Source organism: Phoca vitulina, unplaced genomic scaffold (genome assembly GCF_004348235.1).
Source record: "Phoca vitulina isolate PV1807 unplaced genomic scaffold, GSC_HSeal_1.0 scaffold28, whole genome shotgun sequence".
NCBI classification, from domain to species: domain Eukaryota; kingdom Metazoa; phylum Chordata; class Mammalia; order Carnivora; family Phocidae; genus Phoca; species Phoca vitulina.
The window spans coordinates 15,977,962-16,225,582 of NW_022589731.1; the positions used below are offsets into that span (position 1 = coordinate 15,977,962).

At 43.2% G+C, this 247,621-nt stretch overlaps 4 protein-coding genes and 2 pseudogenes across 7 annotated transcripts; 4 read left to right on the forward strand and 2 right to left on the reverse strand.

Annotated features, from left to right (window-relative positions):
- The first annotated feature begins 37,564 nt into the window (after window positions 1–37,564).
- Window positions 37,565–60,090, forward strand: BAG3 (BAG cochaperone 3). 2 transcript variants are annotated; one of them, XM_032423308.1, is made up of 4 exons: window positions 37,565–38,046; window positions 53,395–53,724; window positions 55,108–55,512; window positions 58,714–60,090. In XM_032423308.1, exons 1-4 carry the CDS (start codon window positions 37,867–37,869, stop codon window positions 59,533–59,535), a joined length of 1,737 nt encoding a protein of 578 aa, XP_032279199.1. In that variant the 5' UTR covers window positions 37,565–37,866; the 3' UTR covers window positions 59,536–60,090. The 2 variants fall into 2 exon arrangements, with proteins under 2 accessions (XP_032279199.1, XP_032279200.1); XM_032423309.1 differs by having other exon boundaries at window positions 58,717–60,090.
- Window positions 60,091–102,642: 42,552 nt separating this feature from the next.
- INPP5F (inositol polyphosphate-5-phosphatase F) lies at window positions 102,643–185,596 on the forward strand. 2 transcript variants are annotated; one of them, XM_032423060.1, is made up of 20 exons: window positions 102,643–102,772; window positions 123,166–123,246; window positions 141,996–142,132; window positions 151,621–151,749; window positions 151,974–152,141; window positions 152,248–152,304; window positions 154,630–154,828; window positions 155,377–155,556; window positions 156,463–156,530; window positions 162,640–162,764; window positions 163,527–163,604; window positions 164,521–164,641; window positions 165,877–166,005; window positions 169,161–169,278; window positions 171,223–171,421; window positions 179,129–179,200; window positions 180,179–180,252; window positions 180,684–180,812; window positions 181,363–181,450; window positions 183,335–185,596. In XM_032423060.1, the coding sequence occupies exons 1-20, from the start codon at window positions 102,676–102,678 to the stop codon at window positions 184,485–184,487; spliced, it is 3,402 nt and encodes a 1,133-aa protein (XP_032278951.1). In that variant the 5' UTR covers window positions 102,643–102,675; the 3' UTR covers window positions 184,488–185,596. The 2 variants fall into 2 exon arrangements, with proteins under 2 accessions (XP_032278951.1, XP_032278952.1); XM_032423061.1 differs by lacking the exons at window positions 102,643–102,772; window positions 123,166–123,246; window positions 141,996–142,132; ... (10 more) ...; window positions 169,161–169,278; window positions 171,223–171,421 and adding an exon at window positions 177,740–177,940.
- Window positions 172,189–175,897, reverse strand: LOC116643952 (annotated as a pseudogene).
- LOC116643953 (vacuolar ATPase assembly integral membrane protein vma21-like) lies at window positions 177,109–177,633 on the forward strand. The gene has a single exon (XM_032423063.1). It carries the CDS (start codon window positions 177,225–177,227, stop codon window positions 177,564–177,566), a length of 342 nt encoding a protein of 113 aa, XP_032278954.1. The 5' UTR covers window positions 177,109–177,224; the 3' UTR covers window positions 177,567–177,633.
- A 1,704-nt stretch (window positions 185,597–187,300) lies between the features above and the next one.
- MCMBP (minichromosome maintenance complex binding protein) lies at window positions 187,301–234,748 on the reverse strand. Of its 2 annotated transcripts, none has more exons than XM_032423259.1 (16): window positions 234,401–234,748; window positions 214,409–214,494; window positions 213,618–213,758; window positions 213,451–213,492; window positions 211,396–211,497; window positions 207,560–207,704; window positions 204,810–204,961; window positions 202,926–203,026; window positions 198,724–198,896; window positions 198,218–198,341; window positions 196,973–197,090; window positions 193,850–194,015; window positions 192,770–192,903; window positions 191,690–191,854; window positions 188,568–188,656; window positions 187,301–188,203 (listed from the first exon to the last, which is right to left on the reverse strand). In XM_032423259.1, exons 1-16 carry the CDS (start codon window positions 234,456–234,458, stop codon window positions 188,077–188,079), a joined length of 1,923 nt encoding a protein of 640 aa, XP_032279150.1. In that variant the 5' UTR covers window positions 234,459–234,748; the 3' UTR covers window positions 187,301–188,076. The 2 variants fall into 2 exon arrangements, with proteins under 2 accessions (XP_032279150.1, XP_032279149.1); XM_032423258.1 differs by having other exon boundaries at window positions 198,718–198,896.
- LOC116644038 lies at window positions 216,418–217,408 on the forward strand (annotated as a pseudogene).
- Window positions 234,749–247,621: the final 12,873 nt, after the last annotated feature.

Below are 247,621 nucleotides of genomic sequence, written 5' to 3' on the forward strand. Positions count from 1 at the left end.
CGTTCTAATCCTGGTGGGGTTAGTCACTTCTTTAGAACTGTCCTTGTTGTTCTTGGTCCTTTACTCCTTCATACGTATTCAGAGCTTTTAAGCAGAGGAGTCAGATCTGTGCCGTAGCAGAACTCAAGCAGATGTGTGGGTTATTATAGGGATGAGAGATTTCAGGCTAAGAGAGCTCCTGGGACATAATTTCCATAGTCCAGGCAAGAGATAAGATGGTATAGATGAGTGGATTTAGACAGCAACAATGAGAAAAGACAGAAGGTTATGGATACAAGATAACAGGGAGGCAGAAGGGGGGAAGACAGGGAAAACTGAGCTAATCCCCATGTTAATGCCTTGGCTGTCTGCCCAGATTGTGGAGCCCTTCACTGAGTCAGGAAATACAGGAAGAAGAACAGGTTTCAGGGAAAGTTAGTTTGGTTTTGCATCTGCTGATGGGGCACGTATTTAAAGCTGCTCAATGTGCACATGGATATAGACATCTGGAGCTCATGCAGAGGCCCAGACTGGCTTTGGGAGGAATCAGTCTGCAAGTGTCATTGTCATCTCATCGTCTCAGTGTGGGAGAAAGCATCACCTGGGGAGGGTGGAGAAGATAAGAGGGCTGAGAGCATGGGAAGACACTAACTTATCAAGAGAAGTCAGAGGAGGAGGAACTATCAAAAAAAAAAAATTGATAAAGAATAATCAAAAGGAAAAGCTATCTGAAACTCCTTAGGATGGCTACTATCAGAAAACAAAAATAGAAAATAACAAGAATTGACAGCAATGTAGAGAACCCCTGTGCACTGTTGATGGGAATGTTGAGCAGTGCAAGTGCTGTTGTGTAAAAAGTATGGCGGTTCTTCAAAATTAAAAATAGAACTGCCATATGATCCAGCAAATCCACTTTTGAATACATATCCGAAGGAATTGAAATCAGGGTCTTGGAGAGATATTTGCACACCCATGTTCATAGCATTAATCACGATAGCCAAAAGGTGAAAGCAAATGTCCATTGATGGATGGATGGATGGATGGATAAACTAAATGTGGTATCTGCATACAGTGGAACGTTATTTGGCCTTAAAAAGGAATTTCTTTTTCTTTGTCCTTTTTTTTTAAGATTTACTTATTTTTTTGAAAGAGAGAGAGAGAGCAAGCTGAGGGGGAGGAGCAGAGGGAGAGGGAGGAGCAGACTCCCCATCGAGCAGGGAGCCCGATGTAGGGCTTGGTCCTGGGACTCTGGGATCATGACCTGAGCTGAAGGCAGACGCCCAGCCAACTGAGCCACCCAGGCACCCCAAAAAGGAAGGAATTTCTCACACATGCTACAATGTGGAGGAACCTTGAAGACATCATCCTAAGTAGAATAAGCCAGTCACAAACAACAAATATTGTATGATTCCATTTACATTCAGAGAGACAGAAAGTAAAATGGTGGTTGCCAGGGTGGAGAGGAGGGGAATGGGAGTTGCCGTTTAATGGGATGATGAAAAAGCTCTGGGGACAGAGGGCAATGATGGTTGCACCATGACGTGAATGCATTTCATGCCACTAAACGGTATACTTAAAAATGGTTCAAATGGTGAATTTTATGTTGTGTATTTTACCACAATCTTTTAAAAGGCTCTGAGAGAGATTTCTTCGAGAGGATGAAATGTAATGAACACCTAATTTGTTTGATCTTATTGAAAGGAGAGCAAACAACTGAGGGAGTATTTTGGGATATGTTAATAATAAGTACACAGAAAACCCAATGAACAGAAGATAAGACATTTACCAACTTCTTAAAAAGAAAGTTGTATAGGGGCGCCTGGGTGGCTCAGTCAGTTGAACGTCTGCCTTCGGTTCAGGTCATGATCCTGGGGTCCTGGGATCAAGCCCTACATCGGGCTCCCTGATCAGTGGGGAGCCTGCTTCTCCCTCTCCCTCTGCCTGCTGCTCCCCCTGCTTGTGCTCTCTCTCTATCAAATAAATAAATAAATAAAATCTTTAAAAAAAAAATAAAAGTAGAGCCCATAGCAATCTCAGCCACCACTGTTATCAGAGGCTGCAGTGTGTAAAATCATCTAGAATCAATTTAGAGAAATGACAAGCCTCTGATCTACATGAAAAGGAAGACGTCCTCAAATCTGTGGTCTGACTTTGACGACCAGGAATCTGTTAAGTCCTCCAGAGGTCTTGATGTGCTCCCCTGCGTCGTCCTTGGACTCCCTGGTCTCAGAGTCAGTGAGACCAGGGTCCTACTCAACACAGTCATCAGTCAGGACACTGCCTTAATTCCTCACCCCTTTGTCCTTCACCCCAAATTCCTAACCTTAGATTCTTCTACTTGCTCCTTTTCACTGGCTGTCAAGGATTGCCAAAGAAAAAGTGGATAACCTTGCGAATGGACACCATTACAAATTTAATGTTTCTGATCTCCCCTGGGCCCTTAAATCCGCTCAGTGTTCCTTTGGTACCTCCATTTCTCCTCTGTCAAATATGTGTAAAATAGCACCACAGGATTGCTGTAAAATGTCAATGGAATAATGCATGTAAAACATTTGGCCCAGGGTCTGAGACAGGGCGCTGAATAAAAAATAATTTTTATATACAAATTATTCCCAAGTCTTTCTCTCTCCATTTCCTGAGCTCTCTACTTGAATTCTGAATAATCTCTTCACCCCCCTCAAAATTCCACTCTTGCATCTGCTATCTTGATGAATGACATCATTCCTGCAAGCCAGAAACATCAACCATGTACTTTACCATCTCTCTTACTCCCTATATTCCTTTGATCCCAGAGTCCCTGTCCATTCCATTTCCCCTCTAACTTATCATTTAAATCTACCCCCCCGACCTTTGGTCTATAATTTCCACTGATTATAGGAATACCTTGCCTTCCTGGTCCTTCATGCCATTACTCTCTCCCACTTCTAATACACTACCCATTTTGCCATTAGTCTTTCTTTTCCTTTTTTTTTTTTTTAATGAGACTTCAAGTGTACAGAATTGGATTTATCACAGTCCTTGGTTTTCTTTTTTTTTTAAATTTTTTTATTGTTATGTTAATCCCCATACATTACATCATTAGTTTTAGATGTAGTGTTCCACGATTCATTGTTTGTGCATAACACCCAGTGCTCCATGCAAAACATGCCCTCCTCAATACCCATCACCCCCCTGGGATGGGAGGTTAGCCCATCCTCCCACCCCCCTTCCCTCTAGAACCCTCAGTTTGTTTTTCAGAGTCCATCGTCTCTCATGGTTCGTCTACCCCTCCGATTTCCCCCCCTTCATTCTTCCCCTCCTGCTATCTTCTTCTTTTTTTTTTTTCCTTAACATATATTGCATTATTTGTTTCAGAGGTACAGATCTGAGATTCAACAGTCTTGCACAATTCACAGCGCTTACCAGAGCACATACCCTCCCCAGTGTGTATCACCCAGTCACCCCATCCCTCCCACCCCACCCCCCACTCCAGCAACCCTCAGTTTGTTTCCTGAGATTAAGAATTCCTCATATCAGTGAGGTCATATGATACATGTCTTTCTCTGTTTGACTTATTTCGCTCAGCATAATACCCTCCAGTTCCATCCACGTCGTTGCAAATGGCAAGATCTCATTCCTTTTGATGGCTGCATAATATTCCATTGTATATATATATACCACTTCTTCTTTATCCATTCATCTGTCGATGGACATCTTGGCTCTTTCCACAGTTTGGCTATTGTGGACATTGCTGCTATAAACATCGGGGTGCACGTACCCGTTCAGATCCCTACTTTTGTATCTTTGGGTAAATACCCAGTAGTGCAATTGCTGGATCATATGGTAGCTCTATTTTCAACTTTTTGAGGAACCTCCATACTGTTTTCCAGAGTGGCTGCACCAGCTTGCATTCCCACCAACAGTGTAGGAGGGCTCCCCTTTCTCCACATCCCTGCCAACATCTGTCATTTCCTGACTTGTTAATTTTAGCCATTCTGACTGGTGTGAGGTGGTATCTCATTGAGGTTTTGATTTGGATTTCCCTGATGCCGAGTGATATTGAGCACTTTTTCATGTGTCTGTTGGCCATTTGGATGTCTTCTTTGGAAAAATGTCTGTTCATGTCTTCTGCCCATTTCTTGATTGGATTCTTTGTTCTTTGGGTGTTGAGTTTGATAACTTCTTTATAGATTTTGGATACTAGCCCTTTATCTGACATGTCATTTGCAAATATCTTCTCCCATTCTGTCGGTTGTCTTTTGGTTTTGTTGACTGTTTCCTTTGCTTTACAGAAGCTTTTTATCTTGATGAAGTCCCAATAGTTCATTTTTGCCCTTGCTTCCCTTGCCTTTGGCGATGTTTCTAGGAAGAAGTTGCTGCGGCTGAGGTCGAAGAGGTTGCTGCCTGTATTCTCCTTTAGGATTTTGATGGACTCCTGTCTCACATTGAGGTCTTTCAACCATTTGGAGTCTATTTTTATGTGTGATGTAAGGAAATGGTCCAGTTTCATTCTTCTGCATGTGGCTATCCAATTTTCCCAACACCATTTGTTGAAGAGACTGTCTTTTTTCCATTGGACATTCTTTCCTGCTTTGTCAAAGATTAGTTGACCATAGAGTTGAGGGTCCATTTCTGGGCTCTCTATTCTGTTCCATTGATCTATGTGTCTGTTTTTGTGCCAGTACCATACTGTCTTGATGATTACAGCTTTGTAATAGAGCTGGAAGTCCGGAATTGTGATGCCGCCAGCTTTGCTTTTCTTTTTCAACATTCCTCTGGCTATTCGGGGTCTTTTCTGGTTCCATACAAATTTTAGGATTATTTGTTCCATTTCTTTGAAAAAAGTGGATGGTATTTTGATGGGGATTGCACTGAATGTGTAGATTGCTCTAGGTAGCATTGACATCTTCACAATATTTGTTCTTCCAATCCATGAGCATGGAACGTTTTTCCATTTCTTTGTGTCTTCCTCAATTTCTTTCATGAGTATTTTATAGTTTTCTGAGTACAGATCCTTTGCCTCTTTGGTTAGATTTATGCCTAGGTATCTTATGGTTTTGGGTGCAATTGTAAATGGGATCGACTCCTTAATTTCTCTTTCTTCTGTCTTGTTGTTGGTGTATAGGAATGCCACTGACTTATGTGCATTGATTTTGTATCCTGCCACTTTGCTGAATTCCTGTATGAGTTCTAGCAGTTTTGGGGTGGAGTCTTTGGGGTTTTCCACATAAAGTATCATATCATCTGCAAAGAGTGAGAGTTTGACTTCTTCTTTGCCGATTTGGATGCCTTTTATTTCTTTTTGTTGTCTGATTGCTGTGGCTAGGACTTCTAATACTATGTTGAATAGCAGTGGTGATAGTGGACATCCCTGCTGCGTTCCTGACCTTAGGGGGAAAGCTCTCAGTTTTTCCCCATTGAGAATGATACTCGCTGTAGGTTTTTATAGATGGCTTTTATGATATTGAGGTATGTACCCTCTATGCCTATACTCTGAAGAGTTTTGATCAAGAAAGGATGCTGTACTTTGTCAAATGCTTTTTCTGCATCTATTGAGAGGATCATATGATTCTTGTTCTTTCTTTTGTTAATGTATTGTATCACGTTGATTGATTTGCGGATGTTGAACCAACCTTGCAGCCCAGGGATAAATCCCACTTGGTCGTGGTGAATAATCCTTTTAATGTACTGTTGGATCCTATTGGCTAGTATTTTGGTGAGAATTTTTGCATCCATGTTCATCAGGGATATTGGTCTGTAGTTCTCCTTTTTAATGGGGTCTTTGTCGGGTTTTGGGATCAAGGTAATGGTGGCCTCATAAAATGAGTTTGGAAGTTTTCCTTCCATTTCTATTTTTTGGAACAGTTTCAGAAGAATAGGTATTAATTCTTCTTTAAATGTTTGGTAGAATTCCCCCGGGAAGCCATCTGGCCCTGGGCTTTTGTTTTTTGGGAGATTTTTGATGACTGCTTCAATTTCCTTAGTGGTTATAGGTCTGTTCAGGTTTTCTATTTCTTCCTGGTTCAGTTTTGGTAGTTGATACATCTCTAGAAATGCATCCATTTCTTCCAGGTTATCTAATTTGCTGGCATAGAGTTACTCATAATATGTTCTTATAATTGTTTGTATTTCTTTGGTGTTGGTTGTGATCTCTCCTCTTTCATTCATGATTTTGTTGATTTGGGTCATTTCTCTTTTCTTTTTGATAAGTCTGGCCAGGGGTTTATCAATCTTGTTAATACAATCCTTGGTTTTCAACACACTGTCATCATTGGTCCATGTGTGGCCCTTTTTAAATTTATTCATGTTTTAATGAAATAATGAACAACTGGGGCGCCTAAGTGGCTCAGTCAGCGAAGTGTCTGACTCTTGATTTCGACTCAGGTCATGATCTCAGGGTCATGAGATCCACGTGGCATGGATCCTGCTTCAGATTCTCTCTCTCCCTCTCCCTCTGCCCCTCCCTCCACCCCTGCTCGGGTGCAGGCATGCTCTCGCTCTCTCTCTCTCTGTCTCTGAATAAAGAAATAATGAACAACCATGATCTCATCAGCTAACCTGGGAACCATTACATTGATAGTAACATAAGCACTTATAGGGTTCTTTTATTTCTCATTCCTCTACCTTCTCCCCACAGACGTTAAGTCCTATCCTTAAGTTGGGGTTTATCATTATTTTACTTTCTAGATTAGAATTGTAATGCATGTATATGTGTGTTTATATATCATTTGGTTTTCCTTCTTATAACTATGGACAAGTATGTAAGGCTATATGCACTCTTGCTTTTTTCACTCCTTCATACTTTTTACCTTGGCTAAAATTTTAAAAAAGATCTGACAATTCCAAGTGGGCAGCTAGCTCATATGTTGCTGGTGGAAATGCAAAATGGTATAACCACTTTGGAAAACAGTTTGGCAGTTACTTATACAATTAAACATATGCTTACTCTATGATCTATCTATCCTACTCCAAGTTAGTTACCCAATTGAAAAGAAAACATATCCACACAAAACCCATACAGGAGTGTTTACAGCAGCTTTATTCATGTTCACCAAAAATGAGAAATATCTTGTAATAGTTAATTTTACGTGTCAACTTGACTAGACTATGGTAACCAGCTGTCTGGTCAAACATTAGCCCAGGTGTTGCTGTGGGGGTATTTGGCAGTGGTGATGAACATTTACAGTCAGTTGGCTTTAAGTAATGGTTACCCTCAGTAATGTGGGTGAGCCTCATCAAATTAGTTGAAGGTCTTAAGAGCAAAAACTGAGGTTTCCTAAAGAAGCACTTCTGCCTTGAAGCTGTAACCTAGAACTCCTGCCTGAGTCCCCAGCCTGCTGGCCAACTCTACAGATTTTGGACTTCCCAGCATTCCTCCCCCTCTAATCACATGAGCTAATTCCTTAAAATGAATTCTTTCTCTTGATAGATAGATAGATAAAGGTATTGATACAGGTGTTAGAGATATAGATGGATATAGATCTATGTATGCTTGTATATGTATATATGTATATATATATCCTACAGAATTTATTGCCCTGGAAAGCCCTGACAGATACGCATCCCAAATGTCCTTAAACTTCTGAATGGATACACAAAACTGGTACATCATCCATGCAAAGGAATAATGCTTAGCAAGGAAGAAGAATTAGCTAGGCAGATAACAACAGGAATGAACCTCATGCATCACGCTAAATGAAATACACCGAGTTCAAAAGGCTACGTCCTGTATGACTCCATTTGTATGAAATTCTGAAAAAGGCAAAGCTGTAGGAATGGAAAGCGGTTGCCAGAGGCCAAGAAGAGCTGGTGGAGGAGTTGACTACAAAAGGATATAGGGAGATTTTGGGTGTGATTCATTTGTTCTACAGCTGGAGTTTGTGCCAATTACATGACTAAATTACACCTTCATAAAAATGTGCTAAAAAATGAAACTTCTATGACCTTTCATGTAAAGAAAATTATTCTACTGAAAAGAAACTATATGGCAACACAAAATTGCCAACTTAAATATATTAAAGATACATAGAGATTGAGAATAATTCTGTAATAATCCTGCAATAATTCTGCTATCTTTTATTTACTAAGTTTTAAATTTTAATTCTAGTATAGTTAGCATACCGTGTTATATTAGCTGTGGGTGTACAAAAGTAGTCATCTTAAAAAATACTGTCATAAAAAAATGATATGTCCATTAAACTTAAGATATGTACCCTACATAAAGTAAATATGCTTTGATTTTTTTTAAAAGATTTTATTTATTTATTTGAGAGAGAGAGAATGAGAGAGAGCGAGTACATGAGAGGGGGGAGGGTCAGAGGGAGAAGCAGACTCCCTGCTGAGCAGGGAGCCCGATGCGGGACTCGATCCAGGGACTCCAGGATCATGACCTGAGCCGAAGGCAGTCGCTTAACCAACTGAGCCACCCAGGCGCCCTATGCTTTGATTTTTAATTTAAATATTGTTATTTAAGAAATTTATACAAAAAAACACCAATAAACTGAGACTGATAAAAACAATAAAAAACCCATGTCATGTGGCTGCAGTTGATTTTTCACTGCTGTATAATATTCCCATGTGCGCTCATTGCAATTTATTCATTCTTCTTGTAATGTGCATTTTATGCTCTCATGTATGGTGTTGCTATGGATATTAAATAAAGAATGATTTAATAGAATATTTGTCCTTTTCCTGAAAATCTTTAGTTACTTCCATTGCCTACAGGATAAAACCTACAGGGATCTTTGGGGCTATATCAGTAGGATGTCCTGGGCTCTGGCTTCTGTCTGGGTTTAGCCAAAGGGGAGTACCGGCTAGGCTTGCCAGATAAAATACAGGACACTCCATTAAATTTGAATTTCAGATAAGCAGCAATAATTTTTTTAGCAGAAGTATTTCTCATGTAATCTGGCAACCCTTGTACTGGCAGGAAAGGGAAAAGAAAAAAGATTGCATCTATTCCCCAAACTTCCCACCTGCTGGGCCACTGCAATGGGCTGGCTATGCCCCCAAATCGTAATTTGTCTGGCAGCCCTCAACACACAGCTCATCAGGTTCTAGGAATTGGTCCTTCCTCTTGTTCCATCAGGCCTAAAAGTGGTAGTTAATAGCTCCCAGCTATTATTAGTACCAGGATCCTGTACCAACTTCTTGTTGCTGTTACTAAGTCCTGCCCACACTTTTGTAAATAGATCCTGATTCAATTCTTTTCAACTCTCTACTTCGAGTGTGTGTCTGTGCCCTATTGGATATAGATAAGCCTGTGCCTTGCTCTTTGAGACAAAATACACAGATCTTTCTCCTCTTTTTTGGCACTCCCACAGCAATTTAAGTATACCTTTATAAGTCCTGGAAGGAACCAGAGTGTGGGACTCTCTCTCAGGCCCAACACGCCAGATCCAGTTAAGCCCCTCAGATTTTTTCTGCTAGTTGGTCGCTATTCTCTCCTTTGGGGTGGGATCTCCTACCTTGCTTTCCTCTCTGCACCTTTGGTATGAGTTCTGTACTCTGAGCTCTCTGGGCCCCAGGTCTCTGAGACCTCAAGAAACCTTTTCTCTCTGAATAATCTTGCTATGAAAAGGTGTGGCTTTCAAGGCCACTGTCTTAGTTAAATGTTTGAAAAATCTGCTCAGAGGCCCTGTGAACTTCTATGACCTTCTAGGCCTTCTGTGCCAGACCCTGACACATTCTCCCCATGAGATGAGAAATGTTACTGTCTTAATGGATGAGGGCCACAGGGCAGTAAGACAATGTCAGGATGGAATAAAGCCTCGGTTACCTCCAAATGTTTTGCCATGGCGAGGTACCTAGTAAGTGAGAGTTCGGTGCCATCGTGCTTAAGAAAGATTTAAAAAGAGTTAATAACAGGGCTGTCTGGTTGGCTCAGTCAGTGGAACGTGTGACTCTTGAACTCGGGGTTGTGGGTTTGAGCCCCATGTTGGGTGTAAAGATTACTTAAAATCTTAAAAAAAAAAAAAGAGTCAATCATACAAAGAGTTATCCTTTATCGAACGTTTCAGCTGGGCTGAGCACGGTGCATGCACAACCAGTCTTCAACACGCCTGCAAGACAGTGAAGTGTTCCATCTGAGTTTCAGCTCCCACCGTCCTACCCTGCGGTCTGGGATGCCAGGCTGGGAGTCTGCAAGCTACATTTCTCCTTTGTCAGAAGCAGTTTGGAAGGTGAAGGAAGAGAGACTTGCTCCTTCCTAAATCTATCTGCTGATTCCCCTGGAGCAGCGGATGGTTCCAGTTTCCAACTTCTTTCCGCATTCCTGGCACAGCCAGGGGGCATGAGGGGGGCAGCATGGGGTGGGGGGAGAGAGGGGGAGGCCTGCACTTCACAGGTCTGGGCCTAGCTCCATGAGACCCCTCCTCCAAGATCCCGAGGTAGCATGTGGCTGGGAGCCCCCTCCTCTAAGTTTGTAGGTTCTTGTGATGGATTGTTACACCGGTGACCCCTGATGGATCCTGCTTCCCGAAATCCAGGCCCTCAAGTGGTCCCCTCGGGTGGGACTCGGGCTAGATCGGGCGATCTGCTTTGGCCAATGTGCTCTGGGACGACTTCTCTCCTACTGTTGCTGCCACTCTTACGTGCAGGAGTCCAAGGTAGCCTCCTTGAGCATGAAAGAGAGAGAGAGAGAGAAGCCAACCCCTCAGATGTCCCAGCCTATGGGAAGACTGCAACATGAACGAGTCTAGGGAAGACCAGCGAAAGAACGGCCTAGCCAACCCCGAGAGCTTGTGAGAGCTTGTCTCTAAGCTTTGGGGAGGTTTGTTGAGCAGCAATAGGTGCCTGAAGCAGTTCTGGTAATCCCAGCCTCTTCCCTCCACCAAAGGGAAGGTGGTTGCTTCCTGTAGCTATTCTCTGTGACCTCAAAATACGAGTTTTGTTCTCTCAGCCCTCCAACTCAGTTTCACAATTTCCCCATGTTCTCTCTGTGAACTCAACTAGCGTAATTTCTGTTTTCCTGACTGGACCTCAACTGACACAAGTGCTATTATATCCATTTTACAGATGAGAAAACTGAGGTTCGGAGAAATTAAGAACTATGCCAAAGGTCACTGCTAATAAGGGCCCCAGGCTGATTCCTATACTTCACAGTAACATTTTTAATCTACAGCAATAGATAATTGTACTGTATAATAAACAGATTGTTCTAGATTATTAGGATGACAATTATTTGAAGTTGATGTCACCGCAGGAAGGGCTCTGTTCAAGATCCAGAAGGCTCCAGCTCCCGAGCCAGCAGAGGGAGCTCCGTCCCTAAGGACCCAGCCAGAGGCTGGCCGACCAGAGGGGGAAAAAGATGACAATTCCCGTCATGGTCACAAGATTTGGAGCAGTACCTCACAGTAGGAGACTGTAGGCTCCTTGAGGGAAAGGGAAAACAAGCAACGTGACGGTCGTTAGACCCCAAGAACTGTCTCCATTTAAACTATTAAAATATGAAACTGGGGCTGCCCCATGGGAAGAAGAGTGTCCTCCGGGAGACGGAGTTCAGAGTCCCTTCCTGTCCTCCTCCCACCTTGTGCCCGATTCCACTCCAAGGTTAAAAGGAGCTTCTCTGGGGTCTGCCATGTTTGCCAGTGACAGAGGAACTGAGTGAAAGGGACCTTGTCCCCATCCCTGTGTGGCTCTTGCCTGAGTCCTTTCCTGTACAATTGTAACAGGAGGAGAAAAGGACAGGACTGCTCCCGCCCGGGAGAGCTTCTGGCTCCCAGACCTGCCCCAGCTCCACACCTGCTCTAGGGGTCTTCTCACTCCTGCTCTGAGAACACTCTCGCTGATGATGATGCGTCTCTGTGAAGCCTGCTCTTCCTCCCATCACAGCGGCAAAACCTGAAACTCAAGTCTGAGCTGCAGGGTGGTAGATACTAGACCTCAGAGCCTGTAAGCAGATCTCACAGACCAACCGAGGTGGGGGGAAGGGGGGGCAGCAGGGGGCCGGCCCCGCTTACCTCCTTTCCCTGTACCTGGGCTTACAGCGAGCAGTCACGGATCCCTTGGCCTCCCAGCTGCCTGTCGTGGCCTCCGGTTTTGGAACTAGGTCTAGATAGAAGTAATAAGCCAAAGATTGAATTTGGGCATTCTTGACCTCTCCTAGCCAAAATGCCGTTTTAAAACATGATGTAATAGGTAACACATACTAAAGAAATTTATCTTCTCATAATTCTGGAGGCTACAAGTCCGAGACCAAGGTATTGGCAGGATTGGCTTCTTCTGAACCTCTCTCATTGGCTTGCAGATAGCTTCTCCCTGTGTTTCCACATAGTCTTTCCCTGTGTGTACCTGTGTGCTAATCTCCTCTCTCCTAAGGATTTCACGGCCCACCCTAATGACCTTATATAACTTAATCACTTCTTTAAAAATCCTCTCTTCAAAGCCAGTCACATTCTAAGGTACTGGGGCTGAGGACTTCAACCATGTTCTTTGTGGGAGGGATGCAATTTAGCCCCTAACAATCGGAACGACAATATACACCACGTATGACAAATAAAAGGCAATCCACATCCCAACACAATGTAGTGAAATTGCTAACTGTCAAAGACAAGGAGAAGGTCTTAAAAGCAACCAGAGAGAAAAGCCACACCTCACTAAACTGTAGGATGGCTCCCCATCAGGCATCCCCAGATCCAGCTTCCAATCGAGCTCAGCCCCTGGCCTGTCTCTCAAGAGGTCTTGCCCTGAGGTTTGCCTTCTCTGAATTTATGCAGCATTCCAAGCCTGTAATGTGGCCTTTCTGTTCACCTGCAGCCGAGGGGGGCTGGCAAGGTCCCCAGACCTTAAATCTGTCTCCCACACACCCCCAAAATTAAGAAGCCATTTGGGTTACAGCACCGCTTTAAAATCAGACATGTGTAGGGGTAGCTAAAGTGGGCAAATGGGGTCTGGATAGTTGTCAGGGTGGGAGATGGGGTCAGTCGGTATTCCTCGCAGGAAAAAAGAAAGGTGGCGTAGACAGGATATAGTTCGCGTTTTTGCCAAAGGTCCTGAAGGCAGGTGTCAGTGGTGTGGGCAAAATCTTCCCTGCCACCCCTGTCTCGAGTGCTCATGGTCACCAGTGCCTGAGGCCTGGCATCTTACAATTTAATTTGTCGTGGAGGGTTTTGGGGTCTACCTAGTGAGACAGCATTGGTCTTAACCCCGATTGTACCAAATATTTGTCTGGTGCTAGGCAAGATCTCGAGAGATGATTGGTGAGCCAACTGATGGGAACCCCTGGAGAATCTTTGTCTCCCAGAGCCTGCAGCGGACTCTGACCAGCTGGGGGCTGGGGATTTAGAACTGAGCTGTCCACCCACTGCTGTAGCCGCTGCCCCCACCACCGTCCCCTCCTGCGTAGCAAGTGGCCTCCCCTTCCTCCACTGACCTCCATTTCAGTGCATTCTCCACATCGCAGTCAAATGGTCTTTTTGAAAAGATAGGAATCAGCAATTTGCTGCTTTCACTTAATAATCTTGGGCATGCTTCAACATGTTTTGCTTAAAGTCTTCTGTGACATAGCATTGGGAATGAAATCTAAACTCTGGGCTATGGTCTGTGAGATCCTGCAAGATAATGGGCCACACTGGTAGAGTTTCTTCTCTTTCTCATCCTCACTCTGATCCAACCATCTGGACTTTTCTCAGTTCATCAAACATAGCCAGCTCTTTCCCACCCCAGGGCCTTTGCCCTTGTTCTTCCTCTTTCCCAGCTCTCCTGGGGCCAGGCCCTTGTCATCTATCAAATCCCAGCTCATATATCCCCTCCCTCACCTCTAATGGGAAGTGGATTCCCTTAGTTACTCTCTCTATTTCATCCCTGTTTATTTCCTTCTTGGTGCCAATCATAAGCTCTATTTGTTTTGTTTGCTTGCTTATTTATGTCGGTCTCTCTATCTAGCATCTACTAGGACAAGGACCCACCTCATCCTGGGGCCCGTTGCATCTCTAGCCCCCAGCACAGTGCTGGTGCATTCAGTAGACTTCACACGCTGGGTGCTGTCCAGCCGGGGTGCTGGACCCTGCAGCAGAATTCTTACACTGCAAGGGAACCCAAAGCCCAACAGAATCACAAGAGCTGCACCTCTGGCCCAGTCCAGCTCAGTTCCCAACCATCCAGGCTACTCTCAAAATGTAAATTGGCCCCGGGAGCCAAAAGTAGTTGAAATGCAGAGCTAGCCACAATTTACCTCCATAAATTCGACTCCCTGTTGCTCATGGTATTAACTCTGGTTTCAGGCACTTCCATTTCAATTAAGACTTGGCGCACTTCAAAATACCTCTGAACAGCAGGACACTGATTGAATTTGAGGTGCCAGGAAGCCAAATGGAAAAATAATAGTAAAACCACTGGTCCTTTTACATTGTAGTTAAAAGCTTGAACAAACAACTATTACACCTCCTTTAATGTTGTATTCTGTTCCAAATTAATCTGTTTTTAACCTGCTTCTTTAGGCATGTCCAGTCTGGTCCACGGTGCTCTAAATTTGAGGCTCTATTTTGTCACTCAGCAGCACTGTTGATACGCAAAGTGGGTCAAGTTTATAAAACCTGTAAATGTTGAAAAGAAGGTTTAATTATTCAAATGGTTTTCTGCGTGTATTTTCAAATAAAACTTCTAAACAAATACGTAATCCTATAACTGAAATGTTCCTCCTTCGGTCATATAAATAATGGTACACACATTCAGGGAAACACTGCCCGGTTGCTTAAAAAGGATGTGGGAAATCTATACGCATTCATACGGAAGCATGCCCAAGATTATTAAGTGAAAGCAGCAAATTGCAGAACAATAAGTATAACATCTCTCTGTGTGCATGAGTATGTAAATATATTTTCTTGCAAGCATAGAATACTTCCAGGAGATCCTAAGTCATCGCTGGAAGTAGAACGGTGATGGATGATAGTCGCTAACATATGTCAGGTGAAGCTCGGAGCCAGCCATTGCACCGAGCGTTTTCCAAATGCCTACATTTAATCTCCACAATGACCCTGAAAAAGGGACTTACTATTATCCCTCATTTACAGATGAGGAACTGGGCCAGTGAAAATTCTCAGTCCCAACAAGTTCTATTACACCAGCATAATACATAAAATACCGTAATAAATAAAAACCCAGATTGTGTCGCTTCTAGCTCGTGCCCTTTTTCTGGCACCCTTGTAGGGAGAAGTCTGCATATGACTTATGCTGGAGTCATAAGCAGAGTTCTGCAGAAGCAGGAGCCCAGGAATAAGGAAAGGCAGGAGGAGGCCCTTCTGATTCTGGATGAGCTGACCCCACTGCTCACCATGGTGACATTAAGGGAGGCCTCCAGACTGAAGGGTAGCACTGTCCCCAAAGTAGCCTAAACAATTCAAGATTAGCCACCAGCTGCAACCTTTTATCCAGCACCACCTGGATAAAACCCATTTTTTTTTTTTAAAGATTTTATTTATTTGTTTGAGGGAGAGAGACACAGCGAGAGAGGGAACACCAGCAGGGGGAGTGGGAGAGGGAGAAGCAGGCCCCCCGCGGAGCAGGGAGCCCGATGTGGGGCTCAATCCCAGGACCCTGGGATCATGACCTGAGCCGAAGGCAGACGCTTAACGACTGAGCCACCCAGGCGCCCCTAAAACCCATTATTATTAAACACCCACTACGGTGCCCCCCACTAACACTTCATTCGACACCCACAACAACCCAGAGCTCCGTTATCCCCACTTTAACAGCAAAGAATCTGGCACTTCGTGAAATTCAGTAATTTAAGTCCCACAGGAAACTGCAAGGTAGGTCTGTCTGACTCCCTGTCCCACACTGGGGTTCCCATGGGTGAACTGATGGCGGCCAGGTCTCATATGTTCAGCTCTCCTTCCTAAGCACCTTCACCCAAATTGTGTAGGATACAAAAAAATTGAAAAAGTGCAAGGCTCCTGCCTCATGAGCCAGTCTGTCTGCTCCTGAGTCCCCCACACTGGAGGAATGTGGCTAAAGTAGCTTCGGCTCTCAGATCTCCCTACTGTCACCTGCCTGACAACCTCCCAAATTGCCCTGTTCTGCCACCCACCAAACCCTAATTCCAATACTCCGCCCCACCGCATTCTGAAGATGATGCTCAGAAACTCCAGTGTCTGGCCTCTACAAGATTCTCAAAGGGCCCATCATGCTCTGAATCTCACACTCTAGAAATCTGGTATCTTGAAGACAAGATCCTGGGGCGGGTCCTAAAGGACTTTCTAAGTTAAAAATGATGGTGGTGGGCAAAGGTAGACCTGGCCAGCCTCCTGCCACTTGAATACGGGGCTGCCTGGAGTCGCACGCACACGCGCGCACACACACACCCCGTTTTATTGTTTTATTTTTTTAAAAGATTTTATTTATTTGTCAGAGAGAGAGAGAGAGCACAAGCAGGGGGAGCGGCAGGCAGAGGGAGAAGCAGGCTCTCCAGTGAGCAAGGAGCCCGATGCAGGACTCAATCCCAGGACCCTGGGATCACAACCTGAGCGGAAGGCAGACGCCTGACTGACTGAGCCACCCAGGCGTCCCCATACCCCCTGGTCGACCTGTGGGTCTTGGCTTGCTCTTCTACCTGCCTGAAAAGCCCTGGCCACCTGCCTTCACACGACTGACAGGACATTCAGCTTGGATAGCATGTCCTCCACCTCAAGCTGGGCTAATGCTTCCCCACTGCTAGGGTTTACTGCCCATCACAGGGCTCCTAGCCTATGACATTGAAATGTGGCTCCCACTTTGGACTGCAAGTCTCAAGCTGGGGCCCGGGTTGCTCAGAGTTTTGCCTGATGCCCGGCCTGCCGCGGGCGCTCAGAGCAGGTATGGTGCTCTGTCCAGTGGTGGTGCTCCCAGCCTCCAGGTGGCCTCTCTGCGGTATCAAGGTTCCCGCTGGGCAGACTCATTACGTAATGCCAGGGCTTGTAAGTTTGCCGCTTATCCGAGGTGCATCTGCAAGAAGCTGTAGTTGAAATAGCTTCCAGGATGGAAAAATCACTTCTAGAATTTAATTTCCAAGCTTGCGGCCTGGATCGTTCAAGCTGATTACAGGAAATGGTTGGAGTGCTAATGTTCCTTGTGCTGAATCCAGATGGGTGTGTTTACTAGGCTGAGAAATGTTAATCCTGTCTTTGGCCCCAGAAATGTCTGGCATTCACTTTGGAGGAGAAGAGAAAAATAAGGTAGTACAGCCAGCTAGCCTCCGTTATATTTCTCTTAAAGAATGTTTATTCAAGGGCACCTGGCTGGCTCAGTCGTTGGGCGTCTGCCTTGGGCTCAGGTCATGATCCCCGGGTCCTGGGATCGAGCCCCGCATCCGGCTCCCTGCTCAGCGGGGAGCCTGCTTCTCCCTCTCCCACTCCCTTCTGCTTGTGTTCCCTCTCTCCCTGTGTCTCTCTGTCAAATAAATAAAATCTTAAAAAAAAAAAAAGAATGTTTATTCAAAACAAAGCGAGGAGGGAGTGGTCTGCCAATTTGAACCTGTTGCTGTTGGGGGACCTTTGCTGTTTGGGACTTAGTGTGTGGCTGGTACTGATTTTCAAAGTGCAGAAAAAGAATTTTGAATAGTTGGTCTTTAGCACCATCGAAAGGCTGGCCAATGTTGAGAGGGCTGAATGTTGACAGAAGGAACGTGCCGGGAGAACGGAGCAGAGATCTGAATCTGCTTTCCACTGAGGGGTATCAGTAAAACCGTGCATGTGGTCAAAGGATGACATGACAAATACTAGCTCCACGTTGACTGAGCCCTGGGTTCTTTGCCAGGCATTACGCTAAAAACTTCACATTCCTTCTGTCATGTCACCCAACAACTCTTTGAGACAGATACCAATTTTATCCCCATTTACAGTTGAGGAAACCGAGTTTCAGAGGGTGATTTGTCCAAAGTGGTGCTTGGCAAACACTTTCACGACTTGAAACAATTTTTAAAACCCCCTCTGACCGCAGCGCAGCTAGCGCCGCCTCAGGCTGGCCACCCCTCCCCTGTGTAGTGAGAAGTCAGCTTCCTCCGGCTGGAGGATTAGCAGGTGCCCCCCAGGCAATGGGGCGGCAGGTGCCCTGTTGGCCCCCAGCAAACATTCTTCCACACAGCGCTCAAGACGACGTAGACGACAGATTCATTAACGAAATGAGTGACCAGCCACCTGCCTGCCCGGTCCAAGCCCTCTGAGATTCTGTCTTGGGTTATAAATGCAGCAAGCAACGAGGGAGAGGAGTAGAGCTTTTTGAAGCCCCGTGGGTCACCCTGGCCTGGAGGGATTTCTGGGCCTCCCAAGCACCTTCCCATGAAGGCTAAGGAGACAGCAAGGAGGGGAGGAGTCCCTCTTTGTCAGTCGGGAAGGCCTCCTGATGCGGGCGCCAGAGAGAGCGTTGAACCCCCCTGTGGCCCCTGAGCTCAGCCCTGTGACTCATCCCCACAGCCCCTGCCTTGCATAGGCTGCTTATTTATGTACACACTGTAATTAGTTAATGAACTATCTGAATGATATTTCTCTAGTCATTCAACCAGCCTCAGGGTGGTAATTGTATTTGAGGTTATTTAAAAACATTGTTGTATCCAAATAGAGTTTACATCAGCAGACAGCGTGATTAGTAATCCTGCTCTCCCTGGGGTATCTAAATGGTGCTATAAACTGACTGGTGAGTCGGGCAAATATGGCTGCACCAGGGAGTCCCTCTCCCCCAGCCCAGTGGGGCTCGGCTGCCAGAAACCACCGACCGGCTGTCTGAGAGGGAGGTAGCAAAAGCAACCTGTGGCCAGAATCCAATTACCCTTGTTTTAGAACAGACTGTTTTCAGAGACGTCTCCACTAATTTGATCCTCGTCTTTAGACATGAACCAACTCTTCCTTATCTTTACAAGAAAATATTCGGACACGGATCTTGGTCTGCCTTCCTTTACCACCTTCTTTGGAAATATGAGTGATACGGTTTAAAGCATGCGCGTGGCTTGCTAAGCATCTCCAAGCCTCCATTTCTTGGTCTGTAAAATGGCGATCATCGCAGTCATGAGAGTTGACATTTTAGTGCTTATTTTGTGCCAGGCATGGGTCCCAGTGTTCTGCACGAAATTATTTCATGTGGTCCTCAGGATAACTCTGTGAGATATTATTGGGTACTGTAACTAGGTACTATTCTTATCCTCACTTTTCATGGCAGGAAACCGAGTCACGGAGAACTTTAACTTCTCTAAGATCACTTCCCTGCAACTAACGGAGCCAGGATTCAAATGCAGGAGACTTATTCTAGAACCTATGCAGTAACTACTCTGCTACTCTGCCTTTTTTTTTTTTAAACAAGATTGTGAGGATTCAGTGAGATTCGCTAAAGATGTACTGTGTGCCAAGTACTATTCTAGGTATGAGACTTAAAGATAAACCCCTGCCCTCAGGGATCTCACATCCTAGTAGGGAAAGATTCTCCATGTAAAAGTTTAGTGCAACACCCAGGACAAAGCCAGTGCTCAGTTCCAGCTGTTAGGGCTTTAGAAGTTTCTGCGCATTTTAGTTATTTATGTACACATTGTAATGCTCCTATTAGATTATAAATTCCCTGAAGGCAAATTAATTTCTGCTTCTTTTCTATATATCTTCCAACTCCTACTCCTTACACATAGTAGGAAGTCAGCAAACATTTATTGAATAAGCAAATCTATTGATCCTATACATACACGAAAGAATTGCAAAAAGTGCTTTCTCCATGTATTACTGCGAAAGTTCTCAATGTAAAGTCAATCTGTAAACTGTAAGTACATCTGCGATGTAGTATTGCGTATCCATGTCAATTGCTAAGAGGTTCAAATGAGATGTGTATGAAAAGCTCTTTGAAAACTGTAACACACCAAAAATCGGTAATGTGTTATTGGTATATGTAATAGAGAGAGGGAGAGAAAGAGAAAGAGAGAGAGACAGACAGAGACAGAGACAGACAGAGACAGACTTCTAAGCTTCCAGTGGAGCAGATGCTAATCCCAGGGCATAAACTGCTCCTTATATGTGGATGGGAACCCACCAACCACACAAGGCAGCACTGAGTAAATAGTTAAGTATTTGCACACAAGCCAACAGAAGGACATTTTCATGTAAAGAAACAAAAAGGTATATTAATTGTCTATGGTTGCATATTACCCCAAAATTTAATGCCTCAAAACAACAGCAAACATTTATTATTTTACACAGTTTCTGTGCATTAGGAATTTGGGAACAATTTAGCCAGATGGTTTTGGCTCAGTGTTTCATGCTGTCAAGACATCAGCCAGGTCTGCAGTCATTGGAAGGCTTGGCTGGGGTGAGAGGAGCCACTTCCCACGTGACTGACTCACAAGTCGGTGCCGGTCCTGGGTGGGCGGCCTCGGCTGCTCCCCATGTGAGCCTCTCTACGAGGCTGTTCGAGTGCCTTTAAACACGGCAACTGGTTTCCCCCAGCGGGAGTGATTGAAGAGACCAAGGCAGAATCTACCATGTCTTTTATGTTCTGTCTTGGAAGTCACACACCCTCTCTTTTGTAGTATCCTACTGGTCACGCGAATCAGCCTCATGCAATGTGGGAGGGGACTATATATTGGGTGGACTAGGAAGCACTGACGAGGGGGCCATCTTGGAGGCCCGGGGCTCCGAAATCAAGAAGAGTGGCCACAGCTGGGCCCCTTAGAGGTAAGAGCTGGAGGGCATCCTGGAGTCAAGCCAGTTCTGGGCACTTGAGTGGCAGACATCCCTGTCTTCTTGTTTTCCCCACTTCATGTCACCCCGCTACACCCCTCTTGTCTTCTGCCAGTTCTTTCCATGTTTCTCACTCTCCATTCCTAAAAGGAGAGCCTGATGGCTCCGTTCCTCTTTTTTGCTCATCATTGCGGGTTACCTGACAGCCTGAGAGTTAGCTTCTGGATATCCATCCTAGCCCAGACGTTTGGGGGAGTCAAGGTTCACATGGTCCGAAACATGGACACCTTAGCACAGTGGTCAGGAGAGTCGCACTAAGATGACCTAGTGGGGGGTTGGGGGGGATGGGAGAGAGGTCAGCAAGTATAGTCTGCTCAGCATGGCTATTGCTCAGCAGGCCCAGTGTCAGACAGAGGGGCCACGGGGGGGGGGGGGGGGGAAGGAAGAAAAATGCGGACAAACAAGTTGATCCCTCACCTCTCTGTTTAAAGAGGAAAATGCCCATAACCAAATAATTATAGTATGTTTATAATAAGACTATACTAGAAGTTCCCTGGGGCAGGCAGGGGGAAGACTTCTTCTTCTTCTTCTTTTTTAAGATATTTATTTATTTTAGAGAGAAAGAAAAAAGCCCAAGTGGGGGTAGGGGCAGAGGAAGAGAATCCCAAGCAGACTCCCCTCGGAGCGCAGAGCCTGAGGTGGGGCTCGATCTCATGACCCTGAGATCATGACCCTGAGATCATGACCTGAGCTGAAGCCAAGAGTCCGATGCTTAACCGACTGAGCCACCCCGGTGCCCCTTGGGGAAGACTTCTTGAAAAGACTCCTGCTAGGGTCTTGAAGAATGAGATGGAGAGGATCCAGATGAAGAGAAGTGAGGATGGCATTTCCAACAGGAAGGAACCACAGAAATGATTTGGGCAAAGGTAGGACTCTGTAGTGGGACTAGAAGGCAGGGTGGAAGGGAGAAAAGCTGGCGAGGTCAGTGACACTGGGATGGAATGAGGACTGCGGGTGGCTTGGAGCTCCGCCGCACCCCCCCCACCCTGACAACAACCCTAGAGGGGAGGCCAGGTCCAAGGCCTCCTATGAAGATTTGTAGAAACATGTGAGCATCCTCCCCTTCAGGTTCTAGTTCACATAGGGCTGTGTAGGATTTGAGGCAAGTTGTAGTCTCCATTAAAAAAGACCCCCATGGGCGCACCCGGGTGGCTCAGTTGTTCAGCGTCTGCCTTTGGCTCGGGTATGGTCCCAGGGTCCTGGGATCAAGCCCTGCATCAGGCTCCCTGCTCCGCGGGAAGCCTGCTTCTCCCTCTCCCAATCCCCCTGCTGTGTTCCCTCTCTAGCTATCTCTCTGTCAAATAAATAAATAAAATCCTTAAAAATAAATAAATAAATAAATAAATAAGTCCCCCCCCCCCCATGCTTATGAAGAGCTAATGGCTTCTCCCCCTAATGATGAGTTCCTTTTAATAGCAATCCCTCCAAATAGAATTCCGCAGGCATCCAAATTAAGCAAGGCTTTATTCAGCATAAAGAAGGCCACATCTGCATAATGGAAAAAACTTCATCAGAAGCCCGAGACGTCTCCCGGTGGGCTCCTCATCAAATAACTCATCCTCCTACAAACAACCTCCCAACCAATTCAGAAACTAATGTCTGGAGAAGAAACCCCGTGGGGCAGTTCAGACCCTGCCAATGTGCGGCTTACAGCAGACTCAGGATTCCTACACAAGTGAGTAACCCGCAGGTATGTGAGTTTCAGGTTTTACTATTTAAATGTCCTCGGGCCGATTTTATGTCACACAGACCACGTTTACAGTGTGACTTCAGAGGTAAAAGCGAGCTCGTAGACTTTCACTCAGAGAAATGCGTGGCATTGGTGAAGCCGGACCTTGGGTCGGGGGAACCATTCTGTTACAGAAGTTCCTGGAAACTGCAGGGCTTGTGGTTAAGCCCCTGCCCTCTGCAGCCAGCCTGCCTGGGTTTATATCCTAGCTCTGACACTTTCTACTGTGTGACCTTGGCTAAGTCACTTGAGCTCTCTGCACCTCTGTTTCTCACTTGTGAAATATGGATTGTCTTAGTCTGTTCAAGCTGCTGTAACAAAATAGCACACTGGGTGGCTTATTATAAACAGAAATTTATTGCTCATAGTTCCGGGGGCCAGAAGTCCAAGATCAAGGTGCCAACGTGGTCTCATTCTGGTGGAAGCCCTCTTCCCGGTTCACAGCCAGTGTCTTCTAGCTGGAAGAGGGCTGGGGATCTCTCTGGAGCCTCTTTCATAAGGCACCCTCATGAATTAATCACATCCCAAAGGCCCCATCTACTATTACCATCACCTTTGGGGGTTAGGATCTCAACATAGGAATTTTGGGGGGACATAAGCATTCAGACAGCCCGTAGCAGGGATGATAACACTAACACCTCCTTTTCAGGGTTCTTGTGAGGATTAAGTGAATTATCCTCATAGAAGTTTGGGAGCACCCGGCACATAGAAAGCTCCATGTGTTTGCCATTATTATTATTTTAGTGCAAATTAATTCACCTGCAACTCTTCTTGCATTAAGCTGTAGCTATAACAAAGTCATTTGCAGTTAGCTGTTCTAGCCATAATAAATGGCACCAGTCATCTAGCTATGATCGTGGAAGAAAGCTTCCAATCACCAAGCTCTGCTGCTCATTACTCCTAAGTACACTTTGAGTCTATCCACTTTTCTCCAGTATAGATGGTAACTGTACAGCAAGCTCTGGACCCAGAGTGCCCAGGTTGAAATCCTGGCTCTCCGCTCACCAACTGGGTGAACTTGGGCAAGTTTCTTAGCCTCTCTGAGCCTTAGTGTTATCTATAAAATAATAATAATGATACCTACTTGACAGGGGTTTGCGAGGATTGAATGAGATCATGCAGGTGCCTGGCGCTTAATTATACATTCAACCAAACCTAATTTTCATTACCATTATCCCCATTCTATACCACCTCTCACTTAAAAGTCCATTAGCCTCTCCACTAGTCTCCCGGCCTCCAATCTTGCCTTCCTGCAAGGCATTCTCCACACAGCAGCCCAGTGATTTCCTCAAAACACCAATCTGATCATGTCACTGCTTTGCTTAAAATCCTGCAGATGATTCCCATTGCCCGTGGAATAAGGTCGTGCAGCCTGAGAGAGGCCTCCCTGGCCCTTGATGACCTGGCCCAGCCTCCTTCATCAGCCAGAGCCCCGCTCCATCCTGCTGCTACCACACTGGTCTTGTGTCACATCCTGAAGTTTCCCCAGCGCCGGCCTTCACACCCGGGGCTCCTCTACACCCTCTGGCAGCTCGGCTAACTCACTCCTGCTCATCCGAGCAGGGTCAGCTCCCGGGTGACTTCCTCAGAGACGCCTTCCCCAACTTCTGGACAAGGAGGGCTGTTCCTTCTTGGTGTTAACTCTTATGATGAAATTATTCATATAGTTTTCATGCCTGTGTAGGAACTTGGTCTGGAGTCTGTGTGGTTCACGAAACATCCCCAGAGCTTGATGTAATGCCCCGCCTACAGTAGCCACTCAGTAAATATTTAAAGAATTGTGAATGATTGGATAAATTAAACAGATGTGGCGGTCCCTCCTCAGGACCTAGTCCTCTTCTGCAGATGCCACTCTGCAGAGCCCTGCTGCACTTTGCCCTCCCTTGCTCTGTGGGGCAGGGGCAATGGGACATGCTGTGGAGAACCCAGCAGGCTGAGGACAGGCTGCAAATCAGAGCAGGAAGGCCCTTTTAGGGGCTGGTCCCCCCCTCCCCCCCCCCCCCCCCCCCCCCGCCCCGTTAATACTTCTGGTGACTGGGAGCTCACTCCTAATTGTTAGCAACTTCTTCCCCATTTCAACCTTAATTCTGTCTCCTGAAAAGTTCCCACCCATTCGTGAGATTTTTTTTTTTTTTTTTGAGAGAGAGAGAGAGAGTGCGTGAGTGTGAGGAGGGGTGGGAGGGGCGGAGGGAGAGGGAGAGAGAGAATCCCAAACAGATTACACGATGAGGGCAGAGCCCAATGTGGGATCCGATCCCATGACTCTGAGATCATGACCTGAGCTGAAATCAAGAGTTGGAAGCTTAACTGACTGAGCCTCCCAGGTGCCCCCATTTGTGAGATTTTTATTTTCTTCTATGACTTCTGTATTTTCTGACTTTTATAGAGTGTATATAAATTGCTTTTGTAATTAGAGAGAAAACAATACATTTTTAAAATGTTTGAACACAAAACCTAGTTCTTCCCTATATATAGAGAGATATCTATATATATCTCCTGCCCTTTGTATTAACAAGAAACCTACTCGCTGGCCTCCTCTCCCACATTAGATTGGTGACTGAACCCAGCACACGCATAGTCTGGTTTCCCTTGCCCTAGGACCTGCCTGCTATTTGCTCCGTGGCTGCCATTAATTAGCGAATGCTTTTCTCAGCTTTCAAAGGCACCTTTACCAGCCAAGAGCTATGGGCCTGCAATACTGTATGGACTCCCAGGGGCCACCAGGCCTGTCCCAGAGGGTCTTCCTCACCAGTTCACGAGTCTATCTTGGCTTCTAATGGCCAATCAACTGTATGGAATAGCTTCATGGGTAATCCATAGGATTTGAATAAAATTAATCCAGGACACAGAGGGATTCTGGCAAATCAAAACAGGTTTTTCCCAGGTGCAAGTGGGTTAACCTCTGGTCTATGCCCTATAAGAACAACCCTAAGAACGCAAAGAAAGGCCAGGTTAAGGCTTGTTGGGTGCAACGCTTCATTTACACAAGACTTTAAAATTTAAAACATGTTTCCAAACAAGGATATATAAATACATGTACTTAAAGATTACTCACATTAAAAAAAATTCAAACATTAAAGGGAAAAGGGCTAATTATTCCTCTCTGTTTCCCGAGAATAGGACTTCTTTTTGTTAGTGAAAAGTGATAAAACTAAACCCGTTTGGCCTGTCAGGGCAAACAGCTGCTGCCCAGTACAAGAATGGGATCTTTAAACACAAATAACAACAGCTTCCCCCTCTAAAAAATTCGTTAATCTAAGGAAGCCGAGCTTCCAGAGGGATCTAAGGAAAGAAATAAAAAGGGCCCTTCCAGTTTCATAACTCATTTTCTAGAAAATGGAGGTGGCTTCACAGAAATGCTCTCAGAGGTTTGCTCACCACAGCCTTGGAAAGGGAAAGAAAAACATGTGTTCAAGCACAGCATCGACAAAAGAGCTTGTGTCCAGCAGCCAAGAGGTGGCACAGAAACACCGAAGTCCGGAAAAGCTAGAAAACTTTCTCTGATCAGCCAGACACTCGGAGAAGGCAGGAAGACCTGTGTCTGATTACATTACCTTCATATTTCAGCCCCTAACACGTAATAGTAGGTGGTCAATTAATAGGACGGTCCTGGTTCAAGAGCAAGGAAAGATCTGATAAGGGGACAGTGATAATAATGTGCCACATTTTACAGTAAGCGGTGTTATTTAATGTTATTTCCTCCACATCTCGTCTCTGGGCAACAAGACTACGGATGTTCCATTTTCTGGTGTGCGGCATTGTCTGAATTGTTTATGAGTATGTGTTTTGAAATGGAAAGAAACAAAATGATTTCTACATTGGGAAAAAAGTGATTCTTACAACCGTCGTTGCCAATTTCTTGACCCCTTTTGGAACAAGGTAGGAAATTAATTCTGCCATCGATTGTAATTCAATAGGAGTATAAAGTGAATGCATTCATTCCACAGGTATTTCCTTGGCATTAGCTTGCGTTAACGGATTTAGGTGGGCATGGGGAAACACAAATTTATGGCCTAAGAGGGAGACAGCCATGAAACACACATCCCACTAACAGGAGCCCAGTTACCACTGTGACAGCCGCCATGGGGAAAGCCCCCGCTGCTGGGAGCACCGACGTCTCCAGGACTGGCCCCCTGCTTGGGCCTAGGTCCACACATTTGTTCTTGCTACTTCCCCTCCGACAGGCCCTTCCTCCTTTTCCCACCTATTCAAACTTGACCTCGCTTTAGAATCCTGCTCACATCTCCAGTTCCTGCTCAAGGCCTCCCTGACTGCAGGGGCTCTCACTTCCTCCCTCCCTCCAGCAACTCTCCCAACCCGTGCTAAATCACATACCCCCTTGAGGATAATGTAGCTCAGTACTTGCTGTATTAGTCACAGTTCTCCTGAGAAACAGACCAGCAATGTGTGTGTAGAAGTATGTGCGTATGAATATGCATATGTGTGTATACATGCCTGGACACACATGTATACCTGCGCATGTGTGTTGAGAGATTTACTCTAAAGAATTGGTTCACATGACTGTGGAGGTGCGAGTCCAAAATCTACAGGGTACCCCAGCACTCTGGGGATGCAGGGAAGAGTTGCAGGCCCAGTCCAAAGACAATCTGCTGGCAGAATTCCTTGCTTGGGGGCCAGCAGCCTTTGTTCTCTTAAGGCCTTCAACTGATTGGACGAGGCCCACCCACATTGTAGAGGGTAATCTGCTTTACTCAAGTTCACTGATTAAACCTCAATCTCATCCGGAAAACATCTTTACAGAAACACCTAGAATAATATTTGACCAAATACCTGGGCACAATGGCCAAGGTGACACATAAAATTAGCCATCACAGTAGTGTTATTTCCCTAACTAGAGTCTACCATCTTGGAAGGCACAAGTTAGCTCTTACCTGTCTGAATCCTCCCACAGGGCCTACTTCAGAGGTGATTGTCAGGGAGCGTTCCATAAATCCCCAAAGAGTGGAAGAACAGTGAGACTTGACAGACATTCTGGAAGCAACCTCATGCATCTTCTGAGAACAACAGAGGATGTGTAGCCAACATCTGCTTAATCCCCAGAGTGTAAACCACAGGGCCGTAGAGATCCCAAAGGCACAACCCTGATCCCTTCTCTGCTCTGAAAATGACTCTTCATACTCCATCACACTTTCCAAGACAATAATAGGTTTAGATAGAAATGTCCGTTCATTTGGGTTTGCACTCAGCACAGCCCTAGCTAGTGAAGGAAAGACAAAGGAAAAACACAAAAGCGTGTTGTGGCCTAGGGAGAAATTTCCGACCCTGGTCTCCGACCATCTTTTTATGATGTACGTACCTGTTTCAAGCTTCCTCTTTCTCCCAACCCTATTACTAAATCTATGTAACAAGCTCCACCTCTTACCTGTTCCCCCCCACCCCAAACCAAGCTTAGATCACCCCCCCCCTTGAGATTAAGCAGCTCAGAGGAGGGGCTACTGCTTTCCCAGTTCAGCTCAATTTTTTTTAAAGATTTATTTATTATTTGAGAGAGAGCGCATGCGTGCGTGCACGAGTGGGGAGAGAGGGAGAAGGAGACAAGCAGACTCCCTGCTGAGTGGGGAGCCCGACATGGGGCTCGATCTCACAACCCTGAGATCATGACCTGAGCCAAAACCAAGAGTAGGCCGTTCAACTGACTGAGCCACCCGAGCACCTCTCAAACTCAAATTTTTAATTCTAAACCCAGAATTTAATTTCCAGACTTCCCCTTGGTTCCCAAGCAGGCTGCTACTTAGACTGAAAGACGAGGGAGGCCTGGGCCAGACATTTCAAGCAACTAGGGAGGGGGTGGGTCCTCAAGCCATTTTTAAATGCCAGCCCCCATCTTCATGTACTTGCAATAATCTGGTGCCCATTTAAAATTCCTTCTGCATCTGTAAAAATCCTCCGCATTCCTCCTCAGTCCCACTAGAAAAATGGGCAAAAGATAGGTACAGACTGTTCAAAGAAAAGAAATTCCCAATGTCTCTTAGACACAGGAGAAGATGCTCAATTATACTCACAATAATAGAAATGCAAATTAAAAGTACAAGGAGAATATAACAGACTGGCGAAGATCAGAATGTTAGGTAATGCAGTCTGGTAAGATTGTGGGGCTGGCGCAAAGCTAACCTTCTCTGACCTCCTTGGAGAGCAATTTGGCAAAACATCTCAAATTTTAAAATGCCCTGGTCTGATGACCAAGCACTTCCACATCCAGGTATTAATAGATTTGTACCTTCATGCAAAATGACGTGTGCCCAAGAATATACATTGTGGCATTGTTTGTAATAGAATACTGGGGGGACTATCTAAATGTCTATTAATAGGGGACCAGTTAAATAAATTGACCACTATACAGCCACTTAAAGGAATAGGAAGGTCCGTATGGACTGATATGGAAAATTTTGCAGGGTTAATATTAAGTGAAAAGAGTAACAGGGATGCCAGTGCATGGGGTACGCTTGTGAGTGGGAACACATGTGCTCATATATGTTGGTAAATGCATGGAGGACCCCTGAAAGAATGTCCAGTAACATGGGAACACTGGTTGCTTCCAGAGCAGGGCGCTGGGAGGCATGGAAACATCAGAAGGAAGGAGGCTTGTTTTTCACTGAGTACCTGTGATGGATTGAATTGTGACCCATAAAATTCCTATGCCAAAGTCCTAACCCTCAGTATCTCAAAATTTCCTTATTTGGAAATAGGAGCATTGCTGATGAAATTAGTTAAATTGAGGTCATATAGGAGTAGTGTGGGTCTGTAATCCAATACGACATGTATCTTTATACAAAGGGGAAATTTGGACACATACAGGTGCACAGGGAGGACACTGCGAGGGCAGAGATTGAAGTGATTCTCAGCAAACCACTAGAAGCCAGGAGAGAAGCATGGAACAGGTGTTTTCCTTGCAGTCCTTAGAAGGTACAAACCCTGCAGATACCCTGATCTTGGATTTCTGATTTCCACAACTATGAGACAACAGATTTCCATTGTTCTAAACTACCCCATTTATGGTATTTTGTTTCGAAGACTTAGCAAATGAATACAGTGTCCTTTGGTGCCTTTTATGTTCTGTATCATGCACGTATATTACCAATTTTAAAAACTTTTTTTTTTCAACACAAATGTTTGTTCCTCCCTGAAACCTTCTCAGATTCATGGGGCTGGGTCAATTGCTCCATTGTTTGGGCTCCAAGGATATCTTATCTCTGCAACGTCATTTACCACGTTGTAATTAATTTAGCTGTTCACAGGGTTATCCCATCCACAAAAGGAGCCAAGCCTACCTTTTATTCATCATTATATTCTTAAATACTGGTCTTCAAATGTTTGCTGGAGTGGATGACTAAATAGATAACTAGACATTTTCCACTGCCTTCCTACAGTTCCATCACTATTTATTGATTTTTGGCTTGATAAGTTATCAATTCATTTATACATTGTCAGGGGGACATGGCTGAAGCCTGACCTTAAAATTTGGAGGGTTTTGATTGGTGGAAGGAAAACACATCATTTAAAGACACGTATAAGCTTCTGCACAGCAAAGGAAACAAGCAACAAAATTAAAAGACAACCTATGGAATGGGAGAAGATATTTGTAAATCACATATCCGATAAAAGGTTAGTATCGAAAATACATAAAGAACTTATCTCAACAGCAAAAAACAAAACAAAACAAAAAAACACAGAAAACCCCACCAATAACCAAGTGATCCATTTTAAAAATGGGCAGGATACAAAAACAGATATTTCTCCAAAGAAGACATATAGATGGCCAACAGACACATGAAAAGATGCTCGACATTACTCATCATCGGGGAAATGCAAATCAAAACCACAATGAGATAGCACCTCACACCTGTCAGAATGACTCAAATCAAAAACACAAGAAACAACAAATGTTGGCAAGGATGTAGAGAAAAAGGAACCCTCGTGCACTGTTGGAGGGAATGCAAACTGGTGCAGCCACTGTGGAAAACAGTATGGAGTTTCCTCAAAAAATTAAAAATAGGACTACAATATGATCCAGTAATTCTACTATGGGGTATTTATTCAAAGAATGTGAAAACACAAATTTGAAAAGACATATGCACCCCTATGTTTATTGCAGCATTATTTACAATAGCCAAATTGTGGAAGTGGACCAAGTGTCCATCGGTAGACAAATGGATGAAGAAAATGGGGTATATATACACGATGGAATATTAGTCAGCCATTCAGCCATAAAAAAGGATGAAATCTTGCCATTTATAATGACATGGATGGATCTAGAGGGTATAATGCTAAGTGAAATCAGTCAGTTAGAGAAAGACAAATACCATATGATTCATTCATATGTGGAATTTAAGAAACAAGCAAACAAAGCAAAAAAAGAGACAAACTAAAAATAGACTCAACTATAGAGAACAAACAGATGGTTATGGGGGGGATGGGGGAAATAGATAAAGGGGATGAAGAGTACACTTATCATGATGAGCACTGAGTGATGTATAGAGTTGTTGAATCACTATATTATACACCTGAAACTAATATAACGCTGCATGTTAACCATACTGGAATTAAAATTTAAAAATAAATACATAAGTAAATAAAAATAAAAACACATACAAGAGGTTCACTTCAAATGAGTTGGGAGTTCAATACTTTTCTGGGTAGATAGTTCCTCAAACAGGAAGAGGGTTGATTTTTGTCTGGTGGGGAGATGAACAGTTGAGAAAGGCCTCCTCCCTGCCCCGCTGTGCTTGATGAGGGACAAATAAAACAACTTATTGCTCATGCTCCAAAGGATGCTTCTCGTTATGCCCCACAGAAGCTACCTCTGAGTTGGGTGACAGAAATTGATGGTATGGCCGCTGAATGTGATTCCTGGCACTGCCTTAACAAAGTACCTACCACAGAGTGGGTGGCTTAAAACAACAGAAATTTATTGTGTCACAGTTCTAGAGAATAGAAATTGGAAATGGAGGTTTTGGCAGGGCTAGGCTCCCTTTGGAAGACTCGAAGGGAGGACCCTTCCTCTTCCATCTTCTGGTGTTTACTGGCAGCCCTTGGCTTATAGATACATCACTCCAATCTCTGCTCCATCCTCACAAAGCCTTCTCTCTGTGTGTGTCTCTGTGTCCAAATTTCCTCTTATAAGGATACTGGTCATTGGATTAGGGCCCGCCTAATCCAATATGACCTTGTCTTTTTATATATATATGTATATATAGATATAGCTTTATTTTTAATTTTTATTTTCTTGAAGATTTTATTTATTTATTTGAGAGAGAGAGAGTGAGTGAGAGAGAGCAAGAGCAGGGAGGAGGGGCAAAGGGAGAAGCGGAGGGAGAAGCAGAGTCCCCACTGAGCAGGGAGCCCGACGTGGGGCTCGATCCCAGGACCCCAGGATCATAACCTGAGCCAAAGGCAGATGCTTAACAGACTGAGCCACCCAGGCACCCCCAATATGACCTCATCTTAACTTGGTTCCACATACAAAGTAAGGTCACATTCTGAGGTTCCTGGTGGATATGGATTTTTTGGGGGGAACACTATCTAACCTAGTACAGCTATTCAGCTGGCTAGGAATCACTGAGAAGGGAGAAGCAGCAAAAGATGAAGGAGTGTTTAGCCTTACAATTAAGCACAGGCCTTGGAATCAGACAGACTTGGTTTCAAATCCTGATTCTACCTGCTGGTCAGCCACATGAATTTGGGCCAGTTACTCAACATCTCTGAGTCTGTTTCCTCATCTGCACAATGGACTCAATGCCTCCTAGGTTTGCTGGGCAAAACAAGTAAGATCAGGTCCTGACCTGCTTAACACAGTGCCTGATATTTTTTAAAAATTTAGTCTTTGGGGTGCCTGGCTGGCTCAGTCAGTGGAGCATGCAACTCTTGATCTTGGGGTTGTAAGCTCGAGCTCCACGTTGGATGTAGAGATTCCTTAAAAAATAAATTTTTTTTTAATTTAGCTTTTAATGCTAGAGTCCCCATTTCTACGGCTCCTGCAGCCCTTTCAGGGGGATATGTAGATAAATAGCAAAACAGGATAGTTTATGATTAAAGGCCCAAATGCCTGGTACAGAATGTCCCCACCACAGGAGGTCAGAGAGTAGGGGGCAGTTGGACTTGAGCAGGCAGACTTTAACTCTTAATAACAAACAGATGCAAAGTGAGTGCTGAAATCTGAAATTCTACAGCTAAGCCATACAGTTGACTCTCAAGCAACATGGGAGTCAGGGGCACCAACCTCCCACGCACAGTTGAAAATCCATGCATAACTTTTAACTCCCCCAAAACTTAACTACTAATAGCCTACTGTTGACCGGAAGCCTTACAGACAACATACACAGTCTGTTCACACATATTCTGTATTACATGTATTGGATACGGTATTCTTACAATAAATAAAGTAAGCCAGAGAAAAGAAAATGTGAAGAAAATCCTAAGAGAAAATATGTATACAGTACCGTACTGTGTCTACTGAAAAAAAAAACCATGTATAAATGGACCCACGCTGTTCAAACCCATGTTGTTCAAGCACCAACTGTCTTGGTGTTTTTCCCCTCCCCCTCCACCAGGGTATACTTCTAGAGCTTGTCATCGAGGTCTTCCTAGCACAACTAGACATCTCCTAGTCCCCTCCCTGCTCTAACACTTACCGCCGGGGGCTTCTCTCCCCCGATCCACTGGACACTGGGGTGACGCCATCGCTTCCAACCAGGTGGCCCCGGCTTTCCTTGTCGAGGCTGCCCAGAGTGGAAGGGTCATGTTGGGAGGGGTTGGCTCATAAAGCTGTACATGACTGCATGGGTCGATCTCTGATAACATCCCAACGGCAAACAAAAATGACTTGGGATGATCAACATTTTGCACCGATCAGGGAGAACTGGCTGTTCTCTTATGCCAGCTCATGTGTTCCATTAGAAGTGGATTAAATTATTCAGACACTGAAATCTTCTGGGTGACATTTGCATTTGGAACTCACCATTACAGCTGGGGCGTGAGTCCACAATCTGCGACCTGTGCTGTGAGTCAGCCAGGCGCATCCCCAACAGCAGGGGGCCCGACAGGACTGGCCACAGCAGCCTGGGGTTTGCTCTTGTTTCCCCAGCCTTGAGAACAATTACGGCACAAAACTTTGTTTCTAAATTGTAGCTTTTTACACTTTTTCCTTGGTGACTCGGGGGATGAAGCCATCGATTCATTTATTATATTTATTGAGTGCCTGGTGAATAGCATGTGTTCTAGAATCAATTGCCTACATTCAAATCCCATCTGTGCACATCCTGAGCTTTGGGACACTGAGCAAGTTACGTAGCATCTCTAAACCTTAATTGCTTCATCTGTAAAGGGAGAGTCATCAAAATATCCTCCTATAGGGCTGCTGAGAGGATCGTTCTAGGTTTGGTTCCTCAAAGCAGATTGTGAGACAGAAGTCAGCAAGCAGAGCTTCTTGAGGGAGTCCTTTTCAGAGCAACACCAGTGAAAGGGAGAGCAGGAAGCAGGAGTGGGCAGAGGGAGAAGCTGAGCTCTGAGGCAATCCCAAGGAAAGCAGCTTCCACCCCAGGGAGTGCTCTGCAGAGGGGAGAGCTCTTTAGCCCTACCCTAAGTTGGACCAAAAGGCAGGGCCCTTGTGGCCCTCAGGAGATCAGCCCCTGGATGAAGGGTGCTCCTGCACGGTGATGTTGGACGAGGCAGTTTTCCCCGGCTAAGCCAGTCCCCCAAGGACAAATGAGATTGATCTTCCTGTAGCGTTCCCAGCAACTGGGAGAATAAGTTCCTCATTCCTGAAAGGGGATCACAGCCTCCCCAACAAAGATGAGATAATCTGCACAAAGCCCATCACACAATAACTGGCCTTCAGTAAATACTTGGTTGATGGCAGCCAGTACAATTACTGTTGTTTTGTAGCTGTTATTTGCCAGGCACTCTGCCCGAGGCTGGGACACAGTAGCTATCAAGATTCTGCACCTGCCCTTAAGAAACTCAATCCATAAGCTAACCAGACCATCAAACAAGCAATTGCAGGGCAGTGCAATTGGGATGGGGTGGCACAGGATTTGTATCAGAGCATGTAGAAGGGACACGGGACCCCGACGGGGAGGGTGAAGGAGCGTGAGGCCAAAGGGGGTCCCTGGAGATGAAGTGGAGTCAGCCAGACAAAGGGAGTTGCAGGTGCTGGAGGTGGGGAAGAAGGTGGAAGAAGCAGTGTGTGCAGACGAGAGAAGTGTGTGCATGATACAGCTCAGCAGGGTCAGCATGGAGTGTGCACCAGGAGAGGGGAGACAGGGTTTTGGGTCTACCAAGCCAAGGAGTGTGGACTTGAATATAGAGAGGACAAGGGGAGCCATGAGATGGTCCAAGGTCCAAGGTATGGTCCATTCGTGTTTGAACAAGGTCACTCTGGCTACCATGTGGGCAAGGGATTGGACATGGACAAAATTAGAGGCCATTGCCTGGGTCTAGATGAGAGGTTAGAGTGACCCGGGCCACGCTGGTGATACTGAAGAAAAAATGCACACAGTCAAGGAATACTGAGGCAGCGGAATCCATAAGCTTGGTGATATGACTGGGTGGTAAGAGAGAAAGAGGAACCCAGGGTCATGCTTAAGCTTCTGATCTGGGCAAACTCCAGAAGGCCTGGTGTCTTAATCCATTCAGGCTGCTATCATAGAATACCAGGGACAGGGTGGCTTGTAAACAACAGAAATTTATTTTTCATTGTTCTGGTGGCTGGGAAGTCCAAGATCAAGGCACCAGCAGAGTTGGTGTCTGGTGAGAGCCTGCTTCCTGGTTCACAGACAGCCACCTTCTTGTTGGGTCCTCTTGTGCTGACAGAAGAGGCAGGGAGCTCTCTGGGGTATCTTTTATAAGGGTACGACCCCCCGTACGCGAGGGTTCCACCCTCATGACCTAATCACTTCCCAAACGCCCACCTCCAAATAGTATCACATGGGGGAATAGGTTTCAACATATGATTGTGGGAGGACACAAACATTCAGTCCATAGCACCTGGGAAATTAATGTCCTAAGACCCAAAGGAAAAAAAAAACCCACCACAGACAGACAAGCTCCCTGTTATTTGGAATGACTCAAAGGAGCTTCTTTCAGCCAGCTCTCCATGACTTATGGCTCCATTTTAGCCAAACCCCCTCGAAGCCCCTGATGGGGTACAAGTCTCAGAAACAGCTAAATTAATCCCAGAGAAAACTGTTTCCTCTCTCCTTCTGCCTAGGAAAAAAAAAAAAAAAAAGCCAGTAAAGAATGTTCTTAGTGTTTGAACTATAGCTGTAGTGGAAAACAAATCGAGCAAAGGAAAGAGATAAAAATTCACTTTGGATTCAACCTTCAATAAATATCAATATTTATTGAATATGAACTCTGAGCCCAGCCCTGTGCTAAGAGCTTCAGATAGAAGAGTAAAGTCGACACTGACCAGTGAACTTGAGGGTCCAGCTCCTTCAGTAGTAATATTTCTTATGGTAAATTGGGGCACTGGCATTTGGGTTTATACATTAGTCTCTTGTGTGTTTGGTGAGCTGAGTCAATCCCTGGGGCTTACCCACCTATGCGTTTTCATAAAACTGAGTTTTTGGATTTCAAAGCTGACAAGCAGACCCATGAAAATGGGAAACATTCCACTGGAAATGAATGATCAGGAGGCCATTCTTGCATTTGTTCGAAAAGGAGTAACTTGAGGCAGGAAGAGAGGTTCCAGGATATTCTCTGAATTTGAGTTGAAAAATTAGGTCCAGTATTAACCCAAAGTGTTAAAAAACAAAACTCAACCGAGTAAATCGAAGATCTAATTGGCTTTATTAAAAGATTCGTGAATCAGGCAACATCCCATCTAGCAAATAGATGCTCTGAGGAGTTGTACAAAATGGAAGGTTTTTATAAGGAGGGTGGGGCAAGAAAGGAGGAGAAGGAGGAGGAGGAAGAGGAAGAAGAAGAAGAAGAAGAGGAAGAGGAGGAGGAAGAGAAGAGGAAGAGGAGGAGGGGGAGGAGGAGAAGAGGAGGAGGAGAAGGAGGAAGAAAAAAAGGATTGTTTCAGGCAAGATCATCCTCCCTTAGGAGGAAGGGCAGGGGTTCTTATTTTGCAGATAACCTCATCTTCCTTTGGGGGATAGAGAAGGCCCAAGTGACAGATTACCTCTTCGTGCTTATCAGAAAATTCCTGATTGACAGGTTTAGACATATTTCTGGGGGAGGCTGAAACTGAAATTAGATTAGGTATTAAACCCTGGTTTGGTGACTTGGCCTGGCCCAAGTAACACCATTTTGGACCTGTTGTTTTCTTTTTAATGAAAGCAACTTCCCAAAATATTTCTGGGGAAGGGAATGAGTCTGCCTGCCTAAGAATCTGAAATGGAACCTCCTCCAAATTCTCCCTCTGGGGGCACATGCTCTTCCTGGGAACTGCTTGGTTTAGGTTACAAGTACAACCACCACTGAATCAACGAAACAATTTTTCATGATTGGACTTGGTCCCTAACTCCTAAATGAAGGTCAAGATTTAAGATAGCAAGAAACAATCTCTACCATAAAAAAGATCCAAACCCAAAAGAAGGTGATTTGTCTTTAAAGTTGTTCACTGCAATGGTAGTTTGTATATTTGAGACGCATAAAACCACGGCTGATGCAATCTTTTTTTAGGCTTCAGGAGAAGGCAGGTGAGTTTCTATTTGCACTTGGATTTTCTCCCTGGCTTTGTTATGGTGTCAGATCCACATTCCGGAGCTCCTCGGGCCCTTGAAAAAAGTGATTAAAACGTACTTGAGGGACGCCGGTGTCCCTGAGTATCAGTGTATATGGGAGCAAAGGAGGGAGGGGGGGCGAGACTCTAGTTTAAAAACCCACGACTTTAAAGGCTCACGATGACTTTGTTTTTATAGGAAGGAGCTGTAGCAGGCACCTCGCGCGCCGAGTCCCAGGCCAGGGAACACCCACTCGGCTCCAAGCAGACGGAGGGCGTCTGAAAACCGAAACCGGCCCAGCGCACACCGACGACGCCCCGGAGGCTGCCCGCCCCGCCGGCCAGTCTCCGCTCGGGAACACCCGCCGGGCCGGCGGGGCGACGGAGGAAGGAGGAAGGAGCGGTGGGGGAGGGGCGGCCGGCCGAGGCCCCGCCCCCGCCCCGCCCCGCCCCGATTATAGCCGATGACTCAGGGCGGAGCTCCGCATCCAAGCCGTTCGCCGCCAACTTCTCTGGATGGGACCAGAAGTTTCTAGCCGGCCAGTTGCTACCTCCCTTTATCTCCTTCCCCGTTGGCAGCAAGGAGGCTATTTCCAGACACTTCCACCCCTCTCCGGCCACGTCACCCCCTCCTTTAATTCATAAAGGTGCCCGGCGCCGGCTTCCCGGACACGTCGGCGGCGCGCACGGCTCTCGATCCGGCCGCGGCCAGCGAGCGACTCGGCGCCTGGAGGCCCGGCACCCAGCGACCCGGCACCCCGCGACCCGGCACCCCGGCGGCCGCCCCTCCGGGCCGACCCCGACCCAGCATGAGCGCTGCCACCCACTCGCCCATGGTGCAGATGGCGTCCGGCAACGGTGCCGGCGACCCCCTGCCCCCCGGCTGGGAAATCAAGATTGATCCGCAGACCGGCTGGCCCTTCTTCGTGGACCACAACAGCCGCACCACGACGTGGAACGACCCGCGCGTGCCCCCCGAGGGCCCCAAGGTGAGCCAGCCTGCGCCGCGCCCCGGCCGGCGGCCCCCCTCGACGGCGAGCGGCAGGGGCGGCTGCACCGGGCGGCGCTGCGGGGACCCCGGGCGCACCTGCCGGCGGGCGGCCGCGCCCGGGGTCCGCCCGCTGCGCCCCGACGAGCCCCCGCTCCGGTCCGTCCTTGGCCGGCGTCGGGGCGAGGGGGAGGCCCCGGAGCGGGGGGGCACTGTCCTCCCCGGGCCGCGTTTGGTTCCTGGGGGTTGGCCCGGGAAGTGCGACCCGCGCGGTGGCGCCAGGTGCCGTCCCACCGGCCCATCCCCCCGTCCCATGCCCCCCGAGGGCCGAGGGCCGGGTGGTTGGGGCTGGCCCGGGCTCCGGAGGGGCGGCCGGCCTGGTCAGCTCCGGAGGCCCGGGCTAGGCCCCGCCGCGGCCTTTGCGGCCGCCCGCCCGGGCTGAAGTCCCGGTTTCACTGCTGTCCGCGCTCCGGCGGACGCCGTAGGGGGCTACTCGTAAGCTTGGGGGTGGTCTAGAAGGAATTTTGCCTCCTGAAGTTCCTCAACTTGGTCGAGGGGCACCTTGACTTTACTGTCTCAGGCACAGTGACTCAGGGGACTGATGTAAGTACATTTCTCCCCCTTTTTGTATCTGCAATTAAAATTGTATTATTGTTTGAAACGGTTTTCAATAAGAATATATTCTAGTATGATTTGTTGAAAACAAGATGTTCTTCTCCCGGGCAATTTCTAAACTAAAGATGTGAGACTGTCTCATGGTTGACCATTGCCTTAAGACATTGCCTCACACTGGCTTGAAAGAGAATAGTTTGTTTTTGTTTTTTTTTTAATGGCATACATTCCCTTGTTATGGTATTAAAATACCTAGGATTTGTTTCTAATACACAAATAACTAATACAGAAGTACTTTTGGGAATGCAGCAGAAGTACGCCTCATTTATGTATACGCAAAGATATATGCTCTTTAACCCTTAAGAGCATGAAAGTTTGGAAATAGAAATTTGGAATCAGTCTGTTAACTTAAAAGATTACAACTATGTGTGCTACACTTCCAATTTTCTATAAATTTGAACTATTTCAAAATAACTTGGCAAAAGAGAAATACACTTAAAGAAAGGGGCATGTTATGCTGTCTGGGCAAAATTTAAAAAAAAAAAAAAGCCATAAAGAGCTGGTCAGTTGTTTTGAAGATTTAAAAATTCACAAAATTAAAAATGCTTCATAAATCATTATTTTAGAAGAAATATTTTTATCATCCACTTTCATTTCTATGCATTTTTTAAATTAAAAATATTAATGAAAACCTGGTGCCCAACAGTGAGACATTGAACATTCAGCAACTTACATTTATAAGAAATTAATTGTATATTTTTATCTGAAAATTAGTACAAGAGTATGTAATTAGCCGGGATGGGCATAATTATATATACTTTTTTGTGTGTCTGTTCAGCCCATAATTGGGTGAAACTGAAGCACATTTCAAACCAGTCCTGTTACTGCAGTCTGCATGGATGTAGATCTTTGGTGTGGTGTAAAACTATCATTTCGAGGCCTCCTTCCTATAGAGACAGGGACTGTCGGAATCTGCTGGCACCCTTTGTTGTGACTGAAGGTCAAGTTTGAACATAGCCACTGTAAGTGCAGCGTAAACCCAGATTGCCAACACTTTGTTTTTAGAATAAGACTCACCCAGCAAGTTGAGATGTTTGTGTACCCATCCAGTGGATTGGCTAGGCTGTGGTTTCATAAGCTTTTTTAAAGGGGAAAAAACCAGGTTGAGTTATTATTATTCTCAACAAATAGAGAAAACAGCCACTAAATCAGACGTCTGATGCCAGAAAAGTGGATTTGAAAATTAAGTCTGAATTTTGAAGTTGAAAGGCCCACGAAGCTCTTTTAGCTCAGCCTCTTCCTTTTACTGAGAAAGAAACCCAGACAGGTCAAGTGTGTTTCCAAGGGTCACTCGGCTGGTACTAATAGCAAAGAGAACGACACCAGAAGGTCCTGATAAGAGGCAGGGTATCTGCTCAGAAGGTGGTAGAAGTGTCTAGAATTTTTGTGAAGCTGTGATGCATGCAGGCTGGAATACTTGGTTGTCTTTGTGTCCCCCCGGCCACTAATTGGCCACCAAGTACCGTGTGGCTGACCTCTGTGCTGTGATTACTTGGATGGTGAGGACTGGATGTGGTAACTCAAGAAATGAGTTCTCTTTACCAGATTAACTACTGGAGATTAGTCAGCATGGCACCAGAATTTAAGGGGAGAATAAACATTCCGTTCATTGGCTCTTTGGGCTTCACGGCTTTCATACCTGTGTTTTGAGATACACAGAACATCTGGGTGACTCATTCAGTTTCACTTCCATGAATGACATCTTCCTCCAGACTAAACAGAACGGAAAATCCTTTAATATTGTTTTGTATTAGACATTGGCTCCTTAATGCGTAATGAGAAAGGGCCATGGCATGGAACAGAGGGCAGTTTTGGAGGAGCTGAGCTAAAAGGACCTTCTGAACATCCTTATCTTCAAGAGGAGATGCGATCCATCAATAAAGAGCCATTTGTGAAGCACGAAAAAACAGAGGAAGCCCTTTTTTGGGGGGAAGACCGCCTCTGGGTGTTTTCAGTCTAACCTTGTTGGTAAAGGAATGGCTTTCAAGGAAAGGAAGTGACTAGAACTTTGTGTTTCATTGAGTCTTGTGTTCTGTCGTTTCCGAGTTGGTCCTCCCACAATGCCCTGAGGTAGGTAGAGTGACTCTCTGTCCCCAGTTTTACAGAGGGGGCAAGTGAGAGCAAGTGTCTTGCCCTTCCGTTGAAGAGGCCGGGTGAGTACAGGCTAAGACTTTGGGCTTCATCCAGCTCCTCTCCAAGCAACTGGACCTCCCCACCTGCAGGCTTCCTGGATGTTGATTTTCTGCGCACGTGGGCTTGCCACTAATCTCCTGGCAAGTTCATTCCGGTCCAGGCCCCTTCCCTGGCAGAGGGGTTGGCGCTCACTTTGGAGTCTGAGGATGTGCGGCCGCTCCTCCCGGTCCTGCCCTGACTAAACAAAGGCCAGGTGCTGTGTTGCTGTCTCGCAAAGCTTCCTGGGACCAGAGGGAGACCCTTCTCCCTCCACGAGCAGGGCTGTTCTAGCTTTGCAGATCTTAGAGGTCACCAGCGCAGATCCCCAAGGCCAGCAGTCTCCTGGGTAGCCTTTTTAAGAACACAGATCGTCAGCTGCGTCATCCCCCCCTACCTGCCACCCCCCCCCCCCCCAGTGTTGAATCCAAATTTCTCAGGGTAGGGACCAGACATCTAGACGTCAGAGAAGTTTCCCTGATGATCCTGATTTTGCCAGATTGGCATTTGGGAGCCACTGGTGGCCGGTGATCCCATTTTGTAGGGGGAGGGGAGCTGCAATTCAGTGTCCGCCTTCCTGCAAGTAGGCCCTAGAACGGCTCAAGCTGTGCCTGCTTAGCATCTAAGCTGCAGAGCCTTTGCTGGAGGCCCCATCGTCCTTGGTGAAATTCCCCTGGTGCCTGGCTTGTGCCAGTGTGAATTTGGGGGTGGCAGTGCCCCGAGTCAGACTTAGGGCAGTGCCAAGACCCTCCCGTATCCCAGAAAGAAGTGAGCCAGAGCGTTTCCTTCCTGCTTTGCCCTCCCAGCAGAAGCTCACCATAATAATCTGACAGATTACACTCGGGCCCTGGGAGAGAGATGGAGAAACATCCTTTCGGAGGAAACTGGAAATGTTTTGAGTTACGACTGAAGTAGAGACCCATTTATTTTCTGCTCCAGCCTCCTGAATTTTCTTAAAGATGAGATCATTCTGCTCTTTGCAGATCGATTGCAAGCTCTTGGGCCTCTTAGCAGAATCAGAGCACAATCAGGAAATGAGTGGCCATTCTCTCCTTTGTATTTTCTAGCAAGTTGCATGATGGGGAAGCAAATTCCTTTGTGACTGATGAACAGGGATTTCTTGGGGGGGAGGATGAAGAGCATGGCCAGATGCCTTAGATGTCCAGCTCATCCAAGACCTTCATTTTACCCTCCAAAGAACAGGCTGTGTTTGGCTTATGCAAGAACTGAACATAATTCGTCCCCTGTTTTGTAGAGTAGACTTGTCCTTTACGAGGGTAAAGCTGGTACCCAGGAGCTGTGTCGGCATTTGACGTTAGCCAGGGCCAAGGAGGGCTTAGCTGTTTATGCTCTTGGGGCTGGTTGTGAGTCGAAAAGCTTCAGACCACCCGTGAGCATGAGACTTGATCAGCCGTGTCCTCCTGTCCCCATTTCTGGAATGACACACGGTTGCCTTATATAAGGTACTCTGCATGTTTATTAGTTCCTCTTGACCTTTTTAAATGGTCTGGTGTTTATCGTCAAAAATAGGAGACCATGCATAATCCAAACCTGCTCTTCCTCATTCCCATTTTTGCTGCTTTAATGTTGCTCTTAAATATTTAAGACATCTTACACAGGAAAACTGGGAGCAGAAGACAAAGGCCTTGCTTATTAGGAACCTCTGAGGACCCATTGGTGCTGATGAACATTGAAGAAACCTCTGTCCACCTGATTGTGGAATTCTCGAGCCCCTCCCAGCTCCCCATTGCTGGCTGATCGAGTTTTGACTTGGGCTCCTCTTCTGCCTCCAATCTCAGACTCACAGCTGGACTTTTGAAGCTAAACCCCAAATCCCGTCCTTTGCAAATGTGGACCTTGATCCTCACTGCTTGCTTGGCACTGTGGGACTGTGTGAGATGTCTGGTGTTATTAAGTCTTCACATATTTCTGTGAAGGTTTCTTCAGGGGCCTTAGAAGCCAGGCAGCTTGCAAAAGCTTCATGAGAGAGAATTTCTTTAGGATAGAATGAACCTTATATCTTTTTGTTTCTTTCTCTCTATATATATACACACACATACATGCATACGCATATGTATATGCCAAATGCTGGTTGGGTGCTTTACAAACCTTATTGCTTTAAGTCCTCAAAACAGCTCTCTAAGATGGAAACTATTAGATGCATCTGAGGCCTGTCAGCTGTGACACTACAGAAGGACTGTTGTGGCCAGAGGTTTTACCCTCACCTGCGGGGAGGGGGGGAGTGTCTGGAGGGGTGACAGATAGCCTCACCCCAGGAAGCCTGGCTGCTTCTCAGAACTCCTTTATGCTCGGAGCTCCCCAGGCACGGCCCCAGTTGATTAGAGACCACTTCTTTCCTGAGCCTGGGTCTGAACTTAGGAGATGGGCCCAAGTCTTCATTCATTCATTCATTCCATCCGAAATTTACTGAGTGCCTGCTCTCTGCAAGTCATGGTGTTCAGTGTCATATGGAGGACAGGTCTGTCTCCTTCCATGTCATTCTCCGTGCAGCATTTCTGACATGTACCCCTCTCCAGTTGGAAGCAGGCTATCCCTGCTCCAGACTCCAGATTACTTTGATTGGAATCTTTCTTCCAAAAGGCAGCACTTCGGGGCGCCTGGGTGGCTCCGTCATTAAGCGTCTGCCTTTGGCTCAGGTCATGATCCCAGGTTCTGGGATCCAGCCGCATCGGGCTCCCTGCTCAGCGGGAGGCCAGCTTCTCCCTCTCCCACTCCCCCTGCTTGTGTTCCCTCTCTCGCTGTCTCTCTCTCTCTGTCAAATAAAATCTTAAAAAAAAAGGTGGCACTTCTCTGCTTTGCTGTGTCCCCCTGGGCTGAGAGTTCCAGGGGGCAGTGGGCTGGCTGTCATCTTTCAGAGTCCTAAGTTCAGACTCCTGTCTCAGTAAATGATTCTGTGTGGAGAAGGGTAAAACCTGGCCTGGGCTCCGGAGTGGACAGGCTGGTAAAAGGAAAGCCGCCTTTATTGAAGTGCAGGCTCACGCTTAGAGTTAGTGGAAGTTGCTGGATGCCTTTTATTGGTTCCTAAGCACTGAAGTGTTGTCCTGGGCTCCCCAAGGTCCCCCGGGGACAGGTTCCTTTTTACTGCATTTCTAACTGGCCTTTTCTCCACAAAGAACTTCAGTATTGATTCCCTAAGTTCATCCGTATGAGCCTGGAGAAGTTCTTTTTTTGTCCCCATCGGCGACACAGCATCTTGGAGCAGATGAGCTGGAAAGGCTGGGAGCCCCCGGCAGCCAGGCGCCGCTAATGCCCAGCTGCACAGAGAGCAGCCTCCGCGCTGTCAAAGGACCTCTCTCTCTCTTTTTTCTCCATGTGGCTGGCAGTAAGACCGGACAGTGCACAGCGAGGCTTCTTATTCACTGTCAATTCAGAAAAGCCCAGAATTCAGATTGCTCACTGCCTATGTCAAGAGCCCATAAACAGAGTGGCTGCCCCAGAGCTCCGAGCACAGAGCAGTGTCCCCAGTGACTGAGGTGAGACTCGCCACTGAAAATTCCCCAGCATCCTGTTGGAAAACAGCCATTTCCTATTTTGAAATCACGTCCTCAGTGTTCATGAAGGTCCAGTTGTAGATTTTTCCCTCCCGTCATTTTAAAGATTCTTCTCGGACACTGGATGGATGAGTGAATAGTTAAGTCCAAACAGCAGGAGGCTAGGAAAGAATACATGTATGCAGAAGACAAGGCAGCCACATCACTTTCTGAATCTTCCAAATTCATCCAACAGACCCTGAGTGTCAGGCGGGGACTAGGTGCCCGGATAGAGCTGGGTTTTCTCCCTCCAGAGGCCCCATGCTGGGCGCATGGGGCTGTGGTGACTCAGAATTGAGCAGAGTGCCGGCACTCCGCACTCCTGCCTGCCCTGCCTCAGCCAGGCAATGACTCAGCACCAAGCACTGGCTCCCTGGCCCAGAGCACACTTGAACTGAATGTTCCAGGTCTTGAGCCTCAGCCCAGTTTGACCAGGCAAAACTAAATACTTTCTCCCCTGCTGCGTTTTATCCTGGGAAGATGAAGGGTTTGAAGACATTAGCCACAATTATTATTACAGATTGTATAGGTATGGCAGGAATAGTGAAAGGGTTGACACATCCCTGGCCTTGATGTCAGACAAACCTGGGTTCTGGTGATCTCAGATAAATCACTCATCGTCTCTGAACCTCAGTCTCCCCTTCTGTAAAATGGGAACACCACCTTACCTGTCCAGCAGGATTGCGAGGATCAGGGGGATAGTGCATGGAAAGTGATGAGTCAGGGCCCGACTAGACACATGTGTTCAATCCATGGAAACGTCACAGCCTCCACTAAGAAGTAGGAGGGGATTCACCACATGGCAGACACATCTGTCTGGACATGGCTCCCAGGTAGACCTCAAGTCTTTTTTCTCAGAAGCAAGGCCTCTTACCCCTTGTACTACCTTAGCTGGCTGTCTTTCGACTAGTGTCTGGATGCCCTCGGCACCCTTCCCCGGGGTTCCCATGCCCCACATAACTCGGGGACACAGCGGGGGGCGGGGGTCAGATGAAGGCTGTCGGGCCTTCTGGAGCCTCAACCAAACCTGCAGCCCATAGCCTCAACCAGCTTCATCCCTGATTCATCCCTGACCCCCCAGCCAAGATAGGCCAGGAGGCATTGTGTTTCCTGGCCTCTGCTGCATGGGGTGGTGTGTTAACCCTCAGCCTTGACTCCTTTAGGGGAGTGTCTCCCTCCACATCTCTGTACAGACCCCAGGACAGTTGCCAGGCAGGAGCGAGGTACCCAGTCCATGTTGTGGGGAAACTGAGTCATGTTAACTAGGGGCTGGCCATTTGCACAGCTGTTCTGGACCCAGCTCTAAGGGGTGGAAATGTCACTGCAGGTGGAAGGAGAGGGGGGTTTGCTAATTGCCACCACCCTCTTGGGGGAGTGTGGTTGTTGGAGGAATGCTTTGAGCAGCTGCTTAGGGTGGGGAGGAGAATCCCCAGGAATTCCCCTCAAAGCAGCTACCCTTGGTTAAAGGGGCTTTTGCCCTAGTGGCAGTTGGTAAATTGGAGATTTGGGGGGGGTGATTTTATACAAAATGCATATCTAGTGAGTCCCTGCACCCTGATACCAGCAAACACTTGCATAGTTGGGTGTCTAGCAGGTGGTAGAGTCAGGTGACTGGTCAGTGTTCCACCTTCGTATGAGACCAGTCCTTGAGAAACCCATGCAATGAACCATGAGGGAGTCTCTTTATCTAACTTCAGACAGTTTGCTTCCCGATATGGAAATTTCAGATATTTTTCCATCTGTGATTCGTGATTTCAGATCCTTAGAGCAGGTGTCCCTACTCCTTTTTTCTGAAGAGGAACTGGCTAGGGTTTTCATTTCCCTGAAGCCATGAGTTCAGGAGCTGGGCATTGGGTGACCAGGGTTCTCAGCCTGGTAACTGCCCATGTTGAGGAGGGTTCCAGGGGGTGGGGGAAATGGGGAGGCTGGAGGCTGATGCTGAAACGCCAGCCGTGGCCCGTCGTGCCTGGCATGAAAGGTACCTGCACAGCCTGCTGGGGGACACGCTGAGGTTGTTGGTGAGACGCCAGGGCAGGTTCTGCTCCCAGACACATCCTCCTGCCCCAGCCTGGCCTGGGTTTTCTCACTCGGTCTCGGGCAGGAGTGCAGGGAGCCACAGTCAGTGCAAGTCGAGTGTGGATTGGTCCACAGGGCAGGTCCTTTCAGAGTGTCTGGGCTGGGGCTTCTTGGAGGGGGACAGGGGTTTAGGGCTCGGCCCCTAGAATGTCGGGCCGTGTTTGCTTCCCGATTGTAAAGCATTAGGTACAGTTCCCAGCAGAGAAAATGGCATCCTTGCTAATTAGTGTCCTTAAGACTCTCGGATAAAGGGGCTTCTAACTCGAACAGGCTTGTTACCGACCGGTGAGACCACTGAGGTTTTAGGCATTGTACACTATGGGCTCAACCAAGTGGATTGCTCAGAAAAGCAGGGGTCTGTCAATAATCATTTGTGGAATGAAGGAACGTGATTGTGTAGGGCTTGGAGCAGGCTCAGCTTACATAGCCTTTCTTATGCCTTATTTCACTTAAATTTTGCAAAAATCCCTGGGGGTTGTGGGGATTTTTACAGCTGGAGAAACTGAGTCTTGGCAGCCGGGAGTCCTATCCGAGGGCAAAGAGCTGGTGAGCAGCAGGCTGGGACTGGAGCTCAGGGTGACAGCTTGAAGCCCGGGGCTCACACTGGTTCATTCCTGCTTGTTTGGACAAAGCTGCAAAGAGAAGAGGTGTTAAGTTTCATTCTATAGAAAGTTTTCTCCGGTAGGAACACATCAGGACACCTGTCTCGGTGATCCCAGGATAAAATATGTGTGCTTTGATAACAGGCAATCAGATCAAGCCTCCAGTCGCCCTGTCACTGGCCTGTGTCCAGAAATTATGGTCAGCACAGACTCTTGTCTTACCAGGAGCACCGCACACGGACTTCTGTGGAGGTGGATTTTGCTTGCTATTCAGAATTTACCTGATGTCCATTATATGCCCAAACTTGGGCGGAGGGAGAGACCCTTTATCACAATGCGGTAGAAACTGGAGGAATTTTGACTTTGGCTGAAGGGTATATCAAATCGGCAATAATACCTCATTCATTTCGATGGCCTGAGAGTACCAAACAGAAGGTCTTGGAAGGATGTTGAAGCTCAACTATTTGTGCTTTAGAAGGAAGTTTTTATTTTGTTTCCTGCCTGCTAGAAGTGAGCCAAGCTACTTAATTTTGATCCAGGCCCTAGATATATGGGGAGTTCAGGGTTCCTGTTTTCAAACTCCATCTTTTTTTCTTTGTTTTAGAAGCTTTGAAGTGTCATTAGTACAAGTCAACACCTGACCGTTGTGAAGGCTTCTGGCCTCAAAACCCAGTTACTGGATCTGTGTCCTATCAGGGAGCCCAGGGCTGCGGAGGCAGAAGTGCTCCGGGGCAGCCCTGAAAGTTAACCTTTGTTACTCGTACCTTCGTTCAGACCGCAGTGGGGGGAGCTAGGACGTGTAGGTGCTGAGAACACTTTGGAGAGTGATGTGCCGTGGAGTTGAGGTTGGGGGTTGACGGGGGCTGTTTTCAGGGTTCAGAGGCCACTCAGTGAACTGGGAACCGATCATGGATAGGTCAAGGCAAACCCTGCTCCCCGGCTGTCCTCAAAGCCGCAGAGGCTGTGAAAGTGCAATGTCCAGCACAGTGGTTGGCATATGCCTGGTAGGTACCCAAGAGCTGTGTTCTTACCCTGCTTTTAAGGCACAAAGAGTCCTGGGATGCCAGGGTGGTGCAGTCGGTTAAGCACCCGATTCTTGGTTTCGGCTCAGGTGTGATCTCAGGATCGTGAGATCAAGCCCCATGTCTGATTCTGCGCTCAGTGGGGAGTCTGCTTGAGATTCTCTCTCTCTCCCTCTTCCTCTGCCCCTCCCCCCTTTGCTCTCTCTGTCACTGAAATAAATAAGTGTTTAACCAAAAAAAAAAAAAAGGAGGCACAAGGAGTCCTTCCAGGGGGTCAGTGGCCACCTCTTAACATTGGGACACCTTAAATCCCAGTGACTGCCATTCTGATTTAACTGAACACAGTTAAGAGTGTTCATTTTTAGATTTCTGTGATGTCAACTTCTCCTTGTTTTTGAGCTTTATGTAGATGTTTAGAGCTAGAGGGGACCTTGGAATAAGCACCATGAAGAACGCCAGAGCCGGAAGGAACCTCACGTGGATCAGTGTTTTTCAGTGCAGTCCTGGTCTAGGCTTCACCACATACCTACCAAATCACACTGCCCTGGGGTTGGACTTAGGGTCTACATTTTTAAGCATTTTCTGGGTGCTCCCGATGCCGCCTAGAGTCTGAGAACACTGCTTCATAGAGTCTCTGGGCCTCGCCTTCACTTTACAGCTGAGGAGAGTAAGGTCCAGAGAGGGGATGTGAGCTGCTTATATAACAGACATATTTAGGGGCAAATCCAGGATTAGGACCGAGTGCTGTCTCTTTCCACATCTCCTAGCTGCCCCCTTAGTGCCCACATTGTTATTAAAAACCAGCAGCAAATCTCTGGTGCTCTTAAGAGTGCTCTTAAGCAAACAAGACTTGCGTAAGTCCACGGGCTCACCCAAGCTCAGAGTCTGACCCCAGGCTTCTCTAATAATACCTTGTCCTTAATAGGGCAGATCTTGGCTCATCTGGGGTAATTTTTCTCTGCTGTTTGGCCATCTCATGGAGTTGTGGAGTGCCCTGAGATGCGCCTCCACAGATTTTACTGCAGTGCAAAGCAAGGGAGAAGAATGAACCAGTTCCTTTTATAAATGCATGTAATAAGATAAGCAAAGCCTTATTTCCTCATCGGATCTCGTATATATGGATTCCTGATGTCTTTGCCCAAAGATAAAGATGATGAGCTGAGCTGCGCTGGAAAATAATTCCTGGAGTGCGGTCATTCCTCCTTAAGCAGCTGCGGGGCAGGCCCTGGTGAGGAGGGGAGGACCTGCCGCGGCCTGCCTGGTCACGTGATAGCAGCTCGCTCCTCCCTCCCCAGAAGCGCTACCCCAAGGGGGCAGTCCCTGGTCCCCACTGAGGTCAGAAGGGTGCAAGTCATGGGTCCTGTATCGAGGATGCTGGCCTAACCAATAGGCTCTTTCTAGATGTGCTGGAACTTCTTAGGGGACTGAGGAGGCATGTTCTCCTCATATTCCACAAGAATCATAAACTATAACATTTCTCTCTTTTACTTTTTTCATTTTATTTATTTATTTTTTTAAAGTAGGTTTCACGCCCAGCTTAGAGCCCAGCAAGGGGCTTGAACTCATGGCCCTGAGATCAAGGCCTGAGCTGAGATCAAGAGTTGGACGCTTCACTGACTGAGCCACCCACTTTTCTCATTTTAAAAAATGTCTTTTTTAAATTAGATTGTGATGTAAAGCACCATGGAAGACAGAAAGGGCAATTTAACTTTTGAGGTGGTGCTCTTTAGTTAGTAAACACTGAAGCGTCTGCTACTGACGGGACTCTAGCAGAGTAGACTTGGCAGAAGTGGGGAGGCGTCAGCATTCATTCCTGTTACGGGTCTTCGTCTAGGTGGGAGCTTCGCTGCTGGTTTAAATTATTCATTCCTGTACAAGTGCTTAGTCTTCTACTCTGTAAAGCTGGTGTGGTTTTTCTACTTACCCCCAGCAGTGTTTTTCTAAACAAAACCCTGATCAGACTGGAATGGGAGCATTCTTCTAGATGTGAGACTCATGAAGAGACATGGGGTTTTTTTCTTAAAAGGCATAAATGGGTCAACTCACACAGAACCCAGAGGGCAGAACGTCAGGGCCTCCAGGCCGCCCTTAATCCCCCAGCGGGCAGCACCATCTCTCTGTCAACCCCAGGCTCAGAACTCGGGTCTCGGTAGTGGCCCTTTACCCTCACTCCTGCTGTCCTGCCAGCCACGGAGGCCTTTCCGTTCTTCCTCCTCCTGCTTGCCTCCCTGGGTCACCCTTCCTTTCCGCGCCCTCAGCCCCTGCTTTGCCGTTCCTTCCTTACTCTCACCCCGGACTCCTCCCCACGTTTCCTGACGTGTCCTGGTTTCTCCTTTCGGTTCCTCCTGTCTTGCTGAGGCATCTCTTGACAGCAGCCCTCAGGATAGTGGATCTCAGGCCTCTGGGCCTCCGGCCTTACCTTCTTCAGCTCAGCACTTACCTTCGCATGCTGTCCCCCTTCCCTCTGCTGCTCAGACTCCCCACCCCACCTCCAGTGACCACAGCTTTTCTCCAGCAACCACACGACCAAGACCAGACCCAGACACCCAGACGTAGCACGTCTTCCCAGATCCAGGTGGCGTATTGGCTCCAGGAGGCAGTCCCTGCTGTCACCTCCTCTGGGCAGGAGGAAGTGTCTTCCTTCCTCCCTCCTTCCTGCCCTCCAGCCCTTGTCTTCCCTTTTCTCTTGTCGTTGTACAAAATCTATTCAGTGAGATGTATAAAATACGCAGCTCTTGGCAGGCAGCTGCCGTGCCTTCTGGATCCAGGGGCTTCCCCCAGGAGGAGCCAAGCCTCAGCCAGGTCCATCTAAGGTTTCCAGGCCCTGGAAGGGGCTGAGTCGGAGGCACAGCGAACAGCCGGCTTTGCGGGGGGTGGTGGGGTTGGCAGCCCTCACCTGTTAAAATCGGATAGTGTGGCTGGAATGCAGCAGGGGCTGGGCAGTGTGGAGGTTCCAGGGAAGTGTATGCTTTGATAGGTTTGTACGTAGGTATCTACCTGTTTACTGCCATGCAGAAAAAGAACATTTCCATCCTCACAGAAAGTTCAACTCTCAGAAGGTTCAACACCCTCCCAGTGACTCTCATTTCCTGCGGGGCAGCCCCCACTCTGAATCTTCTGTCAGTTAGCTTTGTCCTTCAGATTTGATTCCTTTGACACTTTGAGGTCTGCGCAGCATGATTGTGCGCCTTTTGGGGGAGGGAACTCACATGGCTTGCTGCCTTCTGGGCATCCTTCTTGCATGTGCTCTCATAAAACCTCCCAGGTGTCCTGCGAGATGGGTGTTGCTAGCTCCATTTTCTGGATAAGGGAATTAAAGCTCACAGTTTAAGAGAATTATCTCAGATCACAGAACTGTTACTAATAGAGGTCAGAATCAACTGACATCCTATCTAGGACAGCCCCATCCTAGCTAGAAGAGCCCATGCATTTCCCCCATTTGCAGAGCCTCCCATGCTTTCCAGGGGGGGCTTGCTTCCTGTGTGTTTTCTGCTGTCTCAAACTGTCTTGTAAGCCCCTAGTCGGCAGGGATCGTGCCTTGCTGGTCTGGTAAGCCCGCAGTGCCCAGCGTCAGAGTAGCTAGATGGTCACCAGGCGGTAGTCAGTGGATGAGGGCTTCCTAGCTGCCCTGCCCGAGGATTGTGCGGATAGCTGAGGCTTTGGTCCGTGGCTGGGAGGGAACAGTGAGCCCCCAGGCAGGCAGCAGAGAAGAGGCCCAGGACTTGTCCGGGCCCCTGCTTCAGGCTGGAAGGAGGGGTGCCCCGGCGAGGGGCTCACACGCCGAGATGGCGGATTAGGAGTCGGCACCACATAGCGCCGGGTGTCCTCAGTGCCTTCTGGTGCCCGTCTCGCGGCAGGAACCCACGGCCTGCTCTTGGGTGACCTGAGAGCTAAGCAGGCTAAAATAATGCCGCCACCCCGAGCACGTGGGGATTCTAATCTGAGAGTGCCTGTCTGCTGGTGTCCCCAAGGACACAGCGACACCCTTGCCTCTCCCCTGTGCGGGAGGCCCCGGGGCAGGGGCTCAGCAGGAGGGAAGCAGTTGACGGGGTCTGAAAGAGCTAAATTGCAGGGTCCACCACCACCGCCGGCTGTTGCACCCCAACACAGAAACAAGGCACAGTTATAATGGTCGATCACTCAAAATGCAAAGGAGCTTTGCTTACTTGTGACTGGTTTTGCGGCAGTGAGAATTACACCCCGCAAGCTCCTAGAGTCTCAGTCTTTGGCATTTGTTTGCAGTTCGGAGAGATGCCTCCTGAAGGAAGGATCGTTCTCCTTCATCGGTGACCTAGCCAGATGTGTGTAAGTGGCACAGTTCCATAGCATCCTCCTCTGTAAAGGACCCTCGAGGTGGCCTCAGGGGATAGTCAAGACTGGAAGCCTTGGGGGTCCCTGACTTTGGTTGCACAGCCCGTGGTGAGAAGTGACTTTGCCCCGTGAGTGACTGACTGGCCTTGTTGTCTGAAACAAGATCTTTCTCTGTGGTACATCTGGAACTTGGCCTCCTCAAGGGTCCCGAAATAGCCAGGCGGCTGCAGGGACAACTTCATGAGAGGACAGGAGAGGGGCCCCAGCCACTCCTCGCCAGAGCAGCCTTTGCCGCCGTCATCGGGCCAGCAGAAGTTTGTTCTCTTGCTGTGCTGCCCGTGTGCCTTCCGATCTCCCTCTCTTGCACCTTGTTCCGAAAGTGTCCCCGGGTGGGCAGCCTCGCCCCACCACCGCCTGTCCGCGAGGGCGTCCAGGCTGTGTCCTGTGTCTGGGTCCAGCACAACCCTGTGTCCTTAGGAAACGCTAGGACCTTTGAGGAAGCGGGGAAGTTGGCTGTAATTTAGTGAGTTGGACTTGACTCATCCTCGCACCTTCTGATCTGGGTCTCTGATTTGGGGGACAGTCCGTGGCTCTCCTACATACTGCTGCTGGTTGTCACCCATAAAAGAAACCTGTCTGACCAGTTTGGGGAATTGGGACCTCTGTGTGCTCAGCGGATACCGTGGCTCACCTGCTTTCTCTCGATGCCCCTAACTCGTAAACTTCTGGCCATAGAGCGGCCTTGTAGGGGAGGGGCTCTCCGGCCGACGCAGAGGGTGCTTGGGAGCCGCCTCGCCCTCTCTGCTCGGCCAGCTTGGCTGGTGCCGGAGGTGGGGGACGTGCCCAGAATCACTCCGGAAGGTGGCACTTAGCCCCATGTTTTTGCTTCTTTGGGGTGTTTTCTTCCCAGTTCCTAACCAGACTCTTTCTCCTTTTTGTGTTGTAGGAAGCACCGTCCTCTGCAAATGGCCCTTCCCAGGAGGGCCCCAGGCTGCTGCCTCCTCGGGAAGGCCATGCCGTGTACCCCCAGCTCCGACCAGGCTACATTGCCATTCCTGTCCTCCACGAAGGCGCCGAGGGCCGCCAGCCGCGCCCATCCTTTGTCTATCCCCAGCCAGGAACACAGCGATTCCGAACCGAGGCGGCCACAGAGGCTCCTCAGAGGTCCCAGTCACCCCTGCGGGGTGTGGCGGAAGCCACCCAGCCAGATAAACAGTGTGGACAGGCGGTGGCAGCAGCTGCGGGGGCCCAGCCCCCAGGCTCCCACAGACCTGAGGTAAGGAGAGCGAGCCGGTGCATCTGGGCCTGGCCTGCAATGGCAAAGGTCACCCAGCAAAGACAGCATGACAGCTCCACAGTGTCCCCCAGCATTTCACAGGTGTGTGACCCCACAGGCAGGGGTCATGGCTTATTTTTGTGGTTAAGGAATTGGGGTTCAGAAGGATAAACAGCTTGGTCCAAATGTATAAAGGTGGAAGCCTGGGACCGGAAGCCTGGCCTTCTGGCTCCTAATCTGGTGCTCCTTAACTCCTACCAGGCTTTCTGTGACCGAAACACAGGGCTAGCGATGTGTTATTTCATTTAGTTCAGTACTTATGGATAGGTATTAACCGCTTGGAGCTGTTTTGATACGGCGTCCCATGGCTTAAAAGGAAACCCAGAGGGGCGCCTGGGTGGCTCAGTCGGTTAATAAGCGTCTGCCTTCAGTTCAGGTCATGATCCCAGGATCCTGGGATCAAGCCCCACGTCAGGCTCCCTGCTCAGCGGGAGCCTGCTTCTCCTTCTCCTCTCCGCTTGTGCTCTCTCTCTCACTATCTCCATCACTATCTGTATGTCTCTCTCAAATAAATAAATAAAAAATAAATAAAATCTTAAAAAAAAAAAAGGAAACCCAAAATAAAGAGTCGGGAGGTCAGCTGCTCGATGACAGGGTTTTATTTAAGCCTGAAGTCCATGCTTCAGTGCACTAATATCTAAAGAGTTCTTAATCCAGTTCTTAGCTGGGATTTGAGGGCCAGCGGACCCCAGTAGGATTCCTGAGCAGCAAGCCCTTCTGGTTTTCCCGTCTGCAGATTGTCCAGAGTTGTGAGTGCTGATTCTCACTCCGCATCTGTGCCCAGAGTTAGCCTTTGCCTCTGTTCTTTTCCTTTCTTGGAGGAGGGCCTGAATTTGTAATATTTTGTTGTAAGAATGTCACTTTTGAGTGACACATTAATCAGAGAAATCTGAAGCACATTTGAGCTAACAGGGCCCTTTGAAGCCAGCTGGGGAAACACCCAGCTGATTTTCTAGGCAGTCCAGGGGCTGGCCTGCCTCGGGCACGCGGGATGTGCTGCTCTCCGTGCCCAGCTGCAGCCTCTGCAGATTGCAAGGAAAGGGTTAGAGAAAGAGGTGACACTGGTAATAACAGAAGCAGCGCATTGAGCACTTCTCTCTCGCTCTAATTAATTAATTAACTTTAAAAAGGCTGTTGAGCTGGGAAGAATTGGAATGCCAGCCTCTTGGCTCTAGAGCCCTGAGTCCTAGCAGTACATTTGGGAGATGGAAAGTTTACAGGTAGACGGTCCTAACGTGTTACCCTGAGCAGGCACATAAAGGAGGCACAGTTGGGGCAGCAGGGCAGAGGGTCACTCACGCCTCCACTCGTTGTGTTTTGCAGCGATCCCAGTCTCCAGCTGCTTCAGACTGCTCGTCCTCGTCCTCCTCGGCCAGCCTGCCCTCCTCCTCCGGCAGGGGCAGCCTGGGCACTCACCAGCTCCCTCGGGGCTATATCCCCATCCCTGTGATACACGAGCAGAATGTCACCCGGCCGGCCGCCCAGCCTTCCTTCCACCACGCCCAGAAGACCCACTACCCAGCTCAGCAGGCCGAATACCAGACCTACCAGCCGATGTACCACCGGGCCCCGGGGGACGACTGGGAGCCCCGGCCCATGCCGGCAGCATCCCCATTCCGGTCACCCGTCCGGGGTGCATCCAGCCGGGAGGGCTCTCCAGCCAGGAGCAGCACACCAGGGCACTCCCCATTGCCCCACCGAGTGCACACCGTGATCGACAGGCCTCAGGTACGGAGTTGGTGTCCACAGACTGGACCCCACAGCATCTCTCCAGGGACTGAGGAGCAATGTGCAGGTGCCCTGGTTCCTCCGTGGGTCCTAACTAGCTCACACACATGTTATTGGGGGAAAGCGAGATCCTGACTTTGGCCAGTCACCAGCAGAAATGCAGGAGAGGTGCTGGGAACGCTCAGTACTTTCTGCAGCTTTGCTCGTTTGTCATTGCAGCTGCCTTCGGGGTAGAACCCCCGCCACCCCTGGGGGGAAATAGCTGGGCGGTGTGTGTAGTGTCACTCACACACCTGGGACCCGGATGTCTTAGCACCCACCACAGTTTTTCAGGGCCCTTCAGACCCCTTGCACACCCCAGCCACAGCCTCGTCTCCAGTGTTCCAGGCAGCTTGTCACCTTCTCACAGATACCCCTTCTCCACTCTGCAAGCCCTTTCTGTTCTTCCCACCTCTGTGCCTTTGCTCTTGCTGACCCAGCTCCCTGAAATGCCATCACAATCCAGCTTCTCCCCATCCTCCAAGGGACCAGCCAGCCTAGCCTCTTCCGTGAAGCCGCCTCCTCTTCCTCACGGCATCCCATCACAGTCCCTTATGGCTTGGTATGGGTTACTCGGTGCATTCCAGAAGTGTTCTTCTTACCTGTTCAGCTCTGAGCTGGACGACAGGGACCTGTCTTACACTTCTCTACTTTGGGGGTAAAGGACCACATTGCCTGACTGATGATGAGCCGGCTGGCTGGCTGGCTGACTGGGAAACCTTCCAGCCTGGTGAAGTTGCAGGCACAGACCTGTTCATCCTTCCGGGGCAACTCGTAGGGCACATCCTGGAGGAGGAGGAGGTCATTAGTTTTCGTAGCTTGTAGCTTAGCAGAGCCTTGAGCAGCCCTGGGCCCCCCAACTTGAGCAGCCGAATTGGTTCTCTGCCACAATTTTTTAGAAGGAAAGCCCCTCATAGACAAATGCAGGGTGTCTTACCATAAATGGTGATAGCACCCTCTTATGGTTCTTCTTTTAGCTTCTTTATTTGGAAATATTTCAGCCTTACAGAGGAGTTACAAGAATCCTACAAAGAAACCCAGTATATCCTTCATCCAAATTCACTGTTAACATTTTGCTGTATTTGCTTTGCCATTTCTTATTTCCCTACGTATTGTCCATGTGCTTTCTTTGTTGGAGATCTAATTGTAGATATTGTGCCCCCTTACCCATAAATAATTCAGGAAAAATTTTCCTAAGAAAGACCTCATTCATAACCACAGTACAATGATCAGAATCAGGAAAATTAACATCCTTAAGACATTGTTATCTGATACAGAGTCCACTTTCAAATCTCCTTGATAGCGGTTTCCCCGTTCCAGGATCTAATCTAGGATCATGAGCACCACATTTAGATATCATTTCTCTTCAGTCTCCTTCAATCTGGAACAGTTCTTCGGACTTCCTTTGCTTTCATGACCTTGACATTTTCAAAGACTACAAGCTGTAGAGCAACTCCTCTTAAGAGTTTTTAAAGTAATTTTTCTTACCCAGGGATTGTTTTAAGACCCAAAGAGGGGTGTGTGGCTGGTTCCTGAGTGTTAAGAGCCAGAGTTGAGGCCGTCTGCATTGGCAAAAGAGGTCTGGTGGAAAAGGGGGTTGTTGGCACTCAGATGGCTAAGTAGCCACCAGATCCTAACTGCACCTCTCTGTGTATTGTAACATTATTCACAATAGGCAAGATACAGAAGCTGCCCAAGTGTCCATCGATAGATGAATGGATAGAGCAGATGTGGTATACATATACGCCGGAATATTACTCAGCCATGAAAAAGAATGAAATCTTGCCATTGGCAACAACACAGATAGACCCAGAGGGTATCAGGTGAAGTGAAATAACTTGGAGAAAGAGAAATACCATATCATTTCACTCATATGTGGAATCAAAAAACAAAAGAGCAAACAAAAAACCAAGCAGACTCCTATAAGCAGAGGACAAACTGATGGTTGCCAGCAGGGAGGTACATGGGGGGGGATGGGCAAAGTAGGTGAAGGGGATTAGGAGGTACAAACTTCCAGTTACAGAATCACGGGGATGGAAAGTACAGTGTAGGGAATATAGTCAATAATACGGTGAGAACAGACGGCGACTTTACTTCCTCGGGTGAGCCTGCGGAGCGTGCGCAGCCGTTGAGTCAAGGCGTTGTGCTCCTGAAACTAGAGCGTCGTCTGTCAGCTCTACTTCAGTCATAAAAAGGGGGGTGAGAGGTTCACTAAATTGCTAGGAGAGCCAAGATATTTGTTTTAAGCACAGCTCATTCTAAAAACTATCGCTCGGGGTTACGTTAAAAAGCACCTCAGGGGCGCCTGGGTGGCTCAGTTGGTTAAGTGACTGCCTTCGGCTCAGGTCATGATCTCAGGGTCCTGGGATCAAGCCCCACATTGGGCTCCCTGCTCGGCGGGGAGCCTGCTCCTCCCTCTCCCACTCCCCCTGCTTGTGTTCCCTCTCTCGCTGTCTCTCTCTCTGTCAAACAAATAAATTAAAACAAAAAAAAGCACCTCAGCCTGGGCAGCCAGGAGTCAGCGCGGAGACGCGCAGCCGAGGGTTGGCACAGACGTGCCCCGCAAAATTCTCCCAGAGTTAACTATTTTGGGCATCCTGCTTATTCTCAGGAAAATACATCAGTCTGGGCAGAAACCACGAGGCTGTCATAGATTTAAAAAAAAAAAACAAAGATGACAACTTTTCTGAAACAGGACGTGGGACTTGCCCTCCTGGAACAGAGACCGTCCCCAGGGCGTCAGGGAGGGTCGTGTGGCGGTTACTCCTCCACGGCTGCCTCACTGAAATTCTGAGTCACGCAGGACTTTGCTTGGAGCTAAACTAGCTCGGCAGTCAGCGAGGTTGTTGGTGAGCGAGTTTTCATTTTTGAAAACTATATTGGTTTTCTTTTTGTTGCCCTAAGAATACCATCTACAGAAAAATCCAGTGAGCGGTAACAGATGCACAGTCTGGGGTGATGAGTGGAAATGAGTGGTTCGGTCCCATACACGAACAGCATGTTTTTATTCTGTAACAGTATGTGGTTGGCTTCGAAAATCTCTTTTATACTGTTAAAGCCATTCCCCAGTTTTCTTTATAGTCAATAGTACTAGCTACAGACAACTGCCTGAGACTCTCAGCCAGTTATTAAAAATATCTTTGTGTCCTTGCCTGTTCTCAGCAGCCCATGACTCATCGAGAATCTTCACCTGTTCCCCAACCTGAAAACAAACCCGAAAGCAAGCCAGGCCCAGTTGGACCAGATCTCCTTCCTGGACACATCCCGATTCAGGTGATCCGCAAGGAGGCAGATTCAGCACCTGTCTCCCAGAAGCCCCCACCCACCTCTGAGAGGGTGGAAGTCAAGGTTCCGGCGGCTCCGGTTCCTTGTCCTCCCAGCCCCGCCCCTCCTGCTGTCCCCTCGTCCCCCAAGAATGTGGCTGCCGAAGAAGGGGCAGCCCCCGGCCCTGCCCCCACGGAAGCCACACCTCCCAAACCAGGGGAAGCTGAGGCGCCCCCAAAACACCCAGGCGTGCTGAAGGTAGAGGCCATCTTACAGAACGTGCAAGGGCTGGAGCAGGCCGTGGACAACTTCGAAGGCAAGAAGACGGACAAAAAGTACCTGATGATAGAAGAGTATTTGACCAAAGAGCTGCTGGCCCTGGATTCGGTAGACCCCGAAGGACGAGCCGACGTCCGTCAGGCCAGGAGAGATGGTGTCAGGAAGGTTCAGACCATCCTGGAAAAACTTGAACAGAAAGCAATAGATGTCCCGGGTCAAGTCCAGGTTTATGAACTCCAGCCTAGCTCCCTCGAAACCGATCGGCCACTGCAGGAGATCATGGAGATGGGTGCCGTGGCAGCAGACAAGAATAAGAAAAGTGCCGGAAATGGAGAAGATCCCCAAACTGAAAGCCCACAGCCAGAAGCCAAAGCAGCAGCAGCTGCAAACCCAGGCAGCCCCAGCACGACAGACCCAGCTGGGAACCCAGCCGCCCCGTAGTCTCCGCCACGCGCCGCAGACCCAGGCCCTGGGAACTTCCGGTGTGCGGTAGGGAATTTTAAGTTGCATGCATTTCAGGGACTTTAAATCAGTTTGTTTTTACTATTCGTAGGCGCTTCGTACACAGTAACTTGGGTGGAGGCCAAACACACTAATTAAAGGGCTAAAAGGAGAATGATGCTTTTCTTCTGTATTCTTATTCTGTACAAATAAAGAAGTTGCTTGTTTCAGAAATTTAACCCCATTGCTTGTTGTTGGGGCCCTTTCTGTGCTTGGAAACCACGTGTCAGCCATGGTTGTAAGCTGTCTTCATGGAGCTCTGGACCGAAGGAGGTTTTTGGCTGGTCGATGGGGTGTTGATTTCCCATCGCACCAATATGGAATCCATTTTTCAGAAATGTTGCCCTTTTAATGGGATGATTCTCTTCATCTCATAGCTAAAATAGCTAACTTTAGATAGAATAAAATGTGCAAGGAGCCCTAGGAATATCTGTATGTTGGATGACTTTAATGTTACCTTTAGAAAAAGGAAAATAAAGTAATACTATAACTCAAGATGGTTTTTTGTGATTTCTAACATTTTGAGGAGCGGCAGCATTAAGACTGGGTCTCCCTGGCTTCAGTTACCGTCCGTAGCAGACGCATTTTCAGGCCAGCTCCGGGATCCACGACCTCTGTCCGGCCCGGCTCATGAGAGAATGAGTGTCCGTCACATTTCATCCTCAGATTGCAGCTGGTAACTGGGAATACTCGAGGCTGTGCACCCAGGTGATGGGAATGTTCCCCTTCCGATTGGCCCAGCTCAGGGGCCACTCTGGGAGCATCTCTGCTCACCTGGCCTCAGGCCACCCTCAGGCCTCCGCAAGGGGCTGGGAGGATTCAAATGGACCCTCGTGTTGCCCGAGGCTGACCAAAGTGTTCTGTGCAGTCCAGGTCACTGGGGTTGGGAATGTGTTCTGTGAGAGTTTTAGGGTCATCTTTATCTGACATTTCTCTGAGTCATCAAACCAGACTGGGTTTATCTTCCCAGATTGGGTTCCTAGAAGCCATAGGGGTTAGGATCAGATGTACTCAGAAGCCAGTGGATGGAAGAAGATCCTTCTTTGTATGCCAGTGTTTTTTAAAAGCTTGGGAAGGACCACAGCCTCTGAATGTGCTAGACTTTGGTGTTTTAATTGCTTGTAAATCAAAAATGGAAGAGAAGGACAGTCCTGAGAACTTGGAACCCCCAGAGAGCATGCTGACATAGAGCCCCCATGCCGAATTCCTCAGGACTGTACTGAGTTTAATATTGGTGCGTGACTATGCCATACAAAAATACACGCTCCTGGAGTTGCCACTCTTAGCCCGATGAGAAAGGTTGAAGTCATTCCGATGGGAATCCGCCAGCATCGTTCCTGGGTGAACTCATGTGGGGAGTACAAGCTGACTGCTGATGACACACCATTGATTCTAGAAACCTGACTGTGTAAGTAGGGGTAAAGGCCTCTACTGGACTTTTTTAAAATGAACCAAAGATAAAGAATGTGACCACTTCTTTTTTTTTTTTTTAAAGATTTTATTTATTTATTTGACAGAGAGAGACAGCGAGAGCAGGAACACAAGCAGGGGGAGTGGGAGAGGGAGAAGCGGGCTTCCTGCCGAGCAGGGAGCCCGATGTGGGACTCGATCCCAGGACCCTGGGATCATGACCTGAGCCGAAGGCAGACGCTTAACGACTGAGCCACCCAGGCACCCAAGAATGTGACCACTTCTTTTTGTGACTTGGGCGTCTATGCTCAGCGGACCTTGACATGAAGATTCCTTGGGTGGTTATGAATTGGACTGATGTTATTTTTATCACTAAACATCAATAGATAGCCCTTTACTATAGTTAGAAGATTTTTAATCATTCAAATCAGATGGTACCTGGCTATCCGGGTAGGAGTTATCTGGCCTGTGTTGGTGGTCCCTGGGCCTTGCATGGGGGCAACAGGCTGGCTATGGGACTGGCTGCAAGGTTCTTACTAACATAACTGTCCTGGTCTCTGTAGGAGTCGGGGCACAGATATCCACTGAGGATCTGTGGGGGGTTTCTGCTTGTGTAATCATCCAGGTGCCCTTTAGAGAACATCATAGTGGAGAACACAGGCTTGAATCAGAACCCTTGGGTTCTGTTACAGCTTCTTGTAATAGCCTTTTCCTTCCTTGTTTCCTCAGTTGTAAAACGGGGGAAAGTGATTAAATGAATTGAGACATGTGGAGCAGTGGAAGTTGTACCTGGCACGTAACAAACATTAGTTATTCTCAACATCCTCATGAAGTGGGTGAGGCAACAGGAAGTGACTTGCCCACAGAACTGGGAGCAGAGACAGGATTTGAATCCAACCCCAAGAGCCATAAAGGTCATGTTAGTCTCACCACAGTGCGCCATCTTCCTCTTTTTTTTAAAGATTTATTTCTTTCAGGGGAACCTGGGTGGCTCAGTTGGTTAAGCGTCTGCCTTCGGCTCAGGTCATGGTCCCGAGGTCCTGGGATTGAGCCCCGCGTCGGGCTCCCTGCTTGGCAGAGAGCCTGCTTCTCTCTCTCCCTCTGCCTGCTGCTACCCCTGCTTGTGCTCTGTCAAATAAATCTTTAAAAAAATTTTTTAAATTTATTTCAGAGGTCCCTGGGCTTGGATTCCAGAACTTTCTAGAGCAGCTCCCACTTCCTTTCACTAAGGGTCTGCGCCGCTCCAGCACATTCCCACCTTTGAGTGTGCCCTCGCCACTCTCCCCTCTTGTCCAGATCTTGCTCACCCTTGAGCCGCTATTTTGTGAAACCTTCCCTCCTGGGACAGTACCTTCCTTCTCAGACTTTCTCTCCCCCAAACTCCGTGCCTTCTGTTTGCCAGGGCCCAACTGTCTTCCACCTGTTTGAACATCTCCAGTCATTTCCTGAGCAAGACTGTAAATTCCCCGAGGCAGTCCATTTTGAAACCTCCCAATGTTGGGGCGCCTGGGTGGCTCAGTCGTTAAGCGTCTGCCTTTGGCTCAGGTCATGATCCCAGGGTCCTGGGATCGAGCCCCGCATTGGGCTCCCTGCTCCACGGGAAGCCTGCTTCTCCCTCTCCCACTCCCCCTGCTTGTGTTCCCTCTCTCGCTGTGTCTCTCTTTCTGTCAAAATAAATAAATAAAATCTTTAAAAAAAAAAAAAAAAAAACCTCCTAATGTCACTGTTGTTGTGCAGACCTGGGCACAGAGGTACCCTGGATGACCAGGAGACCCTTAAAGTCCCTTTGACTTAAGATCTATGTGTCCAAGGCTCAACTGACATTTATTCCAAAATAAGCATCAGTAATAGTTGATGGGCGTTTAGGGTCCCCAGCTGTGTTGAGTGTGGGTAAGTTGTTTCCTTTCTCTGGGCCTTCCCCGCCCTCCATGGAAGGTGGGCACTGACCAGGGCCCTTCTTGGTGGTCTGGATGATTCTGGTGAGTCCACGCTTCTTACGGGGTTGAGTCTCTGTGCAGCATGGAGCTCCACTGTGGGCTTGCATTCCTGCAGCTCCTGTGTGAGTGGCCAGTTTGCACACTGTTCTGTAACATTATACAAACGTAATCATATGCCAGGGAACAGGAGCCAGAGTCACAGTTATTCTGGGATGTGCAGGAGCCTGTGGGAAAATGCTGGAACATATCTGAGTCATTCAGGCAAATACCTTTCTTTCCGTGTTCCAGAATGTTTTGAGCTTCCAGGCGGCACAGATCCGCTCCAGCAGGCGCACACGCTCTGCGTGTTGGGCCTGCCCTTCCTGAGCAGCACTCCCTGTTTCCCCGCGGTGCTGCGGCCTCCTCTAGGCTCTGAAAAGTGAGTGCGGAGGGCGGAGCGGCAGGGCTGGATTAAGCCCTTGGAGGCCTTCAGGGTGGGAAAAATTCGTGGTGACGCCCCCAGAAGGGATTCAAAATAAAAAGCAGTAATAAGCCCCAAGTAAGTGTAAGGATGATCTGAATGTGCCATGTTACACTCTGTTGCTTTTTAAAAACTGGAAATAAAACTCCTCCAGTTGTGTGTGTGTGCACGCACTTGGGTGTGTTCTTGCTTTCCTGGGACTCAGGCTGCCTGTTGTCCAGCGCCACCCACTAGGAACCAGTGGAGATCAGAAAGAGCCGCCTCGGTTCCCGGGGAGGGCGCCGAGCAGGGCGAGTGGGGACCAGGAGCAGAGCACAGAGTACTAACCATCCTGGTTTCAGGGAGAGGGTGGGGAGGCAGCCGCAGGACCTGCGGACGGGTCCTCTCCAGACACGGGAGTCCAGAACAGGGGGGCCAGAACTGCAGGTGCACCTGGAAGCCAGCCTGAAGGCGGCGCAAGGAGATGCAGAGGGGATTGGAAAAAGCATCCCAGGTAAGAAAGAAGGGGCCTTTGTCCAGAGCAGGGCTCTTCCTGACCCTGCCTGCTCCAGCCAGAGCTCTGCCCTGATGTCCTTGCTTGCCCATGTGGAGGCTGGGCTTTCTCCACATTCCCCTCGCCGAGCAAGAAGATCTTCTCTTGTCCCAACAGGAGTCCTACCTTCAGTCTCTCCCTGGTTTTCTTCTGCTTTCTCTGTCTTTCTCTCAGAACAGGGCTCCTTCCTCTGCCTTAGCCTGCAAAAAGCACAAGCCAGAAGGAAGCCTTGCCTCCTTGCTCCTCAGATTACCCCCTTTATTATGAAATATCATGAAAGAACCAAAGTCACCACCGGGTCTCCCATGTGCTGCTCTCCCAGCTGCATCCCCCCCAGCACCCAGCACCCTGTGGGTGCAGTGCTGCGGTCATTGGTACCACACCTGCCCGTGCTTCTCCCCATCAGAACTGCCAGACTCACCTTCCTTCACTGCCCACTCCCCCTCTTCCCTGCCCACTGCTAAACAGCAAGGTCTCCTTCCTCGACCTCCTGCTCTTATCGCTGGGTGGTGGTTAGCTGTGTGTCAATTTGGCGAGGTGACAGTACCCAGATGCTTAATCCAACACTAGTCTAAGAGTTGCTGTGGAGGTATATTGTAGATGTGGTTAATTTCTACAGTCATTTGACTTGACATAAAGGAGATTACCCTCGAAAATGGGGGGTGCCTCGTGCAATCAGTTGAAGGCCTTTAGCGCAACAACTGTTTTCCTGGAAACGAAAAAATCTGCCTCAAAACTGTATCATCACCTCCCACCTGAGTTTCCAACCTGCCTGCCTGACCTACAGATTTCAAACTTGCCTGTCCCCATCATCGTGTGAGCCAATTCTTTAAAATAAATCTAAAGTGCGCGCGTGCACACACACACACACACACACACACACAGTGTTTCTCTAGACAACCCTGACATACACTGTTTATGCTCTCTGCTGTCGCTGGGTCACTGGCTGCCAGTTTCCACACCGCGGTCACTTCTGGGTCTATGTCACTGATACCCTCTTTATCCTGAACACCAGACTTCATGCACAGTTGCCCACGGGGTTCCCTCAGCACCACATCAGCTCTGTCACAACACCGGCCTTCCTCGGGGTGCAATCTCAGAGGTCACCACCAGGGGGAGGGGTGACAGAGCCAGCCGTCCCAGTGGCCGGCTAGGGCCTGGGGGGCAGACGCAGGCTGCTGCTCAGCCCCGGCGAGCAGCTGCCACGGAGGGATGGGGCTCTAGCGTTGTCACAGTTTTCCAGTGTTCAAGAAAGTCCGGAAATCTGTTCATGTGAGAGCTCTCCATTTTTAAATGTTTTTTTAAAACCCAGCCGGCCCAACAAACCCCAACTGTAGGCCAGATTTGGCCTTTGGGCAGCCAATTAGCAAGCTCCAAGTCCCACTGTGCTGCATATACTTAATTCTGTCCCCAGTCCCTTCTGGGCCCCCCCTTTGCTGTGAGTTGAGAGTGTGAGGACTGTGGCCTGGGTTCCTTTGACCCCACTTGGGGTGAAGCAAGTCAACAGGAGAAGGGGGGGCAGACCGAGGGAACTTGGCTGCCGGCTCCCATTCTCTCTATCTTGCCGAAATCCTTTTTCATTCCCCTGCCCATCCAAGGCTTTCATCCTGTCACTCACAGACCGCCAACAGCACCTCATTGGGTCCAGTTCAGAGCTGGCCTGCCTTCAAGGTGCCCCAACCCCTGCTCCGTTCTAGAGAAGTCAGCAGATGCCTCCAGGCCCCCTGGGTAAACAAAACTCCCAACTCTTCCCAGTCACCCCTGCGCTCTTACTGGCCTACACGGTCACGGGCGTTTTGAGGGTGGTGGTTGTGAGTCAGCACAGATGTCAGACTGGGTTCCCGTCCCAGCCTCCTCACTCGATACCTCTGTGAACTTCGGCAGCCTCTTCACCTTTTTGAGCCTCAGTTTCTCCCTTAGTTAAATGGTGACCATGTGAGTGTCATACTCTACTTGGGTAACGCATTTCATCTTGAGGACAACAGCTTACCCAAGACGGGCAGTGGGGAGGACTGTTCCCCCCGTTCTTCCCTCCATACTACCCAATGCCAAGGGGACAGGGGCCAAGGAACAGGTCCATGGTGTTGGTCCTTGTGCTCTGCAACCTCAAGATGGTATCTGGGCAGAGTCCGGGGGGGGGGGGCAATGGCACCCCAGGCCAGTTTCTTCCCTCCCTCCCTATCTCTATAACCTCCCTGTTCGAGTCTGGATGACATCTCTACAGTACATTCCAGGCAGGGAATTTATGGTTGCAAGAAATAGGGAACAGAGACGCTCCCCCCTGCCACCCCAGGCCAAAAAAAAGGACCTCAAGCAACAGGGTTTACCGCCAAGATCTCTGAGCCCTAAACCAGGGCGGGCCTCGAGGGGAGCAGGCGCTGAAGGAAAGCACAGAGCCAAGTGCCCAGGGTCTGAACTAAACTGCCCGCAATCCCGAAGCACTCTGTTCTCCTCCCCCCACCAACGATTAGGACATTGGAATCACGACGTGATGCCGTCGGGGGCGCACTCACATTGGTAACCACTGGCCATTCCAGAGATGGGCCTTCCGGGAGAATGGCCTCAGCAAAGGGCGACTCGGAAGCAGGATGTTCCCAGCAGCTGGAACTTACTACGGGCAAACATGAAGGAGTAGAGACGTAGGGGCTGTGGGAGGCACACGGGCTGTCAGTGCTCCTGGCAGTTGGTCCCTAATGTGGCCGTCACCCCTCGGCGCCCCTCAACAGTGTGTACATGGTCAGGACCGAGGGGGACATTCCAACTCCAAAACTGAGACATAGGAAGGATGCCCCTTGATACAGCTCTAAGTAAAATGCAGGCAGATTCCATCCTAGGCGGCGGGGTGTTGAGCTGACAGAGCCCACGTGAGGGCCAGCTCCTGACCCGGAGCCTTGAAGGTGGACATGCTCAGCTGCGCCAGGCCCCCCAGGCCTGCCTTCCTGCCAGTCCTCCATGGATGCAGGAAGGGTGGGACAGATTAGACAAGCTTCCAGCAACAAGGACCAGGTTGAGCATCAGTCATGTGGCAATTCGCAGTGGGCAAGCTCCAGGAATGCGGCCCTTTATGAGCGACAGATTCTTGAAACTGCTTAGCTTCAAATGACCAGTGCAGTGTGGGAATAATAGGAAGAGTGGAGTTAACTCTCAAGTTCGCAGGCTCTGTTGGAGCTGATTTCTTGCATTCTGGAGGACACGGATGTGCTTCTGTCAGCTTCTAGCTGTATGAGGCAGAGAGTTCTGGAAGGTTATAGAAGAGTCTTCAGAGATGGCAGCGACTGCATTGGTAGCAGGGACATCACCTAGCTTTAGAAGGCCTTCCTCTCTCCCCTACTTCCCCTTCAATCCCTCCCCAGGACACAGCTTCTATAGAATCTGAACTTGAACCTACATGGGCTCTCCATGGCCACACGGTCTCTCTTTATATCTGAACCTTTTAGCTTCCTCTCCCACTCTTCACGGATTCCTCCTCTACATATCTTCTTTTGTGTTTTTAATTTCAGGCTTATTGAGATATGACTCCCATACCACACAATTAACCCATTTAACCTATATGACTTAATGTTTTTTAGTATATTCACAGAGTGGTGCAGCCATCACCACAATCAACTTTAGAGCATTTTCATCATCCCCAAAAGAAAACCCCCATACTCATGAGCATTTACTCCCTGGTTCCCCCTAACCCTCCCCACACCCCCAGTCCCTGGCAACCATTATGTACTTTTGTCTCTATAGATTTGCCTGTCCCGGTCATTTCATCTAGTTTAATCATATAACACGTTGTCTTCTGTGACCAGCTTCTTTCACTTAGTGTTACGTTTTCCAGGTTCATCCCTGTTGAGGCAGGTGTCCGTGCTTTCTTCTTTTTATTGCCGAAAGGCATCCATTGTGTGGATAGACCACATTTTACTTATCCACTCATCAGTTGATGGACATTTGGGTCATTTCCACTTCATGGCATTTATAAATGATGCTGCCGTGAACACTCAACGTACAAGTTTTTGTGTGGACATGTTTTTCGTTTCACTCGGGCATATACCTAGGAGTGGAATGCCTGGGTCACACGGTGACTCAATGTTTAACTTTTTGAGGAACTTCCAGACTGTTTTCCAGAGTGGCGGCACCATTTTACATGCCTACCAGCGGTGTGAGAAGGTTCGAATTTCTTCACATCTCATCCTCTCCATATCTTAGTTAAAATGTTCAAGCGCATAGACCTGACAGCTCAACGCTTAGCACGAGGTGATGCAGTTCACTGACTAGCTCATGGATTGTCTGCCGCGGGTCAGGTGCTCACCCCTGGTCAAATCGGCTAGGGCCAGAGTGATGAAGCACAGTCACGGGCTTCAACACACGCCTACCAAATGCCCGTCCCTTCGGCAGAGTCTCTGGGGAAGAGAAGAGGTCTACATGACATGATTTCCTGAAGACAATACCAGCTTCATCCCAGGGCCATATGGGTGAAGAAGGCAGTGGGCAGAAAAAGAAACAGGTATGGCTTTTCTTGGGTCTTGAAATGAGGCCACTTAGTTACCCCTTGTAACTAGCTTGATCTGCTTCAGCCAACACTTCACAGCTACAAGAGTTAGGTCTAATTTTTCCAATTAGTTGCTTGAGCACCTGCAGGAGTTCCTAGGAGCAGGAGGCCCAGTGTCTTCATTGTAAGGCCTCTCCCTTCCAGGGTTGTCCAAGAACCTCAGGGGTGCGCTCAGATCGGTGGGGGTCGGTCCGGCTGTAGGTGCAGGCAGGGAGAGAGAACAGGTGTGATTTGTTCACCAGCTAGTGACTGCTTCAGAGGCACGCTCAGTTTTGCTGTTGGAAGGGGGCCCTTCCTTGCTGGGTAGGCCATTGCTTCTTTGGCAGAGACCTGGCCTGGATCCCTAAGGCCTCCACCCAGGGCCGCATTCCACACTCCGAGTTCAAAGATTTCTTGGATTATACGGATACACCCAGCAGGTGGATCCAGAGCTTCCTCCTCAACCATACCCTGTGCAGCAACTGGCATGGGATCCTCATTAAGTCTCAGGATGGTGGCAACAGCATTGGTAGCAGGGAAGGCTTCTGCTCCTCCGGCTTGAGGCCCGGGAGCAATGGATGTGGACCTTTCCAATTCATTGAATTGCAAACTCACATACCTGTTCATAGAAACCGATAGACAGTTTAGTTAGCATAAAGAATATGGCTGTTCAGAGGGGTTCTAGGATGATGTGCAAAAGATGTTCTGCTAACAGAGGAGTCTGTGAATCTGGGGCACTTGTCAAGTGGCAAAACCAGGAGGGGCCCTGAGAAACCCTCCACTGGGCTGCACATTCCCTCTAGGTGTGATGCTGAGGAGGGGCTTGTCACCATAACAAGACTTTTCCGAACACCTTCACCTGAACAAGAGTGTTAGCCAACTTTAACAGAACACAGCCAATACTGTCAACCAGTGTTTTCCCTGTGGGCGTCTGGGCCTCCAAGTATGTCCTCTCATGGACCCTCACCAAGCTCCCTCCCACCTCCCACCCTCACACCCCGAAACCCCTGTTCTCCCCATTTCTGATTTCTCTCACAGAGTTTCCCTCGGGAGCTGCTGTATCCCTTTCTGTCAGTGACCCTGTGTCTCTCCCAACAGCTTTTCCCGTCTTTGAATCTCAGAGAGAAAGGGCTGCGATCTGGAGATTTTTGCCTCCAGAAGGCTCCTTGACTAGTAAGACACGTTTCCACTCTTTCTCCCTGGCAACCAGATTTGCTCGTCAAGAGGTACTAAGGGCGGGGGCAGGCTTCCTCCACTTTCAAAAAGATTTATGCCACTTTCCACTCAGGGCAATGAGGGCCTCCCTGCCCTACATTTTCATAATTAAAAGAATCCACACAAAGATTCTTACCCGAATAATGCAAGTTCTGAGGTGACTCTGGGTAAAAAAAAAAAAAGTTCTGAGGTGACTCTGGGTAAAAAAAAAAAAAAGTTCTGAGGTGACTCTGGGTAAAAAAAAGTTCTGAGGTGACTGGGTAAAAAAAAAAGTTCTGAGGTGACTGGGTAAAAAAAAAAAAAGAAAAGTTCTGAGGTGACTCTGACATAGAAGCAGCTGGCATGATTTAGAAATTTCTCCCAACAGGCGTCCAGTTATATTAACATTTTTGGAGGTAATTTTGACAAATTACTGGGTCATAAAGTCCTTTCAAACAAAAAAGATCATTATCCTAAATACATTTTTAAACCCTCAGGATTTAAAAATGTAAAAATATTGTAACCCTTCCGTTTTGATTTTTTGTTCACTACATTCACCCAAATGATCAAGATATCAGAAAATACATAGTTTAAAAATAAAATGACATTTTGTGATTATTTCCTGAAGTTTTAAGGATACATTTTCTTAGAATGGCACAAAAGAGAGAGAGGAAGAGAGAGAGAGAGGAGGAGGTAGGTTGGAAGGGAGGAAGTGAGTCCCAAGAATAACTTATTATTAATTAGTACAAAATGTGTGGCTGAAATGGTTGATTTTGGATAAATATGATTTTTTGTGATACATTAGAATGCGAAACTCAGAATCTTTCTTTAGAGCTAAGGCTTTACCAAAGCTATTGAAAGGGGTGAAATCACCCCGGGGGGTAGGGGTGGGAGATGAATCTAGAGTACAGGTTAAGACTGGCTTGGCCTCTGGCCTCGGTAGACTGTGGCTGTTAAATTGGTCCCTGGGGTCCTCAGATCCTGGCTCTTCATCCCAGCACCCCCAGTAACTCACTGTGTGTTTCAGCAAGCCACTTCCCCTTGGACTCATGACACTGCTTCAGTTCTGTGATTCTTATATAGAATTCAACCACACAAATTATTAAAATCTGAGGCGAGGTAGCCTCTGTTGACCAGTAGGGGGCAACTGATGACTGTGCCTTCCATTTTTACCCCAACCCAAAAGAATACTTTACCACTTTCTCCGGAAATCATTCCTATGATTAGGGGCTCCATTTCGGAATGAATTATCCCTTTCATTGTTTTCTTATTATTATTATTTATTATAATACAGGTGATACATCAACAGAGACTAAGGTCGTATTTGGAAACCAAGTAAGAGAAGCAAGTGCAGAGATGTAGTGCTGGTCTAAAGATTAGAACACAGGTGCGCACTCATTCACTTTTCCATGCCATGGATGAATGAAACACCCCCATTTTCTAAAATCGGGGAGATTTGTGAATCAGAAATAATTGAATTCACAATTTGATTAACATTCCATTCTAATAATAGAAACTGACAACACCCATCTGAGATCTGGACCAGTCACATTTTGGTTGGTTTTCTAGCAACGTAAGCCAGAGTGTGAGGGAAAAGGCAAATGTTCTCAAGCACTTTAATGCCAGGTTTATTCTTTCATAAGGAGAGGGATCAAAATAATGTTGATAGGAAAAAATTGGATTTCCTTGTATGAGACTGGACCATTTTACCCTTGTATGAGAATGGAAACATCAACAATGAGGCATGTTTGTTTCTTAGATAACTTGTGAGAAAAACATCCCCCCCACACACACACCACCACCACCACCACCTTGTCTCCCATAGCCCTTGCTGATGGCAGTAATTATGGGAAATCAGAGCACCCATCATCATTCCCCCTTTTGGAACCAGAGCTGCCTCCCTCTCTGCAGAATGAGCAAAGTATGGACAGAGAAGAGATGGAACATGATGGTAGAGTCTAAAGCCTGCATTTGAAAAATGCAAGAAAAGAGTGAGAGGCAACTTCTTTCTGTGGAGAGAGATGGTGCCTCTGAGGTCGATTGGCAGTTCAACCCTCCTAGCAAGAAAGGCTAGAAAAGCTGCACTAAACATATAAGATGTATGTTTGAAAGTGAGCTCCCAAGGGATGAGGATTTGAGGGCCAAGATCCTGGAGAGAAGGGTTAGCAGAGAGATCAGCTTTGAGGGATTTGCCCATTCTCAAGAGGCAAAGACGCTTCCAATGTTTTATGCTAAAGAGACAAAAATTGGAGTTCACGGCCACCAAGGAGGCGGAACCTAAGTAAACCCCTCAGGCTTTCAGCTGGGACTTCCCAAGAGACAGGTAACAATAGAAAAACCCTCCCAAGGATTGAAGCCCAGTTTCTAATCAGCTTGATTTTTGGTTGGATTAAGCTTAACCACAGTGCTCTTGTCATTTTGTGCCAGCTAATTCTCGGTGTGGGGAAGGTCCCATGCATTGTGGAACGTTTAGCAGCCTCCCTGGCCTCCACCCACTAGATGCCAGTAGCACCCCCCCTCCACACCCACCTGGTTCGCACAGCCCAAAGTGTCTCCAGACATTGCCAAATGCCCCCTGGTGGGCAAAATTGCTTCTGTTTTAAAACCAGAGTTTAAGGGTATCTGCCCAGACCCTAACTGCCTGCCAGAAGCAAAAATAAATCTCACCATCACCTATAGCCTCAATTTATATACATGGTTTTTCGTACACAACATCCAGCACCTAATAAATCATTCTAAAGAGTTGATAAAGTTGACAGACATAAAAAGACAAAGCCACAATCATAGTGGGAGATTTTAGGACACATTTCTCAGGAGTTGATGGGATAAGTAGAAAAAAAAAAATCAACCAGATTGGACAACAGCCTTACTCCTGTGAAGAGGGGAGGGTTTCTGAGAGGGCATCAGGTCTAGTTGCATGAAAGAGGGGGTTCCAGAAGAAAGAGGCTATGATGTTGTGATTTATAATAAATACATATTTGGTCTTCGACTCTGTTCCTGGCACAGTTAGTTCTTAAACACTTGGGATTTTCTAAGTGGTGAGAGCTATAAAGGTGTCTTTTGTTATGTGAACAAGGTGATTTTTGGAAAGTCACCTAAGGATGGGGACTGGTCACTAGAGGAACACCCTAATCAGGGAGGTGGAGCTTTCAGACCCACTCCCAGACCTCTGGGGAGGGGAGAGGGGCTGGAGACTGCATTCAGGTCACCAGTGACCAGTGATTTAACCGATCATGCCTGCATAAGGAAGCCTCCATAACAACCCAGAAGGAGGGAGTCTGGGGAGCATCCCAGTTGGTGAACATGTGGAGATTTGGGGAGAGTGTTCCACTTGGAGCGTGCACAGAAGAGCGCCCTTTCCCCATACCTTGTATCTCTTCCATCTGGCTGTTTCTAAGTTATATCCTTTTATAATAAGCCACTAATCTAGGAAGTAAAATGTTAAGTCTCTGAGCTCTGTGAGCCACTCTAGCAAATTAATTGAACCCAAGGAGGGGTCATGGGAACCTCCAATCTGTAGCCTCTTGGCCAGAAGCGCAGCTGATAGTCTGCACTTGTGTTTGGTATCTGAAGTGGGGGGTTGGTGAGGGCTGTCTCGTAGGACTGAACCCTTGACCTGTGGAATCCGACGCCCTCTCCAGGTCTGTGGCATCCGAATTGAGCTGAACCGTGTAGGACACCCAGTTGCTGAGGGAGAATGGCTTGGTGGGTGGTATGGAAAAAACCCACACATCAGAACTGGGCAAGGAGTGTCTATGTGGGTCCCCTCCTTCCAGAGGCCTAATGTTCTAAGACCTTTCTTCTATGGTGGTCAAGGTTCCTGCACACGCGCTGATGTTTCTTTTAGTTCTTCCTCTGAAGACGACGCGTGGCTGCTCTGAGAGCCTCCGTCGTAGCTCAGTCCTCTTTGAGTCAGCAAAGGCTAGAAAGGCAAGCAAAAGGGCAGGCAAAAAGCACTTTCGGATCAACTGGGAGGTGTCTCCAATCGCGTGGCAGCTGAATTCTCCTCTCCCACCCCGGCCATTGAGGTACCACAGGGCATCACCAGACTTGGAGAGTCCTATTACCTGAGGGCAGTCTGAATTGGGAGGAAGTAGGACTGAATCTCTGATTTCCGTCTTCACTCTCCCCTCAATATTTTGGCAAGAAGCACTCCAGCACACAGAAGAGGGGCCGGTATTAGTGATACCTGCCATGTGGCAGACATTATTCTAATTGCTGCTAAGACACAGAGAGTGTAAGCCTGGGATAAGAGATGGATAAGGCGTATCCTTTGCCTTCAGGGAGCTCGTCTCAGCCCAGCAGGGGTGAGGGGGTGATTGGCAATAGAACAAGTGAAGCAGGAGTTTGGATGCAGGGTGCCGGGGCAATGTATGGCAGAACATAATGTGCTGATAAGATGCAGATGTAATCGGGACTCCTATGAGTGATTCGTAGAGAGAGAGGACAGTAGATTAGGGGAATCTAGTTAAGACTTTGAGGGGCGCCTGGGTGGCTCAGTTGGTTAAGCGACTGCCTTCGGCTCAGGTCATGATCCCGGAGTCCCTGGATCGAGTCCCGCATCGGGCTCCCTGCTCGGCGGGGGGTCTGCTTCTCCCTCTGACCCTCCCCCCTCTCATGTGCTCTCTCTCTCTCATTCTCTCTCTCTCAAATAAATAAATAAAATCTTTAAAAAAAAAAAAAAAAAAAAAAGACTTTGAGCATCTTCTAGGGGAGCAGGGGTAACATGAACAAAAAGGCCTGCCGGGAAAATGTATGAAGTGCATTCAGGGAAATTTTTATTCAGCAGTGATTGAGAGCCTGCTGTATACCAGACCCTGGACTAAGAGCCAGATGTCCATCAGCAAACAAGACTCAGTCCATCCCCCCATGTTCCTTTGGGCCGATCTAGTAGGGAAGGTTGAAAAAGAAAGAGGTAATTTCAGGGCCTTGATGGGGAGAAGTTCCCCGGTGAGCTGTCTGGAGTCGCTAGAGCACAGAATATATGCAAAGCGGTAAAGGTAGGCATGTCTGTCAGGTTACGTGGGGACCATACTTGCCTTAAAATTCAAGGTGAGATCTTTTGCCCAGTTTGGTGACAGGGAGCTATCAAACTCCGTTGAGCAGGGAAGTGGCAAGTTACACATATGCACATTAGACAAGATCCTCCAAATTGGAGGTCAAGATGGAGTGAACACTGGCATGCATGCAGTGGATAGGATGGATCTTGGCACCTGAGCTCAAGCCTGTGGGACATGGGGGCCCCCTGTTAGTACTCGTCCTTGTTTTACTCCCACTGCCTGTGAAGATCAGATGCTTGGCCTGACCTCTGGACAAGGCTCAACAGCTAACACTCTGTGGGGGGAGGGGCAATTTCTTACATTACAGGCCGTTTCTTTCCATATAGATCCCTTGGTCACTAGGGCTTCATTTTCAGTCTTTTTTTGGGAAAAAATTTGTTTTAAGCATAATCACTATAGAAATTAATATTTTTTTTCTTTTCTTTCTTTCTTTTTCTTTCTTTCTTTCTTTTTTTTTTTTCTTATCCCTGACTCCTTCCAGCTGGGAGAGACATTAGAGATATTTGGTACAGCCCTCTTATTTTCAGATGTGGATGTCAGTGTTCAGAGAGCTCAGGTGACTTCCCCGCAGGTGATGGCAGATCTCAGAATAAACCAGATCACCAGTGTGGGCATGTGATGATGTTGCCTGCTCACACTCTCCCCTTCTTCTGCTAACAGAAGAGCCTCAGTTTTAATTTGGGAAAACTCTGATCTTCCACTCTCAGCCCACGTGGCTCAGATGGAGCTGAACTCCCTCCGCTCCGTACCGTTTCTCAGGCTTAGCCAATTAGAGTTCCAGCATCAGCTCAGTGGTTTTTGCTGAAGCTTTGAGAATCTGTCTTTTTTAGGAGAACCTGGAGTTTCCAGGGGTCACCATGCAGAGAAAACAGTCCCCCAAATGAAGCTGATCAGAGGAAAACAAAGTGGAGAGGTGGAGTGAGACCAAGTTCTAATAACTTAATTTGAATCCCTGGATCCAACCATGCCTGACGGCTCTCTACTCCTGGACTTTTCAGTGTGTAAACCAATGCATTTTATTTGTTTTGTCTTGTATGTCACTTGCAAATGCACCTGAACTGATACATTTCTGACTTGCATTCGTTTCTCTTTCTGACCCACAAATGTTAATCCTTGGGCTTGTCCAGCAGGCCACTTGAGTCTGTGACATAATTTCTTTCCCCATCTATAATTGCCTCCTGCTGTGGAGACCCTCCCAGCAAGATGATGATGGCAACAGGGTGTGAGTGAAGGGGTAAGCCATGGTTCAGCAACATGGAAAGGAGGCTTGGTTTCTAAAAAGACTCTGGCCCACATTTCACCATAAATATCAATGGACTTCTGTAGTGACATCAACATTAGTAGAAATACAAACAACCTGTTCCAATGAGAAACTAATCAGGATATACAGAATTCATTATTTCTGCCTCTGCAGGTGTACTATACATATATATAAGTATAATATGTATATATATCAATTATACACACATGTATGTGTACTCATATATATATATTCTGTTTTTAGAAGTAATGTACTTCCATTGCAAAAGCTTTAGAATACAAAAAATATATATAAAGAAAAAAATTTTTCCATGCTGTAAACACCCAGGGATAATTGCCATTCGCATTATATTTCTTTTTATTATTTTTTTCTATGCATATATACTTTACAAAATTATTAGGCCATATATTCACTTTCGAGTATTGTTAAGTGAAAAAGCAGGCTGTAGAAGAGAAGGTTAATTACAGCATTTAGGTTGCGTTTGTGTATATATCTTATGTTAGTCCTCTCAGGTCTGGGAAACATGTCAGATTATAAATAGACATTTTCTCTGGAAATGAAATACGGAAAACTTTTACTTTGTAAGTCCTACATTGCAGGACTCTTTCAACTTTTGGGGAAAACTACGGGTTTCCTTTGTAATATGAGTAAGTAAAGATGAATGGCAGTTTCCTTAGCATCAATCCCTCATTCCTTGTTTTACATCACATACACAGATGAACATTGTTTTTTATTCCCCAACCCATCTGTTAAGACCAGTGTTTATAAAGTTTAAGTGAGCTGTATCATAGAGCACAGATCTTGAATGATATAGCTAGAAACAGCCGGAATTTAGCACTGGACCTTTGAAGCTCAGGGGCTACTTAAATCAACGGTAAGCAATCACATACAGCAATCAGACGCCTGCAGGTGGGGGCTCAGCAAGTCTGAGAGGCATTTGATATGATATATTACACATCAAACCTGAGCTGCTAAAGGCCTGATAGAAAGGCACAGTGGGCTAAGGGCAACAGGGTCATTGAGGCGCCCCTCCTACCACATGAGGAGGCATGAGCTGAAGGGCAGAGGGCAGGGGACCCACCCTGTCCTGGGGGGTGCAGAGCCCCATGCATTGGTGCCAAGGATGCTGAGCTTAAGGGTTCTGTTTGAGGATGGTCGCACCACGCACCTCTCCTGAGATCCTGCTTTACCATTTTCCCAGCTCTCTTATGCATTCAACTTCTCTCTCTCTCTCTCTTGTTTTTCCCAGCAGCATTTAAAATATCTTCAGGTTACTCTCATCACTCTATCCTGTTCTTGCCCCACCCCTCTCCTCCCTTGCAAAGCCAAATTTCTTGAAGGAGTTGTCTACACTCGCCAGCTCTGCTTTCCGACTCCCAGTAGAAACCTGTCTGGCTGGCTCAGGGGAGCTGCCCCTGCCACTGCAAGCCTTGTGCAAGTCTAGAAGCACATGGTCTCATAGCTGAAGCCCAGCTGGTCTCCTAGAAGCTTGGAATGGGGACTGCAAGCCCATCAGGATCAGATACTCCTCATCTCCCCTTCCCTCCCCTCCTTTCCTCTCTCTTTCTCTGTTTCTCTCTGGACATCTCTTCCTTTCTCCCCCTCTTTCTACTTCTCATCCAGCACCACCCCATAATGACCACTCCAGCGCCAGGCAGCCTCAGGATCTTCGGCTCCCACTGCCAACAGACGATGCCCAAGAGAGATGGGACTTAATTAGCCTGGTAATTTCCTCAATTGAGGAGACAAGTCCTAGGTCACTGGCCTCATATTACAGGATACAACTATTTTAGGGCCACTAGATCATGGACAGAATAACCTCCCTTAGAAGGGACGGTGGGGAGAAGAACAGGCCATGAGAAGCATCTTTGTTTTCTTCCCATGCCACTCTTTAACCCAAGGCGATTCGTTTATGTGCTTGGCAGCCTGAAAGCTGCTCTCACTGAGGTCATAAACAACGTCTTTGTTGTTGAATCCAATGGAGAGTTCCATTTCCTTCTGTATATGGATGTTGAGCAGCTTTTGAAACTATTGACCCTTCTCCTGCTCCCTTTGCTGTGACTTCCATGAAATGGACAGTCCTTCATCTGCTTCCTTCTAGCCTGTCTTGTGGGCTCCCATTTCTCTACCTCTCCTCTCGAAGTCGGCCTTCCACTGGACCCAGATTTTCCTTTCTTCTCTGGAGTCCTCTCTTCCTTTCTAGTCCCTCCCCAGGCAATCTCCTTCTCCCACATGCTCACAATCACCTGCTCTGCACTGATTGGTTCTAACTTGATATATCTGCCTGACCTCCTCCCAGACCTCTTCAACCACCTGGACAGCGCCCCTGGATGTCCCACAGGAATGTTGATGTCACTGTGTGTACACTTGAACTCATCACCTTCTCCCTCAGACTTTCTCCTCTCCTGTTGTTTTCTACTTCTGCAGATGGCGCTACCCACTCGCCCAAGCTGGGAACTGGACACCATAGTCAAATACCTGTCTCTCCATCACCCTCCACACCCAACCAAATACCCAACACAAAAGAATTGACAATAATTTCTTAATATACCAAACACCCAGTGCTCTACTTTCTAAGTACCTTTTCTTTCTCCTCCTGCCACCACCCTCATTCCTAGGGTCATTCAAACAGCCTCTGTACCTTTAGTTTTTCAAACTCCAATCCAGTCACCACCCCCCTACACACACACACACAATAGCCAGAATGTTTTTTCCTTCCTCTTATTTATCCTTATTATTCATTTATTTATTTTTAAAGTAAGCTCTACGCCCAATGTGGGACTCAAATTCCTGACCCCAAGGTCAAGAGTCCCATGCTCTACAGACTGAGCCAGCCAGGTGCCCCTCCTTCCTCCTTTTTAAAAGAAATATAGTTTTAGTACTTTTATGTATACACAAAGACTCAAACCACTACCAAACAATGAAGGCAGGACAGCTTTAATAGAAATACATACTTTGTTACTTTTTAACTTCTTGTTACGCAGAATTTTGAACATACACTAAAGGAGGAAGATTATAATGTTCTTGGTTCCTTCCCCTCCAGGTCTAACACGCATCAACCCAGGCCAGGCCTGCCCCATCCCTATCCCAACCCACTCCCCCCTCACATAATATTTTGAAGCAAAGCCCGTATATCCTATCATTTCATTCATAAATATTTCAGTATGGATTTCTAAAAGATAGAGATTTTAAAATACCATTACCACACCTAAAAAGAATTAATAATTCTTTACATCATTAAATATCTAGTGTTACTATTTCCAACTGTCTCATAAATGTCATACATTTTTTAAAATTAGGATCTAAGTAAGATCCATATGTTGTGATTGATTGCTGTGTCTTTTTTTTCCTTAAGATGTTATTTATTTATTTGAGAGAGAGAGAGCACAAGGGTGGGGGCAAAGGGAGAAGTAGGCTCCCTCAGGGAGCCCAACATTGGGCTTGATCCCAGGACCCCAAGATCATGACCTGAACTGAGGGCAGACACTTAACTGACTGAGCCACCCAGGCGCCCCAACTGCTGTGTCTTTAAATGTCTTTTCATTTGTTGGTTCTCCATCTCTTTTCCTTGCAGTTTATTTACTGAAAGAAAAATAGAAACTTGTGGTCTGTCCTGTAGGGTTTGCTGGTCTGGATTTTTATTGATTGCATCCCCATGGTGTCATTTCACTAGATCCTGTCTTCTGTATTTTCTATATATTGGTAATTGGATTTAGAGAATATCCTAGTCAGGTTAGGCTCCATGACAAAATACTGTGGATTAACCAATAGAAATGTATTTCTCACAGCTCTAAAGGCTGGAAAGCAAGAACCGGGTGCCCGCATGGGCGGGTTCTATGAAGATGCTCCTTCCAGCTTGCAGACAACTGTCTTCTTGCTATGTTCTTATGTGGTAGAGAGGGAGCTCTGATCTCTCTTCCTCTCCTTAGAAGGACATTAATCCCATCATGGGGGGGGGCACACCTATGACCTCATCTAAACCTAATTGCATCCCCAAGGCTCTACCTCCAAATATCATCACATGGTGGGGGGGGGGGTAGGGCTTCAACATGTGAATTCTGGGGGGACACAAGCATTCACTTCATAACAGAGCATATCTTTGTTTATTAGTAGCATCATTGAGTCAAACTCTTACTACACTGGGTCTTAAGGTTAATTGATTTTCCTTAGTAATTTAAACTGCTTGGACAAGTAAATGTTTCTAAATCTGATTATGTCCTTCCCTGTGTAAAATCCTTCAGCAATGCCCCATTTTTCTTAGGCTAAAGTTCAAAGGAGTGATCATGTGATTATTCCCTGGCCACCATGTTTGACCAAGGGGTGAACATGTGGCCCCAGCTGGCCAGTCAGAGCCCTTTACCAGCTTTTTCTGGTGGAGCAGCTGGGAATCTCTTTTGCTGTGGACTCACCCTAAGGGAGGCTCAGAGAAATTCCTCTGGAAGTTCTCTCCTTTCCAGGATAGGACTTCTGCTAGCCCAGTGGTGCTTAACCCTGGCTGTACAATAAGCAAGATTCAAAAAAAATACACAAACCCATGAAAAAAGCCAGACACAAAAGGCCACATATTGTATGATTCCGTTTATATGAATGTCCCCCACAGGCAAATCTATAGAGAAAGAAAGTAAATTGGTGATTGCTGGGGGTAGGGAGAAGGAGGAATGGGGAGTGACTGTTGAGGGGTCTGAGGCTTCTTTATGGAACGATAAAAATGTTCTGGAACTAGATATCAGTGAGAGTTGCACAACTTTAAAAAAGTACATGTTATGGTATGTGAAGTATATCTTGATGAAAAAAAGTACCCAAGCCCAGACTCCCCCAGATCAATTAACTAAAAAATTCTATGGGTGGGGTCCCGGAGTTGACAACTTTGTAAAGCTCTGCACGTTATTCGAATGCACAGCCAGCCTTGAGAACCACTGTGAGGATAACACACCTGCTCCCTGTCTTCCCCACTCACTCCTCCCAAGGGCAAGTAGAGAGACTGGGGAGGGAGTGCTTAGCATGCTTGCTCGAATTGTGTCTCTGTCTCTCTCCCATTCTCGCCCCTCTCTTAGATCAGTTCAATAGAGAAGATATCCAGAAGCCCAGTTATGGCCATAACTGGGATCTTAGTCTCTGCTATGAACTGAATTGCATCTCCCCCAAATTCATACATTAAAGCTCTAATCCTCAGTGTGACTGTATTTGGCCATCTGAAGAGATAATTAAGGTAAATGAAGTCATAAGGGTGGGGCCCTGTCTCCATAAGAAGAGTAAGAGACACCGGGGCTGAGCTCACACAGAGAAAAGGCCCTGTAAGACACAGAAGGCAGCCAGGAGAGAGGCCTCAGGAAAATCCAAACCTGCTGACGCCTTGAATATGGCCTTCCAGCCTCCAGAACTTGAGAAAATAAATTTCTTTTGTTTAAGCCACCAGTCTCTGGTATTTTGTTATGGCAGCGTGAGCTGACTAATACAGTCTCCAATTCAGCGGTTTCTGTAATAGAGCAAGAGATAGGCAATCATATCTGTAAATGATGATAAGCTTGTCTTATCTTTTCTAATTGTTATGCCTCCTACTTTTTTTTATCATGTTTTGCATTATCTAGAACCTCCAAAAAAATGCCAAATATCAGGAATAACAGACTTTCTTGTCCTGTTCCTTAAGTTAATAAGAATGCCTCTAGTATTTCATGGATAAGTATGATGTCTGCTTTTCATTTTTGATTTCTGTCTCAGTCCATCCAGACTGCTATATAACAAAGTACCACAGACTGGGTAGCTTATAATTCACAGAATTTTATTTCTCACAGTTCTGGAGGCTGGGCGTCCTAAATCAAGGCACCAGCATGGTTGGATGAGGGCCCTCGTCTGGGTTACAGACTTCTTGCTGTGTCCTCACATGGTGGAAGGGGCTAGAGATCTCTCTGGAGCCTCTTTTATAAGGCACTAATCCCATTCATGAGGGCTCCACCTCATGACCTCATCACCTCTCAAAACCTCGCCTACTAATACCATCACATTGGGGGTCAGAGTTCAACACATGAATTTGAGGAGGACACAAATACTGAGACCCTAGCAGACATGTTTCTTTAAATTACTAAGTCTTGACACGCTATCTTGTTCCTGCCCACCTGTCCAGATCCTTCTGTTGCTTCCTCTGCACACTCACTATGCTTCCCACAAAATTAGCTACAGACTGTTTTCTGGACTTGCCATCCTCGTTGATGGCTCCATACCTTTGTTCATCCTCTTCTTCAGCTAGGAACTCCCTCCCCAACCTTCGAATGCCTGGCAGCTTAGAGAGAACCAGATAAAATTGTAGTTCCTCTTGAGGCCCAGGACATAGGGAAGAAGATTCCTGCTTCTCTCCCCATTTGGGAGAATATTGGAGAAAACAATCTCACTGCTGTTCTCCTCGGCTTTAATTGCTTCCTCCTGGGGAGAAGTGGCCAGTCTGACAGCACTGCTCACATCAGTGGGGGGTGGGGGGTGGGGGGTGGGGGGGACGTAACTGGTCTTAAAGGCAGGGCCCCAGGCTCCACCCTTCTTTCATTTCCTGAATTCACCTATGATGCTCTTGTGTGGTTAGCACTCTGTGACACAGCTACCCTCCGCAGGGGGGTGGGGGAGAGGGGAATCTGTCATTGTCATTCCAAACACCTCCACTGGGACTGGGACAGGGAGGATAGGTCCAGCGGCGCTGGCCCTATGGGCCCCGCCCATTCAGTTCAGTGGCGAGAGAGGAGGACTAATCTCCCTTAGGCCTAGGTTTAAGCCATGTTCAAAAGCAGCTTTTACTGGAACTTTCATGAAGGTTGGCTTTTGGTTTCCCATCTGGCTAGAGATTCTTGGACATATATTCCATTGGTGTGCATCCTGGAGGAGAGGCAGGGGGAGTGACCCTCTTACAGACTCACTTGGGGCTCTCATGAAATATTTGCCAGATAAACGAGTGAACTGATTTATGTACCCCAGCATTTCCCTCCTCTAGTAGTAGCTGCTGTCAACTGGGTACCTTTAATGAGCCAGGCACTATGATCTCATTGCATCTACCCAACATTCTACCAAATATGTATCATTATTTCCATTATAAAAAAAGAAATCCAGGACGCCTGGGTGGCTCAGTCAGTTAAGTGTCTGCCTTCGGCTCAGGTCATGATCCCAGGGTCCTGGGATTGAACCCCACATCAGGCTCCTTGCTCAGCGGGGAGCCTGCTTCTCCCTCTGCGTGCTGCTCCCCCTGCTTGTGCTCTCTTGCTCTCTCTCTGACAAATAAATAAAATCTTAAAAAGAAGAAGAAGAAGAAATCCTATATACTAGTACCATACATACTAAGTATCTTAAAGCAAATCTCTGCTTTAAAAAAGTAGCAGACTCCGTTCCTCACAAAATCTGGCTCTAGTCTCTAGTTAGTCTTCATTCTGGCCCGCTCCTTAATGTGCCTCTGTATTGGTCATATGCGTTCCTGATCTTGCTGAAACATGCACTCTCCTACCTTAGTCCCCACATTCATTCGATTGCAAATATTTGTCGAGCACGTACTGTGTGCTGGGTACCAAACCAGGTGCTGGGGACATGGTGAGTGATCAAGGCAGACACAGTCTCTGACCTTAATGAGTTTTCCTTTAGCAGGTCAACAGACTTGAACAAGCACAGTGAGTGCTACGAAGGAGAACTTCAGGCTGATGGGTGTGAGACAGAGGGAGTTAACCTAATTTGGGGAGCCAGGCCAGACTTTCCTGACAAAGTGATTAATTTCAGCGAAGGTCTCCATGTGTTTGCTCAGGCTGCCTCTTGGGCTGGAATGCTTTTCCCACTGATTTTCTCTGGCCCCTGTCCATTATTCAACATCCAGATCCAGGAAAATTTCCAGAAGTCTGTTGATTTTTTTGTTAAAATATAAAATAAGAGGCTAGGAAGTAAACAAATGAAAACCAAAACCGTTAGAAATATTTCATCATTGGGGTAGAAACTGTTCATTGCCTACCAATATCTTTTTCCCTCTTCTTCCTCAGTAATAGCAACCTAAGTTTTTGCTGAGCCTTTGTCCACTCAGCAACCTTTGCAGCTAGGCTTGGTTGTGGAATGTAAGTGGGTGCTACCACAAGATAGGTCCTTAAAAGGAGGAAGTGAGCTCCTTTTTTCCTCCTTCCCATCCTAATGCTCAGTGGATATGAAGACTGGAGATCCACCTCAGACCATGCTGATGAGGGCTACCTCCTAGGGATGATGGAAAAGAAGCTGGAAGTAGCCTGGGTCCCAGATGCCCAGAGAAACACTGAATTAGTTTCCTGGGGCTGCCATAACAAATCACCACTATCCGTGAGGCTCAAAACAGCAGAAATTTATTCTTTCACAGTTCTGGGGTCTAGAAGTCCAAAATCAAGGTATTAGCAGGGCCATGGTCCCTCCGAAGACTCTAGGGAAGGATCTTTCCTTGCCTCTTCCAGCTTCTAGAGCCCCAGCTGTTCCTTGGCTTGTGGCAGCATCGCTCCAATCTCTGCCCCCTTGTCACACGGCCTTTTGCTGTGTATCTCCCTGGGTCCTCTCCTCTTCTTCTTTTTTTTTTTTTTTAAGATTTTTTTTTTTTTTTTAGGGGGGGTGGGGGGAAGGGGCAGAGGGAGAGAATCTTCAGGCAGACTCCCCCGCTGAGCATGGAGCCCCCACACGGTCTGGATCTCAAGACCCTGAGATCGTGACCTGAGCCAAAATCAAGAGTCGGACACTTAACTGACTGAGCCCCCCAAGCATTCCTCCTCTCCTCCTCTCATAAAGACACCAGTCATTGGATGTGAACTTACCCTAAATCAAGGACGATTTCATCTTGATATCCTTAACTGATTACATCCCCTATTTCCAAATAAGGTCACATTCTGAGGTTCCATGTGGACATGAATTTTTGGGAGACACTATTCAACTCACTACACCCACTATACAAATTCTAAAATGCCTTTTCAAAGGAGGAGAAAAAACTGTTTTCTCTTGTTTATGCCATTATTATTTTGGGTCTCTGAACCCATAACCTCACCACTAGCGTCATTCTGCAGGGCATGCCTTCTGCAGGCTGCTGGAGACTGCTCTTGGATGGCTGCCTGCCCCACTCACGACAGGGGCTGGAGGGGGACGGGATCCTCCCCTAGTGACCGTATTGTTAGACTATGAACAGACACTTGACCCAAGCTAAGCCAATAACATTCTTTCTTCAGGGGATTTAGGACTGACAGCCAGTATCTGAACTTGTCTCTTGAATGGAGGAAATATAAATGTATGAATTGTGGGATAGTTAGTTTCTGTTTATCATGAGAGAGAAACAGAGAAAACTGGTCTCTATATGGGAAAAAAAAAAAAAAACATGTTCAAAGGGAGGAATAGAGATGAGTCTGACAGGAAGTCTGAATGGTTCTCATTCCTTCTGGGTTCCAGGGCTGCTAGGAGGCCTGGCTGCCTTTGTGCCCTCAGGTTAGAGATAATACTAGCAACAGGTCCTGAGAGCTTAGCATGGTCCAGAGCATACTACATCATCTGGTATATTGGGCAGCGCACTCTATCCTAGTTTCCACAGCGTTTCGGTGGCTTAACCCAAATTTATTTCTTGCCTCCCTTTGGAGGCAAGCGGTCAGGCAGACCTATCTCTTATGCTTACATCATCGGGAGGAGGTGGCCCGCAAGCTTGTTGGAGGAGAAGAAATGAGAGAGAGAGGGGATGCAGCCACTCTTTTTTTTTTAATTGTTAATTGCATTTTATAATTATGTAATATATCTGCAGAGTCTCAACAATCCAGTCTACAAAGCAAAGTATATTTAGATAAATCTAATTTGTTGCCCTGTTCCCTCTACCCTATTCCCTCCTTTCCACTAATGTTAACAATGAAAAAGTTATGTTTATTTTCCTTTTAAAAATAGAAGCAATGATGTGCTTAGTTTCCTCTCCGTCTTGATTCAGTGCCATACAACTTATCTCTACCTTGCTTTTTTATTTGTCTGGTTTTTTTTTTTTTATTGTGGTGAGATATACATAACATAAAATTCACCATCCTAGCCAGTGTCATTGAGTACATTCACATTATTGTGCAACCACTACCACCATCATCTCTAGAACTTTCCTCATTTTCCCAAACTGAAATTCCACACCCATTACACAATAACTCCTCATTTCCCCCTCCCCCTTGACCCTTGGCAACCAAGTTTTTGACCATTTTACGTACTTCATATAAGTGGAATCAGACAATCTTTGTCCCTTTGTGACTGGCTTATTTCACTTAGCATGATGTCTTCAAATAGGTAGAGTCACTCACCTGTACTTCAAATAGGTAGAGCCTCTGTCCAAAAGTGACATATATCACAATCCATTGGCTAGGTCCAGTCACATGGCCCTAAATGGACTGCAAGGGAGGCTGGGGAATGTGGAGGAACACATGCAATATTTGGTGAGTACTAGGTTCCATGAAACACACTCGTGTCACATGATAAACTCTCTTTTTTGCTTAAGCTAGCTTGAGTTGGTTGCTGTCCTTGCACCCAAGGAATTCAAATCATATCCATTATATACATGCATCTCAACATCTGATAAATGGAGGAAGCTCAAAACTGTGGATTCTTTATTACTAATTGGTAATATTTTTGTGCTCCTTTTCAAAATCATAGTTATGGAATCTTGGTGTTAAAAGTACCCTGAATCCAGTTGAGGCAATCTTCTAACTTAACTTTCTGTAGACCATGTTATCTCTTTCAACCAGCATTTATTAGACAAGTGCATTGAGCACATATGATGCATGAAGAACTGTGAGGACCATCGGGGACACAACATTGGATAAGATTTGGTCCCATTCTAGTTAATGGAAAACAATGTCTGTTGATTCTAATTACTTGTTTGACCTATGACCTAAATGTTTATTATTAGATTGTGCTCATGAGGGAAATTTATGAGTATACCATGAGTATATTTTTGAGTCGTATAATTTCACTTCCTCTTACTTTCTCAACACTTTTGCCGTTGGTAGTACCATATCAAGATTTCCACATTTTTTTTCTTCTTTGTATTTCTCTTTTTTGTAAAGCTAAATAATAAGGATGTCACATTTTACAATTTTTTACGAGTACTTCTGCCATCTACCTAGGAATGACTCAAACATTTTAAGCACAGAATAACTTTTCAAAATCTGTACTTAATGGCCCAGACCCTATGATTTGACATTATTGTACAGCACAAGAGATCAGTAAACATGGCAGGGATATGCAGATTTCTTATATGAATGTGGAATTAGGCACGGAGAAAGAATCAGTGCCGCATTGTGGTAATCAAGACACCTGGGTTGTAGTGCTGGGTCCTTCCACAAATTAACTGCAGCACTTTGGGGAAATTTCTTAAATTCCCTAGATCTTAGCCCTTCATCTGTAACATGATGCCATCAAACTACCTGAAAATTTCTTTTTTTCCTTAAGTTCTCTGTTTTTATGATTCTACGGAGAACCAGAAGGAAGAGAGAGTCAAACATCTGGCATGATTTGGAAACTGTTTGAAGAAAGAAAAAAAGAAAATGAGGACACAGGAAAACTCCACGGACAAAGAAAGCAATATAAAATAATTCGGAAGAGCAGAAAGTGAAGAAGTAAAGTAAAACAAGTAAAAAAGGAGAAGTGGAAGGTAAAAAAAATAAGTTAAACCCAATGAAATTTCATATTTAAGCCTGAAAAGAAAGAAGAAATCTGGTCATTTATATTTCTCTTGCATTAAGATGAACTCTTCAGGAGTTATTATGACTTGCCTCTCTAGGGTTTAGCAATTCTAAAGAAAAAAAAAAAAGAGCTGATATCTAGTAGCTGCTTTAAGCTATCATCAGCTTGTTAAAACTAGCACATAGTAGTTATTGAGAGAATAAATGCTTTTAATGAGAAGGTGGACAAAGAATGTTGTGGGGGTAGAATGAAACAATGTGGGGTCACCCATGAATGAATCATTCAATTTTGCTGGTTCTCCTCCAGACTAAGAAAGAATGCTTACATTTCATGATTTCCTCCAGCCTCACAACAAAGCATGGTACAGTTGAGGAGAGTAATGCTCAGCTCACAGCCACGTGACTCACATGACAATGGGCCCCTATTGTAGGGTGTTGTGTGGGTGGCTTACTCTGGCTCAGCGGCAATACCGCACAAATGGAAACAGCAGCTCCTATACAAACCATTGCTTGGTTCAGAGGGAAGGAAGGATGCTTCCATTCCAGGCCCTTCCCACACCATTCTCTCTCCTCTTCTCTCTAGCCCCGGTTGTCTTGCTCTTGAGGTCAAAAGAAGGATGCACCTGTCTTTAGCTTACTCTTTACCTTCTTAGGGCCTATGAGACCTTGGTAAGGTCTTGTGTGCTCTGCCTCTCATCTGCCACATTCCTTAATGGGGATGGTTGTGTACATGACATTAAGTAGACCAGTGGTGCCTATCACAGAGTCTTATGCAGAATGGAAGCTCAAAACGTCCATTTTATTATGTTTTTCCCTCTATGGACATTCTTCTCCTTTCATTCTAAAGAATAGATGAATCATTTAGAGCAAACCATCCCATTTTGGAAGAAGTTTCCTCGGAAAAACACTGTTATCAGCTTTAGGGATAGGAATGTGAAATTTTTGTAATGGAAAAGTCACATAAGACATTATAGATAGATCCTATCTATCTATAGACAATAAGTTTCAAGTCACAGAATCATGAATCTTAAAGATGGGAAGAACTCCTAGAGCTTATTCAGAGAGAGATGCTGGGTCATTTCACCAGTAAACATGGTGTTGTCTCCCTTTTTGCCTGGAGAGATATGGCCTTTGGTGGTTTTGAGTGTATTTACCCCTGGATAGCTATATCCTGTTCTTAAAATGACTGTTGTGGGTTGAATTATATCCCCTCAAAAGATATATTCAAGTCCTGACCCCTGGTGCATGTGAATATGACCTTATTTGGAAATAGGGTCTTCGCAGATGTAATCAAGTTAGGACAAGGTCATACCGAAGGCCTAATCCAATGGCTGGTGGCCTTATAAGAAGAGGAAAATTTGGACACAGACACACGGGGACAATGGAGGCAGAAAGTGGAGTGATGCATCTTACAAGCCAAGGAACATTGCGGATTGCCAGCAACCACCAGAAGCTAAAAGAGGCCAGGAGGGATTCCCCCCTAGAGCCTTTAGAGGGGGGGCCTTGCCAGCACCTTGATTTTGAACCTCTAGCCTTCAGAAGTTGTGAGAGAATAAGTTTCCATTGTTTTAAGCTACCCAGTATGTGGTACTTTGGCAGCCCTAAGAAACGAATACACTGACCAAATGACCACATCTTTCTGTCCCCTTTCTTATTTTAACCTATAGAGTAGGACTAATTCTTGTTCTCAATAGCTTTGAGATTTCTGATAGAAATTTTAATATAATTAATACTTGTATAGTATTTTTATGTTAAAATAATATGTATTTGGATGTGGAGATGCTTCCAGAACAAGGAGAGACCTTCTCTGTACAGGTCCTGTTCTGTGCTGCTCCCTCCAGGACTAGAGATCCTGCCAGAAGAACCCAGGCACCACGGAAACCATCTGTAAACGCTGCTGATACTCACCTCCTGTTACCTCAGAATAAAAATATGTCTTTTAAGTAATTTGAACTCTCAGGGCTACTGTGGACAATCATCAGAGGTAGCATTATTATCTTCCTTTGGCTCCTCTTTTTTTTTTTTTTTTTTTTTTAATGGCCTTTGCTCAGAACTTGTTCTAACACCTCTTTCCTTTGGTACCTGACAATAATTCTTGCTCTGATGTCATGGGTGATTCCTCACCTAGGCAAAGGTGTTATTTTCCCATTCTATCAGGAACTCAGCTATTTATTTCAATCCATGCATAGACTTATAGCAAAGAAGGGTATTTTGATTAACTATATTCCCTTACTTGTTAGGTTGTAAAGATGAGTATAAATGGCATGCATCCCTAGCACTGCGGGTTTTTTTTTGGGGGGGGGTGTTTATTTCAATTCCAGTATAGTTAACATACAGTGTTATATTAGTTGCAGGTGTACAATATAGTGATTCAACAATTCTATAGATTGTGGTTTTTGTTGTTTAATATGTGAAATTGACATAAATCTTGTTGACCTCATGGTTTTGTTTTGTTTTGTTTTATATCTCTTACTGCTACCGAGAGTCACATAGAGCCTAGAACTGATGACCTGAAAAAGGATCCATTGCTTAATTACATCATCATTAGTGATAAGCTTGCCTGTCTCATACTTTCTAACTCCAAAAAGGGTTTTGTTTTACCTGTTGAAACAGGAATCCTCTGTCCTGGTGCTAGGGATATTGTTTGCATGCTAACATTGCAGTTCCACTGTTAACTCTTTTCTAGAGCATTACCAGTGTTCTGTCTCCTCAAGCCCTAAAGAAAAATATGAATGGCTGGTATGTCTTATTCTTCTATGCACGCAACCCTTTGGCTCTCATTCTGTCTCTGAAATTTAGATGTTTTGTTGCCCTTTGCTTACCTTTTCTGTGTGCTCTAAGAAGAAGACTCTTTCTCAAATTAGGTCTTGGTTATGATTGAGGTTTTTATGATTTTTCTAAAAAACTGTGATTATTCTCAGTCATCTGGCTCTCTCAGACACTTGGTGCTATTTTTAGCACACAGCAAACCTGTTGTTTTCAATTAGATTAATAATGGAACTAAATTTCCTGACTCTGTTTTTTTTCCATTTTCTCAGTTAATAAAATATTTGCAATATGTTTCTGAAATGATCATTTTTAATAGGTACTCTCGATCTAAGAACTTCACAGAATACATTAATCATGGGTAGATTGTTGCAAGTATCTGGTTTATATATGTCTATATATATACATGTTTAGAGAAAAGATCCCATATCTTGTAGGGTGATTGGATGGACCCCCAAGGCGGGGCTAGGGGTGATGGGAAGAAGAATAGGTAAGCTGAAGAGATCTTTGACTGTTATTATGGGCTGAATTATGTCCCCCACAAATTCTTATGCTGAAGTCCTCAAACTGTGACTGTATTTAGAGATAGGGTCTTTAAAGAGGTAATTAAAGTAAAATGAGGTCATATGGGTGGGCCCTGATCCCATATGACTGGTGTCCTTATAAGAAGATGAGATTAGAACACGTCTAACACATGGCAGAGAGATCATCATATGAGGACACAGTGAGAAGGTGGCCAATTGCAAGCCAAGGAGAGGGACCTCAGAAGAAATCAACCCTGAGGACATGTTGATCTTGGACTTCCAGCCTCCACAACAGTGAAGAAAGAAATTCCTATTGGTTAAGCCAACCAGTCAGTGGCACTTTCTTATGGGAGGCTGAGTTGCTAATACTGGTGGGTACCGGCCACAGCCCTTCCCTACGCTGGAGCTCAGCTTCAAGGGCAGTGGGCGGGCATGGAGGAGAAGGACGGGTGGCAGAGCCATCAATTTGGAGATCTGCTTGGTACAACCCTGAAAGCTCTAGGTACGTCATCATAGAAGGCTGGCTGGCTGAGATGGGGCCCTTCTTGAGGGCAGGGAAGGAGAAGCAGTTCAGGGAACAGCAGACCTGCAACAGAGACTCCTGGAACAGAGGGAGTTGGCTGCCGACATCCACACTTCAGTAATGTGGCTGACCTCATGACTGATGTTTTACCTTTCCTTAAGAGAAAAAGCTTTACTCTCTAGAAATAGAAGGAAACAAGACAATTAATTCACATAGGCTTCTGTTTCACTCTTTGTGGCTTTTTCTTCCTAAGTGACATAAGGAATTGGTTGGTGTATTGAAAGGGGCAGTGAAAGAAAATCAAGCCATCCGAAGAGACCTACAAATGTTCCTTAGGCAAATGTACTTGGCTGAATTGTGTTCCCCGCAAATTCATGTCCATGAGGAACCAATGAAGGCGACCTTACTTGGACATAGGGCTTTTAGCAGATGTAATTAGTTGTTAAGATTATGTCATACCGGGTTAAAGAGGGGGAGAGGCCATGTGACAGTGGTGGCAGAGACGGCAGGAACACAGCTGCCAACCAAGAAGTGCCAAGGATGGCTGGAAGTCACCAGAAGCTAGGAAGGATCCTCCCCTACAGCCTTCAGAGAGACATGGCCCTGCCACCTCCTTGATTTTGGACTTCTAACCTCCAGAACTGTGAGAGAATAGATTTCTCTTGTTGTAAGCCACCTAGTTTGTGGGAGCTGCTTACAGCAGCCCCAGGAAGGTGACACAAGAAGTGAGCAGGGCAGGGACGACAAGTGCTTGACAAGTGCTTGACAGCTTGTGAGTGTTGTAGAGTAGTGACAGGTCCAAATAAGAGATTTCAACCCTGTGGTGAGTATTACATAAGTGGCAGGGGCTAGCACAGACCTCAGAAAATGGTTCTCCCCTTCCTTCCAAACACACCCTGCGGTGATTGGACACTGCTGACTGAAGTTCCACGAAACACCTTGAGGGTGTCCATTGTCTCAAATAAGATAACACATATAACGAGCTTGGAACCAGAGAATGCCTGGCGAACTGTGAGGCGATTATTGTACCTCCAGTGTAAAGAATCTTCTATATTCTGAAACATCAGAAGAGCTGCTTTGGGTTGTAAAGTCAGCTAAATTTCAAGAAATCTTTCCCTTTTATGAGAAGCACTATTATTTAGCAACAGGTACAAAAAGGTAAGTATTGGACCTGCAATGTTTCTTCTTTTTTGTTTTTTAAGTAGGCTCTACACCCAACGTGAGGCTCAAACTCATAACCCTGAGATCAAGAGTTGCATGCTCCACTGACTGAGCCAGCCAGGCGCCCCAGAAACTGCAGTGTCTTCTTAAATCTTTTAGATGTAAGCTCAAAATATGAAGCCCTGGTTTTAATGTTTAGTGTATGGTACGCTTGTCTTTTCTGCCAAAAGGAGTTGTGTGGAGATTAGTGAGGTATACGTTTGAAGCTGATTGTAAATGAAATCGTTCCTTGGTAGGGAATTACCGAGGGGCTAGGTGGTGTGTTGGGAATCACGCTGGATTAGAAATTCTAAGGTTGGTTTCTATGAGGTCTGATGTCAGAAATTTGTGCCCGATCCTAGACAAGTTGCTCTAGTTTGCCAAGTCTTCATTAGGCTAGATGATTGCTAGAATTCTCTGTAAGTCCCTCACTGAGTGGGAAAGGAGGGGCATTGGCCCTGTAGTAGGTTGAAGAGTGTCCCCTCAAAAGATACGTCCAAGTCCTAACACTCAGTACCTGTGAATGTGACCTTATGTGGAAATAGGGTCTTTGCAGATGTAATTGATTTAAAGATGTCTGGATGAGGTCATCCTGGATTAGGGTGGGCCCTAGAGCCCCTGCCCTTATAAAAGACAGAAAAGGAGGAGATTCACAGAGATGCAGGGGACCAGGCTATATGAAGATCCATGTGAAGACAGAGGCAGAGACTGCAGGGACACAGCTACGAGCCAAGGAGTGCCCAAGATCACAGAAGCCACCAGAAAGCAGGAGAGAGGCACAGAATGGGTTCTCCCTCAGAGCCTCCGGAGGGAAGCAATCCTGCCAACTCTTTGATTTTGTACTTCAGGCCTCCAGAATGGGGACAGAATCAATCTCTGTTGATTTAAGCCACCAAGTGTGTGGTAATTTGTAGGCAGCCCTAGCGAATGAATGCCATCCCCTACAGGTCAGGGGGGGCTCTCTGCTGGTGACACACGAGTAAGCACGGCTTCCCGTGATGATTAGAAGCCAGTGCTGCCCATCTTTGCCAGACCAAACACACGTGGAATTCTAATAGGGGTTGTATTCATTTCCAGTGATGACTTAAGATAACAAGCCTCATGCCCTTATAGTTCTGGAGCTCCGAAGTCCTAAGTCAGCCTCACTGGGCCACGATCAAGGTGCCAGCAGGGCCCTGCTCCCGTCAGAGGCTCTTGGGCAGAACCTGTGCATTCTCTGGCTCGTGGACATATCACTTCCATCTTCAAGTGTCTGTTCTGTCTTCATATCACGTTCTCCTCTGTGTGTGTAAAATCTCCCTCAGCCTCCTTTTTTTCTTCTTAAATTGAGATATAATTGACATATAACATTGTATTAGTTTTAGGTGTACAACATAATGAGTTGATATAGGGACGGATATATACATTATATATATATAATCACCACAGTAGTTTAGCTAACATTCATCACCACACACAGTTACAATTTTTTTCTTATGACGAGAACTTTTTTTTTTTTTAATGTAGGCTCCACACCCAGCATGGAGCCCGACTCATGACCCTGAGATCAAGACCTGAGCTGAGATCAAGAATCAGAGGCTTAACCAAGTGAGCCACCCAGGTGCCCCTGTGATGAGAACTTTTAAGATCTTCCTCAGCCTCCTTATTAGAATACCTGTGATTGCATTTAGAGCCCACCCAATTAATCTAGGATAAGACCCTTCATCACATCTCAAGGTCCTTAATCATATTGGCAAATACACTTTTTCCCTATAAGGCAACATTTACAGGTTCCAAGATTAGGATCTGATACCTTTGAGGGCTATTATTCAGCTGGCTCCGGTAGGGTGGGGGGTGTGCTGTGTTTTTAGTGAAATGTCCAGTGAACCACCTAAAGCAGTCCAGTAGAAGGGCTGGAAGCTCTGCCTTCATCTGACTTAGTCTTTTCCTCCTCCACTGAGGGTTGGGTGGGGTGAAGTCTAGGCCTTCAGAGAATATAGAATGGATACTACCCGTGTCCTCAATTCTCTCTCACCAGTTTTTGAGTGTCTGCCTCCTGCCTTCATTCAATCTTCCACCCAGTCTGATGTCTCCCAGCCCCTCTTTTGAAAATTCCAACCCTGGGGTGCCTGGGTGGCTTAGTTGGTTAAGGTCATGATCCCAGGGTCCTGGGGTTGAGCTCCACGCTCGGTGGGGAGTCTGTCTCTCCCTCTCTTCTGCCCCTCCCCCCGCTTGCGTTCTCTCTCTCTCGCTCTGTCTCTCTCAAATAAATAAAATAAATCTTTATAAAAAGAAAAAGAAAAAGAAAATTCCAACCTTTCCAACAGGTTAGGACCTACCCCTACTCTCTGTCTCCCCAAGTATTTACCACTTTGGGCTTCAGCCTCTGCTCTTGAGGGTGTTCTTCTCTTGGCTCTGGAGTGTGTGTGTGTGTGTGTGTGTGTGTGTGTGTGTTTTGGAGGCTGGGGGGTGAGGTTGGGTTCCATGAATTAGGAGAGGACTGTGGTCCCTGGCGTACCTTCTGGGAGTTCCTTGACCAGGAAAGGGTGTGACCAGGTTCCTTCTGAATCACTCAAGGGCAAGCATACCTTGCCCCGAGGAATGTTCCATTTCTTCCAGAGACAGCCTAGTCTGATATCACATGATGAAAACACTTTCTTCCTATTAATAGTACTTTTGAATCCACTCCTGGAAAATCTATAAGCCTAGCATTATCGAATCAAAGAATTCTTCCCAGCTCCATTTTCACCAGAAGGGCTCCACATTAACTGGAATAGCTCCCTGTGAGTCATTTGGGATGAATGGTGCTATTCTTGAACACGCTGTTTCCGATCTCCAAATTTATCTCTTGATAGAAGTGAGTGTGTGGGTGTATGTGTACATGTGTTCCCCCAGCTACGTGACTGTTAGTGGATTAGAGAATTGGAGGTAGCAGAAAGTATATCTGAGTTTAGAAAGGGGGGAGAGGCTAAAATAAAGCCCGAGAAATATCTGAAGAGGGAAGGACAAATCAAGACAAAGAGATGGGCGCCTGGGTGGCTCAGTTGGTTAAGCGACTGCCTTCGCCTCAGGTCATGATCCTGGAGTCCTTGGATGGAGTCCCGCATCGAGTCCCTCATTGGGCTCCCTACTCCGTGGGGAGTCTGCTTCTCCCTCTGGCCCTCCCCCCTCTCATGCTCTTTCTCTCATTCTCTCTCAAATAAATAAATAAAATCTTAAAAAAATAAAAAAGAGGAGGCACAAAATTCTCCTGGAATGTAGAAGCACAGAATGTTCTTTCATGCTAGTGTTGGGAGCAAGGTTTGTGACGCCTAATGCTTTTTAAAATATGGAGGGTACTCTTTAGAAAGGAAAATACAGAATGAGTACAGAATTTGGTACAGGACTTTGGATGAAATCCAGAAGTCCCGAAGCTTATATATCATTTGCCTCAGGGCGAATTCTGTCTCTAATTTGAATCAAGGCCAACATCCACCTTCTAGTTATATGATTAACATCAATCACTCCTATTTCCCAACAATGTGATTTGAGCTAAAAGCATCTGAATCATGTATATATTAACATATTTCTTCTTTTTTTAATTTTTAAAAAAAAATTTTAAGTAATGTCTACACCCAACGTGGGGCTTGAACTCACAACCCTGAGATCGAGAGTTGGATGCTCTACCAACTGAGCTAGTCAGGCACCCCTATTTCTTCTTTAATATATATTAACATTATATATATATAATATATATACAACATTATTTAATATATATTATATGGAATCTATGAAACCTGAAATCTAGTGGGGACGCTTTACACATAAAGTAGATTTTTACAAAATCATAAAATGACATTTCTATAACACTTTATAGCTCAGAACACCCTTTCAGACTTCACTGAATCCTGCTGAGAAACTTGTAAAAAAAAATTTATATTTTCTCCACATTTTACATGAGGGAAGCCAGCCTTAGAGACAATTGGGAGATTTGCCCACCCACATGGCTTTGGTGAATGGAGGAGGTGGCCAGACTGGGGCTCCCCACTTGCCAGAACTGATGGGGTCACATGCAACTGGCAGACACTTCCGCTTACTGGGCCTGGAGCAGGGTGCAGGGCTGGTAGGGGGGTGGGCAGGGGAGAAGAAGAAAAGAGAGTCCATCAGAACTGCCTGCATTACACTGCTTTTTCCTGTCTCTCTCCAATCTCCCCTGGATTTCTTAGCTCCAAGCTCAGCAGGCAGAACAGTAAGTAATGTGCTTCATAGTTAGGGCCAGCAGGAAACAAGGGGCTGGTGGTGAACTGGCAAGTGCTTTAAGATCTGGAGCTTGTCTATTTCTGAAGGTGGACACCCGTCCCTGAAGCTTGCTGTCCTCCTCAGAGCCAAACTTTCGAGTTCTCATCATGAACTCACAAAGGGAGAAAAGTCCAGATCCTGGCTTCGGACTTTGAATGTAAGCCCCACCCCCAAATTGTTTACAGGGCACGCTTTTTTTTTCCAATTCAAAATGAAAATAATTATGCTGAATCCCAAGGGAATAACAGGCCCCTGCAGCAGGGATGGGACAGCGTGTTCATGTCAGTGTTCCCAGTCTGTCCGCTTTGCCGCACAGCTGGAGAGCTTTACCTTCTGCTGTTTCTTTCCCTCTCCCATCCTCCAAGAAAGGAGATAGCCTTAAGTGGTCAGATTTCACAGCAAAGAGCTGAAAAAGAGGAAGGAGCCTGGAGAGGAAAGGGACAGGAATATCTGTGCTGTATGAGGACAATGATAAGAAGAAAAGTAAGATTAAAAAAACAACTTACAGAGGGCTTTATAGTAGTTGAGAAATACACAAAAAGGACTTGCATTTCCTTAAATTATTTTTAATTGTATGGAATGGGTCCTTTTTTAAGTTCAATACTGCCCTGGACTGAGCCCCTTGGGCTGTAGCTTTATAAACATCACACCTACAACCTAGAATCTTGATTAATTCATAGAACAGTGATGGGAAAAACCGTGAGAAACGATGCACTGCTTACAGGAAACTTAAATGTTAGGGGCTTGCCCTATTTGAGATCAGCAGCAGCATAACTCTAATCCTAAAATTAGATGAGGACCAAATTTTGAAAGATGTTTGCCACATCTGCAGCTGGTCTCTGGTTACTCATCATGGGCCTTGTTAAAAACATCATATTAGAGACTTTGCAAATCCCATTCCACTCTTGACTCTCCCCAGCTGTGTACCCCACCCCCTTGCGCATCCAGTCAGGAGCAGCCCAAACACCCCTCCCCCAATACACACCTTCCCTGCTTCCTCAGGCTCGCTGGGGAATGGCTGGAAAATTGAGGGGAAAGGATGGAGCAGTAATAGGAAAACCACAACCCTCTATTTCCTTGTCACTAAGTGCTACCCTTACAAAATGGTGGAACACGGTGACGTGTTCTTTTTCTTTCACCAGGAGAAGAAACAGTGGATTTAAAATCTACTGGGCAGCCGTTCCAAGGATGTACCAAGTTTCTGTAGGAGCAAGTCCCCCCTGTTCTTTTCTGGTGCAGTACAAAGCATTCTTTAAAAAAATCTCTAACATGATTATCTAACAGACAGCATTTTTGACAATTGTTATTGATTTATGATGGTACCAACCCCAATAGGCCATCCACCTGAGAGTTATAATTGGCAGAGAGGAAGAACAAGCCACAGTTATTGCTGTGGTTTAGAGAATGTGCTTAAGAAAAAACTCTGTTCCTTACGCTCCATTTAAAAAAGTATACAGTGCAGAAAAATGGCTTATATACTTAACCATACCTCGCTTTGACAGCATTTAAGATGTTAGGAAAGCTCAAAAGTACTAAGCAACATATGAAAAATAAAACGACCCATGCCTTGGATTCCTTGTTTGTCAAGACAAAGGTTCTAGACCCTTAGGCAATAGATTACCTAAAAATGTTTTTGTGTGTGGTGGAAGAATGAGTTTTATACACACACATTTAACTAGCATTTTTTTTTTTAATTTAAAAAAAAAATTTGCATTTCTGATCTGCCCCCCCCTTCCCATTCCTGAGGTAACCATACTTTTTTGTATTTTATTTCAGAAATATTCTGGGCTTATAAAAACATCTATCTCTCATTCTCCCCTATTAAAAACCCAAATGGCATACTTTAAAATACTATTCTGCAATTTGGACATTTTCTTTTAACAGTATATCTTGGACATTTTTTTCAAATTAGCTTTTTTAGAACTAACTTTTTAACTATTTTTTTTTTAATTGAAAAGTAAATGCGTAACAGAAAGGAAGTGAGAGACAGCTGGCTTTAGACAAATATGAAATCATCACTGTAAAGGCTAATTATCTTCCCTCTGGAAGGAGATTAGATGCAGAGAGATTAGATTCATTTTTTCTCTCTTAAACACACATGAAAGAATTATTATAGCTGGTTAAACAATGACTTGGGTGGACAATTTTATTGGGCCAATTAAACACCGAGTACTTTTTAACTCCCCAAAGTATAGAAATGAAGGAGATGGTTTTCTCCAGTGAACAAAATGATCTTTCTTTTAGACCAATGTGACAGTCTCCTGAGAGGCCTTCCCCCTTTTGCCTCTGTGGTGCTTCTCAAACAATTTTATATATGTCAAAGTGCTCCAGAATGGTTGTCACAATTTCCAGTCGTCCCTGATGAAGTTACGGGAGGAGGTAGCAGAAGTTTACTAGCAGATAAATCCATGAGAAACTGGCTGAGGATTGGTCAAATGTAAACATTTGGCTTATGAACGCCTTGGGCCTTTAACCACCTCCACTGCAGAGCTAAGAATGAGCAGCCTCCTGGCAGGCAGAATATGTATTTTTAAAAAAATCCCTCCTTTGGGAGATTTCTCATATACACACAAGACTGAAGAAAGTTCTCATCGACGAACAGCATACAAGACTGTGGACAAGGAAATGATGTTAAAAGTCAAATTTCACCAGAGGACACTGGAGTCCAATCAGAACCCAAAAATCTGAGACAAATAGTAAACTTGACACTGAAGGTCAAATCAATAATCAGAGTTGACTCATTTACCACCATTATTTGCGTAGGTTTAACTATGTGGACACATTTCCTCACATTCATTGATTTCAGGGCTGGGAGAACCCTTAGTGATCATCTCTTTTAATAAATAAAGAAACAGACTAAAAAAGATTTAGTGACTTGACTGAGGTCACCCAGAGCTGGCTCCTACAACCTAACTCCCTAGTGAATATGCTTAAATGAGTATAAGGACACCATACATGTAAAAGAAGATATGTAATATGCAGGATGGTCATCCCTGTTTAAAAAGCAGAACAGGGGGCGCCTGGGTGGCTCAGTCGGTTAAGCGGCTGCCTTCGGCTCAGGTCATGATCCCAGGGTCCTGGGATTGAGTCCCACATCGGGCTCCCTGCTCAGTGGAGAGTCTGCTTCTCCCTCTCCGTCTGCCTGCCTCTCTGCTTACTTGTGCTCTCTATCTTTCTGTCAAATAAATAAAAAATCTAAAAAAAATAAATAAAATAGGGGAAAAAGTTAAAAAAAAAAAAGCAGAACAGCATCACATGGACTTTCTAGTACAATTTGGGTGACACCATTCAAGGGCAGGAGGGCCTTGAATTAGGAAGCTGGAGGAGAGTGATGGCAGCTAGCAGGTAGCCACAGGCCAGAGATGGGGAGGCCAGCCAGGGAATGGAGAAGCTGCAGGGTCTAAGGTTCAAGAATTCCATAGCAGGAGCAAGGCAAGGCAGCTGTGGCTGGGGACTGGGCCCTGAATCTGCCAAGAACAGAGTATTTCCTCTTTTCACTCATTCTGCTCAGCTAGGCATACATTTAGAGAGGGGGGGGGGAAAGTCAGGGTCCAGGAGAAACTTTTCTTCAGGTTTTCTCTCTCCTAAAGATTCTGCTTGTTAACTCCGGATTTATAGGTAACCACCCCCATACAGTGGTATTAGTTAATGACTTACTGCTGTTTTCTGCTAAGCTGCTATCAGGCAGATTTTTTCCAATTAATTTCATTTTAAAAAGTGTTGCTTAACCCTGGTTGCACATTAGAATCCTCTGGGTAGCTTAGGAAAAAATGCTGCTGCCACGGCCTAACCCAGTTAGATTCTGATTTCATTGGTCTGAGGTCTTAGCATTGGTGGGTTTGAAAAACTCCTCAGGTGATTCTAATAGGTAGCTAGGGTTGGAATCATTGATTGAAACCATCAGGAAAAGTTTCAATCAACTAGCCAATTGTTTTCAAACAATTACAATAGCATTGTTTTCTTCACATCTGGCAATGTGATTCATTAAAAAGTAACAAAATAATTTGTAGAACATACAGTCGTCATTCTCATTACCTATTCATTTTTGCTGAGGAAAGTCAACATACGGCTCACTTCAACAGTAAATCTGAAACTGATGGTTCCACTGAATCTTGTCTCCATTATCTTTTGTGTCCAAGTCACATCACAGAGATTTGATATAGTATCACTCGTCTTGATCTTTATGTTGAAGATGTCTGGGCAGTCCAGGAGGCTTGGTACTTATCAGAGATTCCAGGACAGTTTGTCATCGTGGGTCTTTCTGTGCTATGGAAATTCAGCAGAGAAATCAGTGTGGGCTGGAATAATTAGTAATGTGGAATTCCTTGCTGCTTTGGGGCTCTCTCACTTTTATCTAAGGAGAAGCTTAAAAGTATTGCCTTCCTTTTCTTGTCTCCTACCTCATTTTTTTTTTCCTTTCCTTCTAAAACATTACAGAATGCAAGAGATAGGAGTAGCAAGACTCACTGATAAATAAAACTGAGAGTGTAATTTAAAGGCCATTTAGTTCAACCACCATTGAGACCAGGAGATCTCCCCAAGATCACGCACTAGATCACACCTGGAGCTGGACCTGGAACTGCGGACCTGACTCCCAAGTCATATTCTTTTATGTTCAACATACCAACTGGCCTTTCAAAATAGACAGCTCAAAGATATTGGGGGGGGGGGGGGTTGTCCAACTCCATCCCTTCCACTTCACTGATGACTTATTTTTTGACGTCTTCTCAGACCCATCTTGCTTAATTTGGGACACGATAGCTTCTGGACTTTGCTCCCTTCTTCTTCGCTAGTCAGAGCCCTGTGCTAATAATTGTGTGTTTTTTATTGTTAATAATACATAATAATGTATTAACATAACATATAATAATACATGCTCCTGGTTGATGTGTAATTGTTGAATACCTGCTGTTGTCAAACGTCACAAGGTTCTAAGAGTAAATACAAACTAGAGGACGGCCCTGCTCTGAGGAGAGCCTGGCTGGGGCTAGACCCCAGTAACCAGCGTCTTGGGTCCCATTTCCCGGCTCTCCTGGTCCGGGTCTCTGCGGGCAGCTCAGGCCCGGGGAGGAGGGAGTTTCAGGCTGGATGTAGGGAGTCGGCCGGGCTTTCCTCAGGGCTGGTGAAAGGAGCGAATAACCCGCCGGCATGGGAGGGAAGACCCCACGAGTGAGCTTCTGCTCCATAGGTTACAGGGCATGAGGGCAGCTGGCCCCTGACTCAGCCGTGCCCGGGCTCGGCCTGCCATCGCCTCTGGAGGGAAGGCGGGCCCGCCAGGGGCGGGGCCTGGGAAGAGCGGGAGGAGGGTTGGGGGAGGAGGAGAGCAGGGAGGAAGAGCCTGTGGGGGAGGAGCCAGGAGGAGAAACCCGGGAGAAGCTGGAGGAGAGGGCGGCGGGAAAAGGCAGAAAGGGGAGCGGAAAGAAGAAAGAGGCGCGCGGAGGAGACAGGGAAGGGGAGGAGCCTGGTTGAAGCCGGGGGGCGTGGCCACTGAAGGGGGTGGGGCCGGGAGCGGTGCCAGGGGCGGGGCCGGGCAAGGGGCGGAGCTGGGGGAGAGGCCTCCAAGGCCGCCGCCGCCGCCGCCGCCGCCGGTGCGCGTTCTCCTCCAGCGGGCCTGGCCGCTGGGGCGCTCCCTCAGTCGCTGTTCCTCGAGGCGCGGACTCCGGCGGCCCCGGCCGACTAGGACGCCCCGCGCGCCCCCCGTGGGCCGCCGCCGCCGGGGCCGGGGGCCGCGGAGACACGGACGCGCCCGGCCGCCGCCGCCTCCTCCCTCGGCGCCCGGGGCCGGCATGGAGCTCTTCCAAGCCAAGGACCACTACATCCTGCAGCAGGGCGAGCGCGCGCTGTGGTGCAGCCGCCGCGACGGCGGCCTCCAGCTCCGACCCGGTGAGCCTGGCGGCGCGGGGTGGCCCTGGGCCCGGCCCGGCGCGGCGGGGCTGGGCGGGGCGGGGGGCGAGGAGGGGGCGCGGCCGCCCCTCGGCGGGGGCAGCCGGGCGGGCGCCGCCTGCGGCCCAGGCGCGCGGGGTGGGGCGGGGCGGGCGCGAGCGGAGGCGCTCGAGCTGTCATTATTTCCTGACGGGAGGGAGCTCCTGTCTCGCTTCTGCGCCTCCGCGGGGGACAAAGGGCCGGCGACCCTCGTCCGTCCGAGCGCGCCTCCGCGTCGAGATCCGCTCTGCTACCCCGGGGAGCGGACCGGAGCCGAGCCGGAAAGTTCGGACGAGGGGCGCCTGGCCTTAGAGGCCTCTTCCACTCTGGAGCGGCTCTGGCACGTCCTTTGAGACAAGTTCTGGGTTCGAATCCCATCCCGATCTCGGGCCAGAAACGATCGCGCCGGTTCAGTGGAAAGTCCTGCGGAAGGTTCACTCCCTGTTGACATCTGTGTGTTTCAGGTCCCTTATTGTTAAAGGTGTGACTTCGTCCTGGTTACCTCATAGGCACCCGACTTAAAGCACCTTTTCTTTGATTTTAGTATTATAACTGAACTGCGTTGTAACGTTAAACTTTTAATACTTTCGTATGACTCAGTGTTGTCGTACAGGGTGTATCGTGGGGCCGTGTTTGGGTGTCATGTAAGCTGTTAGGAGATGCCTGAGTCTGCGTTAGGAAAATTGGTCGACAGCGGTGAGTCGAACAGAGCAGCCCTGCCCTCAGAGAGCTGACATGGGTCCAGGGGGCGGTTTTCTTTGTGGGGGGGACTCCGTACCACCTCCCCGTTTGAGGCTGCCGGTCCTTTTCCTAATCATCTCAGAGAGCTTTCACTTTAGAAGTGAGAGAATAGAATTCTTTAAAGAAATGGCCAGAACATTGAAAACTTACTTGTAATTCTTGTGTGTAATGGAGACAAGGATTACATGCTGTGAACTGAAAAGTATAGAAAGTCCGAATGAGCATTTCGTCACAGCTGTTACCCGTGTATAAGATGATTTCCAAGGACCTTTTCCCTAATATATTATTCCCAATCCCCACAACAGCCTTACAGAAGCAGGTGGTGGTATTCTCTTTTTCAGGTGAGAAGACAGGTGTGAAACTTGAGTAACTTGCCTGAGCTCACAGCCTCCAGAACACTTTCCGGCAGGTTCCACTGCTTTCTTATGAAGACCTGCTAGTTGATTTGTGAGAGTAGTGAAGGAGAACTTATTATTTTTTTCCTAGGCTCTCGGTGTATTTTCTAGCTATTACATTTTATTTCCTCTATTCAGAATGGAAGAGAAATGACTGCACCCTGATAAAGTTCCTGATGATCTTGGGACAGAAGTTGTTGTAGATAGGATAATTTTGGCCAGTCTCCAGTCATTCTATTCTCTGTTTTTCCTGATTTGACCATTTGCCTGGCACACCCCCCCACCACCCTGCCCCCAGGTTGGGGTAAGGCTTCAAATGCTCCTTGAAGAAAGGTAGATTGCAGAATTCTCCAGGCTGCCAAAGAGCCAACTCTTTAGATTCTTAGGGCTTGACAGCTGGATGGAACTTGAGATCATCTCCAGTTCATCGGACAGAAAGAACCCTTTTCTGTGCCTCATTTCCTCAACTATAAAATGAGGGTTGGGCTTTTGAGTCCTTGTACATCACAAAAATGTTTTTAAAACAATACCAATTCAGTGTTTGTTCAGTGTACATCTTGGAGGACAAGAATTACTGTGTTTTGTAAAGAAACAGGAGATCTCTAGGTGGTCACCTGTGAATTTGGGCAGTTGATTAAGACATAAATAGGGAAGACTTTGTTATTTCCATTTCTAGGGCCAGTCTTTCCTTTCTCTTAGCCTCTAAGGTTGACAGAGGTGAACCAAGCTAGTGGAATTACATGCAATGAGGTAAGGTCACAGGAGTTCTCTGAATAGGAGGGGTTTTAAGTGAATTATTTGTCATTTTCTTTGGTTTATGTTTGTTTCTTGTACCAGGAGGCTCTCCAATCCTGGTTGCTTGGGGATAAACTACTCCCCTCAAGTGAAGTAAATCAACTCTTCTTGGATGCTGGCTAGCAACTTTCAGTGGAAGGCTACTGAAACCCATACTTCTGAGCTAAGAAGCTCAGATGAGTCACAGGTTTAAGCCTTTAAGGAATATTCACAGGGTAATATGGGCCTAGATTTTGGATTAAGCCATGTGATTTGTATTACTGTTTGTATATCCAAAGTCCATATCAAAAGGCAAATTAAAAAATTTTTTCTGAATAAAATGGCTATAGTCTTTGCAATTAAGTTTATATCACTTCTGAGGATATAGGAGACCACAGAGAGAAGTCGACCAAAAATCTGGAGGAAGGAAGAGGCCATTATGTTTCTGAAGTAACAGCCTGTTTTGATCTTTAGTGTTCAAGTGTAGCCAGTGAATAAAGGATCCCATGCATTAAACTTTACCAAATAGTTTTTCCTGTCCAGTACTCAAGATCCTTTCTAAAGAATGACTATTAATAATGGTATTTCAATTGGATAAGTGCTTTTCAGATCTTTTTCTATAGAATCATTTAATATTGTCTTCATTTTATTGGATCTTTTCCCTCTGCTTTCATGGACAGTTTTGCTATTGTTTGTAATGACAGCATTTAAAATCTCATTGCTTTCTATTGGCTATTTAACTGAATAGATTACTGACCAAGTCCTTTTGTTTTCCAAAGGGCAGTATTACAAAACCAAAAAGCCTGTGAGCATTGTGGTTTTTGTTTGTGGCTGTTGAACTTTTCTTTTTCCTAGAGATATCGGAAGAATCGCTATTGATATTTATAGACCATTTCCTTAGCCTGGAATGTTTGTCAGCCCCTTTTCCTGCCTAATTTATTCTGTGAGACCCAGCTCAGATACTGTGCTCACCCTAGCCCACATCCCTACGGCAGAATTATTGGTCACCTTTATCATGTTTCCAAGTGCTTTTTATGCCTAGTGCACACTTATAGCCCATACTGCATCATCCTATGATAATAGTTGGCTTGCTCATGCATTCTCCAAGGCAAGGACCGTATGTACTCATCTTGGTATCTGGGCTTTAGAGTGGTTAGGAGGAAGAAGGCCTTTTTGTGTGAGTTGAGCTAAAGTCCAAGTTTTTTCTCAGTAGTATCATTGCCATAAAAGTAGGATGTTGTGTTATGCTTAATATTAATTTTAGGCCCTGTTTTAGAATATCTTCTAATTGGGGCAGAAAATCTCTGTCCAGCTGGGTGAGGAAGTAAATATGAGGAAAGGTGAATTTCCACTTGTGTTATTTTTCTGATTTAGCATCACTTTTTTTTTTTAATCTTTGTGGTAGTATTCCTTATTTTCTTCTTTAATAGTGTTTTAATTTTTTCAGTTTTTTCTTCTAGCTAAACACTTTAGTACTGTTATTTTTTTCTGGTTTTTCCATTTCTTAAGGGTAGTGAGGAGTCTGCGTTCATATATAGCAACTGCTTTTTGGTGGATGCTTATGTCCTTTGCAGGGTAATAACTACGGGAGATTGTTTTATTTTCTACCAGGGAAAATGGTAAAACTCTGTGTGAATATTCAATAAACTCCTGAGAGTGGTGTTTTACTATCTGAGAATAAGGATTATAATTTAAAGACTTAAAAAGGAATATAATACAGTCTACTATTGGGGAAGGGTGATATGGTCTTATCTCTTTAGTCTTAAAATTGCTTCCACTAAGTGCTTGTGGCTTTGTCTGATATGATGGTGTTATGTAATTTCCTGCTGAGTATTGCTTCATTCTATTCTGAGACTGAGTGACCATAAAAAGATGGCAAAGCATCTGTCATATACATAACATTCATAAGCATGTAAACTATATTTATAGATATGATACTCTGAATGATGAATACCAGAGAACATTTTTTTGGAGGGAATAGTAGCTCTCAGAATTCACAGAAACCTTAAAAATTTGATGAAAATTATTTTTAGTATGTCATATGAAGTGAACTTTTTCTGAGTGAGAAATTACAGAATTGAAATCCACATAGAACTTTTATCTCTTTTCAGGAATTGTATTTTATGAAGCTAGGTTCAGTTTATTTAAAGTTTTTAGTGTCATTTGGTATTTACTTTAGAAAAAAATGATTTTGAACTTTATCTTTTTAAAAACTCATGTTTACTAAAAATTCACGAATTACCATGACAAAACATAATAGGGCATTTTAATTTATTTTTTAAGATTTACTTATTTGAGAGAGCGAGCGAGAGAGAGCATGAGCAGGGTGAGGGGCAGAGGGAGAATCAGACTCCCCACTGAGCAAGGACCCTGATCCCAGGACCCTGAGATCATGACCAGAAGCGAAGGCAGACGCAGGTGCTTAACAGACTGAGCCACCCAGGCACCCTAGGGCATTTTAATTTAAAAATTGATTATTGGGATGCCTGGGTGGCTCCGTTGGTTGAGCGACTCATTCTTGATTTCAGCTCAGGTCATGATCTTGGGATTGTGGGATCAAGCTCCGTGCTCGGTGCAGAGTCTGGTTGTCCCTTTCCCTCTGCTCTTACTCCCGCTAGCGCGAGCGCGTGCTCTCTCTCTCTCTCTGGAATAAATAAAATCTTTTTAAAAATTGATTATTAAGGGGCGCCTGGGTGGCTCAGATGGTTAAGCGTCTGCCTTCGGCTCGGGTCATGATCCCAGGGTCCTGGGATCGAGCCCCACATCGAGCCTCACATCGGGCTCCTGACTCAGCGGGGAGTCTGCTTCTTCCTCTCCCTCTGCCTCTCCCACTGCTCATGCTCTCTCTCTCTCTGTATCTCTGTGTCTCAAATGAATAAATAAAATCTTAAAAAAAAAAAAAATTGATTATTAAATCTATTGTAAAAATATTTTTAACCATTTTGTTGAATAACTAGGTTTTTTCCTGGTGTCTTTAGTCTTCAGTTTCTTTTAAATGGCTTAGCAGTTTTATACCCCAAACTGCTTTTCTCCCATATTTTTTATTTCTAACAGGATAGCAGTTAGGTTGATTGTACATTTATTATTATGAACATTGATGCATGCAAGGTAGAAAAGACCCCTCTTTCTAAAGTAACCCCCACCTTCTTTAGCTTAAAAAAAACTAGTCTAACATGACTGATTACATTTGCAATCAAGTAGTACAGATTCGGGGAAGTTTTTGTGTATATTCTGTTGCCTACATTGTCAACTGAGATTAATAGTAGTAATAGCAATAGTTTTTATGTACTGAGCATTTTTCTGAATCAGATACTGTTCTGAGCCCTCGATATGTACTGTTTCATTTCATCCCCACAATAAACATCAGGAGGAGGATTTTATTATTAACCTCATTTTATAGGTGAGGAAGCTGAGGCACAGAGAAGTGACTTGTCCAGGTTCACAGAGTAAGAGAATAAGGCTTCTAATCCAGTATATGACTCCAAAGCCAAATTTTCCGACAAAAACGTTTTATAAACCTTTCTACCTTCTTGACTACAGTTATAGGATTTATATTTTTATGGGTAATATCTGAAATGTACCTTTAGCTATCATATTCATTATAGGGTAGTGTATGGAGAAAATAAAAAAGCCTCAAATGTCAAAGCATGCATATTGAGAAAGGATCTATATAGAACGAAAGGCTGATAAAGGGACTCCTGGTTGGTTCTTTGACCCTACCCCTTGCCCTGACTCCTTGTTGCAAAATTAGTTTACGTAGTTACAGGGAATGTTGTTATAGAATAGATTGCCCAGTGGTTTTTCCAAGTTATGGTCAGTTTATCAGGTTTCTCTTAAGTTTTTAGAACAGATGCAGTTTGGGAAGGGACTAGATACAGGGTAGATCTTGGAGCAGAAACATTGATATGTACTGACTGGTAACTAGTTCAGCCAGTGATGAGCAACCCGAAGCCTTTCCCAGTCTGTCAAGAGTCCTGGATCCAATTTCACAGGCATCCTTGCAGAGCACATAAAGTAGAGAGGGAGTGGAGGAGAGAAGGTCTTCAGGACAACCACCTTCAAAGCGGGCCAGAACCTTTGTAGGGTCACTGGTTCCTAGACGCTTGTGTTCCGACCAGGCCTGAGCCAGCAGATGCCAGGACTTGCCAAAGTCTGGTCAGAGAAGAGGCATGTCAAGGCCTTTTAGGTCAGAGCATTCAGGTGCCAGAAACCAAGGAGCCCTGACAGCTTGGTGTTTCAGAAATTTGGAGGCATTCGTGCAGCTCCCGGATGCCCAGCAGCATGACTCCCCTTTGTCCTAACTGCCCAGCCTACCTCAGCCCCAGTAAGGAGAAGGGGGTGTAGATTTTTCACCATTTCCCTAGCACCTGGCCCGTAGCAGGTCTTCTATAAAAATTGTATTGAATGAATTGAAATGATTCTAGTCCCTGGTCAACCCTGTGTATCTTGAGCAGCAAAGGGGCTATTGGGAGGATTAAACAGAGAATGTAAGAACTGAAAACCAGAACACTGCCTGTCTTGCCAACCAAAAAAAACCCATTCTCATTTTTCATTTTACTCATAAAGGGGGGGAATCTAACTTTTAAGTCTGGGATTCAATAAATCTCTTTTTGAATGAAAATAAATGGGATATAAAGACATTTTTATTTTTCTCCAACTGGCCCTTATGCAAAAACAAAACAAAACAAAACAAAACCACTTGTTGCTGAATTTGTTCCTTGTGATTTATAACAAAATTAGGTGATTGATGTATTTGCAGATAGATACTAGACTATTGGAAAATCAAACTAGTTTGTGCCGTTGATTGTGTGGATTCTCAGAGCCATAGTCTGACTTTGGTGTGGTCTCATGGGGATTTAAATGTGTTAGATCTTTGTAAGATGTATTACTATTTTTCTATGAATAAACTGTAAACTGGTCTATTTCTGTTCAACTGTTTTAAAATGTAACCTTTAAAAATCTAATCTTGCAAACACGAGCCCTGAGAAGTAACAGCAATGTCCTAGAACCCCTAGCAAATAATTACTTGTTAGCTAGTCTAAGTTATAATCATTATGTATTAACTGACCATAATTGAGCTGAGAAGAACATTGGGAGTATATTTAACAAAATAAAGAAATAATACATTTTTAAAATTATCAGTAGCTGTTGATAATATGTTAAGTAGTATTTTAGAATTGATGATAAACACTGAACGTTTAGCATTATAGTACTATCACAACACATACTGGTAGGATCTTAATTAAATCCCATGCTCTGTTAGGATGACTCATTTTCCGGTTGCTGTGAGACCCTTAAAGAAACTGCTCTCATTCACAAAAAAAGCATCCACTCCTGTGTGCTTTCTTTGGTAAGGCTGGTTGAATGAAATACAGGTTGATTTTAGGTCAGTGTTTCTTGTTGTTTTTTCTTTTAAGTTAATTCATTTTATTTCAGGTTCATTCAAGTTTAACCATGCATGTCTTTAACTTGATAGTGGGATATTTAAAAGTACATTTTCTTTATGAGTCTTTTTTTTTTTTTTTTTTTAAAGATTTTATTTATTTATTTGACAGAGACACAGCGAGAGAGGGAACACAAGCAGGGGGAGTGGGAGAGGGAGAAGCAGGCTTCCCGCGGAGCATGGATCCCGATGCGGGGCTCGATCCCAGGACTCTGGGTTCATGACCTGAGCCGCAGGCAGACGCTTAACGACTGAACCACCTAGGCGCCCCAGGCTTTTTTTTTTAAACACTTTTCACTTACACTGAACTTCAAATTTCACAGTTTCTGCAATGGTCAATACATACAATTTGGAACAGTCACAAGATCAGAAGTATTAGGAAATGTAAACACTGCCATAATGCTTTTTTTAATTTTAGTAGTTTGCATGTGTAATATTAATGACGCTTCTGAATATCATTATACATTGTTTTTATGCCAGGTATATACATTCTTATTTCAGGCACATATACATCCCCCCACCCTCGGGCGACAGACCAAATTGTTGAGCAGAGCAATAGTTTGCTACTCTTCCTTCTGGGCAGTTGTGCTTCTTGGCTTCCAGGATTCATCTCTAGTAGCTATTTCATTTATTCCCCTTTACCTCTTTCCAGTGCACATCTCACTTGACTTATGGAGTAACATCCTGATAACCCAGTGTAAGTTGAAAATATTGTAAGTCAAAAGTGCATTTAACACACCTAGCCTACCAAACATAGCTTAGCCTAGCCTGCCTTGAATGTGCTCAGAGCACTTCAGTTAGCCTACAGTTAGGCAAAATCATCTAATGCAAAGCCTATTTTATAATCACGTGTTGAATGCCTCCTGTAATTTATTGAATACTGCGCTGAAAGTGAAAACAGAATGGTTGTATGGGTACAGAATGGTTGTTAAGGGTGTGGGTTGTTTACCCTTGGGATCACATGGCTGACTGGGAGCTACAGGTAGCCAGGGCTGCCCAGCATCATGAGCATATGATATTGGCATAACACTAGCCCAGGAAAAAAAATCAACATTTAAAATTCAGAATACAGTTTCTACTGCATGAATATTGCTTTTGCACCATTGTAAAGTCAAAAAGTCATAAGTCAGACCATTGTGAGTGGGGGACCACCTGAACTCCCTTTTTGCAAAGAAGCAGCCTCATTTCCTCCCTGTAATTTTGTGTTCTGTTTCTTTCTCCTTCCAAATTCTATTCAGTCTGAAATTCTGTGAAGTCGTTTATTCTTTAAACATTTATTGAAGACCTGTTTGCTGGGCAGTGTGCCAAAGAAAAAGGTGGCTAAAGCACTGTACCCTGTAGCTGAGGCTGTGGTCCAGTGGGGGAGAGACATACGCAGCATTCTAGAGTGACAGATGCTGTGACAGAGCTTAAGGCCCATTTCTGCTGGGAGGCTTGGGTTGGGTATTAAAGTTTGAGGTTTTAGTGTTGTCTTTTTTTTCAAGGTGGTGAAAATCCGTTTTTCTTCCTAATAAAGAAAATGGGAAGAAAGGTGCTCTTTTATTTGATTCTGCGAAGTTTCTTCCAGCTCTTAATAGTCTGATTGCTTCTCTCTGTAAGAGTGGAAAGTCCTGGAAAAAAACTAGCTGTATACACTAGTAGACTTTTATGGACTTTTTTTTCTTGGCAGACGTAACTCTGTGTGTGCATCATGACTTCATTCTAATTGGGTACTCAAAAAAAAGAAAAAAAGTAAAGCAAAAAAGGTTTATGAGAATGAGTCGTGCCTAATGGCCAGACTAAAATAGTACAGGTTCTCCTCCTTACCTCCCACCCACAGCACACTCTGTGTTTGATCTAGAAGCATCTTCATCTGAGGCCAATTAGAAGGGCAAATCCTAGACCTGATGGTGGGTTTGAAGGCTGAGCTTTTTGTTGGTGGGGACAAATGGTGGCAGAATGACTATACAAGCCATCCTAGATAGAAGAGAGTAAGAGTTTTAAACAAAGTTTCCAGGAAAGGCTAGGAAATTAAACACCAGCTGGGAGAAATTTGCATCTATTTAATTATTGAAGTGCTAATTTTATGCATCTTGGTTGAGAGTTTTAAAATGAGGAAAGAAAATACCAATTGTTAGCTCTGATTTAGCTTTCAGGATCCTATTTTTGAAAGATCTATCAAAGAGCAGTTTTGGGGAGCACAGAAGGTGAGGGGTCTATCCCAACCCTTGGGTAATGCATTATGAGTTTTTTTATTTGAGGATTTATCTAATCCTTATTTGAACTGACTATATCGTCAGCTTCTTAAGGTAATGGGTTTGGAAAATTGTAATTTAAACTGTACTTGCCTTCATTTATTCTCAAGCCATGTCTTTTAAACATGTGTCTCCTGTGCTAGTATTCTGAATGCACTGTGAAGTCCATGCCTTCCATAATTTTATACATTTCCAGCAGGTCCTCTCAGAACCTGATTATAGCATCTGACCTTTCACAAAAGTCTTTTTTTTCTTTGATTGTCCTCTGTTCTTTTTTGAGTTGCACTGGCCTTTTCTTGAGATGTGACAATTGGGACTTTACATGTCAGAGAATCATAACAATTTTTAGATTGGTTATTGTAGAGGTTAAAAAACAATTTCTGATATCCTTCATGATCATGGTCAAAACTTTGTAGCTCTGTCACCGCACCATAATTAGATCCCTGTTTTAATAGAAAAGTGTAGAAATTCTTAAGATCCCTTTACTAAATAGTGGCTCTCATCTTTTAAGTAATCTTAGGGTTATTTTTTGAAATATTTCTTTACACTAGTTTAGATCAGCTTTTTTTTTTTTTTTTAAGATTTTATTTATTTATTTGACAGAGACACAGCGAGAGAGGGAACACAAGCAGGGGGAGTGGGAGAGGGAGAAGCAGGCTTCCCGCAGTACAGGGAGCCTGATGCGGGGCTGGATCCTAGGACCCTGGGATCATGACCTGAGCCGAAGGCAGACGCTTAACGACTGAGCCACCCAGGCGCCCCTTAGATCAGCTTTTATGCCAACTATGTTATGAGATCTTTATGCAGTTCATAGTCCTTTATTTCATGAAAGTGTTTTAACTCCTACATGGCGCGGGCATCATCTATGAATCAAACTGATAAAATTACTAATGCAGGTTCCACCCAGTAACTTACAATCCCTTAGACCAGTAATTCTCAGTCTGCTGGCACATTAGATCACCTGGGGGAGATTAACAAAATACCTGTGCCAGGACCCCACCCTAACCAACTGAGTCACTCTCTCTGAAGGGGTGGGGCCTAGGCATCCGCATTTTCTAAATCTCCCAGATGATGATCCTGAAAAGCCAGGATCAGCAACCATTGAGTTAGAATTCACACTGGGAAATCACCAGCTGCTAGAACTTCTAAATTGGGTTAGCTTTTTAGCTTGCTGAATGCTGGAAAATAATTACCATTAGAGAGTTAAAAAAAAATGTGTATCAAACTTTGCATTTATAAGATGGCACCTGAGTCAAATGATTCCCTAACCTGTTTTCCCTGCTTAATTAAATTTTAAGAACTGAAGCATGAACTAACGATGGGAACTTTCAGTTCCTCGTGTTAGAACCCTTGTCCTCATCTATTTGACTTTGGTGTTGGTGATTGTCTTTTCAGAGCAATAATATCCTTTGTCTTTAGCAGGAAGTGAAACTTGGGTCTGATTATTTATGCATACTCTAGCAGCTTTTTTTTTTTCTTCTTAAAGACACAAGTGAAACTGCCCATAAACTTCAGTAGATGTGTGAGACCCCAGGCTTATCTTGGGCTGAGGGAGTGCCAGTCACTCTGGGCTCTTGGAATGAATGACTCATGCGCTCTGCAGGCGTACCATATTTAATCACTTGTTTTCTGTGTACCAGGAAGAGGAGGACATGTGAAAATAGAAGCCATGTACTGCCAAATGGGTCTGAAATAAGAGTGGAAATGTTGACCTAATGGGTCAAACAATTGAGCTATGACAAAATACCCAAATGTCTTCGGGTGTATGTTACTTTAATTATTTCATTAATTTAAATTTGACATTCTTTCTTTTTTTTTTTTTAAAGATTTTATTTATTTATTTGACAGAGAGAGACACAACGAGAGAGGGAACACAAGCAGGGGGAGTGGGAGAGGGAGAAGCAGGCTTCCCACTGAGCAGGGAGCCTGATGCGGGGCTCGATCCCAGGACCCTGGGATCATGACCTGAGCCGAAGGCAGACGCTTAACGACTGAGCCACCCAGGCGCCCCAAATTTGACATTATTTCTAAAGTGCTATACTTTAGTAATTTGTAAGCAACTCTACTAGATAACTTTGAAATTCCTAAATTTTCAAACCTATTTGCAAATTTGAAATGTTTCTCTTTCAAATTCGCATGACACATGGGACTGTACCTTTTGAAGGAAAGATTAGGAAGCAATATGTTGTTGGAGCAGATCCATTACATGGCTGTTGTTTGTGGAAGGATGGTAGAGGCCCACTGGTCCCGCTCTCTGCCAAGCCACTGCCTTCTGCCTCCAGAGTGGCCATTAATACTGGTGACAAGGTGTCCATTACCGAGTGTAGTTGCCATGTCTGCTCAGACTAATATCTACATGCGTCCTCTGTACACACAAACTCTGCTAATACCACCTTTTATTTCCTTAGTGAAGAGTTAACAGGTTAAAAAAAACCACACATTTTGAAGCGAGCTGTGTGCAAGGTGCTGTACCAGGCCACAGAGTCCCAACGGTTTAGAGAGACGACACTACACTCCCTTCTTGGGCCAGTTACATTGCCCGTTTCGGCCTCCCTCTGTTGTTTTGTCTCGTCTTTACATGGGCAAGGGAAGCCATGTGCCCCTGCTAGACCTTTTAAGATAATTTAAAGTTTCCTCGAGTTTTCAGGTAAGTCTTCCATTGCAAGAAATCACACTGCATTATTTATTATATTTATTGAAAGATAAATGCTTTTAGTATTAAAAGCGCCGTATTGGAAAAGACTGGTCTTTTGGGGCTTCCTTTAAAAACAGTAAAAACAAGATGTTAGGCTTATTAAATGTCATTGAAGATAAGCAGTTGGTAGGAGAAATCCATTTTCCATTTCAATCTTTCATGCTTACTTTTACTTAATTATTCATTCATTTGGTTCAATAACTATTAAATGAGTGCCTGCTACCAGTGATGAATAAAACAGGCATAGAATTAAATAAACTGAGAGGTTGAGACTTAAGTCTCTCCTTTAAGTGGTTAGTTGAAACTGTACATTTATTTTTATTTATTTTTTTTTAAGATTTTATTTATTTATTTGACAGAGACACAGTGAGAGAGGGAACACAAGCAGGGGGAGAGGTAGAGGGAGAAGCAGGCTTCCCGCGGAGCAGGGAGCCCGATGAGGGGCTTGATTCCAGGACCCTGGGATCATGACCTGCGCCGAAGGCAGATGCTTAACAACTGAGCCACCCAGGCGCCCCAAAACTATACATTTATTTTAGTTATTAGTATATTAGGAGTTATTTCTACCTTTTATTTATGTTTTCCATTTATTGTGTGTATGTGGTTTGTTGTTTTTTCTTTTTCCTACCACTATCTTCATCTTCCACTGGATAGCTTGAATTTTCGGCAGGTGTCTTTCTGTTGCTAATTAAAAGTTATACATTCTGTTTATTATTTTTCTGTGGTTTCTCATGATTTAGGACCCAGTACTTATTTTCACATACATAATGAAAGCGTACCAAATATTCGTGTCTTTTCCCCGAGTATATTTTTACCTCGTTTTAGATTTTACCTCTTCTAGATTCTCCCTCTCTCCTGTGTGTAGAGGATCTAGGGGAAGGGAGGAAGCTGGCTCTCGTGCTCAGTTTGCCGTTTGGACCCAAATGGGTTACTGGGACCGAGACCGGATGCCTAGTTGTGAGCTGCTCAGACCTATGGGTCCGTGTTTCATGTTCTGAGGAAACGGGATTCTGGGGCATATCTAGGCATTGAGATATTTTCATAAAACATCTATTACTCTGAGAAGGCTTTCAGGAATTATGGTCCTGCCATAAGATTTAATAAGTAAAAACATTTTGAAGTTTTGTTTTTCTTTTCTCCTTTCCTCTTTAACAAAATCCATATGTAGACCCCTGAAATAAATATCTTGGAGATATTTGAGTGGTGGGAACCTGGAATTCTAAACACCTATACATTTCCCGACTTGAACTAAAGGTTACTGAATGTTTATGTGCCAGACATTGTGTTGGGCACTTTTGCATAATTCTCTCATTTGATGCTTATTACAAACCCTGCAAGTTAGATGGAATTTCCACTTACAGCAGAGGAGCTGTGGCCGAGAGGCGTTCAGAGAGTGCAGTGGAGCTGAGGCTCTTCACCTGGGGCACAGAGAGCAGGCGGTACCCTCACTGTGCCCACATCTGCAGACTCTGTCTAGTCTGGTTCCAGTGTCTGCCCAGGCTGCCCTTGTGCACCTGGCCCTGTCCTGTCACCTGGATCTCTGGCGTTAGGCCCGCCCTCTTATGTCCATCCTCTACACACTGGTCCTCACATTCAATCTCCTGTGCAAATCTGCCCCGTCTGGACAGAACGGCTGCTGCGTTTATTCTCTGTTGTCCCCCCGGAGTGGTCCCTGTATAGTTCTTCAGCTTCCTCCTTACAGCTAGCTCTCCACCCCACAGCACCAAACTGTCTAGAGTCCTCCCTGCATTCAGTACATATTTGCGTGCCTATTATGTGTTAAGCAGCCTGCCAGATGTAGGGCTGACAGTGTTTTGAATGATCCAGATGGGGGAGGTCTTGCCCTGGGCAAGGATAGTGGCAGTGGGGTTGGAGAGAAGTGAAACATTCATCAGATATTGAGGGGAAAATCAATAGGACTTGGGGAGGAAGAAAAGCATTTTGGATGTCTCCCAGGTTCTGGCTTATGCAGCTGGAATGATGTTGGTGAGCTGAAAGCCCTATACAAATGTAAGATGAGGGTATTACACTCCAGAACATTTTGTAAGGAACCTTATGGTGTTAGAGGTTTATTAAAAAGAGCCCTGGACTAAGTGGGAAGTGGTGTTCTGATTTTGACAAGCCTGTGTTGTATTGGGCACAGCCAGCCCTGACGTCTTTATCTGAAATAGACCAAGTGACCTCAACTTTGCCACCATAAGTAGTGAACCCTTCTATGATTCAGTGTAAATTACCTGACCTCAACTTGCCTCTCCAATTCCATGCCATACCTTCATTTGTCCATTCAGCATTTTGGAACCTGCTGTGTACCATGTACTGGGGACATAAAGCTAAATGAGACTAGGTCTCGATGAGCTTCCTGTTCAGTCAGGGAGATAGGGAAGTCAATAATTAGATGCCAATAATTAGAAACCAAAATAAGGTGCCATGATGGAGATATGAGCAAGGTTCAGGAGGGCCGCAAGAGAGTGCCTGATGAATTCTACTGGGTGGGTGGAGTGGGGAATATATCAGGGCACACCAGTGACTCTTGTTCTGAGTCTGGAATGAAAAGCAGGCAGAAGTGGGTGGGGAGCAGCATTCCAGACCCAGCCTGCGCACACTTCTGGATGGTTGCAGGAAGGCCAGGATGCTGGGGGTGGGGGGAGGCAGGAGGAGGGTGGGTAGGACCAGCCCCCTTGCAGAGCTTTCCAGGGAATTTGGACTTTGTCCCTAAGGCTGTGGCGAGTAGAAGTGATGTATTCGGATTAGCAATGTCCATATTTATCCTTTTCTAATGCCTACTGTATTCCTTTCACAGTATTAATGTTAGACAAACTTGACTTCAGGGCAAAGAGCACTATTTAAAATAAAGGCAGTTATTTCGTCCTGGTAAACAGTAGTTCACCAGGAAGATACATGAATCCTGAATGTGTATGTGCCTGACGATGCAGTGTCAAAATCTAAAGCAAAAATTAAGGAGAAATGGAAAAATATACACAAAGTGTGAGGTTTAAAAAAATAAGCCCTCTCTCAAAAACTTTTCAGTTAAGTAGTTGAAAATATTAGCAAGTACATACAGGAGTTGAGCAAAATAATCAACAAAGTTGAAATAATGAGCCCCAAAGTTAAATAGTATGTTCAAATGTTTGAGATCCATAATAAAGAATACTTTTTAAATTATGTCCTGGTGAACAAATACCTGTATGTATGTACCAGAAGCAAGAAAGTTTCATGGAATGTTTCTCTTTACCTGGTGCAGTTTTCCCGTTTTCTATTCTATTCTGTTTCATTGATGTTAATGCTGATCTCGTTATACAAAATTGATTTCATGACCCACTAACGGATTGACACCTTTTTTCTTGAAAACACTGAGTTTCAAGCACACAAAGAGCTTTTTAAAATTGACTTTCTGGATTCCCCTCACCACGCCAAGCCTCTGGTACCCCTCTCTGTCCCCCTCTGTCCTTCCTCCCTGCAAAGGGAAGAGGACTTTGACTCCTGTTTTTACTGAGTCAAGGCCATCTGATCTTTTCCTTTGCTGCTTCTCCATTGCTATATTTAGCCTTTCACCTTCCAGACCTGGAAAAAGGTAGTGTCGTCCCTTTCCAAGGGCAACTTTTACACCCTACTTTTGACTTCATCATCTTCTGTTTTCCTCCTTGAGTATCTCCTCTGGTTCTTACTTCTCCTTGATCATACCAGTAGGAACTCAGTCTTAATGAGTTTAACTGGCTCTCTCTGGACCTCAAAGATTATCTGTGACTATTCTTTTTTAGTCATTAGAGCACAGAACTTGGTCATTGTGATAGTTTTTTTTCTAGTTTTTATTTTTTAAGTTTTTAATTTCTTGAATGGCTGGTGTATTCACCTGGCCCAAAATGCCAAAGGTGGGAAAGACTATTGAGTTAGGAGGTTCTCACCCACCTTCTCTTTCAGCTGCTGTATACCCTGTCTCTTCTCCTTCTCCCACTCTGGAGAGAAGAGAGATTTCAATGGCATTTTTTTTATTTTACTTACTCTCTTCCTGTCCTTCCTGGCTTCCTTTGTGGTGGTTCATGTTAACCTCCTATGCATTCTTCACTTACTGCTCCCACCACCCACTGGGCTACGTAGCTCCGGGTCATTATGGGCTAAGACTCTTAGAACACACTTGTAGTTGTTCCTTTCCCTTCTTTCAGGCTCTACCTCCCGTCAATGTTGTCAGCTAATCCCTGGCTGCAGTCTTGTTTTATTTATGCCATTATCTGCCTGCCCTGGTCTCCAGGAAGCACACGCTCATTAGTTTTTTATTCACATCTCTCTACAATTGGCCTCAGTTTACTTTTTCCAATCTTATCAATCCACATCTCCACTGCAGCCACTGGTCTTCTGTTCTAGACAGCTTGCTCCTTTACTTTTATATCTTCGTAGCCTGGTACAGCGCCTGGTTCCTGGCAGGTACTTGATAAGTGTTTCTCCACTGAAGGGACAAATTTGAGAACAAACTTTGCACTTTCCTCTGCATTATTTTTCTTGCCACTTTCCTTCTGCTTAAATGTAACTGTTCCTGGCTGCTTTACCTCTAACGTTGTATTCCTCTTCCATATTTCTAGAGCTCATTCGGTACCCAAAGGGTAGAGTCCTACAACTGTGGTCTGTTCATCTGAGGTCAGGGTACAGGGTTATGGGTAGTTGGAGCTCTTTCCTTAGAGGGGTATCTGTAGATGTTGAGATTTGGCCTGCCTGACACAGAGATTCTGGCACGTTGTTCGAAGAGAAATCAGGGTATTTTTAGTCTATACACTAACATGAATTCCAGTAGAGTAGTTAGACTTTTAAAAGTTAACAAGGAAATAAAATTAATAAATACTTAATACTGGGTAAAGAACAACTTCTTAAGTGTAAAAATAATGGAAAAAGGAGCGGTACAAGAATCAAAAATTGAAAATAGGTGCAGACACGTCAGAGTCGACATTTTAATATAAAAGGATTCAAATCAATAAGGAATATACAAGATGTGTTAGATATGAATGAGAAAATCCTAGAAGAAGAAAACATAAGCAGATTTTATAATTAAATGTTAAATTTTACCTGCAATGAAAAGAAAATAAACATCATTTAGGCAATGGATACCAGCAAATGAGAAAAATTTAAAAAGAAATTCTAAATGGTGGCAAGAGTACTTTAAAACAAGCATTTTCCTATGTTTCAGGCAGAAGTCTAAGTTGGTATAACTCTGTGGAAAGCAATTCAGTAATATCTGAAAGCTTTAAATTTTCTTATGTTTTCACCTACTAATTTCATTCCTAGGAATCTGTCCTAGAGCTGTTAATTACAGAGGCAATAAAATATTCGCATAATATCCATCATTTATCGCTGCTTTTTTTTTGAAAGATTTATCTTAGCGGGAGCAAGTGTGTGGGGGGAGGGGCAGAGGGAGAGAGAGTCTTTTTTTTTTTTTAAGATTTTACTTAGTTATTTGACAGAGAGAGACACAGCGAGAGAGCGAACACAAGCAGGGGGAGTGGGAGAGGGAGAAGCAGGCTTCCTGCGGAGCAGAGAGCCCGATGTGGGGCTCGATCCCAGGACCCTGAGATCATGACCTGAGCCGAAGGCAGACGCTTAACGACTGAGCCACCCAGGTGCCCCAAGAGAGTCTTTTTTTAAAAATTTTTAAATTTAAAATCAATTTAGTTAACATATAATAGATTCATAGTTTCAGGGGTAGAATTTAGTGATTCATCAGTTGCATATAACACTCAGGCTCTTTACATCAAATGCCCTCCTTAATGCCCATCAGCCAGTTACCCCATCCCCTAACCTCCCCTCTAGCAACCCTGTTTGTTTCCTATAGTTAAGAGTCCTTTATAGTTTGTTTCCCTCTCCGTTTTTATCTTATTTTTCCTTCCCTTCCCCTATGTTCATCTGTTTTGTTTCTTAAATTCCACATATGAGTGAAATCATATGGTGTCTTCTTCTGACTTATTTCGCTTAGCATGATGCCCTCTCATTCCATCCACATCGTTGCAAATGGCAAGATTCCATTCTTTTTGTTGGCTGAGTAATATTCCATTTGTGTGTGTGTGTGTGTGTGTGTGTATACACACACACCACATCTTCTTTATCCATCTGTTGATGGACATCAGGGCTCTTTCCATAGTTTGGCTATTGTGGACATTGCTGCTATAAACACTGGGGTGCAGGTGCCCCTTCGAATCACTATTTTTGTATCCTTTGGATAAATACCTAGAAGTACAATTGCTGGGTCATAGGGTAGTTCAGTTTTTAACTTTTTGAGGAACCTCCATACTGTTTTCCAGAGTGGCTGCACCAGTTTGCATTCCTACCAACAGTGTAAGAGGGCTCCCCTTTGGGAGAGAGAGTCTTAAACAGACTCTGTGCTGAGTGCAGAGCCCTACTCAGGGCTGGATCTCATGATCCTGAGGTCACCATCCCAACCGACTGTGTACCCAGGCACCCCTATCACAGTATTTTTTAACAATGGGGGAAAACTGGAAATCACTTAAATGTCCAAGAGTAAGGAAGCTTCCTTTAGTGGAAAATTATGTAGCCATGAAATTACAATTTTGAAGAGTATTTTATTTTTTTAATTTTTTTTTTTTTTAAGATTTTATTTGTTTGACAGATTGAGAGAGACAGAGAGAGCACAAGCAGGGGGAGTAGCAGAGGAAGAGGGTGAGCAGGGAACCCAAAGTAGGGCTCAATCCCAGGACCCTGGAATCATGACCTGAGCTGAAAGCAGATGCTTAACCAACTGAGCCACCCAGGTGCCCCTTGAAGAGTATTTTAAAGACATGACACAATACTCAAGAAATGTTACAAGAAAAAAATTAGTATACACTGCTGTATTTGCAGTCTTGTGATGTGGAATGCACACAGACATATGACCTGAAACATAGCAAAATAAGTTTTCTGGCTGGTGGGATGGGAGTGATAAAATATTTTTTTCCAATTTTATACAGTATGACTTTTATAATAAGAATGCATATTACTTAAAATGTAAATATTGTCTTATTGGTTAGTTCCACGTATGGATTCTGTAGCACAATGGTTAAGAGCACAGGCCATGAGTCATGCAGGTCTGGCTTTGAATTGCAGTTCTGCCCAAAGAGAAATCAACTTTATTGGCCTCCCACTGAATGTATCATTAACAACAAAGACATTCAAGATACAATAGTCAAAACTCAAATGAATTTGGAGACTATGAATTATTAAGTCTGTAATTACCCCATGAGTTACAGATTGATTATAAATTTCCCTAAAATAAAATTTAAATGGTAATAATTAAAATGTAATTTTAATTTTCTACTAAGGGAAATAGTGTTTTCATCCTTGGTAATTTTTTCCAGGTATTGAGCTACCACTAGCGTCACATTTATCTCCATGTATAGAACAGACTATTGCACCCTGGGTTTTGCAGGAGAATTAAGTCCTGAAGTCCTCGCACATCCACTGAGTGTAATGAATTAGCCTCCTGCCTGGTCGGCTAGAATAGTATCAGTTATGTGCCGTTCTTGGGGAAAATTGCAAGAAGTCACCCAGAGCATTCTGTTCTGTTCTGAGGAACCCTCATTGGGATGCCTGGCACAGACTAGGCCCGCAAGAAATAGCCGTGGCTCTTAGTCCCATAAAAGAGCACCAGCTTTCTGGATTTCTTTGCTTGGTGTAAGCGTTTTTGGGAAAGGGTATTTTCCACGGTGTGATCCAGTAAGTAGACCTCTTTCTGGCTGTTCCTCAGGCCCTGTCTTTGAATCTGGGACTGGCTGGGACCGTGGAGGACTTCTCTGATTTGCCCTCTTGCAGTGTACCAGCCTCTTTCCTCCACTGCAGGGCGCCCAAGTACTGCCTCCCATCCGAGGAGAGGCTCGGCTTGTCAGTTCTCGCCCCAAAACTGTCCTTGTAGCCGAGACCTTATTCAGGCCTTGGATTTAATACTTTTCCACAAATTGCTTTATAGTAATGTATTCAGTTCTGGCTGTTCATAACTGCCCTTTGGGGATGTTGATCGTTTAAAATAGACTGCTGAAGATATTGTCTTAATAAATTTTCTGATTAATATTTTCTCATGGTTGCTTCTTGTTTTCTTTTAGCTACTGATCTACTCCTTGCCTGGAATCCCATTTGTTTGGGATTGGTAGAAGGTGTTATTGGGAAAATTCAACTTCATTCAGGTATGTTTCTATAAAGTTCTTCAGTTTGTCAAATTTAATGCGGCATTCTATGGCATTTTCTTCTTTGAGGATGAATGTGGATTCTGTTATGGCTTTGATTCCTTTGCCCTAATTTTAGGTCTGCCCAAAGTAGGTATTAAGTATCGCATACCTACTATGTGTCAGGAATTATTCTAGTTGGTAGAACACAATAGTGAGAGAAAACTGACCTGCTCTCACCCTTGTGGAGCTTACAGTTTAGGAAGACAGATATCAGTAAGTAATCACTGAAATAATTGTATGATTATTTGATAATTATGGTATGTGCTCTGGCAGATAGAGACACCAACTGCACTGATTTCGAGGGAGAAGGTGGTAGGAAGAAGGCTGGTGAGGTAGGCAGATGGCAGACCATGACTGGCCAACTTTGGGTCGGCTGTCCATTCTGGATACAATCAACTCTGGCCAGGGAAGAGTAAGGTTCTCTTAGCATGCAGTGTGGCCCTTTCCAGGTGCCCTCACCAGGGCAGGCAAATGGATGAAAGGTCTAGGTTATTCACCAGGCCCTTGCTTAGAAGACAGACACTTGTGTCTGGGGTTCAGAAGGAATTTTGATGATGAGAAAAGAGACGTTATATAGGCGGGTTCCAGAAAGTCCTGAAAAGTACTAACTGAAATATTTTAAGCACTGTATTTAAATATCTGTTTCTCCTTTGGCATCAGTTCTAATGAGTTATGAACTATAGGTAGCTTTACCGTTATTACCGTGTAGTGGGGAGTCTGGCTGCCTCTGTAGTGTGCCCTTTCTGACTCTTCTAAAACGAAATCATTGTGGGGCGCCAGGCTGGCTCAGTGGGGAGAGCATGGGACTCTTGATCTCAGGGTTGTGGGTTCAAGCCTGACGTGGCGTGTAGAGATTACTTAGAAATAAAAAAATTTTTTTTAAAGATTTTATTTATTTAGGGGCGCCTGGTGGCTCAGTTGTTGGGTGTCTGCCTTCGGCTCAGGTCATGATCCCGGGGTCCTGGGATTGAGCCCCGCATCGGGCTCCCTGCTCTGCGGGAAGCCTGCTTCTCCCTCTCCCACTCCCCCTGCTTATGTTCCCTCTCACTGTGTCTCTCTCTGTCAAATAAATAAAATCTTTAAAAAAAAGAGAGAGGTTTTATTTATTTGAGAGAGAGAAAGAGCAAGCACGAGTGGAGGGGGAGGAGCAGGGAGAGAGGGAGAGAGAGAGAGAATCTCAAGCAGACTCCCCACTGAGCATGGAGCCCCAACATGGGGCTCGATCCCAGGACCCCGAGAACATGCCCTGAGCCAAAGGCAGATACTTAACCTACTGAGCCACCCAGGCGCCCTAAAAATAACATCTTTAAAATTGTTGTGTATTTGAGAACTGGGTTGATTTCATGAAATATTTCATAGATACAAAAAGCTATTTACCACAGATACACAGTATAGGTTGTTGTAAAACACACATCCATCTGCCACCCAAACTAAGAGATGAGACATAACCGATGTCTTTGGATCCCTCACTGTGCCTTCCTCCACGTGTGTCCTGCTTTCTTCCCTTCAAGAGCAGCTGCTATTTTTAATTTTGCGTTTTATTCCCTTGATTTTCATTAGTGCTTTTATTACATATGTATTCCTAAGTAATATGATGCTAAGGTTTGTATTTGGGGGACTTTACATAAACGGTATTAAGCTGTTTGTGTTCTTCTACTTCTTTTTTTCCGCTCGATTCAACTTGATATTTTTGAGATTTACCAATGTTGATGTATGAAGCTTTTAGTTCTTTATTTTCACTTTTGTATGAATATATCATAATTTGTCCTTTCTTCTGTCAGTGTGTAATTGTTTGGGGGTTTATTTTTGCTATTAGAAATAATACCGCTATAAACATTGTTATATATTCTGTTTTTGGTAGTTTTGTAATTCTTTTGGTATGAGGAGAAAAGCATTTAGACATTGTATAACCATGCTAAGTATTTTAGTAACACTCTCCTACCTGTCCACATTTACATAAATATATTTTTAATTCATTTATATGCTGACAGGATAATTTCATAGCTGAGTGTTCTGAGCTAAAACTCATTTTCTATTGTTTAAATGAAGCTTATGAAACTTGAGTTATTTTTCTTCAGTTTCAGTCACATGCTGGAGCAATGAATAAATCACTGAAATCAGTAAGGAGATCTGAATCCAAACTTTATTTATTAGCTTCAAGATATAGAGGGGGATACTTAACATGGCTTTAATTTATCTATTGCGCCTTAAAACAACAACATATAATATCACACGACTCTATGGACTGACCTAGAGGCTCTTTTGCCCTTTTTCTTCTGTTGTCTGAGGTCACTTGTGTGGCAGGATTCAGCTGGGACTTTGCCTGGAGCGTCTCTGTCCATGTAACTCATCTCACAAGGCCTCCCCTTGGGTCCTCTTTCTATCCTGGACACCTGGACATTTTTTCAAGGTGGGGGCTGGGTACCAAGAAGACCAGTCCCGGTGTACAAAGTTTTATCAAGCCTCTGCTTGTGTCACTGAGCTTGCTAATACTCCATTGGCCAAAGGAAGTCACATACCCAAGCCCACAGTGAACATCAGAGGGGGCTTCACAAAGGCTTGCATCCCAGGAGGCTGATTCACTGGGGCCACAATGCCCATGAGCCTCTACTTTGTAAGCTGTAAAACAAGAGTAAAAATAACTGCCCTCATTTTTTTCCCCTACAGTATTGTGAGTCTAAATGAGACCGAAGGTCCTTAATAAATTACCACTATTTTATCAAGGCTCTTTTGGTTGCAAATGCAAACTTATCAGCATACACAAAACAAAGTTTGATTGCTTTGCCTTTGGATTCCGAGCAAGTGGTTGATGAGCAGTGGGGGTTCCTGTCTGCAGGCCATTTTGGAAAAGGGAGAGGTGAAGAAAGAAAATATAAGGAAAGAAAGGCAGGGAAAGTAATCTCTGTACTTTTTTTTTTTTTTCCTCTTGTCACATCACTTCTAAGATTTGGCTCTTAAGAGGAGTGGGGAGGAAGCAAAGGAACATCTTTTCTGGGCCCCCTGCTGCTCTTCCTTCCCTCACCCACCACCCACCAGAGAGAACTGCAGCCACACCCCAGTGTGTCACTCCGCCCCCACGTCACCCCCCAGCTCCCCACCCTTCTGCAACCATCTTCCCCTTCTCCCTTCGCTCCCTGCATTCTCTGCCCTGGGATGCCTCATCCCTTCCGCTCCCAGAGCCCCGCTAAAGCTCCTGCTCTGGCCACACCATTGGCCTGGCTGGTGGGAGATTTGCTCCCAGGATGGACTAGAACTAACAGGATCACTTCAGGTGCATTCTCCCCTGGGAGCATCTTACCTTCTGGGGGTAGAGGATGGGGGGATAACATGTCTGTACTTAAACTCTTTCTCACTCCTGTTTCCCTCCTACTTATTCTCCACATTTCAGTGCACGAATTTTTGTTCTTGCCTAGTGAGATGGGAACATAAGTTTATTTGAACAGATGTCATTGACAGTCTAACAGCGGCGTGGGTGAGCCATGCCACTGTTCCTGACTGTCACTGAACTCTGAGCTCTGTGGAATGTAAGCAGGCGTGACTTAGGAATTGGATTAGCTTGTAAGGGCTGCCATAGCAAAGTCCCATAGACTGGGGGACTTAACAGAAACTTCTAGAGGCTAGAAGTCCAAGATCAAGGTGTTGGCAAGTGGTTTCTTCTTTATCCTTGGCTTGTAGATGGTTGTCTTCTCCCTGTGTCTTCCTATCGTCTTGACTGTGGTCACACTGTCCTTTCTCTGTGTGCATCTGCGTCCAAATTTCCTCTTCTAAGGACACCAGCCACATTGGATGAGAACCCATCCTAATAACCTCATTTTAACTTTATTACCTCTTTAAGACCCTACCTCTAAAATAGGGTCACATTATGAGGTACTGAAGGTTAGGACTCCAGCATATGAATTTTGGGGGGACATAGTTCAGCCCATAATAGGAACTTAATGTCTACTGGAATGTTTATTACAAATGCATAGCAAAGAGAATTGCCACTGTTACTTCTTTCCCTTTATTTCACAGTGAGATAGGCCATTCTCCAGATATTATTGACTAGGCACCCATTCCAGAGTTGGACTAACCTGGAAGATCACACAGTAGCCTTGGGTCAGGTTACTTCATCTAAGCTGCCAGTCGCCCACTGTAGACAAAGCTAACACCTCCTTGATACGATCGTTGTGAGATACAATAAAACTCCCTTAAGTGCTTAGCATGGTTCCTGGTAATAGTAAGCATTCAATAGATGCTGGCTATTAATTTTTTCCCTTAGTATTAAAGGTCATTTAGAGGTGTCAGATACTCTACTAGAGAACCACTTAAGTCCTGGCTATATTATTTTGAATAAATTTTTTTTTTTTTTTTTTTAAAGATTTTATTTATTTATTTGACAGAGAGAGAGACAACGAGAGCAGGAACACAAGCAGGGGGAGTGGGAGAGGGAGAAGCAGGCTTCCCACTGAGCAGGGAGCCCGATGTGGGACTCGATCCCAGGACCCTGGGATCATGACCTGAGCCGAAGGCAGACGCTTAACGACTGAGCCACCCAGGCGCCCTATTTTGAATAAATTTTAAACTTAGATTGTTTTTTCCAATAATGTTAATATTTGCTGAAACTAATGATATTAACATGTCATTAAAGGACTACATGGTGGGGATCTATAAAAAGTAATGTTTTTAGTGGTTAAATATTAGCATCAGTGAAAGTTATATTCCATAATCCATGTGCCCCTTTTAAAAAAATGTGTGGTGCAAGGATTTTAAAGTATTATTTAGTTGTATCCTTGGCTGATAATTGCCCTTCCTTTCAGCAGGCTGTGCCAGAAAATTTCTGTTAACCCTGCGTCTAGGAAGTACCTTTTAGAACCGTTAGGCTTCCTTGGATTTGGAAGGCCTCTTTTGCGGGCAGGTGGACTTTCAGCTAGGGTGTAATGTAGTCTGTCTCCCGCAACTTGAATGTGTCTGACTTTGATTTGATCAATGGGATTTATCAATATGAAGAACAGAAAATAGAAGGAACGTGTCATGTGCTAAATAGATGAAAGAAAAGCTATATGAAATCTCAACATTTTTTATCCACTGTAGGGTCTAGGAGGACTTAAGAATGGTAGTCAAATTCTTATCACAACTGTAATTACACATTAATTTTTTTTTCCTTTTTTCTCTTGGTCCCCTCCTCCCCCATCCCCTAAGGATGAGCTCCAGGGAGACAGGGGCTGTGTCCCCCCCTGCTGGCCTGCAGCAGGGCTATTCATAATTATCAGCAAATACTTATGAGTTTAACAAATAATTATGGAATGCCTACTGCATGTCAAGGTCTGCACTCAGTGATGGGGACTGTGGGGTGAACAAAACATGAAGCTTCCAGGAGTGTAGGATTGGATCCAAGAGGAAGACATTAATTACCCAATCACACTGTCTGATCATTAAGCTTAAGCTTCTGAAGAAGAGTGTGGGATGTTGTAAGGACATGATGGAGGGGCCTGACTGGTGGAGTGGGGGTCCTGGATGGACAGCATCCCTGAGGACATGATGTCTGAGTCCAGGCCTGAAAAATGAGTGAGATAATCTGGACAAGGCCAGGATAAGGGCGGGGAGTGAGAGGAGAGATGGTTCTTGGCAGAGTCAGCAGCTGTGCAAAAGGCCCACGTGATTGATGCTTCCTCTGTTTTCTGTGTGATGTTGGGGAGATTGCCGTTATTTTCACTCCAACATCCATGAGAAGGTTGCATTAGGCTGCAGACTTTAAATGGGTCACAAAAACTCTTTCAGATCTATTTTAAAGATTGAGAAGAAGATAAGCTCAGTTAGGGTAAGAAGTATCAGAATATAAAAAGCAAAAGTTATATATTCCATGATATTTTCAGAAATAGTGTGAAAACTGTCAGGAATCGTGATTAATTTGGCAATAGAGGCTCTTGGTTTAGTAATTGAGTTACTACTCCTAGTGTTGAACAGCCAGAGACACCGTTCACTCAAGTAGCTCTCATTCATTAAAATAGTGCTCACCATCTGCTGTTTCTCCACTCTGGAAGATGTCGCAATCATTAACATGGTAAAATGTATTATGCATGTGGTTTAAAAAGTGCCATTTTCATCTGCTGGGGAGACTCTGCTAGGACAGTAATGACATGAAATATTTTATATACTTCAGTGATGAATGAGTGGAGTGTCACTAGCCTTGCTTCAGTACTTTCCTGAAAAGCCACTAGAAAACCCCAGTTGTTGAGGGCAGTGGAGGGAAGAGGAGAGAAGCTGGCGGGGCTTCTTATGTTTAAATACGAGTATAATTGTCTGCGTATGGTTGCATTGTGAGAGAAGTAGATTGTTTTATTGTCTGCCGACAACTCACACTATTACAAACATGTAAGGATTAGGATAATGGTTGTACAACTCCATACATGTATTAAAACCATTGAGTTGTATACTTACAATGGGTGAATTTTATGGTCTGTAAATTATATCTCAATGAAGCCATGAAAAACATTTAAGTCAGAAGGTAGCTTTTGATGTACCCTGTTGTCATTACTTCTGATTTTATCTTAGTTAAAAAGTTAAATACCTCTCTCTTTAGGTAACTTCTGGTGATTTTTTTCATGTACTAAAGTCGCTTTGAGGGAAGTATTCAAAGGCAGTATTATTTCTGACGTTACATTTCTACCAAAATAGGAATGATTTAAAATGTAATTCAAGGGGCGCCTGGGTGGCTCAGGCAGTTAAGCGTCTGCCTTCGGCTCAGGTCATGATCCTGGGGTTCTGGGATCGAGCCCCGCATTGAGCTCCCTGCTCGGCAGGGAGTCTGCTTCTCCCTCTCCCACTCCCCCTGCTTGTGTTTCCTCTCTCACTGTCTCTCTCTCTCTGTCAAATAAATAAAATCTTTAAAAAATAAATAAAATGTAATTAAAATCCAGTCATTTTATATTCATTTTGTTATTCATGAGGATCTCAGAATTATTTATTTTGGAGGTAAAATTTTCATTGGTGACTAGGTTCCTGGCTAATCCTTAAAAGATTCTTTACTTGTAGTTTAGGGCACCTATTCTAGGAATGGCTTTGGGTCTGGGAAGCAGGCATCTTCTTGCTCTTTTCTGCTTCCTTCCTCTTCCTTTTATTCTCTCCCAGGTACGTAGGTGCTGAGTGGCCCTCACCTCTGCTCTTGGCTCCCATCAGCCTCTTCATTACTGTACACAGCCTCTTCATTACTGTACACTTCAGAATTTTCCATCACCTCCCTTGTCCCCAATCTGAGCTCCAGCCTCCATGGTGCAGATGGTTCCAACTCCCTGGTGGGGGCAATGCTTGAACCAGACCCACGAGTGTGACCCATAGCTCTGAGCTTACCCAAGGGTCGTCAGACAAGGAAGCTTCTTGTTGCTGAACACATCTCTCATTGGCAGATATTCATACTTTCAGGCAGAGAGATTCTTTAGAGACGGGCCAGTGTGCCTCTTAGCTATTCCACTACCATTCCAGTTTCCAGTTACAGACCCACGTGTTCTTAAACTCCAGTTGTTCTCCTCTGTGATTCCTATGGTGGTGATACTAAAAGTTTTTAGCTTTGGAAAAAGAAAGGGATTGTTATGGTAAGAGTGACACTCTGTATGGACCATCTACAAAGCTGCTGTTTATATTTCCTCCCTTATATTCTTTTTGAACTTTTTATCTTATTGAACATTCTGAAGTAATTATAATCAAATTATTATGAGGTCTAATTGTTGAAGAAAAGAAATCTTGGTAAATCTCGTAAGTTCTCATTTACTTAGACGTGGGCCAGTATTAGCCATCTAGAGCAGAAAATGATTACTGATGGAATTGACTTGGTTCTCAAGTTGGTTACCACCTGTGGGCTTGGGGTCCCCTCTTTTAGGTAGTCTCCAACCTTGAAGCATGCTTGTGTCATCTCTCCAACAGTAATTTATCTTCATGATGGTAGACCTGCATCATGAATAAAAATCCCAATTATGGGGAGCCTGGGTGGCTTAGTCGGTTGAGTGTCCAACTCTGTTTCAGCTCAGGTCATGATCTTATGGTCATGAGATTGAGCTCTGTGTTGGGCTCTGTGCTCAGAGCAGAGTCTGCTTGAGATTCTCTCTCTCCCTCTCCCTCTGCCCCTCCCCACCCCCATTCTTGCTCTCAAATAAATAAATCTAAATCTAAAAAAGTTTCCAATTATACTTCGTAAACTTATCTGTAATTATACTTAGTAGGTATATTTATATTTATAGTAGGTATATTTATATATATGTATATATATATATTTCCTACTATACTTAGTAGGAAAATATGTAATACATTAAAGTTTTCAATAAACATAAGAAAACATCTTAGCACTTTAAGGAGGATAAGCTATAGTTATATAAAAAATGTACTTTTATATACACATTCATTTTGCCCAATGATACTTTAAGTTTGACTTTTCTAGTTTTCTAAAACTATTACAGACACAAAAGACTTTATATTTTTATAGAGTGTAAGAGATTATTTCATTTTATGGAAGGTCATTATGAGGGATTTAAATTCATCCTAAGCATTGTAAGCTGACCTGAATATGCTTCTGATTCCACCATTCGGTATTTTTGAAATGGTGCCTATAAAGAGCCTCTTGCCCTGGATGCTCTCCTTGTGAGTCACTGTCAATTTTCTGTAAACCCAGACTTGGGGAACTTTTAGTAGGCAACAGAGCAAACCAGTCAAGAAATATTGAGTAACTGCTATGTATGAAAGATTAACAAATTAATAATTGGCTTTTAGTTGGTAAGAAAGTTAGAAGCCCGATATGATGTGCTTTTTAGCTACCAGGTACCTGCCTGGAAAAAATGGTGCTGGTGTAGTGATAGCATTACTTGTAACTCCACTTACCTGATGCACGAGGCTCCCTGAAATATATTCAGGGATGTATAGTGCTCTGTTTCTCTTAGGGGGGACAAAAGCATTTTTGCTAATATAGTTTATTTTTATTTTTATTATTTTTTAAAGATTTATTTATTTATTTGAGAGAGAGAGTACATGAGAGGGGGGAGGGTTAGAGGGAGAAGCAGGCTCCTCGCTGAGCAGGGAGCCCGATGCGGGACTCGATCCAGGGACTCCAGGATCATGACCTGAGCCGAAGGCAGTCGCTTAACCAACTGAGCCACCCAGGTGCCCTGCGAATATAGTTTAAAAATTAGAAATGGCTTTATTTACTGAGCTTTATGCTCAATGTGGGGCTTGAACTCACAACCCTGAGATCAAGAGTCGCATGCTCTACCTACTGAGCCAGCCAGGAGCCCCAGAAATGGCTTTAAATATAAAACAAAACATTGTATTAAATATACTATAAATTCATATCTTTCATGCACATATTCATATAAAAGTACTAACTCGCCAATTAATAGCTTATGCAGTGGGTATCAATGAACCAGGTTTTATGCACACATCAGACTGAATTTAAATTCCTACCAAAGATTTGTGTTTAAAACAAAACAAAACAGGATCCTACATAATTTATCCTGAGATAAACCATTAAGATTTCCCAATTAGGGGCGCCTGGGTGGCTCAGTTGGTTAAGCGATTGCCTTTGGCTCAGGTCATGATCCTGGAGTCTCGCATCGGGCTCCCTGCTCAGCAGGGAGTCTGCTTCTCCCTCTGACCCTCCTCCCTCTCATGCTCTCTCTCTATCATTCTCTCTCTCTCTCAATAAATAAATAAAAATCTTAAAAAAAAAGATTTCCCAATTATTAGTTTCTCTTATAATGTATAGCATGTTAATATAATATAATATTATGGAACATTTAAAGAGACTTCATATATTCAAAAAAATGAGATCAAGAGAAACTAGTCTGTTTCTGACAGCAAAAGACAAGCAATATTTGAAGAGATAATAGTCAAGAATTTTCCAAAACCAATTATAAATACAAGTCACAGCTTTAAGAAGTACTTTGAACCACCAGGGGAAAAGTATAAAGAAAACTACACTTCTGTGCCTCATAATGAAACTGATGAAAACTGAAGACAAAGAGAACACCCTGAAAACAGACAAAAAGTGCACATTAAAGTCAGAAGCATGTAGTGATCCTTGATAGAAACAATGGAAGCAGAACGATATCGTCGAAGTGCCTGTCTGGCATTTTGTAACTTTAAATTTTAAGGAAAATAAAGACATTTTGAGACAACTGAAACTGAGAGAATTTGTTACCGGTAGTATCTGCACTAAAAAGAAACACTAAAGAGAGTTCTTCAGGCACAAGATAAATGACACTCCATTGGAGCATAGAGATGTGGGAAGGGATGGAGATCCACAGAAAGTGTAAGTAAGTTGGTAAATTTAAAGGAATTTGGCTTTATATGGAGTTAAAATTAATATAAATTTAAATACACAACAATAGAAACGATAGGGAGTTGACAGGGGTTGCTGTTCTAAGGTCCTTTCACTGACCTGAAACTGGTAAAAACAAACAAACAAAAAAACATAGGCTTTTGTAAGTCAGGGCTCTTGTAATCATCCCCTTGATATAACCACTAACAGAAAAATAAAAGATTATAAAATGTGAATAAAGGAGGACATAGAATAATAATTTTAAAAATCCCCCAAAAGGCAATTAAGGTATATAGAACAGGTAGGACAAATAATAAGATAGTAGATTGATTTCTAAATATACCAATAATTACATATGAATGGATTTAAAACTCCACTAAAGCACAGAGCTTTTCATACTGGAAGAACAGTCAAATCCATCTACAAGCTGCTCTCAAACACCTTAGGTCTATGTATAAAGAATGTTTGAAAGTAAAAGGATAGAAAAAATAAATCTTGCAAGCACTAACCTGCTGAAAACTGATGTAGCTATACTAATATCAAAGCAGAATTAAGGCAAGAAACATAGAGGGATATACATTTTAATAATTACAAAAGGCTTAGGTCGCCCAAAAGGCGTAACAATTTTAAATTTGTATGAACCTAAACATAACTTCAAAATAGAAAAGAGCAATGAGTCATTTGACTCATTGGTTCAGGACTGTCTATTTGAAATGACAGAGAAACACGTATTTTTTTTTTTTAAGATTTTATTTATTTGAGAGAGCATGAATGGGGAGGGGCAAAGAGAGAGGGAGAAGAGACTATTAGGGGAGCAGGGAGCCGGATACGGAGAAAGTGGAGTGTCCAAAAGAGCAGTGAAAACAGAACCTACAAAATAAGTTATGGTTGTATACCACAGAATGCTTTTTTTCCCTCTCTCTCTCTCAAAAAAATAAAGTCTTAACAAAAAATCCTACTGAATCAGTTCAAATCAGAGCCAGTCTTTTGAAAATGTAAACCAGAAGAAAAGAAGAAAAGCAAAATCTTTTTCGGACAAATATTTCATTCACTTCAATTGTCTGGCACATATGAATATGTATGTCTTTCAGGAGCTCTTCTTTCTTTTTTTTTTAAATTAGCATATAATGTATTATTTGTTTCAGGGGTACAGGTCTGTGATTCACCAGTCTTACACAATTCACAGTGCTCACCATAGCACATACCTTCCCCAATGTCCATTACCCAGCCACCCCATCCCTCCCACCCCCCAGCAACCCTCAGTTTGTTTCCTGAGATTAGGAGTCTCTTATGGTTTGTCTCCCTCTTTGGTTTCGTCTTTTTTCATTTTTTGCTCCCTTTCCCTATGATCCTCTGTCTTGTTTCTCAAATTCCTCATATCAGTGAGATCATATGATAATTGTCTTTCTCTGATTGACTTATTTCGCTTAGCATAATACCCTCTAGTTCCATCCACGTTGTTGCAAATGGCAAGATTTCGTTTCTTTGATGGCTGCATAATATTCCATTATGTATGTGCGTGTGTGTGTGTGTGTGTGTGTGTGTATATATACACCACATCTTCTTTATCCATTCATCTGTTGATGGACATCGAGGCTCTTTCCATAGTTTGGCTATTGTGGACATTGCTGCTATAAGCATTGAGGTGTACGTGTCCCTTCGGATCACTACATTTGTATCTTTGGGGTAAATACCCAGTAGTGCAATTGCTGGGTCGTAGGGTAGCTCTATTTTCAACTTTTTGAGGAACCTCCATACTGTTTTCCAGAGTGGCTGCACCAGCTTACGTTCCTACCAACAGTGTATAGGAGGGTTTCAGGAGCTCTTTTCATTGAATCTCAACCTATTTACCAAATTAACCAACACGCCCCACTGCCTCTCTGCAAAGCCTGTTCGTGGATACATTGGATGCTCTGAAGGCTGAAAGCTGGTGGCTGGTGGGGGACGGGGTAGGAAGCCCCCTCTTTCCTGGTGGATCATGGATTGTGTTTGTTCCCAAACCTGTTTATATCTCTTTAACTCATTATTGTAATCACATAATTTAATTAAATAGTAAATAAGCACATCAACTCTAAGTGCAAAAGGAAGCTGAATTAAATACTCTGGAAATACTAAATAAAGCTATGTTGCGTTAAAAAGAAAAAGAATAAACAGCAACATCAAATACCCATCAGTGGCTCATCCTCAAAGAACAGTTCTCGGTAAATCAATGTACATTTGAATGTTTCATATGAAAAATAAAGTTACATTTTTTTTAAAGTCCTTTTTAAGCTTTCAAGTAAGATTAAAAGGACTAATGCCAAAAATGGTAACCAGTTGCTCTCACAAAGTGGAGTTTGGATTTGATTTAAAGAATATCCATGGCGGGGCACCTGGGTGGCTCAGTCGTTAAGCGTCTGCCTTCGGCTCAGGCCATGATCCCAGGGTCCTGGGATCGAGCCCCACATCAGGCTCCCTGCTCATGGGAAGCCTGCTTCTCCCTCTCCCACTCCCCCTGCTTGTGTTCCTTCTTTGGCTGTCTCTCTCTGTCAAATAAATAAATAAAATCTTTAAAAAAAAAACAAAAAAAAAACCATGGAATGGGGACTAATGGTCAAAGGGAACTTTAGTTTTATCCATTAGCATTTACATTTTTAAGCAAATAGAATGTATTCATATATTCCCTATAAAATTAACATTAATAAAAATAAAAAGGATTGCTGGAAACTCACCGTTGGATCAAATGCTTATCTTTTCTTTATGTCAGTAGGATGGATAGCCATGTTGAGAAACATGTAGATGGAATATTTCCTAGAGGTGAGGTCATGAGTGTCTCTCTAAAAACACTTTTTTCTGAAATTGGATGAAAAAAATTTTTTATGAAAATCTTTATTCCACAATCGTTTATCCCCTTTTAAGTGAGTCAGTTCTTGTATAGAGGAAGCAATTGAATCTTTTCCAGGACTATTGTTTTAGCTTGCCCTACTGGTCATGCTTTTCAAGATAACGCATTCCTAATCAGTTTTCTTATCTCACTGGGAAGTCAGAATTCCTTGTCTGTCTCTTCCTGGAGGAGCCAGGGTTACAAAACTGATTTTTTCTCCCACTGTAATGTGTTTAACAGGGTGAAAGAATATCTTTATGCCAAAGGACCTTGCTAGCCTAAGTTACCTTTGACTCTTGGTTCCACCACACATCCGCATCTCAAGTGTGGCAGCTTTAATTGAGCCAAGTTTTTTGTTTTTTGTTTTTTTTCCCCTGGTGGGTGATATAAATTAATACAATAGCCTGCCTTGGTGCTTTTAAAAATTTAATTACAGAATTATGCCTGATGTATCCTGGGACTGCCAAACACTAGTGCCCAGATAATTCTGCATTTTTCTTGTCTTAACACTCAAATTATAAAACATACATTTGGGTCATTTAACCCTGTTACTAACATGCTCATTCTCGCCAGACTTTCCAGGCTTCTAGGGTTGTTATGTGCTGTTTCACTTAAAGCAAAATAATTATAGACTAGACATTGCTATTGTTTTCCATGAGGTTTTTTAATTTGTTTTGCTTTGTTTTCTAGAGTCAGTGATTTTGCCTGGAGATAGCTCTGTGTCTAATTCAAAATCTTCATTTTCTTTCCATTATGATCATTTTTTTAAAGATTTTATTTATTTGACACAGAGAGACAGAGCACAAGCAGGGGGAGTGGCAGAGGGAGAGAGAGAGAAGCAGGCTCCCTGCTCAGCAGTGAGCCCTATGCGGGGCTGATCTCAGGACCCCTGGATCACAAACTGAGCTGAAGGCAGATGCTCAACCAACTGAGCCACCCAGGTGCCCCTCCATTGTGATAATTTCAATTAGTTTTTTGAAAACTAGTGAAAAGAGGTAGCTGTTTGGAGTAGTGTTGATGTATTTCAAGAATTAGTAGGCTGTCCTAGCTTTACCTTTGTCTTTGGCGGAAAATACATTTTTTAGTTCTTATTCTCTGCTTCACTAGGTTAAAACTCCTAACAAGTTCTTTTGCTTTTTTTTTTTTTTAAGAAGGAGCTTTAAAAAAATTTATATGTAATCCACATGCCATAATAAAGTCACCCTTTTAGGGGACGCCTGGGTGGCTCAGATGGTTAAGCATCTGCCTTCAGCTCAGGTCATGATCCCAGGGTCCTGGGATCGAGCCCTGCATTGGGCTCCCTGCTCAGCGGGGAGCCTGCTTCTCCCTCTGCCTGCCATTCCACCTGCTTGTGCTCCCTCTCTCTCAGACAAATAAATAAATAAAATATTAAAAAAAAAAAAGTCACCCTTTTAAAAGTATACAATATAGGGGCACCTGGGTGGCTCAGTCATTAAGCGTCTGCCTTTGGCTCAGGTCACGATCTCAGGGTCCTGGGATCGAGCCCCGCATCGGGCTCCCTGCTCAGCGGGAAGCCTGCTTCTCCCTCTCCCACTCCCCCTGCTTGTGTTCCCTCTCTAGCTACGTCTCTAAATGTCAAATAAATAAATAAAATCTTTTTTTAAAAAAAGGGACAATATATTCTCAAGGTTGTACAACCATCAGCACTAATTCCAAAACATTTTCATCATCCCAACTTACTTTGGTTATAACTAGTTGATATCTATTCCCTTACTTTACTTTTCATGTTTTCTTTTTGATCAATGTGTGAGACTAAGAACAGACAGGAGATTAAAAGACTTAAGAGAGCAGTTAAAAGACTTAAGAGAACCAATGCAGTTCATAGATCTGGTTGGAAGTCAACTATAAAAAAAAAAGACATTTTTTTTTTTATCCATGGTCCCCACATTCTCAGCTGCTAAATTATTTCAAAGCGGACTCCAGATAACCTGTTTATCCACAAATGCTTCAGTATGTATTCCAACACTTTCATGACATACACTCTTTATCATCATGTACTAGGTGCCCATATTATATGGGTCTGTTTCTGTCTGCTCTGTCCTACTCTGGTATTCATTTAACCGTTCCTGTACCAGTACCCCATTGTTTTATTCACCATAGCTTTATAGAATGTTTTGCTACCCGGTAAACATTCGCTCTTAGTAACAATCACATGCATTATAAAAATTATTTAATCCTCATAGCTATTCTCTGCAGCAGGCAGTTTTATCCCATTCCACAGATGAGAAAACCAGGAAGTCAGTCAAGTATTGTGCTGCCAAGTACAGGGTGAAAAAGTGGTGAGTTAGGGGTGCCTGGGTGGCTCAGTCGGTTGAGGGTCCGACTCTTGGTCCATCCTGGGATGGAGCCCCGTGTCGGGTCTGCATTCAGTGTGGAGTCTGCTTGGGATTCTCTTCTCCTTCTCCTTCTGCCTCTACCCCCCCATCCCCCATGCTTACTCATGTACTCCCTCTCTCTCTCTGTCAAATAAATAAGATCTTTAAAAAAATAAATAAGTGGTGAGCTAAAATTCAAGTCTGAATTCTGACCTCAAAGTCCAGAACATTAAAGCCTCCTTGAAAAGGGAACGCTGCTATTTACAGATTCTTTTTCTGTTGTTTGATCATGTCCATTATATTTTCTCAGATTTAACTTCATCCTAACTTCCCAGATCTATTAAACTTCAGTCTATAATATATGTATTTTTAAAAAGCATCTCAGTTTTTCACGTTTTTTCTGTTGAAGTAGCTTAACTAAACTCTAAAAATATGCATATTTCATTTTAAAGTGCATTTGAATTTGTAAGTTGTATCTCAGTATTGGCAGTATCAGTGGTTTTGTGAAAAAAATGATGCCTTTTGGTTTCCCAAGTGAGTTTATGTATGTATTAACCTCTGTTCGAAGGTTAATATTTTTATATTTTGGTACTGTGCCATTAGATGGTTTATTGGAAAGCTATTTATTGCATTTGATTATGCACATTGTATTTTTCATTGTTGTGATTTATTAAAACCATAATTTGCAATGTTAATATGAAATGTATCCAAAGTCAACTCCAGCAAGAAGGCATAAAGTAAGAAAAGGTCTTCATCGTGTTGGCTTGTCTGGTTAGCTGCCAACACTCTAACTTGTTCAGTGTAAAATAGAAATTATTACTGTGAGGTTAGGAAACCTATGGTAAGGGTTTTGTTTCATTCAACAAAATGTATTGACATTTGGGGCGCCTGGGTGACTCAGTTGTTAAACGTCTGCCTTCAGCTCAGGTCATGATCCCAGGGTCTTGGGATCGAGCCCCACATCGGGCTCCCTGTTCAGCGGGAAGCCTGCTTCTCCCTCTCCCACTCCCCCTGCTGGTGTTCCCTCTCTTGCTGTCTCTCTATCTCTGTCAAAAAATAAATAAAAACCTTTTAAAAAAATGTATTGACATTTAACAGTATATTGTTTGTTGCTAGCTCCTACCCTTCTGAAGAACAAGTATCATGTTACGTGCTTTATTATGTGTTCGATTTATTATATGATAGGTGCTTGATAACTGATCTTGATCCATGCCTGAAATACTCCCTAGCCCATGGTAGGTCCTTGGTTAATGTTTAATGATAATGAATAATGAAATGGCCTGTAAAAACCTTGAAACTTTGGAGTAAATTTCCACCCTACTTTATAAAGAATTATGAAACTCTTCCAAACTCTTGCATTTATGAAATGCCTAAAGCACATCTTCAAAGCACAATCCCTAAAATGAGAGTTGATTGATATTTGGGGGAAATTGAAATACTATATATCTCTTTTAAGAATGTTTTTTACATGGTGACTATATATCTATCATGTTGGTTTTCCACAAGAAATTACTGAAACACTCTTTCAATTATTTTTATTTTTGGTGCTAATTAGGTAGTATTTCTTAAGGGTGTAACTTCATAAACTGAAAAATTGCATTTGCATGCTGTCTTTCATAAACCATTTCTCATTTAATTAAAAATCTTTTGTGAAAAGTAAAAATGTGGATTGGAAAGATAATTGTTGGGCCTCTGGGTGTTTTCTTTCCTTCTTTCTTGTATTTATTAAAGATTTCTTTAGCCCCCCCCCCATTGTCCTCCATATATTATTTGCTCAGTGCTAGTGTACACACATAAAGTGGTTTTGGAATTGCTAACTCCTATCCTTCCAACAAAATCACTAACCAGAGTACAATATTATATAGAGTTCTCTTTGTCTTTATCCTTAAATACTGTTTTCCAGAGTTATTTAGGTGAGTTTTTTCTAACAGTGTGGTTACATTGTCCATTTGAAGCAGAGTTGAGTTGCTCTTTGCATTTTGTTTTGAGTCATCCCCTCCCCACCCCCACAAACGCATTCTGGTCGAAAGGAACTATTTATTTTTGAGGAGATGTGAAACATCACCATGGTTCTGAGACAGAACTATACAAAAGGACATACTCAGAGAACTGTCATTTCCCCAGATCCCCCTTCTTCTATCCTGTTTCTGCCCACCCTCTGTAGGTAACCAGTCTCATTAATTTCTAATTTATTGCTCTTATTTTCTGTGTGAATTTGCAGATGTATGCATATTTTCTCATATCTTCTTCTTCTTCTTTTTTTTTTTTTTAAGATTTATTTATTTTAGAGAGAGAGAGAATGAGTCCATGTTGGGGGGTAGGGGCAGAGGCAGAGGGAGAGAGAATCCCAAGCAGACTCCCCGCTGAGCACAGAACCCCCACCCCCACCCCAGGATCAATCTCACAACCCTGAGATCATGACCTGAGCCGAAATCAAGAGTCCAGCGCTTAAATGACTGAACCACCTAGGCACCCCTCAGATCTTCTTTCTTACATAAAGGGTGGCACACTCTAGATATTCTTTTGTGCTTTAATTTGATAATATAAATTCTTATATGATTTTATTGTCTCCTTGTTCTATAAATATATCCAGTTTATCCATGTAATATATCCAGGAATCATTCCTTGTCAGTTCCTAGACCATGTCTAATTCCATTTTGTACCTGCATAGTACTCCACTGAGTGGATGTGTCCTAGTTTATTCAGCCATTCTCCTATGTCTGAACAATCGAGTTGTTTCCAGTATTTTGTAGTTACAAACTGCTGCAATGAATAGACCTGAGGGTATATATTTTAGGTTGGTTGTGTATTTTCAGGGTAAACGCACAAGAGTGAGATTAGTAGGTTAAAAGTAAGTGCATATGTTTTATTATTAGGTATCACTAAATTTCCCTCCAGAAAAGTTGTATCTGTTTTTATTCCCACCAGCACTGTATGACATTGCCTGTGTCCCCACAGCCTTTTTAGGGAATGTGCTGTCCTACCTCCATATTTTCCCCAATCTGATGGATGAAAATGGTATTGCTGCATTTTAATTCACATCTCTCTAATTATAAGTGAGGTTGAACATCTTTTCACATGTTGAGGGCCATTTATAAATCTTTGTCATGTGCTTTACTTTAAAGGGTTTTATCTAATGTATATTTTGTTGTTAGATTATTCACCTCCAGCTTGCCAGGTTAGTAGCCCTTTATAGATTCCAGACATTAGTGTGACTTTTCTCTTTCAGATCTTCCATGGTGGCTTATTTTAATTCGGCAGAAAGCATTGGTGGGCAAACTTCCAGGAGACCATGAGGTCTGTAAAATTACCAAAATTGCTGTGCTATCACTTTCTGAGATGGAACCTCAGGATCTTGAGCTAGAGGTAAGGTGGAAGTCTCAGGAAATTTTATGGAAACTTGGTATAAATATAATAACAAATATGAGGATTTGGTCTAATAGGCCAAAATCATAATTTTAGAGCTGGATAATATTTTTAAAGTAATTTAATCCTGTGGTTTTCAAACTTCACTTTAGGAATGGAAACTTTGTTTCAAAATCTGTGAAATCCAGTATATCAGATGCAAGAAAGCTGACTCTGTTAGCGGGAGGCCATTGGTCTCTCTTAAGTTTATCCCAGGGACAGCAGTCTAGGCAAGCGGCCAGTTGAATAGGGGTCTGTGTTACACAAGGTTTCAGCACCCAAGGAAGCATTTGCATATGGAGATGTGTATTTCTTTTTTTATTATTATTATGTTATGTTAATCACCATACATTACATCATTAGTTTTTGATGTAGGGTTCCATGATGCATTGTTTGCGTATAACACCCAGTGCTCCATGCAGAACGTGCCCTCTTTAATACCCATCACCAGGCTAACCCATCCCCCCCACTCCCCTCCCCTCTAGAACCCTCAGTTTGTTTTTCAGAGTCCATCGTCTCTCATGGTTCGTCTACCCCTCCGATTTCCCCCCCTTCATTCTTCCCCTCCTGCTACATTCTTCTTTTTTTTTCTTTCTTAACATATATTGCATTAAATAATGTACCTTTCAGAGGTACAGATCTGAGATTCAACAGTCTTGCACAATTCACAGCGCTTACCAGAGCACATATCCTCCCCAGTGTCCATCACCCAGTCACCCCATCCCTCCCAATCTGTTACTTTTTCAGGAGGGAACCAAGCCTACAATAGAGAGGCTTAAGGCTAAAATAATGATATTTCCAAGGGCTAGTATTTTTTTTACCACACTGTACTGGCACCTGGTAGAAGTAACCCAGGAAAGCATTTTAGCATGTTTGCTATTGGTGCGGATATTGGCATCTAGCATCCCTGCTCAGTCTCCCTCTACCTCTGCCCCTTACCCTCTTGTGTGCACGCATGCGCACATGCTCTCTCTTTCTCAAATAAAATCTTTTTTTTAAGATTTTATTTATTTGACAGAGAGCACAAGTAGACAGAGCAGCGGGCAGAGGGAGAGGGGAGAAGCAGGCTTCCCGCGGAGCAGGGAGCCGGATGCGGGGCTCGATCCCAGGACCCTGGGATCATGACCTGAGCCGAAGGCAGATGCTTACCGACTGAGCCACCCAGGCGCCCTAAATAAATAAAATCTTAAAAAAAAAAACCCCAAAAACAGGAATTTAAGAGGACCCTGATATTCTCTTTATTACAGGAATCAAAAAAAGATTAGAGTACTTCATATTCTCCTTTATTGGTATTGGAGCTAGAACATTATTCATTATTGCTAATCCAGGACAAATAACTTAGGTAGCAGTTGGGCCTATTAAAAGCAGGTCTTTGGGGGCGCCTGGGTGGCTCAGTTCGTTAAGCGACTGCCTTCGGCTCAGGTCATGATCCTGGAGTCCCGGGATCGAGTCCCACATCGGGCTCCCTGCTCGGCAGGGAGTCTGCTTCTCCCTCTGACCCTCCTCCCTCTCATGCTCTCTGTCTCTCATTCTCTCTCTCGCAAATAAATAAATAAAATCTTTAAAAAAAAAATAAATAAATAAAAAAATAAAAGCAGGTCTTTGTAGTTTTTGTTTGTATTTTATTGTAGGGAAGAGCAGCCAGACTAGCAAAAATTCTGTTAGTTTACTAAGCCAATAAATTTGTCATCAGTGTCTTTGGATGGCTTTGCTGACAAATTGAAAGATCAGCATGGCTTTCTGTCACCAATCTTTACCTTGAGGGGGAGCACCCCTTGGGCTGGCATTCTGGTCTGAGCATTAAGCCTGGGGACCCTGCTAGTTAGATTTAGAGCAGGCGACCAGCTTGTCTAGCACTTTATCCACCTGTCAGTCATCAGTTTGCACATTCGCACTCCCAGCCCTGGGGAACTGTACTGTCTGTCACTCCTCGTCCAGAGAAGCTTGGGACCTGTGTTGTATTTTTCAGGGAGGTTTTCTGATGCCCTTTTGCCCACTGATCTCTAACATTTTTGAGATTAGTAGCTGACTGTTGTATAAAGCTGCGGGGGTGGGGGAGTGGTTAGAAAATGACATTTACATGGAATGTTTAAGCACAAAAATGTGAATATTATGAAAAATTGAAGGTTTTCATTTTTCACATTTTTTAAAAATATATTTATTTATTTATTTGCCAGAGAGAGCGAGAGAGCACAAGCAGGGGGAGTGGCAGGCAGAGGGAAAAACAGGCTCCTTTGCCTAGGAAGGAGCCCGATGCAGGGCTCCATCCCAGGACCCTGGGATCAGGACCTGAGTCGAAGGCTGATGCTCAACCAACTGAGCCACCCAGGCATCCCAACATTTTTCTGTCTTGATACTCTCAAGTAAAACAGATTATCTTTAAATGAAAACGAGATTTCCCCCCACATGAGATAATTGAGTATTTTTACAGCACTGTTGGACCGTATAAGCTATAGGGCTTATCATGGGGCATTGAGGGTGTGGTTCATGTTAAGAGTTGAAAATACATAATGATCCTTGTTGATTGGGGAATAACATGACCTAGAGAAAATATTTCCAGATCCTGTTTTAGTGAATAGTTTGGCACACCTTTCTCTTAAAAGATTATCATTTTAGAAATTTGCACTTAAGCCTTTTCCCCTTCTTTTAATCCTGTTTTATGGTAGAAGCACTTTCCAACAGTGAACAATGGGAGGAAGGGCAAAGAACATCTATGTTGAAATCATGAATTGCTTGCTTATTTTCTGACATGTTAATTTAAATCTTTGGGATCTTTATTTCAGTTTCCATATAAATCCATTTAAGAAGAGGTTTTAGAAGCTTGATAATTTTTTTTTTTTTTTTTTTTTTTGGTGTAGTAAATTGTAAATGAGAAGGGAAAAAACCCACAACTTAGAAATAATCATTCTCCATATCCTAGTGAGTTTTAACGGTTATTTCCCTTTGCTCTTTGAAGGAACAATGTTACTTTCAAATTTTCAGAATAGTTTTCATTTTTTGCATTTTACATATTTTTCCTACTTAGCTCCTGTTATTTTTTCATAAACATACATATCTTATGCACATGAAAAGATTTTTTTTAAACAAAACCAAGTCTTCTATTTCTTTCTACATCTTTCTAATTTGGCTGCCTGTGTATCGCTTTCAGCGTTCTCACCCTTACCCAGCAGGGCCCTCGGGCTCTTTAGTGTGGTCACTGTCCTCAGATTTGCTAGGGCCTAGTCGGTCTTCTGTAATTGGGAGCAGAAGCAATCTTTTTCCAGAGGCTGGAATTAATAGATTTTCTAGTTTTCTGCCTTAGTTGCCTTTTTACCTCAAGTATAAGGCTTGTTTGCCAATTAAAAAAAAAAAAATTCACATACCATACAGTTCACCCATTTGCAGCATATAATTCAGTGGCTTTCAGTATATTCAGTTTTGTGACCCTCACTGCAATTGGTTTAGAACATATGCACGTAGTTTCTTCTCCATGAAGAAACCCTGTGCTCGTTGGCAGTCACTCCTCCTTCTCTCCAAACCCCAGCTCCTTCAGTCCTAGGCAAGCTCTGATCTACTTTCTCTCTAAATTTGCCTCTTCTGAACATTTCTTATAAATGGAATCCTATAATATGTGGCCTTTTGTGACTGGCTTCGTTTTATTTAGCACAGTGTTTTTTCAAGGTGCATGCTGGTTAATTCGTATATAGCGTACTTAATTTACCGTTTCATCCCATTGTGTGGATCCATTGCATTTTATCTATCCATTCATCAGTTGATGGATATTTGATTGTTTTCACTTTTTGGCTGTGATGAATAATTCTGTGAACATTTGTGCACAAGTTTTTGGTGAACACTTGTTTTCATCCCCCTCTAGGGCATCCACCTAGGAAAGGAATTGCTGGGTCGTATGGTAACTCTATGTTTAACCTTTTGAGGAACTGCCAGACTGTTTTTCAAAGCAGTGTGCCATTTTAAAAAATGATCTATACAAGGGTATGAAGAATCCATGGAGTTCAAAGAGATGAGAACATAGATGTTCTTTCTTTTGAGAAAACATCCTTTAAAGTTTTATAGGCTCTGTCCCATGTCTGCATATTTTATTTGCTATATCTCATTGCCTTAATAGATAACTGCATCATTTTCCATATTTGGTTTCCCTTTAGACATCTGTATAAAATTTTAGCTCCAGATGCATAGATACTAACTTTTAAAGTAAAATCATTTATTTCCCTTTTCTTAAACAGCAGCAGCAACATCCCTTAATCTTGGTTGTGAAACGTAAGTTGCTAGAGTAATAGAAAAACTAGGGGAGCATCATGGTACTTGTGGTGGTTTTCTTTTTGAGATCGTGTGTATCAAAGTTGTGATAAGGGCCTAAGCACATACTGCACAGAACTGGCTGGGCCTCTGGAAAAGGGAAGGTGATCCCACTATCAATGCTGTATGTTGTAATCCCAAGAGCTCTGTCTAAACAAAGCATCTTTGGACTGGATGTGATCCCAAGAAGTTATTTTCTCTATCCTTGTTTTTTAGTAGGACTAAATTTAACCCTTTTAGGATTAAGGAGTGTACTTGTCGTGACAAACACTGGGTGATTATTAATAAAAACTTAAAAAAAAAATGGTAACCTGCTTTAAAAAAAATGTAACCCTTTAAAAAATGATAGTGGTCTATACTTTTCTAAAGGTCACTACGTGGAAGATTCTAAAATATTTATTGAATTGTTTAAAGTAAATTTAAATCTCTATTTAGAAAAATTGGTTTTAAGTCACAGAAATAGACTTCCAGATTAAGATGGTACTGTGAGTTTGGGCTCTGCTATACAGATCACAGTCCTTATCTGAAAAATTGGAGGCCATATTTATCTTAGAATTCAGGATTTTGGGGGTTTTCAAAAGGCTATTCCTTGTATTCCATATATACTCAGTGAGTCTGGGCATTACCCCATAGTACAACACATTAATATTTCCTGAAGAATCATAAGACTATTCATACTAAGGGATATAAAGGATGACTATCAATAGCCTCATATCTGTTCGGAGCATATTTGGCCATTAAATGAATTTGTAACAAACTTAAAAAATGAACTTGCAGGTTTCAGAGATTTTTAGATTTGGGGGTTGTAGATAAGGAAGTTAAGGGATATTGGTATTGGGCTGTGTTCCAAGCCCAGGAGGGGGATAGTTTTTTTTGTTTGTTTGTTTTGTTTTGTTTTTGTTTGTTTGTTTAAAGAAAGAAAAAGGAAAAAAAAAAAAACATTGCCAGGCCTAGAGATAAGTAGTATCTTCATGGACCATACGTGGGCAGTAGATTGAACTGACACCCTAGGCTTCCTGGGTTCTGGGTCTAGAATCAGGGAGTGGGAGCAGGAAGTTTGGCCCTTGCACAGTAAAGGGAACTTAAAAGGGCTACAGGGGAGATGCGGGCCTGGAACCATGCTCAGTGCTGGAAGTCTGGTGCTGGAGTGTGACTCCCCAGCTCACGAGAGGAAGCTTGTTAGGTTGTCTGCTCTATGTGGGATAATCATGCATAAAGAATTCTCCTGTCTGTTAAGCTAGTAGCACCTGCCTTGAGAAATACTGATCTGGGCAAAAGATAAGGATATGAATGAACACACCAGCAATCAGCATGAGGTAGTTGGGGTTGATAGGAGAGATACTAGGGGAGAATAATGGAAAATGACCACTTGGTTTCTTGCTTAAGGGATCCAGTAGTGTTGTCAGTGAGATTGGGCAACCAGAGGAAAAACAAGATTTGGGAAACAAATGTTGATCAGTTTTGGGAAAGCTGAATTTGAGGGACTAGGGTGTAAGTAGCTGGGAGATGTTATATTTTTATATCATGAACTCAGAGCAAAAGAGTGGCATTAAAAATGTGTAGTTAAAACATACCGGTAGTTGTTAAAATGAGGAGAGAGGACAGTGTTTTCTAGACTGCATGAAGAAGGGGAAGAGAGCTAAGGGCAGAACATTGGGGAAACCACTGTTTTTAGAGACAGAAAGGGAGGCCAACAAAGAAGACTGAGAAGGAGCAGTCAGAGGTGGGGGAAGAGCCCAGAGTTGTGGGGACCAGAGGAAGAGACCACAGGAGTGATTGGTTAGTGTCCTGTTCTTAGAGAGAAGGTTTATCGTCTTTGGAGTCGAGGAGGTCTTTGTTTTACTCTGCCCGAGTGGTCCCATTGGGCTTTCAGTCTTTGACCTACCCCAACCCGACCATGTTCTCACAAGTGACCGTGACACCGTTTGTACCCTGCTAGCTCATAGGAGATTCTAGGGTTGGGGAATGGATTAAAAAAATACACGTTCTCGTGAACTTGAACAGTGTTAAAAGATGGTAGGAACAGAGGAGAGAGGAATGAATGAAGGGAAGGTCCTGGTCCTAGAGGGGACACAGCAGGAAACTAGCCTTGCAGAGAAAAAGGGACTCCCCTCCTTCTGAGAGTGAGGAACGCCTGGGTGCAGACAGCATGTGGATATGCTGCTACAAGGTTAATTTAGAATAGCTAGGTCTTGAGCATCAGCTTTGAAACATTCCTGGGGGAAATTTTGCTGGCTTGAATACTCTTAAGGAATAACTATGTCTGACAAATGCATAATATCCTGTTTAAGAAATTAAAATTGCAACAGTCTATAACTAGGTTTGGGCATGTTTTCAATTTCTTTAAGAGTGTTATTAATATGAATAGATAATTACTAACATTCTATATAAAAATTGCCAACCAACAGTTGCTCAGTGTTGCAAGCAGGGGCAGGGGACTAATGGGAGAGCCTCTTTTTAAAACTGCTTCTTGGGGCACCTGGGTGGCTCAGTTGGTTAAGTGTCTGCCTTTGATTCAGGTCATGATCCCAGGATCAGCTCATCATCAGCCCCTGCTCAGCAGGGAGCCTGCGTCTCCCTTTCCCCCCTGCTCGCGCTTTCTCACTATCTCTCTCTCAAATAAATAAATAAAATCTTAAAAACAAACAAACAAAACTGCTTCTCTACTTCCCCAGTGATTCTGCCCCAATGAAGATGGGGGTGTAGGATATATTCATGGAAGATGGGGAGTGACTTTTTCGCAGGACTACTTATATGCATGCCTTGTGTATGAATCTGGAGGTTACCATTTGTATTTTAGCATCAGAGATTATTAATTCATTTAACAAATATTTCTTGAGACCTCCTATTCCAGGTACTACTAAGGCACTAGAGATACAGGAATCAACAAAACAAACATGTCTGCCCTTATAGAGCTTCCATTATAATGGAGGGAGGACAGACAATAAACATCAGCATAATTATGTAGTATGTTGGGAAGTAATGTATGTGATGGGAAATAAAAGTTGGGCAGAGTAAGGGTGGTGGGGGGAGTGCCCAGGGTGGAGATTGTGGTAGGAGGTCTGGGGAGAGGGTGTGTGGGCAGAGAGGACAGCTAGGACCAAGTCCCCGAGGTGGAAGCGTTGTTGATGTGTTGAGGAGCAGCAAGGAGGCCAGTGTGGACGCAGTGGAGTAAGCAAGGGGAGGAAAGTGGTAGGAGGTGAAGGCCGTGGAGGGAAGATGAGCGTCTGGTTTTGGACGTGTTGAGTTTGAGATGCCTGGTGGAAATTCAAATAGAAATGTTGGGATTTGTGAATCTAGAATTTTGGGAGAGAGCTGGGTTGGAAATATCCATTTGGGAAGGAGAAGTTGGCATATAGAAGATACCTGAATCCATGAGATTGGGTGAAATCACTGAGGGAGTGAATGTAGTTAGAGAAGAGGGTCAAGACCTGAATCTCATGGTGGCCAAGACATTAAGAACTCAAATGGTCGGAAAGGAACCAGTAAAAGAGATAAGGGAGACCAGGGAAAGCCAAGTGCACGGTGTATCAGGATGAGGGAGTAACGAACTGTGTCAGATGCTACTGAGAGGTTAAGATAAGGACCAAGAGGCCACCATTGGGCTTAGCAAAGGGGAGGCCATTGGTCCCAGTGAAGATAGCAGTAGTAAGGGGTTGGGGGCAGTGAGGCGTACGAAGGAACAGGACACTAGCTGGCAGAGGAAGAGGCGTCAAGTGAAGATACATCACTGTGTTTCTCTGCTGATGGGAGGTGCCCCGTGCAAGGCAGGGAGGAGAGAGCTGCTAGAGCAGGGTCCGTTTGCTTAGTTCTCGCCTCCCCTATCAGCTTGAGATGTTGTTAGTTTTGCTTACTTTTGGGGAAATCGTTCGCTCAGTTTTGGCAGCACGACTGTGTGTGACTTCATCTTTAGTCCCCTTGTGTTCACTGGTAGAGCAGGAATGGCATAAAGTTGGAATCAGGTTGCAAAGCCCATGTGAATAGAGGTTTTGGTGGCCATAATTTTGAAAAGGCTGTAAGATCTGTAAGATTCCATTCTGTCTGAATACAGTCCAATTATCAGTCTCTACTTCCAGTTTCCCCCCAGCTTTACTGAGGGATAATTGACAGAATTGTCCACTTCCAAATTTGATAGAACAGGAATGCCTTTCCCCTTTTTATTCAATTTATACTCAAAGTTTGAACTAGCTTTTGTTCTTCTCATTAAGATTTTTTATCCTGTTTACCATCTAGTAATAATGATTTAGTAAGTAAGACACCAGTTATAATAGGCATTTAGTAACTGTTCTTAATGAGAGTCTACCACTTAGTGTAGTAATACAACCAGTGTGTTGAAAAAATGGAATTAGTCTGGATATGGTTAATAGAATCTTTGTGTACCTTTCAGAATATTTGCTTTGTGTGTTGAGCTGCATGAAATTATATGTAAAACCCTTGACTTTAACCAGGTAGCCTTCTTTAGAACCTCTGTGCCCTTCTCTTAACACATTCCCATCCTCTTCCTCATCCTTGTCAGTTGGACTGCACATTTCCTGCAGCCTCTACTTACTGCTTCTTCAAATTTAACTTATCTGTGGTCCCAAAGTATGTTTTCATGCTGATTCCATTAGTGTGTGTGAGGATAGGAGGAGAAAGAGTGGTTGAAATGTCCAGCTTTTAAGATTCCCAGTAGAGCAGACTCTTGACATCGTCACAACCAAAACACTCAGTTAACTAGCATGAATGAATGTTTAGCACAGATAGCTGTAAAATCATGCCCCTGGAGCATAGCAAATGTGTATTTTGCAATATTTTTAATCTTAGATGCCGATTTTCAGAGCATTAATAAACCCTAACCAGAGATTTTATTCTTCAGTTGTATTGGATAAGAACTTACTGTAATTATGACCCTAACCTGAATTTCCCGCCCCTAAATCCTGAGGATATCCTGTCCTGTGTTCTTTGCTTATCCTCTGCGGTAGCTTTCTAATCCTTGAAACCATAGCTGTGCTTTCTATGATCAGCTGTCTCCTTGGTCATTTTACTAATAAGACTTGAGGTTTTCTTTTGACCAAAGTGCATGAACAGTAGCAGCCCCTTCTGCACGCATACCTGAACATCTAACAAGCCGATATTAGTAACAATGAATTTTCTTTCTCTTCCTAATTATTTAGCTCTGTAAGAAGCATCATTTTGGAATTAACAAGCCAGAGAAGATTGTACCATCTCCCGATGACTCAAAGTTTCTACTGAAGACCTTTACACATATTAAATCCAATGTGTCTGCTCCTAATAAAAAGAAAGTAAGAGTTTAATTGATATGTGCTTGGAATTCATCTTGGATTAGTTTTAAATTGAAGGGTAATTTTCTTCCCAGTAAACTTGTTTTCAAACTGCTCATCCTGTGAAAGCACTATCTGTGCGTGGTCCTTGGGATTATTTTCACTTCTGTTCTAGGAAGTTGGGTATTATCCACGTGATGCTGTACATTGAATTCCTGCAGTAATAGTAGATTAATTTCTTATAGGTTAAGGAAAGTAAAGAAAAGGAGAAGTTGGAGAGGAGATTACTTGAGGAGTTGCTGAAGATGTTCATGGACTCAGAGTCCTTTTACTATAGTTTGACCTATGACCTGACCAATTCGGTGCAGAGGCAAAGCGCTGGGGAGAAGGACCCCCGTCCCCTCTGGCAGAAGGTACTTCTCTCATAGCTCAGAGCAGAACGATTTATGGACCCGTTTGGCTTCTATAGGAAAACTCAGACAACATGTTTCTGAACTGTTCATTCTCTGCCTTTTCCAGGTTGATGACCGATTTTTTTGGAATAAATATATGATACAAGATCTTACTGAGATTGGTGTGAGTAATTGTTTCTAAAATATCCTCAGGAGTTATAGTTGTTAAGCAAATATTTTAAAATTGTATTAAAATGAATTAAAAATCTCACTAAAATGGGGTGCCTCAGTTGGTAGAGCACGTGACTCTAGATCTCAGGGTTGGGAGTTCGAGCCCCACATTGGGTGTGCAGCCTACTTTAAAAAGCGGTTTTTTTGGTTTGTTTTTTGTTTTGTTTTGTTTTAAATTCAAAAATCTCACTAAAATGTTTTCCCCTCTAGAATGGGAATCGTTTAGTTAGGAAAGCCAAGGCATTATTTAAGGCAATTCACAATTCCACTGCCTAGCCACAGGCCTAGCTTTTTAGCAGGTTCCCATAGGATAGAAGTAATTTCGGGCTGCAGAACTAATGTCCATAGAGTTCCTATGAAAGACAGGTTTTGTTTGTACTCATTCGAAATGTTGAAGCCCAATTTTCCTTTAATGATACCAGTCATTTAACTTTCCTGTCTCATCTGGGAATCTCGAAGGACATTCTAGTACTGCCAGTACTTGAACCAGGGAAGATAGGGAATATGGTGAGATTATTGCATGAGGTTCCTTCCAGTGTAATGATTACTTTGTTCCTTTACTCTGTCACGTATGTCAAAGAGTTACGACCGTCCGAGGACAGTTCATTCTCTCAGTCCACGAATATGTATGGAAGGCTTGCTGGGTGCCAGTTAGTTTTGGACACAAAGTGGGCAAATAGCTGAATGGGTAACATCTTTTCATTAACTTTTCAAAAATCTGAAACCTTTTTTTCTCCTTTCTCTCTCTCCCCCTTGGCGGTCGTTAGTATAAATGATTCTGACTTCAGCATTATCTACCACTGGATAGCTATCATGCCTCTGTTGAGAATGAGGCTTGAAAATGTGCTCGCCTTTTTATGAGGCTGATCAAACTATGACCACTGAAATTCAGTGACGGGGAGAAAAATAAAGGTGACTATAATGGGAATTTTTGCTCTTTGCTGACATGCTGAGTTCTAATATGTTTGGCAGAGTTTTTGTCAGACACTTGGAATTACCATTAAAACTGATGACTTGCGGGAGAGGCGGCATTTGGCGGTGTGCATTTCTCTTTTCCTGTCAAGGGTTTTGCATGATTGCTAGAACAAAAATACAAATAATGCGGATGGTGGTAAGAATAATGAATGCAAATAGACCCTTCACTTCACAATTTTCAATTCTAACCACCTTCCTAAGATCCTATCTGCATGCTCCATAAAACAAAACAAAACCATGAGACAGGTCCTGGCTTATGTGGCTCTGGACGGTGAGGTGGGTTTGAAGGTCATGCCAAGGTTAAGGCTGGATATACTTGTGGAGATGGGAGAGAAAGAGAGAGAACAACGGCCTGGAGCACTTCTTACCCTTTACTGTGCCTGCAGACAATCAGCTGGGAAATTGGAATACTCTTAGCCTGAAAGGCACAGAAGGGGACATGTCTAAGTGTAATTAACACTCTCCTAATTATGTTGGGTGACTTTGTAAAATAAGATACTTATGGAAAGGGTTTTTTTGTTTTGGTTCATTTACTATGTGGATTTTAGCTTGGCAAGGCAAGTTTTTTTTTTTTTTTCTAAACTAGAAAATAGAGTCAGTCTTCTGTGCTCATAATAAGGTGATCAGAGTTGGTTGTATTTTATTAAAGCCTTGATGCAATGGGGAGTTAAAAAAATCAACCTATATGTTGTTTTTTTGTTTTTGTTTTTCCTGTGCCAACGGGAATAATCACAATAGCTACATTTGTTAAATGCTTATGATAAGGGAGGAGCTAAACCAAACCCTTTTTACGTTTTACTCATTCACACAGCCTAATGAGGTAATAGTTTCTCCTATTTCTCAAAGCAGGATGTTGAGGCATGGTGAAGTTAAGTGATTTACCTGAGTGAGTTAGTAAGTGGTGGAGCTTGAATTTGTTACCCAGGCAGTGTGGTGTCTATGTTGTGGGCCCTCTCAGGCAGCTTTTTTTTTTTTTTTTTTTTAAAGAAATCTCTGCACCCGACGTGGGCCTTGAGCTCACGCCCCCGAGATCAAGAGTCATGTGCTCTATCAACCAAGTCAGCCAGGCACCACTCAGGCGGCTCTTTTTTAATTGATCACCATAGAGAAAAGGGAAGGCTCTCCCCTTTGTCGTCCTCCCTCCCTCCTTCCTGCTGTCCTCCAATAAGCAAGAAACATGGTTAAAAAATAGAAGGTTTCTGCTTCTCGTAAACTCGCAAATATGTGCTAGCTCCTGTTTGGGTTTAAGCAAGCAGCAGTGCTCTACAGAAGAGAAACAACATGATGCTCATATTGTTTTCAGACACCAGACGTGGACTTTTGGATTATCCCCATTATCCAAGGTTTTGTGCAGATTGAAGAACTTGTGGTTAATTATAATGAATCATCTGATGATGAGAAGAGCAGCCCAGAGACCCCCCCTCAGGAGTCCACATGTGTAGATGACATTCACCCACGATTTCTAGTGGCTCTCATTTCACGCCGAAGTAGGCACAGAGCAGGTGAGTAGAGGGCTGAAATCGTGTGCAAGTTAAATTCAGATGAGAATGGTAAAGCTGCAGATGTGTTGAGATGCTAATGACAATAATGGATTTGGAAACATAATTGGCTTCAAAGTGCTCAGTGACTCTAAATAGTGTGATGTAATTGGGGACCAATTTCTGGAGGGAGGTGAATGGGGGAGAGTTAACAAAAGCAGAAAGAAAAGGAGGTATATATATGGAGAAGAAAAGAGAGTCACTTGGGATATGCTTCTAAATACCATTGTTCCCACTGACAGCCTGTATTACGGTAATAAATCCTTCCTGAGTGCTAGCACCCTTGGGAACACCCTTCCCTTTCAGTTCACAGAAAGTATCTTCACTTCAACTTTTAAAAAACAATGATGCATATAGTTATGAGTTTTGGGGAACTTGTTACTGTTCTGCCTGGCAGTTGCACATTAGATCCTTCAAGCTATCCTGAAAGACGTGCTTGGTTAAGAAGCATATCTGATCAGACTAAATCATTTTTTTTAATGTTGTTGTTTTCTGTTTTAATTGTCTTTTAGGAATGCGTTATAAACGGAGAGGAGTGGATAAAAATGGGAATGTTGCAAATTATGTGGAAACTGAGCAGTTAATTCATGTTCATAATCATACTTTGTCATTTATTCAAACACGAGGCTCTGTGCCTGTCTTCTGGAGCCAGGTCGGGTATCGATACAATCCACGACCCCGGCTGGACAAAAGTAAGCTTGTCAGTTACTCGGTTTGCAAATGAGGATTTCGGAGAGAATATTTTTTTAAATATTAGGTACTTTATAGGTTTGGATTTGCTGGGCTAGATACTTCATTTAAAACAATAACCCATGGTGAAATTTAGTGGTGATAGAGTATTTGCAAGAGGAATGATGATTGTTGACAATCTAAGTAAGTTATTTAACAATAAAAAACTCCCTAACAATAGAGTAAAACATAGCTTATTTCACAGATTTTAAACCGTTGTTTCCTTGGAGAATACTTTCTTAAATGCTTACTTTTGGAAAAGGGTAAATGTAGTCAATATTAATAAAAGTAGGAAATATCTAAAGATGGCATCTACAAAAAATAGGTAAGATGCCTTTACTCAGATGTCTCACTGTGAAAGGTTTGTTGTTGTTTTAAATATTGAGGATTTAATTTCTTCCAGTATTTTAACTGTAGCCTAGGAATAGCAAAGTCATATCAATCTAATCAGATTACTCAGTGAGGTTGATTTTAAAAATTGTTTACAGAATATTTTTCTCTCAAAACTTAATATATATTTGTGAAAATCCAGTAAACCTTCATTTTTTAACATTCATATTTGTAGAAGGGTTTTAGTCTCTTATTATAAACTACCTGGAACCCTTTCTAACAATAGGCTGGATGCATGAACAGTAAAGGTCCTGGTTTCCTAGTGTGTGCTTCCAGTGTAGTTCAGTTCAGTCTGATTAGGGGAAAAGGAATCCGAGATCTTTGGCTTTGCATTTTATTTTAAAGTACTGGTTTTGGACCATCTTAGTTACATTTGGTTGTCAATAAATTATTGAAACGTTAAAGTAAAGATGGAATAGACACTAATTTCTGCCTCAAACGTTAGAAAGAAAAATAGATTTTGTATCACTTCTTTGTAGGTGAAAAGGACACTGTTGCGTATTTCTGTGCCCATTTCGAAGAACAGCTGAAAATTTACAAAAAACAGGTGGGCTTTGATCTGTAGTAATAAAATGTTCCTTCATATTCAGCCGTGGTTATGTATCTGTTTCTTTAAATTTCATGAAAATAACAATGTACTATTCGTAATGAAGCAAAATGGCATCTTGTCATGAAGTTGAAGAATACATAAGCTAAGAGTATTTTCAGTATTCTTAAAGATGAATTATCACTGAATCAGCTACTTTAGACTGTTTTTAGATATCAGTCTGTCAGTTAGTTAGTACAGGCCAAGAAGTATCTAGAGAAGAAATGAATAGAATGAACCACCTATAGTTCTGCCTTCTGAAGGTAACAATTTGATATGTATCTCTCAATATCTTTTTTTCTCTGTCCATCTTTCTTATGTATTCATATGTAGGAATGTGATCATATAGACTAAAATCAAGTGAAAACTCTTAAGTAAAATTCCAAGTTCAATAAGATGACCAGATTTCGGGTATGAGATTCATATAGAATAATCAGTAAGTCTTACCCATGAGCAATGACCAGTCTGAATGTGTAATGTTATAGGATGCATTTTTCTAACAGCAACAACAACAAAATAACCTAATAAACATACAAAAAAGGTAGCATGTGTATGGAGGCGGGAAATGGGAGAAAGAATCACTAAGAACACAAAAGAAAACCTGAATAAATGGAGAGAAAATACCATGTTCCCGGAAGGAAGGACTAATACTGAATAGATGTCAGTTCTTCCAAAAGTAATCTATAAGTTTTGTGCAATCCTTGCAAAGAAAGGCTGAGCGGGAAAATAAAAAGTAAATCCTCAGATTGAAAAAAAGTATAAAGTTTGATAATAAGAGATAAAGGCAGGTAATTGGGGAAATGAGAACTCTCACACATTGCTAGTGGAAACAAGTTGGTACAGCTGTTATAGGTGGTATTATCAATCAAAATAAAATATGCTTAGACTATTAGTCCAGTAGTTTTGCTTTTTGATATCTATACTACATATTATATATAGAAATCATTTCCAGGTGGATATGGATCTGAATGTGAAAAGTTAAACCATAAACCTTTTATTTTATTTTATTTTTTTTTTGAGACTTTTTTTTTTTTTTAAAGATTTTATTTATTTATTTGAGAGAGAGAGAGAATGAGAGAGAGCACATGAGAGGGGGGAGGGTCAGAGGGAGAAGCAGACTCCCTGCCGAGCAGGGAGCCCGATGCGAGACTCGATCCAGGGACTCCAGGATCATGACCTGAGCCGAAGGCAGTCGCTTAACCAACTGAGCCACCCAGGCGCCCCAAAACCATAAACCTTTTAAAGGAAAATATAGAAGGTCTTTTTTTTTTTTTTTCCTTTTTAAAAGCCCAAGGCCTTAGCCCAGCCTCTCTTTGGTGCCCCAGAACATCTTTTTGACCTCGGGTCTTAATCAGGACTTAAAAAGTGCCAACCAATACCTCAGTCTCTTTTTGAGTTAGCTAACCCAATCATCTATGAGCTCTCAATTTGAAATTCATCTATGATTTCTAGGGTCAGACTTTAGAATATGAAGGCCTAATTAAAGTAATGCCTACCCCCTTGCTTTCAGGGAGACCACACCACTCTTACTTGAGAAATCTTTATATGTTTGTATAATTGATCAAACTTGACCAAGTTTGATCAGTTTTGCTGCTGATACCATAGAAACTAACATATGCAATTAAATGTTAAAAATAAATAAAATAAAAATTAAAAAACATAAAAAAATAAAAAGCACTAACCATAATGAAAAATATTGATACATTTGACTTTACTAAATTTTTAACTTTTATTGAAGTTTTATCATTTATTTATTGAAACTGTATTAATATTAGATAGGGCTGAAATCACCAACCATAATGAAAAAATTAATAAATTAGACTTGATTAAAATAAAGAACTTCTGGGGACACCTGGCTGGCCCAGTCCAGAGAGCATGTGACTCTTGATCTCAGGGTTATGAGTTCAAGCTCCATGTTGGGTTTAGAGATTACTTACATTAAATAATTTAAAAAATAAACAAAAGGGGCATCTGGGTGGCTCAGTCGGTTGAACCTCCAACTCTTGATTTCGGCTCAGGTCGTGATCTCAGGGTGGTGAGAAGGAGCCCCACGTCAGGCTCTGTTTCTCTCCTCCCTCTCCCCACTTGCACTGCTGGCGTGCACACTCTCTCTCTCTCTCAAATGAATCTTTTAAAAAAATAAAAAAGAAAGTACTTCTGTTTATTAAAAGGCACCACCAAAGTGGGAGAAGATATTTCAGATTTTTTTAATATATATCTAGGACAAAAGACTCATATCTGGAGTTATTTTAAAAAACCCAACTCTTATAAACCACCCCCCCCAAAAAAAGATGTATGGCCTAAAAGAAAACTGGACAAAAGACTTGAGCAGAATTCATGAAAAGGTATATTTAACAGGCCAATAAACGTAAGAAAGGTGTTACATTTCATCAACCATCAGGGAAATTAAAACCACTGACACACCAGAATGACTAAAATAAAAAGATAGTATATGCCAAGCTTTGTTAAGGAAGTGGAACAACTGGAATTCTAATATAAAAAATTTTTAAGTCTACCTGAGAGAAACACGTGTTCCCTGCGGGAGTTCACTGCAGCATCACGGTAACCTGACTGTTCATCGGGAGGTCAGCGGATAAAGCGTGGCATATTTAAAATGTTGGATACAATTGCTTAGAAACGAGGTAGATCTGTGTGTACTAGCGTGGAAAGATCTTAAAATCACACAGTGGAGTGAGAAAAGACTGTGTAACAGCATATGGTGTGTTGCCATTTAAAACCCACAAAACAAAACCGTGTTATTTATATACATGTAATTCTTTTTTTTTTTTTTTAAGATTTTATTTACTTATTTGACAGAGACACAGTGAGAGAGGGAACACAAGCAGGGGGAGAAGCAGGCTTCCCGCCGAGCAGGGAGCCCGATGCGGGGCTGGATCCCAGGACCCTGGGATCATGACCTGAGCTGAAGGCAGACGCTTAACGACTGAGCCACCCAGGCGCCCCATATATACATGTAATTCTTTTCCATGTATATGCTCTCACACATATATGGCGTGCACATGTATATCAGCATACCCTTATATGGGCTGAAAGGGTGCACACCACGCTGCTAACCCATATTACCTCCAGGGAAGGCTGTGGGTCTGGGTTGCAGTGAAGAAGGATTTGACCTTTATCTACATTTGAACTTCTTACAATGTGATAAGTTCCTGTATCAGCACTGTGTGTAATTCTAACTAGCATTACAGTAAATAAACCGCAATTTAGATGTAACACATAGGGGCACCTGACGGGCTCAGTCGGAGGAGCCCTGCGATGCTTGATCTCAGGGTCGTGGGTTCGAGTCCCATGTTGGGTGTGGAGATTACTAAAAAATAAAAACTTTAAAAAAAAGTAACCCATAATCATTGTAAGAATTGTAACAATACTGAGATGTGTAAAGGAAGAAGAATAACCTCAGCACCCTCATTCCCTGCTCTGTGTTGACTTTCAAAATGTGTTTGTACATATCAGTTGTGTCTGTGTATGCACTGAGCGGACACCTCCTCCTTTCTGGCCGTACCCCAGTAACGTTCCCTTACCCACCTGCCTCCCCGGGTACTTGCTCTCTCAGAGCTGGACCCGCAGGTCGGTCTGGCTCAGGGTGGCACCACTCTTCTGTCACCAGTGATTGGTTCAGGCACTGGCCTGTGTGTGTTCATTGGCAGTTTGGCCATGCGGTGTGATGTGAGGGAAGCCTGCTGGGAAGCTTCTGGGAACAATTTCCTGCTCTAATAAAAAGAGATACAGGAACCACCAGCCCCTCCGTGGTGCTTGTGTCTGGACTTGACGTACTGCTGTGGCCCTGGTGAAACTGTGAACGAACCAGCCTGAGGACTGACCCATAAGCCGAAGACGGCGGAAAAGACGGAAAGATTTCGTATTGGTAGCACTGAATTAAGCAATTCTGGAACCATGCAACCCCCAGACTTACTGTTCTAAGATCTGAGTCAGTGGTTTGTCATTTGCAGCAAGAACCGTCTTGACACATGCATACATACCCATTTGTAAAATTCAGCCCGTAGAGGGCTGTACCATGTGTACTGTCCTGCAGCTGTTCTCACTTAATATTTCGTGGCTGTTTTTTCTCTCTTTCTCTACTGATGGACCCTCCGGATATAGTTTTTGCTGTTGTAAAAATTTTCCAGAAAGCAACGTTCATATATTTTGGGACACTGTGTGCTTTATAGAATACATTTCTAGAAGTAGAATGGCTAGATCAAACAGTATGCCTTTAAGCTTGATACCTAGCACTCTTGTTCCCAACAGTTTATACTCTCAGTATAAAAGATCACACCAGTTTATACTCTCAGCCACAATGGGAGTCAGTGCTCATTTCCCCATATATTCACCAATGCTGACTCTATTTAGGATTCAATTTTTGTCTCTGTATAGATGAAAACTGGTTTTCTGTTACAAATTTGTATTTCTTTGTTGTTTTTTTTAAAGGTTTTATTTAAATTTCAGTTAACATACGGTGTAATGTTTCAGGTGTACAAAATAGTGATTCAGTACTTCCATACAACACCCGGTGCTCATCACAACAAGTACACTCCTTAATCCCCATCACCTATTTCTCCCATCCTCCGCCCACCTCCCTTCCAGTAACCGTCAGTTTGTTCTCCATAGTTAAGAGTCTCTTTCTTGGTTTGTCTCTCTCTGATTATTAACAAAGTTGTAGCCTCATGTTTATTGGCTCTGTATATTTTCTCCTGTGAATTTCCTCTGTATCCTTTATTCTTTTTTTCTTACGAAATTTATAGCACTCTTATATATTATTGGTTTTATGTTACAGGTATATTCCCCCAGGTTGTTCTTTGTTTCTTTTTGTTTTGTTGTTTTACCTTTCCTTATTTGTATTGTCATCTGTTACAAGGTTTTAAATTTTCATATTGTCTCATTTGTCCATCTTTTTCTTTATGCCCTCTGGTTTTTATCTTATGTTTAGAAAGTCATGTCCCATCCTACAATTATGGAAACATCACCCCAAATATTCTTCTATTTTTTTTATAACTTAAAACATAGGTCATTAATGTATCTATAATTTGTGTATAATGAGATGTAGGGAGCTAAAGTAAGTTTTTCCCAACTATATAGACAGACAGTTATTCCAGTATCATTTTTTTTTTAAAGATTTTATTTATTTGACAGCACAAGTAGGCAGAGCGGTAGACAGAGGGAGAAGGAGAAGCAGGCTCCCCACTGAGCAGGGAGCCCGACGCGGGGCTTGATCCCAGCACCCTAGGATCATGACCTGAGCCGAAGGCAGACGCTTAACGACTGAGCCACCCAGGCGCCCCTCCAGTACCATTTTGAATATTCTGTACTTATCCCAGAATAATATTGTTACCATATTTTATATTCCTCAATGTACATGGGTCAGTCTCTTGGATGGCTGTCCTGTTCTGTGTCCTCATTCATCTGTTTCTACACAAGTACTACCATCTTAACTGCTATAGACTTAAAGTATGTTTTGCTCTCCAATGGGCCAAGTACTCCTTTATTATTAGTTTTCAGAACTTTTTCTGCATGTTTATCCTTCCAGATGAACTTTAGAATTAACTTGTCACATCCATAGGAAGATCTGATCAAATTTCAATTGGGATTGTTGGGTATTTAAATTAATCTGGAGAGACTTGACATCTTTACAATATTGAATCTTGCTATCCGGCACCATAGTGTGTTTCCATTTACTCAGATTTTCTTTTTTGTATTTCAGCAAAGTTTTATAGTGTCCATATGTAGGTCTTGTATATTTCTTTAAAAATTATTCTAAATAATGTATTTGCTATGATAAAGGACCTGGCTTTTATTACATATTCTAATTGGTTATTGCAAATATATAATGCATAAAATAGCTATTAATGCTATTGATGTAAATGATTCTCATAAACCTAAATGTAACAAGTGAAAGTCTAATTTCATGGAAAAAAGCTGATGCTTGAGGAGATAAATTTCTAACTATGGCTATAAAATATGTCTAAAACAGTATACCACATAAAATGATTAAAAACCACATTGAGTTTTTAACATCTGATTAAACTGAATTTGTTTTTCCTTACTCTCACAGGTTATTATTAACTTGGTGGACCAGGCAGGCAGGGAGAAAATTATTGGCGATGCTTACCTGAAGCAAGTGTTGCTCTTCAACAGCTCACACCTCACTTATGTCTCATTTGACTTCCATGAGCACTGGTAAGAGGGCTTCCTGACGGGAGTTCTGATCCGTTCCGGTGTTTGTGATACATGCTACCCTGCACCCTTAACTTCTTTTCTTCCTATCAGGAAGAAACATTTCTGCTTCTCCTGGTTACTTAGTTTTGATTTTCAGATGACCTTTATTTTGGCTAAAAATTTAGTTATTCCTGAAATATTTAGTCTTTCTTTCCCAAAACAACATGGAGATGGAGAGTTCCATTTTTCCTTTTATCACTCAAAGAACTCCTGGAGCTTTTCGTTTCTGCTTGGGTCCAAGCCTGGCAAACGTAATTGAGTCCCTTTACTTAAACATCATTCTGTTGTCTCATTTTTATGCTGTATTAGTAATACTTCTTTCCCTATGGATCAACTTCACTAGAGTTTGCTCTGGAAAAACAATAATCGGTGAATCATTTTGATGGTAACTTTAACCTGTGTGTATTCTGAAAGCCAGGTTCTTTTGTCATAATCCTGGCTCTGATGTGGGTTCATCTACTCATGTATTGAAAATTTGGTGGGGAAAGAAGCTTCTGATACCTGTGATATGTTTCAATGTGTTCTTAAATATATTTTCTTTCATAATGCAGATTAATTATAAGCATTTATATAGTTGCCTAAATAATTTATAGTAGTGTTAACCTCATGTACTTAAAGCAGTAATTTTCTTTAATTTTTCCAAGCTACTTTAAATATTGTATCTTAAGCTAAAAAAAAAACTGTTATTAAAGATTTTTTTTTTTCTTTTGGCATGTATTTTAGCCGAGGAATGAAGTTTGAGAATGTTCAAACTCTAACAGATGCCATTTATGACATTATTCTTGACATGAAGTGGTGTTGGTAGGTATTACATAAGAAGTCAATTTGATATAAACTCTTGGTCTGTGAAATCATATGTATTTGGTACTACTAAGTATTAAAATAATAGCAAGCTGAAAAACCATTTTTGTTTTTCTTGTTTTGCTTCCCAATTCCTGTTCTCCTTTTCAAGAGAGTGTCCGTCATCAGGCAGCGTTAGCTTTGAACAGGGAAAAAGTGTTAGGTGGTCAGGCAAGATGGAGTGACATGCTCTATGACTCTTCTTTAATTCCATCTAATGTTCCATGGTTTACATTTCCTGTTTCCTTCTTCTCTCCCATCATCCCTAACATGGCTTCAGGGTACTTGGTCTCAGTTTGCAGGCATTTCAGAATTATCAGAGAATTATCAGGGAAGGAAGATGATTCTCAGACTGCAGGAGGGAGATATAGGAAGAAGAAATTGGCTTAAAGAATAGGAGAGAACATCGAATTAGACTTTAAGACCAGAGGTGGCCAGAGAAATTAGACACGCAAGGTGTGCTGCAGGACTCCTCACTGAGTGGTGAAGTGACTTTGTTCAAGCTAGATGCATTTAGGTGCATTTCTCCTTGCAGTCAAAAGGGAGGGATAGGATGGTGTTTTAAAGTGCCTTCTGGCTTCAGTGTATAGAAGAGCATAATCTGGGGTTGTGTCAGCTCTACTCAGTAGTCGTGAGACTTGAGGCAAGTTTTGTTTTGTTTTTCTTCAAAATGGGGATAATGACGTCTTTCTTATCAAGTTACTGTGTAAATTAACAGTGTCTACAAAGTACTCATTAGTGCCTGTCACGTAGTATTCCAGACAGATGGATAACCAGTGCTACTGGTGTTATTGCTATACTCTGAAGAATTGTGGTTTTGGAAAACCTTATTAAAGTATTTCATATTGTAAAATAATCCCAATCTCTTTTTGAAAAGGGTCGATCAAGCCGGGGTGATATGTAAACAAGAAGGGATATTTCGTGTCAATTGCATGGACTGCCTGGATCGCACCAATGTGGTCCAAGCCGCCATCGCCCGAGTGGTCATGGAACAGCAGGTAATTGGGGGGTTCACTGCATTGTAAGTATTCATTTTTAATTTTTTTCCACATGTAAACAAGTAAGATCGTTGTTCTGTAGAACATTTACAGCATACAGACAGATGTCCTTGTTGCATTAAAACCCGGAAAGTACAACCTTCACTAGAAATAAGTTGAATTAAGTGGCATTTTCTTAAGTACTCATTTCAAAAATGTGAGGCCCAACATTTCAGCGTCGATCAGGTGGCAGTGTGTGGCCATACACCTTTTTTCTCTCAGCTCCAAATCCTGCCTTGTGTATTTGGGGCTGGGAGTCTGCCGCGCCTTCTGCTCAGGCGGCTGGCGCCGTCCCAGGCTCTGCCAGTAGGGGGTGCCAGAGGAAGACCACGAGGCCGGAGGAGCAGGAAGGGACAAGCTGCTTCACCTCTGTTGTAGCCGTCTTGGCGCCTTCTCGGCAGCTGTTGGCTCCTTGGGCACCACAGAACCAGCCTTTATCCTGCACACCCCAGTTGGTGGCGGCTCCTTCCTCCAGTCCTAACATCTGTTACTCAGTGTCCCCCTTTAGATCTTCAACCCCACAACACCTGAGTAATGAATTCTCCAGGTGGACCTTCTTAGCACCGTGTCCGGGCTTTTTTGATAGAACCTGGGGACTGTTTTTTTGAGGTGGTGAGTCTCTTCCTTCGCATGTTGCACTCAAGCAGCCAGGTTTTGAGTCAGCCCTGGCTCTACCACATATTAGGGGTTGACCCCATGCAAAAGCTCCACCTCTCTAAACTTATGTCTCTGCATCCTTAAAATGGACATAATAAGAGTATTGATTGCAGCGGGTTGTTACGAGGAGTAAATGAGATAATTTGTATAAGAAAAGCTCTTAGAACCCTAGCCTCAGCGCAGAGTTCACACTTACCGGACGCTTACTGCTCTTCTCCTGCTAATATTGTTGTTGTTTCAGGAGGCTTTTTTGATAGTCTCATTTCATAGGCAAATTTAAAACAAAGACAAAATATAATAGCCTACACATTAAAAATTACACCAAGACAGTATAAATATTTCATTCTACTTAATCATGTGTAGCAACTGATAAAACTCTCTCTCAATTGTGCTTTATTTTGGAGAAGTCCAGAAACACCATTTCTTTTATTTAAGGGTCCGAAATTGTACATGAACATGCTTCCGTTTTCTGCAGTGTATATTTTATGCTATGGTTTCCTGCCTAATATGTAGCTAATCCACCAGTGTGTTAATTTTAGCTGAAAAAATTAGGTGTGATGCCCCCGGAACAGCCCCTACCAGTGAAGTGCAATCGGATCTATCAGATAATGTGGGCCAACAACGGGGACTCCATTAGCAGACAGTATGCTGGGACAGCTGCTTTGAAGGCAAGTACCAACAGCCAGCTTTTGTGGATCATTCTGTGGGACACAGGATGCGGTTTTAAACCAACTTCATTTTTGAGAGAAAGATGTGGGGGCTATAGATGGTAGTCTATGTATTTAACTCCTTTCTGGAACGTTTGGCTCAGGCAGCGGTCACATATTCAGATTCTCCTGGGGCCAGGTAATGTGACCACCCATTAGCTTAAAGGGGAAGATGGGGGCAGACCTAAGGAAGAGCGTATCTTGTCTCAGGAGGGGGCCGTTCTACTGCTGCCGTATGGGGACGGAGGCCCAGTGTGGCTAGATCTTCCAGCTTTTCAAGGGCGTTTAGAAATCTGGAATTTCATGTGGAATAGTTGGTTTTTAAAATGTTACACAGATAAAACATGTCTGTTGCTAGAATTCGGTCCCTAGTATGATAATTTGCCTCCGCTGAATTTGAATCCCAACCCTGCCCCTTACTAGCTCTGCAACCTTGAGCAAGTCACTTAACCTCTCTGTGTCTGTGTCTTCATTTGTAAAACAGGATAATACTAGACACACTTCAAGACTGTCATGAGATTATATGAGTTAATGCATGTGGGGGCTTAGACCATTCCCAGGCACACAGTAAATGCTGAAGAAATGTTTTATTATCTTTTTGTGGTTGTTACGAATAAGTCTTTTGAAGATCCTACAGAGCTTGGATCTTCACAGAATTTAAATATAAACTGTAGTTACTGGTCACCAAATACTCCTTCTGTGGGCAGTAAGAAATGGTGGAATTAGTTTAAATTAGTTTTATGTTAATATTCCTTCAAGGTTAATAGTTCATTTCAGGATATTTCTTATAAAAAATTGTATCAAGGTCTCAACCAGCATCAAATAGTCCATCTTTTAGTTGAGTGATAAATATCAAAAAGCTTTTTATTAATTAAGGAAATTGGACTTTAGAAGTCCTTGTACAAGTTACTGGTTAAAGAGAAATACTTCTATGCAGCCAACATCAGAACACCTAAATATATAAAGCAACTACTAACAGAATTAAAAGGAGGAATAAATAGCAGTACGATAATAGTAGGGGACTTTTTTTTTTTTTTTAAGATTTTATTTATTTATTTGAGAGAGACAGAGCATGAGCTGAGAGAGGGAGAAGCAGACTCCCTGCTGAGGGGGGAGCCTGTTTCAGGACTCGATCCCAGGACCCTGAGATAATGACCTGAGCCGAAGGCAGATGCTTAACTGAGCCACCCAGGCGCCCTAGTAGGGAACTTTAATAACCCGTTCTCCACAATGGATCATCCAGGCAGAAAATCAGTAAGGAAATAGTGAATTTGAACAGGACTATAGACCAACTGGACCCAGCAGACATATATAGGACATTTCACCTAGGAACAGCAGAATGAATACACATCTTCAGAAGCACACGTGGAACATTTTCCAGGACAGATCATAGGTTAGGCCACAAAACAAGTCTCAACAAGGTTCAAAGAGATAGAAATTGTATCAGGTATCTTTTCTGACCACAGTGGTATGAATATAGAAATCGATAACAGGAAAATTAGAAAATTTATAAATATGTGGAAATTAACATACTCCTGAACAATCAATGGGTCAAAGAAGAAATCAAAAAGGGTTAAATAAAAAAAATGAAAAAAAAAGCTTGAAACAAATGAAAATGGAAACAACATACCAAAACTTATGGGATGCGGCAAAAGCAGTTCTAAAGGGAAAGTTTATAGCTATAAATGCCTACATAAAGAAAAAAGAGGGGCGCCTGGGTGGCTCAGTGGTTAAGCTTCTGCCTTCGGCTCAGGTCATCGTCCCAGGGTCCTGGGATCGAGCCCCGCATCAGGCTCCCTGCTCCACGGGAAGCCTGCTTCTCCCTCTCCCACTCCCCCTGCTGTGTTCTCTCTCTTGCTGTGTCTCTGTCTCTCCCTGTCAAATAAATAAATAAATCTTTAAAAAAAAAAAGATCTCAAACAGCCTAACTTTACATCTCAAGGGACTAGAAAAAGAAGAAAGTAAGCCCAAAGTTAGCAGAAGGAAGAAAATAATAAAGATTAGAACAGAAATATTTGAAAGAGAGAGTAGGAAAAACAATAGAAAAGATCAAGAGTTGGTTTTCTGAAGAGATAAACAAAATCCACAGACCTTTAGCTAGACTAATCAAAAAGAAAAAGGACTCAAAATTACAAATGAAAGTGACATTACAACTGATATCATAGAAATACATAGAATCACAGGTGGCTACTCTGAACAATCATATGCCAACAAATTGGACAATTTAGAAGAAAGAGATACATACAACCTACCAAGACTGACTTACGAAGAAATAGAAAATCTGAGCAGACCAATGAGTAAGGAGATTTGATGAATCAGTATAAGCAAAACCTCCCAAGAAAGAAAAGCCCAGGACCAAATGGTTTCACTGGTGAATTCTACCAAATATTTAAAGAAGAATTAATGCCATTCCTTCTCACATTCTTCCAAAAAATGCTGTATGATCTCACTTATATGTAGAATCTAAAAAAATCAAACTCAGAAACAAGAGGTTGGTGCTTACCAGGGGATGGGGGAAATGGAGAGATGATCAAAGGGCACAAACCTCCAGCTAAGTCAGTGCCCTCTAGGGACTTGCTCTGACACCTCTGTTGTGAAAAGCAAGAGAAACAAAACAAAACAATTTAAATCTTCATTGGATCATTCTACAGTGATTGTAATGGGCAGCAAGGTACAGAAATCTCTGTTCTTTCTCTGTACACACACATCCACGTACACTGGTTAAATCCCATTGTAATAAACTCTAGGGAACTGTCCACACTTTCCCTCATCAGAAATTTGTGATTTTTGAGTATCATACCAGTTTGAGGCTTGAAAATCTTGTTATTTGTTATATAGGAAATTTTGACCTGTAAATTATAGAAATTCTACAGATTACCAGGAGTGGATTTACTCTGAAGCACCATCCAACTGTGAAGACTTGATGCCACGGACAGCGTTCTAATGATTTGATGTGCTTGGGTCACAGCCAAATACTAGTAGATATTTTAACTTAACTACATTATTTAGAAATTATAAAAGCCTATAGAATTTTGGTCTTGTATTGAAAGCCCACATTGACCTTGGGAACATTCTTGTGTTTGAATCAATTGTCAAAATGACTTTTTCCTTGACAGGGTGACTTTACAAGGACAGGAGAAAGGAAGTTAGCAGGAGTTATGAAAGATGGTGTTAACTCGGCAAATAGGTATTACCTGAATCGATTTAAGGATGCTTATAGGCAAGCTGTTATAGGTAAGGAACCTAAATGCCTTTCTTTCTTTAAAATTTGTTATGCCTCTGTGATGAGTGTTTTACAGAAACCAACTTCATTGACATAGTTCATGTTTTATAATATACTTGTGTTTCTATATTCAGCATCTTACCCAAGAAATCAAATTCACATTTTTACAAGACTCGAATTTGACGAATTTTTTAGGGTGAAGCAACAAGAGCAACAGCTCATTCCCATACGTATTTGTCAGCTTGCTGTTCTTGCCACAGAAGGCAGAGTTGAGGTTCCTGGAGTATGGAATGAGGTAGCCTAAAACCTCATCAACTGAAAACCCCACATTCTATTTGTTTTTCCATTACTCAAGGCTGAGAGATGTAATGAGATGTCTTTCTTTCCCCCATATGACATTTATCGTACTTTCTTGCTGTAGGCAACACACCATCCTTTCCGATAAGAATGAATGAACAGGGCGCCTGGGTGGCTCAGTTGGTTAAGCGACTGCCTTCGGCTCAGGTCACGATCCTGGAGTCCCTGGATCGAGTCCCGCATCGGGCTCTCTGCTCGGCAGGGAGTCTGCTTCTCCCTCTGACCCTCCCCCCTCTCATGTGCTCTCTCTCTCTCTGTCTCTCATTCTGTCTGTCTCAAATAAATAAATAAAATCTTAAAAAAAAAAAAAAAAAGAATGAATAAACATAATATCAGGGTATCAGATTTAGGGATTATCCTAACCAGTTCTTATCATTATTTGGAAGAGGAAATGGAGGGTTGCTTGACTAGTGGAATTCATACGTTGGCATATTTTGTAAATTGAATTTGCATGAAAGTATTACCTCATAGGATTAAAGTAAATGCAGAGCATACTGGATTAGAACCAAAGTAACAGCTTGTCCTGTGGTCTCTGAGAATATTTTTTAAATCCTATTTTTAATCTGATTATTTGTCATACATGAAATAGTAGGGCCTCGACACAGGCCAGTTAGGAATTTGTGATGTCTGGTGTAAAGAAGTTTGGTTTTTGCCACAGGTAGGGTGTGTGTTGACTGGAAAACTGGATTTCAGCAGTTTAATCAAGGAAAAATAAGATACCTTTCCTCCCTTGATGGATCTAGCAGCTCAGTTATGTCACTGCAGACCCAGGCTCTGTCCCTCTCTCACTCTGACCATCCATAGCATCAGCTTCACCTGAATCTCGAAGCTGGATTTCTTCAAAGGTGAGAGAGAGGCCAGTAGCAGTCTGGGCTCACTGCTTCCCTGTGTAAGGCCAGTGGTCGGCACCTCTGTCCCAGAAGCTGACAGTCTCGCTGTCCTGCCCGTCTGTGGGGAATGGATTACAGTGCTTCCTGAAGCTTGAGCTACAGGCCACACCATGAAGAAGTTAGCTTGTCTGTTCAGATCCTATGCCCGTTTTATTTTATTTTTAAATATTTATTTTCCAGAGAGAGAGAGAGTACAAGCAGGGGGGAGGGGCAGAGGGAGAAGCAGGTTCCCCACTGAGCAAGGAGCCTTATACGGGACTCGATCCCAAGACCCTGATATCATGACCCGAGCTGAAGGCAGACGCTTAACTGACTGAGCCACCCAGGCCTCCCTCTATGCCCATTTGAAAATCGGCTTGTCTTTTTGTTACTGAGTTGTAGGAATTCTTTATATATTCTGAATACAGAATATCAGATGATTTGTAAATACTCACCCATTCTGTGGATTTTCTTTTCACATTCATGATCTTGCCCTTTGAGACACAAAAGTTCTTAATTGTGGTGATGGCCACTTTGTCGATTTTTTGTTTTTGTTGCTTGTGATTTTAGTGTCCTATCTAAAACAAAAAAGCCTAATCCACGATCACCAAGATTCATGCCTGTGTTTTCTTATGAGTTCTGTTGTTTTAGGTCTTACATTCTCTTTTGTTTTTTAAAAATGTATTAGCAAATTAAGATGATGATAGATATTAACACTTTCTACTCTAGATTTGATGCAAGGCATTCCAGTGACAGAAGATCTTTATTCCATATTTACCAAGGAGAAAGAACATGAAGCTTTGCATAAGGAGAATCAGAGAGGCCACCAGGAACTGATTAACCAGCTGTTACAAAGTTATATGAAGTTACTGCTGCCTGATGATGAGAAGTTCCATGGGGGCTGGGCCCTCATTGACTGTGACCCCAGGTGAGTTGGAGTGATGTCCTGGTAACTAATGGCACTTAAATTTCTGATGCTGTTGTCCTAGTTAGTACTAGTGGTCGTCCATAAAGCTGTGGGCATGCATGCGTGATGCATGGCAGTTTTCAAATACAGGGCTGGTCACTAAGGCAAGCTGACTGAGGCCCTCACCTTGGGTGCAAAATTAAAGGGGCATTAAAACAACTCAGTAATGAAGAGAAATATTTTAAAGGAATATTTGATTTTTTAAAAACCCAAATTGTAGAACTACAGTTCACAGCTGGGCCTCACCCGCCTCCCAGATCTAGGTTTATTGTTCTGAAGCACATAACAGTGCAGCAAAAAGTGCGGTGATGCTAGCTAGTTACTTTGGTTGGTTGTAAAGTATCCTGGCCTTTCACAAAATAAATAGGCCAACTAATACTCAGCATATTTGAAACAAAAATCAGTTTCAAGTCATTCTTCAAAGTGAACGGCAGGATCTAAATTTATTCACCAGATTGAATGTTTGCTTCTAGGCTGAAATCTAACATTATAATCTTCAGTATTATGAATCAGAAACATTGCAGAAAGTTTTAGACCAAGCTCTGAGGATAAATGGCTCTATTTAGATTTTATTGTATATTACATTTCATGTGATTTTAATAAAAGGGGCATAAAACAAGCTTGAAAGAACAACTGAATGCAAGGTAATATATATATATATATATATATATATATATATATATATATATAAATAAAAAAACAATATTGGCTTTAGGTTCATTGGGAAACCTTCCATGACTTTAATTTCATGGATTATTTCACTTTGATAATCAATACTTTATGTATGGATGCAATTTTCAGACTCTTAAAATAAGAGATGAGGTCTTCCTCACATACAAATTAGCAGAAAAATTCTATGCTCCTATGAGCCATTTGGTAAAAATTTTTTATTTATGTACCTTAATTTTTTTTAATAGCAGTTCAACTTAATGCAGCACCCCAAAAAAGGTAGTACTTTTAATTCCCATTCAGAAATAACTGCAGGTTATTTTGCTTGCGTTTTAACTTTGCACTTGAGATTTTTAAAGGTGTCGTGATGGTCAGTATCATCTTCCTTAGATCAAGTATTTTTATTCCTACTTTGGAGATAATTGAAATAGGGAAAGACCAGAAGGTTTATTTCTAAAGCTGACTCCCATTTTGTAAGGTCACCTTGCACCTGACTTGATTTCTGATCCTGTAATTCTCCTGTAAAGTTGGTATCCTGGATGAGGAGTTTCAAACTATGTAAAGTGTGTTTAGCTGTGCTATTTAAAGCTTGCTACAAAATTGGGATAAGCACTCTTGTTAGAGTCTCTTGTTAGAAGTCTCTTGCATTTAAGAACAACATGTATAAAAACACTCAGATGTCTTTCTGGAAACTGGGCTCACTGGCATAACCAAAATTGCTGTATTGTACCGGTGCTGTATGAACTGAACCCTCTCAGGGCTGAAACCAGACGGTCTCCTTTCCTAGGATCAGGTCTTTAAGAAAACTTGTTGGGTGGTGAGATTCCCAAATCCATAATAACGTCCCAGATGCCAAATGCCTACTCCAATTTTCTCTTTTCTTCATTCACATGATGAAATACTTCTCTTTTGTTCTGATTTTGTTTGACTCCCACCCCTTTCTAGTGCCTAGCAATCGAACTCCTCATTTTTCTTTAAGCCTGCACTGTACGATTTGACTTTGGATAACTGGGAGCCAGTGATTGTGTTCTGCTCATCTTCTTTGGTAAAGCTCCTCGTGAAGCATAACTTACACGGATAACACATGCTAGACAGCAAGTGTCACTGCATCCTTCCCTTTGGTGGCCTCATCTGGGTTATACAGGTGAGGAGCACTGTCCAAAAAAAAAAAAAAAAGCAGAGCCCTCTCTTCTTCAAGATGAGCTTTTGCATTCCAGCACATTATCACATTTTTAGCAAGTGGCGCTACCGCCAAAGATTACCGATGGCTATTTCCAAACAGTCTCACATTTCATGATGGATGATGAAACCTTTCTGGGCCTTTAAGTTCATTTAATTCTGCACTTCTCCCTTGTCTATAGGTCTCAACCTGGCCCAGGACTTACGTGCCTGATGATCATAGTCAGGGGAGTCAGTGACCTCTATGTATTCCTAATTCCAAAATGCTTCATGCTCCCAGCTCTGCCCCTGTGGGTCTCTGCCCAAGCTTTCTGCGGACTCTGCCTTGTAGTTCCATTTGTATTTTCTGGTCTACTTCTTCATGCCTTTGTTTTAGGATAGCTCTTTGCTCGAATTCTTCAGCTGTGGGCCTCTGGCTAAGTCTCCTAATTTCCAATTTGTTCCTGGATTCCCTGCCTCTCTTCTTCACATGTCACCACTGCAAGATGTTATGTCTTCTCATTCTTTCTTAGATGGTCTACTGCTAAGTTTTATTGTGAGAGCGTCCCTTTGCCTGTGTTACGTGCCAAAGCACATTCACCACCGCTGTCCTCCTCCTCCTCTTCCTCATGGTTGGTGGTGGCCAAAAGAGGCCCATCACAGTCAAGAGTCATGCACCTAATGGTACCTTTTGTCCTTTGTCCTATGGGGCACAGAGATTCTGAAGATTGTCCCTTCGGCTTAGATCTCATTGGCTGACGTGCTGTCTTCCCTCTCTTGTTGGTGCTAACACATCAGTGCCTGATGGAGAATGGTTCTGTGTGTTGTCTCTTCAGTACAGACACTAACTTGGGTCTAAGGAGGAACGGGCAAGGAGCTTCATTGCTAAACAGGACAATGGGAGTGTCTGAGGAAGTGATGTATTGATTCTCAAGAGGAGGACAAGGTGTGTGTGGGGGGGAACAGACTTGTGGCATTTGCCTGTGGTCTGCTCCTGGGTGACAGGGACAGACTACTTGGGTCTGAGACTCTGCACTCTGGTCTCAGAAGGATCTCCTCTAAGGCTGACCATACCAGAAGTGGTTGCATCTGCCAGTAGCTGAGCTCTTAGCACTTGCTAGTTTTTTTCTTGCCTCTTGTGTTTCCCACTATTACTGTTTTACTAGAAACTACTGCCTTTGAAGCTGTGAGACAAGCTGATGTGGATGGAGTAGATAGTGAAGCTGATGCTTTGGAGTCGGTGACTTTGAAGGTCATGTTTTGGCTTGTTGGCTTGCAAAACAGGCTGGATAGGGACCTGCCTATCAAGAGTCTTGGTATCTTCGTGGTAATAGGAGACACTTCGCCACCCTGTGGCTGGCCGCAGTCTTGGCCCCTTTGGGAGGCACGGGCGATCTGGAGCCTTAGATTTGGGCTCTAGAGGAGCTGGAGCAGGAATCAGCATTGTTTCAGAACAGTCTTGTCTTCTCTTCTGCCTTTTATTCCAGAGGAGATGCTTTTTCAGATACAGAATTAGTACCATCTTCAGATTCAGTACATTTTCCTCTCAGGTGGATTATTCTCTCATGGGTATCATGTGTCCATTGGAATTTCTTTAAGAACCCTCCTAGTTAGCTCCTCTCTACTTTGTCTTGTGGTTGCCATCCTTTATAATACTGCTAAAATTTCTTTAAATTCGCCACTGGTATTTTTCTTCATTTGCAAAGCTTGAAGATCTTCTGGATGGTGGACAGTTTGCCCCTGAAGGGAGATGTTTGGAAACTGGTTCTTTGGCTAGCTGAGTTGCTGCAGAACCTTTGTACAGTCTACCAGCTGAGCCAGAGCAGTGGACCCAGAGCAGGCAGACCTTGATGGAGGACAGGGAGAGGCAGCTCTGGGAATGACTGCGCCAGCTCAGCCAGCCAGCCAGCCAGCCAGCCGTGGGGCTTGGGGTCTTCACCAGTTGGTACCTGTCTGCCTCAGCCATTCACTCCCGGGTTCTGTGTATGTTTTTAAAAACACCTTTATTAAGATATAATTCATATGCCATATGATCCATCCATTTAAAGCATACAATTCAATAGCTTTTAGTATATTCACATTTTCATTATTCCAGAAGAAAGCCCTGTACCCACTAGCGATCACCCCCTATTCTCCTGTCCCTCTGCCCAGACAGCCACTAATCTACTTTCTGTCTCTATAGATGTCTCTGTTCTGGACATTTCATATAAATGGGATCATGTAACATGTGACCTTTTGTGACTGGCTTCGTTCGCTCAGCATCATTTTTCCACGGTTCACACATGCTGTGGCATGTATCGGAACGTCATTCCTTCTTACAGCTGAATGGTATTCCGTCCTGTGGAGATAGCACATTTTGTTTGTTTTCTTCCATGGATGGGCATTTAGGTTGTTTCCAGCTTCTGGCTATTGTAAATAGTAATACTCTGAACAGTCACATACAAGTTTTGGTTTGAACACCAGTTTTTATTTGGGGGTACATACCTAGGAGTGGGAATTGCTGGGTCATGTGTAATTCTGTGCTTTTGAGAAACCATCAAGCTATTTTACACAGTGACTGCACCATTTGACATTCTCACCGGCCGTGTATGAGGGTTCCAATTTTTCCACCTCCTAATACTTGCTTTCCTTTTTTTTTTTTTTAAATTGTACTCCTCAGGGGTGTGAAGTGGTATCTCACTGTGGTTTTGATTTGCATTTCCCTATTGACAAAGGATGTGAAGGATTTTTTCTTGTGCCTGTTGGCCATTTGTTTATCTTCCTTAGAAAATGTTGAAATCCTTTGCCCATTTTAAAAACTGGGCTCTTTTTGTTGTCAGGTTGAGCTACGTGTTTTGATAAACTTTTACAGGGGTTAAGGTTGTAGAGGTGCAGGGTCGGATCCTATCTTTATCTAAAACGCTGGTGTTTTGTTCCTCATATTTTGGAATTAATTTTGATTTTTTAAAATACTGCACTAAAAATTATCATGATTGCTTGGTGTTTTTGACGTCCCCTTAAATTTTGCGCCAGAGACTTGCTGCACTGCAGTCCCAGCCGCTTAACTCTCCGGCACAAAACCAGTTCCGGCCGCAGTTGACAAACACATAGCCCTGCCGCACAGGAACGGCCCCCTCCTTGCGCCTCCTCTCCCCCCACTCCCGCACCGCCCCTGCACCGCCCCCGAACCGCCCGCGGGCCTCCCCCGCTCCACCGCCGCCGCCTCTTGGGTTGCAGCCCCGAGCTGTTTGGACCGCCCGCGGCCAGCCCCCGGCACAAAGGCCTGCCGGTCCCGGTCGCCCCCCCCAACCCCAGCCCTGCGCCCCGTTGCCGCCAAAGCGCTGGGCCCTGAATGACGGGTGCCTGGGGGCGCGCCGCGGGTGGCAAGAGGAGCCTAAAAAGAGGAAGGACGCCAGGCGTCCTGCCCAGGTGCCCTGCGGGACCACCACCAGCACACTCTTTATTTTGCCCAGCTCTACTGAATCCGCTTCTTCTACCCCGAGTAGATGACCCCTTCACCCGTTTCAGTGGAGCAGCCACGCTGTTGGGCATGTGAGCGCAGGGGACAGACGCTCGCGGTGCCGCGGCCGCCCGCGTCCTTTCGAGCGGCGGTGACGGCCCCTCCCCGCCGTGGCGTCCGGCGAGGGTCCGGCGGGGGTCTGGCGGGGGTCCGGCGGCGGTCCCGGGCACTGCGGGCACCTCGGCGCCCCGCCCCTCCGTGGGCCAGGCGCCGCGCGCGGGCGGGCTGGCGGGGGCGGGCGCGCATGCGCGCTGGGTGCGTGCCGCGGCAGCGGGGGCGGCCGGAAGCGAGCTGTGCCTCCTGGGCGGGGCTTGGCGCTGCAGTTGCCGCAGTTGCCGCAGTCTCCGCAGTCGCTGCAGGCGCGAGGTTGGGTGCAGGCGGCAGTGACTGAGCTTCGACTTCTCGACGGACGGACCGACTGACTGACGGACGGACACCATGCCGCGCTCCCACAGGCCTCCGCCGACCGCCCAGCGGCCCACCAACGCCACCGGCAACGCCACCGGCAACGCTGCCGAGCCCAAGCCCGAAGGCGGCAGCCTGGCCACGACTTTCAAGATTTTTCTCCTCTTTGCAGGACTGATGGTTAAAGTTCCTGTGGGCTTGTATTTTTCCTGCAAATTGCTGCTTTTCCAAAGTCTCCTGTTGATGTCTCCTGACGACAGTGGCTTTTACGCGACCATTGTCGCGGTGGTGGGGCTGCATGTGGTGCTGGCGGTGTTTGTGTTCATCGTGTGGAAGGAGGGCATGCCTGACTGGCAGGAGAACAAGAACGAGTAGAGCAGCTCGGAGGCTGCGAACGCGGGGGGCGGGGGAGTTCGGGGGGGCCTTAATTTTCTCGTCCGTGTTGACAGTCGTGTCTGTTGTGCGCTTCGGGGGAGGGTGGGGGGAGGGACTCCATTTACTGCAGCGGAGACTCCAGTAGAACCGCGGGGGGGGGGGGGGGGTTCCTGACCGCCTGTTACGTGCCCAGTGCTTTCTGTTAGAGACATAGTGTTTGTGACTGAGGATCCTGTGGGACTGATGTAAATAGTGCCGCCCGGGTCGGAACTGCTCTGCGGCCGCGCCGACGCGTACGAGGACTTTCTCGCCCGCGGTATGTGCGCTGACGTCACCGCGGTGGCTCGGCGGCAGCGCCCGCGGCCGGCGCGCGAGTGAGTACGGCGGCGGGGGCTCCGCGGCCGGGTCAGCTAGGGCGCACATCTGGGGTCCGGCTGTGGGGTCGTGGGTCCTGGTATCTCAGTCGCCGTATTTTTCGGTATTATTTTAGGTGAAAATCGAGGCGTATTTGTTATGTTAGATTAAGACCGTCCGAGGTACGTGCGCTGCGACAAGGTGCTGCGGCTGTAAATTACTGCGGGTTCAGACTCTGGTGCGCTTTCCGCCGCAGCACGCACTAAACCATGACCTCATTCTGACGCAGTCGGAGGACGTGACTTCCATCGACAAATGATTTTCTTCCCTCCTGTTTTCCATTTGTTTTTCAGTAGCATTTGGTAGATCTTGGCAAATAGGTACGAAATTCTAAGGGAGCAATACCCACTCGTAGAGTGGAATTTTGAGACCAATATTAGAACATAGATTAATTTCCACCTTTTGATTGGAAATTCATATTGTTTATATTAGATGAATATTAGAAGCTTCAAGTTCACATTTTGCCTGCTTTATCTGTTGGTTATTTGTAGATTTTATACGTGGGCCATTTTTTTTATTAGTAATCACTATTTTGCTGTAGGTTTAATGGATTCATCAACACTCACCTAGTTTCTAACCCTTAGTTTGATATTTGATTTGTGAGTGGAGGGAAAATACAGCAAAACGGACTTAGACTAAGGAAGTGTTTACTCGTTCTTTAAAAGCCAAATAAATCTGGAGTAAGAAACATACAAAGTGGTTTGGGCTTGGTCCCATTTTTGCACCTAAATGTTCTTTGTAATTTTTTTCCCCCAAAAGATGCATGCATTCTACACGTGTGTAAAAATATACTTAATGTGAAGTTAGGTCTTGTGAGATAATCTAGACATTTTCTCCATTCTGAGCCTGAGGGTTTTCCTTTCTTCCCAATCCCCTCCCCCTTTCCTGAGTCCTCCCACCTCCTTGACCACCACTCTGAGAAGGGACCTCTCCTCAGCTACCGTCCTTTCCTGACACCTACCCCCCTCCTCAAACTGGGTTCCTTTTTCCCCGATAGATTGTATACATCTGACTTTAAAAGTAGGACTCACTGATTGATTCCCACCCCAACCAATCTTTTATCTTAAGTGGTTCTGCTATAGAAAGAATTTTGGTGAGAACGCAGATGAAAATGAAAATGTTTTATTCCCTGTGTCATGTCTGTTTAGCCTCATTGATGCTACTCACAGAGATGTGGATGTGCTGTTACTGCTTTCTAACTCTGCCTACTACGTGGCCTAGTAAGTGGCTTATTGATTTAAAGCTTTTAATTGTTCTTTAATGAATCTGGTTATGCTATATGGAACTTCACTGAACTTTACATACTGTTACATCACTGTTCCTCTTACCAGTTTGAAAATGTGATTTTAGAGTTGTAATCAGTGTTTATATAATATTCTTTTAGCATTTAGTTTATTTCCTATATATTTTCCATGTTTTGATGTACTCCATATCCTTTGTTAATGAGTATACATTTTTTATTACTATCCAGTACACATTTCCCCATTGTTTAGCACTGATACTTCCATTTTATTTCTATTAGCAATGATACACTTGTCTTTGTGCAGATAATTTTGTGCACATGCATGCACACACATGCTTCTCTTTGGTTACAAGAGTATGATGAATTCTAATAATTGTGTGGTTTATTGCCAGATCTCCAGAAAGACTACTAATTAACAATGCCACTAGCACAAATACAAGTACTTTCTCATTTGCCTTACCAAAATCAATTTTTTTCTCTAAGTAAATACTTTCTTTTTGGCCTTGTATGAACAGTCATTTTTTTAAGTCACTGGCCCAAGTGCCCATTGGCATTGATCATATGGATTTTTTTATTCTTGATTTTGGACAGCAGGTTTATCTGCTGTGTTATTCACAAACACATACCTTCAGTATATGTATGTGTGTGTTTGCCTTCCTTTTAGGTTAAGTTTTAGGTTTGTTGATTTTATTTTGTAAAAGTTTTTATAAAACAAATTATATTTTGTAATTGATTTTAGTGTAAAATCTATAAGCTGATTCTCCTTTAGCTACTGAATTACATATATGTTAATCTCATTTCATCTAGTTTTTAAAATGTTTAACTCTATCCCAGAGTGTATTGAGCCCTGGAAGATTTTAACTGCATAGAAGTTGCTACTATTATATCTCAGCTGACAAGCCAAATATGCTTTTGATTTTAATCCTATTTTTTTACTTCCTTTCCCTTTATCCAGTTATGATGATGAAGTTGATAAAGTAAACCAGTATCAACGACTAAGTCTAGAAGACCTGGAAAAAATAGAAATAGGTAAATTTTAACATGCTAACCAAGTCCTAGAAAGCAAATACTGTTCTCCCAAGAGTGGGCCACATTGAGCAAGCATTACAACTTAATAGAACCAGAAAAGGATACTGATATTGCAAGTGGTCTATTTCTTAGGACTCTATTCTTTAGAGATTAGTGGTGGATGATAGAGTCTAATAACTATTTCTTTTATTACTTACCTTGTGAAGATTTAACCAAGGATCAAGAAAGTTTAAATATTTGAGACTAAAGAAGAGTTTTTTAGTCTCATCAAACCAAATCATCTTATTGTCATGATTGTATTTTGTGTACTCTCATTTAGAATAAGAAAAATGTGCTAAGTACCTAACCAATGAATAAGTGTTAGTATTTCGAAGATACAGAAAAAAGTAAATTTTATGTGAAAGATTTAACCATATTCGTTTGGGTTTTAGGTCCTGAACCCACTCTCTTTGGTAAGCCGAAGTTCTCCTGCATGCGATTGCACTACAGATATAAAGAAGCAAGTGGCTATTTCCACACACTGAGAGCTGTAATGCGCAATCCAGAAGAGGACGGGAAAGGTAATGAAGAGAGGACAGTATTCAGTGGTAACTTTTGTGGGGACAGTACATACCATTACAAATGGAACATAGCTTTGTAATCTTAAAATAGCTACTCTGTGTCCAGAAAGCAGGGAACTTATTTGAACTGATCTAGCTTGGGGCAAGGGTGTCTGTAATGGGAAATATCTCAGTGTGTTTGGTCATAGGGGTCCTAGGGCTTTTTACCACCACATATGCTTCTCATGGACAGTAGTCAGGGAACATTGCTGTCTTGTTCACGGCTGTGGCCTTGGCATCTAACACAGGACTAACACAGGACAAATGAGAATAAACTTTTAATTCCAATTGATTTGGCTCATTTGCCCTTTTTAACTCTTCTGTTAAAATTTGTTTCAGAACATTTTGAATTAGTGGGGAGAGTAATAACAAGAAGCAGTTTTCTGTAAATTGTAGCAAATAAACTTGTATTTAAATTTAAAATCACAAATTTCATTTAGGGTTCTGAATTACAAGTGCTATTTTAGTATGTTTTTGGAGAAACTGGCAAGCAGTTGTATTTGGGTTTCAGATACCCTTCAGTGCATTGCAGAGATGCTGCAGATAACCAAGCAAGCCATGGGATTAGATGTACCTATAATTGAGAAAAAACTTGAGAGGTAAGTATACTACTTTGATTTTCTCAAGAATAAAGACCTCATTATCCAAAGTCTTATTTCTTTAAAAGTATCTGCAAAATGGGGAGAAATCAAATTATTGGTAATATATTGGTATTTAGACTGGGAAATGTCAAATTTCTGTGGCCATAATTTAAACAACTTTAAAACATACTGGCTGTCATTTTCTCTATAAGTGCCAGTGGGTTCTGAATTTGGGGAAGGAATGTCTATAAAGAGATTATTTCACATTAAAATTTGGATTTCCCATCTGATTATGTTTCATGGCCCACATTCGACTAGAGAAGAGCCATTTGGTCATCTAGAGAAAAACTGTTCAGTCTTGTGTTAGTAGAGAGAATTGTTTCAGTAGCTCTTTAACATTCCTAATTTTTACGAAATATGCTCATGACCAGAAAGTCAAATATCCGTACTGAAACATGTGGCAAATAGCAGTCACTTTTTCTTATACTTAACAGCTGTCATGAGGGAATGCCAAATGAGAAAACCCTTTATTACATATCCCGTATCTTTTAAAATAATTGTAGGTAATCCACAGGAAACATAAACATTCTGCCCCCCTCCCACCTGAATTCAGCCAAGTTGGAATGGGTGCAGACAGCTTTAGTTAAGATGCTGTACATTCCCATCTATAGTCTGTGTTGGCTTGGCTGGTGTTTAGGTTGTCCATGTAGTAGACCTGCCCTAAATGGTAGCCACTTGCCCCGAAAGTGACTGTAGTAGTCTCCTCCTCCCCCATCCACGTTTCAGTTAGCTGTGGTCAGCCCTGGTCTGGGAGCAGGTGATCCTCCTCTTGACGCTCAGTCACTTCATCTCACCGTGCAGGCATTTTATCATCTCACATCCTCACCAGAAGGGTGAGTACAGTACAATAAGATTTTTAGAGAGAGGACGTTCATATAAATTTTATTTACAGTATTATAAATTATTAATCTCTTACACTCTGCCTAGTTATAAATTAAACTTTGTCACAGATTATATATGTATAGGGAAAAACATAGTACATACAGGGTTTGATCCTATCCGTGGCTTCAGCTAGCCATTGGGGGTTTTGGAATATATCCCCCACAGGTAAGGGGGGAAACTACTGTTGTCTGAATTTTGGGTGTGGTGTTTTTAATTCTTAGAATACACAAAAATGCAGGTTGAGGCAACCATTGGGAGGCTTATCTCCCTTCCTCTGCTGCTTCCCCCTCCTCTGAATGCCAAAGAGAATCCAGTTGAAGGAAACATGCAATAATAATGATCAAATCTAAAGACACAGTTTTGATCCAGAAGAACTCAACATGATTAATCCAACTACTGTGAGGATCTTGACAGAGTAGGATTACGATTTACAGATGTAGCATTTCCACAGGCTGGCTCTTCAGTGCACGGGCTGCTTGAGGACAGGACACGCAGGAAACTGCTTACCGGACTGGGGGGTTAAAGTCGCACAGCCAGGGCACCCTTCCCACTCAGTGCCCCGGGACAGCTTGTCAATGTTTTAAAAGGCTTCTGCTGCCCGATTGTAAACTACTACTCACTGATTGCTTCAAAGACTTAGTAACAAAAAGAGTAAGATACCTCATTAATCATCTTTTAGTAGTGATTATATGTTGAGCTATTTTGTATATACTGGATTAAATAAAATCAAAATTTCTATTTTTAATATGGCTAGAAAAATTTAAAACTACATCTAGCTTACATTTCTATTGTACAGTACTGTTCTAGCATCAACTCCAAGGGATTATCTGATTTTACCAATTAGCAGTGCACGGTTTCAGAAATTGGGCCCAATTTAAGTAACAGCTTTCACTTAACAGTAACTGGAAATGGTATATTGGATTTCAGAGGGAGTTAACTGTTTTCTCTTCTAATTTGTAGGAAGAGCAGTAAACCTCATGAAGACATCCTTGGCATCAGATCTCAAAACCAAGGCTCTTTGGCACAGGGAAAGAATTTTTTAATGAGCAAATTTTCATCTCTAAATCAAAAAGTGAAACAGACCAAATCTAATGTAAATATTGGCAATCTCCGAAAGCTAGGAAACTTTGCCAAACCTGAAGTGAAAGTTAACTTTCTAAAACCAAACTTAAGAGTGAATCTTTGGAAGTCAGATAGTAGTCTTGAAACTATGGAAACCACAGGTGCAATGGATAACAAAGTCCAGGCAGAGTCGGATGGGGAAATGTCTTCAGAGAATGACTCCTACCACTCTGATGAATTCCTTACAAATTCCAAGTCTGATGAAGACAAACAGCTAGCTAACTCTTTAGAGAACGTAGGGCCAAGAGACTATGTTCTTCCTAGTTGTGGTATTATCGCTTCAGCACCTCGGTTAGGCAGTCGGTCCCAGTCCATTAGCAGCACTGATATTAGCATTCATGCTCCTTCAGAGATTGTTGCTCATGGAAGTGGGTCTGGAAAAGGCCATGAGTCTCCTTTGAAGAAGAGTCCTTCTGCTGACAACATATACATACTGACTAGCTTTGCCAAGCCTGTGGATATTTACTGCCACAGATTTGTACAAGATGCACAAAACAAAACGACCCAGCTGTCAGAAACAGGGTCTGTTTGTCAGCAGGCTAGTGAGGAGGGAAATCAAATGGCCAATCAAGCTTCTAGTGAAGAAACACAATCGGAATCAACAGAACGGATACCTTCCCGGCCGTCTCAGTTAGATGTGTCTTTTTCTGCAACAGGTCCCCAGTATTTGTCAGTTGAACCAGTGCATCCAGTTGTATCTCAAAAGACCCCTGGCTCTGGACCCAGCACGCTTGAATTTGAGACAGGGCTTCATGGAACTCCTTCTCCTTCAGAGGGCGGTAGCAGCAGAGCAGTCTCTCCCTTTGCAAAGATTCGAAGTTCCATGGTCCAAGTTGCTAGTATCACTCAAGCTGGCTTCACCCAAGGGATCCATTTCGCAGTGGCAAAGGTTCAGAAGAGCCCTGCAGAACCTGAAGGGGTTAATGAAGTCCAGCAAAATGAACTTAAAAGTATGTTTACACAATGCCAGACACGAATAATTCAGATTTAGTTTTTAGCCACAAAGAATCCTATGGCTTTTATTTAATCCAAAAAGATTAGGCTATTTTAACCTGTATTGTCTTTGAAGCTAGGGATCACAAATTCTAATTATGTTTATTGGGAAAGGTTTTTAAAGGAGTCTGAAGCTGAGCAGATTTCCAGATTTGAGAGCCAGGACGACAGGAGTACGTCACCCTAGAAGGTGTGAACGTGAGTAGCTTATACACTACAGAGCAGTTGGTCTCTGAAAGTAATTTGGGGAGAATTACTTTGAGACAGTAATAACCTGAACCTTTTGTGGAGTCGGGTGGATAAGTGAAGTGTAGGAAGGAAACACATAAAGGATGAACATGGGGACACATGTAGGAGAATAGCATTTTTCATAATTTGTCTTCTGTTTGTCCATTCATTTCTGTGTAAATACATTTAGTTTTTAGTGACTTTAGAGTGTTACTAGTACGAAGAAGCATTTGAATATTAAAAACTTCTAGTTTAGCTTTGATGGCTTAACCATTCCCTATTAAGAGTTAATTGAGGGTTACTGGCATTACAGTCAAGAAAGGTATGCCCATTTGATCCTAATTTTCCCCATAGTCTGCTTAAAATACTCTGCCCCTTGTACACCCCAAAGTCTAGAATTAAGACTGGTCACTCATAAAACCTGAGACACTGGATGTGCATACCAGCACCTGTTAAATTATTTTGCTGTTTTCAGGAATGGAAGACTACATTTCCCGGATACTGGTAATTCTTGAAATGAGTGTTGAAGTTGTAATTTTTTGCGGGGGAACATTCCTTAACATCTTGTACAGACTGTAACTGAGTTGTTGAAAACTTAGTCTGAAGCACAGTTGTACTAAAACTGACATGACTATAATCCTGAACCATGGAACCATGGCCTCAGAAAAGCCCATACGAGAACGTTGCACATCTTATTCCAAACAAGTATTGGTTTGTCCGGTCTCTTTAGAGCCTTACTCTGTTGAAGTGATTCTCAGCTCAACATTATGTCTGTTGTAACTTTGATAAGTATTTCCACATTTGTTATTTATTAGTGGTATCTTTTTTTTGAAGTGTCAAATCTTGTGACTATTTAAAATAAAATACCATTGTAATTTAAAATGACAAATGTGTATGAGAATTAATATTTTAAAGATAATGTTGATTTCTAAATCAGATTAAAAAATTCGTAAGGTAAACTGTAACTGATCACTTGGGTCTCAGCCTTTCCAGTATTTTCCTCTTTTAAGTGATTATATGACTTTACAAATGAAGTCCATCACAAACCATCAAATTTTAAACACCCAAACACGGAAACCGAATGCTTTATTCTGTTCTTTTCTTCTGGGTCTTCAGAGTATTAAAGTGTTGCACAACGGGAGAGAAAATATAAGCAAAGGTCAGGTGATACATGTATCTTTAAGCTCCACGAAATTTGTTCCAGTCAGGGAACTGTGTTCAAACTTCACTGTCCAGTGTGTGGGCGAAGGAGAAAAGAAGGGGTTCTGCAGCCCACGGTTCCAGTCTCCTACCCAAGTGGGCTGCCAGTAGGACGACACCAGGCTGAACCACCTCCCACAGTCAGCTTTCAGTGAAGATTTCCCACCAGGAGGGCATGGGATCTTTTCCCACACATCATGGGATAAGTCTTACAATCATGAAAAACAACCCAAAGTACTAATAATTTGGGAAGTTGTTTATTTCAAAGATTTCCTTTCAAGGGAACTTTTCTGCAAGATCAAGCAAATTACGTACTTCTCTTTGGTAAATTACAATTCACATTGGCACAATAAGCACATGATAACTAATCTGCTCGAATTTTATTCTCACAAATCCAGTTGAGTCTTGATTTTATTTCTAAAAGGTTAAGGAAGTCTAGTCTACCAGTTATAAAAACGAAAACCAGTTAGAATTCTAAATATAAACAGATTACTTATATTAGTTTATAAAAATAGATTTGAGTTTAGGAAAAGTTAAACAACTAGGATTTTTCACTTCAGTTCATTAGGCATAATGAATTTCTTGGTTTTTAAGGCTAACCCTGTTTCCTTGTTTAGCAATGTCAATGGGGGGGGGTGCCAAAAGAGCACTTACAGAATCATTTAACTGATCTCCTCTTTCCCACTAGATAAGTTACTGGCTAAAAAAACACATTAATCTTCATACATAACCACTGACAGCTTAAAAAAAGTAATGGTCTAAACTTTTCAAACATTCTTGATGTCACAATTACACTATACTGTATTAACTGCTTTCTAGGTATTGGTAATGATATTTTTGTTACTTTAAAAACTATTATGTTAGGGGCACCTGGGTGGCTCAGTCGGTTAAGCATCTGCCTTTGGCTCAGGTCATGATCCTGGGGTCCTGGGATGGAGCTCCCACATCAGGCTCTCTGTTCAGCGGGGAACCTGCTTCTCCCTCTCCGTTTCTGTCAAATAAATAAAATCTTTAAAAAAAAAAAAACTAAAAACTTTTATATTAAATCTGTAATTGGTCTGGGAAAAACTTACCTAAAGCTTTATTGGGTATTCCTGGATTAGTAGGTATGTTCGTTGACTAACACATCTGGAACTAATGGAAAAACTTACACAAAAGTTTAAAATCCAATACAATCATCAAAGCAACTAAATGACAATTATTAGGAAAACAATTTAAAACTTTATTTTCTACAGAAGGCATATTTTAAAAAGTTAACTGTTTGCTTTCTTCCTATTTGGGCAAAACAACCTATCCTAGGACAGCATTCCCTTAAGTCCCATAAAACAGTGGTTCCCAAATGCACAGGGGTGAAATGAGAAAAAAAGGACAATGTAGTGTTTTTTCCAAAAAAGCTGTATTTATTCCATTTAAAGGACTCTCTTATTCGGAGAGTGTCCTTTTATGGGAAAAAAAAAATGGTGATAATACAGTGGTTTCTTTAAGATTACTTGGCAAAATACATTGGCAACCCTGTCCCCCAAATTTTTGGAAATGTTACTGGTCCATGAAATCCAAAAGTCTGGGAACCACTGCCTACATGTAAAGACTAATTCTGCAGGTTATTAACAACTGTTAAGTGGAAAAAAACTTCTGTGGTCAAATGTCTGGGAAATGATACTACAGAATTTCACACAGTCATGTGAATTAATGGCAGCTACACCCCATTCCCCAAACTTGGACCACTAAACACATTCAGACCCACCATTAATTGGAAAGACATTGTAAAAATCTGAACAACTCCTCTGACTTTGGAATTCCAACAAATTTCTTCAAATGAAGTTGACATTAGCATTTCAACAGAGTCTGACCTATGACTTGGCTGAAACTAAGGAAATGGTATCAGCAACATTATCAATATTAAACTTTTAATATCAAATACATTTTTGTACATGTTACTAATTTATATAATTATAAAACAATCAAAAGCTCCATAAAATCAGTAAGGTAAAAGCCCTTACTGAATATTATATAAACTTCAGATGTTACCAGGCTTGACTTCAGGAAAAGTCATTGGTTTTTGATACAAATTATCTACAAAACAATGTGGTATAAATGGTATTTGAATTTTACAATAATGTGGCTACAATCTGCCCACTACTCTCCTAGGTATCAGATCTTTAAAGTTCATTTCCATTCACACATTTCTGCTGTTGAAGCCTGGTTCTTCTTAAAGACTCCAGCTGCTTTGCTCTGAGCCACCGCTCTCTGGACAGTGTTGTCTGGCCGGCACTGAGAGACAGGAACCTGGCGTGAAACACAGAAACGGATTTAAGTCTAGACCTAGGACAGGATCTCGTTCTTTTTCTTTCTTTCTTCCTTTTTAAAGAACCTAGGAATACTGGCTTAGGGGTCAAGACCATCTGGTTGCTACATACAAGTCAAGAGCCAAGTTAGACTTCCACAGAGGGATCTTTGAAGTTTAGAGACAAAAAGCAAGCCTGTTCCACTGGTCACGGGCCAAACACAATCTCCCTTCACTAAGCCCTTTCACAAGGTATTTTAAAGGAAAAACATTTCCACTGGTAGAAATCTGCCTCAGTTACTCCTAAAAATTGGGAGGTTCACACAGAGCTTACTAAAACAGCAATTACGGACACGTACTACTCACCGAGCTACAATGAGCAACTGGTGGAGATCGTCAGCAGTGATGCTCTGAGGGTCGTTCTTGCGCATTTCCACGAAGTCCTCCTCAACTGCCTGTATGAAGAGAGTAAGTGGACTGCAACACTACCGCTTACGAAGAAACGCTACGCATTATGTAGGGAGAAGCAAAGTAACACGGTCCATCGGCTGATGCGAAAACGAGGAAGTCAGCCCTGCTGCTCAGGCTTCTTAGGAGACGAGGAGGGTACCAGAGCCACGCCTCACCCGCAGGGATAATGCTGCTGACAGACCTGGGGGGGCGGCCAAACATCTAGGTCCAGCAATGTGCACGGCCAGCAGGGCAGGGTAATAGTGTCAGCAGAAGTGGCAGAGCGAGGGAGGGCCACAGAAAATGCCAGTGAATTTTTATCCATTGAAGGGTACAAGAACACTAGCAAAAACTCTCAGAATCTGCTTCTTCAAAAGTCTGAAAACTAACCAGAATACAGGGAGTGTTTGTTCAAGAAAGAACACTGGGCTTTGAGGCATTTTAGTTTCCCTATCCACCCCCACCCCACCCCTGCAGCCCTGAAAAGGGACAGCCTGGCCATCACAAGAGAGGGTTCTTTCAAAGCACCATTCCTGAGATCTGTCATTCTCGTGACTGGTGGTTCCCTGCGAGAAGCCACGTGCAAGGCTGTGTTTATTCGGCCCGACTCTGCTTACCCAGTGTGAACAGCCTCTTCTCCCAGGGAACTTAGCAAAAACAATCAGAAGCAATTACTGATCATCCTGGCTGCTTCACGCACTGGATAGTCGTTGGGGCAAATAGGCAGCTAACCAAAACTCTTAAAAGAAAAAACTAGGGAATGAGAACTTTTCTCCTCCCAAAAGCCCCCAAAGGATGATCTCTATCTCCCCAGCAACGCAGAAGGCCACGTGCGTGCAAAGGGGCGTGCACACCCTCAGAAGATCGGAGCAGGCCCTAAGCCATCCTGAGTGACCTTCTCTGTGCAAGCAGTAAGAGAAGGGTGGGTCACAGCTGTAAAGAGTTGCCAGAGTGTTGAAGGCCTGCCCCCATGGAGACACAGAGCCCTTGGCTTTGACTGGGAGACCTGTTTCCAGGCATCTAAGGAAATTAAATTTCTATCTGATCACTGACTGACCTAACAGAGCAGAGACTCCAGGAACCGCATACAAAGAATACATTTCATAGAGTTCATTCAGAAAAGCCACTAAGCAATAAGCAACAACAACAAACCCTAGGGAGAGGGAGGATCCACCAGAGCAGAGCTATCCTATCACTTAAATATCTGGTTTTCAAAACAAAAATGAGGAGACATAGAAAGAAACAAGAACATCTGCACCCCTTCACTGGAAACAAAGTCAGCAGAAACAGTCCTTGAGGAAACCCAAATATTGGACTTGCTAGACAAAGACTTTATTTTTTTTTTTTTTAAGATTTATTTGAGAGAGAGAGAGAAACGGTGAGAGAGGCGTGCACGAGAGAGCACCAGCGGTGGAGAGGGAGAAGCAGGCTGCACATCGAATAGGGAGCCTGACGTGGGGCTCGATCCCAGGACCCGCAGATCATGTCCTGAGCCGAAGGCAGATGCTTAACCAACTGAGCCACCCAGGCGCCCCTAGACAAAGACTTTAAATCAGCTCTTTAAATACATTCAAAGAACTAAAGGAAACCACATATAAAGAGCTAAAACAAAGTAGCAGAATGATGTCACACTAAATAAAAAATATCGAGATAGATAGAAATTATTTAAAAATCAAGTAGGGGGCGCCTGGGTCGCTCTGTCGGTTAAGCATCTAACTTAGTTTCGGCTGAAGTCACGACCTGCGGGTTGTGGGAAGGGGCACGGCATCAGGCTCCACGCTCAGCGCAGTCTGCTTGGGATTCTCTCCCCCCCCCCCGTCCCCTCGTCCCCCCCCCCCCCCCCCCCCCCCCCCCCTCCCCCCCCCCCCCTATTCCCCCCCTTAAAAAAAATTTTTTAAAAAAAAAAAAAAAAAAAAGCAAATAGAAATTCTGAAGGTGAACAATATAACTGAGACTTAAAATTCACTAGAACTACAAGGCTCAGCGTTGTGCAGCAGGCAGAAGAAGGTCCAGCAAACGTGCAGAAAGGTCAACTGCAAATGTCCAGTGTGTGCAGGAGAAAGTCAAGGGAGGAGGAAAAATGAACAGAGCAGAGCCTCAGCGACTTGTGAGACACGAGCACGTGCACCAACACTCATATACAGAGTGCTGGAAGGAGAGGAGGGAGGGAGGGGCAGAAAGAAATTTAAAGAAATAATGGTCAAAACTTCACCAAATTTCTTGAAAACTTCCCCAAGATGTGCATTAGTCTGCACACCCAAGCAGCTCAATAAACTCCAGTAGGACAAACTCAAAGCACTCCACACCCACAGACATATCACAGCTGAACCGTCCAAAGCCAAGGAAAGTCTTGAAAGCACAAGAGCAAATGACCCTGAGCCCAAAGAAGCCTCTCCTCAGAAACTAGCGGACTTCTCAGAGACCACAGGGGCCGGAAGGTAACTGGAGGACATTCGTAAAAAGTGCTGAAAGAGCAAGTCTACAAACCAAGACCTCTACATCCAGTAAAACTAGTCTTCAAAAATGGAGAAATTAAGACATTCCCAGATAAGCAACAACTTAACAGGACTTGTCACAGCAGATCTGCCCTACAAGGACCACGGAGGGTTCTTCAGGCTGAAATGGAAGGACACCACGCAGTGACCTGAATCCACGCAAAGATGACCCGTAAAGGGAACGACATGGGTAAATATAAAAAGCAGTGTAAAGGTCTTTTTCCTTGTAACTTTTTCCCTCTGATTTAAAGACAACAGCATATTTATTTCCCCCTGCCTCCATCCCCCAAAACTTCATCATTCTATATGTTCCTACTTTATAGGCTGCTTCTCTGCATATAATAAAGAACTTGATCCAAGTCAAAAAAATAAAAAAGACAACACCATAAAACAAGAATTATAAATGCGTTGATGGTGCACAATAGACAAAAGACATGCAGAGACCAAACAGCAAACTTACCTCACCAGTAGTCACAGTAAACCTAAGGTGATTAAACAGTCTAAATCAACACAGGGAAATCGTTTCTTGGACCCCACACACACCTTGGTTATCTCATCGGAGATGCTGTAATCCAGGAACCTCAGAAGGGTCAGGTAGATGCGGAACTTGTTCAGCACGGAGGGCAGCACTGCAGACAGAAGGCTGTCCACGTACTCCTCCATGTTTGGGGGGGTGAGCTGGGGCTGCAAGTGGATCTGGCAGTCTGCCTGGAGAGAGAACCAGGACACAGTATTTTCCAAGTTCCTAAGTTAATCCGAAATTTCAGGAGGAGGCTTTGTCCATATCAGGGGTGAAGAAATCAGGAGGTCACTGGGGGGAGGTCACTTTTTAACATTAATTTATAAGCACTGTGACTCCCTCAGTGATAATTACAAAAGCGAGCCTTTCTTTGGTTACTTACACATCCTCAACAGGATGAGTAAACACATAAAAAGGTAGCCAACCTCTAAACAATAGCTAATTAAAATGTTTTCAAGGTTTCTTTAATCCTGGAATATGTACTCTATGTCTTACTGATCTGCCTTTCTAGAAACCACATAAAGCAAATCACACTTTCCGGCAGAAAACTTACACGTGGGCCACACCAGTGAACGCTAGTTTACAGAGGAACTATACACCTTTTAAGCAACTGGGTGTACTTCTCATCATGAAGAAACTCAATTAAAAGCTCTCTTCATCAGTCACTCTAATGATTTACCAGAGCATTTCACCATAAAGCATAAAAATAATTACCATGTCATCAGGAACATTTTAAAAGGAACTCTAAAATATTTCTCACATAAGATTGATGGAAAACAATGGGACCGAGGCAGTAAGAACAAAGGTCTAGATGTGAATCAGACAATTTATAGACAGCTTCTACTTTCTATGCCTGGATGTGGGAGTTGCTGCCACCAACACCTTTCCTTCGCTTGTCTGGTGATTTGCCGTATCTGGTTCTTCACAGATAGTTTTTCATCCTCAAGGCAGGAACAAAATAATTAATTCTCTTACTGATAATCAGCAGCCCCAATTTTGAAACAAGTTTAACTTCTCAATAATAAACCGTACCAAGAAACAAAATAAAAATTTAGGTATCTTTCTAATGTAACCTCCCTCCATCTTAAAATGTCTCATCATACCGGTAGGAGTGATCTCCCCTCTGAAGTAATAAAAACATTAATATTGCAGGGGAATTCCATCTGGTGATAACTGAAGTCATAATCCACCTTCTGCCAAGTTATTAGGTTGCTCAGGGCAGTCACATTATGAACACCTAGAAAATAAAAAAAAAATTTTTTTTGGTTAGTTGATTTTAATCACTTAAACAAATTGGTTTTACTGACATTGACTATATAAGACATGAGGTTTCTACTGCTTTAAAAAAAAAAAAAAAGTATCTCAGGCACTGTTCAACTTCCTAAGCTAAATGTTCACTAAGTAATAGGCTTCACAGACAATACTGGTCAAGCCAAACAAATGTATTTTGGGGCCAAGACCCCTCCAAATCTAATCTAGCATCTGGTATGCAACTGGGCACAAGACAGGTTCCCAGTAAGCACAATCACTTTCTATGTGGTGTGTTCACAGGTCTGCAACAATATGGTAGAATTGATGACTGATTTTTATACTCACCTGTGCCTTAAGGATAGCCCGTCCACACTATTTTTTCTTCTACCTTTACCTCTTGAACTTAACCGCCAGCAAAGTGTCTTCTCAATCCTCATTTGAGCACAAATAAAGCAATCTGCTTCCTTGCCATTTTATAACAAGTTCCCATAACTGAGGTTACTAGGTTACTTCAAACCTTCCAACCTATTTTTTTTTTTTTCAGAGATTCTTCGAAAAACAAATTTTAAACTTCACAATGGGCAGTAAAAAATGTTTTATTAGATCTTCTCTACACTTTTCTTTTTAGCTAACACTTTTTTTTAGCTAACATAGGACTGAAGGCAAAATCTCCTTCCTCCTCAGCCTCTCAAGAGCTCCTTGTGACGTCCTTGTCCCGTCCCTGTACTATCTTCATACTATGACAAAACACAGCTGATGTACACAGTCTGTAAGTTTCTAATCCCCACATTATACAAATTCATACAGCAAGCCTTGATCTTAAATACTTGTGAAATGTGAATGTATCTCGGATCGGTGATGCTTTTAAAAGTCATTACCAGATCTGGCCTTCACGGCAGGTGAGACGTGAAGGGAGACGCCCCCGCCCATACCTGGTGTGTCCAGCTGCCCTTGCTCTAGGAGCGTTTCATCAATCACAAGGGAAGTGTTGCTCGGGAGCTGGAGGAGCCCGCTGACCAGGCGATTGGCTGCATAGTCTTTGTGGGGGATGAATTTCAAATGGTTCATGTTCTCTATAGTCATCTGCAGACGAAAAGACTGCAAAGAGAAATTTTTTAATGAGCAAGGAACAAAGGTTCCCTGTTTTAAGAAAATACATATCTGGGGTTAAATACTTTCCGTATGTGTATAAGAAAAGGTCTTATCAATTTCTAAGGATGTAGTTTCCTGGCTTCTTGAGCTCTTAAAGCAAAAATCTTACATATACACCTTAAATAATAAACCTACATCTTAAATAAGAATTGCACTAATTCTATGAGCTGTTTTATTCTCAACTGTTTTGTTCAGTATTCTTAAATAATTTCTATTTTACCAGCGAACCAGAAACGAATGATAGATACTTCAGATACATTTACCAAGTGTTCAAAAAGCTTAACTTCTTTTACCTACCACGACCACAGGCTAGCAAAACAGAAAATATTTATTTATTCAAGATGGGGAAAGAAAAGCTTCATTTTCTTCGGTGCTCCTCGAATTAAAATCACATTCATTCCTCAGACACCCGCAGACCAGGGAACACACTGTCCCGAGGAGAGCCGAGGAAGAGAGCACACTGAGCCAGGCCCAGGCACGGCGGGTCCTAGAACGTGCCGCAGGCTGCCTCCTAGTCCGATCTCAGCACGGGATCTGTTAGACCCCTCTGCACCCACTCTGCCTCCCTGCGCCCACCACTCAAGGCCCTCTGCACCCTGCTTCACACTCCACTCTCCCTTCCTATCACTCCAGCCTAAAAAGAAGTATGTGTGGTAAGGGTGGAGACCGGCGTTGGGGAGAAGGGTGCTGAGGAAGAGAGAAACTTTCAGAATTTACAGGATTACTGTACTGTGGCTCAGTGATTCAAAGAAAATGGGCAGAGGGCTGGGACCACATTATAGACAGAAGCAAACCAGCCCTACAGAAGCAGTCGTCAGAACACAAGGGAGCCTACGGCAGGGTCTAGCTCCACGAAAGCAGAAGCAGGTCGCTCATACTGAACCCACTGTGAAAACTAAACAAGATATAAACGAGCCAAGTGTTCAGAAAGAGTTTGGCGCTAGGCATAAACACACAAGAGGAATGGAAGGGAGTGGGATACGGTAACCATAAAAGAGTAACACAAACCCACTACAAAGCGAAGCAAAATGAAAAGATCAAAAAGGAAATACCTCCCACAGATAACTTTCACATTTAAAACGTAACTCGTGTCCTAATTAAGTGCGCTAGGCAGCTGCTCGGACTTCACCCCCTTCTCCCCACAATCATCCCACACCAGCCACACTGGCCCCTGTCCGGCGTGCCTCCAACCTGCCGAGCACACCGCTGCCTCAGAGCCCCCGTGCCTGTTCTCCCATCTCTCACAGGACGGACATTCCCCCCAACAGAGCCATGTGGCTTGCTCCCACCTATGTCAAATCTCTCCCCAAATTCCCGGAAGGGGAGACCTTCCCTGACCACACTGTATACATGAGCAACTCCCAACTTAGTCCAGCGCCCCCAGTCGCCTTCTCCTGGGCCTTAACTCTTCCCCCATGGCACTTCAACGACATATTCTGTATTTGTCTACCACAATCATCTAAAATCTGACTATTTCAGTAACTCCCAAAATGTGGTCCAGGGAACTCCCAAGGAGTTGCTGATTCACTTTTATGGAATCCACGCGGTCAAAATCATGCATGGATGAAAGACCCATTTGATATACAAGACAGACCAAAGAATTTACTACAGCAGAGTATAAAAAGTTCACTGAGGAGATTACAGATTTCACACTTGCAACTATCCTTCAAGAAAATGTCAGATGGGCAGTTTAGTCTAGTATCAAATACCCAGTTATCCAAAAAAGGCCAGCTTTCCTTCATATACTTCATTCAAAACATCCTATTACAAGAGACTGAATGCAGAAACAGATTTGACAATCCAGTGGTCTTTTCTATTAATCCAGATATTAAAGAGATTGGGAAAAATTTAAAACCAGGTCACTTTTATCACTAATGTTTTTTGAACTGGGAAAATAGCTATTGTTACAAAAATATTTTATGTTCATATGTAATTGATCTTCATGAATATTTTAGTATATTTTCAGTTTTAATTTCTACTATGGTACACTGGTAATAACAACAACCCAGATAAACTACACCTCTTCAAGTCTTCGATAATTTTTTCAGAGTGTCAAGTGAGTCAAGGAGTGAGAAATGCTGGTCTGTTTGGTCCACTGCTGTTGAAGGGCCTGGAAGAGCGCTAGCATTTACCCTCCAATGACATGGTCACATGAATGATCTATTTTAACCTCTTAAATCTCCAAAATAAGAAGTGATCAGCATTGCCAGTCACATGCTCATTCCCAATGTCTCACCGCCACACAAACCCTGCATTCCACACGCCCTGGCAAACAAGGCAGCTCAACTTTCCAAACAGGAATTAAAACTGGGGCAATGGAGATAAAGATCTTTATTACCTCAGCTAAATGAATTATGCTCCTGTAATTAAGGCTTACTTAAAGATTTAAGATTTTAATGCACACAAAGGATAGATACCAAGTTGTACAAATTGGCATTGAGAGAGAGCATGATTTTAAGGGATTTACTTGCAATCATGTCATTAGACTCACAGAAATTCGTGCTAAGGCAATAAAAGTGAAATGTTTAGGGGTGAGTATGTAAATTATGGAACCTGGCAGGCTTTGTTTCCCCTTAATAAGATCTATTAAAATCTCAAATCTAAATACTTGGGTTGAACAAAAGACAATTAGATGGATTTTTAAAGGGTGCTCAGGTTTCCTTTTTTTTTTTTTTTTTAGATTTATTTGAGAGAGAGAGCAGAGCGAGTGAGAGAGAACACAAGTGGAGCGGGCAGCGGCAGAGGGAGAGGCAGAAGCAGGCTCCTGAGCAGGGAGTCGAACGTGGGGCTCGATCTCAGGACCCTGGGATCATGACCTGAGCCGAAGGCAGACACTTAACTGACTGAACCACCCAGGTGCCCCACTGTGTTCAGATCTCTAATAAATATTTAATGGATCTTACTGCTGGAACAAGATGTTGAATAATCCGGTATAAGTGTTCTGTGAAGGTACTATTCCGTGGGCAACCACTCAAGTTAACTGTGAATTTTCCCAGTGGAAGAACATCTCTTCTTGTATACCTAGAATAAAAAGATACCAACCAGTAAGATATTCAGGTTATTTCCTCATTTCCAACGAAAAGCAACCAAAGATTAGCACAATACTGTCATTAAAAATAAAGCAAATTACTCTGACCAGTTCATTTATCAAAATAACAGCAATAAAAATAATAGCCAGTATTCATACATGAGCACTGTGCATGTGCTAGGGACTGTTCAGAGTGCTTAACGTCTCATTTGATTTCCAGACTCTCTGAGGCAGGTCAGCAGGACGTAGGAGAGCTGGATTCAAACCTACAGGGTTTGCCTCGAAAGCCTGTGCACTCAACCATTATGTACTGCGGTCTGAAGTCCTAGCCAAGGAAGATGTGGAGTACAAAGACGCTGACTGCAGTGTCATATGTAATAGAGGAAAACTAGGAAACCTAGCATTTAAAGAACTAGGACAACAGTCTATGATGAAATGCCATGCAGCCATTAAAAAGTTCATGAAGAATTACAAAGGAAGAATGTTTAAGATATATGAAATGATAAAAAGAAGATCGGTGTTTATAGAGTACAATGGAGATTTGTGCAGGGATGTTCATATATGTAAACAAAAAAAGACGAAATGAACATGAGCCAAATGTGCTAATGGAGATCATCTCTAAGTGGGTGAGATCACAGACGATTTCCAGTTTCTTTATGCTCCTGGAACTCGTTGAAAACACGTGTTACTTCTGAAATCAGGAAGCGGAGACCTGCAGTGGGGTGGAAAGGAGGTGAGCAACTCCACATACAAGTTAGATGTGTGCACGCCGGGCCTTGCAGAGCCTTGGGATGTATAAATAGAGATTTCAGAATGCAAAAAAAAAAAAAAAAAGAATGCAAAAATAATGAAATAGCTCATTTTACTCATCAGCCAGGTTCTTTGACTGTGGCTCTTCTATTTAAGGGAGACATAAACAAAAGGTTAAATGTGAAACAAAAAAGGCGGACAAAGGAATCTGTGATTTCGTGTAACACTTGTCACACTGAACAAATAAAAACCATCTGATGATGAAGCTAATAAACTCTAACACAGAGTTACCTGAGCAACCTTCCTGCTCTTTTCCACTTTCAACAGCACCCCCACCTGCCCTGCCTGCCACCGGAAACACGGCACTTACACTGTAGAGATGAGATGCAGTATCAGGTACTCAGCGGCCAAGCTGTCTCCCAGAAGGGCATGTGTGAGGAACCCAAGCAGCTCTGCTCGGACAGGAGACAATTCAGACATGAAACCTGAAACGACTGGAGAAGGGAGACCACATTCAGAACACACATACCAGCTCCTCCCGAGTGTCTCAGGCTCAGAAGGAAAAAAAACCCAAAAAAACCCAAGTGGAACATAGCACTAAAGTCAGTAGACAACAAGTGTAGACGTAAATACTGGTCATTAAGTGATGCCAATCTTCAAAATAAGACAGCTTGTAAACTTTTTTTGGCCTCATTTTAATAAAGAGAATTAACATAAAGGAAAACGGGCCAGAGTCACAGCAACTACTAGAGAAACTTAACCTGCGGCTCGAGGATGTGGCCGGCTCAGCCCCCCGCGAGCACACGGGGCAGGCAGCTCCCGCACGCGCAGGGGCTCACGGTCTCTGGCTCCCGAGGCGTCAGCACTTACACTTACAGGTTTTGCTCTCCTCCTTGTTAAGGCAAGCAGGCAGTAAAGGATTGATGTGCTGCAACTTCTGGGCTAACACCACATGAATTCTCGGCACTAACGACGCAGGAGGGCTGTGCACTCTCTGCTCCTCGGCTGTGTCTGCGCATTCCATCGGATCCAGGAGCGAAGAGGCGTCCCTACGGAGACAGCAGGGAACTTCAATTCCCAGACACGTCTCTGAGGAGAATTCAAGCCAAGAATGGTTCCACCCGTACAACTCCTTAAAGAACGGAAAATGGGAGGCGCCTGGGCGGCTCAGTCGTTAACTGTCTGCCTTCAGCTCAGGTCATGGTCCCAGGGTCCCGGGATCGAGCCCCACATCGGGCTCCCTGCTCTGCGGGAAGCCTGCTTCTCCCTCTCCCACTCCCCCTGCCTGTGTTCCCTCTCTCGCTGTGTCTCTCTCTGTCAAATAAATAAAATCTTAAAAAAAAAAAAAAAAAAGACCGGAAAATGGCTCCTTTCTCAATTGTCAGGTCACACAGATCTCAGGCTAGTTACGTCATACAAGGACATGTGTTTTTCAAGAAAAAGAACACTTCTACTGAGTATGCTGTAACTGCAATTAATGGGATAGAACACATCACTGATAAAGAATATCTGTGTTTTGAAATCACCTTATCAGCTGAAACATGAAATACTTCATAGCATGCCTCAAAAACCAGGGTCTTTTTCTGAAAAGCCATTAGGTATCTATTATTCAGTGTGGAAGATCCATTCATCTCTTATCTTGCTAATTGTTTTTCCTAAATTTTATTCCTCCACGACACCTCCCTTGAATAGTGAGTAGTCAAGCAGTGAAAAAGTGTGAGTTTTTCAGATTTGCTAAATAAATTAGCAGACAATGGATTTATTGTGATACAACTGAAACAAATCACTAAAATGTGTTTAGAACTTCAGACTTCACAGGTTGCTCTACAGTCACCCATTCACACGGCTCCCCCCCTCCTTACACACAAAGACGGCGACAACCTTTACGTGGTCTGGACCACATGTTGGGCAGTGTCCTTCACTGTGCACACACCAATTCAGTACGCCTCACCTACCCTGGTCTCCAATGAGGAGACCAAGGCCCTGCGGAAGTCACATGGCCAGTAAATGGCCACACCAGGTTGGCACCCTGAGCCATCTGGCTCACTCTGTGCACTAAGCGGCTTCAACCAGTGAAGTGACTGAAGCAGGAAAAGCATCATCACTAGAAACAGCCAAGACAAGCAATTTGCTATACTATTATTAGGGAATGCTATTTAAATTTCTTTAGAGTTGTTTAAAATTTTTGTCCCCCCTCCTTTATTTTTAATAGTGAAAAGTGAGTTCTTATAGGGAAACCAAGATGAATATCCAATACTCAACAAGAAAACTACTGTGTAGGGGGATATGACTCCATTCTTTTGGCAAACTCAAAACAAAATAAGAAAGAATGAGGAAGATCTGGATTTTCAGGATATATTGTTAAATGTGGAGAGAAAGTGTACAGGAATACATATATCATGCTTTTGTATAATAAACAGGAATAAAACATACACGTGTCTACTTACTTTTGCAAAAAATACAGGAAAGATGAAAGCAGAAAACAGGTTGGTTCCCTATGGAGGGTAAGTGGGAACAGGGCAGGGGGGATGACACCCCTACATTCTTTGTGTATAGTTGTGATTTGGGCAACAATGTCAATGTTTTCTATACTTAAAAAATCAAAACAATAAGGACAGAAGAAAAACTCTGAAGTGAAATGCAATGGAAACAAATGAGCTAACTACATAAAATGAATAATGAGCGAAAGAACCAAAGGGGAAGAAAACTCACCCCAGTAACTTTAGACATAGCACTCTGACTATACACCTCATTCTAAAATAAAAAGAAGTGGACACCAGGTTTGTTTTTTGCAGTGGTATGGATTACCAATTCTGAAATTACCTTCTCTGCACTGTGGAATATATTGAGAATAATGAGAGTCAAGCTTCTTTCTGTTAGAAGAGGAGTTACAAACATGGGAAGGGAGAAGGGAGAGCATCTGCGTGCAGAATTGGAACTAGAAACACTGTGAACACACAGTTGTGATAGAGACACTTGAAAATACATGAAGATATATGTGTGTGGGTATATAAATGTGCATTTATTTGTATGCATACAGTGTATGTATATATGTATTTCCTAACCCTGTCCACTAAAAGGGAATAAAAGCAATACCAATCCTGGTACCAATGAGCACACAAGCACTCAGATCTTGACTTTTAAATAAAATCCCTCACTAAAAGAAGCTGATACTCCTTAGAAAAATGGCTGATACTGCAGCTGGAGCATGGGAAGGACAAGATGAGGCTGAAACAGCATAATGTGTCAGAAAAGATACGTTAAAAATGAGAAGGTTATGTCAGCAAGGACCCAGAGCCTGCTTACAATGACTCCCACTAGCCAAATGAGAAAATTTGAATCTAAAGCACCAGACTAACATCCACACTGATATAAACAAATTACTTAAATAAACAAATGAGAAGGAAAATCTCTCTTCTAACAGAATGGCAATAAACAGGTGTAGAAGGAATGATTGAAATAGAAAATCACCATCTAGTAATAACTGAGTCAAGAGTCATCAATAGATAGGGGCACCTGGGTGGTGCAGTCGGTTGAGCGTCCGACTCTTGGTTTCAGCTCAGGTTGTGATCTCAGGGTTGTGAGATCGAGCCCCGTATCAAGCTCCATGCTCAGCGCAGTCTGCTTGAGATTCTCTCTCCCTCTCCCTCTGCCCCTCCCGCTCATGCTCACTCTAAAATCTTTAAAAAAAAAAAAAAAAAAAAAAAAATCATCAATGGATATTAAAATAAGTGGATGAGGGACACGTGGGTGGCTCAGTTAGTTAAGTGTCTGCCTTTGGCTCAGGTCACGATCCCAGGGTCCTGGGATTGAGCCCAACGCTGGACTCCTTGCTCAGTGGGGAGCCTGCTTCTCCCTCTTCCTCTGCCTGCCGCTCCCCCTGCTTGTGCACGCGCACACTCGCTGACAAATAAAATAAAATAAAAAAAAAATAAGTTGATGAAAGTTAAGATGAGAAACTGGATATTAATGTAGTCTCCAAGTATCTCCTTCCAAATTACTTATTACAAAGTGAAAAACAGTAACTTTATAGGACAGAAACCTGGCAGATGCCACCTTAACCAAACAATCAAAATTAACATCACCAGTAATGAGGCACAATGACTTCACTTGCCTCCTGATATGACAGCCTGAATCTAATCATGACGAAACATCACACTAATCCAAACTGAAATATTCCACAAAATGACTGGATGTACTCTTCAAAGGTGTCAAAGCTCTCTGCCATGTGAGGACACTGGAAGACAGCCATCTACAAACCAGGAAATGGGCCCTCACAAGCACCAGATCTGTCAGCACCTTACTCTTGGACTTCCCAGCCTCCAGAACTGTGAGAAACGAATTTTTGTTAAGTTAAAAAAAAAAAAAAAAAAAAGGTGTCAAGTTCAGTAAAGACAAAAGTTGAGGACTGTTCCAGGTTAGTGGAACATGTGACCCTATGGATCCTGGATCAGGGAAAAAGAAGGAAGGAAAAAAAAAAAAAAAAACACCAGAAGGAACAAGACTGAGATAATTGGTAAAATTAAGTATGGACTGTGGGTTAGTGTACTATGTATTTATGGCAAAGTTCCTAATTTTGATAGCTGTACTCTGTGTAAGAGAAAGTCTTTGTTCTTAGGAAATATGGACTCGAGGGGCGCCTGGGTGGCTCAGTCGTGAAGCGTCTGCCTTCAGCTCAGGTCATGGTCCCAGGGTCCTGGGATCAAGCCCCACATCGGGCTCCCTGCTCTGCGGGAAGCCTGCTTCTCCTTCTCCCGCTCCCCCTGCTTGTGTTCCCTCTCTCACTATGTCTCTATCTGTCAAATAAATAAATAAAACCTTTAAAAAAAAAAAAAAAGGAAATATGGACTCGAGTATTTAGGGGATAATGTACGCAACTTACTCTCATTTCAGATAAACACATACGTATATAAAAATGTGCATATGTAAGAGCACAAATGAATGACAGAGCAAATGGGGCATAAGTGTTAATGGGTAAGTCTGGGTAAAGGGAGAAAGTTCTTTATAACTATCCTCCAGCTTTTCTGCAAGTTTGAAATTGTATCAAAATAAAGTTACCCAAAAAAGAACAGACTCACCTTTCATCATTATTCAGTATACTTAGCACAGGATCCACAGATAGGACACCATATAACTCAAGAACATCATTGACTTTGAAACAATCCCAGTCTTCATAGACCTGATAGGAGATCATAAGAAATCACGCTGTTAGGACTAAATAACACCAAAAAAATCTAAAATATTAGTTTTAAGGTTAAAGTAATAATATCTTAGATTTTTAGGTCAGGAAATGGACCTTAAAGCAACTCTTTTATTTCATAAATTGAAACCAAGAGAGGTAAAATACTTGCCTGAAGTCATTCTCCTAGTTAGCAATTAACAACTAAAACACAGGACTCCTGACTCCCATACCAAGGTCTGTTGTCAATACACCACATTACTTCGAAGAAAGGCTTTCCCAAAGGATGATGGTCAACTAACATTAGAGACACACGTTACTGGGCGCTTGGGTGGCTCAGTTGGTTAAGCGTCTGCCTTTGGCTCAGGTCATGATCCCAGGATTCTGGATGGAGTCCCACGTTGGGCTCCTTGCTCAGCAGGGAGTCTGCCTCTCCCCTCTCCCTCTGCCCCTCCCTCCGCTCGTGCTCACGCTCTCTCTCTTCCTCTCTCAAATTAATGAAAAATTAAATCTTAAAAAAAAAAAAAAAGAAAGAAAAACCTGCATTACCTCAAAATCTATTAAGTACACCAAGAGAAGGGGAAAAAAAAACAGGATTACTAAGCATTACTAACTTTGGACTTATTCACCAACTATGCACCATTAGGAGGATTAACACAAAACTCAGGCCATGAGGGTTTTCACAATAAAACTTTCAAAGTTGTCTGTCTTTGATGGACTCTAGTAACTGTCGAAGCCTCCTTGGAGTGAGGCTGAACTGAAGCATGGCAGGAAAGCTGTCCTCACTCTGGTCTCTGTGGTAAAGAACTGAAGGGCCATTTAAGTTAAAACCACAAAATAAAAGAATGGAAATTCTCAACGATCATTTCTGAAACTTATATTGCTTGTTTCACCTATCAGGATCAAAAAAACAAGGTAAGCAAGATAGAACAAACTACCAACAGATTTTTTGCCTTCTATTTTATTTTAAATACAAATGAGAAATGGATTTTGATGAGAGAAGAATGTTGAAAATGTTAGATATTGTTGGAAGCTGGAAATGACATAGGAGGTACACATGAATTAAAAAACTGTACCACTTCTGTTTTCGAAATATTCTTCAGATTTTTTTTGAAGTGAGCTCTACACTCAACATATGGGGCTCGAACTCACAACCCTGAGATCAAGAGTCACAGGCTCCACTGAATGAGCCAGCCAGGCGCCCCATATTCTTCAATTCAAGAATGCCGTGGTAGGCAGAACATGGCCTCTCAAAGACGTCCACATCCTAACCCCTGCAATCTGTGAAAGTTACTTTACAAGCAAAAAGGGATGTATGTAAATTCAAGACCCTGAGATGAAGAGATTATCCTGGATTATCTGGTTGGGCCCAATCTAATCACGAAGGTCCTTAAAATCAGAGAATCTTTCCTACCTACAGTCCGAGGGAGAGGTGACTATGAAAACATGCTGGCTTTGAAGATGGAAGAAGGGGCCCCAAGCCAAGGAATGTGAGCACTCGTAGAAGCTGGAAAAGGCAAGAAAACAGATTCTCCCCCAGAGCATCCAGAAAGGAATGCAGCCCTAAGGACACCTTGATTTTATCCTCAGTGAGATCCATGTTGGACTTCTGACCTAAAGCCTGTAAAATGATAAATTTTTGTTGTTTTAAAAGCCACTAAAGTTGTGAATATTTGCTCCAGCAGCCACAGAAAACAAACACAAATGCTAAGAGTACTCCAGGTTAACTTCCAAGACACAATCCACATCTACGTTAAGGTCAGGTGTATAAAAGGTTTAGTACCTTCACAAGGCATGCAGGGCCCTTCTCCCCTGGCAGTGGAAAATTCAGGTCAAAGGGAGAAGAGAGGTTCAAGAAGTTCAGCTGTTGGCCAGTAGAAGCTTCAGTTTCTAAACGTTTTGGCTCTCCACACCACTGAAGACCACCAACACTCCCTAAATTCAAAGAACAGCACTGTACTTAGTCATTTTTAAGGCTTCCTGGAGAGAAAGAACATTCCTAAAGAGCCTTTCAAGTCTGATATAAATGATGCTTCTGAACTCAAAAACTTCAAGCTGTTATAGTTCTTAGGGAAGTACATATGCTAACAAAGCCTTTGTCTGACCTAAAAGAGAACAAAGATTATAAAGATCTGAAAAATTTAATCATTTCTCCGATACAATAAAATGGCAAAAAACTCCCCCCTTCAAATCTCAAGTGTAAGTATTTTAAAAGTTAATATTTAATACAGTTACTTTGACATCTTTAACCTAAGAAATACATTGTCTACTGATAACAAACCCACCTTGGTAGAACATACTTTTTCTACTTATTACGCAGAATAAAACCATATAGCAATAAATTCATTTACCAAATACTTAGTAATATCCATTGTGTAACTAGGAATCAGACTAGTTGTTGGGGATACAAAGATGATTTTAAAAATGCCCTCTCTCCCTGAAGTGGTCATAGCTTAGGGCTTATAACTAATTAGAATCAACAGATAGTTTGCCACACCATAAAATATTGTTCAGCAATAAGAAGGAATAGACTATTGATACACGCAACAACCTGGATGGATCTCAAGTTTTGCTGAATGAAAAAAGCCAATCCACAAAGTGTACATACTATATGATCCCATTTACGTAACTTATTTTTTTTTAGGGTTAATGCTAGACCGGAATCTTTTTTTTTTTTTTTATAATTGAAGTATACCTGACTATGCAACATTCTTGCAATAAAATAACATTAGTATAGAGATGAAGAATGTATTAGTGTTTGCTAGGGGTTAGGGACTTGTGGGGAGGGGAGAGGCAGGAGAGCAGTGGGCAGGACTCTAAAAGGACAACTCAAAAGATGTAGGCAATGAACTGTTCTGGATCCTGACTGTGGCAGTGGCCCCATGAGTCTACACATGATGACACTGCCCAGAACAAAATACACGCACACAAATAAGTGCATGTAGGAAATGTGAATCTAAGGTCGGTGGGTGGTAGCAATGTCCATTTCCTAGTTATGATATTCTACTAGAATTATACAATATGTTACCATCAGGGGAAACTTATTTCTTACAGCTACATGTGATCTACACTTATCTCAAAAAAATTTTTTTGAATATATATAGCTTGAAAGATTACCTAGAAACCGACAAACAAGTTATGCTGTAAATAATGCACTCAAATGTACAAAAAACCCTACAGTCTAACATCCAAATAAAAGCAAAAAAGAGGAGAGAGCATCAGTTGCTTAGGTGATAACAGAATTACCATATATCCTGGATTCTAATGTTACTTGTTATGATACACCATTAATTTTAATAAACATTTGGGGGGTGGGTGAAGAAAAAGAACACCCCCACATTTGTATAGATTTACTATAAAACATTCCGATATTAAAAACATTAAAGTATGCCTTAGCTCTAAGGAAATATAGTAATATTAACTTATAAAATAGGAAAATATATGGTTAAATGAAATTCATTAGTAATTCTTTGTTTGCCACTCTCAACCCAATCTTACAGATGCCCCCTAACTAGACTGACTTGTTTGACCCCCTCACCCTTCAACTTGCCCTCTGATGATGGTCCTAAAGAGAAGTAAGTGACTGGACACAAAGGTAGGAATAAAGACAAACTTATCTACCTGCCACAATAAAGACACTCACTGTTCCTAAACACCGTGATTGGTGAAATCAAGAATGAAATATGCCAATTCTGAAACTGTCTCATGCTCTTAGATATTACAACTTTTGATCCCCCTGTGTTAATCAGAATTTATTGGGTTTTCAGCATGTTTCGAGATCAAACCACTACAAATGTGCGTAAATAGAACAAACAGAACTGTGACTATTCTAAGGGCTCTCTGCTCTGAAGTTGAGGACAAAGTTACCTAGTACATCACAATTTCATGGTTTTCCTCTATGTTTTCAAACTCAATAAATTAAAGTACCACTATCTTGGGACACCTGGCTGGCTCAGTCGGTTAAGCATCTGCCTTTGGCTCAGGTCATAATCCCAGGGTCAGGCTCCCTGCTTAGCGGGGAGTCTGCTTCTCCCTCTCCCTCTGCCCCTTGTGTGCATGTGTGCACACATTCTCTATGCCTCTCTCGCTCATGAATAAATAAAATCTTTAAAAAAAATAAAAATAAAAAATAAAGTACCACTATCTCAAAAGGAAAACAAAAAAAGGATGTTTTCAGATAAAAAAAAAAAATTTTTTCAGGATAAAGTACTAGGCTTTCATATTACTTAGGAGCTGAGATAAAAATATAAAAAATGAGAAAAAGACCCTTCTCAACTAACCACCTGAGACTCTTACAAACTAATAGGAAAGCAGACACTTCTCACTAAGAGATGCCTAACTGCTCAGTTATGAAACACAGTTGACCAAAGAGTATTGCAGAAACCCTCAAAACTGTTTGTAACAGCGATGAAGTTGAATGCAAGGTTGTCAAATCATTGTCAATTCCTAAATCTAGAGCTAAATTACACAACAATTAGTTCTGAAAATGGATCTGAGAGAGGAATGTACAGAAAGCCTGTTGGCACACACTACCTGCTTGCCTGGCACCTGCATGTTGGTCTTTCTGTTTACTGGGCTGCAGGTCCATATCTTCATCATCTTCGTAACTCCTCTTGTGACGACTGGGAGTGTAGGACGTTGAAGGACTAACTCGAGCTTGGTTTGCGTTAACATAGGCGTTAAATGAAAAGTTAAGGAAAATCTGCCATGAATTGAGGAATATCCTAATTACAGAGCTAATAGAAGATTATTGGTTTGGCAATTTGGTTAAAATTAAAACATCCTTTTAAAAGACTGGACTTCCAGTTTTGATCATGAGAGTAGCAGCTTAACCTCATGCCCCCTACCTGTGCTATAAAGAAATTGTACAACTGGGGGTGCCTGGGTGGCTCAGTCGTTAAGCGTCTGCCTTCGGCTCAGGTCATGGTCCCAGGGTCCTGGGATCGAGCCCCACATCGGGCTCCCCGCTCAGCGGGAGGCCTGCTTCTCTCTCTCCCACTCCCCCTGATTGTGTTCCCTCTCTCGCTGTGTCTCTGTCAAATAAATAAATAAAATCTTTTAAATTAAAAAAAAAAAAAAAAAGAAATTGTACAACTGGACAAAAGACTTAAGCAACTGTTTTCAGTCACTGAACACCGTAAGGGAACATAAGGTTATAATCCTTGAATAAGGAAACACACCGGTAAACTCCACAATCTTCCCAGTTTTCTCTTGGGAACATTTCCCAAACTGCAACAAAGAGAAGTGAAGGCCCTGCCCTTGCTGGGTAGAGAAACCGACTGCACAGTTCAGGGCTACTGAGCAATTGGAAGTTGCAAAACAGTAACAGAGAGGCAAGAGTTGCAGATAAAGACACAGAAACCTGTGCAGGTTCCATCTGGGTCTCTGGCTGAACATACAACCATGGATTTATAAGTCCTTGAGGGCTAGCAGGGAACAGCTGCTAGTTGGCTGGGAGTTAAGTGGAGATTCTGGATTTGTACAATACTAGAACTGGACCCTCATGAACATCTTGGGCACTTAGGTGTGACCCAGAAATAGCATATCTCATGAGTTAGGACTACGTCCTACAGGCCAAGGGCTATTCCATACCCACCTTAACAAATCCCAAAATCAAGCCATGACGTCAAAGTGATCCACTCAAATCACCTGCCTGTCGGAACAAAATGCCACATTCTTGGAAGACAAAACCAAACTCTACAATGCTGTACATCAGCATACAGGAACACATTACTAGTTATATATGAAGAGGCAAGAAAATATGACCTACAATCAGGATTAAAAATAATCAATAAAAACAAACCCAGAGATGACTCTGATGTTGGTATTAGCAGACAAGGACACTAAAAAGACAATCTAAAATTCACCATTTTTTTAATATATAGCCTTTATTACATTGAGGTACGTTCCCTCTAAACCTTAAAATTTACAATTTTAAAAGTCAAGATAGACGAGGTGCACCTGGGGTGGCTCAGTTGGTTAAGCATCTGCCTTTGGCTCAGGTCATGATCCCAGGGTCTGGGATGGAGTCCCCCATCAGGCTCCCTGCTCAGCAGGGAGTCTGCTTCTCCCTCTCCCTCTGCCCCTCCCCAATGCTCGTGCTCACTCTCTCTCTCTCTCAAATAAACGGTTAAAATCTTAAAAACAGATAGAGGAGTCAAAGATGAGGAATGTTAGCAGGGAAATGGAAACAATGAAAAAGAACCAAATGAAAAATCAAGAACTGAAAAATAAGATATCTGAAATGAAAAACAAAACCAAAAAACCCCAGAATCTCAGTCACCTGGAGGACAGTAACATCTAATGATTATGTGACTGAATCCCCAGAAAATGAGACAATGACAAGAGACTGGGACAGAAAAACATTTGAAGAAATAAAGCTGAAACATGAAAAATACCAGTCCACAGATCCAAAACTTCAAAAATACCCAAGCAAGATAAACACAAAAATACCCACACCCAGCCACATCACAGTCAAACTGCTGAAAACCACAGAGAGAAAGAGAGAACATCAGAAGCAGCCGGAGAAAAATCAAAGATGTTACACACAAGGATACAGTAAAATGATGGCTACCATTTCATCAAAAAGCAATGGGGGCCAGGGGCACCTAGGTGGCACAACTGGCTGAGCATCTGACTCTCAATTTCGGCTCAGATCATGATCTCAGGGTCGGGGATTGCAAACAGGAGGGGCACCTGGGTGGCTCAGTCGTTAAGCGTCTGCCTTCCGCTCGGGTCATGATCCCAGGGTCCTGGGATGGAGCCCCGCCTCGGGCTCCCTGCTTGGCGGGGAGCCTGCTTCTCCCTCTCCCACTCCCCCTGCTTGTGTTCCCTCTCTTGCTATCTCTCTGTCAAATAAATAAATTCTTAAAAAAAAAATAAAGCAAACAGGATAATATATTGTGGGCTCTACAGTTTAAGTACAAATGAAGTGTATGACAACAGCAGCACAAAGAATGAGGGGGATGAATGGAAGTAAACTGTTGTAAAGATAAAGGAACAAAGAAGAAATCACAATGAAAATTAGAAAATATTTTGAGTTGAATGATGGTGAAAACAAATCAAAGTCTGTGGAATGCAATCAAAGCAGTGATTAGAAAGAAATGTATAGCCTTCAATGATAATACAAGAAAGGGAAGATTTGAAATTAATGATCTGAGCATCCACTTTGAGAAGCCAGAGAAAAACTGAAGCCAAACTAGCATAAAAGAAAATAAGAGCAAAAGTCAATGATAGAAAACAGAAAATTAAACAGTTGGTTCTTCGACGAACCACCACCAACACTGATCAAGAATAAAAGAAAAATTAATTAACATTACTGGAAATGAAAAGAGATCACTGCTAGATATCCCCCAGACATGAAAAGGAAAATAAGGAAATACTATGAAAAGCTTTGTTACTGACATAAATTCAGTAACTGAGACTAAATGATTTTGAAACAATTCCTTGAAAGATACAACTTATCACAACTGATGCACAGAAAAAACTGTTAAAAAACCTAGTTGAAAATCTTCTCACAAAATGCCAGCCCCCAAACTGGAAACAACCCAAATGCTCATCAAGTGGAAAAGATATAAACAAATAAAATCAGCAATAAAAAGGAACGAGCAACTCACACACACACACACACAAGAATGAATCTCAAATGTGTTATGGAGAACAAATATCAGACACAAAAGACTCTGTATGATTCCATTTTTTGGCACACAGAAAAGGTAAAATGAAGCTACAGTGAAAGGAATCAGGACAGTGGTTACAAAAGGAGAGAGAGGTGCCTGGAAAAAGACACAAGGAAACTTTCTGACACAAGTTCTTTACTTTTACGGGTGTGAATTAAATGGGTGTGCACTTGTCCACTGAAGTGCACCCTTAAAATCTATGCATCTCAGGTATGTGTGAACTATGCCTAAAAAAATTACTAACTAAAAAAATCAAATTAAAAAAAATAAAAAGGATACCAAGATGTTTCAACATCTCTCAAAAGAGCCAACATGTTGTTTTCCCTTAAGAAATGCAGAATTAGTTCTAATTTGAAACTATGTTTTTAATTATGGTGCTCTTTTTTTTAGTACCTTTAAATCCACCTCAATCTTTTTAACAGTATTTCACTATAGGAATGTACCACAATTTTATCATTTCTCAACGATGCATACTTGGGTTGTTTTATAACCTTTCTTGTTTAGGACAAACCAAAAACACTTCATTAAAATAAAGCCAACCTCTGTAAATGAAGAACAATTTTTTTCCAGCTAACTTCATTGGTGTAAAAAGACTAAGTTTCTAAAAACTCGAAATTTAATTGTGGTTTCTTCAATTAAGAAAATAATCAGGAACCACTCAACACAGAAGAAACTTCAGATAAAGGATATTTCTTTTACCCATGTAGATTCCCCAGGCACTGGGACACAATAGAAAGTCTGTCTTTCCAAAGTGGTAGTTCGTGGGGAGTTTAAATCAACTTCTTGTTGAGGCTGTGATATATACAAAAAGTGTATTTAAAATTTTATTAAGAAAAACAAAAATTTTAATTAGCAAACCACATATTCATGTTATTTACAAAACTATAGTAAATATTTCACGTTAAGAATTAACAAGCAAATACCAAATCCAAACTCATTTTTTAAAAAGGAAAATGGACATAAAATCATTTCACATGCAACCATCAATATACTACCTTCCCTCAAGTCCATAATACACAGCACCCTGTTACAAAATTAAATCTTTTAATAAACAGTATACTTTATTTTTTTCAAAGACAAAGCACTGTCTCTTTCATAGACCACATCAGTATCAGCCTATAAAATAGGAACTTAATGAAATATTTATTAGCAGTAACTGTGAAAGGAGATTTGAGTCAGATATTATTCCCTAGAAAAGGAATGTTCCCCATTTCAAATATACTGAGAAAATCCTGAGTTAGAAAGAACTCAAGATGTAATATTAAAATATTACTTTAATAAGCATATACTACTTTTAGTACATACATTACAAAAAAATCTCTTAAAAGTAAAATAAAATGTATATTCCATCTTGGGGGCGGGGGGAAAGACCCAAGAGACATCAAGTCTCAGCCTGAGCTAGTATATACACAAACAGGGCTTTCTGTGTGTTTCTTTCTTTCCAGGCCCAAAGTTTTCCTGGTTTGGTGCTTTTACTTACGATCTTTAGCAACACAATACGAACTCTCGGCCTTCAGCAGTGTCACACATGGACAGACTCACCTATTTTCCTATTTCCAGATGCTGAGATTACTAGCCTATGGTGATACTACATTACTGTGTATTGATAGATTAGGCTAATATGACTTAGGGTTCCTCAAACAAGGGACACAGCAAGTATTTATAAAGTTGACTCATTAGACTTGGCACCACATTTTACTTCATAGAAACACTCTCAAAGAAAAAAGACATTGGGAGACCTCAAGTTCATCATGTGCTAAGATAAGCAAATCCATCTTTCACAAGTCCCCCTAAATAATTACAGGAAGTTACATTTTTGTTTAATATAATCTTCGCAGCAACCTTCCAAATTAGGGCTGTTTTTCTGTCCAGATTGGCCCTGAACTAGAACACTTTACTCAATCAGGCACAGCTTCCATTGTGAATTAAGGTGTGGTATTAGGGCTTATAAATCAATCTCTTGAGGTTTGGGTAAGTGGGAGTCAGACTCCCAGAACGTAAAAAGCCCCAGATAATCTGATTAAACTAAGACTCTGGATCACCAAAGCAGAGAACTAGACCCAGAAAGAAGGTAACTCAAACTAAGGTGCCACCTTTCTACTTAAACACCTGCCTGATCAATCCCCACCTGTGATACTTGTTTTTTCCCCCCAACAATTGACAGTTACCATCAGTTTCAGTAGAACCACATGAAAAACCAATTTTAAAAAATGTAGATATACTGTAGTTCCTCTATAACTGCTTTTCTAGTAAGTTTCTACCTCAAGACTATCCCTTTCACAACCATAATTATATCTAGTGTCCTCTGCCTTCTTGCCTCTCCCATTACTGATACGTAAGTTTCCATTACCTCTCTTTATCAAAGAAAGTTTAAATTTATTAAAAACTTTTTTCCTCCTAGGAAAAGGCGGCAGGATTTAATGAAATTTAATTAAGCAAGTGTTAAGCCCTAAGTTAATCTTCCACTTTTATTTTAAAAGAATTTATCATAACCTCTAATTTTGAAAGCAAGTATAGAGATACAAGGAAAAGGAATTAGTTTTGTTATTTACAATACTCCACCTTCTAAGAGATTTTTAAAAGATCAAAAACATACCAGAGAAACTTAAATAAAAGGTAAATAAAACATTTCACATGACTTCTTAGAACTTTACACACAAAATACACTTAAGATCAACCAAAAGAAATTCACTGCTTAAGAAGAAATTCTTATTAAAATATTTTATATGTCTTAAGGATACATACCCCACACTCTGCTACATCTCTGTATTTTCCAAAATGAAGGACCTATGATCCAAAACAAAGGATAACAGCATCATATATCTGAATCAAAACCACCATAAACAACACAAGGATAAAATTAATACCAATATTTATAAACAGAAAGTTTCATGAAGAAAAGCAATACATACACGTGCTTTTGTGTTTCGGTTAACCGTTTCATAAACTCCCATGTAAAACTCAGGGTCAAACATATCCTGAATCATGCAACGAAACTTCACAAAACTGTTAGGTTTCAAATAATGAAGGGGAACTTCATTCAGTGATGGTACCTTAAAGGAAAACAAGTCAATAAAATACTCGTATCTGTAAAACGTTAAGCACATGTACAGAGACGGTATATCCAGAACCACCCCCCCCAAACACACACATACACACACCCAGCCCCATTAGGAAGCCAGTGATCTCAACAGTCAACACAACAAAAGTGCTAAGCACAAAAGTATTTTTTATGTTCTTCCAAGTTTGCATCATGACATCTGACTCTAATGTAAAAGGATGCTCTTCCTTAAGAATACTTCTCAAGTAGCAGAAAGTCATTTGCTTTGTTGAGCTCTTAAGACTAGTACATGCCAATTCTCTTTAAATGAAGGGAATAAAACAAAGATATCTGGGACTCTCACAACTACTGATTTTTTTGGGGGGGGGGGTCTTAGAAAGTAACATGGTCAATTACTGCCACCTAGAGGCACCAACACAGAAGCACTGAATTGCTTAAATTTAAATTTCAGTCGGAAGAGGGCAAAATCTTCCAATACATATGCACTTAAAGCAGAAGACAGTACACATTAATGTATATAGTTTTAAATTTTAGTGCTCGCTTCGGAAGCACATATACTAAAATTTTATGTGGATTACGACTCTACTGAGAGAAACTGAAAGTCGGCCCAACCCTCTCCCCTGCAAATAGCAATAAACTTACCCATTTAGGAGCGTTATTTTCCTTCAGCTTTTCCTTAAAATATTCAATTACTTTCTTCTCCCAGTCAGAATTAACTCCATTTTGGGCTGAAAGAAAAATATACTTTTCAGAGCTAAAGGGACAATGCCTAACAACAGACTAGGGTCAGGTGACATTCTAGTGGCATGCCGCCGCACTGGGCCCTCAGGAAGCCGCCCTAAGAGGGGGTGCGTATTAGGATGCAGGGCAGCGCTGCCCTCGCGCAGGCTCTCAGAAGCCAGCAACCTAGTTGAGAATACCCACAGAATGAGATATGAAGCCACCTGGACAAAGCACAATGCTCTTTGAAAACATTTTTATACAGATTTTTTTTTTTCTTTATAACTACCCTGAAATGAAAAGAAGGTGCTCTAAAAAAATTTTTTTTCAATTTGGGAATAATTTCAAACTTTCAAAAAAATCAAATGAATAGTACAAAGAATACCTGTATCTTTGCTCCATGTGCTTTATCTAGTCCCTCATATATACATTTTCCTGACCCATTTGAGATTGTTACACACATCATATACTTTTGCCTTTAAGTATTTCAATGCCTGTTTCCTTTTTTTTTTATTAAAGATTTTATTTATTTATTTGTGAGAGAGAGAGAGAGAGAGCACAAGCAGGGGGAGTGGGAGAGGGAGAAGCAGGCTCCCCGCCGAGCAAGGAGCCCGATGTGGGGCTCGATTCCAGGACTCTGGGATCATGACCTGAGCCGAAGGCAGACGCTTAACCGACTGAGCCACCCAGGCGTCCCTCAATGCCTGTTTCCTAAGAACAAAGAGGTTATCTTACATAACAGTACTGTAACTAACCTCAGGAAATTCAAAACTGATACCATACTTTTTATCTAACCTATCACCATATTCCACCACTATCCCTGACTGCACTTCTTCCTCTTTAGTACAGGAACCAGTCTGGGATCACATATTGCTCTTAGCTACCATGTCTCTTTAATCTCCTTTAATCTGGAACAGTCCCTCAATCTTTATCTGTGTTTTATGACATATTTAAGAGGAAAACAAAACCTGTAAAAAAAAAAACATGAGGAATGCTCCTCACTTTGGGTTTGTCTGATGTTCACTGATTAGACTGCAGTTGTGCACTATCAGTCAGGCTGTTCCCTTAGTGATGCTGCGTCCTTGTAATGGTACCATCTAGAGACACCATGACCACCTTCCCCTCACTGATGATGTTCACTTTTTTAAGAATTTTATTTATTTGACAGAGAGAGAGAGACAGCGAGAGAGGGAACACAAGCAGGGGGAGTGGGAGAGGGAGAAGCAGGCTTCCCGCGGAGCAGGGAGCCCAATGCGGGGCTCGATCCCAGGACCCTGGGACCATGACCTGAGCTGAAGGCAGACGCTTAACGACTGAGCCCCCCAGGCACCCCTGATGATGTTCACTTTAATCACCCAGTCAAATTGATAGCCAGTCTCTCGACAGTACAGTTACTTTTTCCCCCTTTGCAACTATTAAGTAATCTGAAGACACTTCAAGACCATGCAAAAATTTTTATGGATCTTGCCCCAATCCCCAGATTTAGCATCCATTGACAACTCTTACAATGATAACTGCAAAATGATGAGAAAGGTGTTTTTAATGTCATGTTAAAGATAAGAAAACTGGGGCACCTGGCTGGCTCAGCTGGTAGAGCATGACTCTTAATCTCAGGGCTGTAAATTTAAGCTGCACGTTGGGTGTATAGATTACTTAAAAATAAAACCTTAAAAAAAAAAAAGGTAAGAAAACCAAGGCTTTGGGGAAAAAAATTATGGGAATTGGCCAAGACCAAAGTAAATTACTGCCAGAATTAGGAATACCTATTTTGGGAGAACCAGCAAACCACATCGCTAGCCAATACTTCCACCATTTATATTCATCACTAGGTGCTACGTAGATGTGAAGTAAAGCAATTGTCTCTATTTGTTACAGAGCTGATTGTTAGAAATACTCATAAAATCCCACTAACACCATGCTTATTAGCAGGGCTTCCAAACACTTTTACATAATTGAGCAAAGTCTAGTTCTGAAAATGGAGGGAAATAAACTCCTCAGGTGATTCTGATGTGGAATGAGGGTTAAATTCACCAGTAAACTGGTCCTCAAAGTGTGTTTCCTTGACCACCAGCATTAGAATCACCTGAGTAGGTGTTAAAATGCAAATTTTTCAGCCCATCACAGACATACCGAATCAGATTTTCTGGAGGTGAGGCCTAGCAATTCATGTTTTAAAATGCCTAGTAAGTGGCTTTGCAGTGCCAGTCCCTTTCTGCTGGCCGTCCCCTCCCCTTGGAGCAGCCATGGCACCTAGCCAGAACGGCATGACCCCGAAGCCCCACTTGCACAAGGACTGGCCACGGTGCATGGCCACATAGTTCAACCAGCCAGCACGGAAGATCCACAGATCCACCTGGGCCCTGTCTGGACCCCGGGGCACAGTGAGGTGCCCCACCGTGAGGCATTACACCAAAGTGCAAGCTGGCAGGGGCTTCAGCTCAAGAGAGTTATGAGTGACTGGCGTCCACAAGAAGGTGGCACAGACCACTGCGATCTCAGTGGATCCAAGAAGGCAGAACAAGCCCGCAGCGTTCCCGCAGGCTGGCACGCAGCACCACAGGAGTACTACCCCAAGCCCACCCTCTTCCCAGGAAGCCCCTGGCCCCCAAGAAGGGAGACAGCTCTGCTGAAGACCTCAAACTGGCTACCCAGCTGACAGGACCAGTCATGCCCACATGGAATGTCTACGAGAAGGAGAAAGCCGCAGTCACAATGGAGGAGGAGGACTGCAAGCGTTTGGCCAGTGTTCACATGGCCCGTGCCCATGCTCGGCTCTGGTGCCCGGGCAAGCAAAAAGGGCCAAGGAAGCTGCAGAACAGGATGCTGAGAAGAAAAAATAAAGTGCCATTGGCAAATTGTGATAAAAATAAAGACATAAATAAAATGCCCTCTAAGTGATTCTGACGCACATTAAAGTTTGAGAACGACTATTATACTAGATGAGTGCCAATAAATGATTACTGAATTAGATCAAAAGAAAAAAAGAATGGGTGTTTTTGCTTCCACTGAAAATGGGTATTAAAGAAAAGGCTGACACACAGTCACGACAGCACACCAACACTGCTATTGTGACTGCATTTGTGTAAGGAACATGAACACGCTTGGAGTGCTGGTGGGTTGGCTGGCCGGCTCAGCTGGTGGGGCATGCGACTTTGATCTCAGGGTGGTGAGTTCAAACCCCACACTGGGTGCAGAGAAAGAAAGAAAAGAAGGAAAGGGAAAGGAAAGGGAGGGAAGGGGAGGGAAAGGGAAAAGAAAGAAAAGAAAGAAAAGTAAAAACAAACAAACATGACCATGCCACCTAACAGATGCTGAAGCTCCATCAGAGAGTGACTGGGAGGCAGTAAGGTACGTGTATGCAGACAGGATTTTCCTAAGGCCATCTTACAAATATCTGGTACTGCTAGACAATTAAAGGACTCAACAGATAATAAAAAAAAAAAATCAAGCATGCAATAACTGTCCATTATTTATTAAGCCTACAGTGTGTCCGGCACTCCACTAGGTTCAGTAAGGTTATCAAGAGCTGAAGAACTTAAAGCAAAGTGGTGAACAGAGAGTAACAGCCAAAAGCAAAGAAGAGAAACGAATGCAGGTCAAATAATCTGAGAGAGGGCTTCTGATGGTGGTGGTACTTCAGCCGGGCCTTGAAAGGGCGGTAGACTTGAAACATGCTGAGGTATAAGGAATCAGCGTATTCCAGACATAAATCAAGGACAAGGATGGCACTACCAGATATTCAAGTACACAGAGCACTCAGTGCCGGAAGCTGCATGTGGCCCCTATGACTAAGTTCTGTCTCGAAATTAAGCCATTCCAGAGAAAAACAGAGAAGCAGATTCCTGTAGACACGGTTTAATTATTTGGCTTAATTGAGAGCCTGACCTAACCCACTCATGCATTCGATTACCTAAGATAATGTATTCATCATTTTGAGTTTAAGTAGGACCAAGTTGGGTCACTTGCAACCAAGAATCCTGCTTATTAGCACACATATATCACTTCACATTTGCTATGAATTCTTGGCCATCTGAATTTGAGCACCACTGCTCTCAATCTTGATCTAGTTTAAGAGTCAAGGGAACTGAGTAAGAAAAAAATATATAGGCTCTCACCAACCGTGTATAAGCTTCTAGTTGGTTCTACCTCACCAGTACTTGATCTTGTCAATCTTTTTAATCCTAGTCATTCTGCTGGATACATACTGGTATGTCACTGTGGTCTTAATATGCATTTCCCTAATGACACTGTACACCTTTCATGTTTATTGACCATTTCAATAAATTCTTTTGTGAAGTGCTTATTCACGATTTTGCCCATTTTTTAAAAATGGGTTTGTTGTGGCATCAATGATTACACTAATTTTTTGTATATTCTAGACATAAGTCTTATTAAGTCAGATATATATGTAGGGCACATTATTTTCTGCTAATCTGTATTTTTAATACTCTTTTGATTTTTCATTTTGATGAAGTCCAATTTGCCAAGTTTTTCTTTCAGTTACAGACCCCAAGGTCATGAAGATATTCTCCTAGGTTTTTTATTTTCCACATTTAGGTCTGTAACTGACAACAAATTAATCTTTTTGTTTATATTGTGACATAGGGGTCAAGGCTCATTTTTTTCCAAAAAGATCCACTTGTTCCAGCATTAATTAAAAGGCTTTCTTTCTAGCATTGAATTGCTTTGGCACTTGTGTCAAAAAAAATCAACTCACTGTACTTACGTTAGCCTATTTCTACATTCTCTATTATGTTACACTGATTTGTCTATCTTTATGCCGTCTTAATACTACAGTCATACTGTCTTAACCACTATGGCTTGATCTTAAGTCTTAAAATCAAGTACTTATGTACTTCAAGTTTGTCTTGATTATCTTAACAAAACTGAGTCTTCCAATCTATGAATTCTCCCATGGGAGAGAGAATAAAGGGACCTACACACGGATTCCTCCAGACTCCATCTGTCTCTTCTTCCCTTATGATCCAGCTGTGTGTCTTTACTATGCTGCTGTTATAAATCTTACCCTTGAATACAAATATGTACGGAGTCACAGTAAATCCTTTAGTGAATCTCTAAAGATAGAAGTGATCCTGGGAATCCCAACACATGAGTATATTAATGGTTCGTTTCGTTTAATTGCTGAATAGTATTCCATGGTATAGCTGAATGACAATTTGTTTCTCCATTTAGTCGTTGAAGGACATTTGAATTGTCTCCAGGTTTAACAACTATGAACAAAACGAATAGAAACATTTGTGTACAGGTTTTTGTGAGAACATAAGCTTTCATTTCTCTAGGTAAAAACCTAGGAATGGGACACTTGGGTATATGGTAAATGAATGATTTAATTTTTAAGATTCTGCTTTCCAGATTCTGTTTTCCAGAATGGCTGTACCATTTTGCATTCTCACCAGCAACATACTAGAGATCCAGCTGTTTGTATCCTTGCCAGAATTTGGTACTGTCACTGTTTTCCAATTTTAGCTGTTCTAATAGGTGTGTAATATCTCATCATGGTTCAAATTTGCATTTCCCTAGTGGCTAATGATGCTGAATTAGGTAAGCATCTATTTAATGTTGGCTCTTTTTGCAACTGGGTTAATTACCATCATGCTTTCTTTATATATTCTGGATACAAGTCTTCTCTAGGATTCTCAATAATATTCTTCTAGTCAACAGCTTATCTTTCCATTCTCCTAAAAGTAGTTTTTGCAGAACGAAAGTTTTTAGTTTTGATGATTATCAAAGTTTTGTTTTATGCATGTCTAAAAACTCATTGCCAAACCCTGAGTGACAAAGATCTTCTGTTTACTTCTGTAACTTTTTTTTTTTTTTTTTTTTTTTTTTAAAGATTTATTTATTTATTTATTTGAGAGAGAATGAGAGACAGAGAGCATGAGAGGGAGGAGGGTCAGAGGGAGAAGCAGACTCCCTGCTGAGCAGGGAGCCCGATGTGGGACTCGATCCCGGGACTCCAGGATCATGACCTGAGCCGAAGGCAGTCGCTTAACCAACTGAGCCACCCAGGCGCCCCTACTTCTGTAACTTTTATGTTTATAGTCTTAGGTTTTATACTTAGATCTGTGACCCATGTTGAGTTAATTTTTGTATAAGGCATGAGATTTTTGGTTAAAGTTCATATTTTTGCAAATAAGTATCTAATTGTTCCAATATCTTTGTTGAAAATAACCTTTTCCATTGAATTACCTTTGTGCTCTGTCAAACAATGAGGGCAACAAGGATGAACCTTACAAACATTATGCTAAAATAACCTAGACACAAAAGGATAAATATAGGATTCTACTTACATGAGGTACCAAGAATCAGCAAATTCATAGAAATGAAAATTAGAACAGAGGCTCTTAGGGGGACAGGGGAATGAGGGGGAATTGGTGGGGAGGGGTATCTATTTCATCTTGGGTGGGTGTGGATAACATGTGATTGTGGTAGGCAGAATAATGCTCCCCCCCCCCCAAAAGATGGCCACATCCTAATCCCCAGAAACTGTGAATATGTTACATGACAAAGGAGGAATTTAGGTAGAAGATAGAATTAAAGCTGATAATCAACGGACCTTAAACAGGGAGATTTTCCAGGTGGGTCCAATATAATCATAAGGGCACTTAATGCGGAAAAGTGAGACAGAACTAGTAGTCAGTGATGAGAAAAGAACTCGAAGGGGGCCATAAGCCAAGAAACATTGGCAGACTCTAGAAGCTGGAAAACGACAAGGAAAAAGATTCTCCTCTAGAGCCTCCAGAAAGGAATGTGGTCCTGTTGACAACTTGATTTAACCCAGTAAGACCACATCATTCTGGCCTCCAGAACTGTAAAATAATAACTTTGTTGTTTTAAGCAACTAAATTTGTGATTTGTTACAGTAAAAAAAAGGAAACAAATAGTGTTTTTTTTGAGGAATTACTCCATTAACTTGTTGAGCTTATGTCCATAGAGCTATCTTGTATTATCCTTTCCATGTCCATACAGTCTATGGTGTTATCTCCTCTTTCATTCCTGGTACTGGTAATCTGTGTCTTCCTTTTTTTTTTTTTCCCTTTGCTAGTCTAGCTATAAACTTATGAATTTTATTGATCTTTTTGTGAAAAAAAAATACAGCTTTGGGTTTCATTGATTTTTTTCTTCTGTTTTCAATTTCATTCATTTTTTTTTTTTTTAAAGATTTTATTTATTTGACAGAGAGACAGCGAGAGAGGGAACACTAGCAGGGGGAGTGGGAGAGGGAGAAGAAGGCTTACTGCAGAGCAGGGAGCCCGATGCGGGGCTCGATCCCAGGACCCTGGGATCATGACCTGAGCCAAAGGCAGACACTTAACGACTGAGCCACCCAGGCGCCCCTCAATTTCGTTCATTTCTGACCTATCTGTAGTAGTTCCTTCTATGTGACTTGGGTTTATTTTGGTCTTCATTTCTAGTTTTTTTTTTTTTTTTTTTTAAGATTTTTTTTTATTTATTTGCGAGAGAGAGAATGAGAGACAGAGAGAGCATGAGAGGGAGGAGGGTCAGAGGGAGAAGCAGACTCCCCGCTGAGCAGGGAGCCCGATGTGGGACTCGATCCCGGGACTCCAGGATCATGACCTGAGCCGAAGGCAGTCGCTTAACCAACTGAGCCACCCAGGCGCCCCTTCATTTCTAGTTTTAAGGTAGAAGCTTAAATTATTGATTTGAGATCTTTTCTTCTAATAAGTGCACTTAATGCACATCTTTGGCTGAATCCCACAAATTTTGATATGCTGTGTTATTTTTAGTTCAAAATATTTTAAAATTCCCTTTGAGACTTGACCCATGGATTGTTTAGAAATATTTCCACGAGTTTCAATTTTCTTGTCATCTGTTACTGATTTCTAATCTAACTTCATTATGGTCAGAGAACATACCTGATGACTTCAACTCTTTAAGATCTGTTAATATTGGGGCGCCTGGGTGGCTCAGTCGTTAAGCGTCTGCCTTCAGCTCAGGTCATGATCTCAGGATCCTGGGATCGAGCCCCGCATCGGGCTCCCTGCTCAGCGGGAAGCCTGCTTCTCCCTCTCCTACTCCCCTTGCTTGTGTTCCCTCTTTCTCTCTCTCTGTCAAATAAATAAATAAAATCTTAAAAAAAAAAAAAATCTGTTAACATTTTTTTTATGATCCAGGATGTGGTTTATCTTGGTGAATGTTCCATGCACACTTGAAAAAAACATAATATTCTGCTAATGGTGGTGGAGCATTCTACAAATGGCAATTAGATATACTTGGTTGATGGTGTTGTGCAGTTTTTCTATATCCTTGCTTATCTTCTGTTCACTAGTTCTGCAGACTACTAAAAGAGAAGTGGTAAAATCTCCAATACAGATTTCTCTACTTCTCTTTTTAGTTCTATTAGTTTTTACTTCATGCATTCTAAAGTTCTGCTGTTAGGTGCATTTACACTTACGTCTTCTTAGCAAACTGTTTTTATCATTGTGTGATGTATCTCTTGTTCTCTTCTCACACAACCTTTCTTAAAAATATTTTTAAATTTAAGGAGCGCCTGGGTGGCTCAGTCAGTTAAGCATTCGACTCTTGGTTTCCGCTCAGGTTGTGATATCAGGGTCCTGGGATCGATCCCTGTGTCAGGCTCCATACTCAGTGTGGTATCTGCTTGAGATTCTCTCTCCCACGGCCCTTCCCGCTCGTGCTCTCACTCTCTAAAATAAATAAATCTTTAAAAGTATGTATTTTTTAATTTAAAATGAAGAATCCACTAAAGAGGAAGACCCGAGGTCCAAGAAACAAAATTAACTCATGAATGCAATGGAAAAAAAAAAAAAATCCAAGCATAACAATTAAACAACAAACCTAAAAAGCAACTGGCAGAAATTAGAGGAATAATTCAGAGGGCAAGTTGAAGAACATCCACAAAGAAAGCATAGTTCTCAGTAAATAAACAGTATGAATGAAATGTTGGAAGAACTTGGTGAAAATGCCAAATTTCTGTTCAATAAGAAAGAGAAATGCAATAATACAAATATAAGTTTTAACACAGTACTGCTCAAGAAAATACATAATGTATCTGACAGCACTGCCTCAAAATACATAAAGGAACAACTTTCATAACTAAAGAGAAAAACTAAACAGAAATCACAATTAGAGACTTTTAACACAGCCCTCTCAGAAACATGTATCAAGCATAAAACACAAAAGTAAGTATACAGCAGGTATGAAGACAATAAGCTCTCCAATAAATATAAATATTCAGGGTACCACTTTAGTACATGTGACATTCACAAAAAGTTCTATGTACTATAGAGGAAACCTCAGTAGATGCCAGGTGTATATTCTCTGTCCAAAATGTGACAAGAACTCATGACAAAAGGAAAGCTTAACATATAAGCACGCTTATGTCTACAATGATTATTATTTATTTATTTATTTGAGAGAGCGCACGCACAGAGGAAACAGCAGACTCCCTGCTGAGAAGGGAGCTCTATGCCAGACTCGATCTCAGGACCCTGAGACCTTGACCCAAGCCAAAGGCAGACGCTTAGCCAACTAAGCCACCCAGGCGCCCCCTACAATGATTTTTTTTAAAACAAAGAAGCCCATACTAATGAATAATCCTGAGAGAGGAATTTGTAGGGGTAATTACGAAATTCTCCCAAGTGGATAACAAAGAAAGCTACAGGGTTGTTTGTGGGTTACTAACGTGGTGTTCAAAGAGAAAGTTTCAGGTTTGAATACATTAATCAAGTACCAAGAAAGAATGGAAATGGATGAGCTTATTAGTATTCAACTTAAGAAGCTAGAAAAAGAGAATAGAGCAAATCCAAAGAATAAGAAAAATAATAAAGGACAAACACCAGTGAAATGGAGAACAAAAACACTAGTACAAATCATTAAGATGGACAAATTTTCTGGAAAGCCTGTTCAGAATAAAAACAAAGAAAATCCAAAAGAATCATACAAATAAGTAAAAACAAGATACAAACAGCACACAATACTAAAAGAAAGAACTGTAGAAGAACAAAATGAAAAAGGGAAATGCTATATAGATAACAAATATTAAAAACTGTGAAATATTATGAATTATAAACTAACATATTTGAAAATTCAGGTGAAATGGATACATTTTTTTAAAAGTTTAATTTATATTTTGCACGCGTGTGGGAGAGCATGCAACAGAGCCGAGCACCGGGGGGGGGGCAGAGGGAGAAGCAGACTGCCCGCTGAGCAGAGAGCCCAATTTGGGACTCGATCCCAAGACCCTGGGATCATGATCTGAGCAGAAGGCAGATGCTTAACTGAGCCACCCAGGAACCCAGAAATGGATACATTTTGAAAATATAAATTGCCAGAACTGCCACAAGACTGGCAGAGTTCATACTGTTACCACAATTTGGTCAAAGAACACTGTATGTCTAATATCGATATGAGAGGAAAAAAACTGCTGATCCTTCCTCTCAAGCCCATGAAGTCCCAAGTCCTGATAATTTCACACTTTGAAGTAAAGTTCACAAAAGATGCAAAAATCCTACATGAACTGTTAACTGAATCCAATGGAGTATTCAAAAAAAAAAAAAAAAACAGACCAAACAGTACTTATCCCAATAATACAAAAATACTTTATTATCAGAAAATCTTTGAATGTAATCTAGGACATTAAAAGATTAAAGAAAAGGGGCACCTGGGTGTCTCAGTGGGTTAAATGTCTACCTTTGGTTCGGGTCATGATCCCAGGGTGCTGGGATCAAGCCCCGCATCAGGCCCCCTTCTCAGCAGGGAGACTGCTCCTCCTTCTCCCTCTACCTGCCGCTCCCCCCCAACCCCCGCACGCACTCCCTACCTGTCAAAAAAATAAAATCTTAAAAAAAAGATTAAAAGAAAAATATAACCATCTCAGGGGATAGAAAACTAGGTATTTGATAAAGTGCAAAACCTATTTTATGATGAAAAATTATAAATTACAGCTTGATAGTAAACTCTGAAGTGTGAGAGAAACCATTTGACCTTGATTCTTGAAACACTGTCCTTAAAGCAAAATAATTTAATGACAGGATTATACTTCCTTCCCTACTGGTCCAAACACACTAGCCGGTCCTGCAGGGAAAGCAATTATACAATCATAATAATGTAAATGCTGTTCACTGATTTTTGACCTTTATAATATGATCAGATAAAGCACTAAAGTGTTGTAACTTTGGTAATACACAATGACACAAACTAGACAGAAGCAATGGAAGGTTGTACAGACACTAATTTTCTCATCTTATGAAACAGAAACCCTGAAATAGTATCTAAAGTTGCTGGAGGGAAGAAGTAATTTTAGAATATGCCTTTACATTCAAAAGGAAAGCAATCGAAGAATTAAAAACAAGTGAAAAACCAGAAGCTTCCCACTAAGATAGGAACAAAGCAAGGATGTCCCTCTCACCACTCCTTTTCAACACTTCTAGAAGTCATACCTAATGCAATAAGACAAAAAAAGGAAATAAAAGGTATACTGACAGAGAAGGAAAAAATAAAAGTGTCTGTTCGCAGATGACGTTTCTATGTACAAAACCCAAAAGGAATCCACAGAAAAACCCTCATGGAACTAGTAGGTGATTATAGCAAGATTGCAAAATGCAAGGTTAATATACACAAGTCAATCATATTCCTACATGCTATCAATGAACAAGTGGAATTTGAAATTAAAAACACAATACCATTCACGTTAGCATCGCCCAAATGGAAATTCTTATGTATAAATCTAACAAAATACATACTAGATCTGTAGGAGGAAAACTATAAAACTCTGATGAAAGAAATTAAAGAACCACATAAATGGGGAAATACTCCACATTCATGGATAGAAAGACTCAATATTGTCAAGATGTCAGTTCGTCCCAACGAAGACTCAGTTAAGTGCATTTGTTTGGACAGTAAATCTTAAATGGTCCAGAACAGTCCAAACTTGCTTAGGGGCAGTTAGTATCCCCCAACCCTGTGTGGCAATCTAGAGTCCCACACGCATGCAACAGATTTTAAATAAACAACACGGTGATTATAAAGATAAAGGAACAAAACTTGAATACTCAATTCTATCTTCTGTGAGGTAACTTGGGAGTGTTTAGTTGTGTTTAATATATAAAACAGTGTGAAATGAGAGGTATAAGTGCAAATTTTAGCTCATACGTGAAATATTTCACTGAATTTGAATAACAGATTTAATACTGAAATGTATTCTTCTCAGTTATTTGCTTTGTAACTAAAGAATGAATCAAGAAAATACATAAACATCAGTGGCACAATTTGGTAACTGCCTAAACATGTCTTTTGCAGTTGTTTGTTCTATTAGAATTCACTTATTAATTATCAGACAATTGTTTCTTTTTTGTACTGCAGGAACTTGGGAAGTTATTTTTATTCAAAGAATTCATTATACAATTAAAACAAAAATCTTCAAATCTCCTGTGTGGTACCCACTAACATGAAACATCATCAATACAGTGGAACTGAACAAAAAAATATTCAAAAATGGGGGAACAAGGGACAGAAGAAGGTGATAGAAGCAATGTCCAGAACTATTTTGAAATATAGAATACCTTAAGAATTGTATATGGCTTCATTTAATGATTATTACTGAAAATAATTCTGTAGTAAAAAGGGAGGTATTTAAAAAAAATGATCCAGGGAGCCAAAAACCCAGGGTACGGTCCTGATTAAACAGTCTGGCTCTAGAGTCTGTAATCTTAACTATTCTCTATTATCAAAAGAACTAAAAGCACTACAGATTCAGTGCAATCTCTACCAAAATGCTCACTGTCTTTTTTTTGCAGAAATGGGCGATCTGATTCTAAATTTATATGGAAATGCAAGGGGCTCTGAAGAGCCAAAACCACATCAAAAAGGAACAAAGTTGAAGGGCTCACATTTCCTGATTTAAAAACTTACTGAAAAGCTACAGTAATCAAGACAACATGGTACTGGCGTAAGGATGAACGCATAGACCAACAGAATGGAATTGAGAGTTCAGAAATAAAGCTACACATCTATGGTCCAGTGATTTTTTGACAAAGGTGTCAAAACCATTCACTGAGGGGAGAATAGTCTTTTCAACAAATAGTGCAAGAGCTTCCAGGTTGATGACTGCATCCACTGCTGGGAGGTAGCTAACATACCCCAGTTCCCTGAAGATAGAAGCATGAGGTACCTACCATTCCAGATCTCACCCTATGTCCCTCTTCATCTGGCTGTTCATTTGTATACTTTATAATATCCTTTTTAATAAACTGGCAAGTGTAAAAAATAAACCAAAACCAAATGATACTGGGACAACTATCCACATGCAAAAGAATGAATTTGGATCCCTACCTCATAGCTTATACAAAAATTAATTCAAAATGAATCAAAGAGCTCAAGCTACAAAACTCTTAGAACACAAGTATAAATTTTTATGACCTGGCATTAGACAATGGGTTCTTAAATATGGCAATCAAAGGGAAAAGAGATAAACTGGATAAATCAGACTTTGTCAAAATTAAAAACTTACACAAGTAAATGTTATGAAAGTTTTTCTGTTTTCTGTCCTTTACATAAATTAGTGTATTATGCACAAAAAATTTAAAAACTTACATAGACACTACCAAGAAAGTGAAGACAATCCAAAACACGGTAAAAAATATTTGCAAATTATATCTGACAAGTCTTGTATGCAGAATATACAAAGAACTTATCTCAACAATAAAGACAAAAACCCAATTAAAAAATTTGCAAAGGATCTGAATACACATTTCTCCAAAAAAGATATACAAATGGCCAACATGCATATTAAAAGATGCTATTATCATTAGTCATTAGGGAAATGCAAATCAAGGAGTTACCATTTCACACCCACTAGGATGCCTATAACAAATAAAACAACAGAAAATAACAAGCGTTAGACAGATGTAAGAAACTGGAAACCTCACAAATTACTGGTGAAAATTTAAAATGGTGCAGCCCTTTGGACAACAGTTTGGCAGTCAAAGAATTAAACATAAAATTACCATATGACCCAGGAAGCCCATTCCTAGGTATATTACCAAGAGAACTGAAAACGTACATTCACACAAAAATTTGCACACGGATGTTTACAGCAGCACTATTCACAATAACCAAAAAGTGGAAACAACCAAGGGCCAATCCATGAATGAATGGATAAACAAACTGTGGTATATCCATGCAATGGAATATTATTATTATTTTTTTTTAAAGATTTTATTTATTTATTTGAGACAGAGAGAATGAGAGAGAGAGAGAGAGCACATGAGAGGGGTGAGGGTCATAGGGAGAAGCAGGCTCCCTGCCGAGCAGGGAGCCCGATGCGGGACTCGATCCAGGGACTCCAGGATCATGACCTGAGCCGAAGGCAGTCGCTTAACCAACTGAGCCACCCAGGCGCCCTGGAATATTATTTTCTATCAAAGAAAGGAATAAAGTACTGATATATGCTACTACATGGTTGGGCCTTGAAAATATTATGCTAAGTGAAAAGCCAGACATAGAAGTCCACAGTATTATTCCATTTACATGAATGTCCAGAATAGGTAAATCATAAACAGAAGTAGACTAATTGCCAGAGAATGGAGGAGGGAGTAATTGGGAGTAATTGGCTAACTGGCACAGGATTTCTGTTTGGGGTGATGAAAATGATAGTGAATTGTACATTTCTAAATGGTTAATTTCATGTTATGTGAGTTATAGCTCAATAATAACATTTGTAAAAATAAAGGCACAAAGGGGCACCTGGGTGGCCCAGTCGGTTAAGCATCCAAGCCTTGGTTTTGGCTTGGTCTTGATATCAGGGCCCTGAGACCAAGCCCTGCATCAGGCTCTGCACTCAGCTCAGAGTCTGCTTAAGATTCTCTCCCTCTGTGGCGACTGGATGGCTCAGTCGGTTAAGCGTCTGCCTTCGGCTCAGGTCATGATCCCAGGGTCCTGGGATCGAGCCCCGCATCGGGCTCCCTCCTCTGTGGGGAAGCCTGCTTCTCCCTCTCCTACTCCCCCTGCTTGTGTTCCCGCTCTCGCTGTGTCTCTCTCTGTTGAATAAATAAAATCTTTAAAAAAAAAAAAAAAGATTCTCTCCCTCTGCCCTTCCCACTTGTGCTCGCACTCTATCTAAAACAAATAATATCTTAAAAATAAATAAATAAAGGCACTAAAAGCAGAAACAAAAGTGGTTACCTCTGTGGGGAAAGAGCATCCTTTTACTCATTATTTAATACCACTGTGCTATTTTTTATAACCATGTGCAAGTTATTATTTAATAACCTAAAAATTCATATATACATATTTATACATTTTGCCGCAGATGCCCAATCCATTCTTCTCAGAGAACTTGCCCCACTGCTGAGGTGTGGGCCTCAATAGTCAGGACTGTCCTACATAACTCTGCGCACTGGCCATAGCTGTTGGTGCGTGCGTGGACTCCTGACTCCATGCTGGGCCAATCAGATTCTCTAGCCCTAGCATCTGGGATTAAGATAAAGATGCTACCTGGTGTGGAACCGAGAACAAGGGAATTTGCGAGTTGTGGAGTAGAGAGAATTAAATTCATGTACAGAGATGAATGTGGCCTAATGGAAAAAACTGACAAGAGTTGCTTAGATTCTTGCTATCTTTCCAGGTCCTGATTCGTCTCTTGGGATGCCAAGACACCCTCCCTATCTTTGGGTTCTACAGCCTTATAACAAATACCTTTTTTTAGTGGCCTACCAAGATCAGGATGATAGGAGAGATCTAAGGTGGGTATAAACGAAAGGTGACAAATTGTCTAGAATCATGGTGACAATAAAAAAGCAGACTGACTTTTAGTCAATTTTACTACTGCTTTAAATTCTCTAAAATACTAGTGATCAAGGGGCACCTGGTTGGCGAAGTCGGTTGGGCATCTGACTCATTGTTTCAGCTCAGGTCGTGATCTTAGGTCCTGGGATTGAGTCCCATGCCTCTGTGCTCAGTGCTGAGTCGGCTTGGGACTCTCTCTCTGTTTCTCTCTCAAATAAATAAACCTTTAATAAATAAATAAATAAATAAAATGCTGGTGATCAAATACTCCCTACCCTCCTCCACACACCACTGCCTTTTGCATGAGCTAGTCTAGTTGTTAGATAGAACCAAAGTACCTTGACTATAACCAATAATAATGATCTTGACCCAACCAACAATCTAAAGAGAAAATAGTGAAAGAAATCAGAGTCGATACGCGTTCCTTTTCCAAAATTAACAATAGTTATTAATTCAAGTAAAGAAAATTTATTTTAAATATTAAATGATTAAGAGAAAAAAGCATACAGGACTTTTTTTTTTTTTTAAAGATTCCTGCCTTTGTTTAAAGGAAGTGATTTGATGTGGATCACTAAATGAACATCACTGTAGGGACTAAGCACTATGCACATAACAGACCGACAAGGATATGTTGAACTAAAGTATTTCTAAATCATAATTTAAGCCTTTGGATCTCAACGTCCTGTACATAAAATTTTTTAGAAACTCCAAGGGAAACATTAAAGATATTTTATGAAGGCTTACAGGAAAAAAATTACATATGAACAATTGTAATATGGCAAATACAAAATCAAAATACAGATTGATTCACAAAGATGAATTATGACCCTGTAGTTATGACTGGCCACTCACCGAATTTCAAAGTTTCCTACCTGAATGATGAAGAAAGAATTAGGACTTGCATGTGAAAATAAGTCATACCTGGTAGGATCATGAATCCTCTGAAATCACTGAGGTCCACCAGGACTGTCCTAAGTCTGAGACTTGTGGTCACAGTAACCAGCCCAATTCACACCATTCTGATTGATTAATCAGTCTTTTCACTGCCTCTATTCAGCACATATTCACTGAGCATTTTTAATGTACAAGGTGTATTCCAGGCAATGAGGATATACTGGTGAATAAGTCAGATACAGGCCCTGAATTCCCTGAGTAAAAAATGTAGCAAAAGGAACCCAGGAAACAAGTTCTTTCAGTAACTTGCTTTGTATTATGTGGAAATTATTAAAGGGAAACCTCACTGAAGTGGACCTGGAGGGGGCGCCTGGGTGGCTCAGTTGGTTAAGCATCTGCCTTTGACTCAGGTCATAATCCCCGGGTCCTGGGATGGAGTCCTGCACTGGGGGGGGGGGGGTCCCTGCTCAGCGGGGAGTCTGCTTCTCCCTCTGCCCCTCCTACTGCTCACGCATGTCAAGTGCTAATAAATAAATAAAATATTTAAAAATAAATTAAGAAAAAAAGGGATGCCTTGGTGGCTCAGTCATTAAGCATCTGCCTTCAGCTCAGGTTCCTGGGATGGAGTCCTACATCGGGCTCCTTGCTCAGCGGGGAGCCTGCTTCTCCCTCTGCCCACCGCTCCCCCTGCTTGTGCTTGCTCTCTCTCTCTGGCAAATAAAATTTTTTTAAAAAGTAATTAATTAAGAAAAATAAATAAAGTGGACCTGGGATGCTACAAGGAGAGGCTTAAAAGGGGAGCTGTACCACCCAATGACAATTACAAGAACTATCAATTACAGACCCCTAACAAGAAGCTTCAACAGGAAAGAATCATCAATTACAGGCCCCAAGAGGGTGAGATGTACATTGCATCTCCTACAAGAAGTCTACTATCCCTACAACTCATCCACTGAGAAACCAGCATCACCCTCAACTCCTGCTTTTCTCCAATGGGCTTTCCTTCAAAAATAATCCATCCCAACTTCTTCTCTGTAAAATAAAGTTCCTCTCCTTTGTGGGACTTGTCTATGGTTTGCCATAGCTTGCATGTCCCAAATTGCAATTTCTCTATTTCCCAATAAACCCATTTTTACTGGTAAAGTAACTGGCAGTTTTATTTTTAAGGTTAACACATGTGTCCTTTGCAGGACGCAGGATCCTGTAGTGATCGAAGCAGGGAGTACCTAACTTACGTTCCCGAAAGAAAAGTATGGTTCAACAGGAGAGGGAATGCAATGATGAGGTCTGAGAGCTAGGTAGGGGTGGAGCCAAGAAAGGCCCCATAAACCACAAGAGACATTTCTCTATCTGGGTGAAAAATCAATTTAAAAAAATTTACTACAAAACCGAAGAAAATCTGCAAGTTTAACACTTGACTTACATCTCACAGAAACATACCTGTAATGCTGTTATTATAAAGGCTTTCAACATATTCATGGTGATAAAAAAAAAAACAGTAAAAATATGTACTTCAGAACAGCTTCTACCAAAAAAAAAAAAAAAAAAAATCTGACTACAAAGCAGTGTTATTTTCTTCTCTGTAACACAATCTATATGGGAAAAGAAGACATCCTGTGGGGAAACATCAACAAGGTCCAGGTGCCCACAATTTACAAAATCTACAAAATATCATAAAGCCAGCATTTTATACCCAAACATACCCTTTCTGTACTATAAAGAGATGTGCCCCTTAGGATCATACACTCAGGACACAAAATCTGACAAATACTTTCAAAACTACATCAAATATAAAATCATCTCGTATCCTTCAAGACTAAGGTATGGGGTATTTCTCATAAATAAATTTTCTAAATATCCGTAACTGGAACTTTGCCCTTAAGCACCAAAACTTTTTACTTTTGACGATTTTCCCTAAAAAGTACCTATGCATCTACACCCACCAACTGTGCAGTTTAATCTTCAGGCCACATTTTGGGGCCATTATTTTAGACATCAATTATGGGCTCCAGTATTCTTTGTAAACATCAATTACTAGGATTTAGTGGAGGTAAATGTGCCCCTTCCTCAAAGCACCCTATGGATATAGTAGTGGTTCTTTTTGCCTTTTTAAAAATATACATACACATAGTTTTAGATTTCTTCTTTATCAGGTTGTCAATGTTCACGGACTACAATCCGGATGCCTACCCACGCCTTCTTCTAATTTGCTGCTTCTAGTTTCGGCCTGGGAAACCAGAAAACTAAACTAGTTCAAATTATAGGGAAAATGAATAGAGTCGCTGAGTCCCTCCTGCAAGAAATACATGGAGTTCACGCCACTGATTTTGGCTGCTGGAGACTATTTAGCTTCTCATTAGCCGATCTCACCAATATCCCACGGTGTTTTCAAATGAGCTAAGGCCACTCCTACAACGCTAAGTTATCTCCAGGTGCTACAACCTAAGTGACTCCTGGTTTGCCTCCACCACTCCTAAGTGCAAAAAGAACGGGGGAGGGGGCCAAAATGACCAGTTAACCACACACAAGCCTAAATTTGCCCTCATGGAAAGTACCATTTACAAATAAACTGCACTACAATTTACTAAGCTTGCCTGCAGCATTCTCAGCTCTTCTACGTAGGAGCTCGTTTGAGTAGTTCCACATTTCTTGCTAGCTCTGACACGAGAGGAGACGTCTACCAGGCAGGTTTTAAAGTCATCCTAAGAGAAAAATTAAGCTCTTATACCCAATCTTATCTCGAAAAGAGAGGATGTGTGTAATACAGTAGTGAGAGCCAACTTCTGCTCCGAGCGAGCACTCCCCCGACACACCGGAAGTTTTGAAATATCCTGCAGGCTCCCCGTAGGCAAAGTGCTTTTCCTCGCCCCGTCTCAGCGGGTCCCCGAAGGTTCAAGGACCCCTCCGCGAACCGCCGCACGGGGGGCGCGGGCCCCCGGTGCGCCACGGAGGGGAGCGAGGCCGGCAATCACGGCCGACCGCCGGCTCCTGGCCGCGTAACCTTGGCCGCTCGCGAATCGCGAATCGGGCAGGTGGGAGGCACCTGCGGCCGGCGGGGGAAGCCGCGGCCCGGGCCCGGGCATGGGCACCCGCACCGGGGTGCCTCAGCGCCGCCCGCGCAGGCCCGGCCGACCGCGAGAGCCTTCGGGGGAGCCCCGCGTGGGGCCGCGCGGCGGGGCCGGGCCCCGGGCTCGACAAACTCGGCGGCCCGCCCCCGGCGCCGCCACTCACCGAAGAAGCCTTGCACGATCCCGAGCGGGTGGCTGAGCCAATCCTCCCCGCAGGGCATCTCGCCGACGGGCCGGGGCCGGCGCGGCCCGGCGTCCCGCGCCGCGGCTCCTCCTCGGGGGCTCGGCCGCTGGTCGCCCGCGCCCTCCCACGCACGGCAAGCCTCGGGGCGCGGGCCGCCCGGCCTCCCCACGCCCCAGGGAACGGCGGCTGTGGCGGCGACAGCCGAGGAGCAGCTGGCCACGGGCAGGCGGCGCGTGCGGGCCCCCAGCCTCCACTTCGCACAATGGCGGGAAATAGGCGCCGCCGACCGCGCTGCCTGCGACCTGGGTGGAGCTCGCGCGGGGAGGGGCGGCGGGAGCGCGCGGCGCGGCCCCGCGGGCGGGAGGAGGGGCGGGTCGGCTCGCGCGGGGGCGGGGCGGGGCGGGGCGGGGCCGCGACGCGGCGGCGACGCGGCGGCGGACCGGCCGCCATCTTGGAGATGGGCAAAAGGAAGGGCATACGGGGCTTCGGGGAGACTGGCGTCGTGGCCGAGGTTGGCGTGTTGCAGTTTATCACGCTGTGCAAGTGTGAAGGAGGAAACTGCCGATGTCCGGTTTATTAATTCGTGGTGGGAGGCCTTGCCCAGGTCAGAGACCGCAGCATCCTGAAAGCATAAGCCCAAGGAGAACTTGTGGTCGTATCTGGGCAAAATTAGTGGATGAAACAGCCCTTGGAGTCCACCCACCTCCTCTTGGTGCTGGTTTTGTTTTTTGTTTTGGTTTTTGTTTGCTCCTTTCTCTGGAGCCCTGCCTGAAACCCATGCAGTGACTTTCCCTCAGCTGCATAAAGTCTTATCCCACTGAAGGAGGTATGCATTTAGATAAGGGGCACTGTGAAAAACCCCAAACGCCCTTTGCTGTCATCTCCAGCACTCGGTTAGAGGGACCAGTTCCTAACTGAGAGGCAAGCTCATACCTGAAAACATACCTGGTCTGCCTCTGCCTAGAAGCTGGAAACAGCCAGATTGCTTTGGCAGGTTCCTGCAGAAGGTGTGTACAGGTTTACCTCAGAGATACTGCTCCTTTGTGCCACAGCACTGCAATAAAGCGAAAATCATAATAAAGTGAATCAAATGAATTTTTTGGTGTCCCAATACACGCAAAGATTATGTGTATGCTATACTGTAGTCTATTAAGCATGCAATAGCATTATGTCTAAAAGAAGATGCATACTTTAATTTTAAAATATTGCTTAAAAGATGCTGTCCTCAGGGGGCGCCTGGGTGGCTCAGTCAGTTAAGCATCCTCTTGCTTTCAGCTCACGCCATGATCTCAGGGTCATTAGATGGAGTTCCACATCCGGCTGAGCGCTCAGTGGAAAGTGGGCTTGAGATTCTCTCCCTCTCCCTCTGCTCCTCCCCTCCCCAAATAAATAAATCTTAAAAAAAAAAAAAAGATGCGGTAATCCGAACTTTCAGCAAGTCATAATCACCCACCAGGGATCATCGTAACAAATATAGTAATAACGAAAATGTTTGAAATGCCACGAGAATTACAAAACCTGTCACAGAGATACCCAGTGAGCAAATACTTTTAGAAAAACAGCATCAATGGACTTGCTCTGAAAGGTGTTGCCACAAACTTTCAATTTGTAAAAAAAAAAAAAAAAAAAAAAAAAGGCAGCATCTGTGAAGTACAATAAAGCATAGTAAAACAATGGAGATAGCCTCAGAATGAAGGTGGCGGCATCAACACACACAAAAGATCAAATCTAGGGGTAACCTTTTAGGGAGGAAATTTGGAAAATATCCAAGTTCAGCAATGAAATAGCATGTTTCTCTTAGGCCTGGAATGTACCTGAGAAAACTGCAGTATCAGCAGCTGAAAATAGAGCTTGTTAACAGAAGGATGATTTGAATGGAGTCTGGAAAGTGGGGAGTCCAAGAACAAGAACTGAATTCAGATCTCAAGCCCTACTTAGGACAAAGGGAGCTCATTTGTACTTCTCATTGTGAACTAATTAATTGGCATACTGGATTATACATCTGGCTCTGTGAGTTTGGGTGAGCTGAGAAAACGGAGTTTCAAATCCAGGGCACTACCACATTTCATTCATTTATTCATTTGTTTAGCAGAGAGCGTTGCCAAGTCCCTCATATTAAATGCAGAAATCCCATATTTTAGCTTCGTGACCAGTAACATGCAAATTAAATGTATGCAGACATGAAAATGTTGGCTTTTAAGTCATAATAAGCAAAGATTTGTTTCATAAGAAATTGCAGATGGGTACCAAGTCAGCAGTGGCTAGGGACACTTTAGTTTTAGGTTTCTCCCTGTGTATTTAATTACTTGTAAACAACCAGTTGCTCAGATTTACTTAAAGACACACTGATGTTTTTGAGATGTCATTATTCTATAATGTGAATAACTCTAACATCTAATTTTTTCTGTGGGAAGACATTTGATACTACTAATAAGTAGTTATGAAAATGTAAGTGGCCAGGGCAGGGTCCAAAAGAGTACATCTCTATGACAGGATTTTTTCCCCCGCCACCAGTAACAGCACTTCTGCCCCCATTCCAAGCCTGTATTTTTAAGGAGGGTATTAAGTAATCCCGTTTACTTTTGTGGGGTAAAGGAAAAGAATGCTTGAGGGCTTTCCTGAAATGTGACATTTACACTAGGAATTGAAACACAAACAAGAGTTAACTAGGCAAAAAGTGGGAGGGAAGAGTGTCCCAAGCCTAGGAAAATAAAGCTTGCAAAGAAAAATTAAAATAATGACAATTTATTATATGATTTGGCTATTTTATAGTGTTTATATAATCATAATAATGTTAAAATTTGAATGTCAATCTAACCAACATTGTAATTTAGCTTTAGTGAGAGGCTACGGGGGAAAGGGTTCATATATGTGATGAGGACAAAGATCAAAAGGGGCAAAATCCTCATTGTTCATCTGGGAAGTCAACATGTAATGCAAATGGGAAAAACTTCAGAAGTGGCAATGTAACCATATTAATTTACAAACAGAAATACTAAAAGAATTGGCTGAAAGAGTTGAATGTACTTGCCTTCAGGGTGGGGTAAAATTTTTTTTAAACATTGGCTAGTTTTCTACATACTTATTAATTCAACCCCACCTGCTCTAGAATTTCCACTAGATTGTAAGATCCGTGAAGCAATGATTTTGGTACTTATATGCTGTTTTATTCTCTGGCACCTAGAACAGTGCCTGGCATAGCATAGGTGCTCAATAAATGGTTATCCAATGGATAATGCACATTTTCCATCAGTTGCCTAAATTTCCTCTCTAGGTGTTTAGACACATTTTCTTGGATATCTTTCCCAGAGACTTTGACCTGTTCCAATCTGGATTTCTTGCCCTCTACCTCTGGTATAAAACTGTATTCCTAGGGTCTCCTACCACCATTATCCTAAAGATTCTCTTTCCTTTCATGTTTTCATTGAGACTTTTAAAAAAATCTGTTCCCTCCTTCTTCCATACCTATAGATAGATTGCTTAGGGAAGAACTGCAATTCTTAGTCTCAGAGGTATAGCTGAGGCTGGTTGCCCAACTAGGGACTACATTTCCCAGTCCTCTTTGCAGCTAGGTGGGGCTGTGTGATTTGGTTCTTACCAATGTACTGGGAGCAAATGAGGTGTCTGGAACTTCTACTTCAATTTCTTAGAAAACTTTTGGCCCAGGTATGTTCTTTCCTCTTTCATGATGGATAGAATGCTGATGACTAGAATGATTCTGTGTTAAAGACAGCCTGGATTTTGATAGGAATATTGCATTCTGAGGCCTCTTTGTTACAGCTGCTAACATTATTCTAAATAATTCAGAAAGCTGGTATAAGTGGGGTGTTATCATAACAAACAGAAAGTAATGTGGCTCTAAGTTAGTGGTTGGAGAGTGGGTAGCAATAGGTGAAAGAGGAAATGCCTCAGACAATGAAGGAGATTGCTTTCATCCAGGCTGTTGCAAGAGGGAGAACTTCCATCCAGAAACATCTCAAAGAAGAGGGTTAAATTTTGAGGTTTTGTAAAACAAGGGAGTCGTTGAGAAAGGGTAGAGGTGAGTTTTATGTTGGAATATGCAAAAGCAAGTTGGTCTTTTGCATTTATCCTTTTCTTGGAACACAAAGGGAGAAGGGATTTCTTAACTATCCCTGTTTTCTGAGGAGTAAGTGGGGGCAACTAATAGGGAAGTTGGACTCATTGACCAAGTCCTGACTTTTCTAGGCCAATTGCTGCAGATGTTGTGGGTCAGAGTTCTATTGTTAAATATGGTCTGGCCACTGTTTGTATATTCAGTCTCTCAGAAATAACATGGAAGCCACATATGTAAATTAAAAGTTCTAGTAGTTACATTAAGAGATATTCAGAGGTACAAACTTCTAATTATAAAATAAAGATGTCACGGGAATGAAAAGAACAGCATAGGGAATATAGTCAATAATATTGTGATAACTTTGTATGGTGGCAGGTGAGAATTACGCTTATGGTGGTGAGCATTTCATGGTGTATATAATTGTCAAATCACCATGTTTGACACCTGAAACTAACATAATATTATATGTTAACTATACTTCAATTAAAAAGTGAAAACAAACAAGAAACCATAGTGAGATACTATTACACACCCATTAGAATGGCCAAAATTTAAAATACTGGCAACACCAAGTATAGACATTACTGGTTGGAAAATAAGACGGTACAGTCACTTTGGAAAATAAAGTGGCGGGGCACCTGGGTGACTCAGTCGGTCAAGCTGCCAACTCCTGATTTTTGGCTCAGGTCATGATCTCAGGGTCCTGGGATGGAGCCCCACAGAAGCAGGGAGCCTGCTTCTTCCTCTCCCTCTGTCTGCTGCTCCCCCTGCTTGTGCTCTCTCTCTCTCTGTCAAATAAATAAATGATATCTTAAAAAAATAAAATAAATCTTAAAAATAAAAAAGAAAAGAAAGTGGCAATTTCTTACAAAGTTAAATATACTTGACCATAAGACCAGCAATTCTACTCCTAGCTGAAATGAAAACATGTCCACATGAAGATTTTTACATAAATGTTCATTGCAGCTTTAATAACAATAGCCCCAAACTTGAAACAACCCAACTGTCCACCAACAAATGAATGGGTAAACAAATTGGGGTATAGCCATACAATAAAACACTATTTAACAAGGAAAAAAGAATGAACTATGATTCACATGACATGGATGAACCTCAAAAACATTGTATTAATCAAAAGAAACCAGGCACAAAAGAATACATACTATATGATTCCATTTATATGAAACTTACTAAAGACAAATGTAGGGGGGTGGGGAGATGGAGTAACTAGGTGATGGACATTAAGGAGGGCATGTGATGTAATGAGCACTGGGTTATTATATAAGACTGATGAATCACTGAACTCTGCCTCTGAAACCAATAATACATTATATGTTAATTAATTGAATTTATTTTTTAATATTTTTTAATTTAAATTCAATAATTAACATATAATGTATTATTGGTTTCAGAGGTACAGGCCTGTAATTCATCAGTCTTATATAACACCCAGTGCTCATTACATCACATGCCCTCCTTAATGTCCATCACCTAGTTACCCCATTCCTCCACCCCCCTACCCCCCCCACCTCCTGCAACCCTCAGTTTGTTTCCCATGATTAAGAGTCTCTTATGGTTTGTCTCCCTCTCTGGTTTTGTCTTGTTTTATTTTTTCCTCTCTTTCCCTATGATCCTCTCTATTGTTTCTTAAATTGCACATATCAGTGAGATCATATAATTGTCTTTCTCTGATTGACTTATTTTGCTTAGCGTAATACTACCTTCTAGTTCCATCTATGTCATTGCAAATGGCAAGATTTCGATTTTTGATGGCTGAGTAGCATTCCATTGTAGATATATACCACATCTTCTTTATCCATTCATCTGTCGATGGACATCTGGGCTCTTTCCATAGTTTGGCTGTTGTGGACATTGCTGCTATAAACATTGGGGTGCGGGTGCCCCTTCGATCACTATATTTGTATCTTTGGGGTAAATACCTAGTAGTGCAATTGCTGGGTCGTAGGGTAGCTCTATTTCTAACTTTTTGAGGAAACTCCATTCTGTTTTCCAGAGTGGCTGCAACCAGCTTGCATTCCCACCAACAGTGTAAGAGGGTTCCCCTTTCTCCGGATTCTTGCCAACATCTGTCATTTCCTGACTTGTTAATTTCAGCCATTCTGACTAGTGTGAGGTGATATCTCATTGTGGTTTTGATGTGTATTTCCCTGATACCAAGTAATTAATTGAATTTAAATTAAAAATTGGTACCACCAAAAAAAGAGACAAATGTAAAAATAGAAAGGAGATCAGTGGTTGAGTAGGGCTGGGAGTAGAACTTACAAAGTTATGAATTGGCTGGAAAGAGGAACACAAGGGAATAGTTTAGGGTGATGGAATTATTCTACACTGATACATATTTTTGCCAAAACTCATAGAATTGTATATTCACATTTCATGCATTTTATCATGTAAATTATACCTCAATAAAGTTGATTAAAAAGTAGAAAGAAACAGATAACATTTTTTTAAAGATTTTATTTATTTATCTTAGAGAGAGAGAGAAGGGGGAAGGGGCAGAGGGAGGAGAGAGAGAAACTCAAGCAAACTCTATGCTGAGCACAGACCCCGACGTGGAGCTCAATCTCATGACCCTGAGATCATGACCTGAGCCAAAACCAAGAGTCAAAGGCTTAACTGACTGAGCCACCCAGGTGCCCCAGATAACATTAATTTTAATAGTATATTTAACTCAACATATCCAAAATACTATAATTTGAATAATCAATATGAAGATTTTTTTAAAAGATTTTATTTATTTATTTGAGAGAGAGAGATTACAGAGGCAGAGGGAGAAGGAGAAGCAGACTCGCCACTGAGCAGAGAGCCTGATGCGGGGATCGATCCCAGGACCCTGAGATCATGACCCGAGCTGAAGGCAGACGCTTTAACGACTGAGTCACCCAGGTATACCAATATGAAGATTTTTAATGGATATTTTGCATTCTTTTTTTTTAAACGGATTCTTTGAAATCTGGTGTGTATTTTACACTTACAGCACATCTCAATTCAGACAGCCACATTTCTGCTCAATAGTCACAGGTGGCCAGTGCGACCAGATTAGGCCGCACAGGAGAAATTAGGGCCTTCTGTTTTCAGATCAGAGGAGGTAAGAATCTTGCTCAAATGGATGCCTGGGTGGCTCAGTCGGTTAAGCATCTGCCCAGAGTCCTGGGATCAAGTCCCGCATTGAGCTCCTTGCTCAACAGGGAGCCTGCTTCTCCCTCTGCCACTGCTCCCCCGCTTGTGCTCGCTCTCCCTCTCTCTCTGATAAATAAATAAATAAAATCTTAAAAAAAAAAAAGAATCTTGCTTAAAGGCATTTTCAAGGGTCTTTTAAGATTTTTCAGGTGGGGGCATCTGGGTGGCTCAGTCAGTTGAGTGTGTGCCTTTGGCTCAGGTCATGAACCCAGGGTCCTGGGATCGAGCCCTGCATCCGGCTCAGGGAGCCTGCTTCTCCCTCTTTTTCTGCTGCTCCTTCTGCTTGTGCTTTCTCGCTCTCTCTCTGTCAAATAAATAATAAAATCTTTTTAAAAAATTAAAAAAATAAGATCTTTCAGGTAAACTAAAGAATCTAGCCTTATGGCAAAGGTCAGATCAAGGATGTAGCTTTCCCACCTATGCCTATTAGGTTGACAGAAAAAGAGCTCAGGTCAGACAAGAAAGTAAAGAGCACGGAGCTATCAGGAATAAAACACCAGGAGCTTGGCCTGAAAAAGTCTGCAACTGGTCAAGCTTTAAAGCGAGTCTCAGGCCCAGCACTCATATGAGCAGGAAGTGGGCTACCAAAGCTGTATGGCTCCCAAAGAGGACATGCTTCCCAATTCCACTTCAGATATGGCCATGGAAGATTCAGGACAAGGAGAAACCTCCCTGAGGGCAAAGCTGAGGCCAGGGAAGACTGTAGACTGGGGAAATGGTTCCAGAGCCCTGAACCAGAGGCAGCCAGGACTAATCATAAATATTCTGCACTATCAGGGCAGGAAGTATTTTCAATTTCTGCCTAGCAGGATTTAATCATTTCTGTGTGACAGTGGGAGTCTCCACAGCAGTTACCCTGCTGGGCTCCACATCTGTCTATTGTGCCTTATCATCATAGCTCAGGAGGAGCCTCATCCAGACCTCATGGAAAAGGCTGAGCTGCACCCAGAGATCCTGGGGTTTTAAGCTGGATGCTGCTGGTTGCTTCCTTTGGGGAGTATGTTCTACCTTTGGGAAGATTGGTTGGTATTTGGTGGCCAGAGGGACAGACTGTTGTGGTGACGGTCATGTGCCCATTAAAATCTTCTTACTCCATACAGAACAATTACAGAATTGTAGTTAGGATGTAGCTACTCAGGTGGGGACGCTATTTCTAGCTCTTCTTGCACCGAGTGCCTTTTGTTGAAGTTCTCACTCGTGGAATGTGAACAGGAGCATCTCGTGCAAGGGCTGCCTCATTTGTTAAGATGAGACATTTTGTTTTTAAGATTTTATTTATTTATTTATTTAACAGAGAGAGACACAGTGAGAGAGGGAACACAAGCAGGGGGAGTGGGAGAGGGAGAAGCAGGCTTCCCGCAGAGCAGGGAGCCTGATGCAGGGCTCGATCCCAGGGCCCTGAGATCATGACCTGAGCCAAAGGCAGACGCTTAACGACTGAGCCACCCAGGTGCCCCGAAATGCTGCCTTTTGGAAGAAAGATTCCAATCAAAGTAATGTGGAGTCTGGAGCAGGGATAGCCTGCTTCCAACTGGAGAGAGGTACATGTCAGAAATGCTGCACAGAGAATGGCATGGAAAGAGACAGACCTGTCCTCCATATGACACTGAACACCATGACTTGCAGAGAGCAGGTGCTCAGTAAATTTTGGATGGAATGAATGAATGAATGAATGAAGACAGAGAGAGAGAGAGTGTACAAGCAGGGGGGACAGCAGAGGGAGAGGGAGAAGCAGGTTCCCGCTGAGCAGGGAGCCCCATGTGGGGCTCGATCCCAGGAACCTGGGATCATGACCTGAGCCGAAGGCAGAGGCTTAACGACTGAGCCACTCAGGCGCCCCATTATCATCATTTAAAAAAAAGATTTTATGTATTTATTTGTCAGAAAGAGAGAGAGAGAGCGCGAGCACAAGCAGCGGGGCGAGGCAGGCAGAGGGAAAAGCAGGCGCCCCCAAACGAAACATTTGTGCCTGAACTCCTCTGACCTCTTTCTGCTGCTGTAGCTGGTAAGAACTAGAGCAGCCTTGGAAGCCTTATGTTAAAGGTGAAAAGCTCGTTACCTACATGTACTCTTATGTGAGTGAGAAATGAACTTTTGTTTGAGCCACTGCATTTTTGGGTCTTTTTGTTATAATACCTTACATTCCCCTGTACACCTGTGTTGGACACCGTGTTTCCTCTATCCCACATAGGAAGACTTTCTTAGCTTATTCCTTTATTTTGGTGGAGCACCTCCTCCATTTGCTTTCTTAGAAGGTGTGCTTGGGGGGGGTAAGTATTTTGAGAGCTGAATTCCTTGGCATTTGACCTGTTTTTATCCTTCTGGTATCTTTAAGGATCTTCTGTTTGTCTCTAGTGTTCCAGTGTATCTATTTTCAACTATTGTGCTGGGTTCTCAACCTTTTCAATCTGGAAACTTGTATCCTTTACTTCTGGGAATAAAATTTTTTTTCTTTGATGATTCCCTCCCCTGCATTTTCTCTGTCTCTATTCTTAGGAGAACTCTTAATATACAGATATTGGCTTTCCTTGCCTGGCACTCAAATTTTCTTATGTTTCTCTCTTAGCTCCCATCTGTTTGTCTTTTTGCTTCACTTTTCGGGAAATTTCCTCATTATTTATCTTCCTTCTACTGATTTTCTTGTTTGTTCCCTGAACATTTCTTTTTAAAATAACACCCTGGTCTTGTTTCTTGGTTACAGACCTTCTTACCCCCATGAGGATATTATTGATAGATTTTGTAAGTCTTTTTCTTCCTGTGTGGGTTGTTCTTCTAAATTGCTATTTCTTCCTTTTGTGTCTCTTTCACATTAAAGGATCTTCTCAACTATGTGGTGGTCGTATTTAAAGTGTGGGGACTCGGGGTGCCTGACTGGCTCAATTGGTAGATTATGCAACTCTTGATCTTGGGGTTGTGAGTTTGAGCCCCACATTGGGCATAGAGCATACATAGCAAAAATAAAAATGAAAAAATAAAGTTTGGGTGATGTAGTTTTTTTGAATATTGTTGTTGGTGGGATCCAGAGCCAATGGCCAAGAAAGAATTCTTGAGATACCTCCGGTGGTTTTACTAAAGCACAGGGACAGGACCCGTGGGCAGAAGGAGCTGCTGTCTGCTACTCTCTGCTTCCCCAGGACTGTGAGGAGCAACTGATTATACCTTGGGGTTGGGAGAAGTAATGATAAAGGAAGTTCCAAAAGGACTTTCACGTGTTAAAGAAGACTTAGGATCCTGGAGGAATGTTATAATCTGCCTATCTCAAGTATTTGTCAGTGGTCTGCAGGTTATAAGGAAATTTAATTTTATCTACATTTCCTTCTGCCTTTGTTTTGCACATCATGGGGACTAACAAGGTGATTGGAGCTCAGAACATATAAATAGGGCTTGTCAATTGTGAGCTTAATTATGAAGTGATCTGGCTGGACTGTCTTCCTGGGGAATCCTGACTTCAGCATCTCTACATCTCTCGTTCCCATGCCCCAAAGAAGATTCTTCTAATCTTCTGCCTAGAGGTTGAAGACCTGGCAGCCAGTGTTCTTGGAGCTGAGTGGAGAAACTGGACTGGGGTTGTCAGAGAGATTATTTGATTATTCAGTAAGCACATATTTGCTTGATGTTCCTTCTGTTACCCACTCCAGAGGGAAAACTTAAGTCTTTTTTCTAGAAGGGGGATGGTTAGTGGTCCAGTTACTCAGAGTAGGGGGAAGGGACCTAACTTCTTCTCCAACAGTTTTAACCAATCTTCCTAATTACAGGACCTCTCTCTAGCTTCTCTGCTACTTCCTGAGGTGCCTAAGGTTATCAGGCCCTAAACCTTAAAATGGTTAATGATGCAAATAAAGTTGCCCCTGCGCTTTTCCCATTACTGGTTTGCTAAATCACCTACTCCAGGTCCATTTTTTGTGTGTATGCAAAATCTTATTGCTGTCAAATCCTCTCCCATCCTCCTCATCCTTATGGGTTTAAAAACAAACACACCTATTAGTGGCTTTTTTTGGGAAAGATTTTATTTATTTATTTGAGAGAGAAAGAGAGAATGCACAAGAGAGCTAGCACAAAAGGGGGGAAAGGCAGAGGCAGAGGGAGAAGCAGGCTCCCTGCTGAGCAGGGAGCCCAAAGTGGGGTTCGATTCCAGGAACCCAAGATCATGACCTGAGCTGAAGGCAGAGGCTTAACTGACTGAGCCACCCAGGTGCCCCCACCTATTTGTGTTTTCAATAGGGCTTCAGGAGGAAAAAAATGAAGACACTTCTGTTCAATCTGACATCTTTCCTCCAAAGTAACTCCTATTTCTGTTCATTCCTATTGCAACTGGTCTAACTTGAGCCACCATCACTGCTTGCCTGGTCCCCTGTAGCAGCCTGCTAACTGCTCTTCCTACTTCCAGCTCGCTCTTTCCTTATCTATTTTATTACACTGAAGTCAGAGTGGACTTTCTACAGAGCAAATGTTATTTCTCCACCCTCCTTTCAATTCTTCTTTGACTCCCTTTTGCTCTTAACTTGTTAAGACCGGCATCATCTGGCCTTGCTGAGCTTTTCATTCTCATCTTCCAACTTTCTCCCAGGTGCTCATTGGGCTCCAGCCAGACTCTAACCCGTGTGTCTTTTCACACCCAAATGTGGCATCACAGGGTATCCCTACCTACTGCGACTTTACTGAAATGATCTCTTACGGCTTCCTCCAAACCCTCCCCACCAAATTTTCCAGTTAACTTCTCCTCATTGTCTTTCAGGTCTCTACTTTAATTTTTCTTCTTCAAGGAAGCTTTTCATGTCACTCAGCACTATGCAGGTCCTTTGTTGATGGTCTGATTGGTCTAAATATTTGCTGTCTTTCCCTACAGAAGGGTTAGACCTCCCTCCCCTGATGGTGTCAATATTCCACATGACACACTCTGGGAATTTCTACATTACAGCTTTCATCACACTGTAGTTTACTGTCAGTATGTGTTTAGTTTTCTGTCTTTCCGACCGAAGTATAAACTCTAAGAAGGAAGGGTCTTGTGTCTATCTTATACACCAGTGTTTAGTATACTGTCTTTCCCACCCCATAGGAATGACAAAGATACTCTCCTTGACCAAATTCAGCATGCCTTCTAGCAGTTTAAGGTCATGTCCCTAGAATGACTCCAGTCCTCCTTAAAAATGCCTGCCCTGAGAAAGCTCAACACTGCCAGGAGAATTTGTTTGTTCCAGCCAAAACTTGGTGCTAGGCATATAGGGCCCTGAGCTCCCCTTCAGTGTAGTTATTTTAGAAAACTTGCAATTATAAATCCCTTATAATTTTGAGATGCAAATCTGCCACACAGAACTGTCTTCTCAAGGCCCATCTCCTCCCAGCCTGGTGGTGTATTGCTCTAACTTGTATAACTGCCTATCATAAAGATAGGAGAAGTTTGTTTCTCCTCCAGATAAGTGCCAATTAACAAGCCCAGGTGGTCTAGTCACATGGACCAACACCCTTGGCACCTCTCAGTGCTTTTCCCTTAGCACTCCAGTCTTTAAAAAGTCTCCAGTCTTTTGTTTTGGGGAAGTTCAGTTCAATTCACGATGTACCCTCTTTCCTGTTGTAATAGTTGTTACTGAGTAAAATCTATCCTTACTGCTTTAGCCAGTGTCTGGCTTTGTTTATCTCTGACAGTAAGCACACTAAATAGTTACTGAATTAAACAGGTTCTACACAGGAGTGTGAACAGCTGCGGGGAAGGAGTTTCATTATTTCAAAGCTTCTTTCGGGGTCTGTCTTCCTCTCCCACTCTCCAAAAAGCTACTTATCTGTTATTTTTTATTTCATAATCTCTAACTACATGAAAGATGACAATTACATCCAAATCACCCACAGTGCATTTCGGGATTCAACTAATCAGATTACTGCAGACAGATATAGAAAGCTATTTTAACCTCTAAATTTCAATTCCCCGG

Coding starts and splice junctions, on each gene's coding strand:
- MCMBP (XM_032423258.1), bottom strand. CDS start 234,458: ATGCCCTGCGGGGAGGATTGGCTCAGCCACCCGCTCGGGATCGTGCAA. Junction 198,897..202,925: donor ATACTGAATAATGATGAAAG/GTGAGTCTGTTC, acceptor CTGTCTCCGTAG/GGACGCCTCTTCGCTCCTGG. Junction 198,342..198,717: donor GGAGAGCAAAACCTGTAAGT/GTAAGTGCTGAC, acceptor TCCCTTCTCCAG/TCGTTTCAGGTTTCATGTCT.
- BAG3 (XM_032423308.1), top strand. CDS start 37,867: ATGAGCGCTGCCACCCACTCGCCCATGGTGCAGATGGCGTCCGGCAAC. Junction 53,725..55,107: donor CAGGCTCCCACAGACCTGAG/GTAAGGAGAGCG, acceptor TGTGTTTTGCAG/CGATCCCAGTCTCCAGCTGC. Junction 55,513..58,713: donor CCGTGATCGACAGGCCTCAG/GTACGGAGTTGG, acceptor GCCTGTTCTCAG/CAGCCCATGACTCATCGAGA.
- INPP5F (XM_032423060.1), top strand. CDS start 102,676: ATGGAGCTCTTCCAAGCCAAGGACCACTACATCCTGCAGCAGGGCGAG. Junction 102,773..123,165: donor CGGCCTCCAGCTCCGACCCG/GTGAGCCTGGCG, acceptor GTTTTCTTTTAG/CTACTGATCTACTCCTTGCC. Junction 180,253..180,683: donor CCTGGAAAAAATAGAAATAG/GTAAATTTTAAC, acceptor TTTGGGTTTTAG/GTCCTGAACCCACTCTCTTT.
- LOC116643953 (XM_032423063.1), top strand. CDS start 177,225: ATGCCGCGCTCCCACAGGCCTCCGCCGACCGCCCAGCGGCCCACCAAC.